The 272,616-nt window shown below is 47.6% G+C and overlaps 81 protein-coding genes and 1 non-coding gene across 82 annotated transcripts in view; 39 read left to right on the forward strand and 43 right to left on the reverse strand.

Moving 5' to 3' along the window:
* Window positions 1-907: 907 nt before the first annotated feature.
* Window positions 908-4,101, reverse strand: AGO1B (Protein argonaute 1B; the record flags this gene model as incomplete). Its single annotated transcript, XM_031146788.1, has 4 exons — window positions 908-2,404; window positions 2,457-2,704; window positions 2,752-3,890; window positions 3,944-4,101. The coding sequence occupies 4 exons, from the start codon at window positions 4,099-4,101 to the stop codon at window positions 908-910; spliced, it is 3,042 nt and encodes a 1,013-aa protein (XP_031008170.1).
* Window positions 4,102-5,848: 1,747 nt separating this feature from the next.
* On the reverse strand, window positions 5,849-8,089 carry SPAC167.05 (Uncharacterized protein; the record flags this gene model as incomplete). Its single annotated transcript, XM_031146789.1, has 3 exons — window positions 5,849-6,035; window positions 6,087-6,933; window positions 6,985-8,089. The coding sequence occupies 3 exons, from the start codon at window positions 8,087-8,089 to the stop codon at window positions 5,849-5,851; spliced, it is 2,139 nt and encodes a 712-aa protein (XP_031008202.1).
* Window positions 8,090-10,499: 2,410 nt separating this feature from the next.
* RSM7 (37S ribosomal protein, mitochondrial) lies at window positions 10,500-11,684 on the reverse strand (the record flags this gene model as incomplete). Its single annotated transcript, XM_031146790.1, has 3 exons — window positions 10,500-10,943; window positions 11,047-11,346; window positions 11,436-11,684. 3 exons carry the CDS (start codon window positions 11,682-11,684, stop codon window positions 10,500-10,502), a joined length of 993 nt encoding a protein of 330 aa, XP_031008203.1.
* An 835-nt stretch (window positions 11,685-12,519) lies between these two features.
* Window positions 12,520-12,921, reverse strand: LHYA1_G001812 (uncharacterized protein; the record flags this gene model as incomplete). The annotated part of the gene is made up of 2 exons (XM_031146791.1): window positions 12,520-12,725; window positions 12,867-12,921. The coding sequence occupies 2 exons, from the start codon at window positions 12,919-12,921 to the stop codon at window positions 12,520-12,522; spliced, it is 261 nt and encodes an 86-aa protein (XP_031008204.1).
* Window positions 12,922-15,306: 2,385 nt separating this feature from the next.
* LHYA1_G001813 (Nitronate monooxygenase) lies at window positions 15,307-16,403 on the forward strand (the record flags this gene model as incomplete). Its single annotated transcript, XM_031146792.1, has 3 exons — window positions 15,307-15,434; window positions 15,496-16,216; window positions 16,266-16,403. The coding sequence occupies 3 exons, from the start codon at window positions 15,307-15,309 to the stop codon at window positions 16,401-16,403; spliced, it is 987 nt and encodes a 328-aa protein (XP_031008205.1).
* A 192-nt stretch (window positions 16,404-16,595) lies between these two features.
* Window positions 16,596-18,035, reverse strand: pmeA (putative pectinesterase A; the record flags this gene model as incomplete). Its single annotated transcript, XM_031146793.1, is given in 5 exon segments — window positions 16,596-17,189; window positions 17,243-17,325; window positions 17,392-17,469; window positions 17,489-17,704; window positions 17,837-18,035. 5 exon segments carry the CDS (start codon window positions 18,033-18,035, stop codon window positions 16,596-16,598), a joined length of 1,170 nt encoding a protein of 389 aa, XP_031008206.1.
* Window positions 18,036-18,959: 924 nt separating this feature from the next.
* On the reverse strand, window positions 18,960-21,381 carry PAB1 (Polyadenylate-binding protein, cytoplasmic and nuclear; the record flags this gene model as incomplete). Its single annotated transcript, XM_031146794.1, has 2 exons — window positions 18,960-19,104; window positions 19,154-21,381. The coding sequence occupies 2 exons, from the start codon at window positions 21,379-21,381 to the stop codon at window positions 18,960-18,962; spliced, it is 2,373 nt and encodes a 790-aa protein (XP_031008207.1).
* Window positions 21,382-22,454: 1,073 nt separating this feature from the next.
* Window positions 22,455-26,108, forward strand: LHYA1_G001816 (putative E3 ubiquitin protein ligase; the record flags this gene model as incomplete). The annotated part of the gene is made up of 2 exons (XM_031146795.1): window positions 22,455-22,939; window positions 22,991-26,108. 2 exons carry the CDS (start codon window positions 22,455-22,457, stop codon window positions 26,106-26,108), a joined length of 3,603 nt encoding a protein of 1,200 aa, XP_031008208.1.
* A 294-nt stretch (window positions 26,109-26,402) lies between these two features.
* On the reverse strand, window positions 26,403-26,984 carry LHYA1_G001817 (Acetyltransferase; the record flags this gene model as incomplete). Its single annotated transcript, XM_031146796.1, has 1 exon — window positions 26,403-26,984. The coding sequence occupies one exon, from the start codon at window positions 26,982-26,984 to the stop codon at window positions 26,403-26,405; it is 582 nt and encodes a 193-aa protein (XP_031008209.1).
* A 463-nt stretch (window positions 26,985-27,447) lies between these two features.
* LHYA1_G001818 (uncharacterized protein) lies at window positions 27,448-27,849 on the forward strand (the record flags this gene model as incomplete). Its single annotated transcript, XM_031146797.1, has 1 exon — window positions 27,448-27,849. One exon carries the CDS (start codon window positions 27,448-27,450, stop codon window positions 27,847-27,849), a length of 402 nt encoding a protein of 133 aa, XP_031008210.1.
* Window positions 27,850-28,427: 578 nt separating this feature from the next.
* Window positions 28,428-29,488, forward strand: gld2_0 (Glycerol 2-dehydrogenase (NADP(+)); the record flags this gene model as incomplete). Its single annotated transcript, XM_031146798.1, has 3 exons — window positions 28,428-28,585; window positions 28,640-28,892; window positions 28,946-29,488. 3 exons carry the CDS (start codon window positions 28,428-28,430, stop codon window positions 29,486-29,488), a joined length of 954 nt encoding a protein of 317 aa, XP_031008211.1.
* Window positions 29,489-30,349: 861 nt separating this feature from the next.
* Window positions 30,350-31,646, reverse strand: JLP1_1 (Alpha-ketoglutarate-dependent sulfonate dioxygenase; the record flags this gene model as incomplete). The annotated part of the gene is made up of 3 exons (XM_031146799.1): window positions 30,350-30,462; window positions 30,515-30,707; window positions 30,825-31,646. The coding sequence occupies 3 exons, from the start codon at window positions 31,644-31,646 to the stop codon at window positions 30,350-30,352; spliced, it is 1,128 nt and encodes a 375-aa protein (XP_031008163.1).
* Window positions 31,647-36,663: 5,017 nt separating this feature from the next.
* SPAC824.07 (putative hydroxyacylglutathione hydrolase) lies at window positions 36,664-38,107 on the forward strand (the record flags this gene model as incomplete). The annotated part of the gene is made up of 11 exons (XM_031146800.1): window positions 36,664-36,726; window positions 36,774-36,825; window positions 36,883-36,970; window positions 37,021-37,092; window positions 37,140-37,173; window positions 37,238-37,451; window positions 37,507-37,598; window positions 37,663-37,797; window positions 37,853-37,879; window positions 37,931-38,013; window positions 38,083-38,107. The coding sequence occupies 11 exons, from the start codon at window positions 36,664-36,666 to the stop codon at window positions 38,105-38,107; spliced, it is 885 nt and encodes a 294-aa protein (XP_031008162.1).
* Window positions 38,108-38,349: 242 nt separating this feature from the next.
* OBAP1A (Oil body-associated protein 1A) lies at window positions 38,350-39,221 on the forward strand (the record flags this gene model as incomplete). Its single annotated transcript, XM_031146801.1, has 4 exons — window positions 38,350-38,550; window positions 38,641-38,775; window positions 38,843-39,034; window positions 39,090-39,221. 4 exons carry the CDS (start codon window positions 38,350-38,352, stop codon window positions 39,219-39,221), a joined length of 660 nt encoding a protein of 219 aa, XP_031008165.1.
* Window positions 39,222-39,920: 699 nt separating this feature from the next.
* On the forward strand, window positions 39,921-40,575 carry Cetn2 (Centrin-2; the record flags this gene model as incomplete). Its single annotated transcript, XM_031146802.1, has 2 exons — window positions 39,921-40,120; window positions 40,206-40,575. Coding segments are annotated over 2 exons (570 nt in total), but the record flags the coding sequence as incomplete, so codon positions are not given.
* Window positions 40,576-41,028: 453 nt separating this feature from the next.
* EIF4E3 (Eukaryotic translation initiation factor 4E type 3) lies at window positions 41,029-41,953 on the reverse strand (the record flags this gene model as incomplete). The annotated part of the gene is made up of 3 exons (XM_031146803.1): window positions 41,029-41,282; window positions 41,406-41,713; window positions 41,793-41,953. 3 exons carry the CDS (start codon window positions 41,951-41,953, stop codon window positions 41,029-41,031), a joined length of 723 nt encoding a protein of 240 aa, XP_031008167.1.
* A 4,761-nt stretch (window positions 41,954-46,714) lies between these two features.
* On the reverse strand, window positions 46,715-48,590 carry KIF1C (Kinesin-like protein; the record flags this gene model as incomplete). Its single annotated transcript, XM_031146804.1, has 2 exons — window positions 46,715-48,360; window positions 48,416-48,590. The coding sequence occupies 2 exons, from the start codon at window positions 48,588-48,590 to the stop codon at window positions 46,715-46,717; spliced, it is 1,821 nt and encodes a 606-aa protein (XP_031008166.1).
* Window positions 48,591-53,167: 4,577 nt separating this feature from the next.
* Window positions 53,168-55,088, reverse strand: DESI1 (Desumoylating isopeptidase; the record flags this gene model as incomplete). The annotated part of the gene is made up of 3 exons (XM_031146805.1): window positions 53,168-54,619; window positions 54,671-54,821; window positions 54,967-55,088. 3 exons carry the CDS (start codon window positions 55,086-55,088, stop codon window positions 53,168-53,170), a joined length of 1,725 nt encoding a protein of 574 aa, XP_031008169.1.
* Window positions 55,089-55,636: 548 nt separating this feature from the next.
* Window positions 55,637-57,401, forward strand: gda1 (putative guanosine-diphosphatase; the record flags this gene model as incomplete). Its single annotated transcript, XM_031146806.1, has 3 exons — window positions 55,637-55,877; window positions 55,927-57,289; window positions 57,344-57,401. 3 exons carry the CDS (start codon window positions 55,637-55,639, stop codon window positions 57,399-57,401), a joined length of 1,662 nt encoding a protein of 553 aa, XP_031008168.1.
* A 1,375-nt stretch (window positions 57,402-58,776) lies between these two features.
* LHYA1_G001828 (uncharacterized protein) lies at window positions 58,777-59,907 on the reverse strand (the record flags this gene model as incomplete). Its single annotated transcript, XM_031146807.1, has 2 exons — window positions 58,777-59,715; window positions 59,764-59,907. The coding sequence occupies 2 exons, from the start codon at window positions 59,905-59,907 to the stop codon at window positions 58,777-58,779; spliced, it is 1,083 nt and encodes a 360-aa protein (XP_031008161.1).
* Window positions 59,908-60,207: 300 nt separating this feature from the next.
* Window positions 60,208-63,179, forward strand: vps16 (putative vacuolar protein sorting-associated protein 16-like protein; the record flags this gene model as incomplete). The annotated part of the gene is given in 6 exon segments (XM_031146808.1): window positions 60,208-60,346; window positions 60,693-60,960; window positions 61,010-61,715; window positions 61,764-62,377; window positions 62,391-62,792; window positions 62,846-63,179. 6 exon segments carry the CDS (start codon window positions 60,208-60,210, stop codon window positions 63,177-63,179), a joined length of 2,463 nt encoding a protein of 820 aa, XP_031008160.1.
* Window positions 63,180-63,643: 464 nt separating this feature from the next.
* Window positions 63,644-65,681, reverse strand: DMA1 (E3 ubiquitin-protein ligase; the record flags this gene model as incomplete). The annotated part of the gene is made up of 3 exons (XM_031146809.1): window positions 63,644-64,417; window positions 64,468-64,570; window positions 64,624-65,681. 3 exons carry the CDS (start codon window positions 65,679-65,681, stop codon window positions 63,644-63,646), a joined length of 1,935 nt encoding a protein of 644 aa, XP_031008196.1.
* A 1,038-nt stretch (window positions 65,682-66,719) lies between these two features.
* Window positions 66,720-68,502, forward strand: mpp (Mitochondrial-processing peptidase subunit alpha; the record flags this gene model as incomplete). The annotated part of the gene is made up of 2 exons (XM_031146810.1): window positions 66,720-66,842; window positions 66,904-68,502. The coding sequence occupies 2 exons, from the start codon at window positions 66,720-66,722 to the stop codon at window positions 68,500-68,502; spliced, it is 1,722 nt and encodes a 573-aa protein (XP_031008197.1).
* A 5,563-nt stretch (window positions 68,503-74,065) lies between these two features.
* On the reverse strand, window positions 74,066-75,305 carry LHYA1_G001832 (uncharacterized protein; the record flags this gene model as incomplete). Its single annotated transcript, XM_031146811.1, has 2 exons — window positions 74,066-74,248; window positions 74,298-75,305. The coding sequence occupies 2 exons, from the start codon at window positions 75,303-75,305 to the stop codon at window positions 74,066-74,068; spliced, it is 1,191 nt and encodes a 396-aa protein (XP_031008194.1).
* A 1,053-nt stretch (window positions 75,306-76,358) lies between these two features.
* Window positions 76,359-78,062, reverse strand: Prpf19 (Pre-mRNA-processing factor; the record flags this gene model as incomplete). The annotated part of the gene is made up of 6 exons (XM_031146812.1): window positions 76,359-76,573; window positions 76,612-76,899; window positions 76,951-77,408; window positions 77,462-77,897; window positions 77,949-77,993; window positions 78,050-78,062. The coding sequence occupies 6 exons, from the start codon at window positions 78,060-78,062 to the stop codon at window positions 76,359-76,361; spliced, it is 1,455 nt and encodes a 484-aa protein (XP_031008195.1).
* A 237-nt stretch (window positions 78,063-78,299) lies between these two features.
* Window positions 78,300-79,331, forward strand: allB1 (putative allantoinase; the record flags this gene model as incomplete). The annotated part of the gene is made up of 3 exons (XM_031146813.1): window positions 78,300-78,691; window positions 78,742-78,841; window positions 79,107-79,331. 3 exons carry the CDS (start codon window positions 78,300-78,302, stop codon window positions 79,329-79,331), a joined length of 717 nt encoding a protein of 238 aa, XP_031008200.1.
* LHYA1_G001835 (uncharacterized protein) lies at window positions 79,056-79,829 on the reverse strand (the record flags this gene model as incomplete). The annotated part of the gene is made up of 1 exon (XM_031146814.1): window positions 79,056-79,829. The coding sequence occupies one exon, from the start codon at window positions 79,827-79,829 to the stop codon at window positions 79,056-79,058; it is 774 nt and encodes a 257-aa protein (XP_031008201.1).
* A 1,582-nt stretch (window positions 79,830-81,411) lies between these two features.
* rrb1 (Ribosome assembly protein) lies at window positions 81,412-82,942 on the reverse strand (the record flags this gene model as incomplete). Its single annotated transcript, XM_031146815.1, has 2 exons — window positions 81,412-82,688; window positions 82,741-82,942. 2 exons carry the CDS (start codon window positions 82,940-82,942, stop codon window positions 81,412-81,414), a joined length of 1,479 nt encoding a protein of 492 aa, XP_031008198.1.
* A 219-nt stretch (window positions 82,943-83,161) lies between these two features.
* Window positions 83,162-83,652, forward strand: MRP17 (37S ribosomal protein, mitochondrial; the record flags this gene model as incomplete). Its single annotated transcript, XM_031146816.1, has 3 exons — window positions 83,162-83,185; window positions 83,242-83,273; window positions 83,352-83,652. 3 exons carry the CDS (start codon window positions 83,162-83,164, stop codon window positions 83,650-83,652), a joined length of 357 nt encoding a protein of 118 aa, XP_031008199.1.
* A 496-nt stretch (window positions 83,653-84,148) lies between these two features.
* Window positions 84,149-85,882, reverse strand: DCN1 (Defective in cullin neddylation protein; the record flags this gene model as incomplete). The annotated part of the gene is made up of 7 exons (XM_031146817.1): window positions 84,149-84,572; window positions 84,619-84,698; window positions 84,793-84,887; window positions 84,949-85,031; window positions 85,253-85,438; window positions 85,665-85,708; window positions 85,799-85,882. 7 exons carry the CDS (start codon window positions 85,880-85,882, stop codon window positions 84,149-84,151), a joined length of 996 nt encoding a protein of 331 aa, XP_031008192.1.
* Window positions 85,883-89,542: 3,660 nt separating this feature from the next.
* Window positions 89,543-90,514, reverse strand: mrpl10 (54S ribosomal protein, mitochondrial; the record flags this gene model as incomplete). Its single annotated transcript, XM_031146818.1, has 2 exons — window positions 89,543-90,134; window positions 90,210-90,514. The coding sequence occupies 2 exons, from the start codon at window positions 90,512-90,514 to the stop codon at window positions 89,543-89,545; spliced, it is 897 nt and encodes a 298-aa protein (XP_031008193.1).
* Window positions 90,515-91,333: 819 nt separating this feature from the next.
* On the forward strand, window positions 91,334-93,407 carry CXT1_1 (Beta-1,2-xylosyltransferase; the record flags this gene model as incomplete). The annotated part of the gene is made up of 3 exons (XM_031146819.1): window positions 91,334-91,510; window positions 91,544-93,208; window positions 93,264-93,407. 3 exons carry the CDS (start codon window positions 91,334-91,336, stop codon window positions 93,405-93,407), a joined length of 1,986 nt encoding a protein of 661 aa, XP_031008239.1.
* Window positions 93,408-100,181: 6,774 nt separating this feature from the next.
* RSF2_1 (Respiration factor) lies at window positions 100,182-103,827 on the forward strand (the record flags this gene model as incomplete). Its single annotated transcript, XM_031146820.1, has 3 exons — window positions 100,182-100,242; window positions 100,408-103,692; window positions 103,742-103,827. The coding sequence occupies 3 exons, from the start codon at window positions 100,182-100,184 to the stop codon at window positions 103,825-103,827; spliced, it is 3,432 nt and encodes a 1,143-aa protein (XP_031008238.1).
* A 1,602-nt stretch (window positions 103,828-105,429) lies between these two features.
* YEL023C_1 (Uncharacterized protein) lies at window positions 105,430-107,351 on the forward strand (the record flags this gene model as incomplete). Its single annotated transcript, XM_031146821.1, has 6 exons — window positions 105,430-105,490; window positions 105,552-105,562; window positions 105,635-106,153; window positions 106,204-106,261; window positions 106,319-106,647; window positions 106,809-107,351. The coding sequence occupies 6 exons, from the start codon at window positions 105,430-105,432 to the stop codon at window positions 107,349-107,351; spliced, it is 1,521 nt and encodes a 506-aa protein (XP_031008237.1).
* A 403-nt stretch (window positions 107,352-107,754) lies between these two features.
* Window positions 107,755-108,518, reverse strand: LHYA1_G001843 (uncharacterized protein; the record flags this gene model as incomplete). Its single annotated transcript, XM_031146822.1, has 2 exons — window positions 107,755-108,458; window positions 108,509-108,518. The coding sequence occupies 2 exons, from the start codon at window positions 108,516-108,518 to the stop codon at window positions 107,755-107,757; spliced, it is 714 nt and encodes a 237-aa protein (XP_031008236.1).
* Window positions 108,519-110,376: 1,858 nt separating this feature from the next.
* Window positions 110,377-112,224, forward strand: mfs1_3 (MFS glucose transporter; the record flags this gene model as incomplete). The annotated part of the gene is made up of 4 exons (XM_031146823.1): window positions 110,377-110,403; window positions 110,534-110,675; window positions 110,731-111,009; window positions 111,065-112,224. The coding sequence occupies 4 exons, from the start codon at window positions 110,377-110,379 to the stop codon at window positions 112,222-112,224; spliced, it is 1,608 nt and encodes a 535-aa protein (XP_031008243.1).
* A 452-nt stretch (window positions 112,225-112,676) lies between these two features.
* On the reverse strand, window positions 112,677-114,138 carry las1 (Pre-rRNA-processing protein; the record flags this gene model as incomplete). The annotated part of the gene is made up of 2 exons (XM_031146824.1): window positions 112,677-113,388; window positions 113,849-114,138. The coding sequence occupies 2 exons, from the start codon at window positions 114,136-114,138 to the stop codon at window positions 112,677-112,679; spliced, it is 1,002 nt and encodes a 333-aa protein (XP_031008242.1).
* Window positions 114,139-115,431: 1,293 nt separating this feature from the next.
* Window positions 115,432-116,592, reverse strand: LHYA1_G001846 (uncharacterized protein; the record flags this gene model as incomplete). The annotated part of the gene is made up of 1 exon (XM_031146825.1): window positions 115,432-116,592. One exon carries the CDS (start codon window positions 116,590-116,592, stop codon window positions 115,432-115,434), a length of 1,161 nt encoding a protein of 386 aa, XP_031008241.1.
* Window positions 116,593-123,522: 6,930 nt separating this feature from the next.
* LHYA1_G001847 (putative kinase) lies at window positions 123,523-125,262 on the forward strand (the record flags this gene model as incomplete). Its single annotated transcript, XM_031146826.1, has 3 exons — window positions 123,523-123,576; window positions 123,633-124,770; window positions 124,817-125,262. 3 exons carry the CDS (start codon window positions 123,523-123,525, stop codon window positions 125,260-125,262), a joined length of 1,638 nt encoding a protein of 545 aa, XP_031008240.1.
* Window positions 125,263-129,520: 4,258 nt separating this feature from the next.
* Window positions 129,521-129,850, reverse strand: RPS29 (40S ribosomal protein; the record flags this gene model as incomplete). Its single annotated transcript, XM_031146827.1, has 2 exons — window positions 129,521-129,668; window positions 129,732-129,850. Coding segments are annotated over 2 exons (267 nt in total), but the record flags the coding sequence as incomplete, so codon positions are not given.
* Window positions 129,851-133,327: 3,477 nt separating this feature from the next.
* Window positions 133,328-134,516, forward strand: LHYA1_G001849 (CRAL-TRIO domain-containing protein; the record flags this gene model as incomplete). The annotated part of the gene is made up of 2 exons (XM_031146828.1): window positions 133,328-134,090; window positions 134,140-134,516. 2 exons carry the CDS (start codon window positions 133,328-133,330, stop codon window positions 134,514-134,516), a joined length of 1,140 nt encoding a protein of 379 aa, XP_031008244.1.
* Window positions 134,517-134,939: 423 nt separating this feature from the next.
* trs31 (Transport protein particle subunit) lies at window positions 134,940-135,724 on the forward strand (the record flags this gene model as incomplete). The annotated part of the gene is made up of 2 exons (XM_031146829.1): window positions 134,940-135,169; window positions 135,274-135,724. The coding sequence occupies 2 exons, from the start codon at window positions 134,940-134,942 to the stop codon at window positions 135,722-135,724; spliced, it is 681 nt and encodes a 226-aa protein (XP_031008188.1).
* Window positions 135,725-136,050: 326 nt separating this feature from the next.
* Window positions 136,051-136,423, reverse strand: apc13 (Anaphase-promoting complex subunit; the record flags this gene model as incomplete). The annotated part of the gene is made up of 2 exons (XM_031146830.1): window positions 136,051-136,368; window positions 136,421-136,423. The coding sequence occupies 2 exons, from the start codon at window positions 136,421-136,423 to the stop codon at window positions 136,051-136,053; spliced, it is 321 nt and encodes a 106-aa protein (XP_031008189.1).
* A 2,640-nt stretch (window positions 136,424-139,063) lies between these two features.
* Window positions 139,064-140,784, reverse strand: codA (Choline oxidase; the record flags this gene model as incomplete). The annotated part of the gene is made up of 2 exons (XM_031146831.1): window positions 139,064-140,478; window positions 140,541-140,784. 2 exons carry the CDS (start codon window positions 140,782-140,784, stop codon window positions 139,064-139,066), a joined length of 1,659 nt encoding a protein of 552 aa, XP_031008190.1.
* A 1,001-nt stretch (window positions 140,785-141,785) lies between these two features.
* On the forward strand, window positions 141,786-143,288 carry betB_1 (NAD/NADP-dependent betaine aldehyde dehydrogenase; the record flags this gene model as incomplete). The annotated part of the gene is made up of 1 exon (XM_031146832.1): window positions 141,786-143,288. The coding sequence occupies one exon, from the start codon at window positions 141,786-141,788 to the stop codon at window positions 143,286-143,288; it is 1,503 nt and encodes a 500-aa protein (XP_031008191.1).
* A 3,730-nt stretch (window positions 143,289-147,018) lies between these two features.
* Window positions 147,019-148,140, reverse strand: chs7 (Chitin synthase export chaperone; the record flags this gene model as incomplete). Its single annotated transcript, XM_031146833.1, has 3 exons — window positions 147,019-147,213; window positions 147,271-147,842; window positions 147,903-148,140. 3 exons carry the CDS (start codon window positions 148,138-148,140, stop codon window positions 147,019-147,021), a joined length of 1,005 nt encoding a protein of 334 aa, XP_031008184.1.
* Window positions 148,141-154,487: 6,347 nt separating this feature from the next.
* mug80_0 (Meiotically up-regulated protein) lies at window positions 154,488-156,515 on the forward strand (the record flags this gene model as incomplete). The annotated part of the gene is made up of 3 exons (XM_031146834.1): window positions 154,488-155,045; window positions 155,095-155,377; window positions 155,431-156,515. 3 exons carry the CDS (start codon window positions 154,488-154,490, stop codon window positions 156,513-156,515), a joined length of 1,926 nt encoding a protein of 641 aa, XP_031008185.1.
* A 5,684-nt stretch (window positions 156,516-162,199) lies between these two features.
* Window positions 162,200-163,481, forward strand: LHYA1_G001856 (uncharacterized protein; the record flags this gene model as incomplete). Its single annotated transcript, XM_031146835.1, has 3 exons — window positions 162,200-162,390; window positions 162,451-163,280; window positions 163,333-163,481. 3 exons carry the CDS (start codon window positions 162,200-162,202, stop codon window positions 163,479-163,481), a joined length of 1,170 nt encoding a protein of 389 aa, XP_031008186.1.
* A 352-nt stretch (window positions 163,482-163,833) lies between these two features.
* LHYA1_G001857 (Uncharacterized protein) lies at window positions 163,834-167,583 on the reverse strand (the record flags this gene model as incomplete). The annotated part of the gene is made up of 8 exons (XM_031146836.1): window positions 163,834-164,344; window positions 164,404-164,491; window positions 164,563-165,083; window positions 165,158-165,717; window positions 165,768-166,596; window positions 166,647-167,188; window positions 167,244-167,271; window positions 167,333-167,583. The coding sequence occupies 8 exons, from the start codon at window positions 167,581-167,583 to the stop codon at window positions 163,834-163,836; spliced, it is 3,330 nt and encodes a 1,109-aa protein (XP_031008187.1).
* A 488-nt stretch (window positions 167,584-168,071) lies between these two features.
* Rngtt (mRNA-capping enzyme) lies at window positions 168,072-170,222 on the reverse strand (the record flags this gene model as incomplete). Its single annotated transcript, XM_031146837.1, has 2 exons — window positions 168,072-168,362; window positions 168,417-170,222. The coding sequence occupies 2 exons, from the start codon at window positions 170,220-170,222 to the stop codon at window positions 168,072-168,074; spliced, it is 2,097 nt and encodes a 698-aa protein (XP_031008182.1).
* Window positions 170,223-171,536: 1,314 nt separating this feature from the next.
* LHYA1_G001859 (putative dihydroxy-acid dehydratase, mitochondrial) lies at window positions 171,537-173,676 on the forward strand (the record flags this gene model as incomplete). Its single annotated transcript, XM_031146838.1, is given in 8 exon segments — window positions 171,537-171,666; window positions 171,725-171,747; window positions 171,759-171,848; window positions 171,918-171,942; window positions 172,075-172,164; window positions 172,343-172,482; window positions 172,622-172,837; window positions 172,909-173,676. The coding sequence occupies 8 exon segments, from the start codon at window positions 171,537-171,539 to the stop codon at window positions 173,674-173,676; spliced, it is 1,482 nt and encodes a 493-aa protein (XP_031008183.1).
* A 17-nt stretch (window positions 173,677-173,693) lies between these two features.
* Window positions 173,694-174,062, forward strand: ilvD (Dihydroxy-acid dehydratase; the record flags this gene model as incomplete). Its single annotated transcript, XM_031146839.1, has 2 exons — window positions 173,694-173,793; window positions 173,851-174,062. The coding sequence occupies 2 exons, from the start codon at window positions 173,694-173,696 to the stop codon at window positions 174,060-174,062; spliced, it is 312 nt and encodes a 103-aa protein (XP_031008233.1).
* A 250-nt stretch (window positions 174,063-174,312) lies between these two features.
* On the forward strand, window positions 174,313-175,116 carry ndufaf3 (NADH dehydrogenase [ubiquinone] alpha subcomplex assembly factor; the record flags this gene model as incomplete). The annotated part of the gene is made up of 2 exons (XM_031146840.1): window positions 174,313-174,832; window positions 174,908-175,116. 2 exons carry the CDS (start codon window positions 174,313-174,315, stop codon window positions 175,114-175,116), a joined length of 729 nt encoding a protein of 242 aa, XP_031008232.1.
* A 5,309-nt stretch (window positions 175,117-180,425) lies between these two features.
* On the reverse strand, window positions 180,426-181,410 carry LHYA1_G001862 (uncharacterized protein; the record flags this gene model as incomplete). Its single annotated transcript, XM_031146841.1, has 7 exons — window positions 180,426-180,534; window positions 180,581-180,690; window positions 180,739-180,761; window positions 180,820-180,957; window positions 181,008-181,036; window positions 181,092-181,249; window positions 181,297-181,410. The coding sequence occupies 7 exons, from the start codon at window positions 181,408-181,410 to the stop codon at window positions 180,426-180,428; spliced, it is 681 nt and encodes a 226-aa protein (XP_031008216.1).
* A 2,508-nt stretch (window positions 181,411-183,918) lies between these two features.
* LHYA1_G001863 (putative acyltransferase) lies at window positions 183,919-186,278 on the forward strand (the record flags this gene model as incomplete). Its single annotated transcript, XM_031146842.1, has 2 exons — window positions 183,919-184,128; window positions 184,185-186,278. 2 exons carry the CDS (start codon window positions 183,919-183,921, stop codon window positions 186,276-186,278), a joined length of 2,304 nt encoding a protein of 767 aa, XP_031008215.1.
* A 443-nt stretch (window positions 186,279-186,721) lies between these two features.
* ERG27 (3-keto-steroid reductase) lies at window positions 186,722-188,463 on the forward strand (the record flags this gene model as incomplete). The annotated part of the gene is made up of 2 exons (XM_031146843.1): window positions 186,722-186,786; window positions 186,912-188,463. The coding sequence occupies 2 exons, from the start codon at window positions 186,722-186,724 to the stop codon at window positions 188,461-188,463; spliced, it is 1,617 nt and encodes a 538-aa protein (XP_031008213.1).
* A 257-nt stretch (window positions 188,464-188,720) lies between these two features.
* Window positions 188,721-190,308, reverse strand: apdF_1 (Aspyridones efflux protein; the record flags this gene model as incomplete). The annotated part of the gene is made up of 3 exons (XM_031146844.1): window positions 188,721-188,966; window positions 189,048-189,728; window positions 189,844-190,308. 3 exons carry the CDS (start codon window positions 190,306-190,308, stop codon window positions 188,721-188,723), a joined length of 1,392 nt encoding a protein of 463 aa, XP_031008212.1.
* Window positions 190,309-191,159: 851 nt separating this feature from the next.
* On the reverse strand, window positions 191,160-192,410 carry spk-1 (Serine/threonine-protein kinase; the record flags this gene model as incomplete). The annotated part of the gene is made up of 1 exon (XM_031146845.1): window positions 191,160-192,410. The coding sequence occupies one exon, from the start codon at window positions 192,408-192,410 to the stop codon at window positions 191,160-191,162; it is 1,251 nt and encodes a 416-aa protein (XP_031008214.1).
* A 479-nt stretch (window positions 192,411-192,889) lies between these two features.
* On the reverse strand, window positions 192,890-197,700 carry EXOC1 (Exocyst complex component; the record flags this gene model as incomplete). The annotated part of the gene is made up of 4 exons (XM_031146846.1): window positions 192,890-193,808; window positions 193,858-195,017; window positions 195,068-197,508; window positions 197,568-197,700. 4 exons carry the CDS (start codon window positions 197,698-197,700, stop codon window positions 192,890-192,892), a joined length of 4,653 nt encoding a protein of 1,550 aa, XP_031008159.1.
* Window positions 197,701-198,617: 917 nt separating this feature from the next.
* NOLC1 (Nucleolar and coiled-body phosphoprotein) lies at window positions 198,618-200,156 on the forward strand (the record flags this gene model as incomplete). The annotated part of the gene is made up of 1 exon (XM_031146847.1): window positions 198,618-200,156. The coding sequence occupies one exon, from the start codon at window positions 198,618-198,620 to the stop codon at window positions 200,154-200,156; it is 1,539 nt and encodes a 512-aa protein (XP_031008235.1).
* A 1,132-nt stretch (window positions 200,157-201,288) lies between these two features.
* Window positions 201,289-203,294, forward strand: ada2a_2 (Adenosine deaminase; the record flags this gene model as incomplete). The annotated part of the gene is made up of 4 exons (XM_031146848.1): window positions 201,289-202,145; window positions 202,195-202,574; window positions 202,625-203,015; window positions 203,063-203,294. The coding sequence occupies 4 exons, from the start codon at window positions 201,289-201,291 to the stop codon at window positions 203,292-203,294; spliced, it is 1,860 nt and encodes a 619-aa protein (XP_031008234.1).
* A 1,230-nt stretch (window positions 203,295-204,524) lies between these two features.
* Window positions 204,525-206,359, forward strand: LHYA1_G001870 (uncharacterized protein; the record flags this gene model as incomplete). Its single annotated transcript, XM_031146849.1, has 5 exons — window positions 204,525-204,623; window positions 204,701-204,714; window positions 204,779-204,908; window positions 205,053-205,245; window positions 205,410-206,359. The coding sequence occupies 5 exons, from the start codon at window positions 204,525-204,527 to the stop codon at window positions 206,357-206,359; spliced, it is 1,386 nt and encodes a 461-aa protein (XP_031008219.1).
* A 487-nt stretch (window positions 206,360-206,846) lies between these two features.
* LHYA1_G001871 (uncharacterized protein) lies at window positions 206,847-208,110 on the reverse strand (the record flags this gene model as incomplete). Its single annotated transcript, XM_031146850.1, has 3 exons — window positions 206,847-207,394; window positions 207,475-208,048; window positions 208,096-208,110. The coding sequence occupies 3 exons, from the start codon at window positions 208,108-208,110 to the stop codon at window positions 206,847-206,849; spliced, it is 1,137 nt and encodes a 378-aa protein (XP_031008220.1).
* A 1,033-nt stretch (window positions 208,111-209,143) lies between these two features.
* On the reverse strand, window positions 209,144-212,597 carry pol3 (DNA polymerase delta catalytic subunit; the record flags this gene model as incomplete). The annotated part of the gene is made up of 4 exons (XM_031146851.1): window positions 209,144-209,882; window positions 209,929-211,742; window positions 211,792-212,160; window positions 212,211-212,597. 4 exons carry the CDS (start codon window positions 212,595-212,597, stop codon window positions 209,144-209,146), a joined length of 3,309 nt encoding a protein of 1,102 aa, XP_031008218.1.
* A 2,210-nt stretch (window positions 212,598-214,807) lies between these two features.
* Window positions 214,808-216,575, forward strand: LHYA1_G001873 (putative rhomboid protein; the record flags this gene model as incomplete). Its single annotated transcript, XM_031146852.1, has 3 exons — window positions 214,808-215,405; window positions 215,457-216,415; window positions 216,462-216,575. 3 exons carry the CDS (start codon window positions 214,808-214,810, stop codon window positions 216,573-216,575), a joined length of 1,671 nt encoding a protein of 556 aa, XP_031008179.1.
* A 2,854-nt stretch (window positions 216,576-219,429) lies between these two features.
* On the reverse strand, window positions 219,430-219,999 carry LHYA1_G001874 (uncharacterized protein; the record flags this gene model as incomplete). The annotated part of the gene is made up of 1 exon (XM_031146853.1): window positions 219,430-219,999. The coding sequence occupies one exon, from the start codon at window positions 219,997-219,999 to the stop codon at window positions 219,430-219,432; it is 570 nt and encodes a 189-aa protein (XP_031008178.1).
* Window positions 220,000-220,449: 450 nt separating this feature from the next.
* On the forward strand, window positions 220,450-220,554 carry LHYA1_G001875. Its single transcript has one exon. It is a non-coding gene; the product is annotated as a tRNA-Ser (tRNA).
* A 4,670-nt stretch (window positions 220,555-225,224) lies between these two features.
* trk1 (Potassium transport protein) lies at window positions 225,225-226,916 on the forward strand (the record flags this gene model as incomplete). Its single annotated transcript, XM_031146854.1, has 3 exons — window positions 225,225-225,396; window positions 225,448-225,760; window positions 225,809-226,916. Coding segments are annotated over 3 exons (1,593 nt in total), but the record flags the coding sequence as incomplete, so codon positions are not given.
* Window positions 226,917-227,519: 603 nt separating this feature from the next.
* Window positions 227,520-230,020, forward strand: rad4 (S-M checkpoint control protein rad4; the record flags this gene model as incomplete). Its single annotated transcript, XM_031146855.1, has 3 exons — window positions 227,520-227,639; window positions 227,691-227,970; window positions 228,021-230,020. 3 exons carry the CDS (start codon window positions 227,520-227,522, stop codon window positions 230,018-230,020), a joined length of 2,400 nt encoding a protein of 799 aa, XP_031008217.1.
* Window positions 230,021-232,818: 2,798 nt separating this feature from the next.
* Window positions 232,819-233,808, reverse strand: hpm2 (Glutathione S-transferase; the record flags this gene model as incomplete). The annotated part of the gene is made up of 4 exons (XM_031146856.1): window positions 232,819-233,137; window positions 233,216-233,286; window positions 233,351-233,435; window positions 233,597-233,808. The coding sequence occupies 4 exons, from the start codon at window positions 233,806-233,808 to the stop codon at window positions 232,819-232,821; spliced, it is 687 nt and encodes a 228-aa protein (XP_031008180.1).
* A 2,941-nt stretch (window positions 233,809-236,749) lies between these two features.
* On the reverse strand, window positions 236,750-238,642 carry corA (Cobalt/magnesium transport protein; the record flags this gene model as incomplete). The annotated part of the gene is made up of 3 exons (XM_031146857.1): window positions 236,750-237,552; window positions 237,606-238,024; window positions 238,074-238,642. 3 exons carry the CDS (start codon window positions 238,640-238,642, stop codon window positions 236,750-236,752), a joined length of 1,791 nt encoding a protein of 596 aa, XP_031008181.1.
* Window positions 238,643-239,395: 753 nt separating this feature from the next.
* ecm33_1 (Protein ecm33) lies at window positions 239,396-241,040 on the reverse strand (the record flags this gene model as incomplete). The annotated part of the gene is made up of 4 exons (XM_031146858.1): window positions 239,396-239,493; window positions 239,544-239,944; window positions 239,993-240,884; window positions 240,938-241,040. The coding sequence occupies 4 exons, from the start codon at window positions 241,038-241,040 to the stop codon at window positions 239,396-239,398; spliced, it is 1,494 nt and encodes a 497-aa protein (XP_031008231.1).
* Window positions 241,041-245,840: 4,800 nt separating this feature from the next.
* psc3 (Cohesin subunit) lies at window positions 245,841-249,417 on the reverse strand (the record flags this gene model as incomplete). The annotated part of the gene is made up of 3 exons (XM_031146859.1): window positions 245,841-248,702; window positions 248,751-248,959; window positions 249,012-249,417. The coding sequence occupies 3 exons, from the start codon at window positions 249,415-249,417 to the stop codon at window positions 245,841-245,843; spliced, it is 3,477 nt and encodes a 1,158-aa protein (XP_031008230.1).
* A 400-nt stretch (window positions 249,418-249,817) lies between these two features.
* LHYA1_G001882 (putative urease accessory protein ureD-like) lies at window positions 249,818-252,410 on the forward strand (the record flags this gene model as incomplete). Its single annotated transcript, XM_031146860.1, has 6 exons — window positions 249,818-250,796; window positions 250,849-250,984; window positions 251,116-251,336; window positions 251,444-251,532; window positions 251,645-251,927; window positions 252,148-252,410. The coding sequence occupies 6 exons, from the start codon at window positions 249,818-249,820 to the stop codon at window positions 252,408-252,410; spliced, it is 1,971 nt and encodes a 656-aa protein (XP_031008229.1).
* Window positions 252,411-254,086: 1,676 nt separating this feature from the next.
* Window positions 254,087-254,911, reverse strand: LHYA1_G001883 (putative oxidoreductase; the record flags this gene model as incomplete). The annotated part of the gene is made up of 1 exon (XM_031146861.1): window positions 254,087-254,911. The coding sequence occupies one exon, from the start codon at window positions 254,909-254,911 to the stop codon at window positions 254,087-254,089; it is 825 nt and encodes a 274-aa protein (XP_031008228.1).
* Window positions 254,912-257,127: 2,216 nt separating this feature from the next.
* LHYA1_G001884 (uncharacterized protein) lies at window positions 257,128-258,133 on the forward strand (the record flags this gene model as incomplete). Its single annotated transcript, XM_031146862.1, has 3 exons — window positions 257,128-257,202; window positions 257,255-257,858; window positions 257,937-258,133. The coding sequence occupies 3 exons, from the start codon at window positions 257,128-257,130 to the stop codon at window positions 258,131-258,133; spliced, it is 876 nt and encodes a 291-aa protein (XP_031008227.1).
* A 1,450-nt stretch (window positions 258,134-259,583) lies between these two features.
* On the forward strand, window positions 259,584-262,137 carry CDH-1_1 (Cellobiose dehydrogenase; the record flags this gene model as incomplete). Its single annotated transcript, XM_031146863.1, has 5 exons — window positions 259,584-259,754; window positions 259,808-259,929; window positions 259,971-260,802; window positions 260,850-261,884; window positions 261,937-262,137. The coding sequence occupies 5 exons, from the start codon at window positions 259,584-259,586 to the stop codon at window positions 262,135-262,137; spliced, it is 2,361 nt and encodes a 786-aa protein (XP_031008226.1).
* A 1,289-nt stretch (window positions 262,138-263,426) lies between these two features.
* On the reverse strand, window positions 263,427-266,043 carry LHYA1_G001886 (uncharacterized protein; the record flags this gene model as incomplete). Its single annotated transcript, XM_031146864.1, has 5 exons — window positions 263,427-264,528; window positions 264,576-264,980; window positions 265,033-265,080; window positions 265,130-265,570; window positions 265,619-266,043. The coding sequence occupies 5 exons, from the start codon at window positions 266,041-266,043 to the stop codon at window positions 263,427-263,429; spliced, it is 2,421 nt and encodes an 806-aa protein (XP_031008225.1).
* A 517-nt stretch (window positions 266,044-266,560) lies between these two features.
* VTE4 (putative tocopherol O-methyltransferase-like protein) lies at window positions 266,561-267,777 on the forward strand (the record flags this gene model as incomplete). Its single annotated transcript, XM_031146865.1, has 5 exons — window positions 266,561-266,715; window positions 266,776-266,920; window positions 267,013-267,406; window positions 267,455-267,572; window positions 267,621-267,777. 5 exons carry the CDS (start codon window positions 266,561-266,563, stop codon window positions 267,775-267,777), a joined length of 969 nt encoding a protein of 322 aa, XP_031008224.1.
* Window positions 267,778-267,963: 186 nt separating this feature from the next.
* On the reverse strand, window positions 267,964-269,835 carry prlL_6 (MFS transporter; the record flags this gene model as incomplete). The annotated part of the gene is made up of 8 exons (XM_031146866.1): window positions 267,964-268,101; window positions 268,172-268,378; window positions 268,432-268,516; window positions 268,568-268,737; window positions 268,790-269,378; window positions 269,431-269,506; window positions 269,572-269,716; window positions 269,785-269,835. The coding sequence occupies 8 exons, from the start codon at window positions 269,833-269,835 to the stop codon at window positions 267,964-267,966; spliced, it is 1,461 nt and encodes a 486-aa protein (XP_031008223.1).
* A 1,687-nt stretch (window positions 269,836-271,522) lies between these two features.
* LHYA1_G001889 (uncharacterized protein) lies at window positions 271,523-272,202 on the reverse strand (the record flags this gene model as incomplete). The annotated part of the gene is made up of 2 exons (XM_031146867.1): window positions 271,523-271,824; window positions 271,884-272,202. 2 exons carry the CDS (start codon window positions 272,200-272,202, stop codon window positions 271,523-271,525), a joined length of 621 nt encoding a protein of 206 aa, XP_031008222.1.
* A 386-nt stretch (window positions 272,203-272,588) lies between these two features.
* Window positions 272,589-272,616, forward strand: part of LHYA1_G001890 (N-acetylglucosaminyl-phosphatidylinositol de-N-acetylase) — a gene marked incomplete at both ends in the record, with an annotated part of 995 nt that continues 967 nt past the window's right edge. Inside the window, one exon of the mRNA XM_031146868.1 lies at window positions 272,589-272,616. This exon is cut by the window's right edge and continues 192 nt beyond it. Within this exon, the coding sequence (XP_031008171.1) occupies window positions 272,589-272,616 (28 nt within the window).

Consider the following 272,616-nt stretch of genomic DNA (forward strand, 5'->3'; position numbering starts at 1 on the left):
CAGGCTGGCCGGCGCCAGGTTTGCCTGCTGCTGGTCGCGGTCGTGTTGCGCGTACGTCCGCGAGATCCAGCACGTCGTTATGTTGTTGTCCGTTATCGTGGCGCGGAAGGGGGACGTTTCCGACATTGGGTAGACGCCCGAGTATTTTATGCAGCTTAGGACTGGGGCTGCGAGGAGCAGGAGGGTGAGAAGGCGCATTGTGTTGTGTTGTGTTGGGGAGATACGATTACGAGTACAAGCAGGTATAATCATCAGACCAAGCCGCTGATTCTTCAGGGATGCTTGCTTCAGCCTATAAACCAGACCCAGCGATCGATACGTGAAGCCCACAACAAAGTATCGAAAAAGTATCAAAATAAGGATCCAGAGTGGTGGGATCTAAGCCTTGACTTATTTTCCAACGGATGTATAGCGGTTGCAAGAGCACCAGAGAAACAAAGATCTGGTTACTGGGACCGTACGTACTTGTGCTCTCACTCGAAGAAGACGAAGCTGTATTTAACTACATCGTTGGTAGTATTGGCAAAGCAATAATAGTCGGCACGCTCTGACTTTTGGGGAAAGGGGCGGACGCGGCAAGTAAGGGTTATCTTGGCAGGAATGCTGCTGAGCATGCTCTAGGGCCATCCATTCATTGTGTTGAGACATTCGTCCCAGTGTCTTAAACACCGCGTGGCATAACTTTCAAGCTGCTGACAAAGGGGAAAGGATGACTTATCTAAGTGGCACAAAGTGAGCTAGATAATGAAACTCAAGACGATAATAATGGTGTATAGTATTGTGATGTAATGACTGTGATGTAATGACTGTGATGCAGTGACTACTGTGATAATGACTGTGATGTTATGAAATAGCTAGATTTCCCATAGGCCGTGTTGTGTATCCAAAGAGCAAAACCCCCCACCAATTAGATGTAGAACATAGAGTCCTTCATGTTTTCTGGAATCTGAACGTCGAACGTTGATAGGTTGGTCGCACTACTGGTAACACTCGCAGTTGCAGAACTGTCATTCGGGTCATACTGATCTGCGAGGTAGCAACGCAAGCGCGTGCAAAGAAGATCAGCATAGTAAGCAGGAGGGCACAAGCTGACAGCCTTGGTCGCACGCCCGAAGAGATGGCACATATTGAAGGTAAGATCCTCCAACGAATCAGCCGGGTTCTGAAGAGGGGCCTTTACTTGACGACCGCGGAAGATCTCGTCAAGAATCACGTAGTAATGACCCGGCCTCGCAGTTCCCTGTAGGCAAGCATGAGGCTGGATGAAGAAATCCCACCCGTTGACTTCAGTGACCCCGCGATCAACCACAGTACCTGGTTCACAATTCGATGAACGATCCGCATTAGCTTCTGTTGTTGGGTAGAAGCGCGTATGGTGACGCTTCCCGCAGACGATGATTGATATCTTGGGAAATCCGGATTTGGTGGCCTGGGCCGGGTACTTCTGACGGCAAGCATTGCGAATCTGTGGGAGCTCCTGATCAAGAAGCAACTGGTACTGGCCTTCCGAAACACCATCTCTGTACATGATGATGTTCTCTGGAAGAGAGCCTTTGTTTTTCTTTGCCCATAAATTCAGACGACCAAGAAACATATCATAAAGACCAGAAACAGTCTCCTTTCGGGATTCTTGAATTCGAAAGTCTGCCGGCCACTGACCTAGAACCCTATCGACACTTGCCACAATCCCAGCAATGCTAGGCGCAGTGTCCTTTGACCCAGGCGAGGGGTGGGTGACATCGAGGCCGACAACCATGGTCTTTCCTTCACTGACGACTCCTAGCTTGGCTGGATCTAGTGTCTGGTTGATACCGCCGGCCTTGAGGTTGAACTTTAGAGAAACGTTTCCAAAGTACTGCTCTTGTCTCTGCTCTTTCATAAACTTGGGCGCAACGACACAGACAGTGTTAATGCCAGCTTTTGTATCAGCGTAATTTTTGATCGAGTTGTATATTGCGACATCATTGTAAGGAATGACACAAAGGATGAAATTTGGCCGGGGATTAACCTTGGCAACATACATCGCTCTAATGATGTTCCCAATTTTTTCATTATTGCCGACGTCGTCTCCATCGGAGAGGCCAATTTCGGGTGGAGTGACTGGAATCATTCCTGTAGCATTAATGCCAGAACGAGTCAGAAACTCCCCGAAGCGAGAGATGGTGGGCATAACATGATTAACGCCAAAGGATGGGCCACGACGGGTCGATGTAAAGACAATCGAGGTCCATTTTCCCAAGTGACTGCCGGTGTGGAATTTTATGTTTGCCATATTCCAGGAACCAAAGCGCGGTAATACGCTGGTCTCCTTCTGACGAGCATCCTTGTATTTGATGGCCGGTGGAACCAAAACGCGCGCTGCGACAGTAATCAAACTGGCGCCAATCGTAAGACCAAAACGCGCCTATCTCAAGTTAGCCATAGACAATTAGAGTGTGGGTGGCATTTCTACTCACGGTCATGGCATTAGCCTGGGGGTTCAGACCAAGAACAGCTTTCCCATCAGTGACAATCGAATCCCCATTTTGGTTTGGCTTCCGACAAGCGAATGTGATCATTTGCTGGGTTTGGTCGGGACTCAATCTGCGTTTTATTGTTTGGCCAGGCAAGAGAACACAAACCTCAGCAGGGAGATAGCTAGGATGTTCACGGTTTCCAACATTAACCACAGGGTTTCTCTCTTCCAGCCTGATTTGCGGGTACTCTGTTTGCGTTAATGTGAATACTGTAAATGGATTTCTGAGCACTTACTTTTCCGGAAGTAGTCGAAGACTGTAATGTATGTGTTGGAAGGGAGAGCGGATCCGGCTCCTTTCTTCCCTTGGGGTTTAGCACCTTTAGCAGCAGGGGGGACTTCGGAAAGCCAGAAACTAACTCCCTTGGGACCTGCACCGAAATCGGCGATCTTGGGTGGATGATCTTCTCCACGACCATCTTGAGGGTGGGCAAGACCGAAGATTGTCTTGACGCGAGGCACTTCTTCGTTGGTCTTCTTAAGCGTCTTTCCTGGTAGATGAGTAACTTTCACTCTGATGAGTTTAAGTTTCTTCTGCAAAGTCAGCTTATTGCCACTTCCGAGTCTCCCATAAAGGACATCGAGACTTAGTGGCTCGATAAAGACGCCATGTGTGACATTGACGTTAAGCAGAATGCCACCAGTGGCAGGCCTGACACTCTGGAAGTATCCACGAAGAGACTCTAAGCCTCCACCGAGCACGGTAATGTTGTGAGCGTTCGCTTGCCCGCGACTGATCGAGAAATGCCTATTTTGACCAATTGATACTATTCCATCGTGTACCTGCGGATAGTGCCCAAACAGTACGTTTAGCACCTGTATGGCTTCTGCTTTCTGGGTGAAAGGAGGAGCATTGGGATTTGTAGACGAGAGATACGCGGTGAGGTCAGAAATGCTGAACGAAAGAGGTGTGATTATCCGGACCGTATAGGTGATGGCACGTGCAAGAGGTTCGTCTTGCCCCTCAGCCAGATACGGTATCTGTATAATATGTCCGTCCTGAATACCAAGGGGAGTTCTGGCAACAATCATTGAACGAAGGTCTGATGCGAGACCACCAGCACTCGCAAATTCGGGCAACTCAAGAAGGAGCTGAAAAACCCGGCCAAGCTTTTTTCCCTTGACCTCGGGTTGCACTTCCACGCTGTACCTTGTGAGGGTCAGGTTTTGTGGCACGCCAACTTTGAAGTAGTTGGCGTAAACGGCAATCTTCTTGCCTTGGGTACCATGACCTGGTCGGGACGGGAATTGACCATCATTCAAGGACATCTTTGCCATTGCCTGCTGAAGACCGCCAGCGGTGGCATTCTTCATGTAGGCATTCTCAATGTTCATTACTTGCCCATCAGGTGGTGCAAGTGGTGCATTGGGGTCCCTTGGAAAGGTTAAGGGTTAGTTGGAATGTACTAGATGAGTTGCGGCTCTTACCTAAAGACAACCGCAGGTGCGGATCCTCCTCCTCCTCCACCTCCGCCACCTCTTCCTCCACGGAAGCCACCCCGATCCCCACCTCCACGATAACCTCCACCGCCGCGATCACTTCCCCCTCTGCCACCACCACGACCACGATAACCTTGACCGGACATTGTGCGAATATAAACTCCAGGAGTCGGTGAAACCTGGCCCTAGTTGTTGATGTTTGTGTTCGCAGTAGAATTGGATGGAGATGTTTGCATATCTGTACTGAGTAGCAAAGTTAGCCAGTGTTGAAGTGGTAAATGTCTTATAAGATGAGGGAGAAATAGTATTGTAAGAAATGCACAATAGAATGATGTGTGAATAGTAGTATTGTTATGATCAACGCTATTTCGTCCGAAGTGAATTCAGACAGGTGAGAATCCGACAGTGTAAAGCAGTTGGAGTACACTAAAGGATGATTTGTCTGAAAGGACTTACTCTGGTCTTTGCTCCTGAATTTCCGATAGAATGGAATGGAACGGCACGGACCGAGACGGTGATACCTTTAGTAGGATGAAGAGCTAGACGAGAGCGAAGAAGCGTGTTTCTTGAGTTAAGGTAGAGCCGTTCTCGTAGCCGGCACTGTAGTTTGGTGGAAGAAGAAGAAGAAGAGAAGAAGAGGCCAAGCGGTGAAGAAAGATAAATCAAGTGAGGGACGCGGACGCGGTGGCGCCAGCAATCGCGGGAAGCAGATCCATTCCACAGTTTGAGGTTGATCCAGGATGCATGCCTGGAGGTGGGGTTTGCTTTGCTTTGCTATGCTTTGTTATGAATGGAGGAGCAAACGAGGAGCAATGATTATATAGTACAGGTTACGTATGCGATGCCGTATGATGTTTGCTTCATGCTTCATGCTTCATGCTTCTTGCTTCTTGCTTTTTCTTGTCAGTACTTCGTAGCTGAGTACGTAGATACGATACTCTGTAATACATTATTGGTGGTGTCCCTGCCTCGCCTGCCTAAACATCCCTGCCCAAACACCCCTGCGGCGCGGTTGCCCTTTCCCTTCAACGCGATGTCAGGTGCTTTCAACCAGTTTGCAGTGACACAAGGCCCGGACTGACGGAATGCGGCATCATAAGACATACGCGCATTTCAACTCTGGCCTCTAACCATCTGCCCAAGAAGGATTTCTTTCACCCCTCTAAAAGGGCATATCTATTCTGAGCGGTGATGACTTCAGCCTTGACCTGCTGGGCTTGCCTGGGTGGATGGGTAGGTCGTGTAACATCGACCACCACCAGCGTCGAGCCAACAAGAGTACGCCGTTTATCAGGGTATCATATATATTAAACTCCTCTCAGGTATGACAGGCTACGCTGCCTACCTACCTAACCGCTACCTACATACCGGCTTTGCATACCTTCATGCACAACTTGGAATGACTCAGGTTGAGCTGTACAAACCAGAAAAAGCAAATCAAATACGCCATCAGCATAAACTCTTACAAGCAATTCCAATACATGGCTTCGTTTTCATCAAACCACGTTGCATTTCTCTCATCTCTCAAGTAAGATTGAAGCTAGAATTAAAAATAAAAGAGTGGTATATTTGATTTGATCAGGATCTACCTGAACCCAACCCCCAGACGCCAGCAAACAGCGCGCTGCACTTCCCAACTCCCACAATCCGCGTACGAAAACCCCCGCTCGATCTTGAGAACGCCTAACCTACAAACGCCACGAAAAACACATATGAGGTTTTATCGTCCTTCTGCCTCTGTTTTGTAGTTTTGCCCTCCCGCTGTGTGAATATGTATGCTTGTTTATATGTATAAAGAACTGAAAATGCATCGCTCCCTTTTGCACCAAAGAAAATCCTCGACTATTATTTGGCGGGCAGGGCTACCTTGTTGTTGCTACGACAAGACGCCCATCAGTCAATTCTGGCCCTATCTAGAGTCCTCACTTGAGTGTTTGGACTACTGAGATTGTTGGCAAGGCGCATGTTGGAGGGCGGCTTGTATTTGCTCTTCGCGTGCTTTCTAAGCTTCTTCCGAGCTACCATGACCGGGACCGAGGATTTCGTAACGAGGTAATTGGAGAAGGAGCCAAGGATGACACTATTGCAATGTTAGCATTTGCCCACGCCCATCGTATTTCGAGTGACTTACCCTTTGAGAGCGTTCCTACCGCGACTCCCCAGAATCACAAGTGTAGGTGTGATGTAATCGATGATTTCCGTAATCAAATGGCCGGGACTCTTGCAATGGATAACTTCAATCACCACCTTCACCTGCAATTGCGTTTTCCTCAGCAGCTTCGAGACTCGATCCGTGATGTCCTGTACAGCCCGATACCGTTCGGCCTCCGCTTTGCCCCTTTCTCTTCCCATCGGACTCGCGCTAGTATTTGTACTGGTGGAATCAAGTCTGAAATTTGATCCCAGGGGACTAGGGTGAGCAACTGGAGGCATCACAGGTGTCGAGCCTGAAGGTTTTGTCGATGCGGCCACGGCTATTGCTTGCTCTTTCATAAGTGTATCATCTCCAATAGTCCCCTCGCCAATCCCAATCTCTTCGTCAACGCAGTAGACTGCGAGTAATGTGTCTCCATCTCTGAGTACTGTCCCGATGGTCCATTCCATTGCGTGAGCCGCCTCATCGCTGAGATCGGTAGCACACAAGTACTTTCTAATTCGTCGTTGATTGTCCTGAGCTTCTCTCTGCATCTTTCCAAAATCACCACGGTAGATCGTACGGACGCAACGACTAGTTACAGGAGTAGAGACAATATGTGTCATATTGATGGCGAGTTTTTGTGCTTGTTTGATGTCAGTTAGATCTGCTTCGACGTCTGAATCTACAGGAGTGTTCAAGCCGGAGGGTTCATCGAAGCTGGTGTTGGGATGAACGCCTGACTTGCTTGACTTCAGCTTGGTCCCTGAGGGTCCTGTGACCGTGATTTGAGGTTCGAAGAGTGACCGAACTTTGTACTTTTCTTGGGCCGCAATCTGCTGGCCTGTAGGTTTCGTAAGCTTGAATTCCTTGCACAGGTTTTGGTTATACGTACGCTCTTCTTCAGCGGCCGCCATCAAACTCAGAGCTGTCCTCGGCCCCTTTGCGCGACCCATCCCCAGGGTCTTGGCCTCAGGGTGATCTTCTGAACTTTCACCATTTTGACGCTTCACGGTCTTCTTCCTTCCCCGAGTGCGCTCTTCGTCTGAGCTATGTTCGTCCTCGTCGCTGCTATCAGCGAGAGCATCATCCCCGGTATAATCCTTCTCCAGCCTACCACCGTTGAGCGGATCAATAGCATCTCCACTGTTCGTCCGTCTGCGACCTTTCCCACTTAATGAAGATAGCCTGCCACCAGATAAAGCTAAATTAGCATCTGACAGCCGTCTGTACGCACTGTTCATATCAAAGGTCCTCCCATCATCTAGCTTCAATTTCGAAAGCTCCGGGCTTAAGTGTGGTGAACTGGAGCGCCCTCCAACTCGGTTATGGGGGGATCTAGATTTTGATGTGCCGATGCCTGTACTAGCAATCGAATGATTGCGGCCACTGTCGCGTGCACCAAATCCACCAGTGATTTCCCCCCCTCTGACAACCTCTGCCATTGCATTGGGAATTGACGCCTTCTTTCCAGCTTGTGTATTTCGCTTCGGTGCGACCGGCCCGCCGGGATTGCTTGGCAGATACCCAGAGAATTGATAGGCCGCACTAGGGCCCGGCTTTGCAGGTCCCAAGACGTTAGTCCGGGGACCAAACTCTGCTGGGTGTGATGCAGCATCAGATGAGCTCCTATGCTGTCGATGCTGGGTGTTCGCGTGGTGGGATTGATGGGTCAACTGTGTGGGTGACGTTGAGGCGCTCACCGTTGTAACAGCTGGTGTTGGTGGTGGACTGCTGATGTCCAGCATGCTTCGGACTGGGACACGGGCAGGTCTGCTTTTGGAGCTTCCCAGTGGTGAATGCTTGGACACTGCTGGATCTTCAGCAATGTCTAGCATGCTCCGTACAGGCGATCGTGGGTTATAGGGCGACGGGGCTCTTCCTGACCCTGCCGAACTGGCAGGTTTTTTAGTGTGCAGGCCTGATTTCCCTTCCAATAGTGCTAGAACATCTTTGCGCTCCTCGTCCAACACAGACTCCAATGACATATTTTTCGCCATTGTTGCAGTTGCTGGCTGTTCTGTGTTCTCCGTACCCTCTTGGCAGACGCTGTTGTGCTCTCTCGGAAGCTAGGTAATGATGATGCCAAGAGAGAGTGTTGGTATGTCGAATATAAGGCAGGGCGAATGCTCTGGAGACGTCCTTGCTATCCGTTAATGAACTTTCCTGGGAGACAGTCTAGTTCAAAATGATGCATTGTGGTTGGAGAGGTAGCAGTCTTCGGAATCGACTCAGATCATTGCACATCCGCGTTGCTTGGTGCTTGTGGACAGTGGTGCTACTAGAAAGAGGTCAACAGGGCTGCAAATCCTGCTTTGACGAAGAGGCTAATATGTGTATGAATCAGAGATAGCGGATTTGCGTTTATGTTTGAACAGTCGAGATTGATTGTACTGGCCACGTTGCGTAAAAGCTTTGCGGTTGGATTTGTTAAGGTTTCGAAGTGGTGAGAGAGAGGCTACAATCCTTTGCTCTTGCGACGTGAAAGCTGCAGTGCACAGTTCGTTCGGTGGCGGGAGACAGGCGCGCCTTATTTGCCTTCGAGGAGGCACGATGTCTGCGGGACAAAGGAGTTGCAAAGTGGTGCTCTGCTACTGTGCTACGAATGATCAATTCGAGGGTTGAGAGATTGAACGTGAGGTTGATTGCGAGCTGGGCTGGTGTTGGAGATATGTACGAGTAGAGTACCGTACCGTAGTGCCTGCCTCGCCGCCCGCCCCACTGGGACGCTCTAGCGACTGTCTTTAGAACTCGCGGATGCACCCGAGTTCAGGGATATCAAGCCCTCGGCATGGCCTCAAGTGGATATTGGGCACGCATACGCATACTACACCATACTACGCGTAGTATTCCATACGAAAGAATACCCAGCGTCTACTGTACAATACGGAGGAGATGTCTGACTGAGCCCCTATCATGCCAAATTCTTCTCCTGGTTTTTCTCTAGCCAACTACTTACCGTCAGCATTTCTCCTTCTGTCAATTTGCTCCCTTTTTTTCTTTGGAGCTGGCTGGTGGAGTCCTGGCCTCATGGGTTTTCTTACTGCTCGGGTTACAACAGTCATGGAAACTCCTTAGTAAGAGCAAGACTGGCCATCACACGACTCAAGTCTAATCAAAACCGCGCTGCTTTCTACTGGCGTTCATCTTGGCGGTCCATCTTGCATGGGGTGGACATTGCCAGAGCTTCCCATCGCTTTACACGCTATTCAAGCTTCATCATCAACATCTTGGCGATATGCTTGCTGAAGGCTGAAGCCACACTTTGCCTCTCCCCGTGTGGCCTTCATCCTATCCCCTTCCATCGAGCCCCTCCTCACAAGCACAAGCTCACAAGCCCCTCTTCACAAGCCCCTCCTCCCCCGCAAAACCCGCAGGAAGCCGCTAGGTTCCTCCTCTCAGGCGTTGATCTCGAGGTCTTCTGGGGAGAGCCAGCCTCTCGAGGAACGCCCTCAGAGCTCTCCTTGAAACTCAGACGTACATTCCAACCCACAAAAGTACCCCTCTCCCTTTGATATTGACCACCACCCACAAAGATAAGCTTAGCAAACAACCATTCAAAGACCTCGAATCATCCAAATTCAAAACACACCTCAGTTCAAACACCGATGATGGATCCCCAAAATCACACCCGCTATTCCGCTATGCATGACGAACTCCACCTCGAGGCGCAGCACACCCGCCAAGACTTCGAAATACGTTCCCCTTATCGCGATGCTGCGAACATCCCAAAGCTTACCTCAGTACTTTCATTCCGAAGCAATGGCTATGCATACCAAGAGCCTTGGCCCAGCTGGACAAGGAACTCCTGCAAAGCTGACAGCAGCAAATACAAGCTGCTTGGGTCCATGACCTCGAATCGTGATCGCAGTACTGTTCCGGACAAAGCAAAGCAAGACCTTTTCCTCGTAGTTTTCTGGGGCTCGGCAAAAGTATGATTCGTAGATCTGTACTTCGTAAATCTAGAAGACGCATGCTTACAACTTACTTGCTCATTTTGTAAGCTCTTTGAGAGATGTGGTACGTTTTCAATGTACCTATAGATGTAGTTGCATTAGTGATGTGTCATTTCCACCAGATAGCTGTACAACATCGGTAATGCGAAGTAGTTTATGACATATCCTTGGACTGTAGTAGGCGTTTGGCTCCACGTGCCTCCAACTAAACGGCTTTGACGGAAAGTATGTGGATAAATGGATAGACAACTGCATAAAGACGCAGTGTGATATGCAGCCTTTTCTTATCTTTACCCAATAACCCTGCATTTGTCGAAGTTCGCGCGGGTATTCTGACTTCAGCACATATGCACGAACAATATACGAGGCTGCAAAGACGTGATACTCCCGAGCTTTTACGTTTTATATCTCAGTACAAACAATATTTTACACTCATCAAAACTGCCCATCGCTATCATCTCCTCCTCCTCTGCATAATGGCTAAATTCGCTCTCGCTGACGTTCCGTTCTTGTGTACCAAATTCCTCCGCTCCCAAACATTACTCTTGCCCTCTACAACACTGATGATTTCCTCGGCAAAGCGTTGAGCAAATTGGTCCTTTCCGCTGCCTCGTGATTTCTTCTTGTTTGCCGAGTCTAGGATCCATTCTACAGCCTGCCGTCTCCTTTGCCGTAAGCCCAAGGGGACGGGGATCTGTAACGCGGCACCACCTCCGGCGGCGCCCTTTTGCGAGCGGATGCGGATCAGGGGGGCGATGGAATCGATGGCGAGAGTGAGGTAGCCGATGGGGTTGAGAGGTAAGTGTGAGGGATGGGGAGAACCGGGAAGGAGAGGACGAATTGGATTAGGCGTAGGGGGAGGAGCTGTGCGGAGGTAGTTTAGAATGAATGCCATGTTCTATTATCAAGGCAAGTTGGTTAGTATATGAGTTCAAAAGGGTCTGCGTAGGAACGTAGTCAGGCAGCGCAGAATGAAAATAAGGAGAAACTGACGAGCCTACCCTTTGGGCAGCGCTCAGCTTGCCATGCTTCATCAAGAGATTCGTAACTTGATTAATGACTGGGTCGTATCGGTAATGAAGGTTGCTAGTAGGTGGCAATGGCAGCTCAGGCAAACCGTATTTATGGCCAATGGTGGTTACGGGATCTGATGCTAGGCCACCGTTTGAGATGTTCTCCATCTGGCCCAATGCAAGCAGGTTCTCGAAGGTCATTGTCTCTGCGGAGGCTTTGGCCCCACCTATCTCCTCCTTAATCACGTCAGGAGCATTGTCCTTGCCCTCTTGGTCGCGCTTGAGGATCTGTAGATGGTAGTCAGTAGAAGATTTCTTGCAGATACGTCATGGTATGATTTGCAGCTGCAGCAGAGCAGCAGAGCTTCCATACGTACTTCTTGCACAGGTGTCCCTTGTCCTACATCTGGCTGTGTTTCCCCCTTCACTTTGCCATAGTCTCCTGCCTCCTCACTCACAGGTGGAAGACCACTTTGATTGGGGCCACCTGGTGGCTGTTCCTCTTTCTCCGTATAGCCTCTCCGCGCGATGACCTGTGCAATTCCGGGTTGGCGTAGGGCAACTGAAGGCCTTGACCGTATCGCAAGGGACCGGCTGGCGCCATGGAAGTTCAATCGTGGAGGCATGGCGATGGTGCTTGTTGGTTGACTCTTCAATGTCGTTCGGAGACGAAGGCAAAATTCCCGAACTAGTGAGTTCAGGGCCTGACAAGGCAAGCGCCGTCACAAAGCCCAATCAGGCGAAGGCCCCTTTTCACAAGCAATTTGAGAACCTTTGGAAAAATCCGCAAAGTCCAATAAAATACCCAAAGGATAAATAATAGTTCTTTTTAATACACTCTTAGATTCTGTATCATTCAGATATGATTTCGTTGTGTTATGGCCTGTGTGGTGATTAAATTAGGGAGCCCCGTTAACTATCAGGGGAATTTCAAGGTAGATCGGTACAAGTACGGAGGTACAGAGACCGGGATGTGGGGTTGGTGGGGATCTCTGTACCACCTTACATCTTGTGCGTGTCCCGGAGTCATCTATCTCTACCACATAACAACATCGTAAACGAAGTCTGCAAAGCCTCCTATATCTCAAACTTTTCCAGTCATTTCCAAATGCTCGAGCTTCCTGACCGCGAAAACTCTAATAGTATCAGTATACTGGTACTATATACGGTAATCTCTGTAGCTGTATAAGAAGACAAAGTAGTAATCAGAATCTAGAACTTTTCTGTCCCATCTGCAAGACGTTGCCCAAAAAAAACCTTTACATTTCGAATGAAATCTGTCATCGTTCCCAGCGCTTTTCGCTGTCCTGTGAAGACCTAGCAATATCCGACGCCGAAGACATACACATTGCGCCAAACCCATGCCAATACCATACATATGGCGAGCCCTCCAACCCTTATATCCTACAGGCCAACATCTGTGTTTCAGAATTCGCCGTGAAAACCAGTTTCCTGGGCTCTTTACCATCCCGCTCGACTCTGCGAAGGGGAGCTTGGAGTCGATCCGTTCAGATGCTTCAAGGCAACCTCCGCAGCATCCTCCTTCGCATTGTGTACATATTGTCCATCATACCAATATCGAGCGGAGATATGTTGTCCTTGGACAGTGACCGTGCTAGACCATGCTGTGCGGCCCCCTGATTCGAATATTAGCCAATTGGCCGTTTCTGGGTGGTTTTGGAGGAAGGATTGCCATACCACGTCTATCAGATACAATCTGGAAGACAGGCGGATGGATTTGTGCTTCACGGCACTTTTCTGATTCTAATTGTCAGCACAGGGGTTGAATATATGGGAAGCTTCTTTACCTTCGAGCTTATCTTGCCAAGTTGTAGCACCAGAACTATAGCTTGAGTAAGACATGTTCTTGAAAAATGGACTTTCGATGAGATAGATATAGAGTTTTGTAAAGCTTGGTATGTTGAGGAGAAACAGTGGTGGGGTAGGTACGGATATGGCGTTATGTTTTGCAGGAAGCAGTTGCTCGATGGAGTTCTTATAGGTAGATCTCTTGCTCAAGAACGGCCTGTAGAAGTTGGTGTGAGGTAGTGAGGTGGCAGTTGAACTATCAAAATAATAGGAAATGAGTAGTAAAAGGTTGCTGCGTTTGCACCACCCCCATTGATCCATGCAACACGGCAACTAGACTCAACACTGTTTCGGAATAATGCATTTGGAAATATGCATTTGAAGAAGTAACGTCGATCACCCGAAAGAAATATAGGGCCGCCAGTGTGTGCTGTCTCCAGCGGTGGCATCACAGCTCATGTACGACGGTACCGAGTGACTTCGGCAAAAAGTGAAAAAGCAAATATCAGGGCTTGAGACAAGTGAAGCTAGTGGAGATGCAAAGCCAACGCTGCAAACTATTACAGCCATTTGCAGCCAGAGTCGTCATAGGAACATGGGGCCTTGGGAAAAAAAGAGCAAGGTGCAGTTGGGCAGATGGATGAGCAAGTAGGGCGTGGAAGAGGGAGACTTGGGGGAGGATATGATAGGAAAAGCGCACGTCTCATATGAAGGACCGAACACGAATTATAATATGCGCTGCAGCACGCCAAGGTCAAGTAGGTAGGTTGCAGAGCTAGCACCTTCCATAGTTTCGAGGTTTGTCCTTTTGGTAATCTCTGGGGATATAGTTTGTTTTTCCAAAAAGAGCAAAATACGTTTACATTACGTACCCCGGTCTCAAACCCCCAACATCGAATCGCAGAGCGCCGCTATTTGGAACCAATAACAAAAAGCCCGCTATCGATCGAATGAGCCCTTGCACACAGTGGTTGGACCAACGATGTCTTGAAGATTCTGGAAACAAGATCTGTTACCAGGACTAGAGTTGGTGTCCGAGACGTCTAAGAAAGCTACACAGCAGGGGGCGGGTGGCTACATTTATACGACGAACTGCGATTAACCGTCGAGGATGAAGCTCCTTGATTCGAGCGAGGTCTGTTGGTAAAGCGGAGGATCCCTTGCACTGGTGACTTTAGATAGGTACCAATGTACCATACGATGATCAGCCCTGCGACCTGCGTACCCATCCAACGGAATTTATATTGCCATCGTGACCAGTCTAGTGCTTTACCGCTATGTCATTCTGCAAGTAAGGAACCCGACAGACCGGAAAAGAAAGGACGATCAAAAGTAAACCCATTTCTTGATTGTTTGGAGTAAAAAGTCTGGCCACTTCTGCATGGCTCCAGAGGAGACAACTGATGAAAACGCCATACAAACGCGCAGTCAGAGATGAACAGATTTTACTGTCTCGGAGACAAGTCGATGCTGTCATATGAGAATACGGAGTATGATTCGGAGCATCATTAGGTAGCGATCTAGCTTCTTGATTCCTGGGTAATGGGCCTCTCGGATGGTCCCCGCCATTTCTCCATCGCCAACCCAAAGTAATATCTAGCATTGAGATCCTGCAGGATCAAAGGTGCCAAAAATACACGGTTTCCAATCAGTGAGGCATGCCCAGTTTTCAACGAGACGGTAATATATAATGCGTGGCGACGTGAGAGAAGGCCAAGTAGTAAATAGCAGCCTTGCTGCGCGTTTTCAGACAGCCTTGATTATGACCAACGCATCGATAGAGTATTGCTGCCCAAGTTGTATTAGAGAACTTTCGATCTGGCGAGAGCGGGACAGAAGTAAGCGTATGGTGTGACAGCAGGAGCGTATGCAAGTGTTTTGGGCCGGTTTTTAGATATGATGATAGTGGTGCCAGGAACGAACTTTCATGTACCGTACGTACTGCCTCACTTGGGCATTGGACCTGAATATCGGCTGGGGGGGGGGGATGTACACGTGATGGGACTGCAGTCTCGTACAAATGAAAACTGCTTGACCTCGGTGACAATTGTGATGATAGGGGAGGATCCGGTAGGCATAGTATTAGTGGGCCTAGGTACGTAGGTACATAGGTACATAGGTACATAGGTACAAGATGAGTAATCGTCTAGAAGCACAGCACAAGCACAAGCACAAGCACAGGCACAAGCACAAGCGCTAGCGAATCGGCAGCTTTTTAGCGACTGCCTCGGCCAGGAAGCGGGTATAGACTGTGGGGAAATGGCGGATTGGAATGTCTACTCTACTCTAGAACCAAGAACAAACATTAACGATGTAAAGTGAAGCCTTGTTTCATACACAATAGACAACCTCAAAGAAGCACAGTCCGAAAGAATAGAATTTTATATCCTCCTTGCTTTCACTTCACAGCTATCCCTTCACTGCGAATAGATCCTCAAGATGCCTTTCAATACGAAGTTAACCCGAGCTTTGGGAATCAAAGGCAAGTTCCACGTCCACGTCTTCACTTACACCCGGAATGCTAACTTAAATTCGCAGTCCCCATTATACAAGGTGGCATGCAATGGGTAGGATACGCTGAGCTTGCATCTGCCGTCAGCAATGCAGGTGGACTGGGCATCCTCACAGCGCTCACCCAGCCTACTCCCGAAGACCTGCGAAAAGAAATCCGAAAATGCAGGACCATGACCCAAAAGCCCTTCGGCGTGAATATCACTCTCCTTCCAGCCATGACCCCCCAGATTACGGAGCATATGCTCAAGTGGCTATCGACGAGGGAATCAAGATCGTAGAGACTGCAGGAAACAGCCCCGGCCCCATCATCAAGCAGCTGAAGGCTGTGGGAATTATTATTTTGCACAAGTGTACCACGATCAAGCACGCACAGAGTGCTGTGAAGCTTGGCGTGGATTTCTTGAGTATAGATGGCTTCGAATGTGCTGGCCATGTTGGCGAAACTGATATCACGAACTTGATTCTACTTAGTCGAGCACGCCAATCCATCGGTATCCCATTTATTGCGTCGGGGGGTTTCGCAGATGGACAGGGTCTTGCTGCGGCCTTGAGTTTGGGAGCTGAGGGTATCAATATGGGAACACGCTTCATGTGCACGATCGAAGCACCTATCCACCAGAACATTAAGCAGTCGATCGTTGACGCTCAGGAGACCGATACTGAGCTTGTGTTGCGAAGATGGAGAAATACCAGTCGGCTGTTCAAGAACAAAGTTGCCAGCGAGGCTGTGAAGATTGAACAGGCAAGCACCACTGGAAAGTTTGAAGAAGTTGCGCCGTATGTAAGCGGTAAGAGAGGCCGAGAGGTATTCATCAACGGTGACCCTGAGTTCGGGGTAAGTATCATTCCACGTCTGCCTTGATGTTGTACTGATATGTCTGTAGGTTTGGACTGCTGGCCAGGTCATCGGCCTCATCCATGATATTCCAAGCTGTGCTGATTTGATAGGTCGCATTGAGCGGGATGCTGAGCAGACTTTGAATTCTGCTTCTAGCCTGATTGTCCCTTCAAGCAAGCTATGATTATTTAATAATGCTTGAATGATTTACTGTCTTATAGCCTGCATGCAAATGCTATAATATCCTATTTTAAGTGAGACTCAGGACGTTCACATGCAATTGGACCTGTCAAATAGGGGTCCGACCAACACCTGGCTCGACACGTTGAAGCAATAATCTTTTCAACACAATACTTAATCCAACCCTCATTTCATATCAAACACTCCAATCAATCCACCCCGTATTTCCAAATCTCCCTTCCGGCGTTTGGAACACCTTCCCCGGCTCATCATAAACTGCCCACTGCCTATCCGTCAACTGCACATCAAACAACGCGCTCGCCCTCCCACTAACATTATACCCCGGCCCATAATTCTTATATTCGGCCTGCAACGTCAGATTCGGTGTATACCGCGCCGGGACCCAATCTATATAGCCCGTTGACAGGATTGAATTGTCAAGGTAGGTTCGTGCAAAGATGGCGCGCATTTGCGCATTCTGTTTCCTCTCGTTAGTCAAGCGTGGAGTTTGGGTACGGGGGAAGCTTGCCCATGGCCGACCAAGAGCACATTTCCCTACGATGTTCAGAGATGAATTCGCGGCATGGACGTTGGAATCTACAATGTAGACACCGTATTTATTTATAAAGGTAGTGTTCGATCCTTTCCACGCCGTGATTCCCCCACCGCAAGAGCGGAGAGCAATGGAGGTCTTCTCTACCCATGCGGTACCGAAACCGTAGAAAAAGTCGGTCTGGCCTGCTACTTCGCCATTTTTGAAATAAGCGTTTCCTAATTTACCTACATAAATCTGTTTCTAGGGTTAGGATGTTGGCTGAGAAGGGCTTGGTTATGGGGGATTACGGTATCTTGATAGCTGTAGAAGCCGGTGTAGTAGAAACCTCCATTGGCGCGGCTTATACTCAGTGCTAGGGATGGAGTGACAGCTACTTCTTGTCAGCTGTTGCTCACAACTATTTGCCCTACTTTGAATCAACAGTGTTTCAACTTACAGTAAGGCGCATAATCATTTATGAAGTTCAGATTATACGTCCTGAAATCCACACAGCCAAACGGCGTATCGCTAGGCACTGCAAACCCCGTAGCCACTTCCAGTGAGAGACGCATTGAGTGTCGGCGCGACTGTCAGTGTGCTGGTGTAGGCATTATCTCCTGTTCCTGCTACAGCTGCCCATATTATGTTCACCGTGTTGTAGGACTGGTCTTTGGGGTGAGATGTCTGACCCAGGAGGTATGTTGGTCCTCGTCGCGTGACGTTTACTTGCTCCGTGTAATTACCGGAGGCAATAAGGATGGTGTATGTATCTATTCAAGAATTAAAACATGGCTCGTTCATTTTATTTTCAGGTGCTCTTACCCGTGTTATTTGGCAAAGAAGCAACAGCTAACTCTCATTATCAATGACGCCTGTCTTCTTGGTAGTAATTGACAACATACCAGATTGCACACTCCTAAACCTCGTTCCGTTGCCCAACCCATCTACGAAGACCGTTCTGCTACCCTCACACCCATCCAATGGATTCCTAGTCCGCGATTGACAAATTTGGCGATCATTTTCATTGCTGATATCCCAAGCCCAAATACTAGAAATACATGCCGTAAACAGAAGTAAAACTAACGTCCGGAATGAAGCCATTTCGCATTGACACTCGACGTAAACGAGAATGAGAAAAATGTAGTGGTCATAACTTCATAAACAATTATAACAAAATTCTCTTGTGCCTAGTAGCGGAAGAATTAACTGCAGGCAAATACCCATGTCCAGTTTCCCCTCCTGCATATCCGGCCCCAGGAACCAACCGGCACAAATATGTTCCAGTGCGATTCAGAGCGCTGCATGAAGGTGATGTGAACTTGCTGTTGAAAAGGTGGAGAAGATGCGGAGGCTGGAGAAAGATTTTGCGGGGGAGGTTTTGCCGCCAATAAGGTGCCGAGGTTTATGAAGTGGCTGACATTCGAATATTGTCAATTTTAGTTATTAAATGAAAGGAGTATTTTGCAATGTTTTTTGTATTGAGATTCCTAGTCTATTCCGCGACCCCATCAGCACAGACCCAAATTTCAAGCCCAGACCACAAACCCCAGTAGTGTAACTACCAGAAAGCATCAAAAACCCGTGCATCTTCTGCCCTGCTTCAGAAAGCATGCAAACGAAATGAGATACTGAAAATCCATATCTGTGCCAATTTCCAATTCATTTCCACATATGTATGTGAGATAATGAACCGAAAAGAGCATCTGCGAAAAGCTACTGAAGCTATGCTGCAAATGCGACACAAAAGTGTAGTCTATGAATACATTGATCGAATAGTCTGTCCATGGGGTTCTATTCGTTAAAAAGAATAAAGAAAAGCCCTGGCAAGTCTGTAGCGCAGGAGCAGACCAAAGCACCCGTCAGTTCGAAAATCGAAGAGTGCTGCCGCCAAAGAGAGCGCAAAAACTTTTCCGGGCCCAGTTGCCACTGTAACCGATTGAGAGACGTTATGTGAAATGTGTACGAAGAAGGATTAGTCGAAGTGAAGGTATATTGGGTATCGTTTGTTCCGAAAAGAGTGGGCAATCAAGCCTTCTCTTCGGATTTCTCGCCTTCCTGCACTTCACCACCCTCGCCCTCTCCATCAGCACCCTTGTTGTTCTTAACGTATTCATCGTAGACGTTGAGAGCCTCATCTACCTTGGCCCGAAGAGCAGACTCATCCTCGATCCTGAGATACGTTAGCAAGCGACATTATTAATGGGGAAAAGGGTACTTACAGATTGACCAATTCAGAATTCTCCATCTCCAAAAGCATACCGGTGATCTTTCCTGCCAATTCTGGCTGCATGACTTGGATCTTGGGGAAGAGAGCCTCACCGAGAAGCTGTTTCTGTTGCGCCTGGGGAACAGTTGCAAGGTGCGATTGGAAGGCCGAAGCACCGGCATCAGCGCCAGGAGGCCCCTGAGGAGGCATGCCACGTCCAGCTTGAGGAGGGAAGCCACCTTGAAACTGTCCAGGACGACCAGCTTGGGCACCACCTCGTCCAGCAATACCTCCCTGTCTACCCCCTTGAGGGAAACCTGGAACCCCTTGCTGACCGACAGCTTGAAGAGGAGCCATGTTGGGTGGCATACCTGGTAAGTTTGCCATTGGTCGAGCACCTGGTCCTCCGCGACCACCCATAAGAGTAGCAGCTTGCTGAGCCTGTTGCATCGCAGCAATAAACTGAGGGTTATTCTGCTGGTATTGTGCTCCGCCAGGGAATTGGCCGGGCATTCCATACATGTTGGGAGGAAGTTGCTGAGGGCCTGGGCCACCGCGACCTTGTGGAGGGAAACCACCGGCAAATTGACCAGGGCGGCCACCTTGAGCACCAGGAAGGGGCATGCCAGGTTGAGGGAAAGGCATACCGCCACGTCCACCAGCCTGTGGGATGAAACCGGGCTGTTGGCCAGGAGGATAAAACATGGGAGCTTGCATGTACTGTTGGGGCATACCTGCAGCGGCGGCGGCTTGCTGCATACGGATCTGGTTGCGAGCTTGAATGCTGGCCTCCAGCTGGCTCTTTCGAACATCCTTGCGCTGAGCAAGAGCAACGTAAAGTGGCTTTCCGTTGACCATACGTTGATTCATGTCAGCGACAGCCTTGGTGGCCTCATCGGGGTTGTTGAAGCAGACGAATCCGAAACCTTTGCTCTTGCCCAATGTACGCTTCTCGGACTTGGATGCATCCTTTTTCTCGGAATCCTCCTTTTCAGCCTCGGCCTCGGCCTCGGGCTCCTCACTCTCATCTTCCTTCTTATTCTCCTTGTTCTTTTCCTCTTCCTTCTTCTCAGCCTCGGCAGTCTCGGCAGCGGAGTCACGCATGACCTTAGCAGAAGTGATCGCGCCAAAAGGTGTGAAAAGCTCACGAAGCTTGTCGTCATCAACTTCGTCGTCGAGGTTCTTCACATAGAGGTTGACACCCTGGTACTTGGATGCTTTCTCAATGCGAGCGGCCTCGTAGGACTTGCGAAGCTCTTCCTCACGCTCGTGCTTCTTCTGTGCACGGCCAACGTAGAGGTCTTGGCCCTTGAAGTCCTTTCCGTTCAAGTCATCAACTGCAACGGAGGCATGCTCGTGGTTGATAAAGTTCACGAAACCGAAGCCGCGGCTCTTGCCGCTCTCCTGATCACGAGCGAGAGATGCAGATGTAACATCACCAAACTTTTCGAACAGCTCACGGAACTCTTCATCAGTAACCTCGGTAGGGATATTCTTGACATAGATGTTTGTGAAGTTTGCCTTCATTTCCTCGAACTTGCTCTGGCGGTCCTTCTTGGGGATGTGGTGACCAACGAAAACCTTCTTCTCATTCAAAAGCATGCCATTAACGTGCTTGATAGCTTGGCTGGCAGCCTCATCAGTCTCGTAGTGAACGAAACCGTAACCCTTGGAGGCTCCAGATTCGTCTTGCGCGACCTTGCAGCTCAGAATGTTACCGAATGCGGCAAAGGTATCATGAAGAGCCTTGTTATCAATAGCAGTGTCCAAGTTCTTGATGAAGACATTGCCTTGGCCAGTCTTTCGGAGAGCGGGATCACGCTGAGACCACATAATACGGCAGGGACGACCTTTGATGAGAGTGTAGTTCAACTCCTCGAGAGCCTTCTCGCCATCGGCAGTGGTGTTGTAGTTGACGTAGGCATATCCGAGGGAGCGGCGAGTCACGGCATCACGGCAGACACGGATGGAGGCAACAGAACCAATTTGAGAGAAGAGCTCGAAGAGCATAGCCTCGGTGACGGAAGGGTCGAGCTCGCCGACATAGAGGGAGGCAGAAGCTTGCGGATGGGGAGCGGCAGAGCTTGGGGTAGGTCCAGCGGTATCAGGGTCCTCTGATCCGACGGTGGAGACATCAGTGTTGATGGCGGTGGCGCCATTTGCGTCGCCGCCATTCAGAGAGGCCTTGTTAAGGTCGGACGCCAGCTGGTCGACAGCAGGGGATGCGGTAGCGGCAGACATCTTGAGTATTGCTATGTTATGTTAATGCAATTCTTTTAGTGTGCAAGTGAATCAGATGTCTCGCGAATGCGTAGACACATATAGAGAAAAGTTGGCGGGAGTGTAGCAGAAGAACCGGTGAATGGAATGAACAAGTCCAATTGAGTGGCCTTACTTACGTCGAGATGTCTTTGTTGGAGATACAATCGCAGACTAAATGTTCCGTACAGAACTGAAAGAGGGCGATGTGCGGGTGAAGGTCGTTGGACGGTCGAGGCACAAAGGCACAAATATGCAGCGGTTCGGGGAGGAAGATGAGGTGGTTAACGTTCGAAGATATCGAGCGCGATGTGAGGTTTTCTGGGATTTTCTGATTTTTTTTTGCCTCGTGATGAGGGGTTTTCTGAAAGGGAAGAGGGACGAAGAACGAAAAAGCACGAATATCGTACTTTACCGCGGGTTCAAATGGTGTTGTGGATTGTGGGTTGGAGAGGAAGGAGGGAGATTATTTAGAGGCAACAAAGGCAACTTCTTCAGGAAATTTTGTGTCCTGGCCCAAACAGGGAAAGTGCGATAGGTCGGTTGGTAGCCTGGTAGGTAAGGCTCCACATACATCTCATGGGCAATTATGGCTGCTGTTCCTCAGGCGGCAAGGCACTTACATATGCCAACCAATCACTGATTTGCTAGTGGAACCCCTGTATGATTTATCCACTTAAAGCGGCATGTAGTTCAGTCAAAGCAGCGAGAGCGGGCCCGGAAGGCTGTACTCGAGCTCGAGTACCAGTGGTGGACCTGGTATGAAGCACAGCACAGTAATCCATCCATACCAGGCTGCACTTGTATTCGCCTTCACCCCCACCAAGAAACCCCGTCCCCGTCTCGTTACGAAGAAAAAGAACCGCATAGAAAGTTTGCAAGGAAATCAGATATTTGAATCACTCGTTATTCCCCGCGGCCAACTCCTACTTCAGATACCGTAATACACCTTTAACAGATTCGTTCGCTTCTGGAAGGCTCCCCGGCATGTCTCATGCTCGTGCAAGATAAGTCACAGGCAGAGAAGACCACCAAGAGGCAAACCTTCGTTCGAGATGTTTCAAACTTTCAGTGGCAGCTCTCGTCGTCCACGCCAAGTCAATCTCTCGGGCCAGAATCTAAATCCATTTACTGCGAGCTCTTGGTCTCCGTCTGCTGCTGGAACCCAACAGACTGTTGCGAATGCTCAGCAGGAAAGGCAGCAACGACAACAGGAGCGAGAACGATTGAATGCTTCAAGAACACTGCAGCGGGCATGGCGAGGACATAAAGTTAGGACGGAGCTGGCAGATACGCGGAGACGATCCTGGGACAAGTCCAATACCGAGCAACTGAGCTCTTCGGGGGCGGATTCAGTACTGGCAGAGCAGTTGCGACTTATTGTAACATTCTTCAACCATCGACGGCGAGATGATCTGGACCGACTAGTAAACCTCAGCCAAAGGATATCTCACGCCGGGTTTGAGACATTTTTGGCTCGCCACGATGTTCAAACTCGACTGGTTCGACTGGGAAACATTGCTCTTGAGGCTCTGCAAGTGTCAGTCTTGCACTCTGCTGGTTGGAGATCAAATGCTAACTATGTACACAGTTTACTCCCTCGATGTCCACCCACACTTCTTCAGCTTCTCATCGCTAGCATCAATAGAAGGCCAGAAGGCTTTTCACATATATCTCGAACTTACTACACCTTCCTCTCGTCACTTTGTTGCCAAACAAAACCCGAAAATATCGATAAAGGTCTAATACTGACTGCCATAAGGATCCCTTTGATCGAGCAAATAGAGTTGGATAAGACCGGTGCGTACCTTTTATCGAAATACTTCCTTTTGGGTGGAGCTGACAGGTTAATAGATGATCGCGTTTTGAATTCATATGCCGCATTTGCACTATGTTTCTTGACGACACCAGACTTAGCAAACGTTTTAGGGGGTTTGGAAGGATTAGCAGCAGTCGTCAATATTAGCCAGGTATCCGCAGCTCTTGTTCGTTCCCTATCTTCGAACCCAGCTGTACGAGTTGAAAATAATGGCAGGCTTTGGCTCCTGGCCCATTTCATCTCTCTAAATCGGCTTCAGCGGAGAGATACGCAAGAGCCGAACTTCCTGAGGGCATTATCGATCCAACTGTCAGATTGCTCTGCCGACATTGTTGGCCGAATCGATGCTACAGACCCAGAGGCATTGCAAGAGTCTGCTAATGGAGATGCCGAGAAAGATGCCATTTCACCTTTACCAGACTTCATAAAAGCCGAATTTCTCTCCTTGGTCAACAAAGCTAGCATTACAGGTCTGTTGGCCAGGTTCAATATCGACTATGCAAAAGCGTCTGCGATCGGAGAAGAAGATGCGAGTTTACTGGCGAGTTATGCCCTAACTCTACTAAGGATATTTCCACGCCGTGGGGATGAGATTAGAATGTGGTTGTATCTTGGCTCCATGAATACGTCAAAGGGAGTGCAAATCCCTGCTTTGAAGTTCTTTTGGCAAGCTCTGATCTCGACCAACATTTTCGCGGTTATTAGAGGCGACTCGAAAGCTGCCTTGGCAACCTTACGACCCCAAACACAACAGCAATCCGCGTCGGTAGCACCAAGTAACATGGCTCAAGACCGGGAATGGCGGACAGTGTTATTATTTCTCGAGCTTTATACATTTGTCCTTAGATTTACCGATGATGAAGAGTTCTTGAGTGCAAGTGAACCACGTTTCGGGCGCACTGCGGAACCAGTGTCTCATATCCGTGCAAGCGCTCTTCCTATTGAAGATGTAAAACAACTCACAATATTTCTCAAAAACTTAGCGTTCACCACTTACTACAACGCTGGAGAGTTAGCTGATGGCGGCCAACAAGATGCAGGTCTGGGCGCATATTTTGGAACACCAGCAGGCTCACGATTCCAAATCCAAGAGCCCGAAGAGAAAAATAAGCATGTTGCACCTCGACCATTTGCAGGCATTGCTGGTATGACGTTTAACTATGTGAGAACTATCGTCACGGGAGTCATGCGTATGCTTTATGAACGAGATTCCAGGCGCCACTTCTTACCTAAAGGTCACTGGCTAATGACATCTCGATTTGATATGGAAGGTTTCATTCCTGCTGTGGTCATGGAAGAAGAGCGGCAGCACGAGGTCAGAGAAGAGGGTGACGACGATGATCACGATCCTGAGGATGAAGAGGATGCTTTCGGGACGCGACGTGACATGGGTCTTGTAGGCATGTCTAGGCCAAGACGGGCTGTTCAGATCGAGCAAATGAGAAAGCAGCAACAAAAGGCCGCTCGACAGAAAGTCCTAGCAGCTGTCGGACCAAGACTCGAAGTGCTACAAAATATGCCCTTCGTTATTCCGTTTGAAACCCGCGTTCAGATATTTCGACAGTTTGTACTTCTCGATCAAACACGCAGACGAGATGGCATCGTGGACCCCGATGCGTGGCGGATGGCAATGAGCAGCCAATCCCACATGGCGGCGAGACGCAGAGTATCTGGAAATGAACTGCTTGGCCGACATCATGCGAAAATTCGTAGAGACCAAGTCTTTGATGATGCATACGAACAATTCTACGACCTAGGCGAAGGGTTGAAGGAACCAATCCAAATCACCTTTGTGGACCAATTCGATACGGTCGAGGCTGGTATTGATGGTGGCGGCGTCACCAAAGAATTCCTCACAAGTGTTACAAATGAGTCGCTGCGTGGGGAGGAAGGCCCGAACTGGTTTATATCTAATGACCAAAACCTCCTCTACCCAAATCCTGCCGCTTTGGAGGAGCGTAAGGGATACATGAGAACGGTGGGGATAAAGGAGTCTTCGCCTGAATGGCGCGAGAATATCAAAGAGTTATTGAGACGATACGAGTTTTTAGGCCGGATTGTAGGGAAGTGTTTATATGAAGGCATCTTGATTGATATCAGCTTTGCAGGTTTCTTTCTCCTCAAATGGGCTGCTTCTGGAGCTGCTGGGACGGAATCGGGATACCGTGCGAACATCAATGACCTTCGAGATCTTGATGAGAGCCTGTATCAGGGTTTGCTGAAGCTGAAGAATTATCCTGGAAATGTTGAGGACTTCTCTCTTGATTTCACCATCACAGACACAATCTCAATGCTCGGTGAGCCTACACAAACAATCACGAGGGAGCTCATGCCAAACGGATCAAATATTGCCGTTACCAACGAGAATCGGCCGCTGTATGTGTCTTACGTAGCACGGCATCGACTCCAGGTCCAACCATACCACCAAACTCAAGCTTTCCTCAAAGGCCTCGGAGAAATCATCAAGCCATCATGGCTGTCGATGTTCAATCAATCTGAGCTGCAAACTCTAGTCGGTGGAGACTCGTCTCAGATAAATGTTGAGGATCTAAGACGAAACACGCAATATGGAGGTGTCTATGTGATCGGTGATGACGGACTCGAACATCCAACTATCCAACTCTTTTGGAAAGTGATGAAGGAGCTCGACGATTCGGATCGCCGAAAGGTCTTGAAATATGTCACCTCGACTCCAAGGGCTCCATTGCTCGGCTTCTCGCAGCTCAATCCCCGATTCAGTATTCGCGACGCTTCAAGTGACGAGGAGCGATTACCTAGCACCAGCACGTGCGTTAACCTACTGAAGCTACCAAGATATTCGACTGCAAAGATACTGCGAGACAAGCTTTTGTACGCTGTTAACTCGGGGGCCGGATTTGATCTTAGTTAGATAGAGGTTGTGGGATATGATGCATATGAAGAAGGCGTTCAAGGTCTTGGAGCCATAACATGTGAGCGCTGTAAAGGCGTCCGGAAAACCAGGCTATATAGTAAGGGCTGTGCGTAGAAGAACACTATTCAAAAGCTCAGAATACTCATAATCTCTGCTTTCTCCGTGAGAGCTATGCATTGGAGTTAAGTGACTCGCCTTCTAAATTTCAGCTCCCGCAGTCATCGATTCTACCTAAGACGTCCGCGTATTGTCGCCTTCTAACATCTTTATTCAGCCCCCCACCTCCCCCTTTTATACCAACTCTTTCTTGTAAAACACAGTCCCCTCCAACAGCGTCTCATAATACCTCTCAGTCTCCACAAACCCCACACTCTCGTACAATTTCCTCGCCCCCACCATCCTCGGCAGCGTATCCAGCTTCATCTCCTCGTACCCCAGCTTCTCCGCCTCCGCAATCACAGCCTCAACCAGCGCACGTCCAATACTCAATCCCCGCGATGCAGGCATTAGAAACAGACGTTTGACTTCACAGGTTCTCCTTGCCCTCTCCTTCTCCCCTTCACTCTTTTCCTGACTTGAATTCAAACCCGAAGCAGAGACCGGGATCGGGTTTGCTGGTGGTGGTGGAGGTTTTGAAGGCAGAGGACGGAGAGCTACACACCCCACAGCTTCACCGGACTCCAACACAGCGAGTAACAGACAGCCGGTTGGAGGGCCGTATAGACCGGGTAGGGAAGCGAGTTCTTGCGCGAAGTTTTGGAAGGTCAGGTCGATGGCTAGCCAGGAGACGTAGGAGGTGAAGAGGTTGCGGATGGAGGATATGTCTGTGGGGGATGTTGCGTGGCGGATTGTGAAGGGTGGTATAGATGACATTTTTGGACGACTAGTTCGGGGATTTGGAAAATAGATGGATGGACCTTTCGGATTGATGGAGGAAGTAATGGGTGGGGGATGACTCAGTCAGTTCTTGCTTGTAATGAGCGGGGCACAACAACGCCCGGGATCTGGAGAGTGGTGTCCTACCTCGACGACCGCTGGAGCACTTGTCTTGTTTTCAAGGCTTGATGCTCTCCTTTTTAATTCTTCGAGGCTAATCACGTGTTAATGACTCACGTGCTCACCCTTATCGGCTTTTCTTCCTTTTCCTATTGCTCATCCAGAACACTCTTTAAGTCAGTCCAGACCGTGACTTTGATAGTAAGCGCCGATAGCCCAATGCATATTTCCCCGCGAGCTGAATTGCAACTTGTCTCTTGTTAGAGCCAATATCCCGGCTCCGTCGTACCTTACTTCTATTTGGCATCCCCTCTTATACGCGAAGAGCTCTCTCTCCAAGATGTCCCGCATCCTCAAACTGCTCTCCTCAGCCCCAATCGCCAACACCGGTTCCGTAGCCCGGGACCACCTAGCCAACGAACGAACCTTTCTCGCCTGGACACGTACCGGCCTCGGATTTGTTGCTCTCGGCGTAGCACTTGCTAAACTCGATGCTTTGGAAGCCTTGGCCCCAGCACTCAAACCCGATCACGGGGATCTGAAAATACAATCTGCTGCGTTGGTTGGAAGCGGTACGGGGTGTTTGAGTTATGGGACCATGAGGTATTTTTCTAGTTTGAGGTTGTTGAAGAAGGGCTTGTTCAGACCGAATATTGCTGGTATTGCACTTGTGGCTGCGACGAGTGGTGCGGTTGCTGGGGGTGGGATTTTGATGGTTGTTAGGACGGAGAAGGAGAGGTGAGCGAGTGGGTGATTTAATGAAGTTCGAGCTAGATCTTCGTGGGTGCAGACTGGATGAGTGATTTTGCGGTAATCAAAAGAATGGGTAATAAGTTGTAAATGTGTTAGACGGAGTAGGGCATTAAAGTTGCTAATGACGAGGGCTGCACTTTATGTCCAGAACAAGACTGTATATGTTATATCTCCATATAAAAGAGTAGATTTGAAGCTTCCATCGTGTATTTTCAACTCATACTCGAGTAGATAGGTCGTTCCTTGAACTTCCTTCCTCTCGTCCGAGCTAGCTATATACGCGCTAGAGGATTTGCCCGCTTGAAATATATCATCGATTCTTGTAACAGCAACTTAACTTAAGAAGCTTTATGCAAATATAGAAATCTTGTCATTCAAAGGGTCAACGGAGGAATCCCGGCTGCCTGGCTAGTTCTACGGTAAGTTCTCGGCCCCGTATCCCCCTTGGTGCATGCTCCGTATGCAAGACGCGGGACAACGTGTGGAGCTACGGAGTAGGTACTAGATAAAACCGATAGAGCGTCCATGTGAAGCTCTCCTCATTAATATATGGGACTCGTGCTCACCATGGGAAAAACCATACCCACTCTCAGGCTGAACAATGGGGTCCATATCCCGGCATTGGGATTCGGGACTTACAGTAATGAGGTTGTGAAAGGAGAGACACACGATGCTGTGATTACGGCTCTTGATGCCGGATATCGACATATTGATTGCGCTTGGTTGTAAGTCTGATCAGTGGGGAATTCATATAAACTTGAGTCTGATAAAAGCTACAGTTATCAGAATGAAGGTGAAGTTGGGTCTGGGCTTCGAGAATGGCTCTCGAGGAATCCAAACGTGAAGAGGGAGGACATCTTCATCACCACCAAAGTCTGGCAACATCTCCTTGAGCCTGAAGACGTCGAATGGAGTTTGAATGACTCTCTGAAGAATCTGGGTTTGGATTACATTGATGCCTTTTTAATCCATTGGCCGTTTGCAGTAGAGAGAACTGAAGGCCATCAAGTAAAACTCAGTCCCGATGGTAAAGTATGTTTTCAAGCTACCCAATTAATGCTGTAACTTAATACTAAAACTACCAGTACATTCTCAAAAAGCCCCTCACAAACAACCTAGAGCCTACCTGGAGAGCAATGGAGAAAGCCTTTAGAGCCGGAAAAGCGAGATCAATAGGCGTCTCAAACTGGACCATACCGCAACTCGAGCACCTCCTCAAGTACGCAGACATGACTCCAGCGATCAACCAAGTAGAAATCCATCCTTTCTTCCCCAACGCAGAACTCATCAACTTCTGCACCTCTCACAGCATTCTCCCCGTGGCTTATTCTCCTCTCGGGAAGATGAGTAGCCTAAGTATAGCCACGAACGCCGGATTCCTTGCGTTGGCGGAGAAGAAAATGGCGACGGTGGCTCAGATATTGATTGCGTGGGGTATCAAGAGAGGATATGCTGTTATACCTAAGAGCGCGAACGCAGGCCGGGTCAAGAGTAACTTTGAGTTGGTCGAACTAAGTGATGAAGAGTTTGAGGCTGTGAACAAGGTGACAGAGGGAAAGCATGAGCGATTTGTGAATCCGGTAGAGATTTTTGGTTTCGAACCTTTCCCAGCAGAAGAATCCAAATAGGTAGTTCTGATAGACTTCCCAGTAACTGTGGGTTTACTTACCTCAAATTGGCATATATCCTCGAGTTTGTAGTTTCTGCAATGCATTATTAGGGCACGGAATATCCATTCTTCACATGTAGTCGTATGAAAGAAAGTGTATCTGGCTAGGTAGTAATCACACATGATATTTCAACTCATCTTATGGGTGACACTCTTGGCTTACGTCTGGGCCATACGGGCTTACTTCCGCACCTCCTTCATCAAAACCTGATATTCTACATGTGGCAATTGACAACGCATAGAGTGTAGATTGTGGCAAACCTCGCAATTCCTTGATTACTTCTTATATTCCGAGATAGTTCAGATGCAGCTTTGGACAGCGCATACCAACAGCCCTGGCGTGTGACCACCATCTGTACGGCACCACATTTCTTTATACCTCACGCCTACGTAGTACTGAAATTCCCAGACCCAGGCTGTAAGGAGACAATGCCGAATCCGTATCGTACTTGAACGGCCCAGATCTCTGTTTTATGCAGTGTCATGTGGCACGGGCCGTAAATTTGGGACGTTGGTCGATCATGCTGTTGTGTACCGAAGAAGGACGACGGCTTGAGGAGTTATGGAGAATGCGTGCTGCATACTAACCCAACGAGATGTACATTGCAGATTGATCCTTCTAGTTAACATCCTCATTGTTGGCTATGCTGAGCTACTGCCGGATAAATCTTTCGGCCATGGCCAACCAGCACCTTGCTACTGTTGTTCTACTCTTGCTAATCGAAGAATTGAAAGTGGGGTGTTGTTACTTGAATGAATCAAAGATGGCGACCTCTGCAGGCTAGAAGAGACAGAATATCAAAACAACATTGTTCGCCCTTCAATTTTGGCCACGCTCAGCATCTGCAACGGACAAAGGAACTTCAGTCATCGCTGCCAAACGGAAAAGATGTCGCGCCTTGTCAGCATTATCGTAATCAACCGTTGCAGTATCTAGACATTATTAGCACTGTGCATTATTATGCATTTAATATGAGATACTCACGAAGTGTCGTTCTTCCATCAAATATTACCACCGAGTGCTTCTCCCAATGTACCCTTGCCTGGAAATCGTGCCCCATTCGTATATGATCCAGAAGATACTTGACAACGACCTGGGACTCTTCATCTTTCAGTCCGATGTACTCTTTTGGCCATTCCATGTTGATGAACAGTGCCTTTTCGCCCGTGACCGGGTGCTACAAATTCCCGGAGTTAGTATTAATTAAACGAGAAGGATATTTTGAAGTCTCAAGACTCCCGACAACTTTCCCAGGGTCCGAATTAGGAAATAGATGCTCGGAGAAGTTACTTACCACGCGGACAACGGGATGAACGGAGTCAATCGGGTCACTTCGAACCTGGCCTCTCGCTTTCCTCGCCATGCCGATCAAATTTTCTGATGTATGGACGGCCTGCATTCCGTTGATCATGTTTTGAAATGCTGGTGAAAGACGGTTGTAGGCTTCCGCCATGTCGGCAACGACAGTATCGCCGCCAACATCGGGGCAGGCTAAGATTCCAAGCATGATATATCCAGGCGGTTGCCGCTCGTAGCTCACATCGTGATGCCATATCGTACTCGTAGTCTTATGCTTGAAAAAGTTTGCAATCTCTTCCTTGTTACCATCTCGGTGGATGATGTGAAACTGTGGAAAGCCTTTAACGGCTCCTGTTACAGGCTGGTGGCTGAGTTTCCCAAAATACTCCATGAATTCAACTTGAAAGGCTGGCCCTTTGTGAAGGAAATCGGACTGCTCTCGGCAAACAACAACCTTTCGTTCCGAAACAAGAAGCGCCAGCTCATCTTTGGCTTCTTGCGAAAGATTATCAAGTTTGACACCCGTTAGAATGGTGCCCATTTTTGGAGTGATCGGGGTCGATTTCACTCCTTCGCTGAAAAGATGTGGTTTGCTCTGGTCCGCTCGGAGGGCTGGATCATGATATTCGAATATTGGAAAATCATCGAACCAGAGACCGCTTTCCCAGACCGGCAGGTAGTCCGGAAACTCAGTTCTCTCTTTGGTCCGAAGCTCATACTCGCCAGAGGGTGGTTTATAAGGCACATTGATGTCGTAGGAGATTTTTGGTTCCTCATAGGATCCAAAGTCCTGGTCGTCGGTTCGACTTGGTGCCATTGCAATGTATAACACAAATTGATCTTCGAGACTTCTGTTCTCTTTTGATTGGGAAATTTCTTTTTCAAATTTACTTCCAAAGTGTGGTACACACAAGTTATATATAGCATGGTCTGAGAGTTAGCCTGTGTGACAGGGGCGGTGAAGCAACTCATCTAAGCCGCTGTCAACTCACCAATTGCCGCAAACATGGGCAAGGCAAGGTGGCTTGAAAGTGAGGCGAGCTAGCATCAAAGCTCTCGAAAAATAATAACGTGGCCCCCAAGTAGATACATTGAGGTACTGATACAAGTTGCAAAATGGCTAGATTATCCGTCAATCGCTACTGAATACGGAGCATTGTTCATGTCTTAGGTATGCAGGGTGCCTGATATGTACGCCGGAGTTAGTTTCATTAGGCAAAGTCATTCAAGTGTATCAGCGAAACAAGAAAAAGTCCAGCCGTTTATTACCTAAACTTTCATCCACAACGCTTGCGTTCATCTGTTAGTACGAACTTTCGAAAGGTGGTTGGCAAGCCGTCGCTTGCAGCTCCACCCTCATGCGTCTGGCTTTAAGGGTGGGGTAATCCTGATGTTGTGCTGGCTAGATCAAAAATGGGGCTGCCCATGGATACGACAGTGTTCGCGGCGTGAAACTTCTACAATTGGTTGTATGCATCTTATACCCAGGTAGTACACCGGACTATAGGCCATCTGGTGGTCTGGTGATGCAGCTTCCATGACTGGCAGCTAGATCTCGAACTAGAGGGTGTTCCCGCCGCACGCCAAGTATACAGTAGTATTTTAATCCTATGCTATATGTCTCTTGCATGTCAAGGTGGAACGGACAGATGATCTTCCTAATGTTGAAAGCTGGTTAGAAAGTAGCATCCTTTTCAGCAGGGAAAGTCTGCACAATAAAGTTTGCATTGCCATTTGAGACAACATGTTCATCTGGGACACGATTTTTAGGAATAGTGATAAAGGGAACCAGTCGATGGAATCTTTTATGCTTCGACTAGGAGGAGTTTAGACTTAAGACTAGCTTTCAGGGCTCGCATTGATGTTTCTCGTCGGGATGCTGTATCAACGTTTGGAACTTTTGAGCGCGATGCCCAACATGCCCAAGAACTTGTTGACTGGGATGATCAATGTAGAAAAGGAACTGGCCATCATATAACACGTCAAGCTTACATCTAGCCTACCCATGCAGATACCATCAACCGCGCCGAGAAGGAAATGAAAAACAATTTCTTGATTGACTGCAAAGTTTCAAAATTTCAGTCTGAAGTGGCTTGCAAATCGAGGGGCATCTTCGGAGTAAAAGCCGAGAGGTTCCCAACGCCCAGAATGTCGGACGATTAAAGCTCCGCTAATACAGTATTGACTTTGGGGTGCGGCAAGCTGTAGGCTTTTGGTACTGTACACATTGCTTAGTCTGGCTGGGTATGGAGAGCAGTGCAGTGTTGTGGCATGCATGCATGGCACTAGCCAGAGGAGCGTTGGGTCTAAGACATGTGGGACAAGCATACATAGGGATAGGTCACATATAACTGTGGAACTGCTTGATAGGGGCGTCAAAATTGGACCGCGGCGACCTAATGTCCTCAAGGGAAGCAAACTTTGACCGCTATGAATGAGACTTTGCAAAAGGATTTCATGTCAAAGCTGCTGCTCAGGAATAACGTGGATGGTATGAGACGCAGTGCAGCATGCAATCGATCAATTAAAGCACTGGTTTGGAGCCAAAGTTGGAAGGGCGTGGGGATGTGCGCCGGATTGCGCAGGGTTGGTGTCGATGTTGATGGAGTTGGGAGAACTCAGACCGCCAAGAGGTTCTCAAGGGCTGTCACGTGAGACCACGGTATCTCCCTCTTGTGGAACACTCCTGCATATCTCCTATTCTTTTTCGAGATCTAGCATTCTTTCCTTTTCCAGTTGACTGCTACCATGGTATTTAAGAGATGGACGAGGTTCTACAGACATGAATCAAGTCTTCTCCAAGCTTATAAGCTTTCCTCGGCTATCACTTATCAAGTATGGAATGGTATAGAGTTAAAGGCAGCGAGGTGCTGTCTAGTTTTTCATAAAGCTATCAATCCAAGAATACCCCATACTACACCGAACAGCCCCAAATTAGTGTACAAAGCCTGCAAGATTATGATTCCCACAAGAGAGAACTGACGATCTTTCCGAGACAAATGGCTCACGAAAGGCCGAAGCAACTGAAGCCATTTATTGCTCGAGGTTTGCACTTGGTATATCCAATATTCGAATGGACTTGGGTTTGTCCATTTGTCCCAGTCTACCGTATCAAGAATTTTTGGCAATTCATCGACTCTCCAACGCCAATAAGGTGTCAGGTTAACGTTCCCTTCTCCTTCAAATGGTTGTTTCGACTTCATCCAATTGCGCCACCTCGTGATGTGCTTCACGGCTCTTGCCGGTTCAATCTCAAACCACTCCTCGTGTTTCCTGTGTTGGCCGTTCTTCTTTCGGGGACAAACGGCGCATTCGATTCTCTTTCTATGCTCGTGGAGTTCAGACTTAATGAGAGACTCGACAATTGAGTAGTGGTCGAAGGCGTTTCCATCAGGGTCTTCTGCTACTACAAGTTGCCCGTTGCACCGTTCCCAATCCTTTTTACGCTTATTGGGCTCCACATAACTACTGCCAATTTTGACGTGTTTTGGAGCGTGTTCAGGCGATTTCAACACATAGACCCATCCTGTTTTATATTTCGGGGTGTATGAACGTTTGAGACAGTCATATATTAAACCATTGATAGCGCGCCTTGTCAAAGGCTCTGTTTCGGGTCCATATTTCTCGAACTTCAGTAGCTGGACATAATCCTCTAGAACTCCCGGCATAAGCAGGTCTGGGGATTCGAGAGGTTCAGCCGACGCTCTCTCGATTTGCGACGCCTGTTGAGTATTGTTTTCGGCATGAAGTGCCGCTTGAATGCTCTGAGACTCGAATGCGCCTGGAATATGTAGGTGATGTTCATCAGGACCGGGTAACTCAATAAAGTTAGGGGGAGAGCGCTCTGCAGACGTTACTGGCCTCGAGATAACACGCCGTGGAGCCGGGCGCGCAGACAAGGTAGGAGACAAGTGATGGGTGGTGAGAGGATTTGACTCTGAATTTTGTAGTTTTGATGCCGACGATCTAGACCTCGTTTGCCGCCGGTTCTTTGCCAGTGGGGAGTCTGCATCTTGGACCTTGCTCTTTGATGGTGCACGTGTTTTTTGGAGTCGTATCTTTCCTGGAAGGAGCTCTTGTTCAATTGAATGGTTGGAGGTCGAAGCTGAGAATGGATCTACTTCTGAACGAGAGATTTCTGGTTCTTCTTCGATTGGAGTACCTGGCGTGCCAGGTGCACTTTGGACATCCTCATCGAATACGACATTGGAGGATGAGCCCACAGTATATATGGATGAATTTGTTGAGTTATTTGAACAAGGTAATAGGGCTGGACGTTGGGGAGTCTGGAAATTAGCCGGATCTCGAGTCAAATCAACAATATTCTCTTGTCGTGGGCTGGGGGCTTGACGGGCTCTTTTCTGATTTGATGTCGACATGTTCTGTATATGGACGCGACTAAACGATGAAGAAATAAAAACGGGGTTTGATTGATGGGTTTGGAATACAGCAAAGGACTTCGTAGACCGTACCAGCAAGCCACTTTAGTATAGCTTTCGTCGACGTCCATCCATGGTGCCTGGCTGCTTCGAAGGCTTCGCCTGCCTCGAGTGTAACGCTGAGACTGTGTGATTACCCAATCAGTTTGCGGAATGTTCGCTGTCATGTTGGTTGCAATTTATTTTGCAGCAACCAACATCGCCAGGTTCGGTTTCAAGCACGGCCATCACCGGGGTCAGCCTCGCCGTAAATAGCAGATCTCGCATGCTTGGAAACAAACAACGCATGTTGGTAATATTTATTGGATAGCGACATGAACAAAATAAAGACGCCAAGGGGATCGAGTCAAAGTACTAGTGGTTTGCAATAGTGCGAAGTCCTTTTAGCTTCAGGCCTTAGGGAGAGATGTGAGGTCTGATGCTTCGTCCCGTTAAGTCTTGTAGAACGGACTTGTAGGATGCTTAGATGGAGTGAAATTACCCCTGAGCCTCTGTAGGACTGTAGGACAGAGGCACCCCGCTTTTGGAGTCGTCGCTTAATGGATAAAAGAGAGCCCTGCAAGCACATGAGCAAGTCAAGCATTGTGCCATTGATGATTCTTGCACGCTTCAATGTCGGACTGAGCGCGAACCAAATAATCCCATAAAAAACCAAAATGGAAGTCCGCAAGGTCCGGTAGTACTTGACCGGGCCGTATTCGCTAGCACAACCCCCCAGAAGAAACTGCTACTAATGCAGCTCTTGAGGCATGGGCGACTGAGCTGGGTAAATGGAATAACAGTAGACTGTGTCAGTCCAGGGTATGCAATATTTCAAAGCATACTAGTCCCTCTGTTTCGGATACTGTATCCTGGGACATGGGAAACGACATTAACTCTTGAGAAATTGTAGGCCATAGCCACGGATATGTGGACTGAATGCGAGCTAGAAGTGATTACAGACTTTCAACCTGCCATCAACGCTACCCTAGCGGCAGCTAGAGCTGGGCAGTATCAGATACCGTTCCCATTGTAGCGTAAGGAGTCTTGCTGGCACCCTTGATGACCTCTATATATTGACGCAATGCCATATTCTTGTGTTCAGAAATTAGATGGTGACTGGTAGTGTCGTGAGTGCTAGTGGCGGGATGTCTTTCGTGTAAGAATGTTGTATGCATGCCTTTATGAAGAGATTTTGAGTTTTGGATACAATAAATGTTCGGGAAGTTTGATGACATTTAAGAAAGCTTGGAGGCATTGCTGTAGCATTACTCGAGTACTGTATTTTGACAATGCCAAGAGATTTTAGCATCGCCATCAGATAAGATAAGCTACCCTCGATTACAGAGCAGGACCTTGAGACTCGAGCTCCAAATAGCTACATCCATCAGTTTGCCCAACCTTCATACTACGTCAATGAACTTCTCTAGAATCACCAGACCCCTTCTACTAAAGCCTTTGAAACCACTTACAACCAGCGTAAGCATATCATTGAAACCCAAGGACCACAACTCTAACATTACAAGCTTGCATTTGTCCCATTTGCCCGCGCCATGCATATTCAGTCTATTCCTATGTGTAAGTCCAACTTGTTGACATCCCCCTCATTTATTCACTGCTAACTGAAGAACTCAGGGGTGGGAAGTAGTAATAATTACGCCTACCTGGTTGTCGATGACAAGTCCAAGGATGCTGTAATAATCGACCCCGCAAACCCCGACGAGTACGTCCGAAAGGCTTTGACAAGAATTCGAAACTGATCATATATGGCAGAGTTGCGCCGGTTCTGCAGGAACATATAAAGGCTGGAAAGATCAATCTGACTGCTATTGTCAACACACACCAGTATGTCTCCCGGAGTTTATATTGGACATTATGCTGATCTTGAGTAGTCATTGGGATCATGCCGGAGGAAATAAGAAACTCGTATGCGAAACTATTACTTTTGCTTTTCAACTCAATGCCTGAGACTAACGGTTTCTTCCGACAGTTGGCGTTCAGCGAATTTAAAGGCAAACCCATAATCGGCGGAAAAGACTGCGAAGGCGTTACACAAACCCCCAAGAACGGTGAAGGCTTCAAGATCGGCGATATTGCAGTCAAGGCTCTATATACGCCTTGCCATACACAAGATAGCATATGTTGGTTTATGGAAGACAGTACAGGCAAAGTAGTCTTTACAGGGGATACTCTGTTCCATGGAGGTGGGCTTCTACGAAACTAGTTTCAAGGGCATTGCTAATTATGTGCGATATATAGGATGCGGACGTTTTTTTGAGGGTTCGGCAGAGGAGATGAATACTGCGTTGAACAAGACTCTGGCTTCGATCCCGGATGACACGAAAGTCTACGTATGTTCTTCCCTTACAAGCCGAAATCTCTCTTATGGCTAGTACTGTACTAAAATTCGAGTAGCCTGGACACGAATACACAAAAGCAAATGTCAAGTTCGCCATTTCAGTCTCGCAGAGTGAGCCAGTCAAGAAGCTAGAAGCTTTCGCGGATAACAACAAGGAAACACAAGGCAAATTTACAATTGGCGATGAAAAGGTAATTCACTAGTCGGTCTAAACCGAGAAGAGCCTTTACTGACATTGTCTCACAGCAACACAACGTATTTATGAGAATGGATGTAAGTAGTATCTCAAGTCATACGCATTTACTGCCAGCTAATTCTTTGAAGGATCCGGTTATACAAAAAGCAACTGGAAAGACTGACCCGATCGAAGTTATGGCCAAACTCCGGGAGATGAAGAACAGCTTCAAGTGAGTAAGTAGAATAAGAAAAGAAGCATTGTGCGTAGGAACGTTCACAAATGCTAATATCATTTACAGACCCCCACCAGAACAGAAGCTATGAGCAACGAGTTTTTTTAGAAAGTGTACATCAAATACAAAAGCGGCATGACCCATTCATTTGTTCATTCCCTCAAGGATCTCGTCCTCGTGATATTTTATTGCCATGACGTCAACCATTAATCTGCTCTTCCCCCAAGTAGACATACTCAAATTATATCATACGTTCCCTCTAACATTTTCACATCTTAGGTTCAAATCCGAAGACATCTATAGCGCACCAAACTGCTCACCCAAACAGCTACCATGGCCTCCCAAAATACCAATGGCACCGAAGGTCCACCTGTAACAACTAAAGACACCGTCCTTGAAACCGGCGCCTCAGCTACCCAGTCTTTTGAACCAATCAAAGCAATCTGTGCTCACCTTAATGCTTTTCATGTCTATGCATCTAATCCAACACGGAGCGTAGAGGCGAATCATTACTGTACACATTTGAGTGCTGATGTATGTCTTCCTCTCGATTCCTCTTAAGAGATCAATCAATCAATGATAAGAGAGAAAAAGAGAAGGATCAAACGAAACTAAGGAGAATAGGTTCGACAATGTCTGATATACGACGCCCCCACTAACCCCGCGCGCTTGATCGGCGTGGAGTATATGATCACACCGAGGCTCTATGAGACGCTTGACCAGGAGGAGAGGAAGCTATGGCATTCTCATGACTTTGAAGTATGTACCTTTGCAGCTTTCCCTTGACCAAAAGTTTTACTTGCAAGGCACAACTAAAGACGCGTAGGTCCGCAGCGGTATGCTCATTATGCCCAACCCCAACCTCCCAAACGCAGTCTGGGAGATCCCCGAGACGGAAGAAATGAAGGAGGTAATTGGTTTGTATGGAAAGACGTATCATTTTTGGCAGGTTGATAGGGGTGATACGCTCCCGTTGGGGAAGCCGGAGTTAATGATGAGTTTTACGAAGGATGAGCAGGTGAGTCTGAAAAGGATCTGAGTAGGAGAAGGGATTGTGATGCTGATGAGGACAGGTGCCGTGGGATAAGGTTAAGGATAGGGATGAGAGGTATGGCGTTGATACTTCGCAGAAGAGGGAGAAGAGGAAGGTTATTGAGGGTGTGAAAATCCATGGGGATGCCGATTCTTGTTGGGAAGGGAAGTGAAGTGAACTCTGCAAACTTTGGGATATATCGGCTCATAAGACACGCATACAAAGACGCACTGATCCAGACTGAATGTATGACAAGGGCAAGGGTATATTGATTCATGTATATGTGTATTTCTAAAGCGACGCTTCACTCAATAAAATGTCTCCAAAAAGCACCGAATATCAAACTCGTAACGAGAATAACGGCTAGGTACCCCAAGGAAGGTCTCGAAGAATCAAAATCTCGACCGGATATCACTCTTGCTTCATTGTCCACACTCGCTCGCTCTGGGTTGAGACTATGGCGGGCTCTAGCATTTATATTTTGAAGCTGCTTTTCTCGAATGCTCAAGCTGAATAGCTTGAGGACTCTACTGAATTGAAAGTATACAAACCATTGTAATTCCAATCACCACTAATTAAGAAGTAATCGAATAATCATTGAGTGGGAAAACCACAACTCTTGGGTTTTGGTTGTGGAGGAAGCAGAAATTTCGCGATTTGAGAAGATTAAATAGAGCTTCTTCCTAGCGCCATTTAGCGGCCCCACTTTCTTCTGCGAGGCCGAGACTAGCCTACAGCCTTGTGAGGGTCATGATATGCGACAACTTCAACAGCGTCCTGAATCCTCCAGGTCCTGCGCAATAGGATGGCAAGTCATTGACACCCCGTCGCTATGAAAGCCTCATCTAACATACCCTTTTTTTTCTTGTAGCCACCCAAACGCCGCGCTCCAGCGGCAGCATCAGTATCAGCGCCAGAACCCAAAGCCCGGCAGTCCAAACTCGCAAAAGAGCACAACATAACCGCGGCCGAGGAGAACGAAATCAGGGAAGCCTTCGCGTTATTCTCGCAGAAGAAGAAGGGCGAGAAGGAGGGTGTGATACCTATTAGTGATGTGCGACGCGCTATGATGTGAGGCTTTCATTCTCCCAAATCTATCCAGATTTTCAGTCTATCTTCATCTCTAACAAAGCTAATTCGCATTTCTTTCAAACAGCGCTTTAGGAATCCCGCCAACTCCAGAAGAATTGGAAGAATTCATCTCCATCCTCGATGACGAGCAAGAAGGTTTTGCGGAATACCCCTCCTTTGTTGCGATCTGCGCGCTTAAGCTGCATCACCGGGACAAGAACTCGGATACTCATGCGCAGGAGGTAGAGGAGGCGTTTGCGTTGTTTTCGAGGGATGGGGAGGAGAAGATTACGCTTGCGACGTTGAAGGAGGTGGCCAAGATGTTGAGGGAGGATGTAGAGGAAGATCTACTGAGGGATATGATTCTTGAGGCTAATGGCGGGAAGGGTGTTGGGAGGGGTGTGGAGAAGGGGGGATTTGAAGGAATTATGAGAAGGGCAGGGGTTTGGAGGTGAGATTCTGGTACGAATATGGCGTTAGGGTTTCTTCTTTGAGCGAGGCGAAAGGGGGCTGACAGGGAGGGATTGTCATGAATGCTATGATAATGAATAATGCTAGATAGAAATTGCTATGGACGTAATTCTGCACAATGCTCAAAAAAGGGGCGCCTAGATAATGCATAAAATCATGAGCACCATTTCGTCTCTTAAATGCGAAAAATGACTTCCATTCCATCCATAGTCATAGACCGGCCATTTGTGCCGCTCTTCATCCCATTCATACCTTTCATATTGGCTCTTGCCCAATTTACCAACACCGGTATGCACCATCCTCGCAAATGCAATAGAAATTCAAATCTGCCGAACTAACGAGCTGAACTCATTCCTTTTAAAACATATAACTCCCAATAGTTTCTTGTTTCGATCCAATCCTCGACAATGCCTAAGATCACGTCCACTTTTGAAACATTATACTTGCGAAGCTTCAATAGTGGGGACTGGGATGGTGGTTGTGTCTGACGGTGGTGCTTTAAAGCCAGCATGGTCTGCATGCTTCTTGTAAAAATAGTTGTCAGGCTTCGGCTTGAGCTCCGCTGGAAGTTCTTCCAGTACTGTCGCCAGTAAATCATCGATAGATTTCTGTTTGGAAGCATCACGGTGCCATATGGAGATGAGATGGGAATTGAATCGAACCGAGAGTCCAACCCCGCATAGTTGATCCCCTAGAAACGAGTTAGTATATCTCTTTTAGTATTGCTGGTAGTTGTCCCCGTTATTTACTATGTTCACAATATCAAGAACCCTCTACATATTACTTCACAAGTCTGGAAGTGGGTAAATCTTACCAAGTTCGAGACAACCCTGCAATTTCTCTCCAACAGCCATCAACTGAACTCTCGTCCAGAAGTCAGGCCCATTTGCTTTTGGCACTCGAAATGTCCAGCTTCCACCATTTATGTTTCTTCGATCTTCCCACACTGGCTGGAAGCCTTGTTTAAAAAGATAAATCGACTCTCGCATCTTGATTTGATCGACGGGGGTATTGTTATTGTAACGCCAAAAGTCCTGGACAGACTCGATCTGGGTGCCGATTTGCTCGAGAGTGGCAGCAGAATAGGTGCCATCTGCAGACTTCTGTTGATCCTTCTGCTGCCTTTGCAAGTGTTAGTCCTTCAGAAGCTATGCATACAACTGCCTTTGAGACAAGTTCAACCACACAAGACCAAACTTACCTGTCAAAGTAAACATTCCAATAATGCTGAGTTGGCAATGGTCGCATTGCTTTCAGCATGTTCTTCTTCGCATCATCCCGCTGCTCAGCGGGAGATCCGGTGTCACTGGGGCCGGAAGCTGAGGACAAGCCTCTTGTCAGAAGGGACGGTCTCAAAGCCATGTTCAGCCTAGTCAAAGAAATGATAGCTTCGTCTTCTATAAGAGTCGTACTAGCTTCGAGGGAGTGCAGTCGAGGATAAATATAGAAGAGAAAATGAGGGACGAAATAGACGAAAGTATGGTATCTCCACGAAAACAGCGACGAACGAGCAAGCAGGAAGGAACAAAGAAAAGCAGTTCGAGGTCAGACAATACGGCCCCAGTGGTTGCAACATGGTAGCGGCTCTTTGAGACAAGGTGGATCCATATGAGATGAAACAAACGCTCGGCTCGGTTGATCAGCGGCGCGGGGAGAGGCTTGGCTTGCACTTTTGCACCACTTCCGATAAGCGCTTATCATAAGCGAGAGAATTACGATATGGAAATCCTCAGCTTCATGAATTTCTGTTGCATTGTGAAACCCAGGATAGTTGATTAACTAGTTCTACACTCGCCAAAGTCTTAAACCAGTCTACACCTCCTTTCAATTCCTAATTGTGTCATGAAAACCAACCAACGAACGACATTCTCACCAATTCGTTCTCTACCTATTGCCCTCACCATTTTCTAGATTATTTGGCGGTATTCAGACCCTCGCAGCGTTCCTGCCTTCACTACCAGGATCGTCCAATTGCGCCAGTGGAGATATATCAAGAGACCGCGAATTGAATCAAAGGTAAGTCATGAACTCCCACGTTCTCTTCTTCATGCAGGTCTAATGACAACACTCCCAGAGTCCAAGAGCGTAAATTCAAACCCCACCATGAATGATGCTACTGAAGCTACAAAGCGTCCCTGGGATATATTCTTCGCCGAGACCGACATCAAAGAGGATGATGTTATGTTCGTTTTGGCTGCAAATATGATTAAACTCTACTGTATGTATATGTAAATCCTTCTGTAACTCAATCTTGAAACATCACTAACTCTTCTAGCTGATGGCGCTTTCGAATTTTCAGCTCGACTTCGCGATATCATCTCCAATGGTGGTCAGAATCGACTGAATCATAAATGCGCAAGACTGATGGCAGACCAACTGCACTTCGATAGACGTCATATAGAGGGTATAATGGACGAGGACAATGATGCTCAAGCGGGTCTTCAGGAAGAGCAATCCGACATCGAACCACCAAAACTCCCAACATCTAGGCCTTCTAGCCTCAAGCGGAAGGCGTCTGAATCCAAAAACGACCCCGAACCGTCAAAGAAGAAAACTAAAGACCGGTTATTCCATGAAAAGAAGGATATCAAGCCAACTAAGATATTGCTCTGTAGCGACTCCTCTGACCACCATTCCGAGGCAGCTGTGTCCAAACGGGTTGAGCTTAGCTGCGACTGGTCTGTCATGTCTGGATTCGACCCTGATCAAAACACTGAGCCACTTCCGCCTCAGCTTGAACCTACGGTGGAGGAAACCGCCGTGTGGGCCAATGCCGTCATCTCAGCGGCTAGGTCAAATGAATTGCATGGCTTCAGTGTCGTTCCATCAGTTTCCGTCTCAGCCAACTCTGAGGATATCATCAATGTCAAGCCGAATAATCAGAAACCTAGCTTCCGGTTCGAACCCTCCTCCATCGCCTCCAGGCTTCCCGGCTTTCTGGCTCAGATGAAGGCAGCCAACGACGAGCTCGCAACTGGTAATCCTGAGCAGCACATCATGGAACTCTCTGATTCCGACACTGCATCCGAGCATATCGAGATGAACCTGGGTCTAGGCGTTCTTGAGCAACTTCGTCGCGATCCCGAGCCATTTGTCAAGTTCGGGGATAAAAAATAGAATCCTGGCCCCATGCTCTCATTGCGAACACATTTTCATGACTTTAATAGACTTGGAGTTTTTGGGCCCACGATGGGATGGGAAATCATGAGTCACGTATAGATGGAACGACGATAGGTGTGTCATTTCTCTTCAACAATGATACCCCAGCATGGACGGGATGGCGTTCTTTGGACTTACGTATTCCGAATACAAAAATCATAAGAATTCAAACACCTTCTTTTACTACTATTCCCTTGGAATTGCCTGGAGAGAAGAAATACTATGTATCACAGTCTACGTTTTCGATAATTGAAAGAGGGAGTCACTTGCTACTCGACCCTAGAGAGCTTTTAGACGCCAGTACGCTTACGCAGGAGTTCGTAGACGCCTCTTTGCTTATTGCAATTGGTCACCACTAAATGGGGACACATGCAGATCTATCATGTTTCTTGGTTCTTTAATCATTATGGTTCGCCAAGTCACTTCAAAAACCAACTGCCGAGTAGCCATTTTGGACAGGCATCCCCGACATTTTAGGGTTAATGAAAGGTGAGTGCCTTTGACATTCAACCTGGTTCCAAAATAGAATCATTCAAAGAACATAAGGCTGGATGATAACGAAATCCGACTTGACACTTTCTTTGTTTAACCGCTTCAATAAACGACAAGTCAAGTTGCGAAAGGTAGTAAGGCTATTAATAGCGACTGGAATCAAACATCAAAGACTTTGCCCTTTGAGCGATCTGGATTAATAATATTCCCAGGACATGTGGGGAAATTGTGGGATCCGCATTCAGAGTCAAGACAATATATCCCCACGGAAAGCTCACGCCAGATTACATTTTTGGGGCAAATCCACGGTGCATCCCCTTCCCCCACCCCCAAGGGACACTATGTTGATGAACGAGGATCAATGCTCCAGAAAGGAAATGGAAGTCATCGACTCGTGCGAAGTGCGGGGACACCGAGCGATTGACCACTCGTGGATCCCTTTGTCAACAGACGTTCTTTATCTCAGGCATCTATATGAGGAGAGATTGCAGCCTACAGAACAACATATAACAGCTCAATAACTTTCACTTCCTTTTCCCTTTTGATCATCTTCCAACACTATATATACCCACCAGACGTCTGTGACGAACTGCCCTCCCTATAAAAACCAAAAACACCAAAAAAAAAAAGAAAAGCTTCAATTCACAACACACAATACTACATACAACTCAGACAACTAAATACACCAAATCAAACAAACAAAAACAAAAATGCAATTCACCACCCTTCTCACGCTCACCAGCGCTATCCTAGCAGCAGGCGTCTCAGGCCTCGCAGCCGCACCCCCGCACATCGGCACCGTCGAGCTTGGAGGAACAACATGGAACGGCGAAGCACCAGTCGACCGTTCACTCAACACCCGTGGCTGGCCATGGGGTTGGAAGTCCACCTGCGCAACTTGCGAACCTGGCCGAAAACAGTGCTGGGGCGATGCTGGATGCTATTCTTGCATGGGCGGACCATATCGATGCCAGACTCCTAATGATCAGGGGATTTGTACGTGTGGTCAGGGCAGGGGAGACTGATTGGGTTTCATGTAGATATGTACTGCTTAGGTTCGTAATTAGTGTAGAAATTTTCAATTCCAAGAGTATCATATAAATAACGCTTTTCCTCGTGAGCTTGGAAACCTAGTAAACAGATTGACGAAGAGTGGTATATCATCTTCTGCCATGATTGCAACTTGACTGTGAAAATCCTGTTGCATAACTTTATGTCCTGTGGGCAGATTTGCCTGCACCTCCATGATCTCCGTACAGTAGCATTTTCAGTGCCAACGAACGAACATATGAACGACAGCAACATTTGACATGACGACAAACGGGTACCAAGGTGAAGTATTCCGGTGGAAGTGGCTTAAAGAACTTCCCAATAGCATCGGTAGAGCTTAATTGTCGTATAAGATTGGTTCTGTCCGGTTAGCGAATTTCTCCCTAAAGCAGATCATACTCGTTGCAACGCAAAAGACATGTACGGGATTAGCCCCATCTCTACACTTCGTACTGTATCGGCGAACAGCATGCGTTCTGGCGGAGATTGGCTTTTATAGACTGTCGCTGAGTATTGAACAGCCCGAACTCTCAGGACTTTGGGTTTTTTGTCACCCCGAGCTAAGTCACTTAATTACAACGCAGAGGAGGGGTCTTGTTTAGCGAAGAGATCCTCACGCACCTTCGAAGCAAGTACGAGGTTAGCAACGGGCACCGAAGCCGATTCTCGCATCCAACAGAGAGGAGACGCAGATCCAAGTCGAAATAAGATCAAATTCTACACATCAGAGACCAAGCTATTGACATGAATCTAGTACGATTCATGACCAGAAGAAAAAGGATAACTAGAATCGGAGGTGGCAGCAGGAGCGTCGGGAACGTGGAAAGGACATTGAGGGTGAGAGATAAGGAGTGGAGTGAAGACTTAGACTAGGTCTAGGTTAGTATTGAGCTTGGATAAATACTTCCGATTCTAGACTAGAATTCGAATGCAAATCCTTGGCTTTCAAAAATCGAAACCAAACAGAACTTGCTATCCAATTCGACGCAATACCACGACACACTCTGGGGCTGGTAGCTGTAGTGCGTGAAAATGGTCTTGAAACCCCCCCGTAATGCCAAATGAAAAATGATCTTAGCCACTTCCAGTATCAATCCAATCCCAATCATTTGAACAAGCTCACAGGACTTTGATTCTATCTTGAGGGCGGCTGCATCCCCACTTGGGCAGTCATGATCTACTTCAAACTGTATTGCGTTCCTTTTCGTATCATAAATCTCCACACGAAACAAATTTCGCACTTAAGAAAAGTGACTGCACCTTCAAAGATGCAGAACCTAAAATAAACATTGTGTTATTGCTATCATAATCTGGAATCTCAACGCTCATACTCCAAACACCATCGCTGAGTCCATGAAATTCAACATAACCCAATCCAGAGCCCAAGTTTCATAGTTCTTCGTAAAATCCATCTTCTCTGCTTCAGTTGACTCGCTCTCCCAAAGGTTGCATGAACCGAGCTTTATCATCCCCGATTTTCTTCTTGAACATACCTAAGTCAGACAGCAACTCCTTCATAAACCCTTGAACCTCATCCGCTCTCTCTTCATGGGCAGTGACATCGATACCTTCGTCATCATCGCCGTATTCATCATCAGGAACTTCTGTCAAATCATCCGTCTCGTCATGGATCTGGTTCTCTTTATTCACATCCTGTGCAGCATCTGGAAACATGCTCCCGTTCCTACTCCCTCCCTGCACACTGCTTCTTGCACTTTTCACCTCGATTGGGTTCTTCAGACTATCGAGCGCAAGTTTCAAATGCAGCCTCAACGCATCGTTTTCCGTCTGTAGATTTCGGATCTTGCCCTCGGCAACCATACTCCTCTCTTCCATCATCCGCTGCATAGTGACAACTCTATTCTGGTACTCTTCCAGTTTCTCTTCCTGCTCTTTGCCTTCCTTCTCTCGGCGTCTGGTATCCGTGACGCTGAGTTGCAGTACCCGAATCTCTTCGGCCATGGCAGCAATTTGAGCATCACGCTCAGCGGCTGAGACGTGATCTTGGTTGACAATGGCTCGGGTTCGGATCCTCTTCGCTTGGTCTGCGTACCGGAGGGTAGACAGCGTTTCGTCGTAGTCTGAAGGGGCGATACAAGCAATCATGGCCGTTTTACTATTTCCTCCCAACGAATCCTTGAGCAGCCAGGTGAGGATCGAGTCTCGGTATGGCACAACATCCTTGTTTCGCTTGCCGGGACGCTGTTGTTTTGGGTCTGCGAGGGCGGCGATTACTCGTCCGAGTGTAGTGAGGGATTTGTTGATATTGCTTCCTTCACGGAGACGTGCACCGGTGGCCTCCGTAGCCTTTGCTCGTTCACTTCCAGCAAGATCCACAAGCCGAATCCGGGCCATACGCTCTGTGGTCTCATCGGTATCCATGTCGTGATGAATTTGCTTGAGCATAATGGTGAAGACTGAGTGACTTCTGCTACTTGTGTCGTTCATCTTCGTGCTCGCTGTTGTACGGCTTGCATCTCCTATCTTCATATGTCGCATAATCTCGGAGATGTTCTTGACCGGAGCATCAGTCAGATCCTTGATATAAGGTCCTTCCGTGGGCGATTCTCGTATTTTGAGGTAGTACGGAGGCTGGTTTGGGTTGACGGGTACTAGTAGGTCACGGACGTGCTCATTGTAAACTTCGAAATAGGAGACTCGGACGTTGTATGATATGTTGGGTGTCTCGTTATGTGCTGCCTCAATTCGCTGAAAGAGGTCCTCGCAGGTCCTCGGAATCAATCCGGGTTCATCGGGCGTACCCATCATAGTATAACTCTTACCAGAGCCAGTCTGGCCATACGCAAAAATGCATGTGTGATATCCCTCGAAGTTGTGATCCAAGAATTCCTCTCCCAAACAGTTGTAGACATCCTCCTGGTGGGCATAATGCTCGTCCTTCTTATCGTGACTCCAGAATGAATTGTCAAAAGTAAAGGCCTTCTCCTCGATAACTTTACGCGTCTTCGACCGCGAATTTGCAGGATCTGAATCGTTGGGAACAAGAAGGGTCGTCGCTTGATTGTTGGGATTCATCTCAATGAGGCATTCTGCACCCCGCGCGGTTTCTGAATAGAAATAAAATTGTTAGCAGCTATCCAGCAATTTATACAATTTCCTTACCTCTAGGAAGGAAGCCTCTAACTCTCACCACGACTCTAACATTGCCTCCCGGCGCATCCATTCTGCCCATTGGCGTAACACTACCCTCCCTCGATCGCAATGATGGTGTAGAAGCAGATGATCTCAAGCGCATTTCCGATGCCACACCTGGCATTAATCGCGGATCCAGAGCCATGCCAGTAAGTATGTCGTTGATAGCAAGGATAGAGTCGCGAAATCGTTGTTGTAGAACTAGATGATGCATTCATTCGAACCTTGCCAAAGCAAAGTAAATAAGCTGGTGTTGGCCCGTGAACCCGGTGCAGGGATATTGAGCTAATTCCTCGAGACAACAATTCGGTCTCTCCAAGCATCTTTTTCAGATCCCACGTCGCAAGCAAGCTATGTGAGAACTACATTTTCGATTCATTCGAGTGATATCGCGTAGGGGAAAATGCAGATTCTATGTTTTAAGAAGTTACAGCACTTGTGATTCAGGCGAAATTCCTCACCATCGCCCTTGCCTAGGTCTCCTAGCCCTTTCTCTACGTAGTAAAAGCTTAAGGCAATTTATTGACTACTACTTTTCGGTTTCCTATAGCTACAAGTGTACATACAGTGCTGGTCTCACATCTTTAGTGGACGTTTGTAGACTCTCGGTGCCTTGGAAAGAAGCTTTTACCTGAATTACCCGCTCAGCAGAGTCCTAGCCTCCGACTCCCAAGACGAATGAATGGACCAGGTGGCTCAATGGCCACTTGCTCGCAAGATGTCGCTTGGGCGATTATGTTCAGAGCCATTTTCCTTGGAGAATCTATTGATGAGCATTCTCAAAGAGGGTCAGAATGGTGTCTAAGGGACAACACAGTGTTGAAGTTCACGCTTCATCTTCAGATTGCATGTAAAACTGACCACTTCAGCCCGTAGTCAGCTCTTCGACAACTCCTTATCACTTGAGATATCTTTACACGTTTGGTCGACGCTCTTAGATTTCTTACTTAGGCTGAAGGGATCATATACTAGTAAGACAAGGGGTGAGTGAGCAAATTATTTCCTTTCCTTATGCAGTATTTCATAACGCCAGAGTGAGAAAAAACAAAGTATCAGACCAGAGTATTCTCTTCCATAGCAAGTGTAGCAAGTGTAGCAGAATGACAGACAGCTCAGCGCAGGCAATTGTGGAGCGATTGGTTATGTTTGCCAAAACATACATCCAAACAACTGCTATCCAAAGCCGACAAACTAGACAATATAGTCAATGCAGAGTGTAACCTTTGGCAGGGTCGGAACCAGATTGAAGACGGAGCCAAGGAGTGCCCAGATATCCATCAGTCGTTGACGCTCAGCCTTTGGCTTTACATTCTTGAGAACTCGCTTTATCGCGTCCATGTCTGTACTTCCCTTGTAAAGGGGTTGAGCCACAACATGGTATTCGACAATCTTCTTGCCAGCCTCAACCCGACAGAACGGGCGGCTATAACGCACAAAGTCCATTTCAAGCTTGAACGTGGTACGTTGCCCAGGGTGGCGAACGCACTCAACGAGGCGAAAATCGGTCAAGTTGATCAAAGGTGTGATTGAAGTAATCGACCAACCAAAGTCATTCATGAAGAAGCAGAGAGGAATGGCGGCCTTTCTAATCAATCCCATTTCGGCAGGGTTGACCAGAAAATCGCCCAGAGTTCCGCATGGAAGCATGTTGAAAAATGGCACTTTGGAGCCAAGATTGACTCGGTCAACGGCCGGGTTGATGTAATATGCAAGACCAGAGCCCTTCAACTGCAGAAGTGGCTGGTAGGTTCCAACTTTCATTACTGCATCGTAGGCTCCCTTGCAGCTTGCCAAAACGCCGGTGATGCTAGTGCCAACAATCTCAATTCCCCATTCAGAGCGATGATGGGTTGCGGCGGTATCCTTGTGACTCTTTGATCTACGCGATCCAAGGTTGGGAACTTCAATAGCATAGATATTGCGACCCTCCTGGTTGGCTGCTTGGATGAAGATCTTGTTTTTAATCTCTTGGGGCAATTTCTTGAAGATGGTGAAGGCTGTGAGGGGTCCAGTGGTGGCTGTATTGATTGTTCCAGCACGACTGGTTCCTTGCAAGAGGTGGGTTACAGTAGCAGGAGTGACCACCTTGCTTTGATCTTGGGCTTGGAAAGTAGGCTTGGTACCAGTCTTGAAAGCATTGGAGATGTCAGAGCTTTCAGCAAGAAGGATGACAGGTACAAGGGTGGTGGCGGTAGGAATTTCAGCACACATGACAGCTCGAGTCTCCGTGAGAGAGTTACCAACAGCAGCCAAACGACGACCAGCGCCGGTGGTGTCAATGATGGCAAACTCTTCCAGCTTGGCTGGGGTGTGGTTCATTAAGAGAGACATTGTGAAGGTACCGGTACAAGATTGGTTAACCCCTTTCGATCTGTGAAGATGTTAGTGATAGTTATGGCGAGTTCCTCGATTCAAATGCAGACAAATGGAGACAACATTGAAAGATTAGAGATATAAGACTTACTTCTTGTTACTTTTCTTAAAGAAAGGGGGTCTTGCAAGCCCGTCGGGTTTGGATGGTTCTTGAAGCGATTGACAGGGACAGATGCTGATCAATGTGGTTCGATTGGAGTCGGTGTGCTGTTAGAGTAAAAAGGTCACTTCATAGATCTCGTAATGGGCGCAGGAAGAAAACTTACGTCTTAAATATCAAATGGCAGGTATCTATAAAGATTCTCGTCGGAAAGGACTGTGGTCTAGGAGTTGTGTTAGGAGAGAATCTAGCTATTGAAAATACTTGAAAAGCTTTGAAATTGAGCACCAGCAATTAACAGAATACTTACAGAGCGGAGGTGAATCAAGAGGTTTGAGTGTGTGTACTTTTGATTTGTCAGTAGGGTTGCGTGAACATATTGCGACAATGGTTGAGGAAATAGCCAAAGACGCTAGCGAAGCTATTGTGTTGACACTTGAAGAGAACTGTTCGAAGAAGACGAGTATGATGGCTTACCAGTTGAAATCTCAGAGGTTTGAATTGCAGCGCTAGATAGTCAAGGTCAGAATTTGAAGTTGAAGGCGAAGGTGAACTCCGTCCACGCGTAAATAGGGGGAGGGGGAGGTACAAAGCAAGCGATGGATGAGAAGGGGGAGATTAACTTACAGCAGGAGAGCACGTAATGTGCAGACGACAATAAAGGAGTGTATTCACATGCTCTGTGTGGCGATGGTTTGTAGGAAGTTGAAGAGTTTTGAGAAGGATTCTTTTTGTGCGAAAGGCTGTGTGGACCTTAATATTGAAGCAGGCACTAGCGTGGGGGTCACATCTCACGATCAATGAGACACGGATTATTCTGCTACTAATTTCCGCGTTTGCTTCTTGCGAGTCTGCTATTGAGACGATATTGCCTTAAGCTGAAGTTCCCTTGCCTTGTGCGCCTCAATTGGAGGTAAATTCTCCCTGACGGATCATGGTAGAGAGCAGAGAGTGAAGGATAGAAGGCAAAGTTAGCACTTGTTGTCAGTCATATGAACTCTGAAAATAGACTGTACTCAAGTTTCTGACAAAGCTTACTCTACTACTGTTTGTGTGTCATCAAATTTGAAGTCAAAAGCTCGCGGAGGGGGGTTTCTGAGCAGCTCCCACCTATAGACGCGCATAGTATATAAGACCTACAATAGTACGCGTGATTTTAAATTATCATTGTCTGGAAAATTCACTTGTTCGCAATCTATGCATGTAGACTTCACCCTTAGTTATTGCATAGATATTAGATATACCCCGTTTCTTATTAGGTGTTGACACTTTCAAAGTCTGACCCCCACGCACATAGTAACAGAAGAGTGTCTGTGACAGGCATCAAGCATCAAGAAGATAGATTCACTTTTCCAGAAAGATAAGGTCCTCGGCTTACAAATTCTGCTTTTGATTCTAAACTTCCCATTGTACATTTCGTATTGTCTTACATTGGAGCATCACTAATCGCAGTTGTGAGAAGGAGGAATAGTAGAACATCACTATTCCTCCTTCTCACAACTGCGATTAGTGATGCTCCAATGTATGTAATAAGAGGTTCCACTAGTGTTCGCCGATTTAATATTTCACATCCTAAAGTAGAAGTGAACGCGTAAAAGAAACGCTTTGAAATGCCCCAGATGACATTTTATAGGAGTGTTGCAAGATGGCCATGATGAGTAAGTTCATAAAAACTAGCTTCTGTCCTTTGTTCATGCTGGAAGTGCCCTGAGTGCATGTTGTCTTCAATCTTCACCAGACTCAAAGTGATACCGTCCGGTTGAGAAGAAACTCGCGAGCTCGCTTAGAAACAACTCTTAACAGATTCACTCCAGAATATGTGCCCAAGTTGACCGGATTCTCCATTGCCAAAAGTAGCTCCAGACAACAGCACTTTGACTCTCTGAACTCGTAGATATGAGCTTTGCAATGGTGCTGGTATAACTACTACCTGCCTAGGTAGATTAGCCAGACGTCGTTTGTTGCCTTAAGCGAACCCCTTTTGTGCAAAACCGCACACGTGACCGCATCTCAATTAAAGGCTGCGAGTAGCATTTTGACACCAGTGAAATAAAAAACAAGGTATGGACCTCATTGGTTATCCTTGGATGTACAGTCTATTCAAATTTGGTTCCCAGCCACGGTTAATCTCGTGGGATTGAATGCCGTCGCCGGGCACCGATGTTTGGATGGTTCTCTAGAGTTTTCCACAGTCTATTCTAGAACATGTATATCTTCTCGTCAAGGCAATATGTATGTGCAGCTTAACCCTATTTGAGACCTTTACCCAACAGCTCCTCGCCTATATCCTGAATCAACTGCTCGTCCGGGAAGACCTTGGTCTTGCTCAGTATCGTGCCTTGCGCATCCATGCTCTTCAGTAGATCCACTAGCTCGCCATGTTTAGGCGCACAGTATATCAGATAGCCAAATGCGAGTAGGAAACCCTTCAGTGCTTCTGGAGATGCCTCTTCTAACTGGATAGCTTCGAGCAGCGAGGCTGCAAGCTCGATCTGATCTCCTTCTTGCAGCGCTTCTCGGTGCTCATCTGCTCGTATCTTGCAATTTGCCGATGCGATATTAAAGGAAAGACTTGCGGCTGCGACGCGGACATTGTGGTGTTTATCGTCTAGTAGACTTGAAGTGATGAGCTGCACGATTGGGGTCCTTAAAGCCGAACACTCGAGAATATGAGGCGGGTACAGTGGTGTGGAGAAGAGATTGCATGACATTTGAAGCGCGACAAGCCGTAGTGAGTATGGACAATCTTTAAGAGTGTTAATGGAGGATAGAAGGAGTTCGATAGTCGTATGATTATGCTCTTCAGCAAACCAACCGCTGAATCGCGGATCGACAAGAGCTACGCGGAGCAAATCGACGATTGTGAACATGACTTCGATAGGTAGTTTGGATGGAGCTGAGCGTAAAAAGTTGCTGAATGCAGCCAGATCGGGGAGCGTCGCTTCTGCTGCACCTTCTGACGCACGAGCCGCAACAAAATTCAAGACACCAGATACAGCTCTATCCTCTGCTGCAGGCCCCATCTTTGTCTTGAGCTTGCCGAGAGGAGGCACTTTGCCGAATAAGACGGGTCTGGTATTCAAAGCGTGCAGTGCGGGAAGAGATAGAGATTCATGAGGGTGTGGTGGCCACGTCATTTGTACAAGCAACTCGATGTTCCGTATAAGGGTTGACGAAGCTGATGATGACCACCTGTTTTCCTCGGCGCCGTGCAAAAATGTTATGAAACTGGGCGTTGAACGAATTTGATACTTGGTCGCAATATCAAATGACCTAGCAATGTCTACCCTGATAAGAACCGCTTTATGAGCATACTCTGCTGCCAGCTGGTCATATAGAGGATAAAGCTTCTTGCAAGGTGCGCATTCAGCAGATGTGAAAAACACCACTACGCAGGACTTCCTGGCCTCCAACAGCACCTTATCCAATTCAGCCAGGGTGGTAGGTCTCCTCACTGACTCAACCAGTTTTTCGTGTGTTTTGGGTGTAGTTATGGCCTCTCCTATTCCCAAAAAGCCGTTTCTCTTCTCGTGATTCCGCTTCACCATTTGGTCGATTTGTGGTTTTAGGGCTCGACCGAAATCAGTATCGAGAACTTTCTGGGGGATATTCGTAATGTAGTCTGGGATTCCTTTGCCGAGAAGGAAGGTAGCAAAATCATTAGTGAAGTTGTTGCAGTTGTGGGACCAGAGATCATAGGCCTTTTATCCAATTAATAAAACACCGTTGGAAGAGGATTGGAGCACAAATACCTCAAAAGTGTAAACCTCCTTCAACGATTCCAAGTATTCCATTATGACCTCCATTGGCAGTTCTGTCTTCCCTAGGTCGATGATATTCTTGGGCTTTCCCAAAGCCGTATTTGCTGGTTTGGTGGTCTTGATGCCGCCATCATAGGTGTACCTGCGAGTCCTCAGAGTAAGCAATGGATCTTGAGAGGTTTGAAGTCACAAATGTCCCAAAAGCGCTGAAAGCGGGGTTTTAGAACCTGGTTGACCCCGCGAATTTGTTCAAAGAGGGTAATAGCATGGCTGGAGAAGCAACTTACTCTATGCCGCCCATCACAATCGATGTGTGGTATATGGCATCAATGTAGGTTCCCAGGAGAATGAACGATAGCTGGCTTGCCAGACCCTGGGAAAGATCGTAGACAAAGAGCTGAATGTCCATGTTTCCGTTGGATTGATTGTCAGTCAGTCTGGGAGAATGAGATGAATTGGTAGACAGTCTTGGAAGGAGTACGTAGTGGTGGAGTCGAGAGGATTCAGGGGAGCGAAAGACACATTCTAAGGAAATAAAAGAGGATAGGAGCGACTTGGTCTTGTATTGCTATTTTCATGGCATTCTATGGGAGGAGGCAACATTGAGTACGAATACGCAGTGGAGGCAACAATGGCCGCGATTGAGACTTGGTTGCAGTGCGGTGCTTGTCTTATCTAATCAGCTCGGCCGCATACTCCGCATTGTCCAGCCACAGATGCTATCCGTCGACTCTGGTGCTACAGCCACACCACAGCCCTGCGTCTAAATTTGGGCCGTGCATGTCTGTCCAGATTTACGAATTTCCATTTCATTCATCCCCCCTTTCTTTTCTCCATCCCTCGCGTCTGCTCCCCACCGACTATTTCGCAGCACCACTTCACCCTTCACCCCCCTACTTCCTTATAATTGATCAGCCTGTCGCTAGTCCTGCAAACACCTTCCTGTCTCTCCTTTCTATGAGACGTACTTCGGTCTCGCTGCCGACCAGAAACGTAGCACACGACCCTCACGAGAAACCTGCCAGATACAATACAAAAGGCGCAAGCAATAGCGCCGTCGCCATCCTGGAGAAAGCAAAGGCCGCCTACATGACGCAAAGTCAGCGTTCAAGATACCTCAAGACGGGGGGTATCTTGCTCTTCATCGTCTTCCTCTTCTATTATTTATCACCGAGCGGAATCGATGTACATAATGGAGGTACGTTGAAGTTATCTTACCCATCTCGAATCTTCTAACAGGTCTTTAGCTACAGAAAAACCAGGCGTGAGTGTGGGGAGTTCGGGCTCGGGCCAGACAGCCTCAGATCCGTCACTAGGCACAACCAAGTGCAAGGTCTCGAGCGACAAATCGAAGCCCATTGTCCAGTACGCCCTGATGATCGATGCAGGGAGTACGGGCTCTAGAATCCACGTTTACAGATTCAACAACTGCGGTTCTACACCAGAGCTCGAGGATGAGAAATTCGTCATGACAGAGAAGAAGGCAGGAGGATCAGGGCTAAGCTCCTTCAAGGATGACGCCGAGGGAGCTGCAGCAAGTCTTGACGTTTTGATGGATGCTGCGATGGACACTGTTCCTGAAAAGCTCAAGGCTTGTTCGCCAGTCGCCGTGAAAGCAACTGCTGGACTTCGTCTCCTTGGTGTTGAGAGAAGCCAGAAGATCCTCGACGCTGTTCGAACTAGACTCGAGACAAAGTACCCCTTCCCCGTTGTCTCCAAGGAGAACGGTGGTGTAATCATAATGGAAGGTAAGGATGAAGGCGTTTTCGCATGGATCACCACGAACTTCTTGCTCGGCAACATTGGTGGACCAGAAAAGACCAAGACCGCAGCTGTATTTGACCTCGGTGGTGGTTCAACGCAGGTCGTTTTCGAGCCTACTTTCGCCCTTCCTGCAAAGATGGAGGAGGGTGATCACAGATACGAGCTGAAGTTCGGCGGAAGAGAGTTCGAGCTGTACCAACACTCCCATCTTGGTTACGGTCTCATGTCAGCTCGTGAATCCATCCATCGCGCGCTCGTCGAAGACATGCACGCCAGCAACCCTTCTGATTCTTCGTGGATATCTAAGAGTGTCGTCAATCCTTGCATCGCTCCTGGAATGGTTCGCACTGTCGAAGTCAAGCTTGATGAAGGCCACCTTCTCGGGCCAAAGGTATCGGTCAACATGACCGGACCTTCATCCGCAAGCCCTGCACAATGCCGAAAACTCGCGGAGAAGATCTTGTTCAAAGAAGCTGAGTGCAAGGTCGCTCCTTGCTCCTTTAATGGTATCCATCAGCCGTCTCTAGAGAAGACCTTTTCTCGAGAAGATATCTACGCTTTCTCCTATTTCTTCGACCGCACTGAGCCGCTAGGAATGCCTGAATCTTTCACACTGAAGGAACTACACCATCTCACTGATCAAGTCTGCGGCGGCGTATCTAGTTGGGATGTATTCGAGACTGTCCCGGGTGCCATGGAGGAGTTGAAGGACCGACCTGAGCACTGCTTAGATCTTAACTTCATGATGGCTCTTCTTCACACTGGCTACGAGATGCCCATCGACAGAGAAGTTAAGATTGCGAAGAAGATCAAGGGTAACGAGCTTGGCTGGTGTCTTGGTGCTAGGTGAGTTCTAAAATTACAACAATCATGTTTGAATCATACTAATCAAATTCCCAGTTTACCGCTCCTCAGCCAAGAGTCCGGGTGGCAATGCCGCATTAAAGAGGTCTCATAGATGAGATACGATAACATGCATTGCAGGCGTTAAGGGGTCGGATGTTTTAATAGACGTCAAAGTCGCCAACATATCATGTATTGTAGAACGTATATAATCTGTATCAAAACATGTATTGATATGTATTTCTATCTCGCCCCTTCAATTTCCCCGTCACGCTTCTCTTCAGTCTGTTCTGTTCACTCGAAGCCTCCCCATCCTCACCTTGGCGATTTCCTTGTCTCTTTACCCCCACTCACCATAGGTCTCCGGTTCACGACAATACCTCTCCACCTCAAAGACATGCTTCCCTATACCCAGCGGCCCATCCCTATTCCCCATGTCCCCTATATCCCACGTCTCGGGCAAGTTCAAAATATGCGTCTGGAAATAATGCAGATCTCGACCTTCCTCATTATTAAAAAGTCGTTGTTGTGGGCAGGCGGGACATCTGAGAGGAGGACCTGGCAGAGAGGGAATACGCTGGTCTATTTGGGGTCGAGGGTGGTGTTTGTTCTCGGGTTGGGGAAGGCGGTGCTGGAAATAGTGGATGTTGCGCGATCGTTCGGTGGTGAAGGGTGGGTGTTGTGGGCAGAGTGGACATTGGAGCGGGTGGTCATCTGGACCTGCGAGGTAGGGGATACGTGTGGTATTGTTTGCCATCGTTGTAATGGTAGGCTAGAATGCTTGGGAAGTTTTCCATGTTGCCTTTGAGGTGATGTGAGTAAAATGTCGTTATGGTGCTTGTTATTCATCACCAGTGATTGTACATAATCACTCCTTTCTAATGACTAAGAGAATAAATGGGCATTGGCCTCTGTTCATGACTTATGAATGAATGACACATGAATCATTCCCTGCAGTTTCGTTTCTCCACCTCCATCTCCAATTCCTACCTTTGAAGAAGTCCCCACCTCCTACACAGTGAAAATACTTAATTAAGATCTACCAAAAACCAAAATGTCGACACCACCACTATCTCCATGTCAACTACAACCTGAACGCCTACGTAGCTATTTTCCTTTCATATCCCTATCACGTAACAAACAGGTAGTCACACATAAGCAGGACACTTGTCCTATGACATACTCAGACTCTCGCATATCCAGAATCTCCATAACCTCAAACTTCTCTGGTCCTTCCGGCAGATATAGTCATATTATTGATCCTGTTGAATGAAGGCACTGTGGATCTCTTGAGCCGATTTTCAGGGACCGTGCAGGGGATTTGGATTTTAGTGGGGCAATGGCAGGATGGAGGAGGTTGATGAAAAAATGGTTAAGCGGGAGGAAATGAGAAAAGATATAGCAGTTGAGGGTGAAGTAGAACAATTAGATTCAGGAGATCAGTGACCGCAGCATGGTGGGTACTTTTGTAGTCAGGTATCAAATTGATATTAAAGGGGCGTCTCTGCGCCCGCACTGCCTAGAACATCCTCAATCACATCTTCTGCTCCTATTCCATCCAGCTCTGCTGCTACAGCATCGACGTCGCTTCCCCACTGCATACTGCGTTCCTTTTCCGGCTGCACAATATGAATCCTGTGCGGATATATCTTCCTGGCTGCTAGGGCAACCAGAGAAGGCGTAGCGTAGGAGAGATCGTGTAGTGGTGCAAGACACTTGGAAAGCTTGTCGAAATTCCGAGTCGCTGTCGCTGATATCCCTCCTGCCACTGCACGATGAAGCCGTAGGAAGGCGATAATGTCCTGCTGGTATTCACTCAACTCCACAGTGACAGTTGTGTATTCGCTCAGCTGGGACAGGTGCTCAATGTCCATTGCCGATATCCTTGGTAGCAAATAAGGCTCTGGGACAATTGGACTCTTCTTCACCACGGAGGAAATAGAGCTCCCATCATCGTATTTCTCTTCCAAGTTCGGGAACCCGTCCTCGGGATCGTGGAAATGCGAGATGAACATCTGGTCATTGAGATGTTTTGTTAATCTCGGACCCTCTCCACCGGCCAACAATGCAATGAATAGAAACCTCTTAGGTGCACTTTGAACAGAGGTTCTGGTATATATCCGCTTCGTCCGCATAAGCTCCAGGGCTTGTATTTGAACCTGCTTCGGCGCCTCGTCGAGATTCTTCGCTATGATCACATTTGCAATCGATTTGTTGTCTGCGAAGTTCTCGGACACAGGGGAGCGGGCGGCAATGGACTGAAACGTAGGAGCGTTGAGGAAGTATGAGTCTGCTCGGGTTCGTACAGGAGAGGTTGATCGAGCAGGACTTCCTTCAGCAGACAAGATAGAATATGCGAAGTCGTCGAGGGATGTATGCTCGGAGCAATCGATCACTGCATGGGAGAGGCCAAAGACCTTCGCGGCCACCTAGATTTTGTTAGGAAGAAACGAATACAAAACAACATGAATGCATACCAGCTCTAACTCCAGAACCAAGTCATCGATAGAATCCGGTTCTGTATCAATGATACAATGCTCCTGTGCCACGAGGCATATCAGAGTCGCAAGTTCCAAGTCACTCAAGTCATGGATCTTGTCGATGAGAGGTTCGTCTGCCATGAGGCTACTTGCGAAACTCAATCATACATACTCAGATCAGTGTTGACTGCTGCACAACAACTGCGGGGCTGAGAGATGAAAGATACTCTTAGGTGCTAGTAATTTGAGTAGTTGTTGTTGTTGTTCTCGTTGTAGTTATCGATGTTGTAAAGTCAAGGAGGACTAGCGTAGAAGCTCTGACCAAACCTTAAGGTTAGACCGACAGCATCGAATTGCATTTGCCTACCATCAACAGGCGTCTGTCACTCCAATACATCAACATTCAAGGAACCGGAATGCGGCATTTCTTATAACCAAAATATGGCGAACCCGACGGCGGAATGGGAGAAGGTTGGCGATAAATTCTACCGCAAAATCCAACTTTACACGGCCGTGTTCGACCAGGATCTGGAGCTTGAGAATTACATCGTCACGGGATGTTCATATGGAGGTGCTATTGGTACGTTATTGTCTGGCCGATTTTTTCAATCAAAAAGAGATAATTTGGGATGTCGCCCAACGAGCAAGGGTTGGGCTTTAGAAAGAAAGGGGAGAGGCAGCTCGTCATGGCCCATTCCAAACGGGCATCTCTCAAACCCCTGCTTTTCGTTTTTGGTTCCTCGAGCTATTTCCAGAGCTTATTATATGGAACATAAAGCAAGTGCTTCATGGTCTGATCAGTAGCGCTTGACTAGAGTCGTTGGAACTTCATATCCATCACGTGATTGCTACATCTTGATGTTCTCCATTTTCTGCTGTTTGATGTATAGAGAATTGCCGTACTGATCATAGTCCTCCTTCTATAGCATTATACAGAGACGAGTCCAAGCTTCATTCGTTTCGAGGCACACAAGCCTCCAAATCCAGCATCGACCTTTACAGTTGCGCCGGGAAACTGATCCGGCGCATCAACTGGGATAAAGGTTCCATCAAGGGACTTGGTTGGTCAGAAGATGAGAAGCTCATAGTAGTAACTGCCGATGGTACGGTTAGATGTTACTATGACTTGCAAGGAGACTTCACACAGTTTTCACTTGGAAACGGTGCAGATGAATATGGCGTCGAATCTTGCCGGTATGTAAGCTTGGAAGGCTTTCTCGATGGTTGCTAACCTGAAAGCTAGATTTTATGGACATGGATTTGTAGCGCTTCTTTCAAACAACCATTTGATATCCGTGTCAAGATACGAGGAACCACGTCCTAAGCTTTTAGTCACGCCTCCTGAAGGCAATGTCCATTCGTGGACGCTCATTCCTCCAGCACATACGCTATCACGATCAGTAGAAGTGTTGTTGAGTATTGGTCAAACAATGTATGTGGTTGATGCTACTGAATCAGAAGATCGAATGCTAGACATTGGACCTTTCGCCCACATTAGTGTTTCTCCCAACGGAAACTTCATTGCCTTATATACAGAAAGTGGAAGGGCATATGTCATTAAAAGTGACTTCCAAAATAGACTGAGTGAGCATGACTCGAGATCAAAAATACCACCAAAAGATGTACAATGGTGTGGGAATGATGCAGTGGTCATTGCGTGGGAAGATGAAGTCCACATCATTGGACCGAATGATGCCGCTGCGAAATATTTATACGATGGTCGAGTTCATCTAATTGCGGATCATGATGGTGTTCGCCTTATAACGAACGATGTTTGCGAATTCTTGCAAAAAGTCCCAGAGGTGACTGACGAGGTCTTTCGATTTGGCACGGAGTCTCCAGCATCGATTTTGCTCGATGCGGTGGAGCAGCTCGAACAGCAGTCCCCAAAAGCCGACGACAACATTCAGTTAATACGGCCAAATCTAATAGAAGCAGTCGGCACATGTGTAAGTCCATTCCTCAATTGCCTACCCTCACTTCTCACAAGATAATAGGTCAAAGCTGCTGGTCACGAGTTTAGCATCCACTGGCAGAAGCAGCTACTGAAAGCAGCTTCTTTTGGCAAGTCAGTCCTTGATATCTATAACAGCGATGACTTCGTCGATATGTGCGAAACACTGCGAGTTCTCAACGCAGTACGATTCTATGAAATTGGGATACCACTATCCTACGAACAGTTCCTCCGCCTCACCCCTGAGAATCTCGTAAAACGACTTATAAATCGCCGCGAGTATCTTTTAGCACTTCGTATCTCAACATACCTCCGCCTCCCAACAGACCGCATCTACGTCCACTGGGCATCTCAAAAAGTACGCGTAGGCTCTGAGGACGAAGACACAATATGTCGTCTAATAGTAGATAAACTTGCAGGCAAGCGTGGCATCTCATTCGAAGAGATCGCCCGAGCAGCGTACGACGAAGGACGAGGTCGTCTCGCCACCGAGCTCCTGAATCACGAGCCACGAGCAGGGAAGCAGGTACCTCTTCTTCTAAACATGGAAGAAGACGAAATCGCCCTGGACAAAGCAATCCAGAGTGGAGATTCCGACCTCATCCTCTTCGTCCTCCTCCAACTAAAAAAAAAAACTGCCTCTCGCATCCTTCTTTCGTGTCATAAACAGCCGTCCAATCGCAACAGCGCTCGTCGAATCATCAGCTCAAACCGACGACGGCGAGTTACTAAAAGATCTCTACTACCAAGATGACCGTCGCGTCGACGGCACGAACGTCTTTGTTCGAGAAGCACTGAAGCAACCAGACTCCCGCGCAGCGATCGACAAGCTCGCGCTCGCCGCAAAGTTACTCTCGGATTCCAAAGAGACCGCCTTCGAGCTAAAAGCCCTGCAAGAAGCCAGCGCCCTCCTCAAAATGCAAGAAGCGTTCGACAGGGACCTAACGGAAACCTTCACAGGCCTCAGCGTCAACGAGACGATGTTCAAGCTCATCAAACTCGGGTACCAGAGCCGAGCAAAGAAAATCCAAAGCGAATTTAAAGTCCCCGAGAAAATAGCTTGGTGGATCCGGTACGCCCCTTTCCCTTTCCCCTTTCTTACTATCACTAACGAAAACCCCGTAGCCTCCGCGCCCTGGTATCCAAACGCGACTGGGCGGAACTCGAGTCCCTCTCGTCGACGCGCAAATCGCCCATTGGTTGGGAGCCCTTCTTCAACCTCATCCTAGCAGCAGGCAACCCGAAGCTCGCGTCGGTATTTATACCGAAAGCAGCCGGGGGACTGCAGAGTGTTGTGGTGATTGAGATGTGGGAGAAGTGCGGGATGAGGGTTAAGGCTGCGGAGGAGGCGGTTAAAGCGAGGGATGTGGCGGCTGTGGATCGGTTGAGGGAGGCTGCTGGGCAGGGCACTGTGGAGGGGAGGGAAATTGAGAGGTTAGGGGCAGGGTTGAAACGTTGAGAGAGGGAGGAGGAGATTTGAAAGGCTGTGTAGTAATGGAATTATTTTTCAACTTTGACATGAAACTGATTCCAAAATTGGTCTGCTCAAAGAGTGAAGACAAGCAATAGCTTTTAAGTCTTCATATATTACGCTTTATCTAGCCACTCATCCCAACCAACTTTCTCTTGTCTCCTACCCAAGCATAAGCAGATTCCCAAGGCATATTATATGTCCCCGTCATGCAATGAACCAAAGCCGTAATCCTATCCCATATGCGAGTAATGCCGTCCCATAACGCCGGTCCCGGAGCGCGTCTTCTTATCAAACTATTATGATCGCGGCCGTTACTTTACAATGAATGACCCATGCTAGGACAAACATCCAGTGCTAATAAGTACCTATGTTCACGCCACGCTAAAATGCAATATGTCAAGGCAGATGACACAATAAAATATGGCCTTGTCCCCTTATTAAAGTCTTCATTATGATGTCGGCTGCGGCTGGGGCGTTGATCGAGGCGATGGCATATCTGCTGCAGCGCCCAAATTCATCGCTGCAGCAAGTCTAGCGCCTGAAGATCGGCCTGCGCTCCCATCAAAGACAAACGGCCCAGCATCATTTCTTGGTGTCATTGGTCCCTCGGCTCCAACTAATACGTCGGACAAAGAGGAAGGTATGCCGTTAGGGCTCGGGGTCCGAGATCGACTCCGTCCTCTTCGGGGGTCGGGTTGCTCAAGATGTGTTCCCCGTGGCCGACCAATGTTAACTGGAGGTACGGTAGAATTCGATATTTGATCTGATTGTGAACCTGCGGAGCTTATAGGAGATGGTGGTTGTTCCACGCTTAAAAATTCCAGATCCTCCACTATGTGATTCGCTGCTTGACTAGAATCATCACTGGCTTCGTCTACGCCGTCGCTATGTTCGATATGATCTAGCTCCAAATCCTCTCCTTCTGCGTGTAGGAATGTGTTCAATGCCTCTGTCGTTTCCGTTTCGTGTTCAAGTTCTCCCTCAGGTTCGGGGGATTGTATAGGTCGATCCGCCGCGACTGGTGAGTCATCTACTGCTTGTACTTCCTCCCATCCAGCATTTTCGGCATCCGCATAGGGGTCCTCGAGTTCCGCTTCGAGATCTGCCACACTTCGGCAATTCGGACAAACGAAGTGAGGCCAGTGGGGTCCATTTATTATTACTCGTATACATTTGTAGTGCCATGTATGGGAGCATGGCGCGACGAAGAGGGACTGACAGGGCTGAAGAATCATTAGTACGGCTGTGATTTGGGAGATGAATGCAGACTTACGGCGATCGGCCCCAGGCAGATCGAGCAGTCCTGTGATGGTCCGCTTAGAGAAGACTTCCCTTGATTGCTATTCAACTCTCGGAGTCGCTTGTGGGATTGGACACTAGAAGATGGTTAATACTGCTTCCGCGCCGACAAGAATATCAAGGAGCTTACTTGAAACTACTTGGGCCATTCTGCCAGCCTTTATTCAATTCCACCCGTATTTTAACACATCTGAATATCTCCTCCTCTCCGCCTTTGAAGTCAATGCCTAGTTGTACGATATCACCATCATTGATAGGGAATGGTTTCGATTCCGTGCCAGGTGAGCTCAGTCGGATATGGTTGAGAAAGGTGCCAGAAGAGCTCCTAACATCTTTAATGAACCATCTTCCTTCAACGCACCAGAACTCGCAGTGGCGCCTGCTTACAACTTTCGACTTGAATCCAACTGGCGCTGCTGAAGGAACATTCGCTGGTGCTGTAGGCTGACTATCGCGCTCTGAATATCTCCCGACCTTTATGATTTCGCCACCGGTTGGTAATATGCGTGCCGTAGGAATGAAAGCCAGCGATGGCCTTGTCGCTCTTGGATCTTGGTGTGCGGTGAAGCGTATGGAGGGAAGCTGATGGGGCATGCCATGCGTAGAAGGCCTTCCGTTGTCAGCTGCATTCTGGCCATGATGTATATCCCCGCCTCCGTCGACTTGAGGCATGTCTCCTGCGATTTCAGCTGTCGCCGACCGCGTTCGAGCCATGGAGGCGGTAAGATCTGAAGCGACGGCTGACGAGTTGTTGGTAGACAAAACTGCCGAGGCTGGAGCTGTAGCTGTAGATGCTGACTGCGGTTCACTCTGCCCTCCCACAGCTGGAAACCACCCGCTTGTGAAGGAAGGGAATTCTGGGTCGCTGGTTCTCTCAAGTGGCGAGTCTATCGGGGATTGTTGCGCAGTTGAGGATGTTTGTCGAATGTTTTGGGTTGCAGCTGCAGAGGGTGAAGGATAACTGGTAGCTCGCGAGAGAGCTGAGGGGTGTTGGTTCGGACTATTTCTCGAGCTTCCGGGACTGTGACTGTGGCTTTGACTGTCTCGGGATAATATATGCGTCTGGGTATAACTTCGCAGGTAACTCAATCCGCGTAGTCGACTCGGTCGTGCTGGCGAACTTGGGGATGTTAAAGGTGGAGAGGCTGCAGCAGTAGGATTCCATGGGGGGCTCGGTACTGAGTACATGATGAAGTACTTGTTGGACCCCAGACACGAGTTAATTGCGGTATTTCTCGTGTTCCTCGTGTTTCTGCCTCGCAAACAAAGACCTACGGTCCTCTAATCTTCACTCACTTTTCAGAGGTCAGCGGGTCGAAGAGAGATAGATGGATGAAGGCTTGGCTGAGGTCAGTCAGTCAATCAGTCAGTAAGTCAGTTGAGCCGTCTCAGACTGACTCGGTCGATGGCACTTCTCGCCGAGCGTCGCAGTGGAGGTGCAACCCGAGGAGGAGGAGGTAAAGCAAGAAGGTTAACAAATTGAAAAGAGTTCAGCTATCCTACAAGTATCCATCCTATGAAGAAATAAAATGAATGGATGAAGCCTCCTTTTTCAGGTCATGTCCTAGCAACGGCAAACCCCGGTCATATATCCAGACCCGGTCTGTCGGTGCTCAGATTACTATCTACAAGACTACAAGTACAAATACTGTAGGTACAGTACGGTACAGTACAGTACTGTAGAGTAGAATAGCCCCTTGTATCGCAAGGCCAGCATCTAGATTTCCGGTGGCACAACGCGATGAGGGGAAGGGGACGGGGACTTGGGGGTGTGAAGGGAAAGGGGAGGGGCTAGACTCTTGACTGTTGACACTCTGAGTACTTTTGGCCTCTAGCGGATGACCCACGGCAGCATTCGATTCAGCCGCATGAAGTGTTCATCTACGCATAGTATGTTTGGCTATTGATGCTTAATAAGGAAGTTGTTGTTCTGTTCTGCAGAAACCACTACCACTCCCAAAGTTATACGGTACAAAGTAGTTGCGTTGCATAAGGACAAGCCAAGCACAGGGCAAGCAAGGGCAAGGAAGGAAGGTACTGGTGCTTATGTAAGAATAAAACAGTCACGTGTTATGCTTTGTTAATGGATTGGAAATGGTTTCCTTCGGAGTTAAGGTAGCGGCAGCGGCTACGACATCCCAGCGAATCGCGGCGTTTTCCAGAGACATTTTTGCAGATTGCTGAGTTGGAGCTCATGAACCCTTCAAACCAACCTCTAGATCCATCATGTTGAAGTGCTCCTCCTCGAGAGTGTTGACCCATGCTGTCGCAAAAAGACCCTCTGTCCACGGCGTATTACCATCATTTGGCTCTAGAAGTCTAGCCACCGTTGTTACCGGGATACAAAAAGTATATTACCAAACCCTCCTACTCCTATTGAATGCGCATCTCTAATAGTATATGGCCATAGGATCCTGCAGAGCTCGATCAGATATCTACCCTCCCAAATGGCCTCCGAGTTGCTACCGAAGCCTTGCCAGGGCATTTCTCCGGGATTGGCGTATATATAGACGCCGGATCAAGATATGAAAACGAATACTTGAGGGGCGTGAGCCATATTATGGACAGACTGGCGTTCAAATCGACAAGCAAGAGGACAAGCGATGAGATGTTGGAGACTCTCGAGTCGTTAGGTGGCAATATACAATGTGCTTCTTCTAGAGAGTCCCTGATGTACCAATCAGCAACCTTCAACTCAGAGGTTCCTACAACCGTTGCATTGCTGGCAGAAACAATACGCGATGCTCAGATAACGGAAGAAGAGGTTGCGCAGCAACTCGACACAGCCGCGTATGAGATTGGAGAGATTTGGTCCAAGCCAGAATTGATTCTGCCAGAGCTGGTACATATGGCTGCATATAAGGATAACACACTTGGAAACCCATTATTATGCCCCAAAGAGAGGCTCTCGCAGATTAGCAAGAGCACTATCGAGTCCTACAGAGCCGCATTTTACAGACCAGAAAGGATGGTTGTCGCGTTTGCCGGAGTTCAGCATTCCGAGGCCCTAAGACTGGCTGAACAGTATTTCGGGGACATGCCAAAGACAGAAGCTCCCCTTCTATCACAGACGGGATCAGAAACCTCACTAGGCTCATCAGCGAGTTCGGGTGGTCAAAACCCAGTATCGCCATCCTCGATACCTCGACAATCCTCTAGTCTACTTTCCAAGATACCTTTCCTCAAGAATATGTCTACTTCAGCACCCCACAACGCATCAGTACAGTCATACACTGATTTCCCGCCATCTTCCTCCGATATGTTACAACCATCACACTACACCGGCGGCTTCCTCACTCTCCCAGCTCTCCCACCACCAATAAACGCCTCCCAACTACCTCTCTCACACATCCATCTAGCCTTCGAAGCCCTCCCCATCTCCTCAAACGACATATACGCCCTTGCCACATTACAAACACTCCTCGGGGGTGGCGGTTCTTTCTCCGCCGGTGGACCAGGGAAAGGGATGTATTCCCGTCTCTACACCAACGTTTTGAACCAACACGGCTGGGTAGAATCCTGTGTCGCCTTCAATCACTCCTACACCGATTCTGGACTTTTCGGCATCTCATCCAGTTGCTCACCTAGCAAGGTCACCAATATGCTTGATGTCATGTGTCGCGAACTACAAGCGCTAACTCTGGATCACGGATACGCTTCTCTGCAACCCGAAGAAGTCAGCAGAGCGAAGAACCAGTTACGGTCAAGTCTGTTGATGAATCTTGAAAGCAGAATGGTTGAGCTCGAGGATCTAGGCAGGCAGGTCCAGGTCCATGGCCGCAAAGTGGGCGTGAGGGAGATGTGCCGCAAGATTGAAGAATTGACTGTACACGATCTCCGCCGCGTAGCAAAAATTGTCGTTGGTGGCATGACGAGCAATCCTGGCAATGGAAGCGGGGCGCCGACGGTGGTGCTGCAGGAGGGTGACGAGGAGGGAGTCAGGAGGAAGTCGCTCCAATGGGCGGAGATCCAGGATCGGATTGCAAGATGGAAATTGGGACGACGGTAAATGTGATCAGTTTTACGTGGGGAGCTTGGATATGTATGATCAATGTATAATACCCCGCGACGCGGGATCTGTATAGCACTTGCGTTTGTTGGGACATAGTATATACATTCTCTATTATCACAGCTGATATAGAGGGAAGTAGCCCAATATTTAAGCAGGCACTCTCAACAATTTCATCTCTTCCAAAACATACTCAAAATCTCTTCCACACAGCGCCTCGTTTTGTTTATTTCTTGCTTCCGGTCTCTAATCAATATCCACCCCGCCTATTCCATATCTTAACCATAACATCCCTATACTATCTAGTGCACGTATTCAAAGGAACGTTCTATTTTTCTACGATCTCGTTAGTTCTTTCTCAATGATAAACTTTTTTGATCTCATGTTGGCAGTTCAAATTAGGACATTCATGTGAATGACAATTTGAGTGCTTATCTTGAACACTTTGTGAAGTTGGGAATGTAGGGGCAGAGAAGGTTCTTTCCTTGTGTGCCTCTTGATCAAGTGAGGCTAGTCGCTTTCTTAGCAGCCAAGGCATGACGACCTATTGAGAAGAGGAGCACTTCAAACAGCATTTATGTCACGCAACTTCTGTGGGACTTGAATCATCGCTCGAATTTCTGGTTCTCTGTACATATCATCACGCTTTTGCACCCACGCTTCCTACGTCAAGCCCTAGGACCTGCCATTCTTAATCTGAGATAGGTACTTTTCGGATGTTCTTCATCCGTGTTATTACCCTCTAAATGCCTGTCCTTCCCAAGACTGGCTTTGGAGGGCGAGGGCTCCTGAACCATTTCCCGCCAGCAAAACTCCGCTGTTATTTTTGTGTCAGTTTCTCATACAAATAAAAGCGGCCGATATGTAAATAAAATTGGAATCTTACAACGCTATCTTAAGGCCCAATTCCTGAGAGCCGCAGAATCTGATGAACCGGTAAAGCTCTGCAGTGTTCCAGAATTCGACGCGAAGTGTTCTGGGGTACTGAAACAGAAAGAGGCTAGCCTTCGAGCTGTCGTAGTTAATGCGGCAATGTAGCATACTCAACATCCATTTCGGATGGCTCTCAGCTTCACATTCAGCTCCATTGTAGGGGTAGAAGAGTCGTTTTTGGCCATTGAAACGAAGATATTTCTCCTAGCCCGAGAAAATACTATACAAGGCATCCGATGAATCATTAAGGGTGCTCTGAATGGCTTTGACTCTGAATGAATCTTCTACCAGCGGTGAAACGCTTGCAGGAACTGGAACCTCTGCCTCATGTTTGACTTTCTGTCGTTTGCTAGCTTGTTGGCCTTCACCCATGCCTGTATTCTCAACTGCTGATGACGACGCATTGCTGCCGGAACTTTGGCGTTTCTCGTTCTGAGCGGGTAGAGCCATTGCCTCAAATGCCGCAAAAACATCGTTCTTGAGCTGGCTATCCTCAGCGTCTCTCTTGCGCTTCAGATCCATCTTATTTCGTTCTCGAGCATTCACCGCATCTTTAACTCGATTCTCGACATCAGTGGCGCGATTAGTGTAGTTAGCTGTAAACTCCATTTCGATGCTGGCTCCTTTCTTGGTGTTGCAGCGTTTCAATTCAGAAGCCTCGGCTACTTGTCGTTTCTGAAGGACCGCCAGTTCCTGGGCATGTCGTGCTTGGAGTGTTGTAAATGAGGATAGTGATTCTGCTTTATGCTGCGCCAGACGATTCGTTCTCTCTGCTCCCCAAGTCCTCGTCGCGTTCTTTTTCGCGAACTCCAACTCGTCATCCTCTTTCTTTTCAGCCTCAGTGCGTTGCAGATCTTCCGCCGTTCGAGTAGCTGCGATGGTCTGTCTCTTCTTTAGAAGACCGTCGAGTTCAGGGTTTCCGCTAGGATCTAAACTTGGCGCCATTTTGTTAACGTCCTGCGTAGAGTGACGGATTGGAATAGCTTTAGGCGAGGTAGCGACGATGGATTCCCTTGCAAAGTGACGAGATGTAGGTTTTTTGTTTGAGGCAGAAGGTCGCTGTCCAACCCAGGGAGGTTGTCAATTGAATGAGCGGGGTGAAATTCAAAAGTGAATTGGATGAGTAGATCGATCGTCGTAGATAGACCTGTGTCTCGAGTATAATCGTCTCTCAGGGGTGTTTTTGAAGGTGGAAACTCGTATTAAGTCTAAGAGCAGAATCTACAGTGCGGTTGAGGAATTCTGTCCGAGAACGATTTAGGGTAACAGCGAATTGTGGTTGACTTGGCCTTCAAAGGCGATGTGCCGACGAAGGAGTTGAAAAGGGGAGGATGTTGTAGCTCGGGAGGATTTTGGTGAGTTGGGTGAAGCAGAACAGGGAGGAACGAATCGAGAAATAATTCCAGTGAATTGGTTCCCTCCAACAAGTATGCAAAAACGCTAGGCATAGAGGTAAAAAAAAAAAACAAGCAGACTTTGGATCAAGCTCAGGGTATCTCTTCAACCACACACTTAGTAAACAAATGAGGTTGTAGAATGATATACAGCGAATGTGGTTCTTATGGAAAGGATGAGCTTGACAGTGACGCAAAGTCCTAAGAGGAGGCTTATATTGAGTGGCATGCAAGTTCATTCTTTACCATCATATCAATCAGCTTATAACGCACTGTTATGTCCTACTTTGGGTACCCAATCGATATATATCGAAACTATAAACTCGGTCGGTGACTTTCAAGAGCCTCCCGTCGACATTTTCTTTTGGATTTTGTACGCCAACTACTTCTGTTCCGTTCCCCATTCCTCCCTGAACACCCACCCAAATATCAGCCAAGAGTATATGTTTAGCCTATATACTACCAATCCTTTTGCAGGTTACCTTCCTATTATCCGTTGGGTTAGCGATGAAAGTCTTAAGCAATATGTAGAGGTAGGAAAAAAAAAGCATACCACTTCATCACAACGTGTCCAATGCCCCTCGTAATACCCCGCAAAAAGAAGGAAGAACGCATCGAACTCTCCGGTATCTTTGAACTCGAGTTTTAACGAAACAGCGCCGGTGCTACGGCATGGATACACTATCATTCGTGCGATTGCGCGGTCGTATCTGACCTTTGAACCAGCCGCATTTAGCACCCATTCCGGTCGCTGAGTGGCCATGCAAACTTCGCCCACAAACGGTTCAAAGGTTCGGTTGTTGCCATTGGCCCTAAGAGTTCTAATCGGCGCGCCTGGAGATGCGTGCCAAACAACCCTGAAAGCTTCTCTGCTAATGTTGCCGCTGATGTACCTCAGCTCGAAGCTTGTCTTAATTGCCAATCCTGCATTCCCACTGGCAGAGTACTCTGGTATCCTGCAAAGTATCTTTTCCGGGGCGGGCTCGGGACGCAGTGCGAGTGATGGAGAGTGCGACAGTAGGGATGGAACATTCTTCCTGGTACTCGTGGAAGGCATTTTAGGAATTCGTTCAGGTTGTGATTGAATGGTCGGTTTACTTCTTTTGGATCTTCGCAGATCGCCCTGTTCTGTCTCATACAAAGCTGGTCTAGCCGCCGTGGAAGAAAGTGAGGATTTATTAAGAAATGTGCGCTTGTTGTTGGGTGTTGGTTGGCTGGCTTTAGGGATGGATGGAGTACCTTCGGCGGCGCGACCAGCCTCTTCATCAAGCATCTTTAGAAGCTCGTCTTTGAGAATGCCATCCTCCCTCAATCTTTTCTCTCGGACTTCCTCTTCCTCACGTTGTCTCGCACCCGACTGCTCCCTAGCTTCAGCACCTTGTCGGCGAAGCACCTCACCCAACAAAGTATCAGCGACTTGTCGTGTCTCTGAGAGCTTCGTTTGGTTCACCCGCTCTTGAAATGCAACTTCCTGGGCCTGTCGGTACTGAAAATCGGCCAGCTCAATCCTCTGACGAGCCTTGATTGAATCGATATGTGCTAGCTGATCAGACAACTCTTTTCTTTGAGCAGAAGCTTGCGTCGCTTTCAGAGTAGCAATCTTCAGGGCATGTGATTGTTCCAATTCATTACCGCTTTGCGTCAGCCTCTCAAGTCTCGCATAGTCTTCTCGCTCTCTCTTCAATCCAGTGTCCCTTCGTTGTTGAATCAATTGATCCAATGAGCCTGAGTCCTTGGTAGGGGAACTAGAATCAGATGGCATGCTGTCAATATGCCGAATGTCATTGGCGGCGGCAAGGATGATGGATCTGAAAGTTGAAGATCGATTGCGAAATAGGTGTAGAAGGGGAAGTGGCTTTTTGGGGCTAAAATCTATCTTTCTTAATAAGTATAACATTCACCGGAAGATAAGAGTCAAAAGCTGTAGGTAGCTCCTACCTTTGGAACTAAAGCTACTAAAAAAGATCAATTCACTTGAAACAACCAAATACCCCATCTAAATACAACTACAGTGCACTGTTGGTATCTAGAAGTCCGAAATATCGATATGTTACCTACTGCTCGAACTTCAAAGTCCCCTTCTACTTTGTTGGCCAAAGACGCGAAAGTGAAGAGCTCACTTCTACAATCTCGCTTAAAAAGGGGTTCGTTGCACCTAAACACAAGGTACACGAGCAAAGGGGAGCATAAACATAGCAACAATCAAATATCTGCAAGCCAGCAGGTAGACACAGGCAAATTCTCATACAGTACCAATTATTAACCCAACACTCACTCCCAAACTTCCAAGATATGAAGTTCCCCAAGTCAACAATTGATATAACAATATTCCAATTACGAGATCCAACAAAATATGTGATTCTCTCAAGGCAACGGAATACCTAGTCACACGAGAAAGTAAATACAACCAATAATCAATTAATAAATACTTGCATTGATTCTGACAGCAACGAAAAAAGGCCGCAAAGTGCGACGTGCAACAAATTTTTGGAATAGGCAGCCGGTCACATGAGGGAGCCGCATGCATATTTTTGCTTTTTGATAGGCGTTGGCGTTGGGATGAGAAGGAAACAATTACGCATCGAGCAAAGGAAGGGACGTAAGGAAGGGACGGTGCTTTTACTCTCATCCTATGTCTCATGAGCAGAGCAGAAAACTTCGGTAAATGCTGAAGGCAAACTGGCTCAGAGACAATTTTCCCTTGTGTCATCTGCACATCATGCGAAATTTTTATTGTTACACTCACTATTCGGGGGCCAAGCCAGACATAAAAATGTTGGGGATCCGTCGTCTTTACAGCTTTGAAGACATTAGCTGAGATGTGTGGCACTGACGCTGTGACACTGGAAGTCGGAAGACCTAGGCCACCATCCAGGTCCTCAGTCACATTTAACAAAGATTAGATCACAATCAAACGCTGGAATACTCAGAGCCTTCAAAAACACAGCTGTGGTTCTTTGCTGGATAGATACCTACCTAGGTACACACTCATAAACAATACAGGTCCGCAATGTTGTGGAATCGTCGTGACTTTCTTCCAATGAGTCTTCTCCTCCAACGCCAAGGAATTAACAAGCACAATCATGAGTGATTCCCTGAATGACCCATGCCCTTTACTCCATGCTAGAAGACCAATGCAAATGCAACCCCAACGAGAAAGAAGCCCCTGATCTCGCTATGCCTGGCAAATACGTACGCTGAGGGAAAACATCAATAGTTCCAATAAATGGACACTGTCAAAGGAACACGCCAATCCATTTATCTTTGGATTTCACATCAGATTCGCACTCTTCCACCGCACATAGGAGCAACTTCGAGGGCTTGCTCTTATTGTTGCTGGGTTTTGTGATCTCGTCGAAAGAGACACCCGAGACCTTGTTGCGAGGGTCTCGGCTTTGGAAGCATCTGTTGCAATAGACCTAGAAAATTGTCAGCAAGGATTTGGTAACCCTTTGAAAGTTGACTTACGTGACCACACTCCTTCACCACCCAGAATGGATGCTCCTCCCTCTCCTTTTTGGTTGGTGCCTTGCCATTCTTCTTTGTAACGGGCTCCTCGTGTTCCTTATTATGTACCAGTTCGTCCATACAGCTGGGACAGATGATGTCCATATCCTCCGTGGGAGATCTAGTAAAGTCTTTCCTAGCAGGTTTGGGAGGAACGTGTTCCGCTTTCCGCTCTGCAAATGCAGGATGTCGATAGTCCATACGAGGCATAGCTTGCGGCATGGCCCCCATTGCATTCATCATATGTATTTGGCCTAAAAAGTCGTCTGCTGGATGAAAGTGGAATGCTTCGTGGTGGTGAGCCGGTCTCGCTCCTGGCTGTCGTGCAGGCATAGCATATCCCAATGCAGCGCCCACAACATTAGCCCCTGCACTTGCTGCCGCATTTATTCTTCCAAAGACCCTGTGAATTGCTGGTTGTGCAGATGCTTCTCGGGCCACTTCTCGAGGTACGAATAGAGAAGGTGAATCGGGGCGTGGTAGATGATAATGAGGAGGCGCTCGAGCAGACCGAGCAGCTTGGGGGCGGGGCAGTTCTCGCCCCCCTGTGATTATGATGTCGGGTTCACCATTGTCTTCGGTAAGGTCGATAAACTCCATTAAACTTGACGCATCGCTTCTTCCGAGCTGTGGCGGCCTTTGTGAACGGCTTCGCTCGCGGTGATGAGAGTGTGGCCGGAACAGCAAGGGTTCCTCGGACTCGTCTGTTAGATCGATTATAGTTTGGGAGGCCCGATGCTCGAGGCGTGGCCGTTGTGCTTGAGACACATCCGCCATATCTTGAGATGCTGTGCGTGAAGGTTGTAGGGACTGGTTGTGAGGGTGTGATGTTCGCCGTCTCTCAAGAAACGAAGGCGAGATGTTGCGTGTGAGGTTATCGTTAGGAGCCGCAGAGGCTAATCGGGCGGCGAAGGACGGGGTATCTCGAAATAAAATCGGTGATGGCGAAAGAGTTGACTGCTGGGACATCTCCAGAAAAGATCTCTGTGCCAGTGAATCGTATTAATCTTGCCCGTTCTGGTATTCATTCTCTACTAGCTACGGCCGGTGCTTCTTACCTTGTGGCGCTGGGGTTCTTGCCATCCGTCCATCACCACATTCGCGTGCTGTACTCCGCAGTGCCTCGCCTCTCTGATTCTCGTTTGAGGTTGATGTAGGATCTAGGATGGCGACGGACGGGCGTGAGGAGCTGGGTGTGAATTGGTCGTGCTGGCACAATGTGTTGTTTTTTGTTGTGGGAGGTGGAGGTGGAGGTGATTAGAATTTAGCGGCCCAGGATGCGGCGTTGCCGCAACACAAGTTGAGCCCGACGAACGTGTCTGCGGACCTTTGTCTTTGCTTGATAAATCCGGGAAATCAATGACTAATTGTCTGATTATTTGTAAAGAAGAGGAAAAGACAAAGTAAAGGAGAAAAGGAGAAAACATTGTCAGAGCAGAGCGTGAAATCTAAACCATTGAATCCCTGAAAACTCATGATCAAGAATAGGTAGAGCAGGCGCCTAATAAATGCCTAAGCGCCAGCCTGCTCCTTTGCCTACGCCTTTACCCTTTTCCGTTCTTCGTAAGAGGCAAACTTCATATTTGTGTTTCCTACCTTGTCTGGTAACCAAATTCGGTAACATGGATTTTATATGTCATGAACTAAATATTTGAAGTATGACTGTTATGTACATACCTAAGTAGGTATTGGTCGCTCTACTGTATAACCTTGCCAGGAGCAGAAGCATCAAACACGCAGCCTACCCTTCATGGAATTTAGACACCTGCACCCTGAATGTCCGGTGTATCTCCTTCATGACAGACAACTTTAGCATGTTCGGCGACTCTGAACTCTCAAAGGAAAATTTCCTTTCGTAGCAGAAAATGTAAACTCTTTGTTGGGAGGGGGGTTGCACATCGAACACCCCCCCTCTTTAGGTTCTTCTTCGCCCGAGACCATGAAGCCAGATAATTCAAGTAAATAATGACGGAAACTTTTATGATTCTGGATATCTTACAAACTACAGTAGACCCTTTTATCTTATCCCAGCACAGTGACAACTCCATCCTTTCCATTGACCGTAACTAGCGTCTTTGCCTCAGGGCCCCATGCCACAGCAGTGGCAGGTACAGCAAGACTTATCACATTGTCCCATTTCTTACTGGCTTTCGTATATTGCGAGATCGTGAAACCACCTGGGCCGGATGCGGCGAGGAATTGCGCTGTGTCAGGGTTAGTCTGATGCCCCAAATCCCCTGGGATGTTTCAGAAAGAGTTCAAAAGCAGGGCTTACCACTATAATCCCATCTCAGGCTGTCAACCTGTCCACCAATCTCCAATACCTTAGCTTCAGCGGCCTTGCCTTCTTTTCGCAAGTCGAAGATGACGACGTTGGGGGATCCCCTAGCGACGGCAGCGAACCAGATGCCGTTCTCGGAAAATGCGAGGTCTTGCACGGAGCCGCCGAGGTCGAAATTCGCAGCGTTCTCGCCAGTATTGACGTGGAAGAGCTTAATCTGGCCGTCAGCACCTCCGGCAGCGAACAAGTGGCCGTCAGGGTGAAATGCTGCGGTAGTGAGTTCTATTTCGTTGTTAGTATTGGAGGACGCTCTAGACAACATTATAAACGTACCTGAATCAGTGTAGATTTGGGTAACAGCCTTTCCGGCCTGTAGATCGTATAGCACGAAACTCTTGTCAACACCAACAGATGCGAGAATATCACCACTGGGATGTAAGGCCAATCCGTTGGCCTTGCCGGCGTGTGATGTGAAAGTTATCTCGCCGTCTCCAAATACCTTCACAGTCCCCGAAGAAGTGGAAACAACGGGCTGGCTTCCATACCAAACAGCATCTGTAATAGCGGCACCGGCCTCGAGAGTTTGTTGAACTTTGTTGTCGGCAATCGAGTAGACGCTAGCAATACCATCAGAACCACCACTGAGGACCAGCTCTCCAGCCTCATCAACTGCAATAGCGGAAGCACCTGGGTATAGAGGCTTAGAAGCAGTTGTAATGTTGAATTTTTCTACCGCCTCTGTGTCGGCCCAACCTTGTGGGACCGGGCGCTTCCGACGACTCTTCGAAAGTCTACAAAGGGTCAGTATTATATTCCCAGTGTTTTAGGGGGGAGCCGCCCGTACTTCTCTTGAGTTGCGTCAACCTTGGCCGCCAGCTCTTCTGGGAGACCTTGACTATCGATCTGCATAGCATCCCCATTGCTCGCCCCGGCACCTACTGTGACCTTTGACAGCGCATCTCTCGCCTCGTCGCGCTCCCTCGTTAGCTTCGCAATGACTCGAATAGCTGCATCCTGCTGGTATAACGCTGTAGTCAATTCCTGTCGCGTCTGATTGAGTTGTTGTCTTAACTTGAATGACTCGAGTGCTAACGCGTCCCATTCGTTTTGGAAAGTGGTGAGGAGAGAGGGAATCGAGGTGAGGGTTGGGGGTCGAGGAGTAACTATTCTGGCGGATTTGAGGTCGATGAGATCTGTAACTTCAAGCTCCTCTCCGTTCACTGGATCCTTATGATTCTCTGATATATATTGTTCGATCAAGCGCTTCTCGTAGACATTGCCTAGGTCTTGTCAATTCGCGTCCTGTTCTAAGAGGGATCTGGATATCTTACCTGACTTTGACGATGCCACAGGATGCTGTGGAGCCTCTCCAGAAACTGTCAAAAGTTAGTCGCGTAGGAACCAAGAAATGAGATCGTGCAGAAGGGCTTACTTGAGCATAACATCTTGAATCACGTCTGGGTTGCGAGTTCTGAGCTCCGGCGCAACAACAGGATCAATATGCAACTTTTTGAGGTCTTCCAAGTTTGTATCCACTTTATAGGTTAGTCCAAAAAGGGACTAGCGTGACTGGTCTCCAGATGGGACTTCGACCTCCTTCTTGTACAAGCAACTTCCAAACTTCCTACAACTTCCTACAACTTTAAAAACTTGTAAAAAATAGTCCATTGAGCCTTCAAACCATGTCAAGCTTTCAAATTCCCCCAATTACTGGAGTCCCAGCTCTATCAACCGTCGAACGAGCAGCTGTTCTTGACGCACTTTTTGAGCCATGTACGGCCCTACATACCTTGTCTCTTGATCTTCTTCACACCGAAACGTTCGAATCTTACAATGATCTCATTGCAAGTGTTGGCGTCCAGTTGACGGATCTGTCTGAGAGCTCATCAACAAGTGATACGGAATGGCTCGACAAGATTCTTGGCGCTCACCCAAGGCTTGGTGAGAAGAAAGTCGAGAGCGCTCAGTCTCAAGCAGAGCAGGCTCAATTAAATACTGGTGGCGTAGAAGAAGCAACGAAATTGCGGAATCTGAATGAGGAGTACGAGAGGAAGTTTCCTGGTCTCAAATATGTGTATGGAAGTCCTGCAAAGCTGGGAAGATTTTGAGCTGATTGCATTTCAGTGTTTTCGTCAATGGAAGATCTCGTCCTGTCATTATGGACAATATGAAAGAGAGGATAGCAAGGGGAGATGTTAGGCTTGAACGCGCAGAGGCTATCAAGGTGAGAGATCTCAGATATAAAGAATGATCTCATTGCTAATTCACACTGCAAGGCAATGTGTGATATTGCAGCTGATCGCGCTATCAAACTTCAACAACCATAGTTATGCACCTAATATTTTTTCCAACCCATCATCCATATTCACTACCCAATCCTTGACCCTTGAATGATACAATAATTTTCGAACGCCAACCAGACCATTGTTTCTCATGAATTAGCTTTTTACCTGCACAAAATAACCTTCCTGCAGTTTCTCTTCTCTTAGCATTCCTACAATAGTTTCTTCTGGTGGCTGAGGCGGAGAATCTGGCAAGGCCTGGGTTTCGATACCATCTATCGCGTCAAGATAGTCATAATCGTCTCCATCACTCGTGATAGGATTCATGATGTTGAAGTCGGAATAGATACTCGACACTCGGTCGGTTCCATCTTCATGGCAGTCTTCGTCGGTATTCACATCGTCCTCCATGTCAAAAGCATCGTAGTTTGAGAGGCCAAGAGGAGACGGTGGTAAGGGCGGCTCATGCGTCCTAGGTTTATGGAGCACAATCTCTCGCATCGACAGCCTGGCCCGTCCTCTCTCATGCTCAAGGCGTATGAAGTCCTTCGCCTCGTCTATCCGCATCCGAACTCGATTCATGATAGCTGCTTTCCTCAATTCGCTCCTACCCAGAGCTTTGTTTTGTGTACCTAACACCACAACCTTGGAGCCACTACGGTTGACAATGTTGGTAGCGGGCTGGGAATATGGCCGGCTAAGACGAGAAGTGATGAGATGCAGCCGGAGCCGTCTCTTTTTCCGGCCTTCATTTCCATTTCCATCTCCATCAACATCAGACAGCGCTCGTCGACGCTTGAACGGACGATTACAAGGGATCGAGACTGCTTTTGGGCGGTCGAAGCAGAATTTGATTGAAGGGCGAGCCGAGAAGGTAAAACGAAAATAGTCCTTGCTGTCGTAGTCGTCGTTACAAGAGATGCGTACCATAATCACCTATGCCGTGTGATGGTTTGTAATATTGTGTTTTATACGCTCCCTGGCTAGATTGGAGTCTTCATGTCCTCCACGAAGAAGAGCACTTGGAGACACTCGCTCATTTGGGAGACGGTGCGCGGTGATAATGGCAGCTCTGGCTGTGTGATGTTGAGAGCAGGATGAGAAGAAGAGAAGGAATGTAGTACAGGTCAGAGAGAAGTGATCGTCGGTGTGTAGAGGTGGTTGTCTAGAAGTCAGCGTTCTGCTCATCTCACCCGCAAGTTTCCTACTAAGGTTGAGTAGCCATTTGCGGGGAAGCAGGTCCATGCATGGGGACCCTGCCAAATACGACTTCAGGCAGGCGACGATCCAATCCACTGCACTGGATCCCCAAGACCCTGACGGTCACGAGCGCAACTAAAGAGCTGCCTTGATTGGCCTAGGTCGACACTCGCTTCTGTCAATCCTCGTACTTTGGGGCCCCGGTGGCGTCGCAAACCTGGTCAGGAGCGTCTTGCTTTTTCGTGCATAAAAATGTTACGTTTCCATTGAGGCTGACTGACTTCCTAGCGGAATTTCTTCGAGGCACAAGACGCAACTGATCTGTCTTCCTGATGTGCATAAGAACTGTAAGACTTACTTGGATTTTCAGCTTGCGATTCGGGGATAGATCTTTCGATAGGACCATCGCGTTGAATCCTTGCAGATCCATTTTACATAAGGCAACCATTCCGTTGCAGGAATAGGTTTTCTTCTTTTTTCCTCTCTTTCTACACGAGCTCGGAGACCCCCGATTTCGAAATTGGTGGCATTACCCCCATGAAAGTCCAAGGGCAATTATCAAAAACTATTTCACCATTATTGCGTTGCGGGATTTAGGAAGCGGGTGAGCCACTGGGGGTATCAGTGAGATTTGTGGAGAATGGCTGAAGGAGGTCCTACCGAAGGAGTGGTGCTTGGGTCTCCAAAAGCAAAAGCAATAGTTGGAGTTATGTGGCGTCTGAATAATGGCCCCCATGGCTTACAAGGTCATCAACTGGTTGGGACACAATCCGTACGCGCCTTCGTCCGTCATGTGAACAGAACTTGCTGCTCTTTCCCCCCTGGGTGCGGAGGAGAGCGAGTCCATTTTCTTTAGGTCTATTTCTCGCATTCCCTCGTCTTCTGCTGTGTATATAGATTTGAAGTTCCTTTAAGAAAGGGAAGCATCGCTGCTAAACCATGGTCTCTGAAGCCCTAAATCGCAGTTTACTTCTGCTTTGCGAAAGGAGATTAATAGAGGTACCGGTACTTTGATATAAGAGGTTTACGATCTCTCATGAAGGCTGGGGTCGTCCGGGATATTTCTGAGCTTTCGATGCTCATACAAATTACAAGGATGGCTGAATCGATGCAGTACCATGCTTCTGTTATTACGGTAATCTGGTTTAAGTATTCTTTGAACGTACCTTGAAGCATCTCAATAATCACCTAAGCAGGTCAGAAAATCTCCACTGAAAACTTTTTCCTCGACCCAACATCTACCTTTGGCATGCAGTCTTTGAGATTGAAACAAGTGTCGAAGTGTTCTTGAATTCGCTTTTGTGATTTTGATCTAGACACTAATAGTCTTAAACACACTAAACGCCTCGCCTGTGCCTACCAATGCCCCGGGAATCTGCGGATGCCAATGCAACTCTTTGACCTTCTCCATATAATGCACAAACAGCAACTGCGGCGGCACCTCTGCTACGCCCCCGGTATCCTTACTCTCCTCATCATCCAACTCGACGGCCAAATCCCACAGCGTAAGCGTATCGTCTCCAGCTGCTACTGCTACAATACTGTCGTCTGTAGGATGCCATTCCACGGACGTGATTTGCTCTCTATGGAAGTTGAAACTTGCTACTGGTGTAGGTTTTGATGGAGAAGAGGACGAGGTGTTGGGCTTCCATTGCCGTAAGTCCCATACAGCCCACTGTCCATCGTCGGCGCCGGAAGCAAGGAGATGTGTTGTTTGGTGCGACCAGGACATAACATTTACATCCGTGTCACTGACCTGGACGCTGAGCGCCGCGGTTCTGCTCTTACTCCGCACGTCCCAGACTTTGATAGTACCGTCGCTAGACGCTGAAGCAAAGACGTTCTTCTCCGACGGACTCCATTGCAGCTCTTCTACCGAGCCCGTGTGGCCTGTAAATGGTCGAGAGTCTGTGGCCCAGCCTTCGCCCGCGGTTCGGGTGGTTACGTATATGCTGCCGTTGTTATCGCCGGTTACGAGCTTGCCGGTTGAGACCAGGGGGGACCAGTCGACGGCGTATCCTTCTGCTTTGTGCATGCGGAGGGTGGAAAGGGGTTTGTTTTGTTGCGGGGTGATGACTGTGCCAGGGGTATCGAAGGAGGCGAGGTGAGGGGTAACGTCGTGGATGAGAACTTGACCAGCTTCTGTCATTGAAGCCGTTAGGGTTGTGGGCGGCCGTGACGAGTCTGAGGCTGGGGATTGGTGTGCTCGAATCCGGTTCGTAGCAGACGTGAAAGGTATAGATGTCGATTCGAGAATCGGGTCTGCGTCCTCGTCCTCATCGTCTGATGAATCCTCATCATCTTGCTCCCGCTCCATCCTGCTTAATCCGCTGAACTTCATGACCATCAATGCATTCTCCTTTTCCCTCTTGTGCTCCGCTTGTGTTCCTGCAACCGCATACATCGTAGCGGGGTAATTCTTCCTGTTATCTCCCAAGCTATCTTTGACAATGTCAAACGACAGACACGGCCAAGGCGTACTCAGCGCATGTAGCATCTCGTATGCCGAAAGATCTGGGGCAAGTGTCTCTCCAGGCCCAAGTTTATTCCTACCAACAATAAACGTCTGTTGGTCTACATCCATAGCCTCTGTAGAACAGTTAGTAAATATACCTCATTTGACACAAAAATACCAACACACCAGCTTTTTCCTCAGCCTCCCTCTCAGCATCTGGCCGTCCATCCACCCCCGCCTCCAAAATCTCGTCCTCACTCTCATATTCGTCCTCGAATTCATCCTCAAACTCCCCCACCTCGTCATCCAAATCGCGTTTCTCGGGACGTTCTCCACCCTTCAGAGACGCGCCACCATTTTCAAAATCTTCTGCCGCGCGTTTAGACATATTTGCCCTTTGTCTCGGAGTCCGTACTTGTGTAGATAGTTGGTGGGGTAATTGCTGTGAATTTGCGCACTTGAAATAATTTTTTCTTATCGCCCGTCGCAAACCACAATCGCGGGAGAAAAGTGGAACGATGTTTTTCCGTTCCGAACAACCTTATTTTCGAGCTTCAAATACAACGACGGTTTGAGATGAGAGGGAAGACTTGTATGCAGCGCCAAGATGTTATATGAGCTAATTGCAGTCGTGAGTTGCCTTTCTCTTCCAATCGACTCGTATATGTGTGCTAATAAGAGAACCAGGTCCGACCGGGCAACCTCGCCGAGGTAAAAGAGTATGCCATGCCGTCTCTCCTTTCCATCACCAACATCTTCTTGCCATCAATAACGACAGATCTCTAACAAGTCCACAGAATCGCACGCACAGCCGGTTCCCTCATTCTCCGCAGTGGTGGCACGATTAGGGGCCTTAACAACTGGGGTGTCTTCAACCTCCCCAAGAAGACCCGCAAGCATCAAGCACAATATACAAACGGACACTACTTCGTCATGCGCTTCGATGCCTCTTCCAAGATTCAGGATGATGTACGGATGACGTTGGGATTGGATCCGCGGATGATCAAGTTTAGTAGTGTCAAGTTGGGGGATGGGACGTTGGAGAGCTTGAGTCGGATTTCGGGCAATGTGGAATGGAAGAACAGGGAGGAGTTCTGATAGAAACAAATGAATGAAGGGTGTGATGGAGACAGGTGTGGGGAGGTAGAAAGTAGGTTGAGGGGTCTGTATTATATGGGCAGAGCATTGCATGGCGAAATGGATATAATGGGAATGAGTGTCATGTAAGATACTACAATATCCCACTTCAAATCAGTAATTTGGCCACCAAAACAAATAGGGATTCAAAGTGTAGGTTGTTCCAATGTTTTCACTCGAAAGTACTGTTTGTGCGTGTCCAGGAGCTTTTCCTCTGCATGTCGAAGCATCCTATTACCTTCGACGTGGAACAATATAATACCGCGGATCAAATGAACCACGAGACAATAGATGCTGCCAAACAAAGCTTTGTTTCTGCAGTAGTCAATATTAGGCTCATGCCCATCCATGCCCTATGGAATCTAAAAGTCCGCAATATCGCCAAACTACGCCAATTGCAATGCTCGCTCGAGCGGCCCAAGGAAAACCCATTCATGCTCAGTAGGAAAATTTTTCTTTAGTCAGTCTCCATTGGAACATCTCCTCTCTTTTCCTTCGCAAAAACCACAAACTCGTCGATAACACCGGGCCAGGCCGACTCTTCACTCCAGAAGCTCAACGTCTCATCCTGCATGGTCTTTTGGGCGAATTCGAAGGTCTGGTTCCACATGTCTTTATTGACACTCTTAGTCCAATTAGTGGTCAAGAATTCCGACCACAGCTTCAGCCAATCAGTTGACGCAGTAACCCATAGCTTTCCTGGAGGACTGAAAATGATTTGCCAGTATGTGAGAGCATTTTCGAGAGAGATGGCTTTCTGACCCTTTTCTCTGGCACAGACAAACACATGTCGATACACTCGCTTAAAGAGATCGATATCCGTACTCAATTTGTTGACTTGCTTGATCACGTACGCCTTTTGCTTCGGGATTGTATCCGCACTACATGCCCAGTTAGAACTATTCGGGAGGAACACTGTGGACCTACCCAACAGCCTTCCATCCATCTATAAATCCTTGTTTGGATATCTCTCCGACAGTAGGTGCCTGAACAATCTCCATAGGTACCTGCAAATTTTTTAAGTCAGCATTACTTACTAGATATAGGAGGCTGTAGGAATAAAGTTTCAGAACTTTCGAGACATATGAAGAGGTTACATACCAACATGCTAGCATCTTCCAAACTAACGCCAAGAGCCTTGAAGTAGGCCATCGTTCCGTCTACACTGACAGTGTCTCGTTCGTCGGTTTTTGCATCTCCATTTATATCACAATTAGCCACAGAAGATCAATGATTATGGGGGAATGATTTCCCTACCTCGATAGCTTTCAAAAAGCTTGTCTAGACTGTCTCTTGTGGCCATTGCACCAGGTGCCGCTGACCCATTTGCGGCAAAAAAGCTACGAAAGTCAGTACTGAAAGAAAACTGAAACGTCCAGAGCTCTGTCATTGGCGTAGTGAGCTGAGTAAAATCAATTGGGTACACCATATGAAGCGGGCGTTTTGGGCATTGCGATGGTTGTAGGGAGTCGTCCGCCAGGAAACCGTGGCCACGCAATAGTCTATCGACGTCCTCAAAGAACCAGCGTAGTTCAGCCTTTGGATGTTTGAAGCGTGGTACGATAGGGGGGTGGCAGAATCTGGACGCGGCGTGCTTAGGAGCGCATCCGTCAGAGCGACCATACGGAGTGCGCTTTTACGATCGAAATCCTCATCTCTAGAAGAGAAGCCCGTCAGGAAAAAAGCAGCCCGCTGCGTGTTGTAGGAGAACATATGGGCCTCGAACCCTGTAAAGAGCTTGCCGTTCCTTGAGTGATAGCGTCGCCAACGATTGAAAGAAGTCACATTACGAATAGTCTTCAGGTGGACTTTCTTGACGGTGACGTCCGTAAGGTTGTACTCGTAGATAAGGTGAAACGTTTCCGCGTCCATAATGGGATGTGGTAGAAGGTAAATGTGTTTGGTGGTTATTCGATTCGATAGAGTATGCCGTATTCGTTGCAGTGCGAAACATTGATGAAATATGTTCTTACCTGTCAGAAGCATTCTCGATCTTCCAACCCGAAGCCTTGAGCAACTGTGGGAAAGAGTCATTAGCATGGTTGTTCTTTCCACTTTCAAATAAATTTTTGGCTAGGTAGGCAGAGGCAGATAAAATGAGACTCACCCGTTGCGCCGTCTTCTCTGGCACACCCGTCAGGCCCATGAACTGGGAAACTTGATTCCGCTGGAGGGGGGTTAAGGGAGGCATGAGGCCGGCTTCCTGTCTTATGCGCACGAACGAATATTAGGATTTTAGATGTCTGGGGAAGAGGGGGTGAACTTGGAGTCGAGATCAACGAGGGTGGAGCGCGCTAAATGAGGGGCGCGGCTGTCCGATAAGAAACTAATACTTATCAGAAGCGAGCAGTGAGTGAGTGAGTGAGTGAGTGAATAAAATAGGTAGGGAGCTAGGCTCGCTCATGGTCCAGACCAGACTCATGTTCGCGTGAGATATTTGATTTCAAAGTATGTGTACATTCTTTCAATAACTGTGGTATAGGAGTCATATTATCACTACTGAATTCAATCTTTCAGACTCGAAAGTGGTTTCTAGAAACTAAATGTCCTACTTCGTCCACACGTGAAATCATCGAATCCATTAACTATGTGGGCGTGGACATAGGTACAGTACAGTCGCTAACGCTATTGAACGTCCAAAAGAATCTCCCCCGAAACGAATGCTGCTATTTACTAAATTCGTACACCACGCCTCAAGTACTTATGCATCGTTACTCATCACCTAATGGCATACTCTCAAGCTCTTCCTGGAGTTGCTTCCAGTTGTCAGCTTGCAACTCGGAATACTTCACTCGCTCCTGCGACCAGTCTTGGCTCAAACGGCTGACGTGATACTGCGAGCTTTGAAAGAATATAAGCTCATCTCTAATGCACTCCTTGATGAAAACTCCACGAGCATGCTGAGCAACAATGGATTCCTTGTCCTAAGTGACTGTTAGCACTGAAGTTCCCGCATGCCTCCTTAGATACTGACCTTGATGATAGAATCCGTAACCTTTTCAACCTCTCCCGGCTTGATCAACTCGCTAGGCTTGGCTCGAATGCCTACGAGCTTGGTCTCGTTGCTTTGAATTCTTCGTTCCAAATATGGAATGTTGTCCTTGTCGTACCTGTCACGGCGATCAAACATGTCTCTCATACTGACTAAAGCATCTCGTTGCCTAGAAGAAATGAGCATTAGTTCGTCATTTCAAAGTTAAGAGATATATCAGTTGCAGACCTTTTTAAGTCCTCCAATACACCCTGATCCCAAGCTCTTGCCTCATCTTCCAGTAGACTCTGGCTGTTGGAAACATGCTTGGCCATTGCATGGATTCCCTCATTCAATAGCGGAACATCGTTGGTGTCGGTGGAATAAGTGTCTTTTGAAACGTCTGTTAATGATTGCAGAGAAAGAGAGAGTCGCAACTGGTCTGCGGCAAGGCCCTCATTACGTTTAGCAAGTCGGTCCAGGAGGTTACATAGGTTGATATAGATCTCAGCTGATCGGCGGACTCCCGTGCGAGTGGTCTCAAAGAGTTCGTTGAGGCTCGTCGGTAAAGAATCTTCGAGTCCAGGGGGTAGAGGTTTGCCTACAAACTCTTCCTGGACCGAGATAGTAGCTTGCTTGCGCCATACAGCCAGCTCCTGATGCTAATTAGCCATCTTAGCCATACTGCCTTGAATTAAGAAAACCTTTGACGACTTACGGTTGGAACAGTCAAAAACATGATTACTAGCTGCTCTTGACCTAGGACAGGATGGCGAACAAGGGCATTCGCGAATCGAGCGAGTCCCCTCCTGCGCTTTTCGATAAACGTACTGTCGGCAGCTAGGTGACTTCCGTTGACTATTGACTTATTAAAATATGGACATAACTCAAAAATCAACGCTTCTCGAAGATTCTCCTGATTCTTGTGGGATAAAGGGCACAATGTTACATACCTCCAACTCTCTTGGGAGGTAGAAGTGGTAATTGGCGAAAGGGGTATCGTTTGTGTAAACAGTCTAGGAGCCAGACAAAGTCGCTATATCTCCTCACGACCTTACTGCCTCTTCTCGGACTCGAAACCTGGTAGTTATGATGCTGAAACATGAACATGCCCTCCTTCTCTGGCAACAATGCAACACTTATGTTCTCTTCGGGTCCCCCGTTGGTCACACGCCCTCCACCAAAAGACCGGGCCGGTGCATTAGAAGGAGGACGGTCCCCCCCACCGCCACCCAGAGCCACCAAAGCCGTCCCCCCCAATGGGAGATTCTCCTGGATTTGAGAATGGAGCACTTGAACCGCCATCGTAGGCGCCCCATGCTGGAGTAGATGGGACATCTCCGGCTGGTGGTTCGGAACTTCCATTGCCCTCCACTGATCTAGTTGTGAAATTGCTCGTAGTTCTGCTTGGCGCATGCAACCCATTGCCTAGACCATTCGAGGTTCCATTTGTCTTGGGCGGAGTTGCGTTATGATCATGACCTTTATGCATTGCAGGGCTTGCCCATGGATCTGCTTCCGGAAAGTCGAGGGAATCTTTTTGCATTATTCGCGGCTTTGGGGGGGACGAGAAGACAGGAGCTGGAGGTGGGGTATTTGGACGCTGGGGAGGCTTCGCAGCTAGTTCTGATGCGTTTGGAAAGGTAGTTGGTTTGGTTGATAAACTTGGTAATCTTGGTTCTGGCAAATCTTGTACGGTTTAGCATACGTCAAGCGAATTAGAATCAAGAAAAAGTACTGACTTCTTCTCCGCTCATCAACACCGTCCAAAGTTATATCTTCATGCTCTTGCGCTAGTCCAACCAATGCCAGCAGAACGTTGAATTCGTTCCTGCTCAAATCTGTAAGCTGCCCGCCGGATGATATGAGGTTTGTTATTCGGCCCTGCTCATCAGTACCAAGATTTCCTGCGCTCAAAACATTTGTAACACCAGCAGGCGTTATTTTCCCTCCACGCCCATCTACCTTTAGCATGCTGTCGAAGGTATCAATGTAGCTATCGGGAACAGATGACGAATCGAGTAGGTTCTTGATCAGATCACTGCGGGCAGCTTTCTTCGGGGTAGGCATTCCCCATGGCGACGAGGTAGGGGCATCGTCTTCAGCAAACAGAGATGATTTGGATCCTGCTGGGCTTTCATCGTCGGCGAATAACGAGTTGCGAGACTTGGAAGCCGCCGTATTGATCGGGGCAGACTCTTCTGGCGATGACCCAAACAACGACATTGTCCTAGGCCTGTGTAACCGCGACTTTCTTGAGGAGACAGTATGCGAATGGGCTTGGAAGATATGCAATGTTAATACAGTTGATGCGACACAAAGCTTGTGTAGAGCTTGTGTTATCAAGTGGGCGTAGCTCAACCGCACTAGAAGTCCGAGTCCGAGGTTCGAAGCTATCACCAACCAATCCCTGCACTTCAATCACATCGGTCAAGTTTCAAAGTCAATATAAGGAACAAAAATAGCAACCATATGAAGTGCTTAAATTATATAATTACTTACATATCTTTGGAAGCCATCCTATTCCCAGCAGCATACTAAAACCTTGAACTGATTACCCAGTATACTTCTTTCCCTGTGCTAATATCAAATTCTTGGTTTGCAGGTAATACTGTTAATAAATCGACTTCATTTCGTCTAAAAAGAAATCAGTAGTCCAGAGACTCAATTGAAACCTCCAGTCTACCCTGAATTTGCTCTCCTAGATAAAGAATATTGAGCTCCAGCAAAAACGGAGTCAAATCCGACAGTGTTCGTCAATTACAACAGGGAATAGTTGACTAAAAGTAGATGATCTTGGTACCGGTATGCAATTTCTTGCTTCTGTTTTACACCATCCATAATCTATACATTTCATATGCACAAGAGTCGCTAGACTTTCTACCATAATCTGTTCTCCTTCGCTGCCTCCACTGTGCGAACTTTCTTCGTCTTCTTACGTACTTCAACTCCAGGTGTCTTGAAGAACAAACTAGGGCCATGGCCCTTCTCGACCAAATGGCTTAGATATCCTCTATGTGCCGAATCGCGGTAATATTCCAAGTCTTTTCTGCTCGTTGGATCGGGCAATCGGTACGTAAAAGGAGATGCTGATGAAGCTGTGGCGGCAAGTATTGGTGACTCCTCTTGGGCACTGATGGGTGTGAAAGCAAGTGGTGTAAAGCTTGACTCCGATTCGCCTCTGAGAAGTCTGCGTATCGATTGTTTGGTGTAGTATCTTGTGGTGACCTTGCCTCCCGCTGCCTCAATTGTTTCAATGGCGGCAGTCGATGCTCGTGAGACCAGGATGTTGATTGGGGTCTTCAATTCGTCCTTTCCTCTTGCCAACAGCTTCACTCCATCTTTCACGCCATGAAGACACCGCGATTCTGTCAACTCCTTCACGGTGATAGGCTTGGTTGGATCTAGTCGACCTTGGTCTATCCAAGACTGAATGCGGTTGAGATTGATGGTAGACATATCAAGAGAGAAGCTGTATGAGCAGTTAGCAATTTGACATGGAGGTTATATCCATTGATATAGACATTCGAATGGCAGGACTTCATACAGATTCTCAAAACCTCTCGTTCCGTGAACTACATCCTGCGGCGTTTGACCACCCTGGAACCGAGCCGGCACACTTCCATGCTGCTTCTGACCCTTATGACCTCTCCCAGATGTCTTTCCCTTTCCTGACGACGGACCCCTACCACGACGAATGCGTTTGTTGTAAGCTCCTGGATTGTCGGATAATGTAGCCAAAATGGAGGCATTGCGCGCCTGCATCAATGGCAACAGTAATGTTACCAACGGCTTCGAAGCAGCAGGCGCTGTCCGGCAACACGCCGTAAACGCTGGTAGTCGTGGAGGCATTGTCGCGGTGTTCTTGAGTTGCCGATAAATTTCGGAGAGATCTGAAGCTTGAATAATGTATCCGACGCCGCTTTTAGTGAATTCACATTAGAGTTGAAAGTTTAAAGCAGCGATAATGCGTGATATCGCTTCGGTCTCCTTTATTATTGTTTACAGTACGATACAGTCACTTTGCAATTACCTAAGGTAGACCTAGGTAGGTAGGTAGGCAGACCTCAATCATACTAATACCAGGTCTCTGCCAACCAGCTGTATTCTAATTTGTGTTGTCTTTTAATCTACTGCCCCGTGAAGAACCTGTTTTTTTCAGGAGGGATTTCTTGAAAGTATTCCATTGGCGGTGGCATTCCAGACCGGCCAGCGTGGCAACGTGGCTCGTGAGCGGGAAGGCTTATCGTAGCGCCGATAGCGAAGATGGCGCGCGGCGCCTGTTGTCAGACTGACCATTATTTACACTAATAAGCAGGTACAAAGAAGCTATTTGCAGCCAGAAAGAAGACAAGATGACACAAAGACTAGCAGCTTACAGTAGCACTTGCGTATCAATAAAAGAATAGGGGCAAACCCCGGAAAATAAAGAAAAAGAGGGGGAATTAGCTGCCCCAAATAGGAAAGAAATAGGTACTGTCTAGAACAAGGGGCCCTGCTGGTTGCAGCTGGCGCTAGAAGCTAAAGGGAATTTGGCGTGACCCTCGTGCTGCACAACGATATCTGCAAAAAAAAGGCTGGACTGACTGCTGGGACAAGTTGGTCGTCGATGATGTCTGATACCCTCACAAGCCCAACGTCAATTTACTTCGAGCGCTCTAGTCCAGCGCAATGGCTACTTTTGATCGGGGAAAGCAACGGCTCTTCTTTTCCCTTGCTATTGTCGGCGTCGTCATTCTCCTGGTCAATCTTTTCTTGCTCGCAGGCACCGATGTGCCCTCCACAATAAAGAAGATCTCCATACCCTACAAAGACAAGAGCGGTCAAGACACTCCTCCAGATCCCAATGTACGTCCCCCATCCTTGGAATTCTCATTCTAGTACTCACTGGTTACGCAGCTTCCCAAACTGCCCTCATGGCACCACGACAACAGCGATACTTTTGAAGAGCTCGTCGGTATCGATGACCAGCATCCCATTTCCGAGCTTATGAAGAAGGGCGACGAGGCATGGAATCAATATGAAGAGTCGAGGTCAATGACTTTCGGCGAGACAGTCCGCAAGTACAGAAAGACCTATGGAAGACATCCTCCACCTGGGTTTCGCGAATGGTACAAATTCGCACGAGAAAGGGCCGTTCATAATGTCGACGATTTTACGCAAATCATGGACGACCTACGGCCTTTCTGGGGAGTCGAGCCAGCTGAGATCCGATCGCTGGCTGCACATATGCATGAGAACGACGGGGATGGGGTCTCAGGTCTTCACATTCGAGATGGAAAAGTCTGGAAGCTTTCGAATTTGGGGTGGCGCATAGAAACAATGGCTAAGATGGTGGAGCCATTCGTCAAAAAACTGCCAGATATGGATATTGCGATGAACAGGCTAGACCAGCCAAGAGTGGTCGTGCCGTGGGACGATATGCAAAAGCTCCTTGCTGCAGAGGAAAAGACTAGGCGCGTAGCCCCTGATGCTCTCGCAGAATGGTCGACAAACATGACTGGCTTTTGGAAGGATCAAGATCCGGCCCCAAGCTTCACGGATGCGCAGTGGTTTCGAGCTCCTGGTTCGCAATACATGAATATTGCAAAAGAAGGATGCCCACCTGAGTCCCATGCTAGAGATGGGAACTCATCTGTAGAATCAGCCGAGGCCACTTACAAAATCCAGCAAGGAGGCTTTGTTACGAACTTCAATCTCTCGTCTGATCTCTGCACTATTGGTCCTGAAATCCAGGACAAACACGGCTTCCTCTATGCTTCGAGTTCGATAGTCGCAAGCAAGCGCCTTCTCCCCATCTTCGGGGAGTGTAAAGTCAATGTCAATAACGATATACTATTTCCAGCAAATATGTACTATAAGGATGATGACCGCTACGAATATGACCCCAAGTTCGACTATGACTGGGACGACAAGCACGATAGGATGATTTGGAGAGGGGTCACATCAGGTGGGACGAATACCGTCGAGACCTATAAAAACATGCACCGCCATCGGCTGGTTCTGCTCAGCAATGGAACTGTCATGGGAGACGAGAAAGTTCGGATCATGACCCAGGATACCAACAAACCGGGAGTCTACAACAATTATGATGATTTTGGTCCTGGTGAATTCGCGTTGAAGCACACCGACGTGGGATTTACAGAAGCTGCTTCCTGTGTTCCGGATTGTCACTTCTACGACGATGTCTTCTCCTTCAAGAACATAACGACTTTGGGCGAGCAGTTCGAATCGAAGTTTCTTGTGGATGTCGATGGACACTCATTCTCCGGAAGGTGGCATGCTTTTCTACAAAGCAAAAGTCTAGGTATTAAGGCTACCATCTTTAGAGAGTGGCACGACTCTCGACTTTTCGCGTGGAGGCACTTTGTGCCTCTGGACAATCGGTATGATGAACTCTATAGTATTCTGACATATTTTATTGGTCTTGGAAAGCCTGGAGAGCCAAATAAACCTTATATCCAACGGCATTCTTTCGAGGGCCGGAAGCTGGGACGTCAAGGAAAGGAATGGGCAACAAAAGTGCTCAGGAAAGAAGATATCGAGGTAAGCCATCCTATCCTGCAACTGCACCATCCTTACCGCGGCTAACCCCGAGAAGATTTATATGTATCGCTTACTCCTTGAGTATGCACGACTCATCGACGATAATCGAGACATGATTGGCTACTCCGGAGACGGCAGTGAGCTAGACAAATACGACGCGAAGAATCCTATGAGTGTGGCAAACGGCGGTCATGCATGATGATGAATATGGTGTAATATGCGTGGGAATGGAACGGCTGTCATAGCGCCTGGTGTTTGGAGTTCTCGGCGTGGGGTTGTTACGAGATTTGTACATATAGATAGCATACAGCACATATCAGACTCAAATGTCCACACTAATTTAATACTCAATCCGCTATTTTCCTGTTGGCGTTCGGTGTCCATGTTCATACTGGTAGATTCCGCGAGCTCGGATATACACGATACACATGGCTGGAGTTAAGAATTGCGTCAAGGACAAGCTTGCATTGCATACTTTTTGTCGCCGTTCTGCCTCTCGATCGAATTGCATCCTTAGTACTTAGTTCTTCGTATTCAAATGAAGCAAAATCATTTTTTAGAGCTCATTCGATTTCAAGAAGCAAGCAACTCTCCTTGCGGGTGAGAGAGACGTGACGCACTTCAACCAAGCCTCTTACGTCTCAGTGAGCGTGAATAAACCTTGAAGCACGCATGGCTAGCTAGCTTGCTTTTGTCTTATACCGAGGGACGAGAGGAGGTATTTTGCAACATCCAGCCAGCTAAGAATATATCCAACACAATCGAATCCAAGCCATCGCGCGTTCGGATTTCCACGCACTGTGGATTCCCGTGCCGCGTGCAAGGAAGAGTTGTCCATCTAGAATATGGCGATAATCTTCGAGGGGGGAGGTAGGAAGGACATCTTCCTGCAGCGAGCACTCGCTGGAAGGGGCGTTGGAGACTATGCGGTCGTATATGTTAGCACGGTTGGCGAAGAAGTTCGGATGGTGGACCAAGGAGCTCGCGACGAAGAAGGCTTCGCTTACGAAGTTAGAGAGGCGACGATTAATTTCTTCGGTTTGGGGGGTTGGATATGTGAGAAGGGTTCAAGTGAAGATCAAGTAGTGAAGATGGACGAATTTTGGGATTTTATTCAAATCTTTGGTGTCTGCTTTCTACTTTCTACAAATTTGGCTATGCTGAGAAAGGAGGACACATGCATTCGACACGTGTTCGAGAAACGAAGAGGCTATAAAAGTGGTATAAGGGTATCTCGAACTTCTTGGGGGTTGAGAAAGTCTCAGAGTGCCTCGGGGTCATGTTAGATTATACAAGGTACTGTACTCTTTCCCTTTCGAGGAAATTACGAGAGAGGCTCAATCAAGCTGTAGAGAGGTCCTTGATGGTGCGTGTCTTGATAATTGATTGGTAGGGTATAACTTCTAGGGCATTGGAGGATATAATAGGGTTCATGGTACTGGGAGAAGATAATGATAATATGCATGCTACACATGGCTGGTAGAAAGACTCCGCGCCTAGTAGCACAGCACAGCAAAGCAAAGCTCGGCCTTCTTCCGAGTTTGAAGACCAGTTCAGACTTGATTTGTGAATAGAAAAAAATATCCTTGGCAACTGGCCCAGAAAGACGAGATACAAAGGTTTTGATCGAAGAAGGAAGGGTAAGAGCTGGAAACTTGCGGTGTCGTGAACAAACAGGTTAAGTTCAGATCCAAACCGTGCTTCTTTATGACAATTTATATTCGCATAACTAGCACATCGTGCTCCTGACTAGATGAGACTGAGGAAGCAGGCATGTTGAGAGAGAAATTCCTTAGGCTAGATCTGAGAAAGCAGGCATTTCAAACGATTGAAAGTATTGCTGCTAGGACGGAGATACAGGAAAATACCTCAATGCTATGTTGGAGAGACTTTGGGATGGGGGGGCAATTGTATCTTTCGCCGTGAGATGAAACCGACTTGTTGGGAGTTCAGCATGCCGTGATGTATAAAACCATCAGTGGTAGAGAAGTGGAAGGTTGCTTGACTGCTCAATCCGAGCTCTTGAAATGTACTATACAGTAGATCACCTAGCACCCAGCATCCAATATCATCATACAATACTTTGCAGCTAAAATACTAGTAGACGATACACTCTCGTCCTTCCGACGACACTCGTAGCTTTACAGGCTAGCAATCTATTGACAATTCTTCCTGCGATTCATATTTCAACTACCCTGTATTCTTAGGAGCTTTTGGCTGCTTGTACGATTGAATGACTCAGGTATTTGAAGAGAAGGGTAGTAATGAACTCAACGCTCAGAGGCAAATGCCATTTCTGATCTTCGGCAGGTAATTCTTTCAGCTTGCCAACCACTTCAACATGTACATTCTTCGCAGTGAACCTCGACCCGGAATAGTTTCTCCAAGCTCCTCGATGTCCCAATTTTCTCGTGTCACTTTGACATCGCCGGACGAATCGTAACGACGACGAAAAACACAGCAGTAGAAACTTCTGCCAACGCTCCTGCAGTGCAATGCCGCCAGCCGGTTTTGCCACGGGAATGCCATGCCATGCCACTCAGTCGCCACCCATTTTCCAAGACTTCTAAAAACAGCCGCATGGCTACGAGTTGCAACTCTACTGCGTACAACCCGCCATGCAAATCTCGAACCACTATTCGATTTAGAAACATTACCCCAAACAAAGGCAACTAAAATTTCAAATTCTTTGGCTTGCCGTACCTGCCGGCCCGTTACCTGCCTGTTCTGGACGAAGTCGAATGCCGGCAGCTTCACCCCAAAACCTCTTTCATGGGAAGTGCTTGAAATACCAGAGTTTTCCAGCATCCATTAGACATAGAAATGACATAAAAGGGGTGAAACTGGTCGTAGTGGGTAAGTGAGCCGGTATTGAAGTTGTAGCGTAGGACCCTGGACCCTTAAGTGAAGGCGTTGCTTATGCGACATTTCGTAAAGCTGCAGGTGTGAAGGTGTGGTGTGTACTGGTAGTAGATGCTCTGGCGACGGAAGCTTGCTAGGGAAAGGGAGGCTTGCGAAGACCGCAGACGCTATAGGGCAAACTTGCGAAGGTTCCTAACGGAGATATGTCCCGAATGATCATCCGGGGTTCTTGAAAATGGTTATAAGACCGCAGGTGGTTTATATGCGATAAAAACAACGCGCAGTGTTGGCCGATCGATGACGACTGATTGCTAATCCTGGATATACTTAAATACTATTCAGAATCTGTGATTACAGTAATTGTTCTGCAAGTCGTGTATTTTGTTGCAGACGTCAGAGTTATTGGGGGGGGGCTGCTGGTCTCAATCGATGATCGACAGTCGCACAACGACTCGGTTCGGGGAACAGTACGGATACGAATGTTACCGTTCTCCGAATTGCACTAAATTGACACATAAATTGGAGTAAGTGTAAGTCATATTACAAATTGCAATACGGAGCAAGTCTTAAGACGCTGACGCTGTAAGAAAGTAATCTCAACTTTGTCCTACTGAACCATGTGCCGTCCGGCAGTGGAAAATAACGCTCTCGGCCGTGGAAAGAGACTGACAGCAAAGAGAGTTATCTGAGAAGCAGTCAAACCGGTCCCCTACCTGATCCAGTGACTAGTTCTCACGTCCACCTTGATTGACTAATGATGCTTTGGTGACCCTGTTAGTGTTGAACCCAACAACGTTTATTGGTCCTCAGATCCCCGGTACGAGGAACATAGTTGTAAACGGTCCACTTGCCTTTAGACAAAAAGTCAGCAGGCTGAAGATTGCTTCATAAAAGTCTGGGGTAAGGAGAAAGTGTGACAACGGGAACGGAGCGGCAGGACATGACAGGGGCCCAGGAAAGTTGGGAAAGTTAGTTTCTTCGATCGGAAATTCAAGAGCCGTCGAGTGTTTCTGGTTCTGCATGTTTTGATTTGAGGATGCGGAGGCCTCCTCCTCCCTCGGATGGAGGCTACTATGCTATGCTTTATTGGAGAACTGAACCGGGAAGGAAATATGAAAGTCCTGAACTCAATTTGTATAGTCCGAGCGTACCTTTACAGATGCCGTCGGTGGTTTCTAGATCTGGGGTCTGGGGAGTTGTTAGTGAGCACCGTCCATCTCCGTACTTGTACTTCTACCTGTGGTTAATGTAATTGACATCAACACGATTTCAAGCTGGATATAAGTAAAGGCCACAGCGGCTGTCGGTTAGGGTAGTATCAGTGTCCGGATAAGATGAAACTCTACTACCTTAAGAAATACAAAGACAGTACTTCGTAAATTACTTTGATCGTACTGAGTAGTACATAGTGCTGCATCGAAATCGCTAGTGTTGACGGCCAAAGTGGCTTGAAAAGCTGGGGAAGACAGGGGTGCAGGACCGGGATCGATGGCTGCTCTGCCTATCATTCGAACCATGTTGCTTCCCAGGGGCAGGCAGAACCCTGCTGATGGATGGCTTGAGTTGGCCGGGCGCCGAGTTGAAGGAGAAGACCCTCCTGAGTCTGGTCCTGGGTCCAGCGGATGAGGAACGGAGGGAGAAGGGAAGGGAAGTCTATTAGTCGGGCTACTAGCCTGTTGCCACCTTTGCCACGCCACGCGCCTACTCCGTACTGTACTGTTACTATACACTAAGTACTATCCAAGCGAGCCAAGCTACCTATGCAACCTATACAGCAGCGCCTCACTAACATATCACCTGAGCAGCAGAGCCCTTCACTATGGAGCACGCACGGTACAGTTGGGCCAGGACTCAAGAGGGCGAATGCAGAGGGAGGCAAATCGGTAGGACTTGCCGTTAGATCATCAACACCTCCATGTTACAGTATGTACTGTACTGTACTTCACTTCCCCTTCCACCTCCCATTAATCCACGAGTCTGCAGCGTATATGGCTTCTCCTGGCCAAAGCTACACCAGCGAATGGTCTTCTGCCGAGGTCAAGTACTTCGTCATCAGTCAGGTACGAAACGAAGATTGTAACCCTCCCCTCCCTCCAGAGAATGAACTGCTTGATGCTATCTTATCGCCGGATCGTTTCGGTGATTGAACATGGATCGCCCGAGCCATAGCCACTTTCCACTTCACTGTGGGGAAACGATCCGGAAGTAATGCGGAGAGAAGCCAAACTGGCAGTTGGAATAGTTACATCTCCAGTACGACGACTCTTCTGGACACAAAACGAGCGACACTGAACTCAAGAATCAAGAATCATCTCTGAAGTGGTCATGCTGTACTTGTGGTTTTTGGTTTTCTTGTAGATGAAGGTGTATCCTATCACTTCTTTCGCTTCTCCGGAAGGGCCTGATGCCTGATGCCTGATGCCTGATGCCCGGAGTGAGATATATTCCCGCTACTCTGATATGCATTTCGTGTGTAACAAGCGAGCATATCAACGGGATGCAGTATGCGAGGCATTTTCAAACATCCTAAACACTAAGTAAGTTTGCCTTTTGCCTATAGCGTAAAATATCAATATATCGTCGGATCATTTACCTAGTGGTTTTAATATGATATGCAGCGGAAGACTATCCTCGAGTGGACGCCAGCCAATCAGGAACACTCCTTGGTTTGCCTCTTCTTTCGGGACCTTGAACGGTTCAAGCAGTCCACGCGGTTCAAGCATTGAGCCTTTTCCCGTCCAATACGAAGTACAAAGTATGCGTAGAGTAGATAGTCCATGGGCGCCAGAGCAGCACTTGTTACTGAGAAGAACAGAATTCTATTCCCATTTCCTTGAAGTGCCCTCGTTTCCTAACTAGTAGTCCTCTATCTCCAATCATCCCAAACTTGACTATCCCCTTCAGACAACGCTTGCTGCTCCAGGCCCCGCTAACCCTTGCTTGCCAGCGCCAATGGTAGTCGAATAGAATGATGCTCATCCTTGAAGTGCATGCCCGTAGGTCACCCACCATTGAGGCCAGTCCCTTCGAGACTTCTTCGCTGCTGGCGCTCCATAATAAATATATGGGAACTCGTACCATGTGCAAGTTTACAATTTAGTGCTGTACCGCGCTGCTCAGCGTTGTGACTACTAAAGTAGTTTCGGCGTTGACGGCTAGCCACAAGCTGCCACAATTGACGGCGTTTGGAAGGAGTCCGTAGTCAGACAGACTCGTGGACATAAATCGCAGTGACCGAACTTCTGCTCCACTGTGGGACGCTTCTTCTGATCTCGTACAACAACATCATTGTCAACACCCAAGCATAATCTCGTCTCGTCAACGGCCCATATATCTACAAGATCATATCGCAACTTTAGACCTGCATCTAGGGCCCTTCCTGCAAGTCGCTGGAAGCTCGAGCTCAGGCAGGACACGACCGGGTTTGGTTCGGTTAAAAGGTGCAGCAGTGCAGAAGTGCAGAAGTGCAGAAGCAGAGCAGAGCAGCTGGCAGTGAGTGGATGAATTTGGTGTGGTTGCAGCGGTCGAAGCGATAAGTGGGTGGTAGGCCAGATCATAGTAATATACAGTACAGTAAGTATACAGTGTGTAGTTACGGTATATGTATGTACCTATAAGGTAGTATAGTACAGTAAAGTACAGTAGAACTTACGGGTCAGTACCGCAGCGACGCCGACGCAGACGCAGAAAGACGCACCGCACCTGCAAGTCTCCAGTTAAGCAGTTAAGCACCCGCCAGCTCTAACTAGCCACTCACTTATTATTGGTGACAGGCCGAAGCTGTGAGTCCAAACATCCCTCCTCCTATGATCCTATCCATATCCATATCCATATCCATACGGAGTATTCACATCGTGCTTCTCTTTCGCCCGTCTCAATCCAGATCGGATCAAACCCATATCCTACATTTGTTTTATTCACGTCCTGTCTGTTGTTAGTCGATCAACAAACGAATGGAGTGCTAAGTTTCAGGTTGTGTGTTTCTAGCATGCCAAAGCCAGCCTCGTAGAAGCTCTTTCCGCCGCCCCAATCGATTATTGCCCCTCCTTAACGACGACACTCGACGATGCTGAGCGAATCAACACCTTTAAACCAACAACAACCTCTCGCAATGCCTGCCGCAACGTCTTCTAATGCTGCTGGATCCAGTGGTGGAATCAACTCTGAAAATGGTATGTCGCAATTCCTGGTGAATATGCCAGCGTGGGCTCGGGGTTATAACTGATAAGTGGGATACTGAATTGCTTTTCTCTTGTCTCACCAATATATATACATATGTATTTACATATGTCTCTCTGATCTTTATGACGCTCTTCTAATACCTCCCTTTCTTCCAGGCAATCCGAAAGCCGCCAACAATTTCCCTCCCCCGAAAACAGACAAGCCCAGACCTCATGTGTGCGGTACATGCCAAAGGTCGTTTGCTCGATTAGAGCATCTCAAACGCCATGAGCGTTCACACACGAAGGAGAAGCCATTCGAATGCCCCGAATGTACGAGATGCTTCGCTCGCCGGGACTTGCTATTACGGCACCAGCAGAAGCTGCATATGACAACTACACCCTCTTCTAGACCAAGAAATCGCCGGGAGAGTGCCGCGAGTAGTACAGCTGGCCCCGGCAGAGTGCGGAAGGGGTCTGTCGCGAATGGTCATGGAACCGCAGCAATGAGGCCAAGAGCAAATACCATAAGTCATGTTGATGGGGCTCATATGCAGCTGATGGCTGCGGCCAATGCCAGTGTTGCCAGAAACGGACTCCAAAATACGCATAGCCGTCACCCTAGTCTTGTAGGACTTCCCATGCATAACGAATACCATTTTGATGGAATGGCTTCGTCTCTGGGACACCGCGGTATGGGACACGCACTGCCAAAATTGGAAACTCAGGGATTCAATAGCCTGGATTTTGGAGGCGGCTTAAGGACTGCACCAGTTCATGGTGGATTCAGTGCCGATTTTGATTACGAGAGATTGATGTTTGGCCCTGGTTCAACTATAAACCCGAATGCTCTACATTACAATGATTCCCCCCAGTCCATGGTAATTGACTCTACATCTCCGTATCTACAGGCTTTCCCAGATATGACCGCAAGTCAGACATTGGAGGAGAATTTTGATTGGATGAATGGCTTTGACCACCAAATGTCCTTCCAAGACGCCAACGAAACTGCAGTAGATGATGGCTCCTCGCCGTCGGCAATCAGCACTGCTAGCCAAAGTGGAATTAGTGAAGTTATGCTAGACGGTTCGAACAACCCAAATGTTTCTTCAGCATCTGTATGGCAGCAGCAGTCAATGATGGCACCTCCTCAGATGACGCCTAATCCATTTACTCTGGACCTCGGAAATTCTGGCTTCAACGATATGATGAATGGCGGAGTAAAAAATAGCAGTGATCCATATTTTGCTACGCCTCCGCCATCAATGAGTTCTCCGTCCATGATGTCAGGGATCACGACACAAGCATTTCACCCTCCCATGAATCTCGGCCCGGAAACGCCAATGTCCATGAATGGAATAAGCAGTCAGTCTTCGCTACTTCCGGCAACTATTACAGATTCTACTCGCCAGGCGCTTTTGTCTGCGTTGGCCCAATGCACACCATTTGGGGGACGTAAATATTCCTTTCCAACAACCAGCTCACCCTTATCCCCCCATTTTTCGGGACGCTCAAATAGCATTTCCGATGGATCTCGGGGCCTCCCAAGCACTCAAGATCTGCAGCGTTATATTGGGGCATACATTCGATATTTCCATCCTCACCTACCATTTCTCCACATACCTACACTTTCTTTTGATGTCCCAGGCCATCCCAACGATGGTAGCCATGCAGCTGGATTGATTGGCGGCCGTGGGTGCCTTATTTTATCAATGGCCGCGATTGGAGCTTTATATGAACTTGAACATTCGCAGTCAAAGGAGCTGTTTGAATCGGCGAAGAAAATGATACAACTGTACCTTGAGGAGCGCCGAAAATCTGACGTTCGAAAGGCGGATCATCGAAAGACGTCGGTTGACCATGGAGCACGACTCCCCGAACACTCGGTTCACACACCAGTATGGCTTGTTCAGGCTATGCTGCTGAATGTAGTATATGGCCACAATTGTGGCGACAAAATTGCTGGGGACATTGCAAGTACACATTGTGCTGCTCTCGTAAGCCTGGCTCGGGCAGCAGACCTACTTCAACCTCAAAATGTCCAGGGTCTCAATCATCAACAACAAGACGCAGGGTATTGGGGGAGCGACGAGATTTCGGAAGATCAACAAGAATGGCACAGCTGGAAGGATATGGAAGAGCGTAAAAGGACACTGTATGCCGTGTTCATCCTTTCCAGTTTGCTCGTTTCTGCCTACAACCATGCACCAGCTCTGACAAACTCCGAGATTATGTTGGATCTTCCCTGTGATGAGGAGTTTTGGGCAGCGGATTCCGCCAGCAGCTTTTATAGTAAAGGTGGTGCCCATATGGCTGGTCATAACCAGGTCACATTTCACGATGCTTTGGGCGAGCTTCTACGCACAAGTGAAAAGCAACAGCAGCTTCAAGTGGCCCAAGGCCAATCATTTGGATCCAACACCAATCCTCAAGAGGTACCGAAGAGTGATCTCAGACCTAGCACATTTGGATGTCTGGTTCTCATCAACTCAATACACAACTATATCTGGGAAACGAGACAGAGGCACCACAATCGGGTTTGGACAAATGAAGAAACAGAAAAAATGCATCGGCACATTGAGCCAGCTCTGAAAGCCTGGCAAGCAGCTTGGGCGAGCAACCCACATCATAGCTTGGAACGGCCCAACCCTTATGGATTCGGTCCTTTGTCCGCTGACAGCATTCCTCTCTTGGATTTGGCGTACGTCCGCTTATTTGTTAATCTTTCCCGGTCGAAAGAAAAGTTTTGGCAACGAGACTGGGATGGAATGGCGGAAGAGCTTTCCCGTGGCAATGAGATTATTCAGCATGCCGAACACTCCCCCAAATCCAACAATGACTCCGATACTTCTGCGAACAGCTCTATATTCGTCGACTCTCCTCCAACCTCGCACTCATCACCTGAGTTCAAAGTTGGCATATTACCTGCAGATAATGGCCAGCACCTCAATGGCCTACAGTCCAATAATACTCATCAAGTGGCTGCTCAGCCAATTTCAACTTCGAAGCGGGAGCGTCATCTTCGCAAAGCCGCCTTTTACGCAGCAGATTCTCTTTCCATGTCTGATAAGTTAGGTGTAACATTTGCAGATTTCACTTCTCGAGAACTACCTTTGCAGTCAGCGATGTGTGCGTTTGATTGTGCCCAGGTTCTCGCCGAGTGGGTTGCAACAGTACAAGAGCGCGTCGGGCGTTATCTAGGAATTCTGGGTAAGGATGACATCGACCTAAGCCAAGTTCCCGGTATCATGTTACTTGAAGAGGAAGATTGCAAGCTCCTGAACAAAATCCAAGAGGTACTGAATAGTGCTGAGATCAAGATGAACTATGAGATGTCAGGTATGGCGCCCATGGCTCAGATGAATGCGGCTCAAAAACTTTCTGGAGCCGAAAACTGTGGATATGGGAGCAAGATCTTGCGAATCACTGCTTATATGCTTGATAAAGCTGCTGTCTGGCCTGGTAAGTTTACTTGCTCAACACTGTAATTGCATACTAATGTTGGCAACAGTCACGCATCTTATGGCCATAAGTCTCGAGACACAAGCCAATCACATGAGAGCAAGAGCTGAAAATTCAGTCTCCCAGCGCGACTAAACACTGCGAACTGAATGGATACTAAAAGCGATAAAAAGCCTAAAAGTCTATACCAAAAGTTCCGGAGTTATGTAACTCAATCTATTCTTGTATAAAGTACGGCACCTAGATGACATGGCCAAAGGTCACCGTCATACTTTCCTTTTCAGGCTCTTACATATGGGCAAGGGATTCTCTGTTCGACCTCAAGATATTTCTTTTGGGTTGGCTATTTCTACTCTTTCAAGGAGTTCTTGTTGGCGAACGTATGATGCAATAACGACACTTACGAAACCTTCTCGAAATACCCGACATTCCTCGACGCCGCCCACGCTTAGTTTCACTTCTCGGCGGTCGCGGCATAAACTTTACGCAGTATATTTTCTACCTATACGCTCGTTGTTGTCCAAATCCAAATCGACCCGTATCATTGCTTGCTTTGTCTTTGCCCAAAGGATCACATGTGATTGATGTTTGGTAATTGCATGTTGGATCCGGCGGATTTATTTGGTTGAGCAATTTGAAATATCAATGGCGGATGGCATGGATTTAGAGCGGTTTAGTACTACTGCTAGGTAACGATGATGATGGTTCTCTGATTGTTTGCGGGTACAAGACAAGGCGATGTCTGCTTTTATGCTTTGGTTTTGGATTGGCACGAAGAAAATGGGATGGGATGGGAACAGAAGGGGTGGATGACGGCAATGGTGTTCATGATGGGAGTTCTGTCTGTTCTCCATGGGGACACAAAATAGGGAGACGGGCAAAATAAAAATATTGGTCACCCACCCACTCAGTGCAAATGTAAGCAAGCCATGGCCATGTTTCTTATATTCCATTGGGCTCGCTTGACCGAGTTCTTGGAAGCCACCTGCAGCCTTAGGCAGCCCAAGCGCTATGTCTCATACAAGCGGTCGCAAAAGCAAGCCGTCCAGTTGCTTTCTTCAGCTGCTTCATTACGCTTTCCCAATCTGACTGTGCTTTCCTTATTGAGCGAGTTGGTTGGAGTAGTTGCTCCAATCGAGGTACCGTCGTGTTGATTCACACTTCCCGCTCGCTATATCAACGCGCCCCTTCTAACTCAGCCCGAACCTTCATACCCCCTTTACACCTTCCTCCCAGTGGAGTAGCCAAGCAGTAGCCAAACCTCCTTTTCGTTTCTTGAGAGGCGAGCCTTCAGCCTTTTGGATGCAACTTACCTAGTCCGTAACACACTTTGGCAGTCAGCTGAGCAGACAAGAGCGTTGCAAGTGCGTTGCAAAAGCCTTGTGCAACGCTATAAGCAAAGCCAAGTGCAATTGTGAGTACGAGTGCAAGTGCAACTACGGCTTCTCCGGCTTATGTAGGTATGGCAGGTGCTACCTACTAATCTACTTCTAACATCAGCTTGAAGGTATGTGAGGGGCTGAGATGTGTCCACATTCCTACATATAATCCCCTACAACAACAACAACCTTACTTATACTTAATCCTCCTGTCCATCTTTACTCCTTACTAGAGCGTGATTGAATGAATAGTTACCCTTTCCGGATATCAAAAGTATTAGATTGTGCTTGTCGACTATCACCTAGGTTTAATCCAGTCAGCCCCCGCTATCTGCCTACTTTCAGAAGATCGTTCACTATGGCTTCGAGCCTTGATTCAAAGAGGAGCATTGGCAAGAAGATGGTCATCGCGTGTGATGGTGTGTATCTATTTCCCTTTCTCTACATCTCAACCACTTGCAGCTAATACCACCTTCGCAGGAACGTGGCAGGTACCGCTTCCCCATACTCATCATCCCATACGAGTATTCGGCCAGAACCACCTAACCAAAACGGATTCATAGAACAGCGATCAAGGCTACGACGACTCCGTCTTCGCACCACCGGCAGCTCAGATCCCCTCGAACGTCACACGCATCGTCCGCGCCATAAAACACAAAGACGACGATGGTATCCCCCAGGTCGTCTTCTACCAGCGTGGCGTGGGCGCCAACGGCGGCGAAGAAGATAAAATCGTGGGCGGCGCCACGGGTGTCGGGCTCTCTGAGCACGTCCGCGAAGCGTATGGATTTCTAGCTAACAATTTCGACCCGGAGTCTCAAGAGGCGCTCAATGATGTCTCCAAACCTATCGACGAGATTGTGCTGCTGGGATTTTCGAGAGGCGCGTTTACTGCGAGGGCTATTTCGAGTCTGGTGAGTGATGTTGGGGTGTTGACTCGGGCGGGGATGGAGAGCTTTTGGGGCGTTTTTGGGGATTGGATGAAGCAGAATGTGGAAGGGAGGCAGAGTGAGTGGTTTGAAAGTCGGTTTGGGAGGAAGGTTTCTTTTACAGATCCGGTGTATAGGCAGACGTTGATTGAGGTATATTCTTGAGACGAAGGTGGAGAGAGATTCGGCTGATTTGATGGTAGCATGGTATTACGAGATGGCCGATGCCAATTCGAGCTGTTGGGGTTTGGGATACTGTTGGTAGGTTTGACTGACCTCTTGGATGTTTGCGGTAGCTGACAGCTTATCTCCCGCTAGGTTCCCTCGGCATACCTTTACCATTCCATGCAGAAAATGTCAAGGAATTCTCTTTCGTCAACACCAAGGTAGCCGTGCACGTTCAACATGCATTCCAAGCACTTGGCCTCGACGAGCATCGAAGACTGTTTACTCCCACGCTCTGGGAATGGCCCACTAATGACCAAAACCTGAAGAAGCTCAAACAATGCTGGTTTCCAGGCGTGCATTCGAATATAGGCGGATCGTATCCCGACGCCGGTATTTCCAATATCACACTCGCTTGGATGATCAGCCAATTTGAAGAAAGTGACGGCGGAATCTTGACATTCGACCCTATATATTTGGATGTAAAGATAACTGGTTCTTTGATTTTGCCCTACCCCCTTCTGTCATGTTTCGTCTCATGTGCTCTACCTTTTCCTGAAAATTCCTAGAGTGGAAATATAAGTTCCCTCTACTCCCTCGAAACTGTCTTGCATAGGAAATAACTAATTCCCCCATGATCCAGTGGCTACAAGATCTGAACAACGAATACTACATCAAGCAAGCACAACCAATTCGACCATGGGCCCTTAGCAAAATCTACGACTCAGCACCCCACACCACAGTTAAGGGCATTGTCGCGGGTCTCTCACCCGTAGTTCGTACCCCCGGCCGGTATCATGTCGTCAATGACAAAACCGGTCTTGGAACCAATATACCATTGAAGAACACATGCGAATTCATTCATCCCAGCGTTCGCATCCGCATGGATAGCGGAGGACTTGGTACAGAAGAGGACTCCAAGCATGTTTCAGAGGTATCACATCTTCTGAATGCTGCAAAGGGTCTTGTAGGCTTGAATTGGAATTTGAATAAGTATTCTAGTCCTGCGCTTAAAAACTATGAGCTGGTCGAGTCGGTGGGTGTGCAGAATGGCACAACAGGAGCGGGTGGTGTGGTTTGGAAGGCGAAGGATGGGAGTGAAGGGTTGCCGGAGGAGGAGCTGGGGAGGACGGAAATTAGGTTGTTGAAGAGGAGTGTTGACATGGCTAGTAAGCTTCAAGGGTAGACTGAAGTTTGGGACGAGTATTGGGTCGTTAGATTGATTTAAGTTGAGGGGATGGACAGGATGGAAAAGGGTCTGTTGTTCTTTAGGAGGTGGATTCGTTGAAGGAGTAGGATGTCGCTCTTATGCATTTCCAGTTGGGCAGTCCGAGTCCGTGTAAAGTTAGGCAATAGCAATACCCCTCATGCTATTTTTACCGAGAAAGAAGCTCGCATCTCATGTGATGGAAGCCACTCACTTGTTTGTATCAGCCATTGTCACTGATTAGACACGCTATGGGGTAATGCGGTGTGTATGGGTCTATGTTGATTCTCTTTTTCTCGATCTCTTTTTCTGCTGTCGTTGTAGCGAGAGGTACAGTAAGTCGTGCTATTCTACTTTATGACTGCAACGCCTCCCAATATACTTAAGCCTCAACCTCAACCTGTTCCCCAGAAGCAGGCTCCCCAACACTCTCTTTCTCCTTCGCCTTATCCCCCTCCCCCTTCTTCTTCTCAAGCTCCCTCATCAACATAGCGACGAAATCCTTAGCTAGCTTATCATAACTCCCCTGCAACGTCGTCTTGATAAAGCTCATCAACATCTTATTACTCGTCACCCTGCCCTCCTTCTCCAACACGCACTCATTGCCACTGCCGTCCTTCCCCTTGCTAGTCACCTTCCACGTTGTCACGCTGTGCACGCCCATCGGCGCCTGCGTGATGGCGATCATGCCGCTTGGCGTGCGCTGCATGCTGGTCTCGTAGACTATTTCGTCGGGGATGAAGCGTTTGGACCAGCCGCCGCGCCATGTGGCCTGGCTCTGCTCCTCTGCTCCCCCTTCTCCCTTTCCGCCCGTGCTCGATCCTTGTCCTTGCGGTGCTGATGTTTCGACGCACGCATAGACGGGGATTTCAGCGATGGCGGATGCGGAGGTGGGTTTTAGGGATGCGGGGACGGATTTGTAGAAGGCGTGGATGGCGGGGGTGGGGAGGGGAGTGGCGGATTTCAGGAGCGGGTTTATGGTTAGCATTAGGGCGGGGGAGTGCAGGATGCTGAGGATTTCGGGGAGGGTCATGGTGGGGGGGAGGGCGGTGGTTGTTGTTACTGTTGTTGTTGTTGTGAAGTAGGCTGGGTGGGAGTGTTAGATGGGTGTTGTGCTGTGGAGTGGGTGGACTTACATGAAGACATGATTGCTGTCTTGAGTTGACTTGGGGAGATGGGGAGTTTGTGCTTGGTTTGGGAGAAGGAGAGGAAGAAAATATATAAATATATTAGGATTTAGTCTTCAATTGAATTGCGTCGAGGTGGAGGGAATTGATTGATGGATTGATGGATTGACGGATTGATGGATTGATTGATGGATTGATGGATTGACGGATTGATGGATTGATTGATGGATTGAATTGAACTGTGGATATGGGAGTCCTGGGAGCTTCACGACTGAAACAAAGAAACATGTGCCGTCGCCGAGGAAAGATGCGAATGGTATCAATTGATCTCGAGACTGGACAATCGATGAATAGCAGTGCAGTTGAGATCTTACCTTACTTACCTATGGACTGTACTTAGGTACTTACCTGATCTCGGAGACCGAGTGAATGTGCGTGTGTTACTGACTGTAGCACAAGACTTGAAACAGGAGAGAGTGAGATGCTTTTTTGATTTCAGTGCCTGTTGTTGTCATCGTCGTCTGTCTATACCACGTGAAATTATGGAGATATGGAGACCCCGCATCACGTGAAAGGGGTTACATAACTTTCGGTAGAACTTGTACTTGTACTTGTACTTCTGTACCGATATATCGTAAGATCTTACTGTATTTAGACACCGTCCGGGTCGCTTCTCTGCAACGTTGCAATCATTCGGGCCGTCGAGTCTGGAATATGCTGATCGTACGGATACAGTAGTATCTCCGAGAAAAGACGCATTGTAACGCATCTCCTCTGCCGTCTGGAACATCAGCACCAAATAAGGGAAAAGAAGAGAAGGGAACAACCAGAGATCATGGGAGTTGCTTCGTAAAACTTGCAGTCGCAATGACAGGAGATCGGGAATGCTGTGACAGGCGGAATGGAAGAATAATTCTACTCGTTCGTGTTCCGTATTGTATGGAACGATACCATAGAAGACGGGACGGGTTGGGTTTTCTACTCCAAACCTGACCAAAAAAAAACCTTGCTGCAGCTTCGGTGTAGGCTTGTGCTTCCTCGGCTTGGAAGAGCAGAGCGCCTCAGCCGTTATTGTTATTGCCATTTTATATCCGCTCCTCAGAAGTAAAAGTTGTACTTTATAGTTTCTCTTCCCTCGGACCATTTATTCCTCATGATTGTGCCTGATCGAGTGGACCTAACAAGATCTCGCGTATATCTCCATCCCATGTCTCCAGTTCCCCAAACACCCCACCTTGGGGGAAATCCAACACTTTATATTGGCAGAGCGGTTTAATTAAAATTTTCGTACAAAATAAGGTCTGCGATGCGATCGATATACCTTCGTACGACCAAAGTCACACGACATGTCTCACAGGACAGCCAAACAGATGGCACCATTAAGCGGTGGCCAGTTTATCATAAGCACTCCGTACGAAGTACACTGTCGCGTGGGTCCCCCCGGACTTTGACATAATAGACCATGCCTTTCTCGTGGGAATGCCTTCAGGGATCGGCACCCTTGAGGCTCGAATCGAAGAGTTTGCTGGGTTCTGCCGCACTCTGACCAACAGAATGCTTCACACAGGCACAAGGGTCGAGGCGTGTCATGTCTCGTGAGAAGTCATCGGCCAATAACTTTATTGTGAATGCATGCCATTGTTAGCGGCTACCAAACTGAACGCAAACAACATCGTACCTTCCAAGGATAAATCCCAGCATGCTGTTATGTGATCGGTCCTTCTGCCCAGACAGATAATATATAAATAACAACTCCACATCTCCGCAATTCTTATAACTTGACTCTTTCCGCATCCTAAAGACTCTAGAAGTCATCCAAACATAATCATTGAAAACAACAAACATCCTTACTCGTCTGAGGACCTTCAATCGCCAACATGTATACCGTCGGCAATGTTTACGTCGTGAGTTACCTGCTTCAAAGAATTCCCCTTTCTCAGCATTTGTCGTTTTCCAAGTCAAGACTTGTTTCTACCTTGGGTGTGCGACTGACAGCACGCTCCTCCAATTCATGCTGACAAGTGCTCCTCCTAGATCGCCGCGGCCTCTGTGATCGGTGGTGGGCTGTTTGGTTTCGATATTAGCTCCATGTCAGCTATTATCTCCACACACGCCTACAAGTGTTACTTCAACCAAGGCGATGAGCCCTGCAAGGGTCCACAAGCCAATGTCCAGGGTAAGTTATTCACAGCCAACCTCCTTGGAAAGTGCATTATCTGACAAGTGCACAGGAGGAATCACCGCTGCTATGCCTGGTGGTTCGTGGCTTGGAGCATTGGTCTCTGGTTACCTCTCTGACCACCTGGGACGAAAGAGAGCTATCCAAATCGGTGCCGTGATCTGGTGTATCGGCTCCATCCTCGTCTGTGCCTCGAATGGAATCGCCATGTTGATCGTTGGCCGTATTGTCAACGGTTTCTCTGTCGGTATTTGCTCTGCACAGGTTCCGGTTTACATCACCGAGATCGCACCACCATCAAAACGTGGTAGACTTGTCGGAGCCCAACAATGTAAGTATATCGCTTGCATCATTAGCTATGGAACCAGTGACTGACAAAACATTAGGGGCAATCACCTGGGGTATCTTAGTCATGTTCTACATCTCCTATGGGTGTTCGTTTATCGACGGCACTGCCGCTTTCAGAGTTCCCTGGGGTCTGCAGATGATTCCTGCAATCATCCTCTTCTGCGCCATGCTCTTCCTGCCAGAATCTCCTAGATGGCTAGCCAAGAAGGACCGATGGGAGGAGGCTGTCCATGTTCTTGCCTTGACACACGCCAAGGGTGACGACAACTCGCCCTTCGTTGCCAAGGAGATTGCAGAGATTAGAGAGGTCGTCGAGTTTGAACGCGCCAATGCAGATGTCACATACTTCGAACTCCTGAGCCCGAAGATGATCAACCGAACGCACATCGGTGTCTTTACTCAAATATGGTCACAACTCACCGGAATGAACGTTATGATGTACTACATTACCTACATCTTCACCATGGCTGGTCTGGGCAGCAGCGTTCTCTTGCCTTCCTCAATTCAGTACATCATCAATGTGGTCATGACCGTTCCTGCTCTGTTGTTCGTTGACAGATGGGGCCGTCGCCCAACTCTTCTCATCGGTGCTGTACTCATGATGTTATGGCTCTTTATCAACGCTGGTGTCCTCGCCACGTACAGCAAAGTGCCAAAACCAGGGCAATTCGACACCAATGCTGAGTCTATGGCCATCACCGGTGCACCCGCCAAGGCTGTCATTGCATGCACCTACCTTTTTGTCGCTTCCTATGCACCTACCTGGGGTCCAGTCTCATGGATCTATCCCCCAGAACTCTACCCCCTCCGCGTTCGAGGCAAGGCCGTCGCTCTCGCAACCTCAGCAAACTGGGCCTTCAACTTCGCTCTCGCATACTTCGTCCCTCCGGCGTTCGCCAACATCCGCTGGGAGGTCTACATCGTCTTCGGTGTCTTCTGCGTCTCCATGTTCATCCACGTTTTCTTCGTCTTCCCAGAGACTAGTCAGAAGCCTCTCGAGGAGGTGGAGGGGATCTTCGATGATACCACCCCTGGCTCCATCAGATTCCTCGGTACACCAGCTTGGAAGACATCTGTTGACACGCGCGCTCGTCGTCTGGAGAGAGGCGAACTTGATCCAGAAGACAAGCACGTGGCAGCCGTTGAGCATCATGAACCGTCTCCAGAGAGAGTTGCTGAGATTCCCAAAGAGGGCTAAAGTACTACTCGTTGCGTGAAGCAGTAGGGAAAGGGCTTTTGAATACCGTTAGTGTTAATTTGGAATAGGCGGAGGGAAAATGGGCACGAGAGGTTACAGCACGGTTTGTGTTAATGACGGCCGATACCTTTTGATTGCTGCACGAATTATGATACCACCAAAAACTTATGAATACACACACCTCCTTACCAATATCTATCCTGACTGCTTGAAATGTTGATCTGTGAAGCATTTCCGAATTGCGTAGCTGGTTGGAGTTGAATCCCATCCCACACTGTGGACCGCATGTTCAGTGTAACTCTGTATGTGGGCTCATGTCTAGTGTGGTGTTTCGATTTGACGTATTGATATGAAGGTTCATAGCCTCCCAGTCAGGGAAAGCCCTGCTATCGCACGCACGAAACGTCAAGATCTTGAGGGTATACCGTCCGCCCCTTCACACCATCACACCTTCACACAACTCCAATAGGCTTCGGCACCCAAGCGCCTTCCCATGCCGCCCATCCCTTTCCAGAGAGACGAAGATAATCCGCGCCAATAGTGACAGTGTTAGTGTCAGTCTCTCGCGATCCATCATCTGTACCCTCATTGTTTGGATCTATCTCCATCTCCATCTCCATTTCCTCCATTTCCCGCTTCAGATCTTGCAGGCTCTTGACAACAGGTATAGGAGGAGGAGGAGGAGGAGCTGAATGTAGACCTGTCTCGGAGTCTAAGAACTGTTGTTGAAGTCGCGACGCCCGCCGTAGAAGTAGAAGCCTTGCGTCGGGATTTGCAACCTCGTTCTGGATCCCCGTTATCGCGGCCATTAAGCGCGCTCGATCCCAACCCCGCGAGCTAGCCTCTACCTCCACATCCATATGCATACCCTCATCATCAGCTTCCTGCAAATACCTCCTCACAAACTCCTTACATTCATCCCCGTTCCCCTCCCGTTCCCCTCCCACATCAACCTCGGACAATTTCACCCAATAAAACTCCCAGATCCACCTCAGAGCCTTGACACTCGCACTCCTTAGCTTGGCCAGCGACGGCAGCTCCTCGTGCGTTGCTTGGTGCCGCAGCTCGACGTACGTGGCGGGCAGGGAGAGCGTGCGCGCGATGCTGTACATGGAGAGTTTTTTGTGGGATGTTTGGTGCGAGTCTAGGAGGCCGGTTACGAATCTGAGGGGAAGAGAGGGGGTTAGTATGGTGGGTGGGTGGGGATGGAGATAAGAGCTTATGGGGGTTTGATGCGGGGTTTAATAGTGAAGGATTGAGATGTGGGTAGGGGTATGGAAATGGATAGTGGCAGTGGTGGAAATGATAGGATTGTGACGAGTGGGAGGCATGTCTACTGATACTTGGCTTTGAGTATGTATATCTCGCCATACTGATTCTGAGACTACCTCGAAAACCGCCCCACAGCCATTTGGAGAGAACAATGATAGGAATTTTGTAAATTGTAAATGAACAAATAGCCCTCCCAGCTTCATTGAAATATACAAAAAACGCACGCAAAGAAAAGATAGCAACGCCTCTCTTCAAAAAAGAAAAAACAAACAGCATACCCAACCCAACTCAACTCAAACCAAAACCAAATCCACAAATCAAAGCAAACCAAAGAAAAACCATTCAAACTAACCTACAAAAAGCCGCCGAATACGCAGCCCTAACACAATACGTCGAATTCCCCGGTACATCATTCAAAATGGCACTCGTCAGAATAGCACTCGCCTCGACCAGATGCGGACAATTTCCCCTCTGCATCCACACCGATACCTGAGCTACAGCTTTCCGCCTCTCTCTCTCTCTATCCGCATCATCACGGACCCCGTTTTGAGTTGAGCTTTGGCCTTGGTTGTTGTAGAGCTGTTGCCGGACGAGGAGGAGGTCGGCGGGGGTGCGCCAGGGGGTTATTATGTATTGTACCATTATTTGTTTGTTTCTGCTTTATGTTTTACTGATACTGGGTCATGTGGATGGATGTAAGCTGGAAAAGAGCATGTAGTAGAAGCTTCTTGGGTTGTGATGGAGTCGGAGAGGAAAAGGAGGTTGATTTTGATTTTTGATGCCAAGACAGACTATCTTATGCGGCTCTTAGAACTAAGCGAGAAGCTTATTTCTTTGGAGGGGATGGGAGGTAATGAATATTTTACTTTGGACTGGTATCCTTCATTTATTGCCTACTGTATAGGTATCTGGGTATGTGGGTTGGTTAGTGATGAAGCTTTCTCCAACTATAATAGTTTTGAGTCTTAGTAGTCTGTAGCTGCGAAATTTGGATTTCCCGGCTAGCTGCATGCTGCGGAGGCACCTCCGGGAGTGGTGTTATTGCATTCCTACCTTAAGGTAAGTACTTTAGAGGAAATGCTACAGCAATAGGAGTCCCGACTTTTAGCATTCCTTCTTTGAAAAGCCAAAATCCACTGTCTCAGATCAAGCTGGATCTAAGGTCCAGCCCAAACGGACAAAGTGAGACAGATGACAGGATGGATGTTCCATGCAAATTTCGGACACGTCGATAGTGCAAGTGGAAGTGGAAGTGGAAGTGAAGTGGAGGTGGAGTGCACACCGGTAAGTAGGGGTGGGCGATTATTTCAATCACGATTGGATCAAATTATAATCATAAATAACGCGAATATAGGATTAATAATTAATAAAGTGGAGATTTTCTTTCTCAGCCAATTAGAATGCTATTATACTGCATACATAATTAAAAAATCTCTAAATGTCTTTGACTATTACTTTTAAAATCGCCCACCCCTACCGGTAAGTGGAAGGTCGCTTAAAAGTACCGAAGGCAGGCACTTTTATTAGTATAGTCGTGTTCGCAACTTGGCAAAGCTGGCTGCACAAGGAGTCAAGGACAGATGATCTGCAAAGTACTGTACTTCTAGAGATTCCTTTTCTGGTATGCCGCGCTTTGCGTCGGCATGTTCCCCTTTCGGTGTGAAGTGAAGGGGCAAGCGAGGGGTGAATATCACGATTACGATGTAGACACAGGGCAATATGATGAAGAGTGTTTGTAATATTTTGGTATTTGTAAATCAGAATCTGGACACCTAGTCTTCCAACTGCTACAATTTTTGTAGGCATATTGTGAGTGACGCCTCTATAACTCCGTCGCCGTGGTATTCCCGTCCCAATGCTCAAACATGTTTCCGTCCCAACGCTATGCTAAACAAACCCAAGAGATCGCTTAAAGCGTTCTTAAACACCCACGATCTATAGCCATCCGCTGTGGCCAAACTGCTGGGCTCCTTGTATCGGATATGAAACCGTATTGTTCTCTTTGACCTCATCATCATCTTCTGCCTCTCCATCTTGCTCATCGTCTGTCTCGTCGTCTTCATCCTTCTCGTCCTCACTAGGAGGTTCCCAAGTTTCCTCAAGCTTCAGCCCCTTTCCAGCAGACTCAGGCCGTCGGTATGCGGAACCAAGTTGAGACATCATTGCGGTCCGATAGTTGTCTAGTTGAGGGTCTTGTGGGGGTGACTTTGCGGCCTCAGGAGTGTCATATAGTCCTAATCCAATCAAATCATCACTCGTGTCCTCAAGGTCTGAAAGAGACTGATATGGTATCGACTCTTCAGCGGTGAAGTTGGGCTGAGCAATTTGGATTGGAAGAAGATCATCAGGTGTGGGTGGCGCGGTGGAGCCTTCGAAACCGTTTGTAGCAAAATTGCTCCAATCGAAGTGTGAGTACATTGTTTGGTCTACATCCTGCGCGGGAACTGCGCTGTAGTTTTGCATGTGTTGTTCCATCATGTCGGGTTGCGAGAATGCGTAACTTGAGGTCGAATGAGAAGGCACGGAAGTCTGCTGGAAGTTGTATTGTTGTTGTGTTTGTTGTTGGTCGTAGCCAGTATATGGAGCAGATAGTGGGGAGAAAGTTGATGAAGGCGATGTGTATGCAGAATATACAGCTGAAGTCGGAGGGATGTTCATGAATTGTGCTTGATTGTTGTATTCGAAGGCTGTCGGATAGGAGGGCTGATAGTGTTGTTGAGTTTGATAGGAAGAAGGATGCCAGCTCACTGGCCGATTCGATGTCGAGGGAACTTGAAGACCATCATTCGAGACAAATCCAGTAGATGTAGATGCCGCCACATTCTGGTCCATTGGGGTCACCCTCCGTCGATATGGGTAATCAGCCATCACTGTTCTCCGTCTTCCCAACCCTATCGACCCTCGGGGGCTGTTGCTGGTACTGTTTGGTTTCGCAACCCTCATAGAACCCGCCGTTGAACTTGTTCTTTGCCCATTCGACCCCCTTGCAAGTCGTGTGAGGTTCGACATTGACATCTGTTTGGACACGTCGTCTAGCAGAGTTTCCACCGTTGAATAGCCCAATGGGGCTCTATCCCAATGTCCTGGGTTCATCATCGTTGTTATAGTTGTGTAGGTGGGGTGGGAGGATATGTGAAGTATAGAGGGAGAGGAGAGAAAGTCAAGATGTAGGAGGCATCGAGAAACATGAATAAGAATAAGTCATAGTCTAAGAAGGGAGGGAGATGACATGTTGGTAGAGGAGAACGGGTCCATGTCAAGGAGTCAATGTCAAGCCTAGACAACCGGGAGGACAAATATGGAGGCTACTGTACCTTGAGTTAAAGTTCCGGTATGTCGTCTGTGTCATGGCTGATGATGGATCTGAGGGACGAACGAACCAGGATTCCTTTGCAGGGGAATTCACCGGGTCTGAGCTTCTGCTGGGGAATCAGGATGCATAGTTCTGGTTCTACCTTGGTGCGCCGCTCCATACGGTACAGTGGTAGTGAATTATTTAGGTGAAGAATGATTAATGGTGGCCGAGCCCCTCCCTCCCCTGGCCTGCAACATGCAGAGTTCGAAGGGACAAGCGGCTCCACGACTAGGCTACCTCCCGCGGCTGGGGGAGGTATCAAGGGTCGCGATGCGATGATGGAGGCGCACGGCGTACGCAACTCCTTTCCGGTGTGTGACGATCAAGGATTGCAGCGCCAGCGAGGGACGAGGTGATTGTTTTGATGGTGCTGGTCTGGTGTTGGTGTAGGTGTTGGTGTTGGTGTCTCGCTACGGCACTTGTAGTAAAGTGGCTTTTCCCAGACCGGGCCTGTGTTAGGAAAGAGGGCACCCAGAATAATGAAAGGCGGTCAGATGGGACTACTACTAAGACTAATAGAGAGACACCGATGGATCGAGCAGGAGACGCCCTCCCTCGCTCGACGCCCGCCCTTGCACCGGGAAAAGGGAGTGAGTGGAGTGGGTTGCATTGGATTGGCATGGCGTGGCCATATCACGAATACGCTATGTTGTAAGTCGGTTTCCGAACTCGAACGTTGAGGAGGGCAGCTCCCCAAGAGTCCAATCAGCGACTCATAAACCAGTCCCCAATATGTAATATATGTGGCGCCGGAGAGTAGGGTGTAGGGTCAGGGTACAAGCGGAAAGATCTTGTGGCTGGGACATGTGCGTAACAAGTACATGTACGGAGCAAAGGCAAAGGCACCACCGGAAACACTCAAACACTATCTAATCTATGAGCCTACAGTACAGTACCTCCCCTGCATTATTTACCTGTCACTTCAACCAAGGAAGTGGCCGACAGACATGCAAGACGTTCTAGGATTCCCGAATGAAACTATTTAAAAGTATACCACATTCCAAAGGGGCGGCGTTGAGAATCTGAGTGCTTGGAATTGCTTTGAATGGATCGCCAAAGAAGAATCTCATGTGTCTCTCCCCCTGAGTGCTGTCGCTTATTACGAAGTACATGGGACGATGGATCATGGATAGACATGGACGATAGATGAAAGCCAGCTGTGCAGGCCTTGTGCCACTTGACAGAGAGCGGGGCTTACTACTCCAGGATAGAATTGATTAATAACAATATCATTCAACCAAAACTCACTCAGTCACACACGACTTCTCTTAAGCCTTGCCTGAATGAGGTATCTTATTGGATTCTCGCACTTTAAGTGTCACTATTAAAAAATAGGACGAAACTTCAAGTTAGACCCTCGGAATTTTCCTTGACAGTGCGTACGGAGATTTAGTGGGGAAGCCTCCCAAACCTATGCTCTGGGATCGATAATTAGCCCAGTCTCGTCCTACTGTAAAGGCTAAACCACCGCAAATTCGACTAGCTTCCTATAACTTTCTGTGGGTGATCCAAAGTGGGCCTTCGTGTTGGAAGTATAATTTTTGTACTAGTTTAGCTTTGCCGCTGTTCAGGGTTGCGGATACACATCTGATGAAAGGCGACGGCGACATTGATGAGGTAAACTCGGCGGTGCCTTACTGATACAGTCAGTAGCTAGAAAAGGTCGCAACCCCACGCCAAAACAACATCGTCTGTAAGGGGCAACTCCGTCACAACTCATATTCAGCCAGCATCAAGCCGTGGAGGACAAAAGATTGGGTTTGGGCTGGGCCGCACTGCAATCCACAATCCACAAGACCGGGCTACGGCAAGTCGATTGTGCACCGCATTCCTTAAGCGTCCATGAGGGGGTAAAGTGGGTCAAGACAAGGGGGAGTGGAACCGTGGAAGGCTGATGGAAACGTTTTACACCCCTGCTTGCTCGCATGGCGTGGGGCTTGTTGTTTGGAGCCCGGGCCACCAAAGTCCCCTACTGTACTCCGTACAATACCTCGAGAATCCCTAACGGAAAGCAAAAATGCTGTTGCTAGGGTGGGCCAAAATAGAGCCTTAGTCCCTGACGCATCACATCGACGTCGGGAAGAAAACGAGTCAAACGACATCAAGGATCTTGCCGCTCCGTGCTTTACTGTACTGTACTACAAACGCCGAGTTTAAAGCAGCCGAAGAGACGAGTACAGAGGCAAAAGTCAAGATGACGACTGCCTGACTGATTACTGTACATTGCAGTTTATGTACGTTGTTACCTATTACTGAGCAGGTTAAAATCCTTCTATAGTAGTACTATATGTACTAGGTAGTCATGCTGCCTGCAAATCCCACGATACCCGTCCAAGTTCCAGCACAACAAAATCGATCGTCCTCGGGAATTGGGATACAAGCGTCTGATGAAAATGATTTGGGGACCTCCCACCTTCATCGAGACACCTCACCTCACCTCACCCCCACCGTAGTACCCTAGTATAAATAAATTTACCAGCACCAATACCCTGGAAACACTTTTGGCTTTCTGCTTCAACTAAGACTAAAAGAGCCACTTGCTTTTAGAGTCGGTAGTAGGGCTATGCAGATTACTCCGTAGATGAATATTCTGTGATGACGCGCAAATTTGCTTGGCCCTCTTTGGTGAGAAAGACTTTCCCTCATTGGCTACATGGCAACGACGGGGGTTACTCCTAGCAAAAGGGAACCGAACCGAACCATCTTTGGCTGCTGACATGACATGGACTTCTTAGCCCCTGTCACTTACAGTAAACGTTATGGATCTAAGAAATCGATATGCGCTGTCTCCGGACTTGCAGAACAGAGGTGACTGCTCCCATCCAATCAGATTGGTGGGGTTGTCTGCATAATGTTCAAAATGCTGGGTCTTACGAAAGTAGATTATAAGGCGGATCTTCACTTGAAGGTTCGAGCCTCGTGTCATCCTCGGCTTCATACCGCGGCAGCACAAGTCTTGAACACGGCCTTGACATGGTCTTCTAAATCTCACTCGCGTCCCACGTTGCAGGCGGATATGGTGGAGGGATATGCCGTGTTTCTGGAAGATGGGTTTTGAAAGGCTAACGGACCAAGGATCTTGAGGCGTGGTACATACTAAACCCCTTCTTCTGGAAACATAGTGTTGACCTTCAGCCTGATTTGGTTATACAGGTATTCAGATCCTATATTAATGCGACTGACCGTGTGTTGTACAGTACTGTATAGTAAAATATCCCTTGCGTAAACAAGCACTACTTCTTGGTCCAATTAGCCTTTCCGCATGTCTGACCGCTCAAACCTCCATACTGTATCCTCATGATTCAGCCCAACTAGCCAAGATCATGTTGTGGAAATAGGACGTCAAGTGCAGCCAGCTCTGGTGATATATGGAGGCATATCGAATATGATTGGATCACAAGGTGATGTGCATCTGGGCGGTACGGTACAGGACTGCGCAAGGACTTCTTGTTTCCCCTGGCCTGGTCCATGACCATTAAGAGACTAATGAATTATATATGCAAACTTGCAAAGCCTTTAGGCATGCTGTGGCGCTCTAGCGCACTCTTCCCGCGGCTCGGATGCGAATCTTCTTTCATGAAACCTTCAACATGGCATCCTTATCCTTATCCTCGCTGCAGCCGGTTATCGAAACCATGCCCAACACCGTTGCAGGATCCTATTCCGGGCGAATTCCTTCTACAGGGTAGAGGTGAGGCGGGTGAGGTGACATACGTACAGCAGCACAGCAGCACAGCAGCATCACTGACTGAGACCGGCATACCTCCGTATTTGTATGGAGTACATCCTACATCTACCAGGCTTCCCCGGTGATCTCATGTTGGACTCACTTAAAGTGACTGAAGTGTAACCGCTGCCGATCCAATTTGATATTGCAGCGCTGTGCGAAGTCCGACCTTTGATTGTTGCGCTTGTGAAACTTTTCTGCTGACAGGCACCGGCAGAAACAAGTACCAACAAGATCATCATGTAGTGGATATCAAGGCTAAAGAAGTGGTGGAGATACTGTACTCGAGTATCTAGGGATCCCAAGACTTAATCAGCCGTCCTTAGCACTTTATCTAGTGGCAAAGTTGAGTTCAATAATTGCTAGAGGCATTGTATGGAGTAAACTAATTTCAATAAGACCGCACCAAGATGACTGCGAGACTTCCTTACTGTACAAATGTTAGAACTTTAAGGAGATGATATCTCGGTGGCTAATCCTTCGTTTAGCAACCTAAACCATGCAAATTTGTGGTTTGGGTCATGTCGCCCACTAATCTAGATATTAATGGAGGGGCTTGAGGGAAACCCACACCTCACGATCCGTATTGCTGGCATCGGTCAAAGCCTCGGATGCAATAATAGGCAAGCCGGAGCGCGGAGATCATCTCTTGAGCCGTTCCACGGACGCACCGCTTGCTAGGGCTCCTGCTTTATTGCAACCTTCAGCTGAGAGCGAGCGGCCTCTTTTTCCCGAGCCTCTTGGGCGTTGGGAGTTGCCGCCGTCAATAATGATCCTCGCGATTTCACGTCTCACCCCACCTTGACTTATAATTGCGGCGTGGAGAATAATATATGGATTTGACGATGGAACACCGGAACCTTGTCGTGTTTCCTTGTTAGGTGTATAGTACGGCCTCCGAGGAGCGCCGGTTGAGACTGAGTTTCCTGGCCTGGAGCTCGCTGATCTTAGGAGTAAGAAACAACCTAAACATCTCTTTGAGGAAGCTGAAAGATCATTACTGTGTCGCCGACGCGCTTGTATGATGCAATGAACCGGCGCAGTTGCCCTGTCGGAATGATGGTTATTTTAGGTTCAGACTTCGGACTCGTATACCAACTACTGGAGGAGTTACTCCGTACAAAGACTTCAATCTCTTCATGTTTTACCCTTCGTGCACGTGGTGGTGGTCTCTAATCATGCAGAGCTTCAAACAAACACCCATGCGGATTGTATTCGTATGCTCCTTCTTTTACTCCACAAGATCGGGTACTGGCACAGAACGGGCGAACTATGGTTCTGTAATAAGTTCACGTACTGTAGCCCTGGACTCGCAGTGGCACTAGTCTGCCTTTGCACTCTAACTTTCACCTCACCGTCGTCCACGAGACTCTCGTATAGTTGGTTGCTTGCCAGCGGCAGACTCGCCACTTGGGGGGCTACACTTGCCTTCCTTATCCGAAGGTAAAAGGATGCTCAAAAACACTAATGGCCACTCTGCAATGCACAGCTTCCACTCATGCTCTTACATGACCTACCCACTTGCGTATTTGCACATACGCATTAATTGACTCATATGATTAGTCGTTGCAGCAGCTCGCACACCCAAATGCACTAAATCTTTGCGCCTAGAACCCAGCCACAGATGTACGCAAGTCATCTGGGCAGAAGGTTAGAAATTGCTGCGAGTCAGTCTAGCACTGTAATAATGGAAGCCATCAAATGATGACAGAGAAAAGCAAATTCTGGCCACATCCATGTCCAGCCGGGAATTGGGAATTTGTTTGACATGCCGCTTATCAGATCCTTAGGACCACTTTTGATCCTAAGCTCCGAGTGCGACACCAAAGGCTTTGTGTTATTACTTGGCTTGGCTAGTAATGTGGGATGGCTGGTTTGGTATTATGTGCAAGAACGCAAACAGCCCTTGAGAGGACCATGCGGGTGAGCGGGAGGATGACCCTATCCAATACGGAGGTAGCATGGAGGCCAAAGTTTCTGCTCAAGAGACACTTCTCGTGGGTCTCCCAGGAGGACAAGGGCACTGGCGGTTCAAGCGGTCTGGCAGATTTTCCAATTTCGAGGAGTGGAATGGGTGGTCTCGCAGCGTTCGCAAGGCATATCCGTGTCCTGACTCTTGCTTGCAGCTTGTAAGTGCATCAAACAAGACAAGGAAGCTTGATTACAACGCCTTGCTTGCTGCCATCGAGCTCACCGTGTCGGCAGGGTGAGAAGGCTGACGGTAGACCGCAATGTGAAATGGCTTCCCAAGAGCGGAGCAGGAAGTACGGGACATGGCATGGCCTCGGTATTACTATGGATGAAGTGGCCATTCAAGTGGGCCTTTCATACACATACACGCCTCCGCTCTGTCGTACCACTCGAGGCGAAGAAATGCAAGACAGAGAAGGGGTTGTATACTTGTATGATTCCATGCTCTGATAGGAAAAAGGAGGGAGGGGAACATTACTTCTTATCGATAAGAGTTGGTGGGGTAATACAGAAGTCCCGGGCTGCGTCCCTCCGTCGATCAATGGAAAGATGAAGTCAGTGCCAGTGCTTTCTTTACCAAATATCTTCTTGATACGGAAACACACCAGCTCAATATATTTGCTCTGGCTACGAATGCACTTACTTCAATACAATTGACCGAATGCCTTCCTTTGCGCCCCTTAAAAGAACTGATATTGTAATCAACATGCATCTCTATAAAATATGTAGCCCAAGCATGCCAAAACGCGCTAAAATGTTACCGGAACGATGACATACCGATCGCCTTGTACTCAAAGAACTGAATCTCGCGACCACAATAACAACTTTATTTGATACGCAAAAACACCCGAGCAGGAATTATGTCTTCGCAGACGCCTCCTTCGAAGATCCATTTGCCTGAACCAAACCAATTTGATGGACCACGAGAAGAGGTAACTACTTTCCCGAAGCCCCCTCCAGCAATAAATAAACAATGAGACAGGTTCAATCGAATGCCAGCGACAATGAGTACCAGCATGCTCTTGAGGTATTCATCATCCACCAACCCAGTTCCTTCAGAGCCCAAACTTATGCGCCAACTAGGTTGTCTTCGATCCTCAAAACGCGTACCGCCGAAAATCCTCCCTCGTTGCCTCAGAGGCGATTCCTGTCCCGCATATGAAGAATACAGAATGCTACGTACATGCATTGTTAGAAGAGCAGAGGAATCTGGGACGCTCATCGACTGGCGCTCTAGACAATATAGCCGAAACTCTTGGAGAACATAGAATTGCCAACGGGGAAGATTCTATAGTCGAGCCCAAGACAGGTTGCGAAGAAGACAGTGTGCTAGGGCAAGAAGACGAGCAAGCATGGAAAGAAAGGCTCCAGGCAAAATATCAGGAATCCACAAATGGCGACAGCAAGTCAGTGACGCCCAAGCAGACAGAACCAAATGAAGTGCACAGTCGGCTATTAACGAAGAAACAACTCTCAGATATGGCATGGGGAGTCCGAGAACTAAGCAAACGGTTAGGAAGCGTACGGTTGAAATTAAAGGTCAAGACTGTATTCCTTCTCACGAAGGCTCATGACGAGACACTTATTTGGAATACGAGGGAGGTCGCAAAGTGGTTGCTCAGTCCGGACCGACAAGTACGATATACGGTATGGGTGGAGAATACAATGGAAGCGAACAAGAAGTTCGACGCCAAAGGCCTCTTAGAGGAGCTAGAGAAAGAATATACCCAGAAAAATGGCGAGCGTGATGGGGACAAGAAGCTAGAGAAGAGGCTGAGGTACTGGACCAACGATATGTGTAGAACTAGGCCACATACGTTTGATTTTGTGGTAACATTAGGAGGTGATGGAACCGTTTTATATGCGAGTTGGCTGTTTCAACGTATTGTACCACCAGTCTTGAGCTTTGCATTGGGGAGTCTGGGGTTCTTGACAAAATTTGATTACGCCGAATTTCAAGATATCCTCACGAAGTCATTTAGAGATGGCGTTACAATCAGCTTAAGGTTACGATTTGAGGGAACCGTGATGAGGAGTCAAAAAAGGAAGGGATCTGTTCTGAAAGAAGGAGAAAGCGAACTAGAAGATGGGGAAACAGACCTAAGTCGGGATCTGGTTGAAGAATTAGTTGGGGAGGAGAAGGAAGACGAGAGAACACATCGACCTGATGGCACATACGAGATCTTGAACGATATCATCGTTGACCGAGGTCCAAATCCAAGTCAGTACTCCTTTCAAGAAATAAGCCCTTTACTGACATCCCTAAGCTATGTCTTCGACCGAAATCTTCGGCGATGACGAATACTTCACATCTGTCCAAGCAGATGGACTCTGCATCGCCACACCCACAGGCTCAACAGCCTATAACCTCGCCGCAGGTGGCTCCCTCTGCCATCCCGAAAACCCCGTCATCCTCGTAACAGCCATCTGCGCGCACACTCTCTCCTTCCGACCCATCATCTTACCAGACACGATCGTACTCCGGATCGGTGTCCCCTACGATGCTCGAGCCAGTAGTTGGGCGAGCTTCGACGGCAGAGAGAGAGTAGAGTTACGGCCCGGGGATTATGTTACGATTAGCGCGAGTCGATACCCATTTGCGAATGTTATGCAGCGGGGAAGGAGGTCGGAAGATTGGGTTAATAGCATTAGTGGAAAGTTGGGGTGGAATACAAGGCAGAGGCAGAAGCAGTATAAGGAATGGTCTGTATGATCTTCCATACGCGTGGGGGCCTCTAGACAAAATATAATCAATACAGAGATCCACTGGATATTCTGAAAATGGGGTTGGAACGCGATCGCATTTACTGGCTGTCTATTTCATACACATTCTACTCGAGTGAGTATTTCCGCCTCCTTCTCCTCTCCTTGTGTTATTTAGATTTCAGTCTACGCAGCTGTCTTGTGTATGCTTTGAGAAGGGAAAATGTAGCTTCACGTGTGACCTAGACTTTCCGCGGGGTTCAAGAAGTCTTCTGGCTCGATACTGAAAACTGTGCTATCATGGTTCCTTCCCCATTCAGACTCGAGAGTATTCACCTTGAAACTCATCTGAATTCACATACTTCCACTTTCAGTTCTGAGTGGATATCCTTAAACCCCAGTGAATCACAGCCTGCAGTTGCAGAAATCACTCATACTTAAAGGTCCTCATCGAAGCTCTTATTCCCAGTTCTCCCACTCATCAACCACCTCCCATTCAACGCCATAACATCCAAAGCAAACTATTACCGTCACAACTATGCCTTGCTAGCTACTCAATACCCTGGAGTCATCAAGGGCAATACAGATTATTCTCAAGACTCCCAACACATACCCAAAGTATCAGTCACAACAGTACGTAAACGGACCCCTTTCCTCTTCCCCTGTTCAAGTAATGCCATTTCCTGCTGCTATTACCATGCTGTTTCAGCGTCTCTAAGAAAAAGTCATCCTCGTATCTTATTTTTTCTCAATTTGAACTGTTTCCCGTGGTGTTTAGGACCCTTGCCAGTCACAAGTCCATCCGCAGAGTCATTCTTTTTCATTCACTATTTTTGTACCCCATCCTCAAAGAACATCTCAGCTGTAACTCGATCAAGCAATAACACAGGTTTACTCTGCTTCCAAGAAGGACTAATGATACATCGGGGAATTTTCTTGGCTTGGAGACTTCTGTTCACTATAAAATTCTTTCACTTCATTCAGTGAACTCATCATTTATTTCAACAGCAGAAGACCGTTCAGCGAATGGTTCAGAACAGTATTTGATTCATCGCTTCAGGCTACAAGAGCGTGCTGTCTTTAATCCTTGCTCGTTCTTGCCTTGCTCCTCTGTATGCATCAGCTCGCTTCGAGCGAACCGAGCCCCTTTCTAGCTGGAGTAGCCCTCCTCTACATCGTCGAGATCTCCAAACAAATCTTACTTGGAAAAATACTGATATTAATAGATTCATCAGAGTCCTACGGAGATCCCTTAGTTAACCAAACATTCGTTACTAGCACAAATTTATCGAGTGATCGAGCCCCAATGCCAGCCCGCCGCTCGCCAAGATCTGTCGAGCGTTTCTGCAAAGGTCTCCAGCTGGAGAGCCTTGCATCCGAGCAGATTGCAGTCCTTCTTTCGCTAGCGCAACTATCAGGCTGGTCAGCAGATCGCATTGCCTTGAAAATATATGACCTCTATCATGTCAATGTTACCGCGGAGCAAATCTGGAATTTGTACTGGAAATGGATCCTCAACCGCGATGGCAGCAATGAGTTGGAAGATGCTGAGCAAGCAATCGCAGAGTGCGTACTCTCCGACGCTGGGATTACACTGACGCACTCTGGTCCCAACGGCAAACGGGATTATGTGGGAAGACCGTTGAGCGAGACTACACAGCCTGTAAGTCTCGAAGGCTAGTTCTCTGGCGACGTATCTTACTCACATATGTGTCTAGACAACTGTTGCCTGCGCAGGCAGGTGGTCATCCTTGCCCAATGTAAGTGCTGTGAAGATATCTTCGGTCCATAGTCGTTGCTAATCATACAGAATGTCAATGAACGACCTCTGTGCCCTGGCTTTGATGCTCAATCGCGCAGAAAGAGCACAGACTGGTTGGCGACTCGCAGTAAGAAGTCATCTTGGGGAAAACTTACACCCATAGAAGAGACCATCGTTACACAATTCGGCAGCAAGGTAGAATCAATCTTCAGAGATGTTTTGAGACGTTGGAACCGGACCATGCAGGAGAAGATGCGAACCGATCGTCAATTTCGAAAGATCAACCAACAGGCGCATGTTGTTCTGATTGTGAAGTATCTGGGGAAGTTCCAGTTTCAATACGAAGATGCTTTCGGAAACACAGAGGAGACCCAAAAATCGACTTTTCTCGATGAAGTTGTCCCAAACTACACCGTACTGATTAGAAGCACTGGCTATGGTGCTAAACTGGTTCTGGGCCTCATGATGGCAGACAGGATTCACGTGGCGAGAGCTTTCAGAGAACAGGAACGGCATTCGATCGGATTACTGGAGGTCGACCATGCGGCCCTCAAAGAAGACGAAAAGCACTGCCCGGTTTGCCAGGAGGAGATGGGCGTCAATAATCTAGATGGGATTAAAGAGCCCTGCATTGAAATGGCCATCTGCTGCGGCCAATATTTTGGGGAAAATTGCCTGAAGATATGGTTCGGTATGCACAGTAGCGATGGCAGCACAAAGTCATCATGCCCTTACTGCAGGTACAATGTTCCAAAACCTCTTCTGAACAAGTTCTTGGGCCACGTCGATGAACCTGACGGATACAACACCGACGACAATGACGCCGAGCAACTTCTCGCAGAGGAATACCAACAATTCGTCAACATGCTGAGCCCGAATTACACTCCTCAAAACCAGTCTGATCTAAACCAGGGATCACAGGTATGCAAATTTCTACTGCCTTCTCTCGGCACATTTGAGAGTTCCAAATGTCTCAGAAACCCGAGGCACCAAGGAAACACAACTGTCTCCCAGAAACTTCTTGATCAGGCAATGCTGACTCCGCGGACTTGCAGGTGAACGAGGCCATCCGGGCAGCAGCCAGCAGTGGGCCAATGGACATCGACGACGACTTCGACATGGAAGGGTGACAGAAATGGCATGCGTGGAGATTCTCTCTCGATTTTCGGACAATTTAGATGATATATTTAACGATGATTGGTGGCAAGTAGCAGTTGCATGTATAACGATATATTTACGGTACTTTGGGATGGATTAGACATATAGATTAGTTCAGCCAGGCGTATAGGGGAAATAGGCTTACACGGACGGATTGGAGGATGCATTTTTACCACTTTTGTTACCACCTGCGATGTTTCTTGTTGGACGATGGCATTGAGCGAGGCTTTTGGTATGGGAGGTGTATATAGACATATAGGCAGTGAGGCATTGCATACATAATAAACACACATCAACTCGATACCGCGCCTGGAAACCTTGTCGTTTGCGCGAGAACCTTTGGGACATTGCATCTTGGAATATGTTTCTTCGTACAAATCTAAGCTGTGGTAGAGTGGTATGTATGACCCGGTTGTGCTTTGCAAGGGCACCAAATTAAACGTCCAGAAGAATGAACAGAGGGCAGTAGAACTGTCCTGACTCGTGCTGGACACAAAAGCCGGCACTTGTGTTCATCAACTCTTACTTAGGTAGGTATCCCACTCCGCTTAGGACATTCAAGATTGGTGTCGCTTTTTCTGTCCACTGTGAGGCTGCTGGCAAGCTACCTGGGTACGTATCTGTATGTCAGAGCTAGTTTTCGGAGACGCCATAGTCAACTTTGACAGGGACAGTCTTTGGGGTAGTTGCCGCAAATGGGAGAGGGAATTACTAGAGCCGTTCCGTTTAGTTCCTCGGTACTCAGTATATAAACATGCCGAAAATTGTTGGGTCCTCCTTAGACAGAAATGATCTAGGAACTTGTGGCTCACGCAAATCAAAAACAAAAAACCGCAGCGAATGTGAGCTTTGGCATGACACCGTAGGCACTTGCCCAATTCAACATCTTGAGGCACGCAATATGACACTCCAACTCCCAATCCAAACAGTGCGCCAAATCCAGCTCTATCAATCCAGCTCTATTCGTAATCTCACTCGAAGCTGACGACAAATCGCACGTAGGTATTCACTCGGCTCCACGAAAAAAGGCATGCAGGACAGTGAAATGGTATTGTCTGTTGCGCTGACCCAGGCAAAAGAGCAAAGTCCAGGTCAATCCCAGTTTTTCAAGAGAAGACTCAATCCATCAGCAATTCATCGGTCCGGTATCCCATCGAATCCTCCAAACAAGAAGCTCCGCAGCACATCCATCCTTCCGAAAAGCCAACCAGCGTACCAAATCTCCCCCCGTTTCGGTTCAACCCATCCGTAAAACTCCATGCCAATGCGTAACCATATTGATCACTTTTGCCCAGTTTCGCAGATTTCGATTCGTTGTGCTGGTGATTTAACGGTGCTGTCGAGTGTGTTAGAATTCACTGCCGTCATAGCTCGAGTCTGTGTGCCCATCGCATACCTTGACAAATCCAATGTCCGAGGCCTTCTCTCTGAAGCATTGTCGGCAGATGTTCAATCCATACTTGCGGATCAAACCAGCTTTGTGTGTGCATACTCGGCTATTCCATACGATCAGTAAATTGTTCTCTCATTCCCAATTCCCCCACAATCGGAGAACGAACCAGGCACGGGCGCCCTTTCCGTAGGTGCGGGGTCTTGAGTTCCAGACGGATTCGTGGGACATGATTGCGGTTTTGAGGTTATCTCGTCGGGCGGGTTCGACTGGAGATTCGGTGTGCTTTGCTTTGCGCGGTGTTGTCGAAATCGGTCGTTGAAGTCTCGAATTTAATTTTGAAATGGTAGCTGTGGTGCATAATTTGAGGTTAGCCGAGATCACGTGCGCGAACTTCTTAAAATGGAATGGGCTGAAATGTCAACCTCACCTCACTCCCCATAGCCAAACTTCACCTACATCTGTCGACAGACAAATGACATGGACATCGACTGGTTTCAAAAAAAAAAAAAAAAACTATCCACAAATCCTTTTAGCAGTCTATTCATGGTGATTTCTGGGTCTATTGATGAGTTTTGTGGTTAATGGTAGATTGGTTAGGTTTCGAGAGCAAATGCTAATGCTTTCCTTCTTTTCTTTCTTCATATCTCCTTCTGGGCGGTGATGAAGTTCTAGCCTGTTCCATTGAAAATTTAACTGTTTGTGGTCACTTATCATCGTTTATTGGCGTATCCTTTCAGAAGTATTTATAGGGTCTGTCACCAATGCGTTGCCGACCGATAATCTTCTGTCTTAAAGTTGGCTCTTCTATCTTCTCAAAACCGAGCCATGGATTGCCCTACTAGGTCAAAGTACCCCTGGTTCTTTTACACTCTTCTTACATCCAAGGCAGTATACCCAGAAAAACCCTCGTCCTTATCCTACTGTACCAACTGTGATCGTACATACCTAGTCCTTTGATTTGCGCCGCACCCCCTGCGTTGTTTTCCGCTATACATCGTAAGCTCTGTCGTAATGAATGTGGTTTTCGTTCTCTGCTTTTGGTGATCTTGAAACGGATCGAGACTCCTTCTGATTGTGTGCTGCTATGCACTCGTCAAGGCGTGGCAAAACATTCCGTGAAATTTGGAGTTTGCTCACATGTCTGGAGTTTGCTCACATGTCTGTTTTTGTGTGTTTATTCCAGTAAAATTGTTAAAATGGATAATGCAATTGCCTTCCCCATATGTATAGATATGTCCTGTTGATTATTAGTGTCGCTGGAGTCGGTTATAATAAGCAGAGATCAGTGTTATACTGTCGCGCAGCAACCCTTTTCCTGATGCAAGCCGGGTTTCTCGCTGGCGGTGGGACTGCATCTAAAAAAACCTTATCGGCAAGACATGGCCTTTAGACCGACAAGTCGCCGACTTATTAAGTGTGTGCATATAGCTAAATAAGCAATTGTACTGCAACAATTCATTAAAGTCAATGGTTCAGCTGTTTAGTCCGCCTATTGACTTTAAACTGGGTAGCTATGCCACTGGCAGCAAGCAGAAAAACTTTAAAACCCATGGATCCGGGTTTCCATCGCCGCTACCCTTTATTGGCTTTGGCTTGAGCATGAGTTTCCTCTTCGGTAAAACCCCATCGGGGGTTTAGTAACAGGTCCCCTCTCCGAGGTGACCTGTGAGTTTTGCTATTTTGAGTGTTAGATTTTAATTTAAATTCTCCATTCCCTTGTCGCGCAGTTTGCCTTCTGCAATTCTTTTTCGGACAGGCTCCATTTACTGCCATCTTTATATGTCCTTTTAGTAGTTTTTAAGCGAGAAAGAGGATGCAATGTAGGCAAAGCGCTGGGGGGTGCTTATTCTTTTACACATACACTTTACATATATACATACAACGAGACTTCCGGATATTATGTTCACTGGATCATGAATTGAAGGGAGCCGAAGAATTTACGATATATGTTCCCTCAGGTCAATGTGACTCTGCTACATACAGTCTAGAAGTGTGGAGAGGCATTTGTGGTGGACCTAGAGCGACGACGGTGTGCAGTTCTAGATCATGGACGTGCATCCCTGGATCTTCATCGGGGGCGATGTGTTTCCATTCTGCCTGGGCTTCGATAACGAGGTCGCTCTTCCCGATCGCGGTAGTTGTCTCTTGAGGCTTTTTGGCAGTCAGCGTGTGTGGATGGACTTGCACTGCGCGAGCGTCTCGAAGGTTTTCCCGGCCGCCGTGTATCCATATTCTTGGGCTTTCTGCGGCGTTTTCGGGGAGCAGCATCAGTCATTCGCACATCTCGGTCCGGTAGAACCCTATTTGACGTATCTCTATTTTGTACGGTCCTTCTCATATCATTGAAGACATTGTCCTGCTTAGTCCATGTCGAGTTCAATTGTCTCTATTGTAATCGTCAGTATTTTACTTGTCATTTTGTGACATTACCTATCTTGGACTTCGAAAAGCGAGAACCGCGTACTTTTTGCTCCGCCCACTTCTCCGTCAATTTTTTCTCCTTCTCTCGTACATTTGGGACCATACTTTCTTTCAGGGATAGTCGATCCTTTTCTGCCAGCTCAAACTTGTCTCGGAATGTTTTGGCCTTGGACTCCTTCTCGGCTTGCTGGGCCTCCAGCAGATCCGCTAGCTGTCTTGCATGCTCCTGTTCCAACGCTCTCTTGTCTATTTCCTCATCATGACTTATTTGCTTCGCGGTCTTTTGTTGCTTCTCGTTGCAATGGTCGTTCCATGATGCTTTGAGTTCCTCGAGCCCGCGTTTGTCTTTGTCCATCTCGTCGAGTCGCGCTTGATTCTGTCCTGGCCGACGAGAAATTTGGTCGCGATATTCTGCCTCGAGCCTCACATAACGCTCGTTGGTATCGTCCATGGTGCTTGCAGCAAGTTATGGATGGCTTGAGGTGACGACAATTGGGTGTGTCAAGGTAACCGGCGTTGAGGCTTAAAGGTTAGAAGTGGTGACTTGAAGTTGAGGGGAAGTCGAAAGTGAATTGCGCTGCGCTCCGTTAGAAATACTGCTAATTTTTACCGCATATGTGGTTTTCGATTCGCCTTTGTATTGAAAGATCACACAGGTCCGAATTCTAATCTTCATAAAACTTTTTGGATCAAACGTTTAATAGCTACAGGGATATTCAAAGCTCTGTTACCTGGTTTATATGGAAGCTAGTCAAAAAGAGCTGGAGAGTGCAGGATATACCGGTACGAGGCAAGTGGTAGAAATATGTTCCCGGGGACATGAAGCCTTGAGTATACTTTGAGCGATGGAGAAACCGGGAGATGTCATTGTGAATCAATGCGAATGAAATGAATGACTTTCCTTGAACATTCGTAGTAACTTATATAAGCCCCAGAAAAGTAACTCCGTTCTTCCCTACCTCCGATAAATTTAAACGCATAATGTGCTAGACTGTGATAATTAATTATACTTGTGACAACCTTCGTAATGGTAAAAGAAATATCTTACGAATGTATTTATGTAATGTAGAATTGAAAGCAATCTTGGCTTGGTAAAGAGAACTCAGCAACTTCCCGAAGTGAACCTTGCAGGGATGGCTCGGATCCGGAGACGAGGCTGAGGAAAGCAATTTAAATATATTCCTAGGTCGTTATCTTAACATCAACAACGAACCAAATTTCTCCAGATCTTTAACACTGTTCTGTTCGTGCGACTAGCTCTACTCAAAAGCAAGACTCAAGGACCCAGAAACTCAGCTTTGACACGGAGGTTTCAGTTCGACTCCCAAATATAAAACTACAATGGCAGCCGTGTCAGTCCCCAATGGGGAAGTAAAATTGGAGAAGAAGCTCGCAGATATCAGCCTGGGAGAAGACAAAGCCAATGATACAACTGGCACAGCGACTTCTTCTGTTGCCGCCTCACTTCGAGAAAAGCCTGCTGGGCCATTGAAGACCCCAATCGTCGATCCAGTCGAATCTGCCGTTCCAGACCCTCCCGCAACCCTCACAGCCGACCAGCAATCCAAATACGAGTCGTTATTAGAGACTGTCAAGTCATGGGAGGAAGTGCCGTCTACAACAGGGAAAAATGGGCCTGTGACCGAGGATGAGATCATGTGGTTGTCGAAAGAATGTCTCCTACGATATCTTCGCGCTACAAAATGGCACACCGCAGACGCAGCAAAGCGTATACTGGGCACACTCACATGGAGGCGTGAATATGGGGTTGACGATCTGAGTGCAGATGCAATTTCACCGGAGAACGAGACGGGAAAGCAGCTTATTTTGGGATACGACATTGCGGCTAGACCATGCCAATATCTCAATCCGGGCAGACAGAATACGGAACCCAGCCCGCGGCAGGTACAGCATCTGGTATTTATGGTGGAACAGTCAATTCAGTTAATGGTACCTGGACAAGAGACATTGGCTTTATTGATCAACTTCAAGAGCTCGAAGAGCAGGTCAAATACAGCACCCGGGATTGGACAGGGTAGGGAGGTATTGAACATCCTTCAGACACATTACCCGGAGAGGTTGGGACGGGCTTTGATCATAAATGGTAAGTTCAAGCAATCTTTCAAACTGTGTAATTACTCACTTTATTACAGTCCCATGGGTCGTCTGGGGTTTCTTTAAATTGATCACGCCGTTCATTGACCCATTGACTAAGGAGAAGTTGAAGTTCAATGATAACATGCGGAATCATGTTCCACCTCAGCAGTTGTGGAAAGAGTTTCAGGGCGATCTTGACTTCGAATATGACCACGATGTCTACTGGCCGGCGCTTATAAAGCTCTGTGTAGAGAAACGCTCCGAGCAACGAGCACGTTGGGTGAAGGCAGGAAAGCATTATGGAGAGAGCGAGGTGTACATGAGGGGAGGAGATGCTCCAAGTGTTGGATCAGTAACGGGCAAGGAGGCAGGTGATGTGCCAGACAATACTTCAGAGAAGGGAAAGGAGGCTGAAGTACCGGTGAAGGAATAACTCTATGAGTAAAAGGAGGCGGGAACATCTATACAGACGCAGGAAACCCAGTCTCAAACAATTCGAATGTTTGAAATGGCCCCTCCATCTTTATCATTGAGAACACTTGGAATGTGGAAGCCCAAGCCGATGTGTCAATCAGTAGAAGCGAATTGGGTAACCAAGTCCCTTTATATAGATAACAAATAATACCTAGACTACAATAAATTATAATTTGATACGCTGCTCTTGCTGCCAGAGAAAATTGCTCGTCGGTCGTTTCGCCCCAAGCTTTCAAGCTCCCCTTCGCTAGAACATCACCAACCTCAAAAAATCCAAGCTCACCAAATATCACCTACAACCCACCACTCTATGTGCCAGAATTGCTAGGACAACCATATCTGGTCCGATGCCACACCGGTCCTGCTTACCACACCAAGCAGAATGGCATCCTCACAACCCGTAAAGCCACCACTGGCAGGCCAGCCCGCACAAGCCCAGCGAGGCTCCCAAGCCGGCCTGAAATACCCATCCAGCGGCAAGACGATATACAACCGCCCCCTGAACCGCAGCCGGACGCAGGAGCTCAGCCAGGCAAGCTTTGCCTACCTGTTTGGTGAGATGGTCAGCTATGCGCAGAAGCGGGTAACGGGCATTCAGGATCTGGAGAAGCGGTAGGTCGTATTTCCTCCTCTTCACAACCGCATTTCCATTGTTCACATTGTTCAATTGGTTGATGTGCTTGATGGATATATACTGATTATGGATTTGTATACAGATTGAATGTCCAAGGCCATCCTATCGGCCTCAAACTCCTTGATCTCCTCCTCTACCGCGAGCCCACGCGCTCGCAAACGCGGCCCCTCAACATCATCGCCCTGCTACAATTCATCACCACGGCCCTCTGGCGCCACCTCTTCTCGCGGCCTGCAGATGCGCTGGAGAAATCTTCGAACCCAGAGACACCGGACGAGTATATGATCTCGGATAACGAGCCCCTGGTTAATCAGTACATCAGCGTGCCCAAGGAGATGAACCAGCTGAATTGTGCGGCCTTTGTTGCGGGTATTGTGGAGGGTGTTTGTGATGGGGCGGGTTTTCCGGCAAGGGTTACGGCCCATAGTGTGGGGAAGGGAGAGGAGGGAGAACTGTGGCCGGGGAAGACGGTTTTCTTGGTAAAGTTCCAGCCGGAGGTTGTGGAGAGGGAGGCTTATTTGGGGAAGAGTTGAGATATTGAGAGGTAGAGAGATAATACTGGTCATTTGGGCGGCGTATTGGGCATGGGTGGAGTTATGGATGAGCTCTGGTAGAGCTCTGGATTGACAGATGTAGTCATGAATAATTCCCAAGTCAAGAGAGGGACTTTTTTGATCAAATAGTGAGATTCTTCTGAGCTTTGTGCCTTCGAGACCTTGTTCTCTCAACAAGTATTCGCGCCGTGTGTCCCAAATGCCTGCCATAACTCCTGTATAATCTGGGTATCACCATAAAGCCTCGCAGTCGCCCAAAGTCTCCCCCCTTATAATAGCATACAAGTATCACCGCAGCCCATCAATTACCTAGGCATGAATCTAGTCCTAGGTTTAAATCCGCTTCCCGTCGCCTTCTTCTTCCCATCCGGTCCCTTCTTCATCAAATCCGCAAGCCCCAAATCCTTCCACGCCGGCTCCTTCACTTTCTGCGTCGCGCGCTGAATCCCAAATGCCGCGTGCTGGTCAGGGACTACATCGTCTTCGTCTTCGGGGTTGATGGGCTGGTTGTGTGGCGGCACGTATATTTCGTCGTCGGGGAGCTTATCTTTGCAGAAGTCTTCGAAGAGGTCCGCGTCGCGGGGTCGGTTGAAGTGGATGTAGGTGTATGAGGAATCTTTAGACTATTCTCTGTGTAAGCCATAGGATCAGAGGAGAGGAGGGAGAGATGGCTACCATGTTTCTGGTTGTGTGTGGAGGGGGAGTGGGGGAACTTGTTTACAGTGGAAGCAGGATAATGTTGGGTTTGTTTTGAGGCGAGGCTGAGGGATGTCAAAGTTGCCAGCCGCGCCTTCCCTACACACATCTACAACAATTTCTCAAAGACGATTCTCTTGTGAAATGACAATAAAATATGATCAATTACAAATTGACAAGAGTTTGTACCTACTAAGGCTACTAGGTAGGTACCAACTTTCAATCTATTATTCAACGTCCTGATAGTAATGCCCAGGGAAAGGATCTCTAGTTGGCTACTGCTTAGTTTTATGTAGACTGCTCGGGACTGAATCTGAAGAGTGAGAAACCCAGCTGATATATACAATCCCATGACTCTCGACCCCCCAATACATACACCTGGACCCCATCTAAACGTTGCGGAGCTTCACAGCGCTTCATCTTCGTCGTAGCCGTCCAATAAGCAGTGCTCGATGGGCTACGAAGCCTTTCGTATCTTTCCTAGCTCATTATGAGAGAGACATTATATTCCCCTGATCAGCGTTAGGGATGATTATTACTAGGCTGTTCATTGAGGGAGTTTGGAGCTGATAGCTAGAAGGTATTATTCTACACCCCTCTCTCGCTTAAGTAAAGGGGCAGAAACAGCGATAGACTCACGCTCTGGTGGGTACAGTACCGAGTACTGGGTACTTATTGCTATATACAGAGAATCATCTTTATACAAGCGTTACAAAATCAGCTTTTCTGGCAAGCAAAATCTACATTTTGAGTAAGAGAATTGAAGGTATAAATTATTGTAGAAGCGCAAGTATCCGAAGTATACTCTTATGATACAAAGATCCGTCACAGAAACAATTGAATTGCCTTGACTCCCGCACACTTTTAAAGTTTGATAACTTCTGCAAAGTGATACCCAATACCTCACCGCTCTCATAGCTGCTAGGCGGAGCTGGAGGGCACTATCTTTACTCATGCTGCATGGTAGAATGAATCTTCTCTCTCGAAAAAGTGAGCGTCTTTCTTAAAATGATGCATACAAAGATACAGCCAGCCTCTACCTTTGAGATACTCACCACTCCTCATCGTACTTCACCCCACCCCATTCCATTCCACAACCCTATAGCAGATTCACACCCCTATCCCCACCATGAACGACGACTTCCCCACCAGCGACTACTACACAGAGTACAAAGAGTACAGCAAACGCAGGCTTGCGCTCTGGACCTCCAAAACCGCCGAATCTGCCGAAATCCACAAGCATGAGAGACTAGGGCGCGCTAAACTTGAGAAGGATGGGAGTAACAGCCAGATATTAGACACCTTGCATATACAGACGCAAGGCCGGTTGCTAAATGTGAAAGAGAAGTTTGGGCGTATGGAAGAGGAGTTGGATAGGGGGTGGGAGGTTGTCAAGCGCGGGATTCAGGGGGGAGTGAGCTGGGGAAAGGTGGATGCTATGGAGAGGATTGGGAGTACTGGTGAGTGAATTTAGTGTTTACCCGAATGAGAGATTGGCATAGGAGGGGGTTCTTTTTCTTTCGCGACGCGACTTGGAGAGTAATAAGATGCTTCTAAGTCCGGAACTTGGTAGCGTTTTGGTTTGAGCAATGCTGACTTTGAGAATTTAAGCTATGAGAGCACGGAAGAGATCTCACGAGGAGTTCGGCGGAGAACACCACTACCCTCGACGGTCTATAAGCCCATTTGTGAAGAAAGGGTCCCGACGTACCAGCAATTATGACCCTGGCTTGTCTGACAACTATAACATCGACTTCGACAATGGCAATGATGCCAACTTGGACACCACTTCCAGTACCCCTCAGCAAGGACCCGGTCCTGCTGGCTCTCCGTACATCAGCAGTTCCCGGCCTCGACCCAAGACCAACCCCCCTGGCACACGACCTTCTGCATATATACCATCCACAGCCCGTACTTGCACACCAGCTCTTCGACCCCCAACCTGTAACTCCAGCTCTGACTCCCTTCCCAACACCACCCACCCAACCACCACCCTCCTGGGCCCTCTCCACCTCCACCTCAGCATCCACACTCAACCTAACGCCCACGGAAAGCACACGCCTCGACCTCAACATCTCCCGCGCAGTCAGCAGCCCCCTCGCTTCGAAATTCTGGGCCATGCTTCCACGCGAGAAATGGCCTGCTGTGTATGCGAGGATTTGGGTGTTTGTTGAGAGACGGCTGGGTGATGCGAGGTTGCGCGGGTATCCGTACCGGGTGCCGGATTTCGTGGAGCTGTGTCCTAGGGTTGTAGAGTTTGTGCTGGAGGAGGTTGGAGTGTATGAGATGGAGAAGGTCGAGGTGGAAGTGGAAGTTGAGGTGGAGGCTGAACAGTTTGGTGTTAGTACGTGACGAGGATGACTTACTTTACAGCGGGTGGGGGGGATCAAATGGATGCATTGTACTAATACCTCATAAATGGCATATGGTAGATACCGGGTATATAGAAGCTGATCCAAATAATGAAAAGGTGCCATCCATGGACAGAGGACCTATGAGAAAAGGGCCTGAATTTTTTATAACTGATAGCTTAACTCCAGTTTTAAATATCTTCCAACACAATTTAAACACCCCATTCGAAAAACAATATGCGTAAGTACTCCACCTCGATATCGAACATATCTACAATCTAGCTCTTCCATCGCCCCTCCATCCAGCCTCAATAGCAATCAACTCAGCAGCCCGCTCCCCAACAGCCAGAACAGTCAACATGGGGTTGATAGTAGTCATAGTAGGGAATACTCCCGCATCAGCAATCCTAACTCCCTTCAAGCCCCTGACCTTCAACTCATGATCCACAACCGCCATGCTGTCCTCCTTGGCACCCATCTTCGTGGTACCAGCCGGGTGATACACCGTATGCGCGACCCTTCTCCCATACTCAGACAGCTCCTCATCAGTCTGCACTTTCGGGCCGGGCGCGACTTCTTTCTTCAGCCAGTTGCTGAATGGGGCTTGCTTGGCGATTTCGCGCGCGGCTTTCAGACCCGCGACGATGGTGGCTGCGTCGTAGCCTTCGGGGTCCGTGAAGTACCGGAAATCGAGAGCCGGTTTGACGGATGGGTCGGAGGAGGTGAGGTAGATGCGTCCGCGGGATCGGGGGCGTGGGATGTTGGGCGTCATGCAGAAAGCGTTGATGGGAACATCATAGCCGAGACGGGCGGTGTTGAGGCAAAAGGGGATTTGGTAGCAGTGCATCATGATATCTGCGATATTTCCATCTGGCAGTGCTGCTGGGTTGAGGAAGGGATCGGTGTTGTTTTTTGCGGCGTTGGGGAGCTCGCGGCGCAGGAAGATTCCTGCATCGCTATCCATGGTTGTTTGGGGTGGGACAGGAGCGTTGAGTTCCCACATGATGATGGATTCGGGATGGTCGAGGAGGTTCTCGCCGACACCGGGAAGATCGTGGAGCACAGGGATATCCAGGTCCTTGAGTTGTTGCTGGGGACCAATGCCGGATAGCAGCATCAGTCTGCAGGTGTCGACTGCTCCTGCACAGAGGATTGTCTCGGCCTTGGGGGAGACAGTGAGCTTGGTGCCGGACTTCAATGTCAGGTTTACACCTTTCACGGTGTTGCCTGAGACATTGATCTTGCTGACCCAGGCATTGGTCAGGATAGTTAGGTTAGGACGCTTCTCCTGACCCCGAAGAATAGGGTGGATATAAGCTACAGAAGCAGAGCTCCGACGGCCGTCATCAGGGTTATATGAGACGTTGAAGAAGCCCACGCCTTGCTCCAGTTTGCCGGTCTCTCGGATCTCATCGTTGAAGTCCTTGATGATCGGAATACCCATAGCAGTGGAGCATGACTCGATCCAGTCTTTACAGACCTGGTTGCGGTGTCTAGGGTGCACTGGCTGGATTTGGTTTCGTAGATTGTCAAGGTGGCGTGTCACGGTCTTGAAGTTCCATCCTTTGCAGCCCAAGCTCTCCCATACTTGCATATCATACTCGAATGGGCGGAATGAGATGAGAGTATTGTGGGATGAGCAGCCTCCGAGCACCTTGGCTCTAGAGTGCCTGATATGAGAGTTTCCTGGATCCTGATTAGCTCAAACTTGAGGTATTAAGTCAATTAATTGATGGCGTTGGGCGTACCATTGGGCTGCTCCACGGTTCCATAGTCATAGTCAAGTTCACCACCTAACAGGGTGAGCCATTCCTTGAGCTTCAGCACTCGATCATCATTAAAGTCGCTTGGGCCAGCCTCGACCATGAGGATCTTCTTGTGAGGCAAGTATTCGGAGAGTCTGCTTGCAATGACACAGCCGGCAGTGCCGCCGCCGACAATGACATAGTCAAAGCTATTGACTTGAGAGTCGAGGATGCGTTCAGTAGTCATGTTGAGTGAGTCTGGAGTGAGTCTTGACTTGAGCACGGGTCGGAGTGGAGGTTTCCAATGTATCTACTCCAGACTTATTCACAAATACAATGCGTATTTCCACAAACTGTTATTCATACAAAGAACTGTTGGTTGTCGATAGCGATAAGAAACTTTTTGATCAGTCCTAGCTATGGTGGGTCCCGGGTGGAGAAGAGGCAATAGAGCGGACGCACCGACTGAATTGCTTGCTTTTTGGATAGGAAAATATATGAAGAAGCTAGATAGGATGGACGGTGTAGAAGTTGTACTCCTTTCGTGGTACCTGGTTTGTACGACTTTTGCCTTACCCATGGATCTCCCCTCGCCTCCCCATATGCACTTGTACAGATGGGATACCTCAATCCACCAGATTCTTATGCCGGGGCCGGGAGCTCCACGATTCAGAACTACTTACGAAGGCGTTTTAGCTCATCTAGCAGGAAAACTTTTCGAGATGCGGCTGCTAGCGCTGAAAACGGACAGTCGGTGGATTTGGAATGGGACCACCTCTCAATCTTTGCCCAGACTTTAATCCTCAACCTTGAACCCCCACCACACCCATATGCTAGAAGATCTAACTTACTCGTAATACTGTACGCCACGCCGTGGAATTATCATTGATATCAGCAATCAGTAGTCAGCCGGAAACCCCCATCTCGTACTCTGCGGATGAAATTCGGCATATCATATTAAGTTTTGGACCACGCCGAAGAGAGCTATTACTTCCTCAGACCCTGATATTCTATGATACGGCCTTCACCGACTACAGTATAGAAACTGTTTGCGTGCAACTTCCATTTATTCCTTTTTAAGGCAAAAAGTGTGTCATAGCTTGGGGAATCAATCCAAGACGATCCGCTTCTACCTTCATCGGGCCCCAACCATCAGACCATCTTTATCTTTATCTTCCACTTGCTACTCAATTTTCAATCATTGCTTCAAGACTAACTTCCAAGCTCCTCCGAGAACATCAGCCCACAATGGGAGGCGCCAGCTATTCTCCCCAGCAGCTCTACTACGATGGCAAAGTCCAAGCAGCAACTTCTGGCAAGACTTTCGACTCCATCGATCCCTCTACTGCCCAGCCCTTAGCAAAAGTCCACGCTGCTTCGCCAGCAGACATCAATTCGGCCATCTCCTCTGCACAGAAAGCTTTTCCTTCCTGGTCCCAGACTCCACCCATCGTCCGGTCTCGAATCCTCCTCAGAGCCGTCTCTCTCCTCCGCTGCCGAAACGACGAAATAGCCAAAGTCGAAACCCACGACACAGGCAAGCCCTTCTCAGAGACAAGCACAGTAGACGTAGTAACGGGCGCCGACGTGCTCGAATTCTTCGCCAACCTGGTAGCAAGCGGGGGATTAAGCGGGGAAACTACACAACTACGACCAGATGCATGGATATACACCAAGAAGGAAGCACTGGGAGTATGTGCCGGAATAGGAGCATGGAACTATCCCATCCAAATCGCGCTATGGAAATCAGCACCTTGTTTAGCAGCGGGAAACTGTATGGTGTATAAACCTTCTGAAGTCACTCCTTTGCACGGGCAAATACTGGCAGAGATATATGCGGAAGCTGGTGTGCCTCCCGGAGTCTTCAATATCGTGCATGGCGATGGAGCTGTGGGCGCAGCTCTTACTTCACACCCTGGAATCTCGAAAGTGAGCTTCACAGGCCAAGTTTCGACTGGGCAAAAAGTTGCTGCTGCTGCAGCTGAAGGCATGAAATACGTCACTGTAGAATTGGGGGGAAAGAGCCCGCTCATCATACTTCCGGACACAGAGCTGGAAAATGCTGTGGATGGAGCGATGATGGCGAACTTCTTCTCGACTGGCCAGGTCTGCACAAACGGTACCCGCGTGTTCGTGCACAAAAGCATGAAAGCAGCATTTGAGAAGAGATTACTGGAGAAAATCGAATATATTCGCTCACTCGAGCCAATGGACCCAAACAGCAATTTTGGACCGCTGGTCTCGGAGATCCATTACAAGAAAGTGCTCAATTATATACAACATGGTATTGATACCGACAAGGCCAAACTACTCTCTGGCGGCCCTCAAAAGCCTACAAAGCTTCCAAACGGCTACGGCGATGGTTTTTGGGTCCAACCGACAGTCTTTACTGACTGTACAGACAGCATGAAAATCACAACCGAAGAGATTTTCGGCCCTGTGTTATGTATCCTAACATACGACACAACAGCTGAAGCCGTCGCCCGCGCAAACAACACAAAAATGGGACTGGCAGCAGGTGTCTTTGGCAAGAACCTGAACGAATGCCATGATGTGATCAGTAAGCTGCAAGCAGGCATTACGTGGGTCAATACATGGGGCGAGAGTCCAGCGGAGATGAGTGTGGGAGGATGGAAGATGAGTGGTATGGGCGTGGAGAATGGACGGAAGGGATTGGATGCTTGGGTTAGGGAGAAGAGTACGTTGGTTGAGCAGGGTGGGGTTGTGGGGACTGTGTTTGCGAAGTTATGAGGTTGATAGTTTAATATAAAAAGAAACGTCAAATGACAGATACCGGACCCAAAGTGATGTTTATGACTAAGACTGGTCTCTCTAATTATCCTCAGCTCTAGATGTTCTTCACGCGCAACCGCAACCACGTATGCTAATACCATCTACTCCTCCCATAAGGAATCAAAAGCACGGCCAAATAGTCTCTCCCCTGTCAATTCGTACTCGTCGCCATTCTTAACCTTCTAAACCTGCAAGAGCAGATGCTACTCCCCTCCTTCTTCTAGATAAGAGCGACCGAAAAAGAGCTTATTGCAATTCTATAACGCGAAATCAGATACTAAATGTATACGATTGCAATTATTGCTATCAAAGTACGACAAAGGACTGAAACCGCACCCGCAGAGAAGGCAATCTCTCAAACGCGATACTTAAACAGCAGCGTATTATTATGAATCTAGCGGCTATGGAATTGCGATAAAAAGCTATGTTTAAGTGGTGTGGTTATGCTATTATCTATGCTTCCTACATCTTAGAACCTTTGCAATTCTCCCTCAATTTCCTAGCTCTCTTCCGGCCTCTTTTAGGGTATCCGGGAGTAGCTGTAGCATCTGCATCTAGAGCTGAAGATATACTTTTTAGCAGTGAGTGTGATCTTAGTCTTTTACAACTTTGCGGGTGCGGTCTGGGTCATTTGATGATTAAAGTATCACGTTCATGGCATCAAGTGCCATGAGCTTTCTGCGGGTGTATAACATACAAATTTGAACACCTTTCAGTGAGAGAGTCCGCTATCTGTCATTTGATGAAAAAGAAAACAGTCAGTTCTGTCACGGGTACCCGGTCTTCGTTTTCGTACGCATTGATTGCATGAGCTACCTTCCTTTTGCTGAGAGTCAACAATCTTCTCGTGCTGCCTTTAAATAGCTTGCCGAAGAAACTCAAGTGCCTTCTCAGTAACCATGCCAATACCAAGAAGCGAATGAAATGGAATCGCAACGGATTATTCGACCCAGTTCATCATTTATTTTGCAAACCTGTCTCGCTTTTCCTCTGTGACAAGTATCGATTTCGCTCTTACTGCCTCACTTTTCATGGCTGCGGTAAGGGTTTCGATTAGCGTGTCTGCTTCTGTGGTGCTGACTTTCCAGGTCTTGCGTACTCGGTCGGCGAGTGCTAGGGGGTTTCGGTGGGGATAGTTTGTAGTAATGATTTATACAGGCTTGCAGAGTTTTGTTCAGATGAGTCGCAATATATCCAGGGTATACGGAGTTCACTCTAGGCGGCTCTATACAAAATATGTGTCCTGCAATCAATACCAGTCAGTCAACCAGTCAGGCAGTATATGTTTTGCATACATACTTCATCCGCAGTCCTGTCGACTCTTGCTTCTCCCGCTCTAGAGGTGCTTCTCTGGCAGAGCGTGAAATGACGATGACGACAAGCACTACGGCTTTTCCCTATTTGATTTCCAATATCTTGCCATGTTTTTCCCTCCTCGCGACCCTGCAGTACAAAGGCTTCCTGGATGTTGATTAGCATTCCATTATCCTGCTAGGCATATGTCTGTCGCCTTACGTCCTGCTCAGTCCAAATTCCTATTCTGCTTTTAACAGGTGACCTTGGCTGGTCCAGCTGCGGTGCGCTATCCAGGTTCACTGGTTGTCGTTCTGTCTGCTCTTTCTGGGTAGTAGCTGGTAGCTTTGGCTGTTCTTGGTTGGGAGTTTGTGCACTGTCCTGGTTCACGGATTGGTGCTTCGCTTCTTCTGAGTCCTTCTGAACAATTGAGCTGGCATCCGGAAGAGTCACGGGGGGTGAGACATTGTGCTGCTCGAGCTGTTTCGGTTGTTTGGATTTATCGTTCTTGTGTTTCGGTGAAGATGCCGTGCCTAGGTATTCCCTCAAGATTTCAGACGTTGTCATAGGTGCCTTTGTAGGAGGGTTGAGCTTTGGGTTTGAGAGGGATGGTGTATTTGGCGTAGGGCCCTGAGACAATGTTTCATTGGTTGCTGCTTTCACTGGGCGCAGGTCTGCGGATGAGGTTTTGACTCGCTTGCTGGAGGGAGTATCCTCTTCAGAGATGCTGGGACAACGACGGGGTTGGAAACTTCGAGATTCTGGCCTTGAGGGTCTAGAAGTCTGGTATGTTAGAGGACTGTCATTTCGGGACTGGTTTCTTGTACTGGGTGGACTTAGTTGGCTGTGTTGATCTCGTCTTGTAGCACGGCGGGATATCTCATCTACGGTGGAACTTCTTGAACGGTGAGGTTGAACATCGTCAGACGGAAAAGGTGTTTCTGTGCTCGAAGGAGTGCCCAAGCGAACGTGGTCGTGACGGTCAGGGTGTGTAAATCCTGTAGAATGTCCCTTGCTACCCCGGCGAGCCGTTCTTGTCCCCTTATTCTTGCTGCTTTGGACGAATTCGATAGCCGAGTCTTCTCCATCTGGAGACGCGACGAGGCCATTCTCTGGATTGGTCTCGACTTGCATAGCAATGGAGCGGGAAGGCAGGGCCTGCTCTAGCACAGGAGATGGAGAACGTAAGAGAGACCCAACGCTTCCTTTGAAAGCTTCAAACAAAGCCTCCTTGACTTTCTCCTCTTGCTTCTTCCATTCCGAAGTCAATTCTGCATCATCTCGCTCAGCCTTCTGAACCAACCCTGCATGCTTCTCCTTGAACTCCTGATCGATCTTTAGTCTCTTCTCTTTGATCTCCGTCTCGGCCAACCCTTGATTCTTCTCAACGGACTTCCTACTAGTCTCCCTCTCAACTTCTCGAAGTCGTTGTAAATTAGCAATCTGTGCTGCGAGCTCATCATCCCGTGTCTTTGCATTCACTTTCTCCTCCTCGTCGATCTGCTTCTTGCGAGTCTCAAGCTCTGCATCAAGTCTTGCTTGCCCCGAGATTTTCTGTGCTTCGAGTTCGATCTTCTTGGCTGAGAGTTCGGTACTCTTTTCTTGCAGTTGGCGTTCGCGTTGGGAGGCTAGCTCTCGCCAGTCCTGCTCCAGATTGCCGTATGATTCGTAGACCATGGTGCCCAACGAGGTAATTGTACAATTGAAGCCTTATGTGATGGCAAAGTGTAATTAGATATCAAGATCAAATGTTGGTCCGTATGGTGAATGCTGCACAGAACTTACGACTTATCCGTGGGTTTGGATATTATTGTCGTCGCGGTTGAGTTGAGGTGATGCGAGAGGGCGGCAGTCTGTTTACATTCACAAACCCCTTGTTAGAATATACACACGTCGGAGGGCAAATCAAAAGGTTCCGTACTGCCAACCCCAACACACCGAATATCATAAGCTAAATCAGGAATTGATGCATGTTCGAGATTTGGATTTTGGGGAGTACACTTTGGCCAGTTGTTCAGCGAGAAAGGGGTAGCAAAAGAGCAAGTTCAAATCCACAGGGAAGTCCAACCTCACTTTCAGCCGAGATAAGAGACAGAAAAGACACCTGGACTGCTCAGGGTATCGAGAAAATAAGTATATTAGGGGTCGTTCTACATACAAGTTTCGCTATCCATCCTTCAATGCTGCACCCCATAGAGCAGAAACCAGAAACTCATCAAAACGCCAATTCGTTCAACCATACTCCATATCCTATTACCAAATGTTGTAATCATTGTGTACAAAACCTCCTCTTTTCCATTTTGCATGCAATGAACGCCATTAATCCCAAAGACAGGCCCGCGCTATGCATTAAACTTCTTTCTTTTCCTACTGCATTATCCAAGAGAGGTATATTTTAGTATGCAAGGCCCCCATAACTCGAGTTCCGTCCCCCTTGTCCATGGTGTGCTGGAGCCATGTATGTAGAATCGGTGTCTTGGTACATAGTAGCGCGGCGATCGTCTTCAAGGAAAGGCTCTTTAACATCCCAGTTGTTTTGCTTTGTGCCCACGGAGAATTCGAGATCTTCACGTGTGATGGAATCCCAGTACTATAATCTCAAGTCAGCAAAGCATTTTTAATGGGTATAAAATAAGGGAGAACAAACCTTGTAAACCATCATGACAGCCAGTAAGTTACAAATAGTAGCAAAGAAAAGCCCATCCAGGTAATGTTGCACTGCGTTGCAGATCGTGTTGCTGAAGACATACAGGATAACCTGTCCAATGACGAAAAAGAATGCCCCGAAAGCGAGATCTCCCAGTGGCCAGCGCTCCTCAAGAGTACCCATAACAAGAAGAACCTGCATGATAAAGTATACGACCAATGCAATGCCAGACAGAATATACAGCACCACGAACAGCCCAACTGTATTTGTAGGGCTCAGGCCCGCCCAGCTTTTGAACGTAGCTAGCGATATTATACCCGTGATGATGAAGAATGCAAAGCTGACGGTACGGACTAGCCAGACGGATAGCGTAGTACCATCCTCGTAGATCTGAAAGCCTACGAAACCGTTAATGAGAAGGCAGACGGAGAGCGCGGATATGAGGCCATTCTGAACAGCGGCGAAGTAGGGATATGCGCCATTGCCGGGGGGAACGACCCCAGAGTCCAGAATGAGCGAGAAGAATGTAAGTAGCATGTAGATATAGAAGAAGGCGATGATTTCTTTGCGGCCTAATTATAGAACTGTCAGAATCGACCTCTAAATCCGACAGATTCGAGGGGTCAACGTACCGACGGCTGTGAATTTACTCCGGACATGCAAGATCATAATTACTGTCATTATGAGTGCGATTATGTGCATGAAGCATGCGGCGCCTTGGAAGATGATGGTGTTGCCGACGTCGATGTTGCGCGCATAACAATCTGCTTCGATGCCAAATGAGCCGGTGACAGTTGAGTAGTGGCCCACGACTGAGCATAAAGGCACCGGTGCTCGCTGGCAGACATCTTCGAAGTCTCCAAATCCCATCCTGCCTGCCCGTCTGCCCTTCCCTAATATATGCCCGTACGACTATTGTGTTGAATGTATGTTTGTTGCTGAGGAGCAAAGCCTCTCGAACCCGATAATGGCAAAGATGCTCGTATGCGATAGCGAATGTGATAATAGAGGAGGTAGCGATCGTGTGCTCCTTCTATGCTGGTGATGCGGGCAATGTTGAGGATGGAAGGAAGAAGGCTCGTCGTCGCTGCACAAGGGATGAGCCAAACAATCGTTTCTCTCCCCGATGTCTTGGCAACTGGTCGTTGGCGGGCAACCACGTTAGCGCGCTCGTATTAACTCCTAACCATCCACGTGATATTTTGGGACGACATCTTATTGCTAGATATTATGTTGATGATAAGTCTTATAGGTGAGATTCAGTTTTTTTATATACTCTGATAGATTCAGTATATTCCCTTCTTAGTTGATCTATTTACAAGTCCGTGAGGCTGCCGATCATGTGGGCAATTCAAAAGTTATGTACCTTAGTTCTATTCTAACAAGCCATTAGGCACGAGTATTCCTCGATGTCTTTCTCCTCCAAAGCAACAAAAATTGGGTGCTCGAGTTCGTCTGTTCCTCAAGCTCATAGTATTCATCAAGTGTGAATGTTCTGTCCTTATGTTCTTCATAAACCTGAATGATGCCTGCCTGAGCCAAGAATCCTGTCGAACGGAGAGTTACGTAGGCTCACCGAGAATTCAAACCTTACCGTTGACTCCCTTGACTCACTGGACACGTCTATGATCGGCGGAAATGTACTCGGATCCGGCCGTGTTTTGAACGATAATAAAGTTGTGTTCATTTAACAAATAAGCAAACGCAGCTCCATCCAACACTGATATCGAGCACAAGGCTGTCAGAAAAAAACGCAACGATATGACCTAACTCAGCTGCATGCATTCTTCCAGAGTCAAAATTCGATGCTGCCTGATCATTCCTCCTACAAGACTCTTGTGTGGGGGTTTGGTGTCAACTAACACTTCTACACCGTTGCTGGACGTAACATGCTTAGTGTAGCGTCCTGTCGGGATGAAGAAATGAGAACATGCAGCTTCATGATGCGGGACAAGCGCGAAATATCTAGCGTATCACTTGGTAACTGAATATTGCCTTGCAAAATCCTATCGGTTGTGGTGGCATTGACGAAAGGTTTCCGACTCTTGGAAGTGTCAAACTGAAGACATTGGGAATGCGGGCGTTTGCACCGGGGGAAAACAAGAGTGGAGATGACTAGGCTGTATCCTTTTTTTCAGCCGTCTTGTGCCTCGCACGCAGTGTTCATCGTGAATGGAACTGTTGATCAAGTTAGGACAGGCTGTTTGCATATGACTTGTAGGATAGGTACTTTAAGAGAGAGCCCGGATGTTTCAGCAGATGAGGGGTGGTAAGCATCGGTAAAGCACTAGATTGAGAAGCATAAAATCTGTGTAGTCGTGTAACGCCGACAGGAGGCGGTACTGTTGCAAGGAGAAGGCATCAAAATCAAAAGAGGCGGCCGGCGAATCAATTCCTGCGTTTGAGCTGCGGTCTCGTGTCGACGCGAAATCAACTGCACAAGACGAGTAAGTGTCAGCTTGGTCCAACGTCGCATGCAGAGTGGAAGAACACGCCAGGAATGCCTGTTTTCAAGGTTCAAACCCGCGAGGACCGCACACCAACAACTTTTAAGTGGACTCTCTCAGCCACAAAGAGCAAGTTTCGCGCATGACAGGACAAATTCATAGGTGGCATAGGCAGAGTGACTGGCCACCGGGATCTCGGTATGGGCACGGGAAGAAGTCTCAGATACGGAGGGTAAATTTAGTAGGAGTATAATCTAGAAATCCTCGTGTTTGTGTAAGGATATAGAATTGGATTTTGCCGGATCGTTGAATGCACTACGATACGATGTCCAAGAAGTTTCTTCGCCCCCCAGTCTTCTTATGGATCCAGGCTTTTCCACCCGCATCTGGAATGATGGAGCGCGAATGGTTTGAAAACCTAGTCAACCGCCGGTACAGTTCTTGGTAAGTTGGACTTAAAAAACCCCCCAAAATAGAAGTACAATAAAATATGCTCAAGAATGGAACTCTGATGAGAAGCTCCCGGGGCAGCCGGTGGCAATAATGAGATTCAGACAAAGAGGTAAGTAAAATGGGGGCAATAGCGGTTGCCGAACTTGTTCTTAGTCGCAGACGACCTCCATGCCGGCTCTCCAGCCCGTTGTGCCAATAGATTGGTTGGATTATTGGACTGGAACCATGTAACCGCAGCCTTGCTCGACCCGAGAATTATTCAGATTCTGCAGCTGATCCTTTGGGAACGTCCTTTTGTTTCCATGATGATGCTTTAAAGCTCGATGTTATCACAGACTGCAATCCTACGATTCTGCCACACAACCACATCTGCAGCTGCCCTTCGAACATGTCAAATTGTGAGGACAGCGCCACCGCTCCATTGCTGGCATCGTAATTGTTTCCGGATGTGGTGGCACTTGGTTGATCAGCCTCGCCAGGTTGCCTTCCTCATTCAAAGGAAAGGTTTATTCCCGTCCAAGTAAGCGCTTGATGTGTTCGGCATCCTTCTATGCTGGGTTCAAGGTCAATATTTACTGGCCTGCAGTCTATTGATTGTTTTATTAGTAGTAGTAGTATTCTTATTATTACTATTGCAGTTGGGTTTATCATTGATCGAAGATTCCTTTGATCAGCTGCAACAAAAAGCCGAAACATCTGGGCCGGCCGGGGATAAAGGGGCCTATTCCGAGGGAGGCTCGAGGCTGCTATGCTATGCAAGCTGAAGGCAGAAGCGCTGGAGCAGGGCCAGCAAGACCGCACAGCAGTCGTACTCGTCAGTTGGGTGGCGATGGGTGCACAATAATGAACAATATGATAATAGGGGCGGCGTTGTCCCTCCCAATCTCATCGTTGGTTGTCGTAATATCGTAATCATAAGGTGCTTGTGCAAATCAATCACAGGCTACAGTATGGCGCCGAGGGTAAGGAAAGGTTATTGACTAAACCAGACCAAACCAGACCAAACCAGAATGCACTGACACCCGGGATATTCTAAACAGACACCGCCTCCATCAAAGATCAGATCCATCCATCATTACCTCCTCATGATCCACAAAGCTCTTACTATATGCCAAACTAAACAACTTGGCGTCCGGATTATCCAGGTGTCTTATCTTATGTCTTATTGGCTCTTCTCAATCATCCGCTGCCCCCACGACGAGCCGCAATAATGATGCATTTAGTGATCTCGAGTCAGCTTCTTTGGAGAGTACTTCGTGTATATCAGCCGTTTCACTCGTCTCTAGGACAAGCCACATCGTATCAAAAGGCGTACGTCCACAGGCTGTTGTCATAATAACAAAAGTAGTGATAATAAGAGGTCTAGAATTTCCCAAAGAAGACGTTTAGTGGTCCTGTTAGAAGAGTTGGAGAAGGCTTGCGTTTCTTACCCCACCCCAACCAAGCTTCGCACTGCCCCGGTAGTCTCTTTTTCTGCAGCTTAGCCCACATCCCAGAGAAATACATCAGTAGTCAGGACTTACTACATGCTACCTGGTACGTTTACCATGAGCCCAGACAAACGAATAGGGGTTTAGCTAGATGAAGTCAAACTTTACGACCTGGATCTTCAACGCCCGGGCTCCTCCGTACGATTTGCTTCTATTTTCACCGACGGCTAAACAGGAAAGGCAGGCACATTGCATTTGATGACAAGCAAGATGATTTTACGCCGGAGGTCTACTTTTCTTAGCACGTCCACCCGGCCGACAAGTTGTGGGATCAATCGAAAGTGATAGTTAATCAACCCCTAATAATCATACTATTAGCCCATGCCTGCCATGTCTGGCTGCAACACTGATGCATCAACGGAATTGCTTCATTTTCCGCCCGAGTTGTTACCCCCTGTTCTGCTTTGGCGCAGGAAGGCGTTAAACGATCGCCGTGAATCAAAGCCCGGAGGCCAGGATAATTGCTGTAGTCCTGAATCAGTCCAGTGTACGGAGGCAGATTCAGTAAGTAATACAGCGAGCATTTTGAATTAGATACCTATCCTATATAGGAACAAGGGATAAATGATTCACGCACCATCTTTCAACAGACGGCATCAGCCTGATCCAGGCAGACCTACCTATGCCCCCAAAGATCGGTCAACTCGCACAAAACCTATAGCCTTGTTGTCACGTTCCAAATTCCAATCAATAATAATAGTAGGGATAGCAGCAGCGCATACGCGTACGGAACGGTATAGCTGGAGCCTTTTGCTGCTCCACGCTTGCCGACAAGTTTGTGATGTGCTGTGCTGTGCTTGCGGCTTGTCCCACTACCCTACTGTATCATCACTCCTTCCGTACAGTCTTACTCATTCTGTGCTTGACCGAGTGTAGCGCTTCACTCTGAAAACAGCGAAGTTTCTTCTTGGTTAGCTCGTACAGTGAGTGGGTGTGTGGGCTCGTGGAACCTGCACCTGCACCTGCACCGACCGCTGGAACCAACTCAGAAAGGAATCAGAGTTTCTAAACATTGGCGTATATCCAATCTCACTACACTTTGCTTTGGTGTCACTGCGAGGTCGCATCCAATCAAGCGGATGACATAAAATTCGTGCCCGCGACACCACCATGCGGACATCATGCCTGTCTGCTTCCTCCCAGAAACGGGGCAAGTTCTATTCATAATTCCTGCCATACGAAAAATGCATCCATCGCTTTGCGATTCGCTCACGTACTCGTACAGTACTACTGGGCTTGGGTCTGCGGGTTGGAAACAGCCTAGAACTCGTCTCCTATCCGTATCCTTGGTGCCGTGCTGTCTGTGATGTGCGCGCCCAAGCGGCCACTATTTGGCATTATCATTTATTACAAACACGCATGCTTTTCTCTAATACTTACTTGTAGAAGTATATGCTGCGAGCTAGAATAGGACTATGCTCTGATTGGTCTGACGCTATCAATTGCCCCATCTTTTCTCACTCCCTCCCTTCCCTCACGGTCCTCACCTCATTTTTCTCCCGCTCCTCCCTCCCTTGCTATCAGACTAGACCAACCTACAGTATCCATGATGCCAGCGCGTGTGCTTTTCTTTTCTTTTCGCTGACCCCCCCCCTCTCTCTCCCTCCCTAGCAGCACAGGACCAACTGTTTTGGGTCTGGATTGCCCCTCTACGCGGCAGGCCGGCGCGTCTGGTGAAGGCACACAATTGGTTTAGACTGTTACCTACTGTAGTATAGTGTTATAGATAGAAGTCATTACGAGGCGAGGGCAGGTAGCGCGTCCGACGGGGCGTCAATATCAAATTCTTACCTGGGTAGTCAAACATCGCTTCTGATCATGCCATGACTCCGTACGGATGTATGCGTAGACAGACGCTTCAAACTCGGCGACCCATGTTTCCCCTGACATAAACCAATCATCTCTACCGATATTGCTATCATCATCCTTTCGTAACCATTCCAGTCCATCTTCCCGGCTTGCTCTGCTGGCTGGCCCCCATCTGAGCCATCCATATCTCTCTGCGCCTCACTACCCTCGTGGATACTCACTGTACTGCTACTACTCCACCAGCTTGCTTGGACGACCAGGTCAGGGAGGGAGGGCATACACATCCCTGCCACCTAACAGCCGTTCCTCTGTGATTGATTTTATTGGCCGTGGCCAGTGACATCAAGCTTGCAAGCTTGGCCTTGAGCCTTGAACGACTTTCTGAGTAGTTTCTCTTTGAGATCAGCCTCCGGCCACTACCATTTTGCATCTGGAACCCTAATTACATTATTATCTCACACGGTTTCCTAGTCAGACTATCTTTCTCCTTCTTGTCGTGTTTTCATTCCTCCTCTTTTTCCTTTGGATTGAGCCATTCCACATTTAGCATAGCCCGAGCCCGGAAAATACGTGCCCTTAATCTGGTTAACACTCCCTATACAACAACAGTACAGTACGGTACCAAACCTCGAGAACATTCTCCGTCTCTCTCACTCTCTCTATCTCTCTCTCTGATTTTACCATCCTTCAGCCATTGCTACTCCCGTCGAAAATAGAACCCTTCTTGGAACTTCCTCCATATTCAAGCTGATACACTTACGAGTATCGGTGCTACCATTCATGGCTCTCCGGTGATTCGAATAAGGGTCAGAGGAATTCACTTGCTGGGAACGAAGGGGCAAACGAGAGAACTGGAGTTCTGGAAGCTCTAGGAGAACGAATTACGGATCACGCAGCCCCGGAAGATTTGAATAATTGAGATGCTTCTGGGATTCACCGTCCGACTACCATAACCCCCCCTTCCCCCCCTCCGAAACCGAACCTGAACCTCAACCACCCCGCCACCAACAAATTCTCCATGCATCGAACAACAAGACGACCGGCCCCTCTCGATTTCTCGCTGCAATCCAACTCTGCGTACGGTATCGACAGGCGGAAGTATCTTGGCGTGCCCAATTCACAATCCAGTCCAGTCTACCTTGAAGCACCAGTACGGGACGGGCTTCACACTCCACCAGGAGACAATATGGGGACTACGTATCAACATCCGCAATACACAAACTACGCTGGTCGACAAGATCCTCCCTACTCCATACCCTCGGTTGGACAAAATGGTTATGCTGGTGCATACGCAGAGGCGAGCGCTGCCCCAAAACAATACTCCACACTGAGCCAACCCACCGCTCAAGTTCCTTCTCAAATTCCCACATCAGCCCTTCGAAATGAGGTTCAAAATGTGCTACCTCCATATAGACAGCCGTCAAGTCCTGCGCCTGCCAGCAGAACAAACATCATGGGGCCCGTGGAGGAACAGTCCCGCGGGAAGAGTACAAATAGAGACATGATTATTCCGAATTTGCAGATACCTTCTTCGATAAATGATAGTGGAGGCAGTTTGGCCGAATTTGCTGCCCAGGTAAGGAAGACGACGTTATACTGTAGATATTATACTAATCTAAGCTCAGATTACATGCTTATTCTGGTTTGAATCGACAGAAACGTTAAACCGGGCTGAGAGTATGGGTCCTTCTTCGTCCCCAATCAAAAGATTACGGAATGAAGCTCTACCTTCGAGCGGGTTCAGAAAATGGGTAGTCACGATTCTGTCAACAACTCAGGTTACGCAAAATGTTATACTGTTGGCACTTTTGTTCATTTACCGACTAAAGAAAATCAACCCAGCAGTGAAAGGTAGAAGCGGGAGTGAATATCGGCTTTTGACTGTAGCGCTGATGTTGGGCAATAAATGTACGTTTCTGGAAAATCTCTTACCCGGGAGTCATGCTGACAAGAATATATAGTTCTCGATGATAATACGTACACTAACAAGACATGGGCTGAGGTATCCGGAATATCAGTCACCGAAATTCACGTTATGGAGGTCGAGTTTCTGAGCAACATGAGATATAGCTTGTTGGCATCGGAATCTCAGTGGAAAGATTGGCAGGCAAAGCTTGGAAATTTTTGGACCTTTTGCGATCGGGCATCCAAGGCTCCAGTACTTCAATATTCTCCAAGTATGGACCCGATCTTGCCATCGCCCCCAGTTTCCATGCAAGCTTCACCCCCTTCGCAAACACCTTCTCTCGCAAGCGGATTTTCGTCAAGTTCGGCCAGCTCCAGCTCTAGTTCCAGCCACTACAACCAGCAATGGCCTGTCAATAACTACCCGACTCCTCTACCGTCTATGCCAGAACACGATTTGCGCTCAACTCGAAAGCGGAGTTATGAAGGTGATGCAGAGGAGCCAGCTCCAAAGCGGACCACGAGACCATCTCCGAATAGACCAGCAGGTTTCGCCCCAACTGCACCTCCGATGAGGCACGACGTTCCTAGATTACCAGTTCCAAATTTGACAATTTCAACCAGCCAACCCATGAGCACTGGTTACAATTCAGCCTCCAGCTTGAATGGTCCCGTTCTCCCACCTATCGGTGGGAGAGCAATGTCTTCAGTCTATCCCACCACACCATCCTGGACTCCACATTTACCAGCATTGACACCTACTGGACCCCCAAGCCAACACGGCCCTCACAGTGCTGGTGGCTACACGACCCCCTCTCACCGCCAAAGCCCCCATTCGGTACAGGAGTTATTATCCCTCGGGTCTTCACCAATATCGGCCAGCTTTCCCCACAATCCCGGTCATATCTCTCCTTCTCTCTTTCTTCAGCAAAGAAACTCGCCTTACAAACCAGTCCGACATGTAAACACACTTTTATATCCACCGCCATCTGGATCAATGCAAGGCTTCTCCACAAACCCCGGTCAAATGCACTACCAACCGCTAGGAAGGAGGAATGACTACCGTTCAGGCGTTGTTCCCGAATACAGCTACCCATATCAGCAGTACCCTGTTCTACCACAACCTAATTTTCACGCCTAATTCAAACCTGCTTCCTACTACCACCACCACCTACCAAAAGATTTCCGAGTGCCGGCATGACTGCCAGTCAGTCACGGCATAAATAAAACATTTCTCTAATTTTCCAACCAAGAAAAGTCGAGCCCCAAAGAGAGGCTCGCAGGCATCAACACACACATGGCGTTTTTCCTTTGCAGCGAAGTTACTTCCCATAGACAGGGAACTTGGCGCTGATATACCACATTGCATGCAAGAGGAGTTTGGGGGCAACAGCCGCTTTGCCTTGCTTTATAAAGATCATCATCAAGGGATGGTCGTGAAATAAAATACAAAGTGCAGATTCAGAATTAGCTATCTGTAAATACAAGGCTTGACGATTCTGCAAGGTTTTTTTAAAGCTTCTTTGATTGTGATTGATGGTGATATTGTGATGAAACTTGAATTTATCTCGGTTAGATATGTTTCAGGGGCTCTTCATTCTTACTCCTTTAGTTCATGTGGTCATGTGATGTCCTTCCCGTCAAATATCTGCTTGAAGCTCGAGCAAGTGCTCATGCCTTGCTAGAGTAGGGCTTACATTACTTAAAGCCGTTCTTACATTCCGCCAAAGAAAAAGAAAAAACAAATCGATCATTCCAGCCGGTTTTCTCACCGCCAGCCTACACTGTACTGTATCCATCGTTGTCATAACTTGGGTCCTAAACCTTGAAGGTTATCTCACCCAAAATTAAGAAAATGGGCATTGATGCTATTTACTTCTGTATCCATTACCCGATTGCCATATTTGTCTCTAGTGATTTGTGGTAGGGTAGAGTTTGGTACAAGTGGATACTGGTACATGCATCATATCAATCATAGATATATAGTCTTCTCGACGTGTGTTATTCTGTATAACTTTTGTGACTTCTGGACGTATTCAGAAATATATCTATCGATTTTGTTATATGTCGTTAGATTACCCGATGCATTTTTATCTGTCCGTTTTGTTCATTTTTATCTTTGGTAGTAAGTGACGTTTAGTACTGTACCTAGGATAGGTAGTTTAGGCAATGTTTGCAGTGCTTTATTGGCAGTTTCTTGTTCTTGTTGCACGTCGTATTGGTACGACGTTTCTTTTTCATCTTTTGATAAATATAAAGTCTATGCTGAGTTTCAGTATTTGATTGTTATGTATTTTGAGGGAATGGCGGTAGATGTATAATGGAATTAAGAATCAAGATCCTGGCTGTGATTATGGTCACGTTGTCATTCATCATCTTTCCAACTGCTTCTTACGCCCTTCCCTTTAGTCGTCAACGTGAACTCGACTAGTACTATCGCATGCATTACTTCAGAGTCTTCACAACCTTCTATTGTTCTTGTAGTCCAACTATCGTCAATATAAATACTTGAGAAAGTTCATGCTTGCGTGGGTGTCTCGGGTGAGAAGAGTGTTTCGCCTGGATATAGTAAGTGATTTGAAACCCCACATCTACTTACTCATTCTGTGCTCCATGTGTCATTTACCAATGAACACGTTTCTTGTATGAAGCAGATAAGATAGTGAATGCTGGAAGAGACAAATAGCAGGTGCGTACTTTGTTGTGAATTGGGGGGTCTCCGTTTCGGAACCAGTTATTCTATGGGGAGTCTTAGCTTCCTGAGCGTTTTGTTGTGTGCTATGTCTGGAGTTCGAGAAGACCAGACTATATATGCGAAACTGTATACGGTACTATGGGCTAGGTTTAGGGGGTGAAACCATTTTTGACAGTTTCTTTTCCACTTTGGCGTCTGTTCAGATTTATTATTTCGTAGGTAGGAGCGACTCTTACATGAATGAGGAATTGGAGCGTTGACACGAAATCCATCCGATGTTCACTCGGTTTTCACCTCGGCTTGAGTGAATGAGCGATCCGGTTGCAGTGATTCCTACTTGGTGCTTCTACCGAATCCAGGCGATGCTGCCAGAACACGCACCTCATATTGAATGGGACATTCATACAAACATCGTACCACCTTTGTGTATACTTGCCTCTCTTGCTGTCTTATTGTCGACTCGACTAGCTCATAGAAGAACATTTACCGGCAGCAAAGGTCAGATCTATTAGCTTGTTGGCTATAAAACTTGCATCCCCAATAGAAACCAAAATTTCCAGCCACTCAAGAAGATCGCGCCACACTCACAACAATGGCAGATCCAAGCAAGCGCAGCAGGGTGGCAGCACTCAAGGTCGCTTTCGACGAACCTGCGTGGAATGGCTGGTATGTTTTTAGACACATTTTTCTGCTTCCTTTCCCGAGTCTGCACACATGCCTCTCTCAACAGAGCATGTCTCCTGGCGACATTGCCGTGCATAATAAATGCTACAAAAGCAAAGCTGACTCCCCGTTCTTTGGTAGGGTTCGACAATACCAGCGAATCTTCGTCGACCGCAAGGTACAAGATGACCATAGGCACGTGGAACGACGAATAGCTTTTGAGCAGCTATTCAAGCTCGGTGATACACCTCAAGTCACAATGCAGAATGTCCTTAAGCTTCAAGCCTCCCATTACACAGAGGATCAAAACATTGGAATGGATCGCTACAAGCAAAATCTCCATGCTGATCGTCTGTTTTTCATTTATCTTGTAAGTTGTGAACATTCCCTGACGGCTGGGACAAACTCTCTTGAAGTGCGATTGTAATTTCTCCAATATTATGGCAATTATGAGTATGGCCGGACCTACAGAATGGGAAGCATCTCGTTTGTCCAAGAAATTATATTTGACAAGTATGCTGATCTCTTTTCCACAGGCCAAGCTATGTGGCATTCAGGTCCTTAAATCCACCCTCGGTCTTGTTCCGCCAGAGAACCCTGTTGTCAGCTTAGAGAGCAGTGATAGCTATTTCCCGCGGCTTGACACATCCTCTTCCACTGGCCAACTAGAGGTCGCTCCGCAAGATCCTCCATTCATATCTCCGCACGCCTCCTTGTCGCCCATAACCCTAGCTGGTTTTGACTTCGATATGAACGATGACCAGAACCAGGACCATCATCAAGGGCAAGGCTATCCATTCACCCCATCTCCTCAAGGCAACGATTACCCAACTATGATGTCGATTGCTCCTCCTGCTCAGTCCCAAGCCGTCGCCAGCGCGCCTCAAACTCAATGGGAATATCAAGCCTCAAACCAAAATACGATTGGCGCTCAAGGTTATAGTGCTCAAGGATATGGGTCCCAAGGATATGTTTCTCAGGGGCAGAGCGCTCCGGGATATGGTACCCAGGGATATGGCACGCAGAGTCCTGGTTCTCAAGTCGCAAAGCCCTCTCAATTAGTCATTACCACAGGGTATGGTTATCAACCGGGCTACTCTCAGGGGCACAATCCCCAAGAAAATATGTAAGCACCTTCTAAATATCCCCGGGAGTAATGAGATAACCGGAAGCATGGCTGACGCGGCAATAGCAGCTCCTCAGAAAGCCCCCCTTCCAACCAGTGGCAAAACGCGTCTCAATTCCAGCCCCCGGATAACATCCCGGTATCGACTGCAGCTGCGTTCTCAGTTCCTCGAAATGTCTCATCTCCCGGAGTGCCTTCTCAACAGCTCCAGACGACAATATCACAGGTGCCCCCAAACCTAAAGATCTTTCTCTTCCGTGGAAAATATTACGATTTGACTTGTAACCTGTGTCCTGAGCGCAGATTCAGCAGTATCCAAGGTCTGTTTATACACGTCAATCAATCCGATATCAATCACTCTTCCCTGATTGCATCAGATCATTCCTGGGCAGGCGCTCTGAAAGCTGTTGCCACGCAGGTTGTTGACGGAAACGAGCAGAATGTTGAGCTTCATAACCAGGTTGGTCTAGATCTTTAACGGCATGAATCACTTTGCTGACTGCCGAAACGGGAGTTCAAATAGGCGGATCCAATCTTGAAAATCCGTGAAGGATGGAAGTCGGCTTTGTGAAAATGTGTCAGGGAGTCCATGAAATACTTTGAGCAGGTATGGCAGGCGTTTGTACTTAGAAATACCCAATAGCATTGCAAGCGATGCCTGTTTACAGCGTCCGTTCCTTTCATCATTTATATCCCTTTCACTGCTGTATAATATTTTGCAGATTCTACCGGGATCTCACCTAGCCTCGTTATGATGGAAAACATACTGAGCACCAGCGAGACTTTATTACCCAAAAGCACATGAAACAATATGCAACTAGCAGGAAGGTGCATGATACCAATCGCAACCATGTTCGATTCTGCCCGCGAATGTCACACTCCTACATTTCTGCGTTCACCTTGTTTGAATCGAAACTATCATGATAATTAGCCTGCATGCTCACTCTATCGTCTGTAAAACGTTCATCTGTATTTTGTATAGTGTTCGAAGCAGGACCTGGCTCAATTAAAAGAGTATAATCTGTACCTGCCGCTCTACTTGCTTCGGCACCCAGTGCTCCTTCCCCTTTCCTAGCGCAGAATCATCCGCCCTTGACTTTCATTCCAGCACCAAGCTTCAAGTCTCAACGTATCTTGACCGTTTATACTCCGCATGCCAATTATTAGCAAGATATCAACTCTCCGAATTACGCTTAATGTGTTGGAGTTCTCTACTTGACGTGATTTCGGAAGAGGAGGGATGTATTCAATAAAGGTGCCAAGAACAACCTCTTACCTATTACACCTGCTCTACGCCTCCGATATGAAATGCCACCCCCATCTCTGCACTAATCCATGTATTTTCTGCTTGTGGTGAACCGCAACGCACTTTCCCTTTCCCACGACTCGTCCACTACTTGAGATCCTTTCCCTTCCTCTCCCACACCTCCTCTTCCCTCATCCCATTCTCCCACCACCAACAATGAAACTGCTCTCGTCATAGATCATCAAAGTCACATACACTCAAAGCAGATACATCACAGCAGAGCTAGATGGAAGCCCGATAATTGCATTGCAAGCATACCCGTTCAAGTACAGGCCTCTCATGCATGATCTCGCTGGGGGTGTCACACTGTAATGTTACCGGTCTTCTCACTGAGAACTGTCTTGTGTGATGCCATGAATCTTTTGATGTGATTCCTCTTGTTGCGGATTCTTTGTCACATATTCAAACCCTTACTGCAGCATTGAATTCCTGAATCCTCTGGACAATGAACAGCAAGGAAGGTCTGATTAGCTAAGGTAATGAGGTTTCCCACTCTTTGTGCGGAGTGTTTGCTGACCAGATGCGCAGATCACTATGGCCATATGGCATGGCATCCCGAGAAGAGATCATGTTGGAAAGAGCCTTGCAGACACTTCTGCAAATTATGCAGCCTCAGTCAAAGCCAGATGAAGCTGTCAATCTACACATCTGAAATCAAATAGAAGAAATCCATGTTGAAAGACACATTGGATGTACGTGATGCTTTCTCCGCAGATGCAGTGCCAGTGCTACCCGTCTTCACTGAAAGAACATCCTGACTTTCAGAGAAAACGACGTATTAATTGTAGATACAGTACAAAAGTTAATTCTCAAAGTCCGGTGTAGCCCGCCTCCTGGTAATTGCCTTTCACAGTATTTGTGATGTTGTGGAAGAACTTTTGACGTTGATTGAAGTCGAGTCAGTGACTCTGCATCCCCGCGCTCTCCTGTGCTGTCTGCCGGCAAAACTATATTCCGTTGATCGGGAGGGGTGCTGGCTTGTATGTCTATGTCTCACAACATCTCGAAATTCGTTTGCTCCATGCGGAAATGAATATGAAGAAGACACTGCTGCTTTGTTTTATACACGGATTTAAGGGAGGAGACGACACGTTCGGCGAATTCCCCGAACATCTTCGAGCCCTCGTCCAAAATGGTCTTCCCAAGATCCGAATTCTGGCAGTACAGTATCCCAAATTTGAAACTCAAGGTGACCTTACAAAATGCGTATCAAAATTCAGGGAATGGTAGGTCTACAGGTCCACAACTTCCTCTTGGATTTATATGATGCTGATTAAAACTCGTAGGCTACAAGAGAAGATTATCGACCTCGAAGTAGAAAATGCGGCCCCCTCCCCAACTATCGATCCCAGCGTACGAACAATCCTCGTCGGTCATAGCATGGGTGGAATAGTTGCAGCGGACACAGCCCTCCTAATAACATCTGACAAGATGATCGAATCTTCCGAATCAAGTGAAATTGAGCCCTCCCAGCACAACTCGTTGATGTTCCCCTACATACAAGGTGTTCTAGCCTTCGACACACCGTACTTGGGAATAAGCCCTGGAGTTGTAGCCCATGGAGCCGAGGGACACTATAATGCTGCTTCTAGTGCCTTTACACAGCTTAGTGGGCTAGCTACAGCTATATGGGGAACAGAGACCGTGGCAGATGCTTCGAAAGACAAGAAGAAACCAGTTGCAGCGTTACCAGCACCTCCAGTCAAAGAGGCGCCTGCATCGGGCTGGGCAAAATGGGGCAAGATAGCTGCGGCGGCTGGAGGCGTTGTAGCGGTCGCAGGTGCTGGCACAGCTGCATTCGTGAACCGGGATAAAATTACTGAGGGCTGGTCCTGGGTAGGTTCTCACCTCGAGTTCGTGGGGTGCTTGATGCAAGGAGAGAATTTGAGGAAGAGAGTCACTGCCATGATGGAGCTACACGAAAACCTAGATGTGGGATGGGCAAATCTATATACCAGACTTGGAAAGCAAGCCGTCAGCAAGAATGATGGAAGCATGGTTGGTAGCGTGATAGGGAACCAGAGAACCTTTTGCAACCTGCCTAAGAAGAAAGTCAGAGAGCTCTGGCAAGAAGCTATCAATGATGCAGCCCATGACGAAACCGGGGCGCATATGGGTATGTCGGATCTCCTGTGTCATGTTAACGTGGTTGCTGACTTTTACTCCAGCCATGTTCTACCCGAAAGATAATCCGGGGTACTACGACTTGGCGGATGCTGCAAAGAAGCTGATCATCGAATGGACATCAAATGACTGGTACGAATCTAGCACTGGGGATGAGACTACTACATTTAGCATCCAGCATGATGAGTTATAGGTGCTGAGGTACGAAAGGTTTGAATTCATGATATTTAGCGTAGGCGTCAGGGGTTCGTTCAAAGGACGACAGAACAACATATTGTGACGAGCTTAACCATACCCTTACAAACTACCCCACGGTCTTCAAAATTGCGGCTTTTGCATATCAGTAGTCATTGCTCTATGCGGATAGTGATAGACGTAAACCGCTGATTCCTTTCGCCTACACCCTCATTATGGGTGGGGTTTTCATGTTCAGATGATCCAAAGACTAATTACACTTTCGTACAAATGCCCTTCAAACGCCACCCTATAGCCATCTATCCAATCTATTATGAATTTAGTACAGTAATTAAGCTATCTTTCTCCAATTATTCCCGCTTCCCCTTTCCATTTCCATCCCCACTCCCAGAACTCCTTTCAGTCCCCGAACTATCCAGACTACTGTCACTCATATCAACGCGGAACGAAAAATCCGTCTCCCCCACCAAATCCCTCACATGATCCACCAACCGCGCCAGATCATCCGTCACAAGCCCACTCGCAACCTGGATCACAGCATACGCGCTATATCCTGGCTCCTCCACATGCCTCGCATCCAGAATGCCTTTATCCAGCGCCTCTAGCCTCTTCGACAGATTGTAAGGCTCGGGGAGGACAATGTAAGGAGGGAGTGCCGAGCCTTGCGATACTGCGCCGGAGAGGAGCGCGAGCGTGCTGGTTATGGAGTGGGAGGTTGGCTTGATCGTGTCCATTAGTAGGCTGAGGTCTGAGAGCCAGGCACGACGGGCCGCGGTGGTTGCGTTGGGGTAGGCTGGACCGCAGGAGGCGTCGGACCAGGATCGCGTGGCATAGGAGATTAGGGTGAGGTAATTCAATATACTAGGAGTAAAGGGTTAGTTGGAAGGGAAGGGAAGGGATGGGGCTTTGACGCAACGTACTTGTTTGCGCGGAGGGCGATGTTGTCGTATGTTTCTTTGGGGAATTTCCCACCGATTGTGAGTTCCCATTTCTCCCAATCCGCGTGTTCTGGTCAATGTTAGTATAACATTCAAGGAGGGTTTCCAGAATGGGGAGGGGATGGTGGGAGCACGACTTACGTTGTAATGAAGGGAGAAGCACCAGCAGCTTCTGAAAGATCTTATAGCGGACCTTCTCAAGCTTCCTACCAGGAGAATCCTTCAACTCCATATCCCCCTCTGTACCATGCATCCTCGCATTAATCGTAGAATGCACAACCGAATAATAGTTGGCCAGCAGGTAAAGCGTTGATCCTAGATCCTTCCTCAGCCAACTCCTATCTGACAGCGGATACGGGAAAATCGTCCAGATAAATGCCACGAAAGATCCACCAGCCACACAAGCCAGTCGATACGGCGCGAGCTCGTATATAGGGTAATAAGGCTGTCCGCTGTATGTTGCTGCCGCGAGGCCGATTTTACGGACTTGTAATTCGTAGCCGATGATGAGGACTTCGGTTACGATTGACATAAGCCATACGGCCATGAATCGGGGGTGTTTTAGGAAAAAGTACATCTCGAGAAAGATCAAGAACCATAAAAATACTATTACGCCCGAGGTCTTTTGGTCGGGGATGTACCATATTATAATTGAGAGTACCCTGGAAGACCAAATTAGCAATTGTGCTTGGGCCGATTGCTCGCTTAGAAAAGGGGATTGAGGGGAGGGACTTACATTGCTACAAATGTTCCCCCCACTCTGCAAAGGAATCCAAATATCGCCTGGCCGCTCGTCATTGACATACCAATAGCCTTTAACACATTAGTATTCGAACTCTCAACAGTTAGAAAATGGGTACGGACAATAATGAACATAGCCCAGACAAGCCGCTGATCCATAAAAAATGACTGTGTATCCTTCAAAAAGGCGATAATCCCAACCGTCAGCGTAGCACACGCAACTCGAAACCCAAAAGCCGATTCAGCCGAGCCTAAAAAGTGCGGGATCTTTCTAATGCGGTTTCCAAAATGCTGCCAAGCAGTAGCAGGAGGCAAATGTTCAGGATCTTTTACAGGATTGAAGCCTGCGCCCATGAAAATGTTGCTGCTTCCGTTTTCCATGGAGTCTGGGGAATTTGTGTCAACGGATGTGTCTTCTTCGCCTATGGAAAGGATCCATTTCTTGATTCGGCGTTGGCCGGGTAGGATTAGGCGGTTCTTTTTCATGGATCCTTCGGAGACTTTCTTGTCGGCGAATTCAACAAGTTTGAGGATTGCTCGGCCAGCGGAGTAAAGCTGGGGAAAATTAAATTTGGGAAGAAGATTACTGAAGGATGAATACTTACTAAAAATTCTAAATAGAGGATGAGGTACAACTGCTGTTGGTCTCGGGCATGTTGCGTATCGTCCGGAGTATATCTGTTCTTTTTAGGCTCCTCATTCAACTGATCGAATATCTCCTCCGACAACCCCTTATTTCTCGCCCAAGCCTTGAGCGTCTGCCCTCTAGTCTCATAGAAATCTTTCAATTTATGGTCTAGAAACTTGGAGAACTCGGGATCTCCGGGTCTGGGATCCGTTCCTTTGGCCTCAACGTCGTCTCCGCCCTTCTTCTTTTTCGGCGATTTGTTGAATTCTAGCACCAGACCAACATGCTCCACGGCTTCATCCATGGCTCCTACCGCTACAGCAAAAGGTTCGTGAAGCGTCTTCATCATCTCGTTCCATACACGCTTCTCTTCATTCTTTGAGGATTCATCATAGCCCTCCCAGGCTTCTATCTTGTCATGCCGAGTGTAGGTGGAGTTCAACCACCCGCGCCTCTCCGCGATTCTCTCGAAAATATCTGTGCTTGTTGACAGGCCGAGCAGGGGGATGAGAATATCACGGAAGAGGGCGAATATCTCGTCAATGTCCTTAGCGCATAATTTCCCCCAGGCAATTTCCCTTTTCGCGAAAGGAAGATCGCCATAAAGCTTCCCGTGAAGAGCCAGAAGTCCAGAGACAGCACCTTTTAAGGCTTTTGCTGATGGTGTTTGGGCAGGATGGGCCTTCTCTTTCTTCTCATTCTTCTTGTGCTTTTTGCCATTCCCTTCAGCCCTTTCGTCTTCAGCAGCAGGATCTGCAAACATATCACTGCTTTCCAGGCTCTGTAGGTACGCCGTTTGCGCTTTCCTATTGCCAAATCAGCTCTATTCGTGTATCATTCAACAACATCAACTTACATTACACCTCTCACTGCTCCTAGATATCCCGTAAACTCTTTGAAAACAACCGTCCTGGAACTGATGGGTATAATAAACAAGTTGACTGCTGTCGCAATCGCGAACGCAGTTAAAAACGCCTCCAACAGCTGCTTAACCAGGCTAATCCCAGCTGTCATTGTTGGAAACAGCGGTCCATATGTAAAGGCCACATTCGTGAAGATACTATATATAATAGCCGGCAAATTCAGCGCCGGCATCTTGGCTCTGAGAGCATTGACGAAGTAGATATTGGCGAAAAGCCAGATGGCGCAGACGGCCGATTGCGAAGAGTTGTAAGTGGCTTTTGAGCCTACGGGGGTTGTGTGTTTCCGTGCTTGGACACCAGACCAGATACCAAGGAGTGCAATGGAGGCCCCGATGCAAATGCCGACTAGGTTCAGAGTAATGGTTTGAAAGTACTTTGCGCGCGGCATTATAGGCATGCTTAGTACGGTTATGATGGGGATGAGGTAACCGATGGTGCTGTAGGTTTTGGCGACTTCGTCTGCTTGGTAGAAGGCCTGGAGAGTTGCGTTAGTATGCTGGTTTCGTCTGCATAGGGGGAAGAAGACTTACTATTGCAATAGCTGGCCCAACACTCCCTCTATCTCCTCAATTAGCAAATGTATTCTCGTTTGCTCGTTTCCAATTCAAGGGAAACGTACTTGAACATCATCATCACCGTCCCAACATCCAAGCCAATCTTGGCAATCAGCTTTTGAACCATTGAGTCCTTCGGTTTTGCTGTCTCCTCCTTGATAGCCTGCTCCTCCTTTGCCGTCGCAGTCCTTGAGCCATCATTACTCGAGCTCTGCGGGGCCGATTCCTCTCCAGCTATATCCTTTCCATGGTCTGCGTCTACTTCATGTCTTATATTTGGTTCCGGTAGGGTCCGGGTCGCGATGTCTTCAGCCATGTCTTAGATGGTCAATTGCAACGCCGAGTGTCACCACGTTGTAGCATCTGCCATTTTAATTGAAGACTATGTGATAGACTGGAGTTTGGACACAGGAGGAGGGAAAAAAAGGAAGAGGAATAGAAGAAAAAGAAAAGATTAAGGGCTCCGTGACGTTATTTTGATTTGTTGCCACACTTCCGCCTTAGTCCCCCGCAAACTCTAAAGCTGGCCTTGCAGCAAGGCGCTTGCATAAAATTGTGAAAATGTTATGCCTATTACCATATACAATATCCCGGCCTGGAATTTTGAAGTGTGCGAGAAAGTGTAGATCTTCTTATTCTGGGGCAGCACGCTGGGCACGGTGCGGAGAAATTAAGATATGTACGTAAGGCCGTTTGTTATTCATCCATCTCGAATCGTGCCTCGGCCGGTGACGCCGAGCCGCCCCCTAATTCCGGGGTATTATTAATATCAAAAATCTCCCGCCAGAAATAACTAAAGCCTCTTTATAACGTCGGCGCTCTCTTCAAACCAACACAATATCTAACAAAAAGGGTATCTAAGAAATGGGCATGTCTGATTCCCTTCGGCCGCTTCTCGGCAAATTCGGAAATGGCAGCCGGCAGCGTGTACCCACACCGTTCTTTCAGGTAGCATACGATGAAGAAGCCTGTTCGATTGAAGCCGTAGTGGCAATGGACTGCAATGTAAGCGGGCTTTGTCTGCTCGTCCCTAATGCGGTCGATTAGGGCGATGAAGGATGCTACTTCGGATTCTGTAGGCGGAATCTTGGAGACCTGTAGAGACTTAGAATGTGATATTATTGAGGAATATTGCTTGTAAGCACATACGGTAGGGAATTTATGATATTGAATTCCTCCTTTTTCGAGGCCTCTTGGGTCATATACAGGACTCTCGTGTGATATATCAACGACATCCGTAATTTCAGAACCCCATTCCTTCACAAAGACATCAGGCGAATGGGTTTCATCGACTTCTCGCAAGGTCTTCATTGCCCTGAAGATGCCATCAATAGGCTCCGAGACGGGCTTGACTGCTTTCCACTTTGCTAGATTCTTTACATCCCATTTGCCGGCATCGCTGAGATATTGGAGTTGCCAGCCAAGAGATAGTCGTGGCGAGACCTGAGTGCAGAGGAAGTCTGAAATAAGTCCAGCGAGAATTCTGACGGTTGCTGGTTGGTAGAGAAGGGCGTGTGAAGCTGGGCTTGGAAGTATTGTAGTTTTCAGGACTTTCTTTGGCTTTGATGGTTGTGGAGGCACGGTTGAGAGTCCATCATTTGGCGTTGAGGGGTCTTCGTACATTTCTTCTGCTGTGTCAGGATTCGTTTCCAGGAAATATTCCGGTCTGATGGACTTTCCCGCCTTGCTTGGCCCGGGACTGCGAGCTTCAGTCGATATATCAACGAGAAAAGCAGGATCAACGACCGACTCACTAGCCTCATCCATTTCACTCTGGATAGGGTGAGACTTTCCTAAGAAAGAGGCAATCTTCTGAATCTCCCCCGGCTTGGTGATATTATCAGCTTCGCCAGCAACTAGGAACACAGGAACTTCAAGACCTGCCCAAACATCTTTACCCGGAAATCCGCCCTTGGCAACTCCATTTTCATAGTTTGGCAAAGTTCCGGAAGCCATTCGTCTCCAAACTGGTGTCTTGCTCTGGTAGTTGAAACGGTATTGAAGCGCTTTCGTCTCATCATCTGCATCTGCTCCAACAAAACGAGACACACTTGCGCTGTCCTTCCCACCTCTCTTATCATAGTTTCTCCAAACATTGAAGATTGGTGACGGTATCCACAGCAGCTTCCTGAACATAGAGACCTCATCCGGAGAAGGGGCTTCGGCTCGAGGGCATACCGCAACCAAACCTACAACGTGCTCTGCTAACGAGTTGGGGAAGCTCATGCTTTTCGTGGCAAGCATTGCGGAGAGCGAACATCCCATGCTGTGACCGATGAGGACAACATTCTGGTCCTCTCTCCTATAGTCCTCAATGATGAGACCTAGAAGTTCCACTAGGCTCTCCATTGTATATGCATCCCAGTCCTTCGGGGCGAATTTGGATACCCCGCAACCTGGGAGATCAATGGAGAGACATGACGAGAGGTTTACCAAGCTCGTCAGCAATGGATGAAACTGTGCGACCGAACCTCCAAAACCATGTATAAAGACGAGCAAGGGCAACCGAGCTGGTTCTGTAGGTAGCTTCTCGAACTGCGGATGTTCTCGGAAAAAGATACGTAGGGAGGGATATGTAAATCGGCTCGTTTGGTAGGATCGGATTACCGAGTGCTTCTTTAGAAGGCTAGGGTCTGATGCTTCCGCTTCTAGTATCAAACACATATTAGTCCTGCGTACTTTTGGTATGTCAAAGGACTTGCCATTTGTATCTGTGTCCTTTCCTGCAAATGAGTCATCTGTAAAGCCCTGGCTTATTGACTTCCTGGTCCGCCGCCTTCCAAGATGCCAAAAGACGATCAGAGGCAAGGAACTACAGAGAAACATTCCCAATATATCAAGCTTCGAGGTTTGTGGAAAGAACGGGCGAAGACTCGATGCGACCGCTTGAATTTGTAGGTTTAATTTATTCGATGCGCCTGATATCCGCCAGGGTATGTTGTCCGGCAGGGCCATGGTATTCACAAAGGAGAAAATATGTCTCTCTCCAAGATAAACAATTATCGAGGTTTACAAGACGTCTCGCAGTCGCAACCAATGGCGTCTTCGCAGACGGCCTGCTGGGAGGAACTGCTCGACGCCAATGGCCTGGTCTGGTAGGTTAAAGCTTGATACCAGATACAAACCTGAATACAGTTGCTGCTGGTCTAACTTTGGATTACAAATCAATAGCTTCTTGGGGAAAGATTACATGTGGCTCCCGTGGAGCTTTCGTATGGTGTTGGGCGGTGGTGTATGGGGTTTGGGCTTAGAAAGCTTTTGGTATGATGAAACGCAAGACTGGCCGGCGAGCAAAACGTGCGTCTGTTACTGGTGACGGTAAAAGCGCAATGCTCGTTTCCCCAGGAGATTTTAACAGCACAAAATAAGGAGAAGGAACGATGGAAATGACTCAACTTATGGCCGGGGGAATTCAATCGAATATCATACTGGTCTGTCCTTTCCTTTTGGATGTGAAGGGGGATTTGAGAGAGAAAGAAAGTATCAAAAGCTCTTTCTCTGGGCTGTTGAAAGCTGATGCGGGAGGCTTTTGCCAAGCGCGGAAAGTCACGAGTGGTGCGGGGTGGGGTGGAGTGGGCATCGCATCTCTTCCAAGCCTCTTGTTCTTCCCAGCCAATGCAAAGTAGTGCAAGTACTGTAGCTGACCTGATACGAGTATAGTACGAGTGCGACCTCAGTAATATTGGTACTGGTACCGGTACCAGCACCATAGCTAAAATTCTCACTCGGAGACGTGGACAACGGACGGGAACATGACCATGAACATCTTGGCCAATCTAAGACATGCGAGCTGCAAGCTTAAGTTCAAGCTCGAGCAACTTGTTGTTTCTCTCCTGCAAGGCAATGCACATCTGCCGATCACGGAGAGATAGCACAGCATCTATCCATAAGTTTTGCTCATTCTCTAGCAAAACCTGCAGCAATATCTCTGCACACGAAAACAGATGGCCTGGCTCTTGAAGCTAGTTAATCGGCCTCTACCGGTACCTTTAGTAGTGGCTACGACAGACCTTAGTGGGGCAGCGGGGATAACCACACTGAATAGAGATCATACATTATCTCTTCAGCTGTGGCGTACCGGAATCACTTTTCCTTCTGTTCCATTCCGAGTTTTCAATCTCCATCGTCCTTTCCTTTGCTTTATTATCTCAGTCCAGCGTCCAGTTGTCCTAGATTTTGGAAACACTTCCTTCTGTCCGCAACCCTCCTGCCTCTTCATTCCCACTCTTCTCAGTTTCACGTCTGCAGTCGAACAGACCTACAGTCACTATGGAGCCTTCAAACTATGAGGATATCCCAGACAAGCCGAGATATCTTGATTTCCCATGCCTTGAGGCCGGAACCACGGCCGCAGACGGGAAGCAAGCGCTGAATAGATGGTCTACCACGATTACTAGGGGTATGAGATGTCTGTTTGTCTTTTGAAAGAAGCTGCCACTAATATGATAATTGCTCAGGTCATGATTTCCCTGGAGCCCAGGTATGATACAGTCTCAGCATATGGATCAGGTTCTTACTCGAAAGGCTATGCTCTATGCCGCCGGCGTCCCAAATCGAGAGATGATGAAGACAGCCCCACATGTAGGGTGAGGACTTACCACGCTACAACCTGTTCCATTGCGATACTAAATGTGTGTAGGATATCTACAGTCTGGTGGGAAGGAAATCCATGCAAGTAAGTCACAATCCAGAGATAAGGAGGTGACACGGTCGTTGATATGTGTTACCAGTACCCACTGTACGTTCTACAAAACCGGACATTTTAATACGCCTACTATAACGGTATTACCTATCTAACGAGAAACAGTACATGACCTTGGAAAAATTGTCAAGGATGCGGTGCAGAAACAGGGCATGCTAGGCTGGCAGTTCAATACAATTGGTGTATCAGACGGAAGTTAGTACCTCTCCGAGATAACATCCCCTCTTTGAAAGATAGGCAATTTCTGGTCATGGGAGACATGTTCTAGTGAACAGGCCATACACCAGTAATCAGCGCTGACTTCTTCTAGTTACCATGGGGGGAGAAGGTCAGCCTCACTCAATCTTTACTCTGCTATAACTGACCCGATGAGGCATGAGATTCTCACTCCAGACCCGCGAGATTATTGCAGACTCGATAGAGACTGTGACATGTGCTCAGCATCACGATGCCAACATCTCAATTCCTGGATGTGATAAGAATATGCCTGGTGTGATTATGGCAGCTGCTAGAGTAAGTAATTGGAATACTTATTTATTTGTTTGGATCTAGGTAGGGACTGTGGCAATATACTCAATCATGAGTTCCTGAAAAGAGACCCCTACGGCTCCTGAAAATTTGAAGGACTAGTTCTAACTGCTCCGTTCTATAGCATAACCGGCCATTCCTAATGATTTATGGAGGCACAATCAAGAAAGGCTTTTCTAAGCTTTTGGATAAACATATTAACATTTCAACTTGCTATGAAGCAGCAGGAGCATTCAACTACAACAGACTCCATGCAGCTGCAGGAGCTGGCGAACCAGGGCGAACCCCGAGCGATGTCATGGAGGACCTGGAACAGCATGCTTGTCCTGGCGTTGGTGCGGTATGAAAGTTCTTATCCTCAATGATTATCCACCCTTTTACTCTATTGATAATTCTAACTAATATCTGTAGTGCGGGGGAATGTACACAGCTAACACAATGTCAACTGCAATCGAGGCTATGGGTTTGTGTCTCCCGGGCTCATCTTCAAATCCAGCTGTATCTCCGGCAAAGGCGCGCGAATGCGAAAAAGCTGCAGATGCCATCAAAATATGCATGGAGAAGAATATTAGACCGCGAGACTTGATGACAACAGAATCGTTCGAAAATGCGCTGGTCGTTACGATGGCTTTGGGAGGCTCAACGAACGGAGTCCTGCACTTCCTAGCCATGGCCGGCACAGCAGAAGTACCACTCACATTAGATGACATTCAGCGTGTTTCAAACAAAGTTCCATTTATTGCAGATCTGGCTCCATCTGGCAAGTTCTTCATGGAGGATTTATACAACATTGGCGGAACACCATCAGTGCTGAAGCTTTTAGTTGCAGCTGGACTTTTGAATGGCTCCATACCTACCGTCACTGGAAAGACGCTCGCGGAAAATCTGGAGCCATTTCCTTCTTTACCTCAGGATCAGGTTATTATCCGGCCCCTTTCAAACCCAATCAAGCAGACAGGCCATCTCCAGATCTTGCGAGGAAATCTTAGTCCTGGTGGTGCAGTCGCAAAGATTACCGGCAAGGAAGGACTTGTCTTTACCGGCAAAGCTAGGGTTTTCGACAAAGAGTTCGCATTAGATGCGGCGCTCAACAAGGGACAAATACCACACGGGGAGAACCTCGTCTTAATTGTCAGATATGAGGGACCTAAGGGCGGGCCGGCATGCCCGAGCAATTAAAGTCGAGCGCTGCAATTATGGGTGCTGGTCTCACGAACGTAGCTCTTGTGACCGATGGGAGATACTCTGGGGCAAGTCACGGGTTTATTGTCGGACATGTTGTTCCGGAAGCTGCTGGTGAATATATTTCTTCGCTACCCCTTTCTTCAAGCCCTTGGCGCTAACCTTCAGCAGTGGGTGGGCCTATTGCCGTCGTCCAAGATGGCGATGTCATAACTATTTCGGCCGAAACAAATACTTTGAGTATGGACATCAGTGATGAGGAGATTGCAGAACGACTGAAGGCTTGGAAGCCACCCAAGAGCGCGGTCAATAGAGGTGTTCTCGCGAAATACCAGAGACTGGTTGGAGATGCTTCTCACGGCGCTATGACGGATTTGTTTTAAGACAAGACCAGATTATGCAAGACGTAGAATGGGAGACATATTGTATTTAGACTTAGACTGCTTTAAAAATGGAATTCTTGCCCCTTTTCTGAATTCTCATCACGTGTTGCGGCAGAGTGGAAATGTCGTGACGTTCACAAAGCTTTTGAGCTTCAACTCACGAGAGCTCAAGCTTCTCAGCAATTGCTCTTCCCCAACCACCCACCTCTATTTTTACGACGTCCAGTTACTCGCTCGAACACCCATAATAATGCCTCCTATACGACCAGCCCTCACACGCCCAACAATCCACGACCTCTCGCACTTCCTCTTCTCCACCCCACAATCGCGCTCCCGCTGTGTCGCCCGATTCTCGACCCCCAAACCCAAACACCTACTCGCAACTATACCCACATCCCGCAAATTCTCACCTCCCCCCATCTCCCCACAAGCATCCCCCAAACCGCGCACACACGACCGCGGCCCAGCCTCCACCGAAGACACGCAAACGGACTTCTCGTCGCTCGACGTCCTCGGCAATACGCCCGTGCCTAGCACAAGCATCGATGCGTGCGCGTGGGATGGCTTCCATCTGAACAGCGGCGTGAAGGTGGTGGGTGGCAAGGGCGTGCTGCTTGTTAATGGCGAGGCGTTTGGGTGGTGTCCTTGGGAGGCTGAGGGGGGTGTTGCGGGGGAGGGGGGAAAGGAGAAGAGGTTGGTCAATGCGAAAGGGCAGTTTGAGGTGGGGGAGGCGGCTTGGGGGGTTTTGGGGTTGGTTTGGCCTAAGCCTGGTATGTTTGTGTTTGGGTCTTCCTATAAATATATGTTCTAAACAGCACAAGTTGACTGACGTGTTCTGGTTGTAGATTTATTGATCTTGGGACTGGGGAAGGATATGAGGCCTATTAGCCCGAAAACGAGACAGTATATTCAGAGCCTAGGGATTAGGGTTGACATACAGGATACGAGAAATGCGGCTGCGCAGTTTAATCTGCTTGCTATGGAACGGGGGGTTGGGAGTGTGGCTGCTGCGTTGATACCATTGGGGTTTAGGGAGGGTGTTGGTGTTCAATGAGATGGTTGATGGGGATATGTGAGAAGAGATGAAAGGAATGCTTCTGTCACTGCCTTACAAGGTGTATACTGTGCTGACTGGGAAGAGACCGGGATAAGAGTAATGTGTAAATACCACTATACAAAGCAGGAAGCTTACGTCAAGTAATGGTGAAGGTTAACGAAGATCTCCTGCAATTGCTTAGTCTAGAGACTAGGAACTTGATGAGAAGCCAAGAACAGGCCCAAGTCAACGATCCTGCGAAGCATTTCTGCCTAGAGAGATTTCACGGAGATCTTTGGGAAAGAAAGAAGTTGTATGTCCCTAGAATTAAACCACTCTTTCATTTGCGGACTTCTTTGGTTCATATATATCATAAAGTCTATCCCCAACTCTTCTACATAAGAAGCTAGACTAATCCCCTTGACCATTTCAGACTTTGACTCAAAGAAAGTTCATTTTATATACCCTGCCAGGTAGAGAAACCCAACCCAATCCCTAATACCTCCATAGCTGACTCAATTTTCATCCTGGTCCTTTCCTACGCCTTAGCTGAGACAGTTCCTTATCCGTAACATCTCTTGCTGAAACTCCCTTTTTTTTAATTCCCCACCGAAAAGAATATCCACCTAGTACCAACGAAAGAAAGAAATAGATTTCCGAAGCCATTTGCACCCGTCCGAGTACCCAGAGTCCTGCCATATCCTCCTCGAGATGAAACACAAGCAACCGTGCCAGCACCGCAGCTTGATGTTATCCCCAAAGTTCCGAATCACCGAACCTTTGCCATGCCCCTTTCCGCAAGCTGTCCTACAAAGAAAACTTCAACTCCGTCGGGCTTTTTTGCCGGAAGGTGGCGATGGATAGATGCCCGCCTCACGCTCTCTCTTTCTCTGCTCTCTGCGCTCCTTGCGAATTTTGTCAAGATTATTGTTGCCGAAATCGTCGGTCTCCTCGGGCCCGAGCCATTCGATCGAGTGCTTTTTCTGTGGGGGGGTGTGAAGTCGAGACGAGATTTGCGAGTCGGTGGCGCGACGGGGTGGTATTCATCTGCATCCGAATCCAAGTTAAGTGACTCCGCTGGTCGCTTCTTCATCTTTGTTATAACAGACGAGGAGCTGGAAAGGACAAGTCGCTCCTTGCTCTTTGAGTACCTAAACTTTTCCGTGATGGATTCACGGGTAACTTCAGACACAACTTCCTCCGCCTTTGATGCTGGTGGAGTTGTTGGAGTTGGTGGGGACCGTGGGATAACGACTCGAGGGAACCCGCGAGAAATTATCTGCTTTTCTGGACCGGCTTCTTCTTCCTCGTCATCGTCTGCCTCGTCATCAGTGTATTCTGCGTATAGGCGATACCCCTTCTGGCCTGTTTTATTGCGGTTCTCTTGAAGAACACCGAGATTTTCAGGACCCTTGAGATGAAATTTTATTCCGGTATAACTTTCAATAAGCCGCCGAAATTTGTGACACTGCACACATGGTGACTCGGTCAGATAGAGCTCGGCCTCCAAGTTTGGAAACCAATCCTTGAGCCTCCAGAGTTCGCCTATTAACTTCTCTAATACTTTTCGACTTGTCCAGTCGATAGTCTCAAACCGACTAATAGACCTCTTAGCACACATCACGACCGCAAAATACTATTCCATTGAGTCAGAATGGCAAAGAATCAAGTGCTTGGGTTTTGGAAATGATCTTACCAACATGAGCTTTGGCTCCACATGAGATGCGAGAGTATGGCCAGCCTCTTGGCCCAAGGCGGTGTCAAATACCCAACGCTGGAAATCATGACCATGATACTTGCCAAAGTGCTTCACCAATTCCGTCCATATTCCACTATCCAACAACTTTGGGTGCGAATCTGCACAAATTGACCACCCGGGCAGGGCATACGCAAGAGGCCAACCCCCTTTTCGTTGCACCCATGCAACTACCTTCTTCCGGTTATATCTCGTGTTACCCCGAAATACCTCCTCAACGCGGAGAATCATAATGTAATTTGAAGGCGCCCTGAAAACATAGGGGTTTCCATATAAATGGGCGTTATCAGGCAACTGTGTGCGGGATATAGTTGGTAACGCCTGGGGTCTACGCATAATTGCGGTTTGTGGCTCGAGAATCTTTCCAATCGTGGAACAGTGAAGTTGAAGATTTTTGATGAGCTCTGAGTTGGATGAACCATGCTCCTTGAAGTTTTCTACAAGGTCATCGGCATCTCCGAAGGCCGAAAGCATTGATGAGAGGTTCTCAGCAGTCTCTAAGATCTCTTCCAAGCTAGGCTTCGGCGGAGGAGTTGGGTTGTGAGGATCTCCAAGAACGGTTTCATCGTCTGAATCTGGTTCTGCAAGCACCTTCATGGCGTTTGGAGTCGAACGCTGGAAGTCTGGTCTTGCCTTCTTCTTTACTTTTTTTGGCCTTCCTGGTGATTTTCTCTTGGCTGGCAGTGGCGTACGTACTGGTGTAGCTGGAGGGGAAGTCGGAACATTTGCGGAAGCCATAACTTCATGTAACGATCGATCCCTGGCCTTTTGGGATTTGCTTCTAGCCACTGTATTGATTAGAGAAGTGGCAATTGCTGTTAAGTTATACGTACTTGTAAGGTGGAGGATGTTGTCCTGAAAAAAAGTGAGGCAATTAGCAAGGCTGTGAAGCGAGGTGGAGTAAAGGTGAATTGCAAAGAGTGAATATTGAAACTCTTCAGCTGCAAAAGCCGAAGTTGACAAAATTGATAGATCGAACTTGAAAGCTGGAATGTAAGGGTACAGAAAGTCCAGAGTCAAGGTAACTGAGCTGAAGCTGGAAGTTGATACTTTCATGAAGAGTGAATACTTACAACTTATATGTATATGTGCTGAAAGCGAGATGTGGGGAAAGAAGCGTGGAAATGTGGACAGCCAGTCGAAGAACTAGAGGGCTAAGATCCTTGGGAATGCGAGGTGGGGGAATATGGCCTGTGGACTTGTTGTTGACGAGTTGATGGATCTAGAAAGGAGGAAAGAAGATGAGTAGCGAGGAAGCACGCTAAGAGAGCTTGTGGCCTTGAGGGCTTGTTAGCTTGTTAGCCCTCGAGGCAGTGAGGTCTGAGAATTGTGGCTTGTGTGACGTCTTCTGTTGCAAGGATCAAGGCCCAGGGTAGTGAGGTGTGTTTGCTTGACGGTGAATCTCGACGCTCTTGCTTCGAGGAGGTTGTGAACGTAGCAAGACAGAGAACGAGCCAAGCTGCTAGGAGAGAGAAATTCTTGATGGCGGTTGATTGTATTGGTTATGAGCAAACTCTTCAGCTGTATCTCGAAGCGTTGTGAGCTATTCAAGAGTGTTGGTGGAAAGGTGAGTTGTTGAATCTTGACAGTCGATTCACAAGTTGGTCGAAGCGAAGCGAGGAGAGCAGAGGGGTTGAAAGTGAAGCGAGAATGCAGCAGCGTTGCTTTTCAAGTATAGTACGGAGTAGGCGGAAGAAAAAGCAAATCTCTAACACCATTAGTACGACTCTCGGACATGAGATATTATAATACCTCAATCTCACGTAGACTAAAGGAAGTTATTTAAGAGCTTGCACATGAAATTCACAATCCACTAATAGTCGGTCATTCTTTCGCTTGTAAAGAATAAAGGACCGACTATTACATCAAGGCTGGCTATCAAAACCTCTACAGCTTCGAGTAATTATTGGTGTGCCAAAAAGATCAATGCAAAAGGTAAGGCCCCAAAGTCAAATCAGCTGACTCTCTCGGTCTTCAACAAGACTAGATGCAAAGTAGCAAATGCCCTCCAATATTGCTTTACATACTGTAACCTATTGATTTCCAATACTTCATAGCGCTCCTGACTCCGGACAACAAAGTTTCGTGTATGTATGAGGATCTGTAGCATGATCTGTCTGCTAATTACCATTCTACGATCCCCTTGAATATTTTCTTCGTTAAGTCAAACCTGCTCCCCGACCGGCTATACGATAAAATTGACCTTTTTGCAATCGGGTCAAAAACCAGGTTGACATGAGATAATCTGGCCCCTGCCGGCACATACACCTCTTCTTAGATTTCTCCACAGCCTTGTTCCTTAGCCAGCATCATCCGCTGGGTAGCCTTCGCTTTGAAAACGCTGTTCTGGACCCCCTCCTGCCGTAATCAGTGACTTAGTGCTACAATCGCTTTTCTACGAAGTACAGGATGTCAACAGCGGGACACCACTTTAGATAGCGCCCCGGTAATCCCCATATCGGTAGAGAAGACTGCTGTTCGGTCCGAGACGGAGTCACCAATTTCGACAATCGCAGCTGCGAGGTTGACGGATTCCTCGAAGACGCGCCTTACTTCGTCCCACTTCTTTAGTCTGGCGCTGGGATACTGACGGCTGTCGCGGTTCCATTGTCCCAAGAGCCTGCCGGTTGTTATTGTGTAGTACCGGTTCCAGATCAGAGACTGACGAGCATCTACAACACTTGCAAAAGGTTTGAACTGCGGAGCAGTATCTTTGGGAGTCATATGCCAATATAAACCTCTCACTATCTAATATTGTGTTAGTACAAATTTGACGTGAAAAACATGCTTGAAGATATTGTTTGTTGAGTTGATGGACGCAGGTGTGGTTTCTATTGTCCATAAGGTGGCTGCAGGCAAAACGTGCTGTATGCAGATAATTCAAGATTCACCCTATTGTTTTTCTAAAAATAGCCCGAAAATCATAATACGACTACGATTCTAGAGCACCAGAGAGTATATGCGTCTGATTATATAAAATATCTTCGCTTCCTTTATTAACGCTGATCTTACATGGTATCAAGTAGCACAGTAACACCAATATTCACTATCCGCGAGAGTCTTTACGCACTGTCAAACGCCTCCTCCCCCTCCTCCCCCCAAGCCCCAACAACGCAATTCCAACCATCCAATCAACCCCCTCACATCCTCCCGACTATACATACACTTCCCCCGGAAGCTTAGTTCTCGAAGTCTGACCCCCTCATACCGAATCCTCGCATTGCCCCTCAGACCCAGACCCCACATCCCATCAAACCAAACCCCCACCCACATGTCTCAATGCCAACATCACTTCGCACTCCTGAAATAGTTCAAAGAGATTCCTTAGCTAGCCGGCGGCGGCGAAATATCAAAATACGTATCGATACTCCTAATCTCTTTCAACTTCCTAATCTCATCCGGTACCCGCCCCATAATCCTCACCATCTGTCTCAACGCGTTCATGTCCCCCAATTAATTATCTCCAGCAAGCACATCGACACTCCCCCAAAGACCCCACCTTAACCCGCATCTTACGACTAGCGCGATATTCATCTACAGCTACCAGTATACGATGGAGCCGAGTAATCGCTTATGACGGGCCGATGAATTGTAGACTCTGGTATGTGCATGTCGTTGAAGAGTCTGAGCTCGATTGGACGCCACCGCTGATTTGGTAATTCAACGCAGTTGTACCGTAGCTGCAAAAAGTCAGTTCGAGCTCGGGATGGTGACTTGAATGCTTACCCTGAAGCACACCATGGTGAAGTCGTCGAAGCCGTTACAGAGATATCGGTCCATAGAACCGGGCCAAAATCCCACGTTCCTTCGTTCTTCAGTTCAATTGCCAGGAGACCCTGCTGACTATCAGTTGTCTGTCACCTTGGGAGTTGTACATAGCTTACTCTGGTCAAGGCACCTTCGTTGGCTTTTCGGTTCGATGTCTGTTAGCAATCGTCTCTGCTAAGGTTTGTCAAGGGGCTTACAAAATGAGTTCGACGATGAGCCGGTCTGCGGTATCTGTCCGTTTGCTGAGCCAATGGCACCGGGGGCAAGAGACCAGGCATCAGTCCATAAACCATTGTCTAGGGAGAATGTGCTTGTTATAGAGTCGCCAGGGTAGACTATACACCCAATTAGAAAGAAACAGATGATACTGGATGTGCTTCATTACCTTTGATAGGTGTGTACACATAATTCGGACTAGGAACAATCTTAGCACAAAAGCCGTAGCCAGATCCAGAATTCATCTTCTTACTTGCAGCAGTACTCGACGAAGAACGTCCAGCTCCCAGCACCGTTTGAGTCACTCAAGACGCTCTGGAACACAAAGCCCTCAGACTCGTTTTCGAGGCCTGGCCAAACTGCATGGAGACCCCCACCAGGTGTTGATGGGACCACCATTGTGGATTGGAACTGCAAAGATGAGTACTTCCCCGCCCAGAAAGGTGAAATCGACATACTCTAGTAATCGGGGCACTTGGCAGAAACCAGAATGCATGCGCAGAATCTGCTCGGACAGAAAATTGCAGGAGCGCCAAGCAGAGCGCAGAAACGAGGATGGTAATAGCGTTCATCTTGGTTGATGTTGTAAGGTAAGACTTTGGGTTCGAGGGCTATCCTAAGGTGCCGAAGGAAATTCGTAGTTGAGGTTCCTTGGGATTCATGACCTGGCGGCCTGGAATGAATCACCATAAGGGGAAGGGGTGAATGTGTACAAGTGTGTATACCTACCTACCTACCTAGGTACTTATTACTACATGAGCGGAATCAAGGTAATTATCAACCCGCATATCTGAACCTTTAATTTCACTATTAAAAAAGCTTTGCACATGGAACGTACTGATTCGCATTATCGATACGAAGGTATCAATTGTTTGTGCAAGATCCATGTCACGGCCAGTAATCACTGATCACTAGGCGTCCTCCCGGTTTCGAAAACCGTTCAAAGGTGGTTAGATGTAGGCCGAAAAATTGTGGAGAATAGGCACCGAGTTCCAGAGGTCTTCATTGGTCCAAAAACACTATATTCTGACTTGCATCCACTATTTCCTATGCAAAGTCAGAAAACGGTGTAGATTGCCGAGACGTCCAATTTGAAAAAATGAAATTTAGAGATAATGTGACTATATAGAACCCTGGACTGTTATAAACCAAACCTCGGATACATCTGACAATTTGATCTGAAAGTTTAAAAATAGCCGCAGTTATCACGTATAACTCCCCCTTTTTGATTCTCAGTCGCTCGAGCTGGAAGACTTTTACTAGAGGAGCTAACGATATTTGAACTAGAAATATTCGAAAGCTGGACATCTGTTTACTCGTGCAATAACATTGCCATCAAGGTGAAGCTCATGGTGAGAACTCGGATTAAGCGCGGAAATCTGATTCGTTACCTCGTACGCTAATGCCCTGGTGATTCTTGCAAATGCAATGGTATGGTCAAAGACTTAGTATGGGTATATGAGCATCCGCTTCTGATCCAGCTCCAACTTGGAAATAGCTTTGTTCTCCATTAGAGTTTTGAACCATGGCTTCAGCTTCTTCATATCACTAGGTGTTGCCGCACGACCTTGGAGATATTGGCCGTAATGGATTGTCGCACAAACTTCCTCGATTGTAACGCCGTAAGAGTGAGATGGGAAGGGGACGTCGTGGAAAGCGCGGAATCAAAGCTCGGCATAGGGAAAGTTAGGATCGTTGATGTCGAGAACCATTTGAGTTGCGATTTGAGAGCCAGCAGTGAGCTTCTTTCTGTAGAAACTGGAGTTCTTCGCCATCGCCATCGCCAGTCGCGAGATAAGCATAGTTGCCAAGATCCTCCCATTGATAACCCGATTGCGGGTTGCAGCACAGAATTGAAATCCTCCAGTACCTGTGGTTTTATAGAATCTCAGTGACAGATCTCCATTGGGGTCAATGGTAATATCTTGGACGCCGTGCTATCGGCCGGTCAGCAGGGTGCTTGGATCTGAAAGAGTGGCAGATGGCCTACAAGAACAAGCGCCATTATGAAGATAGCGACCAGAACCTTGATTCTGAGTCAAGTAGCTGACGTACGATAAGACAAGCTGGATTGCCTCCCAAGGAAACGGATTTTGGTAGTTGATTTGCCTACTCACCTGAAAGAAACTAACAGTACATACAAGACCCTCTATTCGTTGCCGGTAAGGGTTACAAGAGGAAATGTGATAAAGATTTTTCGTTATTAAGGGTAGATAAGATGCTCTACGCTCAATATAACAGTACATACAAGGTATGCATTGAAATAAGTATATAAGGATAGTAAATCTCTTTTCATGAGGGCTTTTATGCAGACGCTAAGCCCAGCCCAGTGACCTAGATGTGAAATATCACACAAAGGCAACTTGGTGTTTCCATGTGTCCCAATCAAAGTGGTACCTAGTTGTAGATTATCTAGGACCTGACGTATTGCATCTAGTAGGTCTAGGGGTAATTTTCCCAAACTTTGCAATGGCATATTCTGTCTGTCCCCAGCTAGTATGGGGATTACTTGATCTTGGCGGGCTGATGGTATATACTTTGGTGGCCCTGTGAGCCTTTTTGCGTAGGTTCTTCCATGATAGCGGAACGGAAAGATGTCTGTGCAAGCCCAAGAAGTTAGGAAGGTACAAGACAAGTACAAGATGTGATGTGGAAGGATACAGCTACGGGACTGGACTGATTAGCGCTTAACCGCGGCTAGAGATGTCACGCTAGTGCCACAATCACTCCATCCCATCACCACAGCCACAGAACAAATTGATGTCGACATCTTGAAAAAAAAAGAACAGCAGAGTACTTGTTATTGGAGATTCAACAAGCCGGCCGCCTTTTCAATTAACATGAAGTCTTTCTTCCAACCACGATCTCGAATTCCAATCCCTCATATCTCGAAAACAAACCGCGCCCGATCCTGCTCCTTAGAATTCGTTGAGTAACGGCCTGCAGGTGAAGCCTAGAACACTCACTCACCCACCCACCCTGCCACCACCCGCTTGGCCGGCGAAAAACTACTACCGTGCATCAGACGTTTTGTTTGAATCTGCGACCCTCGATCTCTGACCGTCTTACCACTTATCAATATGGCCAAAGATTCGGAAATCCACGAGCACATACCTCATAAGCTCCCACACAAGGAACGGTCTCCCATGACAAACTGGGTGTACGATGTATTCCTCTGGACTTTTTCTATACTCGTTGACCTTTTCTTCCGAGAAGTACACCCTCGAGGGTCATGGAAAGTTCCCAGGCGGGGGCCTGTGATCTTTGTCGCAGCCCCGCATGCCAATCAGGTAAGTACTTACCTTCAGATCCGCACTATGTAGTTTGCTGATACTCTGATATGTAGTTTGTCGATCCTCTTATTCTCATGCGTACACTTCGCAACGAATGCCACCGCAGGGCTGCCTTTCTTATTGCAGCAAAATCGATGAACAGATGGTTGATCGGCTGGTTTGCACGGAAAGTTGGTGCTGTGCCCGTTGGGCGGGCTCTTGACATGGTGAAACCTGGCTCTGGAACAGTCTACCTCCCGGATCCTCTTGGCGATCCTCTTCTCGTTCGTGGTATCGGGACAAAATTCGATGGGAAGGAGGTCCAAATTGGTGGATTATTGGTCCTGCCTAGTATCAAGGGAACTGCCGCTAATACGGAAATCGCGGAAGTCATAAGTGCTGAGGAGTTGAGGTTGAAGAAGCCCTTCAAAGGCGCAGCAGCCATGAGACAACTTACTGGAAGGGATGATGTGGATGACAATGGCAAATTTACAGACCAGAGTATCAAAGGCCCAATAGAAGGGTTTGAAGGCTCGAGGTACAAGACTGCCCCCAAAGTGGATCAGACACAGGTCTACGATGCCGTGTTTGACCGTTTGAGCGCAGATGGGGCGGTAGGAATATTCCCGGAAGGAGGTAGTCATGATCGAACAGAACTGTTGCCTCTCAAAGCTGGTGTTGCTATTATGGCCCTGGGAGCATTGGCAGCAAATCCTAACAGTGGATTGAAGATCGTCCCCTGTGGTATGAATTACTTCCATGCACACAAGTTTCGGTCTCGTGCTGTCATCGAGTTTGGAAACCCTGTCGACGTTCCAAAAGAGCTGGTCGAGCTTTACAAAAGTGGGGAGCGGAGAGAAGCCGTCAGCCAGCTGTTGGACACTGTCTACCAAGCTCTGGTTGCTGTTACGGTCACAAGCCCCGACTATGATACCCTAATGCTCATCCAAGCTGCTCGAAGGCTGTATAACCCTACAGGGAAGAAGCTCCCACTGCCAATGGTCGTGGAGCTGAACAGGAGACTCGTTAAAGGGTATACGCACTACAAAGACGACCCTAGAATTATCTCACTGAAAAAGTCGGTGAATAATTACAACAAACAACTGCATTACATGAACTTGCGAGATCACCAAGTAGAGTACGCCAAATATTCGATACCAAAAGTCATCTTCCTGCTCTTCTACCGACTGGGAAAACTTTCCGTCCTTTCAATCGGCGTACTTCCTGGTCTTGTGCTCTTCGCGCCTGTCTTCGTGGCCTCCAAGATAATCAGCATAAAAAAGTCACGAGAAGCGCTTGCTGCATCTACTGTCAAGCTTCAAGGTCGGGATGTTATGGCCACTTGGAAACTTTTGGTAGCACTCGCATTCGCCCCTATCTTGTACAACCTTTACACTTTCTTACTGGCGTCTTGGACGTATCGCAACAGGGTGCAAGGTTACATGCCTGAATGGGTTCCTTTGTGGGCAGTCTTCGTCTTCGGATACATATTCTTCCCCGCAATCACATATGCTGCTTTGCGTTTCGGTGAGGTTGGCATGGATATAGTCAAATCTCTACGTCCTCTTGTACTGGCACTCAACCCGACTTCCAGCAACACCTTCCACAAGCTTCGGCAGCGCCGGGCTCAACTTAGCACCGAAGTCACTGATTTGATCAATACACTAGGTCCGGAAATGTTCCCTGACTTCGACGCTGCGAGAATCGTAACAGATCCGCTCCGCGCCGATGGGGAACTAAGCCCTACATCGCCTACTGGGAGTGGCTTCCATCGTCGAGACAGCAGCCATTCTGGTATTTCTGAAGCAGAAAATTCCCCCCAAATCCGCAGAAGTTATACAGATGCCTCGATTGGAGGCGCTCCAAGCATGAAAAGCCACCTACCTCGGAACGAGTCCTTTAAAAATATTGGGAACATTGCGCTTTTTGCAACCCGTCCACCATCAAGGAGCAGAAGTCGGAGCAGTAGCAGTGGTGGAGCAGTGGGTTCCGCAGGCTTTCCCCTGAAAAGTTTTAGCACACTGGATGCGAAAGGAGGTTTTGATGAGGTCAGCATGAAGATTAGGGGGGCAATGCGAGAACGGGGTCAAATGCGGAGGAGGAAGAGCGAAGAAGCCAGAGCGGAAGATGAAGATGATAGCGAAGACGAGGAGAGGAAGGACGTCTAGGTTTCATTGGGCTTTTCTTTATATCGTCTGATGAAGTTCCGAATTTTCTTGACACTTTGATAGCGTGGCGTTGGGAATAATATCGATACCATTTGTTTCAACTTTGCTAATTTTATTTAAAAACTTCCCATGATGCACGGTTCTATTCACCTTCCCCTCTAAGAACACTATTAGAAATTCAGAATCCATAAATCGAAATGAAGTCATGATGCTTTGTACCCCTGAAGGCAACGTTAATCCAAAAGCAGCCTACCCCATGATTTTCGATCAGCGCAACCTCTGACATGCGGGGATTGTCAATTTTAACGTAATATTTGTGTAAATCTCGGCTCAAAAATCTACACCTTAAGTAGGAGCAATCTCAATACGCCTCACCTCAACTCGCCGGCCTCTCCAATACTCATATCCCAATACCTTTCTTCACTCGAGGAGCAATCTGCCAAATGGGACTCCCGCCATGGGAGACTAGCGATAGCCAGCTCTTTGCATTGATCACCGGCGCCAACAGGTAAGCTGTCTGTCCGTCTGTCTAGCTTCTACCCCTCGACATTGCTTGTGCCACGCATGCTCTACTAAGGATTTACTGCCCTTTCATTTTCGAAACATTGTACAACAGTGCTAATCCGCAAGCAGTGGCCTCGGGTTTTCAATTGCTTCACGACTCATCGACGAATTCCTCACCTCCCCCTCGACGTCTCCAAACAAGCATCTGGTTCTAGTCCTCTGCACTCGAACCCCCATCAAGACACGCTACACAATCTCCCGGCTGCGATCCCATCTCAGGAAACTGGTTGAATATTCGGCGTTCGCGACAAGCCTTCGCGAGAAAGCCAAAGCCCAGGGAACGGAGTACAGATGGGAGGAGGTGGTTCAGAGAGTGCACTTCCTAGGCGTGGAAGCTGACCTCTGTAATCTGCGGAGCGTGTATGCGCTCGCCGATAGACTGGTCAATGGCACGATAGGGAGTCCCGATGCTACTACCATTGATGGGTTGAGGCTCCCGCATGGATCCCCAGGCACGCAGAGTTTTTCGGAAGATGCGACGCAGGATCGTTGGGCGCTGAGTAAGGAACGTGGGTCTATTGGTGCGCAAAGATCTTGGGGCTGGGGTTTGAGCGGCCTCCGTCTGCCAAGATTGGACGTGGTGATCCTGAGTGCGGGGATGGGAGGCTGGGTTGGTGTTGACTGGCTACCTGCAGTCCGAGATGTCTTGTTTGACACAGTGGAAGCTGTGACATGGCCAAAATTCAAACTACCAAATGTTGGGGCTGTCGTGAGGTCCCAATCATCTTTTAAGGCGAAAAAGTTATCAGATGAAGAAGAAAAACCTTTACTTTCGAATCAGGCAAAGCCCGATGAACCTCCTCTGGGCGAGGTCTTCTGCTCCAATGTGTTTGGGCATTACATCCTTGCTCATGAGCTAATGCCACTTCTCTCCCGTCCTGCTTCGTCTTCCTCTCATGCTGGTGGGAAAATCATTTGGGTCTCTAGTGTTGAGGCCCTCTCGGAGCATCTCAACATCGATGATATCCAGGGCCTCGAATCTCAAACGCCCTACGAAGATACAAAACGTCTGATTGACGTGCTATCCTTGACCTCTTCTCTACCATCTACTCAGCGTATTGTAGCACCATTCTTCGACAGCTCGAATATTGTTACCAAAACCGAAAGCGACGCTGGGGAGGAGAAACTACCATCGGTGAAGCCAACGATGTATTTGACACACCCTGGTATTTTTGCTTCAGAGATTATGCCCCTGAATGTCTTTTTGGTCTGGATTTATAAATTTGTCTTTTTGTTCGTACGATGGTTGGGCAGCCCCTGGCATACAATCGAGCCCTACAAAGCAGCAGTTGCACCTGTCTGGTTGGCGCTCACCGACACGGAGAAACTCGATGTTATCGAGGGTGATGGGACTAAGAAGGCAAAATGGGGGTCTGCAACCGACAGAGGTGGTGAAGAAAGAGTCATGAAGACAGAAGTGGCTGGTTGGGGATGGGATGGCACTCTTGAGAACGCAGATGATATTGCGAGAAGGAAGGGGAGGAAGAGAGGCGTTGTTGATATGACGAAAGAGGCACGAGAAGATTTTGAAGTGCTGGGGATTAAATGCTGGTCCCAGATGGAGGATTTGAGGAAGAAGTGGGAGGATATTCTTGGAGTCAAGAGCTCCAAGAAAGTGTAAGTTTGACTGTGGCTTGCTATGCTGTATTACGTGTAATAAACTGTATATGTTAATGAAATTGATTGCACTATACCCATAATTACTATCTTCTTCTGCAACCGCGTACAATTGAACTTGATTTCAATACCAACTCTAACATTACTCCAAATGCAGAAAGACAGACAATTTTCCTAACCTTGTTTTCGCCTGATTCCCAATAAAGACGGCTCCGAGGATACTTAAAATACTACAATGCAATATACCTACCTACCTACTATTCACGCCTTCCACATCCATCTCCGTTTATCAACAGCATCCCAAAACCGCACCCCAATCACGCACAGCGCAGCTCCCCCAAGCAGTGCTGCATCAAACAATACAACGTTCCTATAATTCCCTAGCTTGCTCTCGCCTAATATCTTACCACCGACTGGACTTCCGAAGATCTGGCCGAGGCCGCGCACGAAGTATATGAAACCGTTGACGCTGGCGTAGGCTTGGAGGCCGAAGACTTCGGCGATTGTCTGGGTGAGGAGGTTAGTAAGGTTGCTGATTGAGAAAGGAGGAGAGACAGAGAGGGGGAGAGGAGGAGGGGAGAGACTTACAGTAGGAAACAACGCATTATACCCACCCCCAGCGATCCCATAAACCACCACAAAGCACACCCACAAACTCCTACTCCCCCCTTCCCCTGAGCTCGCACTCCCCAACCAAAACCCCAGCACAGAAACAACACACAACACCACATTCGCAATCAGCGTATTCTGCCTCCCACACCTATCCCCCACCCACCCAGTCAAAACACGACTCACAGAATTTACCCCGTTACTAAGCGCCAACAGCGTCGCCCCTCTCCCCGGCGAATACCCCAGCGCCACCGAATACTCCGCCAAAAATGTAAGCGGCAGTCCATTTCCACCCGCCTGGAGGAACCCCGCGCCCACACTGAGCAGGAACGCGGGTTTCGTGGCTAGTGCGAGGTTAATGTGCGTAGGTCTTCGGCCTACGAAGCGGGATGGCGCGGCGGTGATGGCGATGGGGAGGGAGATAAGTAGGTTGAGGAGCGAGAGCGTGCGTAATGTCCAGCGCGGTCCGAGAGCGTTGAGGAGAGCCCGGATTAGGGGCGAGAAGACGAGCCCGCCGATCCCGGCGCCTGATAGGATGAAGCCCATGGCGGCGCCGCGGTGCGTGGTGAAGTATTCTGGGGCGGAGCTGAGGATGGGGAAGTAGAGGCATGAGGAGCCGATGCCATAAAGGAGGCCTTGGGTTAGGAGGAGGTGCCAGACCTAGCGAGAGTCAGTAATTAAGCAAGCAAGTAAGCAATTAAACAAGCATCAATTTGAGATGTAACATTGTTAATCAGACCACGGGCACTGGGCAGAGAAAGTATAATATACTTACCTGTGTACTCAAACTCGCCAACCCAAACCCCGCACTCATACACAGCACCCCCAACACACTAACCCCCCTCGTCCCCTTTATCCCCAACCGCGCAATAACAGGATTGACAACAATACTGCCACCCCACGTAAGTCCATACCCCAGGGATCCCACAAAAGCTACTAGCGCCCCATCCTCCGCGGTAGTTTTCGGCAGCATGGTCTGGGACGGCGATATATAGTAGGACTGAAACACGCCATAGGCCTGGTTAAAGCCGATTGTGATGCAGATGGTTAGGAAACTAGATATCAGGACTAAGATCTGGCGTTGGCGGGTCATGGGCCGGAGTTCGGGGGATACTGATATGTTGGATATAGCAGATGGATTCGGTGCTGGGGCCTCTTCTTCTTCTTCTAAGGATATGGATATTGTGTCCTGGGGCGTACGAGTCTCCCGGAGAGCGATTGCTGAGGTTGATGATGCCATATTTTCTGCGTAAAGTAAAGTACCAGAAGCAACTCAAAGAGTCATAGGCTATAGCCGAGGCAATTGATGTATTGTGTGTAGTGGGTTAGTTGTTGTCCGCGAGTGGTCAGAAGAGCCCTCAGAATTCACAATTGTAACTCGTTGCAATGCATTCTCGAGTTCTGCTTGAGATTTCTCTCTGGAAGGGCAACCTGCAAGAGTCAGTGGTCTTTACTTATAAGTAATGCTTTTTTAAGAGTAAGGGAAGATGGGTACAGCTGAAATGGCCCAACTTTTGCATCGCTACAGTGCACGTGGTATTCTCAGGGGTTCACCCCTTACAATTAAGGCTCAAAGAATTTATCTTGAGTTCTAGACTACAGTAGTAGTTCAGTATATTAAAATAGCACAGGAAGGAAGGATCTTTGATTCCGAATTCTGGTCTTTTCTAATAGATACCTAGCTACTCTGTAGTTAATATAAGGTTAACCACTAATCATTATTAGCATAACTTATTAGCTTTTTTCTCCAAGTCGCTCTGCAGTATAATATAGCACGCTATAGGTACAGTATAGTATAGTATAGAGATTATATAATATTGTTAAATTGATTATTTTATTATTCCTAGATTTAAATTATATTATATAATCTTGTATAATGCATCTTACTCCTCTGAGCTGCATTATACCGCAGGTGGACTTAAGAAGAAGAAAAACGCGATTATTTATTCGCTAGAGTTGTGACCTGTGCGAGGCATTATTTATTCATTTAAGTTATGCTATGCAAAAGTTGGGCCATTTCAACCGACCCCAATATAACCAGATCCGAGCTCGTGAACAATACTGCTGCCATAAGAAAACCCAAGTACCACCTTACTGCTTGTATATCTCCATGACGGCTCTGAATGAAGGATCCTGTTGAAGTTGCTTTACAGAAATACGAGATTCTGGTAGATAGCAAAATCCCTTAGACATAATAGATAGTATATGGCCTTTCTCCGTGTCACCAACATCTGGTCTCACACGTCTGATCAAAACGTCGAGGCGATCAGAGGCCTTTCTGCTCTGATCATACCACGAATCATCGCTCACGCCGAAACCTTTATAATCGCCTTTCCAGTGCTTAGGCAGCGGGCCTAGGAGCTCAACCATATCCGAGATAACTGAGGAACTCGCGTTTCTGTAGAAAAGGCGAACTCCGAGAAAGAGTTCTAAGAAAAGGCACATGTAGCTCCATACATCGCTGGCAAGACCTAGATCCTTATCATGCAACAGTTCCGGGGCACAATACTCAAAAGGCGCATGGAATTTGGGCGTTACAGAAGTGCCTACATTAATTGCATGCCCGAAGTCGCCGAGGCAGATAGTATCTCGGAGCAAATCCTCAGAGACTGTGACTGGTTTAACAATCTCTGCTTGTATCCCGGAAGGTAGATATAACTTGATCTTTTGTGGCCTGCCGAGATACTCGTATATCGTATCTGTATTGCTTTTCTCAAAAGAACGGATACCCCACATGATGTTTCGATTATTCAAGTCTATAGAATATATTAGCATGTATGAAAACTTGTAGCGAGGTGGAATTGACTTGCCCCGGTGAACGATTCCAGCGTCATGGAGACTTTCCAGGGCTTTCAACAACTGTTTCGCGGCTGAGATTCGAGCAACTATTGACATCTGCATCAAAAAACAGGAACCGAGACTCGGACCCCACACTGGGAAAACTAAGACCAGGTGCATCTGTTTGTCGTGGTCTCGCAGGTAGAAGAAATTTTCGTACGTAAGAAGATTCGAGGTGTTTTGTACACGCAGAATGATTTCATTCTGGAGTTTCAGCTCGTTTTCTCCTTCGCTTCCAGGAACATGAATTTTGAGGGCCACATTATTCTTCATCTGAAAGTCGTATGCCATCCAGACAGTGGAGTAGCCGCCGTGGCCAAGTTTATGCTCGATGCGATATCTCTCGTTGAGGACATCTCCGATGCATATCGGGTAGTATAAGCCCTCAAAATATCGGTTTAGAGGTTCAGCAAGATCCTCGACCTCACATTCGTCGTCAGAGCCCACAAAGTCTCCATAATCAGGGGTGTTGTTATCTTCAAGAGGCATCATCAGCGTTGCCATTTTTGTAGGTAGACTTATGTACCCCCAGCCTCCACAACATCTTTGATGGCCCGTGCACAAATTCCTTCTGCTAGACAGGCGCGCGCCACTACCCGTTTATTCCCGCGTTTTAGCTTCGGGCTCAAAGAGTGAGGTTATCAATTGCAATAGTTTTGAGAAGAATGAAGGAATGCCATCAACACCAAGTCTCGTAGGAGTTTTACAATTTATTAATACAGAATTGAAAAGGCTTTCCCATTGAGGTCAACATCATCACCAAATCCCCGCGCAATGCCACAACTCATCAAGTCCAAGCGCCATGTTGATTCATTCTTCGTTCTTGGTAATGTATATACACACTGATACATAGAATACACGTAGATAACCAAAAATGCCCCTGTAAAACGCCTTTGCCCTTTCCGCTCAAAGTACAGATGAATGGCAAGCCAGCCAGCAGAGTCAAATCATATGCTTCTTTGTGTAAACTCCATTCCAGTTTTTCACTTCCTGAAAGCTGCTGAAACATCTCCTTTTGTCCATTCAGCAATCACATCTCCATCATACACATCCCTGCTGATTGTCAAGATTCTGTCTCCGACTTTCTCATAATACTGCTCGCAGTTCTGTATGACTTTTGCAACTAGACTGCGACTGAGTCCTGGATCGTCGGCATCTCCAAAATGCTTCTCAACTCTCTTCTTTAGAGTCTCGATTCCACGCCTAATCTCTTTGGAGTCGTAGCCTGCAAGAATCTTTTTGAATGTTGACTTTGAATGACTTGGCATCCCCGAGATCTGTGACATGGGCTCGCCTGGTTGCCGTGAGAGCATGAGACTTTCAGTACTCTCCAAGAAATCAAGAAGCTTCCCCAACGGTCTACGGATAACAGCCCCAAGGTATAACGACATGTGCTCATGCATTTCTTGTGCCGCATTTTGCTTCCAATCCTCGAGGACCGGGTTGTTGCGGGCATCCACTTCCTCCAAATAGTGGTTCATATTCTCAATGAGAAGGATCTGATAGTTCAGAGCTTCTTTATCTTCAGGATCGGCGCCCGCAGTCTGGGCACTGGGGTTCTCTCTTGCAATGACTTTTAGAGATTCAAACATTGTTCTGTTGATTCGTGCATATGCTCGATTGACAGTGTCGCGTATTTCCAAATCATTCGCGGTGGTCAGCAGGGTTTCGAGGCTCAAAGAAAACGAAGGAAAGATGCGAATGAATGCAATGACGCCCTTTCGTTTCTTGATTTTGACCTTGGTATCTTCGATCGCACGGATTTGTTCGTCTACAAATTTAGTGAACAAACCAAGTAGCCTGGCGTGAATCTTCTGGAAAGTCCGTGCAAGATACTCTTGATTGGATTCCTCGAATTCAACAAGTTTGCGCTCTATAGCAGCAATTACACCCACTCCTTGTCTATAGACTATTAGCGTATATCAAAAGGATCGCTTGGGAGAACACGTACAGTGGGTCCGCTTGGATCGTCCAGTCCACAAGCGCTTGCATGTCAGCGGGGAAAAAGGCAAACACCTCTTCCATGGACTGGACCACAAGTCTAGCTAGATCTCGGTTTGGATCCATCACTCTGGGCCGCCTCAAATCACTCCCAAGTCGTCTATCCGGCGGCGCTGCTGCAACAGCATCTGGGAAGTCGTGTTGCTCAAGAGAAGTCACGTGGAAGAACTCAACAACAAAGTTTTGTTCCATGCTCATCGTTGGTATCATCTCATCAAGAACCCCGGCGAAAACCTCATAAGGTTGGAGACGCCCATCCGAAGACCTGTCGAGGCTGGTTTTGGGGTTACTATCGCCAATTGGAGAGCGTAGACTCTTTGCCAAGGTTTGACTTCTCTTCACAGTAAGCTTTCGGGCTGTTGTAGCAATGCCTTCGGTCTGCTTCTCGATCTGGGATGTGAACAAGATGTCACCCTCGTCACCACTAGGCTTCCTACCAACTCGCTTCCATGCAAATACTACATCCCGGAACTCATCTTGATAGAGTGGTCTGCAAATCATCTCATAGGTCTTGATCAGATCCTCCCATTCAAGTCTATCAACCTCCCTTGAAAACAGCATGAGCGGACTGTATTTCCATAGCATATTTCTGGATAAGTCATGATTTCGAGGATCGAGTTTTGCTTTGCCTGCAGCTCGAGTGAGGTTGTTCCCTTTCTCCCGTTCCAAAGCTTTCCTCGTCTCATCAACAGCAGCAGCAAATTTGACTTGGAGGAAAGGTTTGAGCCGGCGGAGAAAAATTGTAATTTCGTTGCCGTACACGTCTTTCTTTTCTTGCAGAACTCGCATGCTTCCAATTTCGCTATTGCCATATCCACCTTGCTTTCCGGAAACTGCACTGCCATCTACACTAGGTCTGGGACCAGAGAGGCTTAATGAAGGATCTATGGTTAACATGGCTTTGTACAATGTGACTAAAGACGTTTCGACTTGTTCAAGGCCACGTGGCGTCTCCAGAGATGCCTCGCGAAGACTTCCAAGCTGCTCTGAGGATATTGCAATGGTATCGAGGAGAGACTTAAGTTCGGCGTATAGGAGCTTCTGGTTAGCTGCTTGAACTTGAAGACCTTGGCCTTGCGCTTCAATGTAAGCAATATCTTCGTTGAGAGTCTAGAACAGTCAGTAATCAAGTAGAATTGCGGTATGACTGCGTGACTTACGCTGAGCTCCACATTATATAAAGTCAATAAACCATCAAGTTCATCACACTCTTCGATCGTTTTGTCGAGTCCTTTCATGACGGCTGCGACTCTCTCATCTTCGTCATCTATCCTACTCATCCACCCGCCAGCTTGAGCCTTATTAAGTTCTCGCTCAATTTCATCCTGCATCTGGTCGACATTCTTGGTCCGAATTCCTTCTCCAACCCAGCCAAATTGTTCCCAGAGGTCGACCAATTCGCTCCCTCGACCAGTCAGGATACTTGGATCAATACCCAAGGAGGCAAGTTCCTTCTGCATGGTTTCCGAGGGTGGTTTTGGCCGTCTGGGTTCTCGAATTTTCGACTGATCGATTGAAGTATTTTCTTTTACTGCCTGTATGGGGCCTTCAACACTACCAGGTCGGCGTGCCTGCGGAACAGTAATTTTTACTTCCGGGATAGAATCAGCTGGCTTACGTGGTGATAATTTCTCTACGGGTACAGCAACCACCGGCGCTTGTGGGGTAGGAGTAGGTAGTGGAGTAGGCACGGTTGGAACGTCGCCACTCATGCCGCGGACTAAAGAGGGTGCTGGTACGACGCCAGTAATCCCATCTGGGCCTTCAGTTGAAGTTTTAGCTTGCATTTCGCGAAGGCGTTCAGCCGCGCCACCAGCACGGGGTTTGAACGAGTTGAGAGCATTGGCAGTTTTGGCAGCCTTGAAGAATGAGTTTGCAATATCGCCCTTGGATTTTTTCTTGATCATAGGTCCTAGACCTGGGCGGGCCTCTTCTGCAGGTGGTTCTTCGGGTACTGGTACGGCTACAGGTGCTGGTGCTGGGGGCGGGGGCTCGATGGCAGATTCGGTCGGGCTAGCACTGGGGATGCTAGCGCTGCTCTTAATAGACGCAGTCCTGTCTGTCATGACTGGATGGTCACGAGTCGGGCTTGTTTTATTTGGTTCGTCCGATTTTGCTGGTGTGACATTTGCTGAAATGTTGTCTACCTTCCGTTCCGGTATTTGTGTCCGTTCGGGGGTTTGTATTCGCTCGGGGGGTGGTATCCGTTCAATGCTGCGTGCTGGAGGCCGCATTCCATCTCTTACAGGAGGGCGAATTTCGTCTCTTGTGTCCCTTGTTGGAGGTCGCGTTTCGTCTCTTGCTGGAATTGGCATTTTGTCTCTTGTTGGAGGTCGCATTTCATCTCTTGCTGGAATTGGCATTTTGTCCCTTGTTGGAGGTCGCATTTCGTCTCTTGCTGGAGGTTGCATTCTATCTCTTGTTGGGGGTCGCATTTCGTCTCTTACTGGAGGTCTTGTGTCATCCCTCCGCATACCGGGACTTACAAGTGGCGAAGGTATCATATTATCGTCTAGGTTTGGACCACGTTGGCGCGATGAGCTGGTGATATTTGGTATGGGAGGCCTGCGCCGTTCGGGAGGCAACGCTAAAGGTGCAGGGACGGGTGGAACGTCACCCAGGGTATCTTTATTGCTAGAAATGCTGCTCTCGGGTGTCACAGAACGTAGCGAGTTTGGGGTCATGCTACGGTCCTGGAATCTTCCTGGTCCGTTCGGCGCACCATTGAGCCCACCACGCGAACGAGGGGGTAGACCTAAGTTCTCCTCACTCCTACCAAAGGATTCTTGGCCTCCATTAGTGACAGCTATCCTCTTCAAGACTGGTTGGTTCTGCTGATTCTGCTGGTTCCGGGGGATGGCAGGGACACCGCCCTCTATGCTACCGTTGGGAGAAGTGTCAGGACGAGGTCGCGATGAAGGCCTTGATGGTGGCCTTGATGTTTGAGAAGTGAAGGAGGTCCCACTTGAAGGAGGGAGCAGCGGTGGAGGCGGACGCTGGACTGCATCGCGACTGGGTTGTTTTCGCAAAACTGGTTCTTGCGACGGTTCTCGTCTGGGTGGACGGTTCTGGGCTTGCCCATATGAAGGTCTTGCCGCTCCACCGCCAGGTTGTAGAGAAGGTGGTGGTGGTCTCGCAGCAGCAGAAACACCCAACAGCTGCTCTCGCTCACTGGGTTCAAATCCAATGAGTTCCGGTGATTTACCCCCAGTATATTTGGTGAAGATTTTGACAAGAGATGCAATGAAAAATTGCTTTTCCTTCGCGGTGTTCGCCTGCCAGTAATACGGCTTGCCTAACGATACCACGAATCCAACCCCCCCTGCCCATTGCTTCTGTTGTTCCTCTGTCATCGTAGCAGAAACGGCGCTGCTGAAAGACTTGATACCCGTCAGATCATCGAGAGCCCAGGTTTTGCCTATTGAAAAGGATCCATTGCCATTTTCCCTCGCCTTATGCATCCGAACCCGCCCAGACCTGCGCACAGCGACAATGACGAGACGGGGTTTCTTGGTGTCCTGGCTTGAATTCGGGGGAGGTGGTGAGGACGGATATGCAGCATCTTCGATGATTCTTATGTGTGTAATATACGATTCCGCAACTAGAAGACGTGTCAGCCAAAATCCGCTACATCCATACACGGGGTCCTCAAGGCCGTACGTGACCCATCATCCTCCTTCTTGCCAAAGCAACTTTCAATTATCCTCCGCTTCTCATCCTCAAAGCGTTCGGCCCTGCTCATTCCATTACTGCCGTTGACCCCGCCAGATCCATTCGTAGATGAACCCTCCATTTGGCGGAGCCACGTCGGTTCAGCGGCGTATAGTGGACGGTTTAGGTGCAGTCATCTAAACGTATGGGCGGATTGGATATTGTCCCTGGGATCGCTCCAGATTCATGGCTCGGCCGATGCGCGTGGTTGAGTTCTAGACGAGCTGGTGCCGTGTACCTTTTGAGGCGTTGATATTAACGATCATGTTCAAGCTCGCCTGAAGTCACGTCGTGGCCGTGATTGCTGTAGCGTAGAACGGTGGTCCAAGTGATCCAAGTGTGCCGGATATGCCACTTTATATTATATATTATATTAATTTAATATCTCTATCTTCAAATTACACTCTTTCCATATTGTAGAAAATGCTTATCTCCTGGTTTCCAACAGAAACTGAAATCTCGTCAATTGTCACAAATTATATCACATGTTCTCGTCCGAGGCCGAGCAAGTACTGTACTCGAGTACCAGCCAACCTTCATTTTCACCCCATCCCATGTGAGACATTTTGAAGATAACGTACCTGTAGATTCATGCCTGTCTCGTCTCAGTCTCACACAGACAAAGCAACTTCTTACCTCCGTAAACTATTATACATACGTCCAGGAAGTCCGTAAAAGCAGATGCTCAATGTTTGTCTGACTCCACAATAACCCCATACTTCACTTGAATTACCTCAATGAGAAGCTAACCAACTAAAGTACTTCAATTGTCCTTTTCAACCTGGCCATGAAATTTGACTTACTTGTCTTGTAAATAAGAAAAGAGGTGTACTTGTACTTAATAAACTTATGCTAGGCCCTTCTAGGTTAGTCAGCAGCGCATAGATCCCTGCCATTCGCTTCTCCTCTGGTGGAACTTTTTTTTTCTTGCGATAAGAAGTTCTTCAACTTTTTTAATACTCGTCCTCAACTACACCAGCGCCAATCGCAGACTTCGCGATGTCTGGAAATCCGAATATGGAGAAGATTGGGAAGCGGAAGAATGCTCCTGCCAAGAAACAGGCAGATTGGCTTTTCCCTTCCAGTAACCCTTCCAGTGATAAGCCTGCCTCGACGAGCGTACCGAAATCCCAGAATCAGGACCGATCGAAAAACAAGGAAGAGAAGCAACTGGCTAAAGATTTACTCAAACAACGAGCCGGTGGCGCGTCCTCAAAGCCTGCACCCCCCTCACAACTGGTGGGGCTCATTGGCGCTTTTCTTTCCGAAAACGAATTTGCCAGCACGACGCGAGCATTTCGAACCGAAAGTGGTAGTCGAGGACTTGCTGCGGAGGACGTTCAGAACATACCGTCGCTTAACACAATTTACAATGAATGGCTTCAGTTAAAGGTGCTGGATACTCCTGCAGACTCGAAGGCAGCCGTTGGGGAGAATGGCAAGGTCACCAAGAAGCGGAAAGACAAGCAGGCAAAGGTGGAAAAGAATAAGGCAAAGGTCCAAGAATCTAGTGGTGCCAGCGACGTGGAAATGACTGATGCACCACCAACGAAAGTTTCCGTGAAGAGGTCCCCTTCTCTCTCGTCTTCTGCCTCGTCGAGCAGCTCCGACAGCGATGCAGATGATGAGAAGGAATCTCCCACTACAAAAACTCCATCGCCAAAGCCAAAGCCTAAAGGCCTGAAACGTAAAGCAGTTTCATCCAGTAGCGAATCCTCAACTTCAGGCCCAGATTCGAGCTCCGAGGAGGAAGCTCCAAAGGTCAAAAAGGTGAAAACCAAAGCAAACTCGCCATCTTCAAGCGAGAGTTCAACATCGTCTTCTGAATCAGATTCATCCTCCGATGAAGCGAAAGTTGTCAAATCAAGCTCGTCCAAAAGCGAGTCATCTTCCTCCGACACAGGTTCAAGCTCAGATGAAGAGGGCTCAGATACGAAGAAAGTAGCACAGACATCGAGCTCCTCAGAAAGCGACTCATCTGAAAGCGAATCTGATTCTTCCTCTAACTCCATTGCCCAAAATATACCATTACCCGCCTCTGATTCTGATTCCTCTGATTCCTCGTCTGAATCTGACAGCGATTCCACATCCAGTAAGAAGGGGGCTTTGAACTCAGAAAGCAGTGCTACACTTTCTGACGGCGCTAAGAAATCGACAACTTCATCCTCCGGCTCGTCATCTGATTCTTCGTCGTCAAACGATTCCGATGAAGAGCCAAAATCGAAAAAGGTCGCCAAGAGCGTAGTCACAGTCACAGAACGAAAACTCTCACCGCCACTACCCCCCGACCCAATCATCAAGAAGCCTTTCAGAAAGACCAACGTCCCGTTCTCCCGAATCTCGTCGGATATCAAGGTTGATGAGCGCTTAGCTAGCAATGCATATGTACCCTATGACTATGCACAGAAGGCTCACGAGGATCTCATTGTGACCAAAGGAAAGGGTTTCACGAAGGAGAAGAACAAGAAGAAGAGGGGAAGCTACAGAGGTGGATATATTGACGTTGAAGGCAAGAAGGGGATCAAGTTTGAGGATTAGGCGCTCAAGAAGCGATGATTCGGCGATGTAAAAGTCTTTCAGAAGTGGCCAAACCGTAGCGAGGGGCGTTAAATGGTTATAGAGTGATACACCTTTATGCGTAGAAAATAAAATGGACGTTGTTTACCGCATCATGATTGCTGTGTTAGGAGCGAAACTAGGCATCTGGGGCATAATTTGAGATGAAAGCGCCACCACATGAGAGAGAAATCACCAGAGGTGAGTCTACAAGAGTGAAAATATGGAACCCTGACCTTTAGCAATCACTTGTGGTGTTCAGAAAGCCTGAGATGGACCCTCATTGCTAAGTCGAACCGCCATTTTCAACGGCACAGCCTCAACTAGCACGCAGTAACAGTCATGAACTCATGGAAGGTCGTCTGGAACAAGCGCGAAATGATCTCGGATACCGCAGGTCTGGTTTTGGCCTGGCGGCAGTTCCAAATAAGCACCGGCCCGGCCAAGCCTGCTGATCTGCCTTTGATACAGCCTTACGATTATTGTGCGGGTCGTACTTCGTGTTTTGAGATGACTTTTAGTTACAAGCCACTCGACGCCGGACTCAATGTCCTTGTGAGAAGGTATACCCTCGAGACCATTGCCGCCAAGATATCATGATCCTCATGACCGACAGAATACCTAGGTAGTACTTTCTTGCTTGCTTGCTGTCTGATGTTTGTTGTTTGTGATCACAAGCAGTAACAAGGCACGTGATCGAGCTATTTGGCAGGTACAGTACAAACGGTTGCATCTCATCTCTCATCCTCATGTTAAGGACATTCCCTTGTACAATCTCCTGTTTCTTACCACCACCCTTGTCTTTATGCGCTCCTTGTCGTTCGGTGACCTCGAACTCGAGATCTAAAATCAGGGGGCTGGCGTTGGCGTACTGTAGTTTAGCCAATCAACGTACGATCGCGAAGTGGCCGCGGGGCTTAGCATAATATCATCCCAAGGACCTCCAGGCTGCATCACGAAAGCATCACCGACTTACTTCCTCTATGACTTCTGGCCTTCACCGCAACTACCCGCCTCGGCTATCAGATTGGGCCTTAACGTAGGCCAATTTGTTCTAAACTTGAAGCTATTTTGCAAGCGCAGGCATCTGTGACCCTAGAGGAGGCTGAATGGAATGGGTGCTCTTTGCTCAATTGTTGATAAAGACGGTGGAGAGCCATCAGAAGGAAAGGCCCCATCGCAACTTCATTCTCAAACACCGCGACGACTTCATAAGATGTCTCACTTTAGCAAGCCTAGCACAAAATCGCAACAGAACTGGCGCGCAGCTATTCACAACCGAGATTTTGGAGATGAGACCGAATACACCAAAGCTTTGGAGCTGCTTCGGTCAGAGGAAAGAAGCAGGGCATTTGATTCCGAAGTCATCGCTCACGCCTCAAAAATCGAGAAAGAAGCTGCTGCTCTGGTTCTGAAAATAAGAGCTTTCGACTGGGACAATACGTACGGAACATCACATGACGCTCAGGGGGAACCTACCGGGAAGAGGACCCAGGGGGAGCATTTCCTAGGGAACGTCGATCTCATCAATAAAACAGAGTTGATGCAAGTCGCAAAACGGATGCCCAAGGGAGCACATCTTCACGTCCACTTCAATTCCTGTCTGCCAGCGAGATTCTTAATTCAGCAGGCGAGGGACATCGACGCTATGTATATTCGGAGTACACTCCCTCTGACAAATCCGGAGAACATGGCAGCATCAAGAATCTCATTTATGGTTATGACACCACATGAGGCTACTCACATCAAAGATCCAGCCGGAATTGAAAAGCATGTGCCTTTGGGCAATGTCTGGGATGAAAACTACGTTTGCAATACGTGGATGCCGTATCAAAAGTTCCAACAGAACTTCGATTTTGTCGACGAAAGCGGACAGACATTGAAAGGGACTATAGGGGCTGAATCTTGGCTGGAGAAAAAGATGCAAATATCAGAAAGCGAGGCATACGGAGTGCAGCAAACAGGTCGTGGGTAGGTCATATATTTTCTCAACCCCTAGTTGCATAGCTAACAAGAGAAGAATATGGGAAAGATTTAATTATCGGACCCAGATGATGAAAGGACTATTTGCCTATGAATCAGCCTTCCGCAACTACACTCGCGAGTGTATTAAAGATTTCGTTAGCGACAAAATCCAATATGCCGAAATCCGACCTAATTTTATGAGCAATAACTCGCTCAAGACTGACGATGGGAAGGGTTCTATTGGGAATGAAGGAATCATGAAAATCATCGATGAGGAGCTCAAGGCTACTATGCAAGAACTCCAGAAACGTGGCGAATATTTTGGGGGCATGAAAGTAATCTACTGCACTCCACGATCCTTCCAGAAGCCTCAGATACAAAGGGCTTTGGATGAATGTATAGATTTGAAAAATAAATACACAGGGTTGCTCTGTGGTAAGTCACTAGAATATTCCAATCCGAGAGCGCAAACTAACAGAGCTCAGGCTTCGATCTTGTTGGCCACGAGGAAATGGGCAATGAACTTCGGTATTTTGTCCCAGAATTCCTCGATTTCCGGAAGAAGTGCAAAGAGCAGAACCTTGACATCCCATTTCTCTTCCATTGCGGTGAAACTCTGGATGTTGGCTCGAAAGTGGACGGAAATCTGTTTGATGCTGTCCTTTTGAACGCTAAACGTATCGGTCACGGATACGCCATCGCGAGACATCCACTTATTATGGACATATTCAAGGAGAAAAATATCGCTATCGAGTGTTGCCCAATCTCAAATGAAGTACTAGGGCTTACTCCAGTTGCTGCGGGTCATCATCTTCCTATCTTGTTGGCAAATGATGTTCCTTGCACGGTTAACAGCGATAATGCCACATTCTACAGGTACGTTCGAAATGCACTGTCAATAAGCTCTTAGCTAACATAATCAGATCTTCATTATCCCATGACTTTTACCAAGTCATGATCGGCTCCGAATCCATGACTTTACTTGGCTGGAAACAGCTTGCTAAATGGAGTTTAGAGCACAGTTGTATGGATCCCGAGCAGTTGGCAAGCGTGACTGAGGAATGGACAAGGAGGTGGCAAGATTACTGCCAGTGGATTGTTGACGAGTATGGTCCTCGATTGCAAAATTGGGAACCACAGCCAGGCCGTCATTGAGACTTATTTGCGCGTGTACAATACTACAGAGATGCTAAGCTGGCCGCCCAAGTCACCACCACCCCGAAATTGAGCTGCCTGATTCCGAGCGAGGGGTAGCTTCATTGCAATGATTTGAATGACTTCGAATGTGCAGTCTGGAGTTCGGGCTCCTGAGAGGTGTCTAGATAAGTAGCAAAGCTTGCAAAAGCTCGCGGGGCGTTTGGAGACAGTGGAGTGGGTGGTGGCTGGTCACTTTGGATACATTGGATTTAACGAACATTAAGATTCAAAGATACCCCGTTTTACATGTTGGCTTAGCTGGAAATAAAGCAGGTGCCGTGGAGTTTTGAAATATTTGACAGGGCATTACATACATGAATGAATGATATACTAAGGATGCGAGTTTGTTTATAGTGCTATATTTATATATATCTTCTACAGTTGACTGCAACGTACTTTTGCCCTCTCTGATCTCTTTCTATCTAGCCATCGAGAGATCATGAAAGGGTTTGCACTGAATTTTCTAGAAATACGAAGTGAAGTATAGATACATAGACGCTACTGTACTGTAAGCAGCCCCGCCACTCAAATCATTCCCCGCAGTGCGGGAGGCCCTGGTGGCCCAACGGGTATTGTAGTGGCCGCAAAGCAGCCATGCCAGCAAACGGCTGTCCCCCAGCTTACAGTTGACAGCAATTTGCAACCATTGTTAATACTCCGTACCTAGGTACCTAGGCAGGTATCGAAACTCCCGGCTCGTTGCATCTGCGTCACAGCACAGCCTCATTGCAGATCGATATTGCTTCTTTACTACTGTAGTGCTGCGGCTGCCCGCCCCCAAAAACACAATCCTGACAGCAGGCATGAAAGCTTCGATGCTCTGCGAGGCTCAGCTCAGACATAATACTGTGTTTGCCTCTGATTTCTACTTATATGGGTCCGTGGATCAGGTGCTGTCTTCTGGTATATAAGCCAATTTCTCTCCGGCGTATTTGGTAGCCTTCCCAATCATCACTACCTGAAAATCAACGATAAGGTATACCAACAAGGCATTCTGAGGACTCGAACCTCTCTGCAGAGCCTGCACATTCAGACCTTGCCCATTGCTATCTCTTGCTCTTGTTCCTTTCATCTTTACAAGGCGCTAGACGGAGGTCGAGCTGATTCTGGCCTGGTCGACTGCTCTATCGATCTTGGTCGCAAGGCTGAAGATCTAACGACAGAGCCTACCTTCCGCGAAGCGTCGATATGGCCTCAAATTGGTTTCCCGTAGGCACAGATAATGGCAAAGGATGGAGACTGGACATTGTTTCCCTTTTGGCGGTGATTGGGGAGTCGTCGATGGAGGTAAGTAACAATATTTCAGTCCCCGCAGAACAGTGTCCTAACCTACCATACCAAAACAATACTCACAAGATGTCTAGGCACACTCCCAGGCGTAGGATTCCCAAAGCCTTGCAGTTCTTTTCGGTGGACTTTGCTGATAGAGATTCAACATCTAGCCTAACCTCTTCATGGACCTGCATTCTGCCTCGAATCATTCCCGCGCCCCAAGCCCTTCTGAAGCCTAGTCGACCCACTCGAATGCCCCAGCTTCCTTCACAAGTCGTAGGCGTGCACAATGGGACAGCGGTATGTATTTTCTCCAAACATTATATTTCCTTACTCGGACATATTCGAGAAAACAAATGTCTCGAGCGCTCCGAGACTTTAAAACCCATTCCTGAACTCCAAAGCCCTTCTCCATCAGGCAATACTAATGTCATGAACTTGCAGGTCCCCACCTTGAGTTATTTCCCGAATATCATTCATCCGATCGATGAACAACCCCCATTGTCGTTTGTGGTCTTCAAGATCACTCATAAGGTGAAAGGACCTGTGAATCCCCCTCCATCTAGCGCCAATACAAATCCTTTGAAAAAAGAATCAGCTTCGACCAGTATTGATAGGGGTGACTTGGGAGACTTGGGTGAGTTACTTTCTTGGAAAAATATCTTCTTCTTTGATTATCCTAGGAGTTGGTTTCAAGAGTCAAATACTCACGATATATTGATTCAATCCATGTGGAATATTGGACTCAATCCCAAACCCCACCGTGTCTGATAATGCTGACTCTGAGATCTTGACGTCCAGAAAACGGCCCTACCCCTAAGCGGCGATCTACTTTCAAGAAGCTCGAGCACACCTTCAGCACCAAGCCAACCTTCAGCACCACACCCCGGCCTCATATACCAACACGAACATATTCTCCTCTCAGCGTCCTCTCCGTTGTATCTTGCTTGCTGACAGTGGGACTTCTCATATGGGCCTTCCTAATACCTGATGGCACAGCTGTTTTGGCACTAGGTACCATCTCATTGGCATCTTCCATCGTTGGGTACGCGTCTTGGTGGTCTCCTCTTTTGACAAAGCGGATCTTCAAGGCTATAGTCCCCCCGGGTGATGTGGTCATTCGAACCAGGGAAGGAGCATTCATTTTGGTCAAGTGCAATGAAGACGTGGCCCGAGAGCTCTATACTGGAACCGAGGAATGCAATTACAAGGTATCGACTCAGGTCTACCGTTTTCTCGTTGGGCTGGGCACCTTTCTACTGATGGTTTCTGTGGTCCTCTTGGGCAACTGTAACTTCACCATGCAAGCCGCTATTGGTGTAAGCTATATAGTACTCAATGGTGCCTTTTGGTTAATATCCCTTTTGAACAAAGGCAAATTTTGGGACCTATCTGCCTACTTGGTTGAAAATATTACGCCGCTTGATGCGAAGAATGCAGACAAAGATTCAACCGATACTTTTGAGGGCAAGCCTAGCTTCACTCGGACGATGTGGTATGCTATTAGAGAGACGAAGAGAATTGACTGGGTCAAGAAGAGCGGTGCTGCGCCGACAACACCGCAGTGGGACAAATGGCTTAACTTGGCGGAGCAGGAAGCACGGAAGGATAATCGAAAATGGAATGCTGTTGAACAGCGGGAGAAAATTGTAGGCCAGCTGGATTCGGTCAGCAGAGACGATGCGGTGCTGGTTGATAATGCCGAACAGCATGTCCCTGCCCTTCAGGTGGACCTGCCTGCTACGAGGTAAATGTAGGTCAGGGTGTTGTTATTGATTATGATACCCATGCTAGGATCTGTCGGAGTTACATATGATGTCTTTGATTTGTATTGGCCTATCGTATTGAATTGAATATTTTGTCTGTTGAGTTGTATCTATTATTCATTAGACACCGCTAGCATTTGTGTGCAATTTATCAAAGATCATTGGAAAATAACCAGAGCACAAATGTATTGCTATGAAATACGTCGGCACCATCTTAGTTGATAGGAAGATTTCAGAGAACTGTTCTGTTAGAAGTCCTCATTTGCAGATGCAAGCTGAGTTTGAGATTCGAAAAAGTTTCACCATAAACCAGAATCTCGAAGGTTACAGATCAAGTCTCATATAAGAGGTGAGTTCTATTGTGTCTGTCTTGCAAAGAGTAGCTCCAACCTATACGCGATCTCTTTCAAGTCCCGCAGTGCTATCTTGAAAGCTGAGGTGTAACACATGAAGCTGTTATCTCTTGAGAGCTCTATTCAGTGTCTTGATCAGAATGATATCGCTCAGCCTTCTTTCTTGCCTGTTGCTCCTGCTGGAATTTTGTCATAACTTCTGGCCGGCCCATGAAGGAGAAATACCAGGTGTTTCGCGTATGGCTCAACCTACACCTCGAACCCCAAATGCGCAAACGATTGTGCAGCCAGTAATCAGTGTCAGAGTCTCCTGTCTTTGGCTGCGAGATATCCATGCAGTCGAGACACAAACCCTCCCAGTAACTCATAAGGTCACTCCTCGTCTTCCTGATATTCGCTCCGCTAAGCTGGTTTTGGCAGAGATAGCATGCGCCTTTTGGAATCGAGCATTTCCAGTGGAGAAAGCCGATGCTGTCAGTCACATCCTTGTTCGACTTGTGGTGCTGGTGTTGGAGTGGCCAGATTTCCGTTCTCTTGACGCCTTCGAGATACGCTGCGATGCACTTCTCGTGCACATCGCATTTGAGACGGCAGAAATCGTTGAGTGGTTCGAAGAGACCAGCGATGATCTTGCCTCTCATGCTTCCCCGTACAGCATTCAGTTGTTCTGATACCCACAAGTCAATTTATGATGTCCTTAAAGCTGAGACTTCCCCGGGACTGGGAAAAGGAAACAAGAATACGTACGGATAACCCGTCCTTCGCAACGAAGATGACGAAAGCGTGTGGGATTGAGCTCCTCAATGTGAATCGCTACCTCGTTAGCCAGTCGCTTCGTAACATACGCAAAAGCGCCAGCATGTTCGAGCGCCTGACACGGAAACAACAGCGCCCTCAAATCATCCGTCTCGAGACTCTTCTTGTCCAACTTCGTCCAATACGTCTCGAACCACGCATTCAGCTTCTCCAGATGGAACAGATACTTGCGGCTCAACTCGATCGCGTGCCAGATCTGCTCGACGGGTATGAGGTACGAGTCTTCAACCAAGGTGCCGTGGAAGACACGCAGCCAGAGCTCCATGCTTGCAACACTGTCGTCTTTGAGCGTGACTTCGTTGCTGTTGGCTTCTTGGAAACTGCCGTTCAGAAGCCGCTTCCAGTAATCGTTGCCGGCGACGTCGAGCAGGGTCTGGCGGGAGACTTTGAAGCATGCTGTGCGGAGTGGTGGGTGTCCGCCATTGGCGTTGTATGTTGCGTAGTCGTATTCTACGATGTTGAGGATGAGATCGCCGGCGGGGTCGATCTCTTCGAACGATTGGGTCTGTGGGATGTTAGAAGGTTTGATGGAGTGGTAGGGGGCGAACTTACCTGGAAGCTAGCCATTGTTCGTTGCGTCGTGTCAGAATGAAGCAAGCTTGTGGTTGTTTATTTTTGCACTTGAAGTTGAAAAGAAAAAGAGGTGAAGAAGATTGAGTGAATTTTGGTTCCCTTATTAGGACACTTTTTCCCTCTACGGAGAGTCCGTCTCGGGTAGAAAGACATGATAATGGCTAATGGAAAATTGTACCTTCGTTTATTATGTTCGGACTTGCTTCGTGTGAATCAACCACGCTATCACTTCAAGAATGCAGGTGTTTTAGATACTGCTAGGCAGTCTAAGTTTAGCCAAGCTAAAGGAAAGGCGTAATGTTTTCTAATTCTCAAAAAAAAAAAAAAAGTTTTCAATGTCCTGTATATTTGAGACTTTGAGATGGTGATTATAAATGATTGGAAAGAAGGAGACAAGATCGACTTGTTTTATGCTTCTTATAGACTTTACATGAAATCAGTATACGATTTGTTTAAAGTCGGCCGTGACGTGGTCCATCTTCTATTCAACATACCAGTGTTTCGTTTGTCACCATGGTCTCCCCCTTTGATGTGTTCCGGTTCATTCGTGAAGCTAATGGATTCATGAATCTGACTAGTTTGTTCGTGAATGCGCTAAGATTCATGCATGAACTAGTTTATATGTGAATCTCAGCGCGTTCCGTATGAATGAACTAGGATATTCATGAATCCATTAGCTTCACGAATGAACCGGAACAGATGTCGCTTACACCGACCACTTTGCCTCCCCATCTTACTATTCGCTTTTAACATTAAGTTGCTTCTAACAGCCTGCACCTCGCAGGCCTCATATAGGTATGTAGGCTGTACTAGCGTGGCACTAAGGGCCCTGTGAGTGAGCCTGAAAATATTATAGAGGCCAGAATATTATCGACTTGGCACAGACACTTATTACTGACTGTAAAGACGAGCAGAGGCAACATATATTCCGTTCAATCATCTTCTAACGAGTCCCTTTCATGTTCAACAAAATTATTCCATGCCCGTTCCCTTCGCCAAAACACCGTCCCAAGTCATACATTCATGATTACCAAGCAGCGGCATCTCTATCAAACCTTACTAACTCTTTCCCCGCATCTTCCACATCTTTCTTTGCCTTCATCCGCATATAGAAAATCGGACAGTCCTTACTGCTGCAGATAACTTCACAATGCATACTTCCCTGACACCTCTGACACTGCGTCCACAGCCTGCTGAATCTGACTTCCAGATCCGAGACTTTATTCAAGGTTTTGGTATACAGCTCACCAATTCGAGGAGCACAGTTCGAGCATACGGCTCCACCAGTCTCATCTTTGCCTACGAGAGGCTTTTTGCAGCCCATGCATGTGAAGGTCTTCTTCGTGAACTTCATCAGGCCACCGATACTGGGCGCGGCGACAGAGATGGAACGCGTATGGTCACCAGCTAACAGCGAGTTGGCTTTTGTCTCCCCGAGGATGGGCTCGAAGATTCTGCCCAAGGGTTTCGAGAGTTGATTGTCGAGGTAATATTTCGTGTCTATCGGTATATTGTTTTCAAGGACGAAAATTGGATCTTCCGAACGTTCGAAGTTCTTGGCGCCTGCAGAACCTTTAACGATCACATATGCTACTCGATCGCCAAGAGTTGGCGCCGAGCCGGCATCACGCTTCCTCATCCTTTCAGCAAGCTCAACATGGGCTTGCTTCGCGGTGTAATCTGCCTTGGCGAGAGCCTTGGTGATGACCAATTTGGACATATCGATCTTGTTCTGAAGAAGGTCCGAGATGGTGTCTTTGACATAGCTATGCAATATTAGTGGGTTTCGTTGAAGGATGGGGTAAAGCTTACTCTTGAGCACCTTGCACATCTCGATCCATCAATATCATCCTCAGAACAGTCTCAATGACGTTCTGCACCAACCGACAATTGTCTCTTCGAACTGTTTCAATACCTTTAGTGTCCATTTTGTCGTACTTATCAGGGTTTGTCCAATACAGTCCAGCGTATCGCTTCTTGTTAATCAGAAGGTACGGGAAATAGACCTTTTCGAATTCCAGCTTGATAGGTTTGATGAATTTCGAGGATACATATGCCGCCGCTTCTTCACCCAATTTCATAGCTTCTGCCAGATCTTTGACGCCAAACTTTACCATGACAGAATCAGTATCACCATAGATGACCTGTGCATCATGGGAATAGCCATTTGCAATCGTGTACTTCGCTTGGACTTCCTCTTTGGTCTTCTCAATCATCTGTCGGCCATAACTTGTGGTACTACTGGCGATGGGTAAGCAGGGAAGCTTTCCCACGGTCGCACCAGTTAGACCGTAGACACTGTTGGCGCTGATCTTCAATGCGAGTTGTCGCCCATTCAGCACGGCTTTTTTGAATGGATCAGTCTCCTTTGCAAGTTCCCGCTTAGCCTGCTTTCTGGCAGTGAGCAATTCATCAAGAATTTGCGACAAAAGACCTTTGCGTTGCTTAACAGTACAGAACATGTCTCCATTTGGCGTGACGATGTAATCTTCATCCTTCACCAAATTTAAAGCGTTGATTGTTTGTTTCTTAAGAAGGGTTGTGTAGCATAGGTTATGAGCTTGGATGATACTAGGGTATAGAGAAGCGAAATCAAGTGTAGCAATGGGCACATTGTAGTATCCTCTCGTAGGTTCAATGACCGTAGCACCTTCATACTGTTCGTCGGAAGGGTCTGTTCTTAGATTTGGAATGACCAACTTCTGCTCAAGCGCTTTTCGGAACAATTGGCTAACGAACTTGACTTGTTGACCACGAGCGAGAAGATAGTTGAATGGGACACCTGTGACTCTTGCCATTTCCGTATAGTTTTCGAGGCAAGACAGTTTGTCCATCAATCGTTGAGGCAGGTAGGCGTCTTTCAAACAGTAAACTGCCAATCTTCGCCGAGACTCTGGAGTTCCATTGAAAAGCTCGGTAATCATAGTGTGGTGCACATCTTCCTTCTGCTCACCAAGAAATTGTGCACAAACGGAATTGAGGGTATAACTTCGTAACTGGTGATCTCGTTGGACTAGTTGCAGCAGATCCAACTGTAACCGACCGTTCGTATTCGTTGCCTTGGTATCCCGATTACCCATCTGCTTGCTGCTGAGATTTGTCTCTTTGGATACAGATCTAACATTGGGTAGGCGAGTCCAAATATCAAACTGCTTTTGCTTGAGATGCTTTGCCCTGTCGAGTAGATACGGAAAATCGAAATTGCAGATATTGTAACCAATTATGATATCCGGATCTACTTCTTCCATGAAATCCCTCCATTTCATGAGCATGTTTTCTTCGCGCTCAAACTCGAAAACCTGCGTGTTGACGATTTTACTTGTTGTGTCAAGACAGAAAACATTGCGTACAAATGGCTTTTTTTCTCCGTACCTCGTCACGATGTTCGCGATTTGGATGACTGGGTCTTGGTTAGGTTCGGGGAAAACTCCTTTACGGCCAGCGCACTCTATGTCGAAGGAGAGTATTCGAAGTGGTGCCATCTTGGCCCATTCTCCCTCAGGCTTATGCGCTATCAGATCACGGTATGAGACCTCGGCTTCGATTTGGCAATTCGAGTGTCGAAGGTGTGGATCAATCATTTTGTATTGTTTGGGGGGAACTTCAACCCATGACATGCCGAATATCTGTTGAAATTAGCCAAGGTCACATATCTATGTTGCTGAGGAGAGTCACCTTGCAATCGATCATGACCCGAAGAACATATTGGATCATGTCGAAAGTTTCAACACGACCCTTTAGGTCGACCTGCCACATTCCCTTCCAATTGGCTCTACCCTCCTCAATCGTCCCACGGACTTTACTTATGAATTTTGGGTCCGTTACAGTTATTTTTATATATGGGTTTTGCTGGTTCCCGCTGAAATGGTAAAGATTCTCACGAAGAACTATCCGGATGGAATGAATTGCAGGCTGATGTTGCGCCACTTGTGACTCGAGGTAGATCTTGAAACCGTCACAGTCATGAGGACTGAATGATATCGGGGCCGGAATGTAGAGGTAGTGAAGAAAGTCTGTGACATGGAGCATTACAGAATGGCCGGTCTACAAAATCATGTTAGTATTGTGGCAACATCACTAGAAGCGTAACTCACCTCTGTAACACCGAACAATTTGACAGCAGCTCTTCCATGTAGTGTGCCCTCCTCTGCTTCAATTTGCTGGAAGCATAGCTTGTCGACACTGGGGTTGAAATCCGCCAGACTAGGTCGTGCCCATTGCTGATCCTTTTCCGAATTGTTTTTCTTCAGGCCAGCCATGTCCTGTGTCATCTTTTCCAGCACTTCGGATTCGAAGTGACTGGGCTGGCTAGAGCCCGGTTTGCCCTTTGGCCCATTCTGAGAGCTCTTGAATCTAACGGCTGGGGAAGAGACAGGTTCGAGTTTCCTCTTTTTGGCGGATGCGGGTGTCCCAGGGATGTTGCGTCGTGTATTTGTGGCTTCACCTAGAATTCGTTTCTGGGGAAGTTGGGAGGGCGCCATGGTGGTCATCAGGCAGCTTGAGTTGCAGAGTTGGGAGACTTTTGACCGATTCTGAATGTTCTAAACACTCGTAGGTCTGGCGAAGCGGGTTTGAAGGGTCTCGCGTTAATGACGCGAGAACGCGATACGCGATTAATTACAGGATCACATGATATATGCTTATATAGGCAAAGGTGATTTCAATATCTCCCAGCATGCAACTGCAACTTCCTCTATCGATTCATAGCAAATGAATGCATTGCAAACATTAATGTGTCAACTCATCGCCCCAAGTTGCCCCTCATTCCCCAAAGCAGAATAACAAGCTGGGAGCTCCACTTTACACCAGGATTCTATGCGCGCCGAATCTTCTGCGTTAAAGAACACACAATCAACTTAAAGTTTATACTTGCATAGCCAAAAAGTGTAACACTGACCGCAATCATTATGCGTGAGGTTTAGTTAAAGTTGGCCTGATAGGAAAGACCGCGAGTCTTTATTGCTTCCTATTCGTGATAATAATATGAAATCGATAAAGCGCGAATTAAAAGAGTCTACATGAGCTTACCTGTTTTCTCTCTCGATACCATTTTCCTCTGCAATATCTTTACTTTCAAGTGCGACATATTCTCAAAAAAGCCTTTTGAGAAAGTCAGATTCTCAATACACCTACGGCGCTTCGACAACGCGCTGTGAGGCTTAGAGAAATATCAGTGTTTCATTAACCCTCAGGTTCCTTTATGGCCACTCGTCAATAACAGCAGCCCTTCTTCATTGATACATCAACCATAGTTAGCGTACTACCTAGTAGTTGATGTACAACCAAAAGTCTTTATGATACGTGGATATAGTATTGTACAGCCCTGCTGAATAAGTAGTTAAGAGATATACCGAAATAGTATACATGAAATGTTCGGTCTACCGGTCATGAAGCTCCTATAATTGTACAGATGACGCGTATCGGGATTTTGCATTTCTTTTTTTGCCATTCTTTAATTACTTTTTGCATATTGTTTTACCACTCTCCTATCGTCAATTCTTTGGCTCGCTCCGCCCCAAAAGCATCTAGCATAATAGACCTGCTGACCAGATCTTGAGGAATGTTTCCTGGTATTGGTTTGGTCATTTAAAGCGACGCATATCACTCTGCTTTCAACCTTTTCCCTCCAGCTTTGTCTGGAGTCTTTGATGAACATTTATTCTATTGTCGACCTTCTTGTACAGCCTATCTGTTTCTCTTCTTGCTGTATAGCTGATTATAACTTGAGTCTATTGTCGTGTCGGATGGAAGAGCGCGAGTTAGGAGACACAGGTAAGGTATGGAGGGTTGTTACTTGGCCAAGAGTTAGCGGACTACCTTTATAAAATAAACCATGGTGAGCGATTAGCTTATACTCTTGTATGGCTCGGAAGCCTGAGGTTATCAGTATGGCTCCTGCGCAATATTTTCATATAGGTTATTACTTATAACTCAGGTCACGCCGGTGGGAGATAGTGCATGATACTCCGTACATGCTATGAGACACGAATAGTGATTGGTTGGTGAACAGGGCTACCGGAGACAATAAAGGGGTTGGCTAACACTGCTGGGGGCTCAGGGCTGACGTATGGACCCCACTGGACAGGGGGCCGGACTGAAAAAACATGCGAGTCGATCCACTGAAGATCCACCAGTCCCCCCCGGAGCTTGGCAGAGCACAGCCTAATTTCTCACCCACCAACTCCAAGTACCGTGACCGTGCCGTGCATCAAAGGTCCTGAAGGATTGAAACTAATTTGTAAACAATACAATAAGTCCAAGACAGCAGAGCCTCGAGAAACCAAGATCTGTTATTATTGAAGCTGTATATTGTTCTTGGTTGATTTTATTCTTGTGATTCATTCTGCGTCGTCTGTCACGACTCGACACGTAAATCTCGGCTGAAACCTGTACCTGAAAATAGACCCAAACCAAATCACGAAGCCTCTCAAAGCCAGAGCCAGCCTCAACTCGGCAGTGCCCAGGCCAAACTCCACCACAGCCCAAAGCTATTACGACGCTGTCACCGTATTCGAGCCTCTCGAGAAGATTCGTTCGTTAATCCGAAGCTCGACACTACATATTGAAAGCGCTCCCAATACGCTTTTCACTCCCTTTCTGCTGTTACGACTCCGTGAATCACCGCCCGGATATCTCAGACTTGTTTATTTAGGGAGGAGCATCAGATTAAATCAACAACGCCATCATCATTATGGCAGCCAACGACTACTATAATCCTTCTTTACACCACGAGGATAGGCATACGCCTCAACCTCAGTACCAGAACTACAATTCCCCACAAGCACCACCCTCGACATCTCTACCTCCATATACATCGCAACCTCCATCACGACCGCAAACCGCGAGACCACCAGAGATATCACCAGTGTCACCTTTCGAGGCACCCTTCGACGACCATGTATACCCTATGGGTGGAACGGCACAGCGGTACGGCAACGACAGTCAGAGTACATTAGGGGCAGATTCAAGATACTATGGGCAAGGAGGCGGAGGGCATATGGATTCGACGAATTCATTTAGAGACGATATCCCACTACGAGACCACACAGCTCTTCCCGCGCAAGGTGCCAGTACAGACCATGTCTACGACGCAGGAGATCCGGGAGCGCCTAGTCATTTAAATAACCAAAATTCGAACCAATACAACCAACAATACCCCGTTGAGGAAGGAAGAGCGAATCGAAAGAGTGGTTTGAATTTCCTGAAGAAGAAAGGAAGAATTCCGTTCGTTGTCTACACATTTACACTCGTTCAAGTTATCGTTTTCATTGTAGAGATTGTGAAGAATGGTATGTTTCTCGAGAAGGCTATCGAAGGCTTATAGTACTAACCTCCATTAGCTCAACTTACAGGATCACCCATCGAAATCCACCCCTCTTTCAACCCTATGATCGGACCATCGCCTTTTGTTTTAATCAATATGGGAGCTCGGTATATGCCTTGTATGCACAATGTTCACGGAGTGCAGGACGCTTCCGAATCCTTCACATGGCCCTGCCCTAATTCGACAACGAATAGTGGTGACTGTTCCCTGAGTCAACTTTGTGGATTTAGTGGCGTGCCCGAACCCAATTATTCGTCTGGATCTTTCAATCAAAAGCCAGAGCCTGATCAATGGTTCCGTTTCATAATCCCTATGTTCATGCACGCCGGAATCATCCATATCGGCTTCAACATGTTGTTGCAAATGACGCTAGGTCGAGAGATAGAAATTCTCATTGGGCCGATTAGATTCTTCTTGGTCTACGTCGCAAGTGGTATATTCGGGTTCGTCTTGGGTGGTAATTTTGCAGCTCCTGGAATTGCGTCGACTGGTGCTTCGGGCGCTTTGTTTGGTATCCTGGCCCTAACGCTTCTGGATCTTCTTTACAATTGGAGTGACCGAAAATCTCCATGGGTGGATCTTGCGTTCATCTTGCTTGACGTTGTTATATCATTTGTGCTAGGTCTATTGCCTGGTCTCGACAATTTCTCCCATATCGGTGGATTTTTAATGGGCCTGGTGCTCGGAGTTTGCCTTCTACGTTCTCCTGCGTCTTTACAAAAACGGATTGGCCAGGACCCTCCATATACACCTGTGAACCAGTCGAAGGCAGATGGCGATCGAGATAATACAGGAGTTGTCGGGTTTGCAAAGGCACCGATGGGATTCTTCAAGGGCCGGAAGCCGGCATGGTGGGCTTGGTGGCTTGTTCGAGTTGCGATGTTGGTTTTCGTGCTTGTCGTCTTTATTCTCTTGCTCAATAACTTCTACATCTACAAGAAGACATGTGGATGGTGCAAGTACTTGAGTTGCTTGGTAAGTTATTTCCGCCCCATGTAAGACCATCTGCTAATGATATTAGCCTATAAAAAATTGGTGCGATGTTGGCAACATTTCGTTGACGACCTCGAATACTACGAGTAAGCGGAGTGTTTTTGATACTTGGGAAGCCATGGCGAAGTTATATGAAGCGTAATGAAGCGTAATGAAGACTTTTGATGTGTGGTTATAGACTAGGTGACGGCTTGAGACAGAAGGATTTTAAGGGCTGCATAGCGATGGAGTCAAAATGCACTTTGAACAGGAATACTAAATGGTAGTTATCTATAGACACCAAATATACCAATTTAATTTAATCCAATCTCGATCTATGAGAATGCTTGGAAGTTATATATTCCAATACTTGCGAGTGTATTTGTGCTGTAGTGCAGGCACTTTCTAGTCTCCAACCAACATAACTTTCATTTATAATACACCGCCAAAGGTCGAATATCCATGCATAAATTTCTTTAATCACGAAGTCCAGCAACTTTTAATTCAATTTTCATAGGTCAATGCATGTTTCATAATTGACCTCAGCCTTCTTTGTAAAACTCCCCAGCCTCGCGCTAACGAGCGCATCTTTGAAATAATTTTCTTACATCCAATCCAGCCTCTTGCTATGCGCAACCCAGCTTTCTTCAAGAAACCGAAGGCAAATTTCTGCCTCCAATTCCCGCAACATTAGTTCAAGATGGGAAAAGGCAAAGGAAAAGCCGTCAAGCGCGCCGAAAAAACAGCCGTCAAAACCGCGAAAAAAGACGCAAAACGCGCAGCTCGAGGTTCGTCCTTTCTCCCTGTTCAAAGCTTTCCCCTCTAACCAAAATTACGAATAGAATCGACAGCCCTTACAGGAATCACGAAACCTACACCCAAAGGCCCTTCTCTCAAAGCCATCAAAAAGCGCGCACTCAAAGAGAAGAATACAAACGCTCCAGGCCCAGCATCCTTTCCCATTCCCACCGGACACCCCAAACCATTCACCAAGTCCCCACAACATGCCAAATGGCCTGCGCTATTCAAGAAGAGTTTAGGTGTTACGGAGGCGCATATCAGGAAGTTGGATCGGGTTATGCAGAGTATGAAGTCCGAGATGGTGGAGATGGGGGAGCAGGAGAGGTTAGAGTGGGAGTTGGGGGCGAGGGGAAATTGGAGGCGGATTTGTGGAATGATGGATCGCGCGAGAGAGATTCTGGCGCAGGAGAGGGAGGCGGCGAAGGGGATTCTGCCTGCGAAATACCTACGTGACAAGAAGGGCTTGGGTGTTGCAGGCACGAATTTCGAGCCCTTGGGTCCCAAGCTTGCGGAGAGGGCGGAGGCGTTGGGATTCAATGACCAGGAGCCTGAACAGAACGGCGCGAAGATCGATAGTGAGGGGGATAGTGAGATGGAGGATGTCTCGAGCTCAAGCAGCGACAGCGACAGCGACAGCGATAGCGATAGCGAAGACTCGGATCTGTCTGTGGATAGCAGCGACTTGGACTCAAGTTCAGACAGCGAGGTGGAAAACGAGAATCAGGAGCCTGTGAATAACGGCAGGAAAACTTCCATTTCGGACAAGGAAGAAGAGACCACGACCGAGAAAAAGGCTGTTCCTGTTGTGGAACCGAACCCATACTTCGTTGTTGACACGGAACCTATGCCTTTGAAAGGCCTGGAGAAGCCCTCACTATCAACCTTGAAGAAAAGCAAGAAGCGATCGGAGGAGGGTGGGGTTGGCGAGACCAAAAAGAGCAAGAAGGCCAAAAAGGAGAAAGTTGTCGAAGAAACTGTTCGGTCGGAGCCAGAACTTAAAGCCGAAGAGCCAGCAGCCCAGAACGGCGAGAAGCGCAAGAAGCGAAGTAGAGACGAGGACGCCGAAGCCAAGAAGAGCAAGAAGTCTAAGAATGAAGCGGTCGTCACATCTGAGTCGGAACCAGCTACAGAGCCACCGAAGAAGTCCAAAAAACGCTCACACCCAGACGCCGATACCGATTCCAAGAAATCCAAGAAACACAAATCCACCACCGTCGTAGAAGTCACCGAGCAGGAAGCACCGGCCTCCAATGTTGATTTCGCTGAAGTCCAAAGGAAGCTTCAAGCAGAAGTCGACGCAGGAATTGCAGCCAAAGAAGCTGAATTGGCAGCTGAGAAGGCGAAGAAGAAGCGGAGACGGAGTAGTGGAGAGGGTGGTGATGAGAGTGTGAAGAAGGTTCGGAAGGGAAAGAGTACATAATACCATGAGCTTTATAAGGGCGGAGTACGTACGATATTGCATTGTTGGTGTCTAAAATAAATACAAATAGTCTATACAATTCCTTGTCTACCAGTTCTCAGTTGTGATATTAAGTCCCAGGGAGCTTTCAGAAAACATGCGCTAAATCTCCCGAACATTTAAAAGGGGCTCGCTTAAAACTCCCAGGAAGATTAGAACGATCCAAGGAAAAGCTGAAGCGTCTATCTTCTTTCATGTTTCGAGAGCGTACGTACGTATGATATTGTGTGAGACTACTTGTAGATCGTTGAAAATCCAAGCATAGCTCTATCTCTTACGGCGCTGTCCTGGGATTCAGCTCAAAGCATCGAAGAAAGAGCGAGGTGCTAACATTTAGGCAAACAATCAAAAAGACGCTTCGACGGGAGGGGCATTAAAGGTAGTATGAAGCTGGGCTGTTAATAGTTATTATTTGCAGTCCATGAGATATGACCAATTTTTACAACATAATAAATACAAGGGCGGACAAAACTAGTGCCTATAACTCCTTGCCTAAGTCAAGCATAGCTTGATGATTTGCAGACTAGAGTCTCCTTAGTATGCCAATATATACAATACTTCGAACAATACTTCCTTCCCCCTCCCAACCTAACAACTGACTATGCCACTCCGAATGAGTAGAGTTTAGTGAGTAGCTGATCCAGCATTGCTAAACGCTGCCGCTCGTGGTTGTCTTCGTGGGTCTTCAGCCGTCCGTCTCGTTGCTTTTCTTACAAGTTCCATTATACAAAGTCATAGAGTGTCCCATATACTCTTGTCATCGTTTCCCATCTTTCTTCTCTTCGTCGATATTCTCATCCTCATCAGCATCCGATGTCTTCTTCCTCCAATTCCACACCTCCCAAACCTGATCCATAATCAGATCCCCATAGCCTCGCCCCTCCTCAGCCGCTTCTTTCTCTCTCTTATCCCGCTCCACCTTCCACTGCGCCCTTCCAGCCTCGTCTTGTGTCCTCCTTAATTCCTCCAACACACTACTTTTACCCCCTTCAATATTCATATTTATCTTCCCCACTAATGCCTCTCTATCCTGATCCATCTGCTTCTGTTGGAACTTCTGCCTTTCCTCCTTCTTCCTTAACGAGTTCTCCTTCAGCTGCTCAGCGGCTTCATGTACTCGTACGACAAGACTGCGCCCCGTGTAATCTTGTGCCAGCTGGTTGCCGCCGAGGAGAGTGGTGGAAAGGAGGGTAAATGTGTAGAAGTCTAGTTTTCGTGGTGGGAGGAGGATGAGCGCGGGGCAGATGATAACAGTTGCTATGGCGAGGTTATGGTTGAGCTTTGCGTAGTCGATAGACGACGGAGGCTGTGGTGTTGTAGTTGACATTTTGCTGTTTCATAGGGGATGTGGTGGCTCCAGGAAGAAGCTTGAGATTTGTTATTATCGGACCATCTTATTGAAATTCGAATTCGTCAGTCATTGCAGCGAGAGATATTGGAGCTTGACTTTTGAAATTATTTTGAGGCCAATGTTAATCAATGACAGATTGATGGAACAATGATGATCCGGTCCGGCTGGTTTGCATCAAGCCCCGCCCCGCTATATACGCTAGTTACGTGCACCTCCTAGGCATATATAGAAACTATCTAATATAAGTATAGATAGATCTTTATTCGGTGAATATCTATTAGAAGAAAGTTATATACATTGAAAAATTGTTAAAGTTTAATACATTTCTAAAAAGATAATCTAATTAGTAGGATCGTAGCGACGTATACTTTTTAACTATCCAATAGGTTTAGATAACGACATTTAACAACAAAATCTCTAAAATTTGTCAGCGTGCCAGAGTGGTTAATGGGTATGACTCGAATATTCTCTTATCCAGAAGATAGATATCATATGACTTCGGTCGCGTAGGTTCAAATCCTGCCGCTGACGTGCAAAGTATAATTTTTGTCTTTTACCCTTTTTTGAACCTTTAATTAGATTAAAAATCATCAGGGCGTTGGATTTCGTTTTGGAACTTCTAATAAATGTAATTCTATTTCTTTTTAGGAGCGATTGCGGCTTCGTCCTTTTTTTTTTTTTTTTTTTTTGATTATTCTAGAACAATTCCGGCTAGAGCTCTTTGTCACATTACTGTCTTTGTGCAGTCAGCGGACGCCGCTTGAGGAAACATCGCCAGCGTTGTTGACCTTGATTCATTTTACAATTCCGACAAAAAAAAGAACACCTAAAATAACATGAAAGTAACGAGAGGTTAGACTGAAGCTGGGAGATCCTAGTTTTTTTGAGGTTCTTCGGAGATTCAATAGAGCAAATCGATCATAGATAAGTTCAATATGCAACAAATGATAGAGAATCGCGGTCACATACAATAGAGTTCGAAATCGGCTTCAGTTTGGAACACTGAAAGATTTTTATTCTGGACCCACATTTTGTGCACATTAGCCTTGTATAGCTAGTGCTATCGAGCATACCTGCCTTCGTTCATCTCTCAAATGCACGTGGTTCAACCCAGAATTGTTTCGGAGATTGCTGGTCATTGGCGTTATTCCTGCTGCATCACGTAAGAGTCATGATGTTGTGCCTGAGTATTGATTTAGACCCGGCTGGAGGGACTACAAGAACATTCCTTTTATTCTCAGTTCAAGTCCTGGCAATGTACTATTTCATAGACACAAGAATTACTTCATGCCTTCACTGAACGCAACCAAAGGAAATCTAGCAAGTCTTCATCAAACAAAAAAGGCCATCCCAAACATCACTAGTCAAGAAATAAAGGAAAATTAAAGGAAAATGAAAATTGGGGAGACAGTAGAATAACTCGATCAGGGCTCCAATCTCCCATGTACTACCCTCAAATGCCTTTTCAAATTATCTTTCCTCCCAAAACCCTCACTTGAATACTTACACCTGTGTCTCGGACAGAAGTATCGTTCTATAGGAAGAACTCCAGGGTGGTGTGCCAGAACGTGACGTTGCATGTCTCTGTTTTCTGCGAAGTGTTCCTTGCATACAGAGGACAGACATGCAATGCTTTTATTATGGATTTTCTGATGGCGTCTGGGAAATCTTTAGTGTCTTTCAAAGTAGTATACGATGTAGACTTACTTGAGTCCTTGGGGGTTGGAAAATAATCGATGAGGTTGGCAGATGGTGCAGATATGAGTCTTTGGCGGAGGTAAGGAGGTAAATGAAGATAATGGTTGAATATCCGGGGTTTGGAGTTGAACGAACGGTGACTGGCAGTTCGATGTAGATGAGGCAGGGGCAAGTGATGAACCGGGCGAGAGTGAATCGGAAAGTAATGGAAAGATCTGTGAGGGAGACAAACTCATTGGTGGTATATCAGTCTGCTGTGTGTTTTCTGGCAGGAAGCTGTCCTTCAAGTTAATATTCAGGTTGGTCGAGATCTGATTTGGCCAGAATTCCCTGCTCGTCGTTGATATATCTCCTTGATGAAAGTCACCGAGTAGCTGTTGTTCCATCAATTCGAATCCAATATCTCCTTGATGAAAGTCACCGAGTAGTTGTTGTTCCGTCAAGTCGAATCCAATATCATCACTGTCTACAAAATCAAGATCACTCCAGTCAATGTGACTTGTGTCCCAATATCTAGAATAATTCGTGTAAGATTGGGCGGACTCTTCGTCGAGTTCAAATCCAAGGTCGGCAAAAAACAGGTTGTTTTGAATATTGAACATGGCTTCTGCCATGATGAATGGGAGGTTTCTTTGGTTATATTTTTGGTTGTCTTCGGCAATGGCAAATTTTGGGGGCGAGATGCGTGGAGAAGCTTGGTAGATGTTTGCGTGTAAGAGTTTTGATGGAATCTCCAAGCTCAGTAAGTTTAACGACGATTACTGAGGTCAGGGTCACAGCTGTGCTGCATTAAGGTCCGTAGTCTGCGTCCCTTGGTTTCGGATGGGGAGGCGGCCATGCTTTCTTCCCATAACCAGTGTCGCTGGTGCCAGTTCCAGAAGGAGGCAGCTCCAAAAAGGACTGGGTGATGATAGGGGAGTCCATTATGGTCTACAGACTACGCCAGGTTGAGATTAAAATTCGAAGTGATGTGGATGATGAAGAATAATGGAAGCCCTGGGGTAGCCGACCATTAAGTACAGCATTCACAACGAGGCTCGGGAGGCCCCCGAAAATGCCTTCGCATAGCAGGTGATTCAAACCCAATCGCTTGTCTAAATTTAGCGAGAGGCCCCTCAAACTATCACTCGACAGGGCTGCACCTGGTGCACCTTTCTTGAAGTGGGGGGGCCTCTCAATTTTGGGGTAACACAAGTTTGTCAGCCCATCCTCGCACTTTGGTTATGTTGGGCTGAGCCCAGAACTGGATTTATATTCGAATATCAGTTCGATGGGAATATATATAATTAAACCTAAAATAATCTAAATCCAATTATAATTATATTGTGATTATCTGTTGGGACATATATTACGTGTGCCACGTGACCATTAGTCTGATGACTAGGCAGCGACGATACTTTTCACTTTGTTGCTGCAACCTTAGCTAGAACCTCTTCTACACCTAGAAATGCAACCATGTAACCACTAATAAAGTCGATCGAGAAGTATGTAAACCTAGGCCGACCTAGTGCACTATGTGTATACCAACATTATCAATTGTTTTTATTTCTTTTTTCTAAATAAGTGATTATATATAAATCTAAGACCTTTATATAAAACTATTATTGGTTTTGTCTCAAGATCTTAATCACAATTCTCCTATCATACGAAATAATATCTTGATCCCAAACGAGTGAATAGTATTATGGAGGGAATAAGTAGAGGCGAGTTCCCTATAGCACTGTAAACTCGTGTCACCCGACAAAGAAAGAAAGAAAGAAAGAAAGAAGAAAGCAACACCATATTAAAATATCTATTATCATTGTAAATTGCCGGGAGGACCACACTTGTATCGTAAATGTATATGAAGGTGATGAGGAGTCTCAACCCCAACTATCTAGTATAAATAGCTCTAGTCGGAAAAGAGTTTCTCCGAGGTGCAAAATAATCTTGCCATAGTATGGGATGTGCCAGCATCCCAACATAAGAATACTGTTATTTCTGAGTGCTACAAATCAGGTTTTCCCAACAAGTGTTCACAGAGGGCATTTAGTATCAATAGTCTTTGTGGGTATCATTTGGTAACGGGCTAGTAGGCTTTTGATAAGCGAAATCTATGTTCTTTTTACAACGTACGTCGCGTCGTCTTTGTTCTAGGCGTAATAAAGCCGACGTGAAGGGGGTGATTCTTCTAGTTATACCTAGGTACCTATAGGTATGTAGTTATTAGGAGGCTTTGATGGAGTCGTATATCTTTCTGATGAATAATTCTCCTCCACCCCATTTTCATTTCTATTCAAATATACTCTCTACGTCCTATGTTAAAAGACATTTGTATATATCAGTCAATTTTCATGCATTACATTAGCTACATCTCGTTCCTACCGTATTATATGCTGAGTATCTAGTAGTGATTAGATTCCAAATGTAGCATAAGATGGCTCACGCCTAATTCTTGTTCTAATAGTTTATTAGTATAATCTATTATCTTTCAAACATATAACAACCCCGCGAATATATAGAGGTTTTTAGTTCTTTATTTTGAACCCACTGCATATACACTAGTATTCTTCTCATCTTTAAATCCGGAAAACAACATATAACCATTACCCTAGGCAACCTTCATTCTGTGTACCATTGAGTCGTACGGATTGATTCTCCGATCAGCAGCCATTGTAGTATGGGTTCACTTGTCTTCCTTTAAATTCGTCATTTATGTACAACTAAGTACTAGTTCTATCATATTTAGATGTGATATCTCTTTCTTCGATCGAGTATCTGGCGTCATTTGCTACGTCGCTCCACATTTGTTATTGTTATTTAGATCACAAAATCTGATAGCTATATCTAAGCATCAGGTAGCTGCTTGTTTCTCTAATATTAAATGCGCATTTGAACTTCTGACTTGATATTTTGTGATGTGCGAATCTCTAGCACAGCTGTTCGTTTTAATATTTCTACTATTACCAAGCCCTGCCGAACTGTAGGATAGTTTGTGTAATCATCGTATAAATCTTCAATGTGAGACTTCAGAATACAACTGGTTTTTAAACAATGTAAGTTACAAAACGACTTTTCTTGATCAAGTATTCAACTCACACAATGATGTTAGAGATGACGCGTTTATTAGTTTTCTGAAGCTGCAGCGTCGGACCTGTTAAAGTCTGACTCCTATTTCACCTTCGTCTTCATAATCGACGTATAGACGGACAAGTTTTATCGAAAGTAGCAAGAAACAGGTTTCATTCATTTGAACCGACCTTCCACGTTTTAGTCAGCCCCTCAAAGCAATGCCACCTTATATTCTTACGACTTGGAGTCCCATGAAAGCCCTTCCTACTAAAATGTACTGGTGGCTTTCGCGCTCTATCAAGAATGGCAACTTCATTACATTCCATTGGATATATTACCTACTTACCTGTCTAATATCTTCTGTCCTTTTTTGGTCCGTGTCCACTCCCAGTGGCTCGATATTATATGTCGATAGCCTTTTCATGGTGATTTCAGCTATGTCACTTACAGGGCTAAATACACTGAACCTAAGCACCTTGAACACTTGTCAACAAGTCGTTCTTTACTTCCTGACGATACTCGGAAACCCATTCTCGGTCAGCGTTTTTGTTCTATACATCAGGAAAAGAGCTTTTCATAAGAAGTTTAGGGACATCAATGATGCCACATGGGCCCCAACTCCAGGTAAATCTTATTCGCTCTCGAAATAATATATTACCGCTAATAAAATATTAGATAGTACCCATGTCGGAGTAGAAGGCGCTCAGATGCGGACCACCGAGACACCTACCTACAAAAAACCCCCCTTTGCCTTTCGGAAGTTTCTAAGCGTTTTGAAGTCGTCGCTAGGTCGTAATTCCCAGTTCCATGACCTCTCGCGTGAGGACTGGAATAAGCTTGGCAGCATTGAATATAAAGCACTCAAAATGTTATTGTGTCTCGTCCCTGGTTATCTGATATTTTCTCAACTCCTCGGAATCTTCATACTAGCGCCATACATGGTATTCAACAAGTCGGATGTCGCTCTCTCCAACGGCGTGAGCCCATTGTAAGGTCACTTTGCTTTCCAAAACATCTCGCTGACACTTCTTTTCAGGTGGCTGGGAACTTTTCTCTCTTCAAGCGCTTTCAACAATTGTGGTCTATCATTGCTAGATCTAAACATGGTTCCTTTCTCAACTTCCTTCTTGGTACTGGTCTCATCGTCGGTTCTTGCCCTAGCCGGAAACTTAGCATTCCCAATTGTCTTCCGTGGTTTGCTTTGGTCTGCTCTCAAAGTCTTACCAGCCGACAATCACTTCCAAGATTGGCGGGAAACCATCACCTTCATTTTGAAATACCCAAGACGACTTTATATATATTTGTTTCCATCTTTACATACCTGGATTTTAGTGGTCATCCTCGTTCTCATCAATGGACTCGAAGGGATCGCATTTCACTTTTTAAATAAGAAAAATCCTACCCTTGATACTCTTCCACCGCATATCCAGTTCCTAGATGCCTACTTCCAAACCGTCGTAACACGGACGGCCGGGTTTGATGTGATACCGATCTCTTTCCTCCGCATTGGAATGCAAGCTCTATACTTAGCCATGATGTTCGTCTCAGCCTACCCAGTTGTTTTTGCGATGCGGAGTTCCAACGTATACGAAGAACGTTCCCTCGGCATTTATGCCAACGAATTACTGCCAGAGAAATCTGAAATGTTTTCCAGTCCAAATTATGGCGATGAAGACACTTTTTTACCCCATGCGCCGAGGACGAGAGCATACTACCTGCAACAAGAAATACGAAAGCAACTCGGGCACGATCTCTGGTTCCCAATGGCGACCGCTATCCTCATACTCTGGATCGAGACGGGTAGTCTCGACAGAGATCCCACTACCTTTTCCGCCTTCAACATCCTCTTTGAAAGTGTCAGCGCTTATGCTGGTGTGGGTTTATCCACCGGTCTACAAGATCAAGCTTACTCCCTTTGTGGCGAGTTTCATATTGCGTCGAAGCTCATCCTGTGTCTGGCTATGCTGCGCGGTCGTCATCGAGGGCTCCCTGTTGCAATCGATCAAGCCGTTCAACTTCCTCAAGATATTCCCGGAGAAATGGAACAACAAGACCACGAGATAAGAACCCGTTTCTCTTTGGTAGATGCAGCCCTGGAGTCCAGGCCACCATTCTCGACTAGACCTTCAGACCAGATAAAATAGGAGTCAGTCAAGACGAAAACGGAGGATTCGGAAACGGGAGGCAACAATTTCATGTCTGGAGCCTTAGACAAATGAGTACGCTTTTAGCGAGTATAAGTATGTGTAGGGGAAGATCTATGTTTAAAGATGGGTCACTGTCATTTACCGACGCTGAAATATCTCAAGCAATAACATTTTCGTGCCTCTTCCGTGGTGGTGGTAAGGAAGCGTTGCCAGTCGTTCCTTTTAGCAGAAGACGCTCAGGATGGATAACGTTTCCCTAAGTTCTGCTCTATTTTAGAAGGAAACTTGATACTATTCAAACCTGAATTAGATGATGAAATATTTATAGCGCATACAGAAAGAATCTTTATATATCGACATAGCATATCGATCTCAATTGAAAAAGTGTTTATTATGAAGTGGATAAAGTAGACGAGACGGGGTAGGTAGTTGACGTTGGACGTTGACCTCTCCTCTCCTCTCCAGCTCCTTATCGATCGCTTACATAATCACCTTTATCAGGAGCCAATATTTGTTTGACGCGAGCGCGAGCGAGGCGACGCGACTTACAGAAAGATCAGGAAATGCATAATATCGATCCGCAAACACTGGACTGCCACAATGGAGGATGATGGAGAAAACTACGCCCATACCTCAGTTCCGTTGAATGGCCCCTCCGATTTTTCTCAACCCTTGGCAGGCGTTGTCCTCTGCTGCACCTCAATTGTCGAAGATCTACGCGTAAGTTGATTGCCGCCATTATGTTGCCCACTCTAATATCCTGTGCTACAGACAAAACTATTCGAGTATGCCAAACAAATGGGGGCTATCTGCGAATTTGACTTGACCAACGATGTTACACACCTCATTGTCGGCGAACCATTCAACACCCCAAAGTATAGATATGTCGCCAAGGAACGGCCAGATGTCAAGCCAATGGGACTCGGTTGGATTGAAGCTCTACGACAATTATGGATCAAAGACGAACAAATCGATGCACAGGCGTTGGAGAATGAACATACGTTACCGACACTTCATTCCCTCAAATTCAGCATGACGGGTTGTGAAGATAGTAAGGGCTTCTGCTATGGGGTATTTGTACAGTGTACTGACCAAGCTTAGCTGCGAGGCAAACCATTGCCGACGAAATCGAAGCTCATGGTGCCGTGTATGCAGGAGATTTGACAAAATCAATCACTCACTTAATCTCCTTTCGGACTGAAGGTGCTAAGTACAACGCCGCGAAAAGCTGGAAAATCCCAATTGTCTCTATTGAGTGGCTGCGTGATAGTTTGGAGAGGGGAATGGTTTTGGATGAAGCATTGTACGATCCGAATTTGCCACTAGAAGAGCGAGGCAAGGGGGCCTGGGACCGATCGAAACCCAAGAGGACGTCCCTCGGCAAACGGGCGAGGGAAAACGGTATGGCTGGATCAGAAGGAGGTAAAAGGAAGCTACGCCGCACCGCAAGCACCAAACTGAACAGCCAAAGTGAGAGCATGTGGGGGCAAATCGTTGGAGGAGGATCAGTAGTGCAAGTTGCTCAAAGTGGGCAGTGGGAAGTCAATGGAGAAGAAACGAAGCAGCGAAATGATCAAGCCATTCAAAACAAGCCTGAGCAGTCGCTTGATACCACCATACCCAAGCAAACCGTGGAAACTAAAGCGAAATTAGACGGAATTTTCAGTGGTTCCAGGTTCTATTTTCATGGCTTTACACCTACGAAGGCGCAAGTTCTTTGCAGTCACTTACTTCCCCATGGAGCTGAGATATACGAAACCATCGATGAGCTACGCTCAGTACCACCAACAAATACTTCATGTCACAATATGATGATTGTCCCACACGATTTACCATTATCAGAGCATCCTGAGCTCCCACAGTCCCAGCTGCATATTGAAACGGTCACCGACTGGTGGGTGGAAAGATGTCTCCATCAGAAGAAATTTACGGATCCGGCTGACCATGTTATTGGTCGACCGTTTCAAGTTTTCCCGATCGAGGGATTTGTCGGGATGATTATCTGCTCGTCTGCCTTCTCCGGCATAGACTTACTTCATTTCAAGAAAGCAGTTGAATTATTGGGCGCAACGTATAGTGAGGACATGACCCCACAATCATCAGTACTTGTCAACAAGTCATTACTCGACTTAAGAAAAGATAAATTAGAACATGCACAGCAATGGAAGGTTCCAATTGTTGGATCAAATTGGCTTTGGGATTGCATCAAAGCTGGTACGAGATTGAGTTTGAAGAATTATCGCTGCAGGCCTCAGAAACGATCGGACTCTTTGCCAAACACTGAGCAAAGGCCGCAATCTCCCGGTGCAAGCCAGTCAGATCGACCCGCGATCGTTGCTGCAAAGCGGATATCTAGAGGGAACAGTATTTCTGGAAAACACACCAAACCTCTTAGAAACTCTGGATTCGACGATTCAGCATTCGCACCAGACGAAGACGTCACTCTGAATAAAGCCGCTATGAAAGAAGAAAACGACTTTTACGATATACAAACCTTACCAGCAGCATCTCCAACTCAAGAACTCACTTCTAGATCCGAGCCGCTATCGGAAAGAAACCCAAATTCGTCCTCAAAAACAGTCTCTACCGCTCCCGCTCCTTCCGACCACCCTGGCGCACGGCCACCACAAGAGGACATCAGTAATGCTATTTCGGATCTAATTAGCAAGACGAAGACAGCTATACAGCCAGCACAGAGTGAGGCCCCTGAAGGACGAAAACGCAGTACGCACAGAATTCTCGGCCGTGTGGCTAGCAATATGTCCACGACATCAAACCACTCCCGAGCTACATCAGTTGACTCGACAGCTACTCATGGCAATCCAGTTGAATACCCACCCTACGATACCGGGACGAATGAGCAGATGGAGATGCTGATGAATGGCGATAGAATTTCTCACAAAGCTGGAGATAGCCAACCCCCTCCTACCCAATTGCAATATGAGGATCCGGAAAGTGAAGCAGTCTCAGAGAGGGTCATGGCGAGGATGTTGGGGGAGAAAGCCCCGCCGCCTAAAAGAAAGGGCTTGAAGGAGAAGGCGGTTACGATTGGGGACTTCGAGCCGAAAGCTAGGGCTACGAGACAGGGAAGGCGGGGCTGAGGTAAGGTTGGATAATAACCTCTAATGAATTCCGAAACTCCCTTTTTGCATTGCTTTTCTGTGTTGTCCAGTAATCCCTATATTCTGATATTTCCATGTATTCCACCTCTAACGACTGACAAATCGGAGAGCACTTTTCCCCTTCTAAACCGCCTTCATTTGCATGCTTGCCTTCTACATGTCGCGTACTTTTACGCCCACTATATGCAATTCGTCGTGTTCCATCATGATCGCTGTGCATATTTCGGGGGCTCAAGCGTTCACCCCCAAGTGCCCTTAAATGCAATATAACCCAACGCTAAATGAAGTTCCAAAAGCTTGTTAATACTTTACATATCTACATTTTCTATACCTAAAGACTAGCTAATATCCACAATAAGGTAGGGTATCTTTCCTAAACACCTGCTTAGTGCTTCCGAACTGTACATGCAAAACCTACAATCATCATTCATGACTTGCGTGTAGCTCATGAATGGTGCATAAACACAACGAGCGGGCTAAGATTTAATAGCACACTGCTCAGTTCTTCTTTTGCCGCTTCACAAGAATCATCTTCTTGCCAATCATCTCCTCGCCAACTGTATCCTCTCCTGTCACCTCTGCTTCCACCTTGCGCTTCCCTGTGTTAGAAGACCGGATGAATGAGACCTTGAGCTTTTTGGCGTCTTGGTTTTCTTCTTTGTCTTCGTCTTCATCTTCGTTCTGTCCGCCAATCCCATCGGCAGGTCTGGTGGACACTTCGCCCGAGGTGTCTTCGGCTGCGGCTGTGGCGGTAAGGTCTACAGTCGGTGTATCATTTCCCCTCTTAATACTCACTGCGTCTGCCTCTTCTGCCGGCTCACGATTATCCTCGACGTCTGTGGTTGCGTCGCCGCTCTTCACATCCAGGCTAGGATCCTCGGGTATGCCGGTCGTACGAGTAGGAATAGAAGCAGGAGGAGGAGGAATCGATTCGTGATCTTCAGGCTCAGCTTCTCCTCAAACAATCCCTCGGAGCAAAGATACTCACTAGTGACTGGTGCACCATCTCCGTTCGCCCCTTGGCTGTCGTCGTTGTCGTCTTCTTGGGCGAGGACACCAGCTATCCAACGGTTCCGGACAAACTCCATCCATTCTGCCTTGAGGTTGTTCTGTTCCATAAATGCACCTGTTGCTTCGCGCAGGAAGAGTTCGTCGCTCTTGCGTCGCTCTTCGGTTGTTTGTCGGTGCGCCTCTTCCTATCTGTCTGTTAGGACGTGGGGGATTCATTTTTTGAGGTCTCGTTCTTACCTCTTCGCTCTCGCTTTCTTCACTTTTAAGATCAAGCTCTTCTTCTGGTTCGTCCTCGCTCAGCTCTTCGGTAGAGGAGATCACTTGCTCGTTATCATACCCCGGCCTGGCATTGAAGCTTGTCACCAAGCTGTCGCGAGCCTCGTCCAACTCGTCTTCGCTAAATCCTTCAGCGTCGGAAAGATCCTCGTCGGCTGAGTCGGCTGCTGGTTGAACACTTGTCATGATGCTATCCTCGGTGACCTCTCGTAGCTTGGTCTTGTCATGTCCCTGAGCCAAGATCCGTTAGTTACAAGAATCTCGAGACAAGGTTGAGAGACGTCGCTTCTTTGAGACATGTGAAGGGAGTGAATTATCTCTCAAAAAGGAAGCAAGAGGTGTTTGGCCGAAAAGTAGACTTACCTCATAGGTCATGTAGAAAGTAGCCTGAGAATCCAACACCCTCTGTCTCTGCACCTCCTGTCGTTCCCTCGCCTTCTCAGCAGCATAAGCCATCCTAGCAGCTTCACCCGTCGCCTCTTCCACAGCGCTTCTTCCACCCATCCTATGCGTATGCATATCATCCACAAACTCCCTTTCATCAATATCCCTCTGCACCCGCTCCCAGATCTCCAACCGATCATCAGCCTCAACCTCCATATCATGATACCCCTGCCACGCATTACTCCCCGGCACCAGATCCTCCTTGAATATAATATTGTTCGCCGCGATCTTGACCTTGGTCGCGAAATCCCGCTCCTGCTCTCTGTCAAGCCCGACGCCGTATTTCATGATCAGGTAGCACACTTGCGCTTCGTAGACGGGGCGTAGGATGTGCGTGAGTTCTAGGTCCAGGAGGATGTCTATCATCTGCTTGCGCTTGTTTTGTCGGAATGCTAGCATGGCCTGCAGGGGCACGCAATCAAAAGTTAGCGGGCAAGCTCGCAATAAGTACAAAGGTTTCACGTCAAGAGAGCTACGAGTGAGGTGGTGAGTGAATACCATGGAAATTGTATCACGACATAGGCCGGAGGTTATGGTGGGCTTCACGGGTTTGCTAGGCTGCTCCTTCGCATTGTCGGTGTCCATGGGATCAGAGACGTCTTGCTCGTTTGAAAGCTGGTACTCCATTTTGTCTGCCATGATGCGATGAACGTTCTTTGAAGTTTTGCTAAATTTGGTATAATTGAATGATTGAAAGTGGTATTGAAAAGAAATTATATATTCAAAATCAGGTCAAAGTCACGTGATTGGATGCTTCTCTTACCCCCCTTTATAGTCGGTTAATTTCCAAGCGTCAGCAAAGATGCTTTATGACTCTTGTCCATTTCGTAACCATGCTTGTGGATTGGTATTCACTTGAATTTTTGCCATTCTCAAACAGCAAAGAAAGAAGAAGAAAAGCAATTGAATGATTTTTTTCGACTAGTCACCACTTCTAGTCTCTACTACAAACAAAAGAATGTCTCTGTCTCTGCCCAACTCTTCCAAAGCCTCCCCCAAAAACCAGCAGTCCATCACTTTCATTCCTCCCTCCTCCCCCCTCCCCCCTACTCCTTAGCCTCCTCTTTCGCCTCTCTCAGCCTCTTAAAAAATGCCATAATACTCGGGACACTTTTCCAGCTCTCCCTAGCCTCAAGACTTTCAAACCACCTCTTCACATTCGGATACGGATCGAAAAGCGTCTGGAACCCGACTTCCTTGGCCAATGCTCCATACGGGAGATGGAATAAATCGGCGAGCGACACTTGGTCTCCAGCTAGATACGCGTGTTTTGCGAGAATCACATCGTAGATCTTGAGAGTGTCTTCGAGCTGGCTCTTGTACTGCGCTACTAGCTCTTCGTCGGCTGGACCCTTGCCGTGAGCGCTGGATGTGGGTGTTTATCAGTATGTGTGTTTTCTCGTGTTTGGGAGGAAGGAAGATGAGGAGGCGGAGGTAAGGTACCCTTTAAACAGTTTCTCGAAGCCGATGCTTTCGGCTGGATGGTTGAAATAGGAAGCTTCGTACGAACAAGCCTACGCATACTTCAGATCAGCCTCAATTATCCCTCGTCGTCTTTTGCGCTTGTATGTGCCTCACTTGCTCGAATAGCCCGTAGCCTTTCAAATCATCGTCATCTGGAATCAGCTTCGTGCCCTGGCCGGCGTACTTTTTGGCGAGATATCTATGAAGAACATGGAGTTAGTATCTAAGGCTGTTTGAAGAGTACAGAAGAATCAATATGTCAAGAGCCATGAGACACTTCCATAGCAAAGCAGAATAGGTTTCTGAAATCTCTACCCGAGGTATGAAAGCAGATGCAGGCAGAGGATCTCTCTCACTCACTTGCAAATAGCCCTACTCTCAGACAGCACAAAGCCATCATCATCAATAGCAGGAATCTTTCCAAACGGCTGTCTCGCCAAATGCTCAGGTGCCTTCATGTCAGCCCGCCCCATGGTGATGAACTCGTAGTCCGTAACTCCCTTTTCGGCCAGGACGGTGAGGACGCGCGATGTGCAGGTGGACTCGCGGATGCCGTAGATTTTGAGAGGCATAGTTGCGAGGGCTTTGTTTAGGATCACTGAGGAGTTGAGGTGGAGTATTTGAAAGTGAAGGGGTATCTAGAAGAGAGTTTTGAATTGAGAGTGGAGTGTATGTATGTATGTCTTGGGGGACATTGCTTGCTCTTATATACTCCAATTCCACCCCCTCTAGACCCATCTTTCCTCTTAGTCTCCTCCCCTATTTAGTGAATTCCCTTCAACGCTCCATCCAATATCTATACTTCGGCTCTGAGAACGTCCCGAGCCAATGATACATCGTCCACATTCACCTCAATAAGCAGCAAATCTACCAACAAACTATGCATTAAATTTATGGATCACTCAAATAGAATCACAAGATTGACGCCAACCACACCGTCTCACCGAGCACCAGTACAGGCATTACTAACAGCCCATCATTAGAAATCACCTCAGGATTGACTTAATCTTCGCCATACTCTGGTATATCACAAACATGCGGCTCAATGTTGGCCGCGGAAAGGTTGCTGATTGGCTAATCCCCTGCGATGCGCGCGGTAACGTCTGTGATAGGTGCAGAGCGACGGACTTTACTTTTGCAGATCGTTCGTAACTAACATTACTCTTTTGCATGAATGATCTGAAGGGGCGTTGGTTCTAAACTTAGTGAGGGTTTGAAGCCGTAGAAGTATTCTTTTACTTCAACCCCCTCCAACCAACCCCGCCCCCCCACAATGTTCGGCCGTTTGTGCCTTCCGAGTTTTGAATTTGCTGGAAGCGGTAAGTGGTAAGTGCGATCGCTGGCTAACATGTATATGTTCGCTACTTCCGCATGGTATTGTCATTGCTCTTAGCGCCTTGGATACATCCTAGATAAACTGGTGAGAGGACGATGGTTTACGTGGAAAATGTCACCCGGATGTGAATATATAGGACGTGCAATTTAAAGAGAAGACGTTATATTCAATAGGCATGAGCCCCCAATTCAAAAAGCGCACAGTGACTAAATCTAGAAGCTACCAAATAGAAAATAGAGCAATCCCATTCAGCTCCTCGAAAGACCGATACCTATGACTCACTATACCATCAAGATGTCAAGTAGCAACCATAAGACAAGAGATTCGCGACAAACGCAATGACACGTACGAAATACGGAACATCAGCAGGAATAAAAAGGGAAACAAAGTATAAGAATGGCAAATTTCGCGGTATAACAGGACATGACACCCCGGGAACCTGACAGGAAGTCTCGCCGAAACCATCCTTCTTGCTTGATTCAGTGCATCAGATGATCTGGGGCATCAAAAAGGACCTTCCAGCTGAGTGTAAAGAGGGTATTGGGCTGCAGGAATCGCTGTAGTCCCAGATTGAGTGTCTTCTTGATCGCTTGTGGCGCAGAGGTTGCAGTCATGATATTCCTTCGGAATGGGGTCAGGCAGGTGTTTAGCTGACAATTTACGGTTGTTGTCGCTCAAATTTGCAATTGCCTTATAAGATGAGTGCCAAGGAAGCCCATGATCATAATAGAGGTGCCATTTCAAGCTGTTCTTGATCCAATGTGTGGGATTAACAGCATTTGCACATAAGTCCAACGCACATTCGTAACTCTCGTTTCCATTTCGGGCGTGCTCTTTGCTGAAGTGTCTCGAAATTTGCTTTCGATCTGTGAAGCCTCGAGAAGTTCTAGCTTCCCCCAAGACACAATGATAGTACGGGCAAAAAGCATCATTATCGTGTATCGTCTCTTGGATATGCTTTACCCATTTGTCCTTTCTAGCGAATGATGTTGTCTCAGACTCGCAAGATTCGTAAGGACATTCGTACTTCTTGACATCCGAATGTATTGTAGCAGAGTGCCGATCGAGATCATTCTGGTTGCGGAAGGGCTTCTTGTAAGAACACCGGGGGACAGCGCATAGGAGGGGTTTAACGTGAATGTTGTTCAAGTGACGTTTGTATGTAGGCAGTGTCTTGAAAGTAGCTTTCGATGAACAATCCGGCCAGATGCATCGCGAAGGGGCAGTGAAGCGCTCTATGGCATCTTGCCCATGGCCGGTGAGGTGAAGGGTCATTTCCTCCCCACAGATAGGATGGTCACATGCCGTCCATGTGCACGAAAACACTACAGGCCGAGCATTTGATGACATGAGTCTCCTTTGCGCACTGTTCGCCCTACTAGCGTCAGTGAGTTTTTTTTTAGCCACTCACATGTTGTCGGCCGTTCCTTCCACCTGCATCTCCTCCAACCAATCCTTCTCCTCCAAAGCATCGCCCATCATCGCTCTGTACGACGTGAACTCGTCATCGAGAGGCTGCGGCTCGGGATTGGCCTTGAAGTAGGCTAGCGTCTGCTCGAGGGCCTCCTGGTCGAGCGAATCAAAGTTGAAGGAGTCCATGTTGTGTAACCGTGTGGGAAGTGAGGCGGTTAAGCGAGGGCGAAACGTGCAGTATCGGTGACGGAAGAGGATGTTGCGTGGCAGACGTGTGCTGGCTGTATCGGTGACGAAAGAGGATGGTTGTGTGGGTTGGCAGTGTTGACGAGGCTCTGAGTCGTGTGAAAGCGCGGAAAAGGTGCAATTGAGGTGGGAGGGGAGTCTGGTTTATATGTGTGCAGCTGAGTTTGATACGCGGCTTGGAGGGCGATTGCGTGCACGGTCCTTCCTGTAGTAGTAAACCATGCTGGGTCTGGAACCGGGTCATATCATGTTGTAATGAGACGCAAAAAAGCCTTCAAGTTTCTCAAGGAAGTCAAATCACGTGCTATTTCTGAACTCGTTCACGTCGAGCCCTACCTAGATAGGTAATGAAAAGGGACTGCCTTGGGCTACGAGATTGATACACAGGCAACAAACGCAAACCTGCAGAACATCGCAGCAATTCAAAACACAAACACAACTGGCAATGCAATGTCTATCACTTGATATGGACCAATATGAATCCATTCACCTGGAATATTATCGACTATTCGACATTATTAGCTCCTCTTCGAAGCCGCTTCTTTATGTAATCTCGTCTTCCTGCTTCGAGAAATGCCTCTCCTCTGCACAACCTTGATGAACCACCAGGTCAAGATATCTCTCATCAAGAACACAGTCGTCACAAACGCCACTGGGAGCGCGATGATCCAAAAATAGCTCTCGCTGTGGTTAATAGCAGGAAAGTCGACGATGTTCATTCCGAAATACCCTGTCAAGAAGGTCAGAGGCAAGAATATTATCGTCACGACTGTGAGCTGCTTCATCGACTCGTTTTGGTAGGCCGAGATGGTATTGAAGATCAGGTCAATCATGTTGTCGCAAGACCTCCTCATTTGATCGAGGGACTCCGTCATAAGGATAATATGATCCTCCACGTCCCCGAGGTAGGTTTGCGCCATAGGACTTATCTTGACACCCGCTGGACTCGATTTGATATCACCTCTCCCACCAACTTCGGAAACTACAGAGCCGCTTTTGTGATCTCGGAGAGCACTAATCAGATTGATGATGGGATAGACAACGTTCCGCATCATTGTGATTTCGCTGGTGATAACGTATAAAAGTTTGGATTGCTTGATGCTTGGCTCTGTCAAAACATCAAGTTCCAGCTCACCAATGACATCTTGATACGCAGTTGTGACTGGTATGGCAAGGTCGATTATGGCGTCAACAATTGCCTGGCATATCATTGAGGCATCGCATGATCGTCTAAGAAGGGTATCAGGGGTACTCAGTCGGTTGAGAATAGGGACTTCGATATCATCGGCGGATTGCTCAAAGAACGAGACAACGGTGTTGTCTGGGGTTGATTAGCAACTAGAAGAGATCTTCGCAGGGGGGCGGGGGTCATACCCGCCGTCAAGAATATCGAGACCTGCTCGGCGCTGACGGCCAACTTTCTCTTGGTCAACGGCGAATGGGCTTCCATATAACTCATTCTCTCCTGGTTAGGTCCGCCCTGATATCTCTGCAGTGTCCTCAGTTTTTGCATAGCGGCGCTAGGAGTACCTTCAGTATGGCCAGTTACATATCCATTAGTTGGATCATGTACACCAGCCACCAAATTAGCCTTCCTTTGCTTCTCGTCGTATTTCTCCATGGTTTTCGACCCGGAGAAGGCCTTGCGAAAGAATCTCATCATCCCACCATGAAAATACCCACCCTTCTCATCATCTGAGTCCGAGTCCGAGTCCGAATCGTCATCATCATCATCCTGGTGGAGGTGAACGAGTTTTTGTAGAGTGAGCACCATGTACGTGTGATCGGCGTACCTAAAGCCTTGTTAGCCACAGCATCGACTCGGAAGTCTAATGATCTTACCAGTCGGCTTTAGTTCTATTATTTGTGTTGAGCATGTCCTCCATGGCCAGCCTATGTAATCTCTTGTGCTTTCCCAATGCCCCAATGACATCCCAACTCAACCCGTTCACGTTGATCCATCGGCATTGTATCCAGCTCTCTTGTCTCTTCTCTAAGAATTGTACAAGTTCTTCGTTCCCAAATTCGTGCATGACCATGTTCTGTTCGCTGAAATCCACCACGGTTATCTGACATTCTTCGTGGAGGGTTGGGACTTGCGATCTTCCACCATTCGGCTTCGAAGGGTCAAGGCCAGGCTCTTGACCTGGTTGCCAATTGGGTCGTGTAGTAGAGGCATCGATCGACGCAAACGTCTTCACCGTATTGGATCGAGTCGGTCGGCGCTTTATATATGGAGAGGATCCAAGGTTCGACCCCGAGGCTTCAGAACGCGCTTCGGATTGTCTGGGGGGCCGAGAAGAGGGGGACATGCCTGCCTCTGCCTCCAAGTCAAAGTGAGTACTTAGAGTGGGCGACGACATGGTAACGGATGGCTGGAAGTCTTTCGCAACGACATTCTTGTCTGCCATAACTCAATGGCGCGAAATAAAGGGCGTGAGAGGTGGCGCGCGGAGATTGCTGTTGCAGGCCTGGTCGCATGGGCTTTCAAAGCTCGTAAAGAGACACACACACCTGGTGTCGTGTCGTGAAACAATGCGGTGAGTGCTTTGGGAGATACATCCAGAGACAAGTGTATAAGAAAAGAGAAGAAGGGAAAGAATTGAATTCCAAAAGTATGTATAAGAGGAATGAATATAACCAACTGGGCGCAATGTCAAAAGACCATGCTACAGGCGAGGCCTTTCTATACTGTCCCCATATTTTCAAGGCGGCCGACAACTTTTAAGCTTTCAGATGGTTCTTGGCATAGCTAGCCTAGCCACATCTGGCTGGTTGGAACACTGGAGTGCTCCTTTTCCGTTTTTCTGGAACATCACCATACCTACATTTGTTACATCCAAACAATCACGTTCACAATGCCATCATTCTATCGGCTCAAAGATGTATCTTTATTTGGAATCTAGTGCGATTCATTTGCATATCAGTTTCAGATAACCGCTTTATTAATTCAGCAATATATAATTCTTGTATATTCTAAACAAGTATTATAACTCAGAAGCACCGGATATTCTTCATGGGAGCCAACATACTAGAGGACCCATACCGGATTTTTTCAGGCAAACCGCGGGATGAAACGTAGTTTTCAGAAGTGATATGGGTATTAATATAGTATTTGGGTATCATTAACAGTTTATACACCATCAGCAGTTATCCCATGTCTACTAGGCAACCGTATAAAAGTGCTCCGCCAACCCGCGACCGTCCCCCGAATCCCCCTCAGTCTTGCTGGCGGCGGAGGAGGGAGAATCTGTGTCCCAGTCTGTGTACTCTCCCGCGCCTTGTAACCTGGCGGGACTTCCCCCGGCTTACCCGTCCGCCTGTATGGCGGTAAGCCATCAACACCTTCCCCCTCTTCTTCAGCAATGCCCAATTCCCTCAGACTGATCGGAGGCTCCTCTGGCACGCGCCCTCTTCGGCGTCTCTTGGCCCACCATCTTAGACCAATCCCGGTGGCTAACAGTGCTGCAACAATACAAACGATAATGATAACCACCTTTGTAGCCTTCGGTATAGCAGGCCCGGAAGAAGGAGGGTGATAGTGTATGGCGGTATCGGTGCGGGTCCCCGACGTCCCGCAGGAATACCGATCGGGATATTTTGAGATGTCGGAGCTATAAAAGATGCGATCGAAACTTGAGCAATTGAACTCGAGGACTGTAGTCAATAGGTGGAACCCGTCTGACATGTCGTCCATAGCTGGTAGCGAAACCCTGTTTACATTAGTTCAAATTGCACAGCCAGAGACAAGAAGAACTAACTTGTATAGATTTCCCGAAAGGTTCGTAGACCCATCCACAGCCGCAAGCTTTCCCAGCCCATCCAAAGCCGTCAGGGCACTATTATTCGCAATCACAAAGTCGCCACTATAGATCCCGCCCCCAATTTCCGTCAACGCCGGCAGACTGAATTTGTTCATCATCTGGTTTCCCCTCACAATCACATCCCCACCAATCGCATTCAGCTGGTCCATCTCAAATGCCTGGAACGAATTATTCTCCAGTTGCAACGTAGCAGAAAGTGTCGTCAAGCTCGAAATATCAAATTGCATGACATCCTGCAAGCTCAACCCTTCAGCTGTCGTCAATTTGGGAAGCAAAATCTGGAAACTTTCTCCATTATCCGCGAATTCAAGCAAAGAACTTGTCACCAAACTCGACAGGTTGACTATTTTCATATCCTTATTCCCCGTAACACTAACATCTTCAACCCTAGAAAACGAGCCAAAATTGAAGAAATCCAATGTCTTGATCCCAGTATCAGAGATTGTGAGATCGCCGTATATGTTCGTCCCAGGGTTTCCATACTCGTCCACGCCTTCGGTCTTGAGACTTGGGCTAGTGAGTTGGGGGATAGATATCCAGGAAATGGCCATCTGGACTGTTTCGAGGGCAGGTAGGGAGAGGTTGGTGAGCTGAGGAAGGGAGGAGAGGGTGAAGTTGTCGTTTATCCATTGCAACTGCGGCGCGGATATCTCGGTCAAAGCCGCGCAGGACGAGATGGCGAGGCTGCCATCCAGTCTTTGTATGCCGCTCAGCGTGAGGGAAGTGAGGGTATCGCTCTGGACGGTGATGAGGCCCGTTATGTTGTTGCAGCTACCGAGGGCGTCGGCGTCGGATTGGGTTGTGATAGTGTAGGTATCCTGGGTACAGACTGTTCTTGAATATTAGCAATGATTCAAAGAACAAATATTAAAGGAAGTATACCATCTTGAGCCTCAGATCCACTTGCAATGCCCACAATCATCGTGGCAGCAAAGGCCGCGTATTGCACGCATCTTGCAAGACCAAAATATGCCCCGGAAGACATGGGGACAACATCCACCACTCAAACGAGAGTGAAGAAGATGGAGAAGAAAGCAGCATCTAATAAGTAAAAATACGAGAAGGTAAGCACAAGCTTTTTAGACCAGGTTGCCCTTGGCACTGCCAACAAGATTTCGAATCTCTGCTGGATACCATTACGGATCCAGTATTGGCAGTCCAGGATTAATCTTGTCCGTGCTGGCAAGGCGACTAGGCAGGGATATAATTGTGGGTAGCCTCGTGATGATCTCCAACAAGTTTATGATTGTGACAAGAAAGAAAACATCAATTTCCGTCATCTTGAACTGACTTGACGTGGCTTGACTTGACTTGACTGGGACCACTGGGTTGCTTTGTCGGCCTGAAGGTTTGCAAATTTAGGAATGGAGGCAAAGAAGTTGTCGCTCGCGTTCGGGTGTTCTTCGGGTTCCCCTCTAAAGCTTCCCTTCTTGTGTTCTATTTATACAATCTTATTCGGGGCATCATGTCACACTGAAAGAGAAAGCTTCATCATCCATGAGTCTCGAATTGGACATGCTGAAGCCAAAGGCTGCAAGTCAAATAATTTCAATAAAAGTAATGTCCTACTCCGTTTCCCAGACCGCTCCCTAATAGTTCATAAAGTCGTTAACACAACTTGCGACTGTGCTGACAAGTCATCCCCGAGCATTGTTTGTTGTTTACGGCAAAAACGAAATCACTTTCGTACGTTCATCTACCATCGAGTACTAAAGTGTCTAATCCTTGTGGATGTGCAACTTGTCCTTGATCTTCTCCTTGATCTTCTCCTTTTGACTTGGCTTCGAAGACTTTGAATCAGGTGTTGATGACCTCTCAGCAGCCGGTTTGGGGGTAGCATTGGCTGGAGGGCCATGTTTTACTCCCTTCTGCTCAAGGAGACCTATACATCACGTCAGAAATCATCCATCAAGGTAGGCAAAGAGGAAAGGAGCATACGGTCAGCCTCTCGTCCAGCTCCTGGCTTCGAAGCATCAAAATCACCACCATCAGCCTTCATCCCACTAGTCATAACATACTGCTCCCCCGTGCCCGTCCCATGACTCTCCTTCTGCGGTCCGTCATCCTCTCCTCCAGCACTTACATCGCCGGCCTTGGCCTTCTCCCTGAATGGTATAGGGCCTAGGTCACTCCTCTCATCATTCGCCACTCCTTCAGCCTCCTTTTTTGACGCCTTGATCCTATCGGACTCTCTGGAACCTGGCTCATCAAGAGGACGGTCGGCGCCTTGTTGCTTTTGCTTGACCGCAGAGCCAGACTCAGGTGCCGCACCGACGGAGGCAGAGGCGTCGTTGGAAGATGTGGGCTTATCTGTGGAGGTTGCGGAGGTCGGGTGGTGTACTGATGTGACGCCGGTCTTGTCGGTGTCGTGCTCAGGGCGGATGGGTCCTGTGGCAGGAGTCCTGCCAGTTTCGGTTACTCCTGAGCCAGACGAGGATTGTAGGCCAGTTGATTGTAGGCCAGTTGATTGTAGGCCAGTTGATTGTAGGCCAGTTGAGGTAGAGGATGGTTCGGTTGTTGGGGTTATACCGGTTTCAGTTGCTCCTGAGCGAGACGAGGATTGTAGGCCAGTTGAGGTAGATGTAGACGTTGGTTCAGTTGTTGGTATAGAGGAAGCCTCAGTCGTCGAAGTAGAAGTAGGTTCAGTCGTTGAAGTATCTGTAACACCAGAATAATGAGCTTCTGGTGCGTTATGCAGATGGGGTGAGTAGAAAGCCTTACCAGCATTTCCCTTATCATATGGTTCACCCTTTGCTGTATTCCCCACCTCCCCAGAAAGAGGCTCCTTTCCCTGCGTCTCATTCTCACTCGTCTTGGTCTGCTCTCCCCAGATAAGACGGCTGGCAGCCGAGGTGAGGTTGTTGACAGTCTCCATGTTTGGGATGCTTCAATTGATTGGTATCTGGAATTCGTAGGTTGTATGTTAAAAGGTGGTATGGTACGGTATGTAGGTGGTATGTTGGTTGGGGTATTTAATGGTTATGGGAAAATAGGATGAAGGAAGGAAGGAGGTAGGTTGCTATTTATTCACAATCCTAAACAGATCCGACTGACGTGTGTGGTCATCCCGCTACTCCAGAACTTGGCAGCTGGTTGGCGTCGATCGGACTTGGATAACTGGCCCTGGAATCAAGGTTTGTTTACTTTTAAATATTGATATATGGTTTATTTACAAGTATCTGGGGTATTAATATTAATAGTAATGAAGCTTTCATGCATTAGAAGTGCTTGGTATTTTAGAGTGGTTCTGTCTTTATTACCAACTTCCCTCATATTTTAGGTCAATTCTGTATTTTTATAGTCCTTTGTCTCGAGACATCATGATAACCAAAACTTGGTATGATATCGTCTCCTTTGAGTTCTTATCGTATCGTTTAATGTGTTGTGCTGTTCCTGGACTATGACGTGACCCCTGTCACATCAACGTCATCCGTGAACATCAAGGATACTGTGTAACGGCATTTCCTTGTCGAGCCACACTATGTTTGAGTAGCCTACCCATCGTGCCGTCCCGTTCTGGGAAGGGGAACTTCAATTTGAAGTGGGTCACAATGTATTGGACACGTGGTCGCTTACTGGATAGGGGTAGGAATGTGCTTCTTGTCCTGTTCCTGTCTGAGGGTCGACCAGACTTTCCTTGAAGGAATCAACCGAGGATAACCCCGTTGTATAACACAGGCTTCTCAATATTTGCAGTCTCCTATTGAATCTTGGGATGACCTGACACCAAGCCAAACACACCCAGGGCCTTTTGCTATTGTACTATCAAAGCACGCCAAATTACGTAAGGTCTCTCATTGCAGCCCTCACGCCAGGTACTCCCTCAGGATAATACATAGCATACCACGCCCACATCTTCCTCCTAAGCACATCATGGTCGCCCCTGTGAACACTACACCTCAAAATCCGTGCAATCCGTCCCAGATTCCCAACATTAGGTACCCGTCCCGACATCTCGCGCATCCCATCCAGCGTCACCAGACACTCGTCCTTAAGCGGCCCCATCTGGTAGTCGTGCGCCATGCCATACAGATTGATCAGCATGCCAAACGGATCGCTTGACCGTGCATAGCGAGACAGGTCGAGGATTGTCTGCTGCCGTACCCAAGTTACCACCTTCTGGAACGTGATGGGGTCGGCACCGGGCAGTATAACGGGCTCGCTGGGATTGCCGCTCATGTACGTGGCACAGAGGATTGGGCAATGCATGGCGAGTTGCTGCTGGAACACGTCGAAGCAAACTGGGCGCGGGCCAACGAAAATGGTGATTACCGGCGCTCTCATCTCGATTTTCAGCTGCGGGTCAGATGGGTAGGAGGCTCTTGGGTTGGTGCTTTGTTGATAGCTTCCATGTCCACAAGCTGTGTGGAGCGCGTCCTGCGAGCGGTGAGTGTTTGGGCGAGCGGGGTGCGGGGAACTTCCGAAGCCGGGGGAGCTGTTAAAAACATGCTCCAAGAGGTATTGCTTTGGATGAACGTTTTTGCACGCGGTTGGTCGGCCGGTGCTGCCGCTGTGTTTACTATTGTGGCTCGGCCGAGGTCGAGTCTGCTTGTTGAAGTGAGAAACCTGCACGACACACTTAGTAATTTATCTGTCACAGAAGTGGAAAGGCTAAAGGTCGATTCACCTGCGTGCTATGACTATAAGCACCATCACTATCACCATTATCTTCGCTCTGTAACAATTCACTGCTCTTCTTTGCAGCAGAGGTAGAGACAGACAGGCCAATATCCTCAACAGCTCCAGCGATAAAGTTGTCAGTCACCTGCTCTGAGTGGGCGCTCTTGGAAGGGGTTTTTTGTCGAGGGTATTCGAAGCTTGAAGAGCCCATTGGTGAAGTGCTCGTAATGGTACCAGGCGACGACGAGCAGGGTAGGAAATTGATCGGTGAGCCTCGATCTGCTTCGGTAGACATAGTCGCGGCGAGAAGAGAAGAATGGATGGTTATAAGATAGCAAGACTGCGACGACCGGTCTCTGGCGTGCAACCTCGCAATGCTGTGATCGCAGTCCGCGAACGCTGGGGAGATTGTTTGTTGTTGTGGATGGAACAGGCGCTCTCAAACGAGCGAGGATGGCGTTTCTGCCTACCATATTGCCCTTTAGCACCGCTTTGAGGTGATTGAATGAACGAAAACCGCGAATTTGGTCTCTGCATCACTAATGCGTAACAGAAAAGACCTGGATGCAGCATTGAGATGATAGGTGTGTCTCTGGCTCTCTTTAAAGGCACCCCACGTCTTCCAGTTGGCGATGAACTCAAATCAAGAGCATGATGGCCAAACCCGCAGGCAGCATCACCATGCAGGAAACCCACGTAAGAATATGGATAACCTGAGACATGTGTGACATCAAAATTGGCATCTATAGAGAACGGGGCTCACAAGCAAGAGCAATAAAGCGCATTTCACTCTTTAGGATCAACTGTACTTAAGCGGCAAAGGGGAAGCTCTCATATAAATCCACAGCGGGCAAAGGAGGCAGGCGACGATGAATATGGCCAATTGAACAGAAAGTTACAGGTTGAAAACAAGCTACATATCATCATCATGATCCATTATTTTGTTATGTAACTGCAGAAAAGGCACCACGCCAGCAAGCAGCAAATAAACCCATTGCCAAGCATGAATCATCTACCTACAGACAATGCAAGAGCAATTATGTAAATGTAAAACCAGAGACCGCATGTGCAATAAATAGAGCCATAATCCAGTAGCTCGAGACATATTCCTACAGAAAGGCAACCAAACCCATACTCCGCATCATTCCCATCCCATCCCAAATCTCTAATCTCCCATCACATCATCTTCGTCTTCATCCTCTTCGACAATAGCAGCAGGTTCTCCGTTTTCTTCGGGACTCTGTGGCTCATCATCATCTACTAGCTCTCTCCTTCTCAGGTCTTCCGCTGTGCCCTCTTCTGGTTCATCATCTGCGAAAGGATCATCATCGCTTTCTTCCTCCTCCTCGACAATTGCACTCCTCTCTTTAGCAGCTTTCTTCGCCGCGTCTGCTGCTTGCTGGGCCTTGCTCTTATGACTTTTCTTGCCCTTCGGCTTCGGATCATCGAGATAGGTCAAGACTTGCCTGAAATTGGGCCCCAATCGTTGTTGATTTCGAAGCATACGTGACTTGAGTTTGCCCTTCAGAGGACCGGAAGCATCAATGACCTTCGCAAGAATAGCAAGAACAAGTTTACCAGTGAGCTCACAAAGTTGCTTTTCTGCCTTCAACATATCGCTTTGGCGTTCACTGTCTGTTACAGCTTCGACATCTTCATCCTCGGATTCGGAGTCCAAATCCTCAGGCTCTTCGTCCTCAGATGGATCCGCAAGCTTCTTCTTGCTCCTCTTGGCATATTGCTTTTCAAGCGCATCGAATATCACCGTCAGCTCTCTCTGCACTTCCGGCGCCACCTCTTTCACAAGAGTCTGCAGGTAGGCGATTGTTTCGGGGTTCTGGACTTGCGCGCTCTTGCCCTTGGCGTTTGCCTTGGGGATCAGGGTGGAGAATAGCACATGCATATCGAGAAGTGTCCCAGCACCTAGTAAACGCACCGGGTCAAGTGACGACCGAGAAGAAAAGGACGCGGTTAGATTCGCCGTTAACAAATCCTGCCACTCTCTGAGATGGTCGATTTCGATATCCGGAATGTCTTCGCCAGATTTTATGGTCGCCATCAAGTCCCGTATCTTCCACATGAAGTAGAACATAGCTGAACGCATAGCAGAGATGGCAATATCATCCTCCAAGGTATCGAGACTCTCGTCATTTAAATCCTCGTACACTCCTCTGGCGACAATATCAAGAAGGATGTTGATAGGAAGACGACCGTCGTTGCCTGAACTGGTTTCCAACGGTTCCACACAATTCGAGATACTAGCGAGCTGCTCAAGTCTTGCAAGAGTGTGTGATAAGTCTGTGAGGACCTTGTTCTTCAGACCACCCCGAACGGCCATCTCTCCTGCCTTGCTTATTTTTCGTAGAGCATTGATCGTGTTCTCCCATAAGCCCTGCACTTTTGTTTCTGTAACCTCCTCCAATTCTTCGAATCCCCGAGCATGCAGTAGTGCGGCTCCTGCTTCACTGAGAACACCTTTATCAGCGTGACTACTAAATTGCGTGCTGATTTCGTCCAAAAGTTTGGCGTAGGCTGTGGAGTCTTGTCGAAGTTCCTGAAAAACTCCCAAGTTCAACACATGCTCCAAGCGCAACACAACCGTCGCTGTTTTGGGATCCGCGCCAAATTTCTTTAGTAGCCTTGGAATGAGGCTTGCCAGATGCCGAGCCATGATTTCTCTTGTCTCCGAGGTTTCTATCCTACCACCCCTCTTCTTCGCCTTGTGGGAGTCTTCGGACTGGCTGAGACTAAGCTTGACAACAGCGTTGAGGATCTCCAACAGAACGAGTTCCTCTTGTTCGCTTGGTTTGAATGATTCCTTCAACGCAACCTCGGTATCGGTACCTCGACTTCTCGACGAGTGGTCAAATAAGAGATAACCAGCAAGCATCTCCCATTCTTTGAGCTCCACAACTTTTTCGTAAAGTGCTAGTGCAGCCAGAGTAAACCTCGATTCGTTGCCTGAAACATCCAGATAATCGGCAGCATCGATTTGGCTTGGCATTTCGTCTTGGTCTTCCAAGTCGTAGCTCAGCAAAATCTCTGCCAAGCACTTCAACTTAATCCACCCGGGGCGAGGCGTATCGTAGTTATCTTCATCTTCGACAGTCAAAACGTCCTCAAGAGACTCTTCGCCACCCAAATCTTCCACTTTGGATTCGTACAGATCTTTGATGTTCGCCGCAAAGAATCCAACGAGGGCCTTGCGGACCATTGGCTCTGTGTCGAAAATGAGCCTACCGATGACATCGATGTCATCAGGTTCCAGCATGCCCACTTCTCGAATCATATCAATTAATTCCACAGCCGATGCTCGAACTACAGGTTCAGCGTCACGGGCCGCTATTTCAACCATACGTGGCCTGAACCGCTCAATAAAATGATGCATTCCGCCCAAGTTTCCCTCGTTTCCGTTCTTCTTCATGACTTTCGTCAGTTGTTTAAGGACTTCCTGTCGCATGGCCACATGCGTGTCTGATAGCATCCAACCCATGTAACGCAAGTACTCTCCATCCAAGAACATACCTGGTAACTCCAAAATCCAATTGCCAAGAGCCTCGACGCACTCTACTCTGATTTTTGGATCAACATCTCGATATCTATGAACGTAAACGGTATCGAAGAAGTCTTTGATGAGAACTTCAACCGTCTCTTTATGCTGCTCATTGGTAGTGACTTTATTTTGAAAGTCCGCAAGTCTTGCCTTATTAACCGACTTTTTCTTTTTCTCCCCATCGAGCTGCCGCAGGGCCTTCGCAGCAGTTTCTATCTCATTTTTGGCAACGGTGCACAAAGAAGTTGTCACGGTGAGTGCAATGAGTGTGGCGGTATGTCGAAATGGACGTGAAGTGGATGAGGACATGGTGGCAAGCCATAGATGCATCGCTTCTATGATGGCAGTTTCTCCGTACATAAGGCCAGACTCGTGGATTGCCTTGATTAGACATTCGAAGAAAGATATGAGAGATGTCCGAAATGCATGATTGGTCCTGGCCTTCGAGACAAGGGGGTAATCGGTGATATTTTGCTGAAGTCGGTTAGAATATACCCCTAATAATCCGTCGATTCAACTAACCGCTTGATATTCCTCCTGTATGTCACCTAGTCTGTTCTCAACATTGTCTTCATCGTTGATGTCGTCGGCAGTGATCTCTATAGTACAACCAGCACAGTTCAGGATGAAATTGACCAGCTCAGCCATTGCTGTTACGTTCTCCTCTTTGAATCTGCCTAGCCATATTGATGCGACATCCTCTAAACTATCACCACTCGTGAACACCTCAGCTAGTCCCACATGTCAGTGCCACTCGCGAACTGAAGTTAAAGCCTCGCTCACCATAAAGCCCTTCTGCACTATCATCATTGATCACTACTTTCTTCATTTTCTTTGGACGGTTTGGCAATTTAACAGCAGGAGCGTTTTCGTGCAGTGCGGTGCCATTAACTTTTGGCTTCTTTGCGGCGGGTTTCTTCGTCGTCTTGGCCTTTTTCCGCGTCTCTCTCAATTCCTCCTCGTCGGCGCTCTCAAGGGTGGCATCGCTGGCCTCTGCTTCATCTTCGCTATCCGACGCGACATTCTCGACGTCCTCTCCTCCCCTCTTTCTCTTCGCGCTTGTCGGAGCAGCCTGGGAAGATGGTGCATCTGGCACAAATTTCTCAGGAACTCTCACGGCGCGTCCTGATTTGCGCCGGCCGCCCGTTGGGGCGGGAGAGCTCGTCACGTCGTTGTTGGAAATGTCCATGAGTGGCGTTCGTCGAGTAGTCATTGATGCATCTGATTTGCGACAAGTCGAAGTTGATATCGTGGTGTTGACGAGGAGTATTCGGGATGCGCGGCGCGTGTTAAGATCGGTGGTGTTGTTTCGCGAAGTGGGAGGGAGTCGCGATTGAGGCGGGTGTTAGCTGTGTTAGGATTAGCGTTAAGCTCCACTATTAGCGCCTTGGCGGTTCTATACCTCGAATCCTCGATAGCTGAAAGATGGGACGAGACGCTCTTTTTCAACGAAGTTCAAACTCACTTCAAAGCCCCTCGCCATTCAATTTTTGTGTTCTAATATACTTCCACTCCCCAGAAAGATCTTCGAGGAAGGACAATTATGCACTAAAAGTATTCGCCTTTCTACAGTACATACCTGTCCTGCCATGGTCTCCCCTTTCCCTCCATCCTCGTCTTCCCCGGGCGAGGGACAGCTTGTCGTCGGCGTACTGCCGCAAAAAGTCTCGGCTTTGTCGACCATCTCCTTTCAATATCCATTGAAACTCATATCACCATCACCAGCAGCGAATCAGAAGAGTGTTCTTGTCTTCCTCCTAACATATGGCGGCGGTCTTGTTGGAGGCGACCAGGTCCACCTTACCATCAACATCAAAACAAACTCTAGATTGAGTATAGTCACACAAGGACATACCAAGATCTTCAAATCTCCCTCCCCCGAAGTCATCACTCGTCAAAAGCTACACGTGACTATTGAACCCGGAGCTGCATTATGTCTGCTTCCTGATCCTGTACAGCCCTTTGGAGAAAGTGTCTATAAGCAATCCCAAAGCTTCTTTGTTGCTGAAACCGGTTCACTCTGTCTACTCGACTGGGTTTCTGCAGGACGCACGGCAAGAGGAGAGGATTGGGATCTCTGGAGATGGAGTGGCCGCAATGAGGTTTGGTCAATAGCACAGATAGAGAAGAAACCAAGGCTGCTTCTCCGAGACAATGTTTTGCTGGACGGCGTCACTATGGGTTCTAGTGAAAAGGTTTTAAAGAAGAAAATGCAGGGACTGGGTATATTTGGTACGCTAGTGCTGAAAGGACCCCTTATGGAGTCTCTTGCAGCTTTCTTCCTCTCGGAATTTTCTGCGTTGCCTAGGATTGGAGGTCGGGATTTCAGATCGCAGGAAATGAAGGACCACGACAGCACACTTGTATTATCTCCTCAAGATTCATGGAGGTCCTCTAGGTTGATGCAGGAGATGGAAGACAAAGTCCTCTGGTCTGCTGCAAAGGTCCGTGGCTGTACAGTGGTCAAAGTTGGAGCTCGCACTGTAGAAGGTGGCCGCTTATGGATTGGAAGTATGATCAAGGAAGAAGGATCGGTCTCACACCATTTCGGAGAGGATGCGACAATGTGTATTCACTAAAACGTCGGTGCAATGCTTCTGCTCATAAGGCAACTTGGAAGTCAAAGGACGCCGCACAGCGCGTTCGCCAGAGCAGGGGCGGGCCATTCATGATTGTCTCAAGGCATTCGAGACCTTTTTTCTACTTGCGAACGACCACTTTGATCGACGTCTTCAGAACATTCACCCACCCGAAGCGTAAGCCATTCAAATCGAAAATTTTGCACAACCAGCGAAATGAGCGAGGACAGCATAATATACAGCCTTCAGCACAGACGGTCAATAGCGCAACAAGGACTATCTCAAGAACAGATTGATTTGATTCGTAGGAATGGCGCACCGCAGACCATCCAAACTATGGAGAGTTCGGGGGACCCTTTGACGGAACCTGATGTAACCTGCTCAGTCTGCACTGAACCGTATCATACGGAGTTCGAACCTGGAATCACCGAGTACCCGTTCCTAACAGCATGCGGTCACGTCCTCGGCGCAGCATGCTTGAAAAGATGGCTAGAGAATCAGTCGACCTGCCCGATCTGCCGTTTCAACCGTGAGTCCAACAATTCTACTTCAATGCTCAAACAAACCCGCTAGTTGAATGTTTCGCAACTTTTGAAACATTCAATAACATAACATCGCTGACTCTGAGAATGGTAGTCGAGTTCCGCTGCGGTCATCCGATACCTCCGCGAAAGGCTTTCCCATCTGGAGGTGCCACCCCACCAACCCTAGCCTTTGGAACAGGGGTAAGTCATTTTCTTTAGTTGACTGCTGCTAGAAAATTGTCTCAAGTCCAGTCGAACATTGTTCTTGACTCCAAGATATACTAGACCGGGCAGTGCTAACTCCGAGATCTAGGTCCCACGTTCATGTCTGAATTGTAGATTGACGCGTCTCCATGAATATTGGAGCGCTAAGATCGACGAGTACGAAGGAGGGTTCGCATATATGCAGAAGAGGTTAGATTCCTTAAATGCTTGGTTTCGGCTGTTTGTTGATTCGGTGGGCGATGCAGATGTGGAGACTCAGATAGGACTGCTGAACGAGTTTGAGTTTGACAAGGAGCAGATCACTGACCAACTTGTGAGGGCTGAGGCTGATTGGCAGACTGATATTGCGGAACTCTGGGAGGGGATTAAAGGTACTTGGGTTGCCTAGGCCTCTTGTTAGGGAGTTGAAGTCCGAGAGAATCCAAGAATGTCGCAGGTAAAGCGGATGTTTGTCAAATCATCGAGCATCACGGAATCAGACCCCAATGATAAAACCAGTTGTTGTCCAATATTCTATGCCTGGGTTTTATGATCTTGAGTATTTGTTAACGCTATGCAGCAGCTGCATAGGAGACAGACTGATATTGGTAGTCTTCGACAATCCCCAATGCCCATTCGAAGAACCAAATCAAGCTCCCGTCATTCATATCAGAATGACTGTATACATTCTCTCCCTCCCACCTAATGGTGCCCCCTGCCCTATGGGAGTGGTGGCCCAAGTACCCCACCCCCCCTCCACGCCGGATATACTTAGTCAGCAGTCTTGTTTTGCTGACACTCCTGGGGAGAGTAGGGGAGAGCAGGGGGAATACTCCGGACCACCTCTCTTCACGGGGAAGAGGGGGCACGATTAATCCTGACTCCACGTGACGAGTAACTATCCCTGCAGAAGTCCTCGCCGCAACCTCTCGACCTCTTCATTTTCCACTTCTTTCTGAAGCCCAGCGCGTTCAACTTCCCTGATACCTCACTCAATGCTGCTGCAAACTTTCCAACTTTTCCCCCTTCTTCCCCTAGAAATCCGCTTCCACATCTACCTACTCGCTACACCACACCGCTTCATCCACATCCGCGAGCAACCCCTTGAAGACCAAGAAGACTTCCTTGAGTACCACCGCACCAATATCCTTCCCGTTGACTTCAAATTACACCCCTCGCTATCCCACTTCGCCCACGAATGGCGATACACTATTCCCCACGACATCACTACAACCCAAACAACCCTCCACCGCTTCGGCTTCACCACCTCAAAACCCGTCTCTCAGCCGTGGACACCTAGCCCAGAGTGTCCGGAGATTCCTCTTCATACGCTGACCGACTGTCCCAGAGGGCTCTTATGGTCATTATGCCGTAAGAGCTACCTGTACAGCAAAGCTCCTATCCCCGTCTTCTTACACGTGAGTACCGAATCACGGAGCTTCTTAATGGCATATGGATACGAGCTTGGATTTTCTACCAGGAGTGAGGGTCCGAGGACTTGGGTATGTTGGAAGGACGATGTGGTGTATTTGGACATGCGTGAGTACAATGAGGATAGGCTGGTGCCTCGTAATGATTGGGGACTGAATTGCTTCATGCCTGCTGATCTAAAGAGTATCAAGCGGATAGCTTTAGAAAGAGTTTCGGGTATTTATATTGATGATCCGCCCCACGTTGCGCAGAGAGTTTCTGAGCTCTTGAGACTTTGTGGAGGAATAGAAGAATTATTCATGGTGGAGAGTAATCTGGATGCCATTTATGAGCAGGCAAGGGCCAACTCGCCAAAGGGAGTAGTACATGCAGAGGGGAGATTTTGGGGTTGGATAGACTGTGATGAGGCGGATGCTCATTATACTCTAAGTCTGGAGTGTTGTTTTTTGGCGATTTCTTCTGCAGGATATCAAAACTGCAGGCTTAAGGGATACATCAAAGAGAATGGAGGGAGCGGTATTGGTTACTTTGATATGGTGGGGGGATGTGTATAGGGAAGAGTTAAAAATTATCAGAGACGGAATAATGGGCGGTGAGAAGACGAGCACTTGGAAGATTCCGACAATAAAAGTAGTGCACGTTGGTAAGAGTGAGACCTTGAAGAGATGGTTTAAAATACGCCAACGGTATTGGAAAGGTGCTGAAGAGTCGGAACTGCAGGATTATGAAATAACTTTTCGCGATTTTGGGATTGTGATGTATTAGAATTAAGTTTTTTCTACTATAATCTGTTTAATGGCCTAATAAATATGATGTATGCGTCCAGTTTATAATATTTATTATATCTGCTAGGCTTAAATTTTAATTTTAGTGATACCTGCTATATCTACTTACCTTCTTACCCAACCTATAATAGGTCCCTAGTGTGGGGTGCCGTTCTATGAGAGACAATTTATTGAACCATCCAAATTGTCTCCTTTCTCTTTGACTCAGAGAGATAATATGGAGGCTTTGCACGAGAGGCTCTAGAGCGAGATTCTTGGTTTATCTATATTATTAAGCACTATGGTTTTCGTAAATCTGAAGCATGGCCTAATAGATATAGTTCCCCTGAAGTAGCTTAAAATGAAGAAAGTGTAAGGTGACGCCACTTCTCATCCGAATCCGCGATCGTTTTTGCAGCATTTGCCGCATAATTCCCTGCTTCAGGTCCAAGCAGAAGCCTCAATGGCGGTTCCTTCTCCTCCGAAAGACTTAGTACAATATCCGCAATCTTCTCAGGAAGAGATGGGAACTCTTTCGCGTGGACCCTGAGCATATCTGTAACGGCGCCAACAGTCTGCTTGTATGGCTCACTAACAGGTAGGATTTTCATCGAGGATCCGGCCCAGTCTGTGCGGATTCCACCAGGTTCGAGGACGGTGACTTTGATGCCTAATGGAGCAACTTCTTGGGCGAGAACGGTTGAGAAGCCTCCAACAGCCCATTTTGCAGATTGGTATGCCGAGAGCCCTGGTGTGCCCACCCGTCCGCCGAGCGATGAGACTTGGAAGATATGTCCAGAGCCCTGCTTCCTCAGAATTGGGAGAACGGCTTTAGTAACATAGATGACACCCATAAGATTTGTGTTGATCTGAGCATGGAAACTCTCAACTGTGGTATCTTCTACTGCAGCGGTGTCTGCGTAGCCTGCGTTGTTGACGACGATATCAATGCGGCCAAACTTGTCGTGGCCTGTCTTCACGGCTCGGAGAACAGCATCGTTGTTGGATACGTCGAGAGCCAGAGGAAGAATCTTGTCCACGCCATATTTTGAGACGAGGCTGTCTAATTGAGATGGGGTACGGGCTGTGGCAATGACGGATGCTCCTGCTTTCAAAGCTGCTTCAGCGATTGCCAGGCCAAGGCCACGAGATGTTCCTGTGATAAACCAGACTTTGGACATATTGAGGAATACTGAATGATAAGATGAATGGATGATGAATGGCGAGGAACAAGAGCTCGTTGAGTAAGGAGTAGTTAATGTTTGGTGTAATGTGGTATGAGATTCAAGGGAGAAGAAGGCTGAAGGCAATATATACTATTTTCACCTGTTTAGAGGAAACCTATTGTTGAGGTAGGTCGGATATAACGAGTGGCCCATGACATCCGCAAGGCTCCATTAAAAGCTTAGTGGATAGCAAACGCGCGAGGACTCGAGGACTTCCCGAGTTATCCCTTTTGGCGGTAAAGAATAAGCTACAGTGGGTAATGCGGACGAATGATTCGCGGACTTATGGACTTAAGGTAGCATTTGTAACATCTTGCAGTAACATGTAGTAGATTTACGGGCGACATCAGTGCGGAGGGCTGAGAGAGGGTGGTGGAATGGAAATTTAGTGGTATTTTAAAAGGTAAATGCGGTCCTAATGCCGCAAACTATTTCTCCCGCCCGGTAAATGCGGCCGCATGCTGGACGCTAGCGGGCTTACTAATCGTCCACATGTCACTTCAAGCAGCGGCCGCCCCATATACTCCTTTTATCCCGTCTCAGCGATTCCTATTCGTAGATAATTCCAGCAAATTGAGCAGCCCTCCCGCGCGGAGATATATATAGTCCTAGAATCAATTTTCTCAACTGTTTTCCATCTCGCCTCTTGAATTCTACCCCACGTGGTGTTATATCACGTGGAGTAGGCCGAAACACAGCGAGTTATCAGAGCTTTAGCCTTCCGTTCGCTGGCCACTTCAGCGTTCAACCACCTTCTACAGCTTCTCAAAGTCGGTCAAAACACTCAGACTTCTGCAGTATAACGGTCCCTGGCAATCCTGGTAACGTCTTGCACACCTCGTCGGCCCGTGGCAATGACAACACGATATACTTCGTAGTAAGGCCCTAAACAGTGTTATCTTGCGATGTCCTGAGACACCCGCGACAAGCAATGATGGCGCAAGTGGCACAAGCAATTGACACAGGGACCAAGCCCTACCCCATGATTCGGATTTGCAATGCATCATCTGCCGACGTTTCCGGCCAAAGGACAAATCCAAGTGGTCACCTTAACGAAACAGACACTCCGTACGCGCCCAGGTGCCGGCGGCAGTGACATCCTGCATTGGCATCAAAATTGGCAAGGTGCATTTGTGCTATCTCTATTTCCTATCAAGACTCTTTTCTCGTCATAAGCTTCTACGTACTAGGTAGGGTAGAGTAGGGTCGTGGAATTATACTCATTTGAATGTTGATGGCGCGCCTTCGGTCGCAGCACCAACACCTAGAATTCACACCAAGAGCTGTTTTTTCTCACCACCGTGAACAATTGTCGTCCACAATCCTCAAACTGTTTCCATTCAAGACGTCTCGACTTGCTTTCTTTTCTCTTGGCAATCTCTGGAGTGTGGCTTAGGTTGCTTGGAAACTCGCACAGACCAAGACGTCCTTGACTTGTTTGGCACTACTGTACATACTCTTCGTCAAACCATATCGCGAGGCTCAAGGATAAGCCCATTCATACAGACCTGCCCAGTTGCATCGCCAAGAGCAGGGATACGAATTGATAGATCGCCTTCAAGCATCCTTAAGATCCATTGCTGATCAGAACTTCTCTCCACATTCTGTTTCAACGCTAATCCTGATGCATCCCGACTACCCTCCTCTTTTTGTGGAATTGAGACAAGTGTGATACTTTCTAACTTTTTCGGGGGGTCCCTCCTAGCACGTTCCATGACTTCTCGCAAACAATCTGCTTGGCAGCTAACAGATTCGTTCAAACCCGCATAGAAATGTTAGCTTGGGTCGTCGACAGACCTCACCTTTAGCCGAATTTCCGACTCAGATCTAAGACTCTTACTACCTTTGGCCTCGATGCATGAGCTGTGTCCCCAAGATGGAACTTCATGATGTTCTTGGCAATGACTCCTAGTCTGCTTGAATGTGTTTCCTATGGCCGAGCAATGAAAGAACCTCGAATCCTTGCGAGCTCTCTATCCAGCCAGGAAACTATTAAAGCTTTCCAAATGCCCTCTGTTTTCTAATCATCAGCGATCAACAGTTCTCAATTTTCTAATCATCTTCTTTTAACTTTCACTTCTACAGCCGCTTACGATTGATTCGTAACCGCTTACTATCTTTATTATATCAATTTATATTCGTCCCTTTCAGACCTACCAACCACTTTTAGAATGTATACCAAGTTCATCATCGCCGCTCTCGTAGCAAGCCCTCTCGTTGCCGCTCATGGCAAGATTGCGGTCATGGTAAGCATCCAGCCTTTCTGACCCCGCCTTGCAATGCTGATAATCATCCTAGACAGGTGACGCAGGTGGAAACACCACTGGCCTCGGTATCCAAGGCGGTGTTGTTCCAGGGCCAGGATCCAACAAGGAGACTGAGGTCGACACCACAGTCTTCCAGTCCAAGCAAGCCGCCACTGATGGTCTTGGAAAGACCAAGGCTGGACCAAACACCATGGCAGACATGACCGCTGTCATGGCCGCATCCGGCTCTACCCTCCCTCAAGTTTCCCCAGGTGGATCTCTTGCTGGCACTGTTCACATCGTCACCACCGATGGAGCGGGCCCATACACGGCAATAGTTGATCCTACCGGGACCGGTGCTTTCTCTCAAGGCACGCAGTGCGATATCACCACGCAAGTGCCGGGCACCAATGGGAACATTGCTGCACCTAAGCAGCGCCGCTTTCTTCCTCGCATGCTGGTCAAAATGGGCATTGTCAAGCGTGCCTCCAATGTCAACGAGGACTACCCCATCGCCATTAGTATGCCCGCCGATATGGCATGCACTGGTACCGTCGGTGGTCAATCTGGCGTCTGCCTCGTCAAGATTGCTAACCCGTCTGGCGCTGGACCATTCGGTGGAGTTGTTGCAATGCAAGTGGCTGGTGCTGCGTCAGGTTCGTAATGACTTCCATGAACTCCGCTGCCCGGATTAATGGTTTCATCTTGAAGACAACTTTGCTAACTCCTCAAAGGAAATTCTACCGCCGCCGCTCCCGCTAAAGCTTCTGTCGCCGCACCACAAGCTTCCACTGGCTCAGCTTCCAACGCTGCTGGTGCCAAAGCTGGAGGTGCTAAAGCTGCTGGTGCTGGTGCCAATGCTGCAGGTGCTAAAGCTGGCAAATCAAGCAAGAACAACCGTGCTGTTGTGGGCGCCAAGTTCCGTGCTTAGATCATCAGACTCGAATAAGGAGGAGAGAGTCTTGGTGATTGTCCCGGGTGGCAATTGTAAATATCTCAAGAAGTAGGCCTAGAAGCTTCGGGAAGATATTCCAGTCTAATGGGAATAGTTTATCCTTGCTGGTGGGTCATCCGTTGATTGGTGGCTTTGTGTATACTGTAGATATAAATTACGTTCCTTTTTGCTTTGGTTCCTAAAACTTGCGCCTGTGCGGAAATTCATTCCAATATGTGGGGACAATACAACTTTATTACCTTATATTTCTCGGGTATTAAGTTTGTACCTCCTGATGCTCTCGGTAAGATTTTGTAAGTATAATAACGCACTTCTGTTCTCATCACGAAAGTTAGACAAACACATAGGCAAATCTGCTTGATCAGCATAAGGTGCACAAACATGCAGACAGACACATTGCTAGTTCATAAGAAGAGCTTGGTGCCAGGAGAAGCGTCCAGGGAACATAATGTGTTTGAATCACGTGATAAACTCGAAGATCTCTATGAGCTTGGCGCAAACCTAGAATTCCCAGGAAACATGTGGCTCAAAGAGCCTTTGTAGGACCCAGGAAGGATCAATACAGTGCATCAGATATAACATATTGCCCATTTTCTTATCACTGATGATTGTCATATATCAGGTGACTCCCAAGAAAGGCTAGGTAGATTATGTTCGCTTCGTGATCTCAGGGGCTGCAAAATCTGCAATCATCCACAAGGTTTCGAAAACTTCACAAATATATTACTTCAAAGTACAATCCGCACGACTCCTTGGGCCACCTCGGGCAAAATGTTAATCGACGCTCCCTAAGTGGCTGAGAGATTCTTACTCCGTATAGTATTCTCGGCTCAGCAGAGACTGCCCCGTAATGCTGTGGATCACGGGTTTCTCGGCTCACGCTAGAGTGCCGTTCACAACTGAAACGGCTAAGTAGCCAGAGAACAACGATCTAGGGTAGGGGATAGCGAGTCAGAGGGCAAAGCCGATCGGTTGCCAACCCAGCCTCCGATCTTCTAGTTAATGTACGGTGGCATGTACCCCGCTGAAGATCCACAAAGCCTCAAAGGCCCAGGTCGATAAAACGAAACAAATTACAAAGGATGAGCTATTACTCCGTAAGGAAGTCATCCATTGCTAACCTTACAATTTCCGAAGTCCGACCGCCTGCTATCAAGTGCTAGGAGAGTTTATAAAGATGGAATTCCCCTCCTCTCCTTGCTTTTCACTCCACCGGCGAGATTCTGCTTCCATTCTGTCTTTGATAGATATCCATTCTTCAAAACGCGTTTTCCATATCGCTAGCCTTGACGGCACTTCTTATTTCTTCTTTCCATTTAGACGCTCTTTTTGTTCCCAGACTGGTCAACTAAACGACAACATCTAAACCCATATTTGTAACAGTCTTTCACAGCACAGTGTTTTTACCACAAGCAACTCTACCAAAATGCGTTCTTTTTTTACTTCTTTGGCCTTGGTCGCCGGCACCTACGCCCAATCTTCAGCTTATACCGATGCCAACACTGGCATTACCTTTCAGAGATATTTAGACTCCGAGGGAGTTAGCTTTGGAATAGCTATCCCAGAGACACCAGCATCCGACTTCATTGGACAGATGGTGAGAAATCTTGAACAGCTCGCATAAAGAAACACAACTGATGAAATGTATAGGTGGCTCCCAGCAATGGTTCAGGATACGCGGGAGTCTCACTTGCATCTGAGATGACAGGAAGCCTACTTGTCGTGGCATGGCCTAATAACGACTCGGTTGTGGCCTCCCTCAGAGAGACAAGGTCAGTTTACATCATATTTTGGCAAATTTAATTAACGGTAGAAGTGGTTATACATCTCCTGGGGTCTATACTGCGTCTGGACTGTCAATGTCTCCAATATTAAACGGGACTTTTGTGAACTCGACTCACATGGCGTATACATTCCTTTGCAGTGGGTGCATGGGACTTACCCTGTCATTTGCTGGCAATTCTACAAGCATTACACTTGGGTGGGCTCTTGGCACACAATCAGTAACCAATCCTTCATCTGCATCTACCGCAAGTTTTACTTATCACGATGGGGGATTCGGCAATTTTGGTCTTACTCTATCCAGTGCCACGTCTGCTAGTTACGCTAGCTGGGCTGCAATGGCAACTAATGGGACTGGATCTGGAGGTTCAATTTCAAACTCAACATGCACTTCAACAGCTACTAATGTCACCGCCACTGTGTCCAACTCCACCTACGATTATATTGTTGCTGGCGCTGGACCGGCGGGGATCATTGTAGCGGAGCGTCTTGCAGAAAGTGGAAAGTCAGTTCTGCTACTTGAACGTGGTCAGGCATCCACATACGTAACAGGTGGTCGAAGCACAATGGCTTGGAATGATACCATCACTCAGTACGATGTACCATCTATGGCATATTATCTTTCGACCGCTTCGGACACCAGCGAATATTGCACGGACGTTGCTTCCATGGCTGGGTGTATCTTAGGAGGTGGAACAATGGTCAACGCCATGATGTTTGTCAGACCTCAGGAAGCGGATTTTAATGATAAATGGCCTGCGGGATGGAAGTTCCCTGATGTGAAAGCCTCCGCTGATAGGCTGTATGAGCGTAACCCAGGCACCACCCTCTCCTCTGACGATAAACAGCGCTATGATCAATCAGTGAGCTTGCATCCGTCCATTATCAGAAACCAAAACTGACTTTCTAGGCGTGGGATGTCTTATCCCCATTTTTCAGAAGTATTGGTTACAGAGAAATCGATGCCATTCAGTCGCCCAACGAGAAGACTCGAGTTTTCAGCCATCCTCCATGGGATATCCAAGACGGACTGAGAGCTGGGCCTGTCAAGTCGTATTTACCACTGGCTAAGGCTATGTCGAATTTCAAGTTGACTTTGAACACGAAAGTTGTCCGGGCTGTCCGGAACGGGAGCACTATTTCCGGTGTTGAAGTCGAACATTCCACGGGTGCTAGACAGATTATCAATATCAACCCAGGAGGCAAAGTCATTCTCGCATCCGGTTCCATGTCCACACCTCGAATTCTCTACAACAGCGGTATTGGCCCTACCGACCAAATTACAACTGTTGCAAACGGATGCACCGGTATCAGACTACCTTCTCAAGCAGACTGGATTAATCTCCCCGTCGGCAAGAACCTCCGAGACCATCCCATCTTCACAATGACCTTCAACACCACCGCCAACGCAACCTCTCTGCTCTCCACCGACTTTCTCAGCCCCAGCACAAGTAATATTGATCTCTTCGCCAAGGGAAGCGGACCGCTTGCACAAAGTGGGCAGCGATTCAATTTCTGGACCAGCATGAGCACGGCCAATGGCACCCGTTACTTCCAGGGGACTTGCAACTCTCCAGCTGCAGGTCAAGTCCGCATTAAATTGTACCTAACTCACGGTGCTACCTCCTCGGGTGTTTTAGGCATTACTTCTGACGGTGCTACTGAATTCACAACCAATCCTTGGATGAACACGGACGCGGATAAAACCGCCGTCATCACTCTCATCGACTCGCTCTTAGACGCAGCAAGGAACTCGAGCTCATTAATCCCCTCATCCACCATGTCTGGTGCTTCATTAGTTTCGAACTACATCACCGGAGACCACTTTGTCGGAACAGCCATGATGGGGTCCAGCAATGATGGCACGGCGGTTGTGGATACCGATACTAAAGTTTTCGGGACTGATAATCTATTCGTGGTTGACGCTTCTATTCATCCTGATCTCGTAAGTCCAATTATCCGCAATTCTTCCCGAAAACACGCTAACAAATGACTAGCCTACTGGAAATACCCAGGCGATTATCATGGTTGTTGCTGAGCACGCATCATCTAAGATCCTAGCGCTTGGTAACTCTGCTACAAATTCTAGCAGCATCGCCACTGCTCCTAAGAATTCCACCTGCAAGGCTTCTACGACTTCAGGGTCGAGACGCCAACCTAAAAGACGAATGACGACATTTATGAGATATGGGGTTTAAGGAAGTTCGGCGCGAAGGTGTGGTATGATTCTATAGACTATATCTGTGATATGGCTTTCTTGTACAAATTTATTTGAACTTTCAAAAACTGGCATTATTCCGAATAACCTGAGCTCCTTCTCCATCGGATTTTGGAGTCAAGAGACTTTCCAAACTCAGTCAATTCCCTGGCATGCTTGATTCTATTGTGCTCGCAATATTTTGATGGCTCCTCCTATCAAGGGGTAGATAGAATCTTAGTCGATATACTAAGTCTATGGCATTGTGAGTGTGGGAATTCTTGATCTCCCTCCATATTTTAGGTTCGGTGTCAGCTGTGAACATGGTCCTTGTATTCATTCAGAATCTCCAAATGGTAATGATTTTAATCTTCGAAGTCATCATTGAGGAATGACCACACCTAGTATCCATCAGTTAGAAACAAGACTGCGAAGGAAAGAATGGCCCACCTCTACAATGCATTTGTTATTTAATGACTTGACTATCACAGCCATCTTTTCACTAAGATGGGTATGCCACACTGCGTCGGAGGGGTCACCCAGTTCTCGCACCAGCTCTCCAGTCTGGGCGTCCCATACTCTGACCGTTCCATCAGAGCTTCCTGTTAGCACACGCCTATGGTCGAAGCGTAACGAGGTGAGGCTTCTTTCATGCGCGGCTACCCGAAGGACAGGTACTGTTTTTCCTAGTGGCCCTTTTTCTATTGACCATTTTCGAAAAGTACCATCCGAGCTTCCCGAAATTATGATATTGTCTCGGAACGACAACTGTCCAACAATAGAGCTATGGCCTTCAAGTGTGGCACGACAGATACTACAATATATGTTTAGCGACATAAGAGTAGTGTGAGGGTTCCAGAAAAATTACCCTGTCTCGAAGTCCCAAACCCGCACAGTAGTATCGGAACTTCCAGTTACCACTGTCTTGCCATCAAATGCAATAGAATAGATATTGGCATTAGTTGAATGCCCAAGGATTGTTCGGTAACATTTCCCGTCAGAGACACCCCAGACTTTTATACTACCATCGTAACCCCCAGACACAATGCGGTCACCCTTTGATTCTACGCAACGTACAGTTCCAACATGGCCAGTCAAAACAAACTTGCAAAAGCCCGCACTGACATCCCATATGCGCAGCGTGGTGTCTCGGGACCCAGAGACGGCTGTGGTTTTGCTTATGAATGCCATGCATCGAACAGTAGAGGTATGACCTTTGAGGGCGTGAAGGAGTTCTCTGTACATGCCATTCAGTCAGCATAGGAAAGCAATGATGGCAGTATTTCCATGTTACCCGGTATTCATATCCCACACGTGCACATTTCGATCAACACCTCCGGCACCTCCGCTTACAAGCATATCATCATTCTCAACATGAACAGCCATTGCCCAAACAGCGGTTTGATGACCCTGGAGGTTTCTGAGAAAATTGTTCTTATGGTCGAAGATCGATATTGATTTATTATCGAGTGCAACAATAATGTATCTCGGTGTAACCACCAAGCAAGTTGCCGCTCCATGATCTCCTGGTGTATCATTTGCAATATCTTCTTGGTCGATTTGAGAATTTGGAAAAGATATTATTTCTCTGCGTATCCTCTGGCCGCCAGACATCCAAGCATCATCGATGTTCTTGAGGAGATCCAAAGAGCTTTTCAGAGCAACTGAGCGGATATTGAAAAGTGTCACTGTCTGGTTCCATTGTGCAAACACCTCATTTGTAGTGACTATTTTGTGGTTGCGTTGCAGGTCTTGACACAATAGTCGCGCCACGCTAATAAGTTCCTTGCTCTCTTCCGAGAGACGAACCGATCCAAACCAGGCTATGGACCAGGTTTTCGTTTTCCAATCTGGGCCTGTAATGAGCTTAAGCACCTCGAACGATTGATGCTCAAAGAATACATGTATCATTTGGGTGCAATTTGTGATCTGTGCAAGCACTGCGTCTAAAGACTGTTGTATGCTATGCTGTGTTCCAGATCTGGGCATTGCATAGTCTATCAGATCTCGCATGCGTGAAAGGACCACCAGCAATTGCAGCAGAGCTGACGATTGGGGCAGTATTTTCTGGTTTGGTAAGTCCGCAATTTGCACTCTTTTGAAGTGTATGAGGTCTTGATGAGACGCCCATGGTAGAGCGGTGGGTTCCCCACTCAAGTTAGGAGAATCGCCCCCTTTTGGTTTATTATTCTTGACAGATATCCAGGAACGTTCAGCTTCAGTCCATTCATTTCCGCTTGGGTAGATTTCAGGCGCCAGAACTTCCGAGGAAATGGATGGCAGATTTGCATCTTTTGGTCCTGCTTCTGAAGCCTTTGAAGAGTCTAATTGATTTGTTTGAGCGGAAACGTTCATGGAAACATTCGTCGTATATATCAAGCTGCACGACGAACTGCGTAACGTCAGCGTTGATGAACAATTTTGAAAGCTAGTGCTAACCATTGAACAATTGTGCCTAGTTGTGTCGAGCTTCCAGGCATCCAACACCTGGGACAAGATACCTCATCCTCGGTCAATTTTTCTAGCATCACCGACATCATAATCTTGGACCTATTTTTGATGGTCTTCCGCCACGTTGTGCTATCAACAAGCTCGTTCCTCGAGTCGTTTAATCGATATTGCTGATTGAGGACATATCTTTGACCTGGGGCGCCTGTGAAAGATTCCCTCAAGAATGTATTAAAAACATTATAGTGTTGGAAGAATTCAATGGGGAGATATTTCCGTCGTCCCAAAACATCCTCGAATAGAATGCTGTTATTGTCTAGCAGCATCTTGGGAATCCTAGAACCCATTTCTTTGAGAGTAAGCATGAATAATAGAAAATGTGGCCCGAGGTAGATCCTATGAATCATTAAAAGGTGCTTTCGAGGCATTTCGAGACATTGAAACCTACAAAATAGAGTTGAAAAGTTCTCGTAAGCTCAAAGCAAGCAAAACCATGCTGGAAAACCTGTTAATTAGACATATTTCTGAGGGGTCTTATAGCATACCATTTGGCGAATGTTGTTTTAAGCTCAGAGAATGGAGTTGTAGACGACAAACAAGGGTCTTCGTGACTTGAATTTGCACGGGGCAGCCTCTGAAGAGCGGTGATGGTGCTCAGCGATCTTTTCAACGATTTCATCTCCACTAGTTGGTCGTTGGCAAGTTTTTCGAGTCTTGAATTTAGGCACGAGTCTGGAAATTGTCCAGCTGGCTGGCTAAGTGGTAGCTGCTCGGGCGAAAGGGCAGCTAGTGATTGCGTAGTCTGTTCGGCCTCTTGTGAGTTGTCCCCTGGGGTCATTGTCGAATCCACCTCGTAATTACCCATCATGCCTCTCAAAGAATCGAACTCATCTCTTAGACCTTTTGAAACCGCACTCTCGATACCTGAAGCGAGCCTTTCCGAAATATCACTTGGTAGCCTTTCCTGCAAACTCGACACGGCATGTCTAGCAGTATCAGAGTTGTTCGATTAATGCTTGAGCGTGATAACATACAATGTTTGAGACTGTAGCAAGATATTAAGGCTAAACATAGGAACAGAAATTCGATCTCGCAGCTTCTTCACTTCCTTTGAGACGAATATCGCCCATTGCACCTTTCTTGGGGCGGTTCGCCATGGATTTCTTTTGCTCTCCAAACCAAGAGCTCCATCAAACTTTTGAATCTTGGCCAAAAAAATTGAAAGAGGTTTCACGATCTTCTGGGCCTCGAGTTGAACAGCACTTTCTTGGGATTGGTGGACGACAATTGGAGAGACAGACCGCAGATTCTGGAGGGTTGTTTCGAGGCCAAACAAGAATTCAATAGATTCTTGGTAGTCTGACTTCGCTCCTCCTGTCTCCTTCAATGCTCCAGCTATTTTGACCACGAGTTGAAGTGAGGCAACGAGGTCACCAACCGACCAGCCAAAACCTGCCATTCCCTAAAAGGAATCGGGATATTGAGTTGTTACACTCGCCAGTCATACAATGGCCGTCTCGCAAAGATAAGGGCGAACACAAAGATGTATCGGTGGCTGGAGGAGGTGTCAACGTTGGCTGTGGCTGTGTCAGCCGGATTAGAGGCGCTCGCCTACACCACCAATAGGGACATTCTCATCTCATTCCATCCCGCCGATACGTCGATGTTATAGTAAAGTAAGGTATTCTAACTAAGATATTTCTGGATGAACGATGGCGAGTGAGAAAGTTGTTCAGATTCACTTCCACTTTCCTAGTCATGCAGCCGCCAAGCCCAATTTGGATGGGTCCGTGCCACATCTGTAACCCTCTCCCCTCCATCTTAACTTTCTTTCTCCGAAAAGGCACCTCCAAGTTCTTTCTCTCTGATTGCATTGAACTTGATCCTATTACCAAAACTCGCACTCCTCTGGCTTCTCCAGAATCAATTACGAATCCACAAAGATATCCCGTGACCTTCCACGAGCCATATCAATGATGTCAGCTTCAAAGACTTCAGAAGGAGCGTCTGCTGCCCAAGATATCGAGAAGTACGATATTCCTGAACCAGAGCCATTTGTCTCCTTCCAAGCCTTAAAGGATCGCATCAGACACCACTATGAGGTTGCTTCTGATTACTACTACTCTCTCTGGTACGTATACACGTATTCCCTTCCTGAACATGTGACATCCCGGACTGACCTCAATATTAGGGGTGAGCATATTCACCACGGTTACTGGATTACCCCGGATGACACCAAAGAGAAAGCACAAGTTCAATTGATCGAGCTGCTTCTTCAACGGTCAGAATTCAAGGCTGGCAGCAAGGTCCTCGATGTTGGATGTGGAATCGGCGGCGTTCGTACCTTTTTCCTTCCCATTTTCCCACCCCCAACTCACCCTCCCATTGATTTTCAAATCATAAAGGTACGCGTACTAACACACCAAAGACTTCTCGCTTCTTGGCTAAGAATTACGGTTGTGTTGTTACGGGCGTGACGATCAGTGGACGACAGGTTGAGCTTGCGAAGAAACTTACTTTGGAAGCAAGTCACGAGGAGCAAGCACCAGCCAATGGTATCATGAAACTTGGTGATGGCTCTGTCCAATTCATTGAGCTGGATGCTGAGAAGATGGGCGAGTATTTCATTGCGGATGAGAAGGTTGGGAAGTTTGACTATGTGTGGATCTCAGAGGCAATGAGTCACTTCCCAAACAAACCGCTCTTCTTCGAGAACGCGGCCAAGTTATTGAACCCAGGCGGAAAGCTGATGGTTGCGGATTGGTTCAAGAATTCTGGCTTGAGTGAGGCGGAGTTCAAGGCTGATATTTCGCCAATCGAGGGTAAGACTCTGTTCTTTGAAGTTTAACCCTCGACTGAATTGGGTTTAGATGGGATGCTCCTGCCACCACTGTGTACGCAATCCGACTACGTCGAGATGGCCGAGAAAGCTGGATTTAAGATCTTTGCGGAGCCACTCGACATCAGTAAGGAAGTCGCAAAGACATGGTAGATACTCCAGCTCCCCCTGACACATTGATGCTAAAACTAGCTTAGGGATCTTTCCTGGACATTGATTCAAAGTCCGGCACTTTGGGCGTTTGCAGTTTCTCAGGGCCGCGACGGACTCGCATTCTTCCAATCATTCCGGGCAATGAGAAGAGGATATGCGAATGGCTCCTTCCGTTACGCTGTCATGGTTTTCCAGAAGTGAGGGCGTGCATTTTAAAACTTTAACGTTTGCGCAGTGATTCACGATTTATGACATGGTCGCGCCGTATTGGCATTGGAATCTAGTGGGCAGAGCATGCTAGGGAAGTTCTATTGCGAGATAAAGGCCTCAAGGCCTATCCAAAGTATGCTATAAAGATGACCACTAGCACCGCTCCCAAGCTCTCGTCTAGTATCTAAATAATCTTCTGCCATCCACCTCCTCGTTCACACCTGCTTTAATCATTTTTCGGTTCATCCACCCATACCACAGTCTCAAAAATACACAGCCTACAGTTACGAAAAACAGCAGTCCGGCGTTGGTCCACTGCAAGCAATTAGTGACCTGTCCTGCAGCCACTTTTACACAACCAAATAAAATGAGAAGGACAACTTACATGACCGGTAGGATACCCTATCTTAGCCTCATCAGCCTTGTAGATCCAAACACCAGCAATCTGTCCAGGTGCCCCAAAACTAATGTTTAGAGCAATAGCTAAGCCGGCCGAGGCAGTCGTGAACATATTCGAGGACAGGAAGCCAAGGAGGGGTGGGATGCATGAAAATGCACCGGATGTGGCCACGATGAGGCAGCCATAACGCGCCTGTGATAGTGTTAGGAATGGTAAGATAAGCAGAACAAACTGGGAGAACGAACGCTATAGGAATGTGCTGGGAGAAGAGCAGAGCCCATAAAACCAGCAGCACCGATCGTGGCAAAGACAGCGGAATGCAGTGCTCGTCTGATTTGTATTAGTGAAAGGGACAGTGAATTTATGGAGGGAGCTATTTACGCATCGAAGTGGTCGGCGGACCAAGATACCAGAATGGTTACAACGTATGCCACGGCATAGGGTGGGACGGTGAAAAGTTGGGCATTGAGATCTTTGTATCCCAACCCGGCGGTAATACTTGGTGTAAAGAGTGAGAGACTGGAGAAAGGAACCGAGATGCCGAAATAAATCTGTTTTGATCCTATTAGCCCGGATCTCGGGAAGATGCAAGAAGGAGCTCACAGCATAATGGGCGTATAACCTCCAATCCGTCAAAGTCTCCTTTGCTTGCTTCCAGGTCAGGTCCTCTCCATGTCCATGTGAACCCTCAGTCGCCAGTCTCGTTATCGCAAGTTCCTTTTCCTCTGAATCCAACCAATTCACCGTCTCGGGGTAGTCCGGCAAGAAGAAGAAGACAAGGATCGAACTTAGGCAGGACGGGATGCCTTCAAGAATAAACAGCCACCTCCAAGCAGACAGCCCACTGGTACCATTCATATGACCGACACCGTAGGCAATAGCTCCACCAAACGCGCCGGCGAGGGTTGCGGAAGCTAAGATGAAAGCCACGCGAATGGAACGTTCTTCGATTCTGTACCAGAACGTGAGGTAATAGACCAGTCCAGGAAACAGTCCAGCTTCAAATACCCCAAGCAGAAACCGTACGCCAGTAACGGCCGCGTAGCTCTTGGTACCGCCCAATCCCATGGTGATAGCGCCCCAGCAGAGCATCAAAAATCCGATCCACTTGCTGGGACTCAGTTTCTTAAGGAAGTAGTTGGACGGGACTTCAAAAATCGCATAGGCGATCAGGAAAACCATAAGTGCGATGCTATTCTGTATCAGGCCACAGAAGTCTGTCTAAGATCTATACAGAAACTTACATGTATTGATAGTTGGTCATGCCAGTATCAGAAAGTAAATCATCGTGCGTGTTCTTATTGAGAGTCTTTGCGTTCCCTACGGCACGGAAATACATTAATTCAATCCAGACTTGCTTTACCTATGTGAGTAGAATGCCATACCAATATTCGATCGATCAAGATAGCACAGGAGGTAGATTCCCGCTGACAGCGGCACGATCCGCAAGTCCTGCTTCCAAATCAAAGCTTTCCGCTTGACGGCGTTGTTGTCCGCCTCAAAAGTCACAGTGGCTTCGTGGATGGCGCCCTAGATCGTCAGATTAGCCCGGTCCGTGTTCCTGCCCCGCTTTTGGAATGTCAGAAGTGCCTCCTCACCTCTTGGCCTTTTTCTTCCACGTCGAAAATCGTCGCTGTTTCTGCAGCCATTTTTGCTTTCACTTTGTGCAATAGCTGTTTCTGGTTTTTTGGGGCCACGAGATGTTAATATAATTTCAAGGATGGGGTTAAATGATCCCCGCAAGCTAATGCTCGATTGTACGTACTGTGTATACCCTAGACTAAGTGCGGAGGCGGGGTAGCTGATACGTATCGCCGAAGCTGGAAAGTTGTGTGAATTGCAACTTGACTTAGTAGGGTGAGTGGTGAATTGGCCCTCGTGGTGTGAATCCTCTTAGAACCTTAGATATGGTGCTTTTAAGTCCATACCGATTATATGATTGAGCTATGCTTGCTCTTCACTGAGGCTATAGTAGGTAAGCCGCTACCTGACTTAGTAGCTATCGCTAAACTTCAGGGGCTCCTAGCGTTGTAGTTTCACATGGCGGTGACGGGAATTCTAGGTGGTTAACCAATGAAAGAACAAAAAGATGCAAGAGGGGCTTTTGCGATCCTGTGTCCATTTACTAAATGCTTTTCACAGCGCTTTTTGGCAGGAGTATAGGTTAATGAGAAAGAGAATTCCAAAGTCAAAGACTAAAATTTAAGACATCAGGATAGCAAGCATCTCGATAAAGTTGCAGTATTTCTCCAAGCTCTTTCACCGCCAAGTAGACAACTAAATAGCTTGTTTTCAAAAGAATGGCTAACGTTAGATTGCCTCACGAAAATGTAAAGATACCTAGGTAATATTCTTCTAAGTATGGAGGGGTAAACTCCCCGTGGGGTAAAGTTTGGTAACAGGGGCCATGCATAGCCCATTTAGGACTAGGTAGTGAATGTGGCTTGTAATCTTACCTTGCATCTCCCAAGACTGATAATATCCTCACTTATTTTTTTGTCGATTCTTAAGTCAAGATTATATATACATGTATATCTATAATTAACAAGCTTCACATGAACTCTAGAGAAGGAACTTGAGATGAGCCCCACAACCTCTTAAGCTTATCCCTCCCAAGACCTCGCCAATAACCAAATCAGGGGCTTCGCTCCCCCTATCAAGCTCCATTCCACCCATCATGACCTATTCGTATCAAAACGACTCCCCACTCTCCGTAACAGCTTCTATAGCCGGAATACTCACCTTTGTCGTCGCCATCCTCGCCGCCGCCTATGTCCGCATCACCTACCTCCGCAACGCAGACTCCGAGTATTTCCAAGTAAAAGCTTCCCTATCATGGTACAAGACCGAATCAACCTGGATGCAAGATCTCGTTTCTTCTTCCCCCTCTTTAGCAAGTGAAAATGTAAGTGGGGATAGAACAGGAGGCGTGGGTTCCCCTTTCTACTTATCTTACAGATTTAATGTTTCACGTAATAGGTGCTAATGGGTTCAAAGGAGAGTGAGGGATCAGGAGTCTCAGGCTAGGAAGAGGGAGGAGAGTGAACGGGAGCGAATTGAGAGTTTAGAGACCACTGTTCATACTCAAAACGAGAAGCTTGATAAGCTTGAGGATCTCATCTACCGGATTATGCATCGGTCTCGAGTGGACGAAAATGCCCAGAATTTCAAACAGGGGAATCGTCAAAGTCCTACGAGACAACGATCTACTATTTCAGAATTGGAGAACTTGGATCCAGTCCAGCAAGAGTCAGCTGAACTGGAATCGCCATTAGCTTCACCCGGACAGAAACCTTCAAGCACAGCATGATACCATGGGATTCCCTCTATATGATATTACAGGAAATTGTAATTCCCTAATTTCAGGAAAGCAATACAACAAAGCAAACTCCCACACGCCCACACCAAATCTAGCTCAATGACGGCCCATATCCAAAGACATCCCATCGGAGGAGCTTGTTTCATGACCGCGTAATAGTCATACGTGTTTGTGATATGTATGAGATAGCTTCCGGCAGATATACTGCCTATAAAGAAGAAACTCTGGTGAAGGATATGCTGTATTTGTGATGGTAGACGCGGGAGGAGGACTGGCGGCGACGGGTGGGGATGTAGGGAATAGATGAGAAAGAGGAATACTAGTTGTAGAGATATACATTAGTATAAATTCCACCAAGGTTGAATCGGAAGAGCATACCTGGAAAAGCCTGGGCAGACCTAGTCATCAAATTGTCCCACTCCATCTCGACAGCAAATTGACGTGCAACCAAAACATCCATGGTAAAGTGCAGCATGGTGAGACTGATACTCCAGAATATCGACTCTGACAGCCTTCCGATGAGGGGTTCTTCGTCCTCTGCCGGTTCAGCCTTGTCTTTCCCAATGGCCTGGGGGATATTCAGAAGCCCACGCTGATCTGCCAGTTGGAGGAGTGTCTCCTGTGATGGATCCGGTCCTGATCGATCGGGCTTCTTCAACTTGATCTTAGGATCCTTTTCTTTGCGGTTTCGTGCCATGGTTGGTCGCTGTTGATACGTAGCCTTGAGGCTGAATATTGTGTTAATCGCTCTCTCTCTCTCTCTCTTCTCCTGCGGCAATCGAGATTCGCAAGACAGACAAACTTCTAAATGTCGAAGCTCAAATTAAGGTTATGTTCCCCAGCCAGTGGGCGTCTTGATCCTTCCGGCAATGCAATGCACGCTGCAGCAGACCCCTGGGCTGTCAATTTCCCTAGTACAGAGGCAGCGGGCCGGCATAATGCTGGCATCTCTGGGAAATTTCTCTCCATAAAAGTCGCAAGGTGGCATCTCCTATCCCGCCCGCTTCTTATCATGGACGCGATTCCCCCCTCCACTCCCCTCTTCCACCATTCCTCTTCCTTCCTGCCCGCACAAACTTCAACATGCAATGGTTCACCCTCTTCGCCGTGC

The sequence above is a fragment of the Lachnellula hyalina genome (assembly GCF_007821495.1).
Source record: "Lachnellula hyalina strain CBS 185.66 chromosome Unknown contig00018, whole genome shotgun sequence".
Classification (NCBI taxonomy): domain Eukaryota; kingdom Fungi; phylum Ascomycota; class Leotiomycetes; order Helotiales; family Lachnaceae; genus Lachnellula; species Lachnellula hyalina.